At 45.5% G+C, this 288,358-nt stretch overlaps 9 protein-coding genes and 2 non-coding genes across 17 annotated transcripts in view; 3 read left to right on the forward strand and 8 right to left on the reverse strand.

Annotated features, from left to right (window-relative positions):
- Nucleotides 1–4,145: 4,145 nt before the first annotated feature.
- Nucleotides 4,146–136,682, reverse strand: Myo81F (unconventional myosin 81F). Its single transcript, XM_084583356.1, has 43 exons — nucleotides 136,431–136,682; nucleotides 90,484–90,590; nucleotides 72,536–72,598; nucleotides 72,293–72,436; nucleotides 71,040–71,148; nucleotides 69,703–70,046; nucleotides 68,186–68,416; nucleotides 67,771–67,920; nucleotides 67,126–67,218; nucleotides 66,963–67,037; nucleotides 66,696–66,746; nucleotides 65,766–66,005; nucleotides 64,868–65,013; nucleotides 64,157–64,274; nucleotides 63,666–63,824; nucleotides 63,373–63,484; nucleotides 60,080–60,186; nucleotides 53,818–54,002; nucleotides 51,099–51,336; nucleotides 49,469–49,678; nucleotides 48,884–48,975; nucleotides 47,599–48,109; nucleotides 46,853–46,987; nucleotides 45,686–45,844; nucleotides 44,808–44,878; nucleotides 44,344–44,533; nucleotides 43,616–43,716; nucleotides 39,462–39,552; nucleotides 38,742–38,862; nucleotides 37,902–38,179; nucleotides 37,037–37,170; nucleotides 36,236–36,432; nucleotides 32,570–32,701; nucleotides 30,923–31,089; nucleotides 29,906–30,064; nucleotides 29,247–29,328; nucleotides 28,673–28,788; nucleotides 28,355–28,474; nucleotides 26,816–26,883; nucleotides 26,204–26,375; nucleotides 17,960–18,043; nucleotides 15,740–15,859; nucleotides 4,146–13,824 (listed from the first exon to the last, which is right to left on the reverse strand). Exons 1-43 carry the CDS (start codon nucleotides 136,456–136,458, stop codon nucleotides 13,561–13,563), a joined length of 6,474 nt encoding a protein of 2,157 aa, XP_084439482.1. The 5' UTR covers nucleotides 136,459–136,682; the 3' UTR covers nucleotides 4,146–13,560.
- On the reverse strand, nucleotides 57,486–57,577 carry TRNAY-GUA (transfer RNA tyrosine (anticodon GUA)). The gene is given in 2 exon segments: nucleotides 57,486–57,521; nucleotides 57,541–57,577. It is a non-coding gene; the product is annotated as a tRNA-Tyr (tRNA).
- Nucleotides 74,483–80,874, forward strand: LOC146173006 (uncharacterized). Its single transcript, XM_084584238.1, has 3 exons — nucleotides 74,483–74,683; nucleotides 76,562–76,843; nucleotides 78,580–80,874. Exons 1-3 carry the CDS (start codon nucleotides 74,483–74,485, stop codon nucleotides 80,872–80,874), a joined length of 2,778 nt encoding a protein of 925 aa, XP_084440364.1.
- A 1,527-nt stretch (nucleotides 136,683–138,209) lies between the features above and the next one.
- Nucleotides 138,210–171,500, reverse strand: LOC146173007 (embryonic polarity protein dorsal-like). Of its 5 annotated transcripts, none has more exons than XM_084583437.1 (11): nucleotides 171,394–171,414; nucleotides 169,476–169,607; nucleotides 166,608–166,828; nucleotides 165,859–166,007; nucleotides 161,246–161,337; nucleotides 157,166–157,309; nucleotides 154,837–154,935; nucleotides 153,198–153,431; nucleotides 151,748–151,840; nucleotides 150,596–150,661; nucleotides 138,210–146,531 (listed from the first exon to the last, which is right to left on the reverse strand). In XM_084583437.1, exons 2-11 carry the CDS (start codon nucleotides 169,504–169,506, stop codon nucleotides 146,074–146,076), a joined length of 1,587 nt encoding a protein of 528 aa, XP_084439563.1. In that variant the 5' UTR covers nucleotides 169,507–169,607; nucleotides 171,394–171,414; the 3' UTR covers nucleotides 138,210–146,073. The 5 variants fall into 5 exon arrangements, with proteins under 5 accessions (XP_084439563.1, XP_084439562.1, XP_084439565.1 ...); XM_084583436.1 differs by lacking the exon at nucleotides 171,394–171,414 and adding an exon at nucleotides 170,845–171,163; XM_084583439.1 differs by lacking the exon at nucleotides 169,476–169,607 and having other exon boundaries at nucleotides 171,394–171,500.
- A 731-nt stretch (nucleotides 171,501–172,231) lies between these two features.
- On the reverse strand, nucleotides 172,232–202,703 carry Cortactin (cortactin). Its single transcript, XM_084585664.1, has 14 exons — nucleotides 202,241–202,703; nucleotides 200,887–200,963; nucleotides 199,966–200,095; nucleotides 198,856–198,966; nucleotides 198,592–198,646; nucleotides 197,502–197,612; nucleotides 195,890–196,000; nucleotides 194,921–194,976; nucleotides 182,998–183,064; nucleotides 180,813–181,192; nucleotides 179,565–179,841; nucleotides 179,043–179,135; nucleotides 176,315–176,370; nucleotides 172,232–174,196 (listed from the first exon to the last, which is right to left on the reverse strand). The coding sequence occupies exons 1-14, from the start codon at nucleotides 202,328–202,330 to the stop codon at nucleotides 174,116–174,118; spliced, it is 1,695 nt and encodes a 564-aa protein (XP_084441790.1). The 5' UTR covers nucleotides 202,331–202,703; the 3' UTR covers nucleotides 172,232–174,115.
- A 241-nt stretch (nucleotides 202,704–202,944) lies between these two features.
- Nucleotides 202,945–203,744, forward strand: EMC5 (ER membrane protein complex subunit 5). The gene has a single exon (XM_084585666.1). It carries the CDS (start codon nucleotides 203,112–203,114, stop codon nucleotides 203,421–203,423), a length of 312 nt encoding a protein of 103 aa, XP_084441792.1. The 5' UTR covers nucleotides 202,945–203,111; the 3' UTR covers nucleotides 203,424–203,744.
- Nucleotides 203,745–204,157: 413 nt separating this feature from the next.
- LOC146173010 (mitochondrial carrier homolog 2-like) lies at nucleotides 204,158–221,984 on the reverse strand. Its single transcript, XM_084585665.1, has 12 exons — nucleotides 221,797–221,984; nucleotides 220,444–220,528; nucleotides 218,027–218,133; nucleotides 216,786–216,930; nucleotides 214,925–214,976; nucleotides 211,993–212,052; nucleotides 211,164–211,257; nucleotides 210,655–210,687; nucleotides 208,563–208,630; nucleotides 206,816–206,891; nucleotides 204,788–204,949; nucleotides 204,158–204,361 (listed from the first exon to the last, which is right to left on the reverse strand). Exons 1-11 carry the CDS (start codon nucleotides 221,959–221,961, stop codon nucleotides 204,833–204,835), a joined length of 1,002 nt encoding a protein of 333 aa, XP_084441791.1. The 5' UTR covers nucleotides 221,962–221,984; the 3' UTR covers nucleotides 204,158–204,361; nucleotides 204,788–204,832.
- A 259-nt stretch (nucleotides 221,985–222,243) lies between these two features.
- TRNAN-GUU (transfer RNA asparagine (anticodon GUU)) lies at nucleotides 222,244–222,317 on the forward strand. Its single transcript has one exon. It is a non-coding gene; the product is annotated as a tRNA-Asn (tRNA).
- A 7,409-nt stretch (nucleotides 222,318–229,726) lies between these two features.
- Nucleotides 229,727–239,460, reverse strand: Gmer (GDP-L-fucose synthase-like protein). The gene is made up of 9 exons (XM_084583274.1): nucleotides 239,228–239,460; nucleotides 238,655–238,801; nucleotides 236,108–236,222; nucleotides 235,255–235,383; nucleotides 234,205–234,412; nucleotides 233,535–233,666; nucleotides 232,907–232,986; nucleotides 230,392–230,491; nucleotides 229,727–229,923 (listed from the first exon to the last, which is right to left on the reverse strand). The coding sequence occupies exons 2-9, from the start codon at nucleotides 238,792–238,794 to the stop codon at nucleotides 229,868–229,870; spliced, it is 960 nt and encodes a 319-aa protein (XP_084439400.1). The 5' UTR covers nucleotides 238,795–238,801; nucleotides 239,228–239,460; the 3' UTR covers nucleotides 229,727–229,867.
- A 4,233-nt stretch (nucleotides 239,461–243,693) lies between these two features.
- Nucleotides 243,694–278,073, reverse strand: LOC146173013 (heterogeneous nuclear ribonucleoprotein U-like protein 1). Of its 2 annotated transcripts, none has more exons than XM_084584083.1 (19): nucleotides 277,761–278,073; nucleotides 275,249–275,358; nucleotides 274,360–274,404; nucleotides 270,302–270,482; nucleotides 266,333–266,387; nucleotides 265,034–265,113; nucleotides 264,230–264,369; nucleotides 263,030–263,129; nucleotides 262,809–262,921; nucleotides 259,451–259,606; nucleotides 259,057–259,167; nucleotides 256,295–256,417; nucleotides 255,084–255,212; nucleotides 254,735–254,903; nucleotides 253,985–254,206; nucleotides 248,722–248,802; nucleotides 247,841–248,169; nucleotides 246,305–246,362; nucleotides 243,694–245,549 (listed from the first exon to the last, which is right to left on the reverse strand). In XM_084584083.1, exons 1-19 carry the CDS (start codon nucleotides 277,906–277,908, stop codon nucleotides 245,221–245,223), a joined length of 2,679 nt encoding a protein of 892 aa, XP_084440209.1. In that variant the 5' UTR covers nucleotides 277,909–278,073; the 3' UTR covers nucleotides 243,694–245,220. The 2 variants fall into 2 exon arrangements, with proteins under 2 accessions (XP_084440209.1, XP_084440210.1); XM_084584084.1 differs by having other exon boundaries at nucleotides 245,466–245,649.
- A 170-nt stretch (nucleotides 278,074–278,243) lies between these two features.
- Nucleotides 278,244–288,358, reverse strand: part of LOC146173014 (delta(3,5)-Delta(2,4)-dienoyl-CoA isomerase, mitochondrial) — a 31,777-nt gene continuing 21,662 nt past the window's right edge. For both annotated transcript variants that reach the window (XM_084584092.1, XM_084584090.1), the window contains exon 8: nucleotides 278,244–278,567. In XM_084584092.1, the coding sequence (XP_084440218.1) occupies nucleotides 278,466–278,567 (102 nt within the window). In that variant the 3' untranslated portion in view covers nucleotides 278,244–278,465. The remainder of the gene's footprint in view (nucleotides 278,568–288,358) is intronic.

Genomic DNA, 288,358 nt, shown 5'->3' on the forward strand with positions numbered 1-288,358 from the left:
GACTCTAGGACTTCGGCTCGCCCATGGAGAAGTTCTACAAGAGCCCTATCCACAAACTTGTGGGAAAAACAGTGGCATGTTCGCTTCAGCAGTGCCACGCGTGCCGGTGCTGTGATCACATTCGATGGTGACGAACTTGCTATCGCGCATAGAGATCGCTATGGAGTCGTCACATACGCGCAACTTGTTTTCCGGAAGTTCGTGTTGCTATCAACGGCTCGCTGGGTTGAAAACAATATCATCAGCTCCCGAAGGTGTATTACCGCACCATACTCTTGAAGAAAATCCATACCGGGAATCAGACCTTTTGAGCACTGTTGTAATACTGCAGAGGTGCTAGTGAAAGTAAAACCGCGGATTAAGCGGAAGTGCACACGCCACTCGGCGCCAGCCAGCCAGCCAGGCACACACGCATGCGCACACTCACGCACGCACGTACGCAGGCAGGCATGCAGCACTGTCCCATCGGCACAACTATTCGGCGCCTATGACGCCTTTCTTAAGCATTTCACCCCAAACAGCCGAGGGGAAAGCTTGTACCCATTGAAAGCCCGTGGGTACTCGGCGGTGCAGGGATCGAGCCATGGTACCTCCCGAATGGGAGACGGGTGCTCTATCACAAGGCCAGCGCTTCGGTCTTTCTCTACACTCTGCTAATGGCAGGAACCAATGACTAGAGCCAATCATGTTCTTAACGGCTGACGGCCTATATTAATTTAATGTCATGCCGTTCGGTTTGTGCAAAGCTCCAGGCACTTTTGAGCGCATGATTGACCCATTCTCCGGGGGCTCAAGTGAGAGATGTGCCTCTGCTAAATGTTACCTACACGATGCTGTTGTTATCCTTGAAATTGATGGCGCTGCCTACAGAGGGGGATCGGCCAAGGATTGGGGTGCAGAGAGATTATTGAGACGTATATAATTACATCGCCAAAATAAAATGATTGCCAGCGAAGAGAGAAGGAAACGAAAAGATGAAACACCGAAATAAAAATGAAAGATTATAACCGGTGCAGGAAATGAACACAGAGGTTTGTAGCCTTGCAGTGATTAAATAAAGTATATTAGCAAGGCAGATGTTTAGATTCCATTAGGAAGTTTTCAATGGCGGTAAAAACAGACCTGTGGCTGTACTAAGGTACAGTATAGTTCCAAACGACAATAAGATCTGGCTGCTCAAATTAAATGGAAGCTGATTTTCTGCTTCACGACATGATTTTCTGCTTCACGAATACCTGAGATACAGGCAGTCATCAGATGCTAATGGATTCGGTTTGCATGCTTAATAAGCTGCGTCTGCAAAACCACGCTGCTGTTATGTGCGCTGTAGCCGGGAGGATAGGTAACACGAGGCCATTGAGACTCCCAGGGTATCAGCAACCACACTGAATGTAACATTGCTGTGACTTTGTACCCGCACCATATCTACGAGGCTCAATGTGAAGGGAGCTATGGAAGAAATGTGTTTAAAATTGCAGAATCTATATTAGAAAAAAAGCAACAAGCATAAGGAATAAAAGTAACTGCAGCCCCTGCTCCTCTGCTCTTTTAGCCTCCCCCTTTAATCCCCCCATTTCCCTTCCACAGTGCATGGTAGCCAATCGGAATTATTTCTGGTTAACGTCCTTGCCCTCCGCCCTCTTTTCCTCCTACTACTCGCCGCCCCTGCTGAGTAAGGTGGGTCTAGTTTGCGGAATGCAAGCCCCCCGACCAGAAACTTCGCCTGGAAAATTGGGGTGAAATGCGGAAGTCGGAAAGAAAAAGTCCAGTCTAGAAGCCGACAGTATATTCCCATGCCTGTCTCATCATGACAGTGAGAGGAGTCAGTTGCTATCGTTATGCTGTTTGGAAGGCTTTGTAAATAATCCTCTAATATTCAATCTAAAATGCAAAGCAATAAATATTATATTACAAAGGTGAATTGTTTCTGGAAAGCGGGCTTTATTCAAGAAGGTTCAAGAAGCTCCCACCGACTCTGATGATGGTTTTTATGGAGCATGCAGATACACGGAAAATTCTTGCATGTTGACGTTCCAGTCGTGAAAAATGAAGATTTCACCAGGGAGGCGACCGTCTCAGCAGTTACACGCGCCGATATTGACGGTGCGCGGGATCTTCAGTGCAAAAGACGCCTTACAAACGACAGCGTCCATCCGGGACTGCATTTTTACTTAGGCAGACTGAAAGGATATGTGAACTAAATGAATCATGCTAACTAATGGAGATTTTTACATTTTCTCCTGCAACAAAATCAACATTGTAAGCTACTTTCCTCTCATTAACTGTTCCCAAATCTCTCATTTTTTTTGCATAACCCACGGTTATAACAATTATCCCAAGTAGCACAGCGTGTCTTTCTCCCCGTCTTCTCTTTATTATTATTACGGGGTGGCTGCTCCTGTCCTGACGGGGCCGGGACTGGTAGGTCACCACCGCTTGCGGCGGGGGCTAGTCTGCCACCGGATTTGTATCTGCTGTAGGCCGTCATTGCACCTGCCACCGCTTCGGTGGTGGACAACAGCTATTGCGACAAGCGTCTTTATCTCCCTCTTCTCTTTATTTCTTTCTTCTCTATTTTCTCTTCTGTCCACACAAGGCAGCGGAGGTGGCTCAGCTACAGAGACAGTAGCAGGCCCGTGCATTTTCTTTTCGTTATTCCTACAGTCGCACAACAACAACAACCACTAGCTATTATTCATACACAGCGCTGAAATAAATTTTCAGATCAACATTTAGGGGGTAATGTAGGCCACCCATCATTAATATAGTGTTGGGAATAATTTTTTTACGTTGATAAGTATAGAATGCAAGGTAAAGAAATAGGGCTCAATGTTTCACGTTTGATGGTTAATGAAACTTGGGCGGCCCCGAAAATGCCAGATTCAACCTAGGGAAACACATGAGCCAGCCCAAATCGGCTGGCTTCCGCAAAGCCCGCGCCGGTACAATTCGAGTATTGGAAGGATTAACCGACATGAAAATTAAAACGTTGATCAATGGGGCAGCACGCGTCTGTGCGAAAGTGGCCCCATTAGTGATTTTGGTATGCTGCTCACGTTCGGCTATCTGGACTGAATGCGGGAAACCCTATTTGATTTGCCCACACGGGTACAAATCGGGACCGATCTTGGCAAAATCGGGCAGCCCACGTGGGGCCCCTGTGGGCACGAGTTGCAAATCCCACATGGGGCCCGTATGGGCTGCCCCTTGGGCCCAGCGTGGGGCCCCACATGATAGCCCACCTTGTGCTGCTTGGGATTTGTTATAACAGTGATATTGTAGCGAGAGCTACATTGGCCCCAAAGTCGCATTTTCGCTGTGGCGGTGGCCACGCAGTGGTCGCAGCGCTCCTTGTTACATGCCCTGCCCATACCAATTCCTTTTTGGTTTTGACTAGGCTGTCATTACCTCGCGTTGGTCACCAGATCAAAATTGCTTTCTTAATATTTCACCAATCATTCTCATGGCTTTCTGCATTTTCGTTATCCCTTTTATTTAACCTCCACTTTTCTGCTTCATTCGCGAGTATGAGTAAGACAGCTGTTGTATTTTTCCTTCATGGCCATTGTTAAACTGCCATTCGTAGTCTGAGACTGCCTGCCAAATGCACTCCAGCCCCATTCTTATCCTCTTCGTTTCATTCCCCTGATCGAAATCTCTGGGTACCGTATACCTTTCCCAAGGAAAGGTACTTCTTTTCAATTTCCAACGCTTCACTACATATCGTAAACTGCTGCCTCTTTTCGAGGCTGTTGAACATTTAGCATGATAATCCTTCGATCCACCGCTATGCCTTTTGCTTCTCCGGGTTCGTCATCAAGCTTTGCAAGCCATCCCATCAGTTAGCAAATCGATGTGAACGGAGAACCGTTTATTACTATATATGATATTCTCTATTAGCTTTTACTCCTGGTTTTTCCTAATCGAGTTTTCTGAATACTTCCTGAATACGCCCGCAGAAGAGTACCGGAGAAATTTTGTCTCGTTCCCCGACACCTTTCCTCACGAGAATTGTATTGCTTTTTTTACGGAGGACTAAGGTTGCTGTGCAGCCACCACAGAACCCGTCAAGTACTTTGACATATGGCGCATCTATACCCCGATTTTGCACTATCGCAGTGCTATACCACAAAGAAACAAGCACATAAATTTCACAAGCTGTTTATTCAGTATAATATATATAATTATCAAAACACCATTTTGCTCCGTAACGGTGCAATCTCCATTTGACTAGGTTGAATCGTTCACCAAACCACAGGTCTTGTACACAATCTTTTTTTTTCTCGTTGCCGCAATACATATGTGTGACAATGTTTGGCATGCAGTGTACGGTTTCTCGTTCATAGTTTATATATTTTTGGCGCGTTTTCTTTCCTTCGAGGGGAAGAATATACAGCGGACAGAAAACTCAAAGGCGATACCACAGCTCCTGTAGTGTAGTACTAAACTGCGCACAGCTTTCTGCACAGTTCTGCGCTGACATCGGTGGGTCTAATACTCTCATTGAGCGTTCTTAAACACTATTTTTTTCCCAACAGACCAGAACATCACGAGCCCACACAGCGCGGCCATGCTTAGCAGTGCAGGTGGCGCCACCAGTCAAGATTACCCCAACCAAATGGCTCGATCCCATGCTCGGTCCGAATGAACTTTCTGCACGGGCTGATTAGTATGACCATTTAAAATAATTTTACGAACGGTCTCACACGTGGCGCCACTAGCTCCGGTTAGTTGGCAGCGATATCTTCATAGACACGCACTTCATCACCACAAAAACACGGGTGCATGCTTCCTACGCCGATGTAAACAAAGCGAGACAGCGAACCGGGAGCCTGGTTCCAGCATACGGGCTGGGTGCCACAAGGCGTGCGCAAAATAGCCGCGCCTCTTTCGGTGAGCCATAGTTAACTTCAAGCTGTACGCATTTTCTGGAGACTTTCTTTATACGTTAAGATAGTTCACTTTTTTTTTTTCGTCTGAGAAACGAGTAAATTGCAGATTTTCTACAGGTTGCCCCTATGACCTTAGAGGAAGCCGGTTGACATGCATTCTTTTGAGGCGTTCACAAGGTGAGCGAAAGCTGATCGCAAAGTATCCGCCGAGAAAATATGCGACTACAGCACCAGTACAGCGAACAGCGAAGAAGCTTAGACAGTAGCAGCACCAGCTATATGGTTGTTTGTGAGCAATCGTTCCTCGAGCAGGACCTGCTTGCAGAGAAAGAAAAGCTCAACTCTTCATCCTCAAGACAGTGTTGGGAAATCGATTTGTTGTGATAACACGTCCGGTAAGCAACAACGTAGTGTTACTTATTCCGCATACACTCATGCCTTGCTATACATATGATTTGCAAAGAAAATTTATAAGCGAACACCGCTGGATAGGCTGTCTTGAAGATAAATCAGCTTCATTTCTCTATAAGATGGTCTGGGTTGTTGTAGGTGCCCTTCAACAACAGACAGGTGCAAAACAACTAGAGAAACTGCTCAATCGACATAGGCAAAAGTCGCGATGTGAAGCTACCAGAAACACAGGGCGCTGTGATTGCTTCGAACATGGTGCCCTTAACGAGAGGAGTTGGAAGCAGTGCGACTTGACCTATGTGCCAGACACTGATTAATGTTAATTTTACACGAACATTATGCGTACTGCCGTTAAACCTAATGACGTATTTCAGAAAGTGATGCTTTCAGAGTGGCATAAATAAACATTTCGCACTCTGTATAAAGATTTGCGGCCATCAGGCGTTCACGAGCGAAGTATGTGAGGTGAGGCATGGTCACGTGTTGTATTCTCTATGATAATCAGCTGTAATCGCATCATTCCTTAGTTGGTTGTTTTGAACCTGTCTGTTTGCGGCAAGAACAGTGGTAACCTGTGACAGTTCTACGATACTAAACATCACAATGCGTGACATTCCTAAAATATAAATGTCCAAAAAAGAAAGTCTGAGCAAACACCAAGTCACTTTCAGATGCTCGAATGCATGGTTGTCTGCCAGTGACATCCAGACACACCGGCCGCCTGCAAACCTTTGAATGAATTTTTACCAATGTGTCTCCACAGAAACTGAACACTATATTGCACAAAACATTATGCAGAAAAACGTCAAGTATAAAGAAATGCAAAGCAGCAAAAGAACTCTCGAAGAGGAACTAAAAGATATATACAATTAAATAACTACGGAACAATGACTTTAGCATGTTGCTAACGTTACATTGGTCCGAACAGATAACAAAAGGAAACCCAAACCATCATGAAGGAAATATCTTAAATGAAGATGCCACTCTCACAGACAAATCAAACTGCAAGGGACCTTACCTGCTCAAGCTGAGCTTGCATAATTGCTCCGCGGGCTCTCAGTTCGGACACATGTAAAATGCGAAGTTGTTCGTAACCATTTACAAAGCTCCTAGATCATACCCCACATCTTAGCGATTGAGTGCACAGCAACAAATCACACATGAAAAAAACAACAAGAAACAACTTTCCTGGTGACACTTATGTACTGCGCGACATGAACACTTTGCACACTGACATAAGCGATGCACGTTGAGCTGTTGACGTTTAGTTGCGACCATTCGATTCTTTCGCCCTTTCTCGTAAGAGACAGCATACTCTAGCGTCTGTTAGCAGGCTTTAAATGCGCACTGGCTTTTTAGATCAGCAAGGGTAATGTTTCACGCAGCTTTTCATCCATCAGAAACTAGATAGACTGATGATGTGCAAGAACGCGGACTTATACCCATAAACACTGCCCCATTTGATCCCCTCCTCCCTCTTTCAGCTGTGAATACCGCTGAGCACTGGCGCTGGAGTGTCATGTCAAACCGACGGGTGAAACCTGTACGTAATACGTAAAGAACTTCTCATTTAGTCATCGACACTTTTTTGACAGCCTATTCTAAATTGCTCGTGGCGTATCAAGCCGCACAGAATTATTGTATGAAGCACTTTTCTCGAAGCACTCACTACAGGTTACCGGATTAGCGGGCATTTAATTACGGCTCCGTTGTGTAGCTGTCCAGAATAAATTTTGGTGGAGATTTTAGACTAACAGCTATCGCTAAGCTGCTAGTTACGCCGTGCTTACAAACCTAATCCAGCAAGCTTTGAAACTCCAAAGGACGTCCTGTGGACGTCGTAAAAGTTCGTAGGACGTCCGATGGAGTTTCAGTACCCCCTCCGAAAAGCCACCACCATAGCAGGCAGTATAAATTTATAAAAAAAGGTTCAGTTACACAAATAATGAAACAGAATCATCAATCCACTCATAGTTTCGACACGGAAAGTCAGAAAACCGTCATCAGAAGTGTCGCGAAGACAAGTCCTCTCATCGATCTACCATGCTTCTCTCACTGAAGACATAGTGCCACGTCAGAAGACAAAAGTCTGGCGACAGTTCCAGTCTCGAAACGGTGGTCAACGGATTGAGGTTTTTTTCCCTTCCTTTACTGATATTTGCCTTTAAAAAAACCCATTTCCTCCCTTCTGTTGTCAGCAAAAACATTAGTGACTTTGTAATGAGCCTTTACTTAGCGACTGTGCTACCTGCGCATGAAAACCTGCCAACAGCAGCTAAAGCTAAGCTGTGCTTAAATACTCTGCGCTTCGCAGACACGACTCCTCTGTACGTGAGTATCGAGTTCACCTCTGGGAATCCCAAGATGTCCATTTTAACTACAACAGGGATGGTACTTAATGCGCGGGGGGAGATAATACATGCTCAAGTCTAATTATCATTTCTGTGCATTTCCATTCGTATATTTACAGGAAAAGTAATAACTACTTCAGTAACTGCGCGCGAATAGTGAACACAGTGATTTTTTGTAGTTCATTTTTCATCCCTAAGAAAAGCTCATTTCCTCAATAGTGCACATGCACGCACGTTAGGTTGCAGCATCGTCACGTCGAATGGAATTATATTTCGACGTCCACAGCTTGACGAAAGCAACTCTCGTGTACAATCGTGCACATCGTTGTGTATATTCCATAGCTACTTTTCCGCTGTGTTTCCACGTACAAAATACACGGAAAGTGATCGCAATGAGAGCCAAAATACACGTGCATGCACACAAAGCATAGCCAAGCCAAGCACAGTAAAGACCTGGGTTTCCCCCCATTCTCGGGTTTCCAGACAGTGTTCTTTTGCTCGTAAGCTCAGTGCTCAAGGATACATTAATAAATATATATACAAGAACTAAAACAGCTTTATACAAGCACTGCTATCAACTTTCCTCGAAGACAGAAGGGAAGAGGTCCTTATAATGTCAAAATACAGATGTCGGTATAACTGAGGTGCTACGCTGTGCGAGAGTAACACCAATGAGTACTGTGACGAAAAAGTAATAAGTACATGCTCAGGAAGGTTGAAGAGCGAAGCAAACAACTTTCACGGTAACAGACTCGTGCAGCAAAGGCTCAGTGAGCGCGCCTTCAAACGACTTTCATGGTTGCTTTTCGCCCACCACGTGAAGACGTCTATCGGGAAACGCCTTAAGTACGCGCTGTATCTAAAGCTAGCGCGCCAGTCTTGCGTGTTCGAATGATGCACTTCAAACAACGACATAGATAAGAAAATACAGCAGCTTTGAAAACTTGACAACGATTCCGGTGTGTGACGTTTACCGTACGTCCTTAGCTCGAGTTGATACATGGAAGAATCGAAACTTGGAATCGAGACTGGAACAGATAATGTACCTTCAATGGATCCTGTGACGTAAAAACACGAAGAAAAACAGAAAACAGAAAAATCCGCCACAAGAATATGAGCCACGAATAAAAAGACGTCAAAAAAGTCAGAAGTGACACGGTTAAAATGAAGTGTAAGTTGTTTTAAAATTGTTTAACGCATACGTTGAACACATCTCCTGGAAGCCTATATTTACACATGCCTACAAAATGGTGAACGTTTTCCCAGAAGCAGTTTTTCCTTCGAGTTATTTTGCAAACAGGAAATAACGCAAAGAGCAAACGAATTTAACATTACAGTACTTAGAATATCACATAGTTTCTCGCAAACTAAGAACCACAGGTCCCAATTTACTGAAATTTTCCTTCATGCTAGCTAGTGCTGGAACTATTCCAAATTCCAAACGGCACTAGGCTTCAACGTCAGAGTTTGAACACCCACGAGTACAGTAATCACACATGGATATTTTAAAACTGAAAACAAAAGTTGAGTCTCACAACCCTAGACCGTATATATGCTGCGGCACTGGAATGCATAATTCCTCAAGCTTAAAACGTCCCACAATGTGAAGAAGCAATTGGCATGCAGTTTTTTTTTCTTCCGTGAATTATAAATGTTATGTTGATATGCTCGGAGATAAAAAATGGGTACTACACAGGTCCTTTCATCGTCATGCAGCACCGTATTTATGAATTGAGCAAGAAATCATTCGTAAATTTTTCTTGTATGCGGCGCTGGCACGTAGACACTGTCAGTGCATCGTCATCCCGTGAATCGCAATACATGGTTGTGCTGCTCACCGTCGATGTAATGCGCGGTTATTTCGAGGTATCGACATCATTACATAATGGCGCAGCCGACAGGACTCGAAGGGGGTCCAAACCGATTTCTAACCCATCAGTTTGCGACCCCCGATACCCGCCTTTGGAACAACTGACGTGCAAACTACGTGCGTACAGCACTGACTTGGAAAAAAGTGCGGTTTTCGATCTCATACACTAAGCTAAACGTGCGCTAGCATTTCCAAAGGCGGAAAAAAGAAATACCCAAATGAAGCTGCGACACCTTTTTGAAAAATATTACGCTTACATTGCGAAATGTACGCATTGAGTATTTAGATCACGGAAATGACCGAGACATTAGGCTGAAATAAGTATACGTGATTTCGTACCACATTTTCACACATATTATTTGGTTCCGTTGCTTTGAGCATAAAAGCCGAATAAATCTATGGGTATAGTGATGATGCTGCAGGGCTCAAGGTGTATTATATGCGGAAGTTATTAGTCGACCATAGGTTTGCCGTATTAAAATATCTTTTTTGCTCACTATGCCTCGTATGGATCCCGGGCGGGAAAGTAAAACAATGTTTTACTTTCCCTATGCCAAGCAATAATACAGTGAAGTCTTGGCACAGTTTTTTCAGTATTAAAAGGGAACCTGATAAGAAAAAAGATCAATAACCAGAAATCGCGTGGCATTCGCTGTAAAATTCGTATAAAATTGACATCTGCTCATTGTTACAAGTTCCTTGGAGGTCTTTACAGAACTCATCATACATTAAAGAAGAATGAAATTGACCTTCAAGGATATTCTGTGCATCGAACGTTAAACCAATTGCGCCTCTTCCCTTCAGACTGCATTGTAATGAGCCCAAGTAGTGATAGCTTAATTCATTGAAAGCAATGGTTGCCTCTGTCCAGATTTTTTCCCTTAAACAGTGGCCTGTATCTACTGCACACTCTGTAGACAGAGGTACTTCCATTTAATTTTGTAAACATTTTGTTTAAGTTATAAAATTTAAGCTACAGAAACTCAGAGGTGTGGTCATTTTACGTCCAGCTCTTCAAAGCTCGTATAAATACCGTGTAAATAATATAACAACACTAATGCAAAACCAGAGCATCCAGTATCAAAAACGTTTTCACATAACGCAGAAATACTGCATGAATTTCTACACTACATATGTGCAGCAAACGCGAATTCCTGCGATTTTGATAGAACACGAATTAAGATTACTTCATTAAATTGAATTCCATTTTCTATCGCATATTTGTGAAAATGATGTAGCCAGCACACTTTTTGGCACTGTCATCGATCCATGGATTTCTGCTCTGCCGTCAAGATCGATGTGGTATGACGAGTACATAATTTATGGCGTCAATATAGTACTGAGGTTGTTTGCGAAAATGCATAAAACTACCACATACATAAGACTACAAGTAAACTGTAGCTAATTACTACTTACAAGAAGACATGTTTGGTGCCGAAAACAATCTACACGCATATACCATATTATAAATGCCCTCTAAGAGGTCATCCTTGCCCACACTTGCACAACCATAAATTCTGAAATTAATATTTAACATATCTACCAACATTTCTAATCACTGCAGTAACCTTTTTTTTTTTTTTGCTCGAAGCTAGAGTTTGAACTTGTCAAGACTGTTGGAACTTCACCGGTGAACATGACGCCACACAACCAATAATTTCTGTAATCTACGCACCTTATAAAGCGTTATCCCCGCGACCTCACAACAAGTAAAATAAATTTTCACGATTAACTTCGTTCAATCTTACATGAAATACTGTAATTTCCAGCTTCCATGATTCCACGAAAGACTGCATAAAAGCTGTGACAAATTGGAGTAATGCTTGATAGTCGGAACTTAAAAAAAAAATTTAAAATATCGCATCTCATTCTCATGGGCACCGGTGTTTAAATATCTAGTATGGTGCACCTGCCTTCAAGTAAAAATATTGTAAACCTATAACCAGACATGCATTCACTGCCTTTGCTGTGGTAACATCACAGCGAGTAGCAGCCGGCAGTCAATGCACCAGTAGCAACATTAAACCTTCTCGTTAAGATTTGTGAAGGAATGTCCTCGGAAGATACCACTGAATGAATCAAATTTGCACACAAGGACAAAATCTTATCGAAAGAAGATAGGCGAAGCCCCGAGAGAAATCAGAACAGCACTGACAACATTCTGGCTTGAAAGAAATGATGCAAGGTGTCGCCACTAGTACTTATGACTTCCAGTTGCTTTCGTATGATGGTATCATGGCAAAAAGTATTCGTGTGGATCACTTGCACCGACGTCATAGAGCTTCCACTTAGGAGACTACGAGCATGGTACTAATGTGAGGGCGCTTTTCCAGTCCACATATCACCACTGCTCGGACGTGCACCGTCATGGCCCCTGTGACGTTGATCGCAAGCCATCTATTGACCATATTACGCGATCCAAGCACTCCTGTTTAAAAACGTTTTCGTTTGTAAAAGAAACCCAGGCGAACTTCACGTGTTCATATGCCAGCACTCTTGGCCCAGAAGCACTTGGCAGAAAAGTTGAGCTACCAAGAGCTGCTGACATTCGCACTCGTAGATTTCGGTGCTAAAGTGTACCTTCATGCAAGTAACTTAAGGGTCAGGCATAATATGAAGAGGCAGCACAGAGCTCTTCTACAAACTGTTACTGCTGCAGTAGCATGAGAAATAAAACAGGGAAGAGAGGGCAAATGGGCCAGGTTGTTCTGGTGACAAACCCATTGAATAACCCCTAGAGGTTTCTCTCATTATTGCCTAAATTAAGATCCGAAAAGGAAATGACCAAACTTTTTACTAGGATGCTAAACTTGATAGTTTCTGGGAGAGCAGTGGACAGGTGAAGATTTAAACAACTTTTTCGATGGTAGAAAGTTGCAAAGTAGTTGAACCCTAGGATGGCCTGAAAAGCATATTTTGTTCTTCTGGCAAAAAAACTATTTAGTTATGCCATATGCATGCATGGAAAAGATTACAATCTTTTGTCATGCTTGAAAATTGGGATATTCTTTTCTATGCGTGCACCACATCAGTTAAAACAAAAGAACAAAATGTACGACAAATTCTTTAGGGAGTGAAACAGAAGTTGTGGCCCCGCATTAAGGAAATAAAAACTTCCGTCTATTAAAACCTGGTAAAAGATGAAGGCTTTGCAGAAAAATATACTCATGTGCAATTTAAGAAACTGAAAACATTAAGCGACACTGTGTAGTAGAGCATTTTTCACAATTGTGGAAGGTCATGGTAGGGCAGTGAGAGTTTTATGCGCCTTTACATCGCCTCATTTTTGAACTTCCGGGGGCCTGACACGTATGAGCAGCCCCTACTGAAATGCCTGTAGTTAGTGAACACATGGTGTATAGAGAGCTTTTCATGCATATCGCACTAAATTCCAACAGTTATTTCTTTTGTCTTTGTAGAACAGCAGTTGACACGCATCGTCCACAAGGTGCATTGTTGTTGAATCTGTGACCTATTTATGAGAAGATTGCTGTGCACTCTGTTTTAAGTGACCTTAAAGACGATGGCACAGTACCTGCTATACTGCGTTGAGTTCCTTTTGGGAAGCATTAGGCAGGGTGTTTCCTTTTTGTTGTACTGTTGAAGAACAACATTGTGAACAAGTTGTGAGTTTACGCGAACAGGTTCACATAAACCGTTTGTGTAGCGTCAGATGCAATGGCTATTCGGGCTCATCTTGATCTGTGTATGCCTCTGCACAACAGCAAAGGGCCGAATTCCATTTCCCCTTCTGCAGGACGCAGCACGTGTTTCTCTGCAAAGGCTGTATACAACAGCAGCAATAAAATCTTTAAATTGTTCTTGCTTTGAGTGCGCTCTTTTCTGTACAAACAACGACAATATCGTAAGTAAGCCGAAGTCTTAAGATGCTGACTAAGCTTTACAGCATCGCAGCGACATCAAAGCCAGAATATTTTGTTTTTCTTTTTAGGCGACATCAAATCGCAAACCAATGCAAAGTATTAATAAATGTCTAGCGAGTTTGCTGTATACCCCCAAGCCGCGTGTCCCGATGTTAAACAAAGTCTTCGCCAACCAGCAGTGGCGGTGGTGGCTTGTAGAGGATGCTGACTGGCCGGGTAGCCAGTGGAGCTGGCTGTGACTGCGGCTGCGGCTGTGGATGCGATCCTTGCAGAGCTGTAGCTTCCTGGCTACCGCCATCCTGAGCGCCATTCACTTCAACGCAACTTTGAGGAGTGTGCCACATTCTTTCTGTGGGCTTCCGCTTCATCTGGAGCACATTGGTGTAGTCTTTGATGAGGCCAGCGATTTGAAGGGCCTGAAGATAGCAAAAGGAGGCAAGCAAAAAATTCACATAATTTGTCTTCAGCAGAGAATTAAGACCAGCAGAAACGAAAGTTATACATGACCACAATAGGCCAAGAATTTAATTATGATGCAACAGTACAAAATCACGGTAGTGCGTTTTTCATGGAATTGCTTGACATAAGTATGCCACTGTCTCCTCCTCCTGTACATACTATATGTTGTGGAATTTGCGGTCAGGAAATGGAAAGAATAATAAGCTGAGAAGCTGGCAGCAACTAACTTGGCGATTTTTTACCCTATTTCTGCAACATGTGAAAATAATGAAGCAAAAAATAATGCGAATTTCTTCACAGGTTTTGAAGGAGCCAGACACGTAGTATAACCTATCCGCTACACCCACATCCCTGTCGTGTCTGAAAAGCTGATGCTGATTTATACGACCTGCATATCAAATTGAATGATGGGCTAGCCCCCATTAACCTTCCGCTAGAAAGCCCATTAGTTATCCTCTGATGGATACAGAAACAAACCATCAGCAATGATTTAAAGAACCGCTTCAAGAGTGCTCCGAGGCACAGCAGAATCTCGTTAATTTGGCCTTAGAGGGACGAGTAACAACATTCAGTATATTTGAATGTCCTACCCAGTCGGAAAAAACTACAGAAAATTTTCTGATGTTACGACAGAATTTCTGTGCGGTTTTTGACAGGAAACCTGTTGTGACAACAGATCATTCTGTAGTAACATCAGAAATTTCTGTAGTTACAACAAAAAAGCGCTACAGAACTACAGACAACAGAAATATACTACAGAAAAGCTATAGAGCTACAGAAAAATCTGATGGTTACGACAGAACTACAGGATATTTTGTCGTATTTTTGACAGTTCTGTAGTTTTTTTCGACTAATGAGCCTACAAAACTGTCGAAAACCGTTAGAATCACAGTAATTGTATCTAATGAACGCATGAAGTACGGGTCTCAATGCATTTGAGATGAAAACTAATCTTTAACGACGTTAAGTAATGCCGAAAGTTGGGCGAGTTGGTGAGCGTTCATGATGGAAAATAGCGCAAAAAGTACACGAAGGACACGCTTGTCCACGCTTGTCCGTGTCGTCCTTCCGTCCTTCGTGTACTTTTTGCGCTATTTTCCATCATGAACTTCAACGACGACATCTCGCGGCTTCGTCAAGTGTTTTGCTTTGCACGCGCTGTCAGGATTGTCGAATAGTTGCTTTCAACCGTCTCTGCAGCCCTTTTCTTCACTGCACTAATATGCGTGGAAGCATCACCAAAACGCGATGGTTCTGCTTACTCGAAGAGCGGAGGAAACAGGGTAAATGAAAGCGAGATAAATATGCGCAGGCGTTAAGAATGGCGTGACGTCAACCCAAATTAAAGTTAAAAGACAGTGACGCGGAAAGTAGTGTCCGAAATGGCGCGACTAGCTGATGCGAGCACCCGTTGGCAGTGGTGGGATGCGAAACGGAAACTATATATACCGCTGGGCTTTTATTTCGGACAATGAGCGACTTCCGTTTGTCATCGCTCGTAGCACGCACGTCTGAGGTGCACGTGAACAACTGTTCGATCGCTGAGTCGTACGTCGATGTGACCAGCCGTCCGAATTAACCACTGCGATCCAGTCCTTGTCCGAACTAACGAGCATTTATTTATTATACTGTGGACAAAGAAACCCTGAGTTGCTCTCAAGGATTGAGGCTGTTGTGCGGGAAGAGTTCAGTATTTTCATACACGCATAGGCAGCACTTGCCTGGCAAAGTTATCGCGCCCTTGCTATGCATAAAATCCCGTGTGCTGCCATTATAGAACCTTATCTATGTGTCAAATAAATTTTCGAAGGCACTAATGCGCGTATCTTGCTGAGTTATTGCGGCAAATGATGGTTCCGACGTACGGCATACCTGATTGGTAGTGAAAATGTACTTGGCACCCTTCTTGCCGCCTCCTGTGACGATCATGAGGCTGTTGAGGGATGGACTGTAGTTCACAATGCTCTCGTAGTCACACGCACACAACACATTCTGGAAGAGGGAAAGATGACAAAACAAAGTGCCTATCAGAACTGCACCCGTGGAAATAATGTTCTGGCACGAAATAATGCTCAAAGTTGCACGTCTTTTACAGACGTGTAACTCTCGAGCAATTCCCGCGTTCATTGAAGTTGAATAAAAGGCGTGCCTAAGTTATTCCCCCGTTTGCTCAGCACGAAAAGTTGTCCTCTTGAGCTGAGACTCTCAACAGAGCGAAAACATTCACATTTCGTGGCCGGAGTTGCTGAACTCCCGACGTTGAGCATGTCACAACACCGCGCGCTGTTTTTCCGTCAGCCGCGCGCAACTGTTCTTAAGTTATAATGCTTTTCCCGTTATTATCATGGAGTTCATGCACCAATCTCCAGACGTCACCACATAACACAAGCTGCCCATTTCATCACAGAGTGAGTGTTGATACTTCCCCCCAACCAATTTTCGAGTAGCCGGCATTAGTGCCAGTCAAATCTGAGCACTTTCATTGCAAAAAATGCCCACGGTGTGTCGTCAATTTTACGCTGTTATCGGTCCTCAGTAGAGCCTCACTTCTGGGGAAATCCGCTCCTCTTAAATACTTGAAACGCAGTCTATTTCGTTTTGGCCAACAACGCATTTAGGGCTTACAGATCCTTGGAAGAAACAGAGCACAAAGTTAAGCTGAGATATACCACGTTCTAATAAAAAATGCAACGAACAAAGAAAAATGAAATACCAAGCATCACCACTCCAGTTGCTTTTCACAAGAAAACTTTACTGACGTCACGCGGTGTCAGTTGAGTCCCTCGCCTTTTATTTATACTCACCAATCATGGAGTTCTAAGCGCAGCCGATGTCGAAAACATTTCATGTTACCCCGCATTTTTCTGCAAAAATACATCTTTCGTTACCCAATAAACGTCAGCAGAGCCACAGGTAGTCGAACGGTCGAATCATATGAAGAACTAAAATGAGCTGGAATTCTCATTATCCAGTGGTTTTATTGAAAACAACTAAAATAACGAAGGAAAACATATGTGCTAGTCACGGCATCTACCATCGAGCTCGGAGGCACCTGGGCTGCGGTGGCGGAAACAAAGAAACAGTGAGTAGGCAGTAAGAGAAAATAAAAGAAAGGAGCAATAGGGAGGCAGCATAGCGTAAGGGTACGGTAACAATAATAAAAATAATAAAAAGGATATAAAAATTTGGAGGACGCTTAAGCTTCGCCTTCAAGAGTGGAACGCGATAGCGTTATTACATCGCAGGGGACACTTTCCCAGCAGAAGCGCTACGGCGCAGCGATCACGTCAGAGGCGTCCGGCATCAGACGCTGCACCTAGCAATCGCGCTGTGAGCGGAAAGAGGAGCCGCGTCGCCTAAACACCACTGGTCGAGTGACGCACGCTAGATGCTGGAAGGGGAGAGAGCGAGAAAACGTATTAAACGCAAGGGTATTGGGGCATCCTCGCACCGGTACCCGCGCGGCCCGAAGTGGAGAAGCGGGTGAGCGAAGATAGTGATCTAAAGAAAGGAAAGACGCTTGATTTTACAACCCGTGAGGGTGCACGGCGAAACGTCAGGGGCGAGTGGCGCGCCACGTGTCGGGGCAGCGCCGCACATGGAAGTTGCTTTTTATTTATGAAATGCATGCCGGGATTTATCGCTCACGGCCAACGACGCCGACGACACCGGCTTTTCAGCGACACGAGCTCCTTAACGCTACCGCGTTAAAATCACGACGCCCCGCCCGTGACTGTCTTAGCACTGCACAGCTCGTCAATGCTGGCGGACATATCCGCTAGTCGCATAATGGAATTCTCCTTTAAGTTAGCTTTATATCTTGAGGTAACAGCGCAGAACGTGGACGGGAGCAAAGATTAGAAGACGACACAACGAGCGCAACGACACAAAGTCAGCGCTCGTTGTGTCTTCTAATTTTGTGCTCCCGTCCACGTTCCGCGCTATTACCTCAAGATGCATAACCAACATGCCCAAGCTGCTATTCTAGTTAGCTTTATAGTCGAGGAATTACGACAAACATCATTTTTCAGGGATTGACTATACGCTCATTCAGACTGCGTTTCTTGGCCAATGAAAAATCATGATGCGTACCCGTGTGCGCAGTTCGAGCAGATGCACGCCGGTCTGGTCAACGGCGAACCACAGCGTCTTGGGCCAGGACGATGTGTAGGATTGCTGGAAAGAAACACGCAGTTGTAGAACTTTAGAACAGTGACGCACACACACAAAAATTGTCAGTAAGTTTGCTAAACAGCAAGCGTCAAGCGGTCAGGAATACATTCGCTTTCCAGACCGCGACATTTTTGCAGCGACATCTGCTCAAATGGGACAGTTTACTGCCGGAGACGGGCATAAAAATAATATAATATAAAATATAAAATGGGCGCATTCTTGAAGATATAGCGCGGTCAAAACCCGCGGTTTTTACAGGAACTTATATTTTGAACTGGCCAAGAAAGTCAAGCTAGGGCCGATGGTTGCGTCATGCGGTGTTAAAACTTCGCGGCTTTCTATATATCGAGAGTTACGTAAAGTGAAATACACCACGCTCATTATTAGATCTGACTGTAACAGATACAATAACTCTTGTTCGGAAATGAGAAATTTCATTTTCCTCTTGCAAATGGTCTTGAACATTCAAAGCCTGTTTAAAAATCAGCCCTTGAACTGATTTGAAAGGGCAGCCATTAGGCTGACAATGATGCTGTTATCGCTAGCGTCGTACTCGAAAAAACAAAACAATCGATGGTATTTCTGAAACATATATAAGTAACCCTCTTACTTCACTGACCGTGTTCAAGTCATATCTTTGTGCACTGTTTAAATAAATATTTACGCGTCTGGGTTAAAGTCAAGGCTCATTATCGGTACTGCTGGCCGCCTCGGTTGTGCCGTAGTTGTGTCCATATCAGGGTTTGCAGCCACGGACTCTATGAAAAGACTACACTTCAATATATTAAACTGCCGTGCCATGTTTCCAAGGCTACAGCCCGATATCAGTTTATTTGGATTTTTGTATAATATATTTATTGTTTATATGTCGTAGTTGTTGGCATTATACATAACGTCCTGACAACGCACCATGCTTATTGACCAGGATGCCACTCACTGGTGCGAATGGTGCGAAGTCGGAAAATACACCAGAATAGAATAAAAATATAAGGAAATGCTTTGTTCTGTCGAATAATTTTTTTTCTGTCGTGCCCTGCAGTACAGCAGATACAAAAAGGAACTGCACTAGAAAAATTCTGTTGTTACTGCAATTTAATTAAAATTACAGGGGCATTATAGTAATGGCGACACAAAATTTGTTTTTGACAAGGAATTCGTAGTTGGAAACGATAAAAACTATCAGAATTAACGTTCTGTGTATTTTCACCAAGAAATCGAATTGAAAATTAGGGACACACTTAAGCTTCGTATTTAAGGGTATTAACACGATAGCGTTAACGATCAGAACTCCATTCGCTGTTCCTAGTTCTCGTATTTGCTCGATTAAATAATTTCTTAATTTGTGCTTCAAAAGCAAGGGGCCATAAAGAAAAGTTTTGAAGCGGTCATTTAATTGCGGGAACTTAATCTACACGTTGTCAACGTTATTATAAATTTTAAATTATTGCCCTGTAAGGCGGATTGTGCGGTTCAAATCAGAAAAAACTAACTCAACGCAGAGAGTGGGAGGAGTCACTCAATGCGCGGAGTGCGTTTCAGCGAATCGCGTGGAGGCTTGTCACTGTGCCGTCGGCGAAATACTACGCGGTGTGATCTTGTGAACGTAGTGTGCTTGTGTCGGGATTGTTGTTGCGGAGACATGCGCTTTCTGAACCACAACTAAGTAAAAAAAACTACAGAACCGGGACAAAAATACGACAAAATATTCTGGAGTTCTGACGTTTATGGCAAAATTTCTGTTGTAAACATCAGAATTTCCTATCGTTCTGTAGTAACTGCCAGTGGCACTCTATATAGTTCTGTAATACTTTTCTGTTGTAACTACGGAAAATTCTGGTGTTACTACAGAATTCCTGTTGTCACAACAATTAACTATCAAAAACTTCACAGAAATTCTGTCGTGGCAACAGAAAAGTTTTGTAGTTTGACTGAGAAATCTGCAGTGTTTTTATCAAAATATTATTTGTATCTTATAAAAAATCGCCAACCAAGATTACTTTGGGTGTTTCAAGGATTACAGCATTTACACTGATCACCATAATGTAAAGAGGGTGGGCCTCGCGAAAGCCGTGTACGGGCGTATTTTTATTGCGAAATCAATACTACTCTAGGTTTCGAGCCTTCAGTGCAGCGCGGCCGGTAGCCACGTCTTACCCACGTGACGCTGTGACGTCACACCCCACGTGACACTAGGGTGTGGGCTGGCAGGAGCTGCCAACTTGAGTCTCTAGTTTCACATGGGACGGTTATGCCAGAATCAGCCTGCTAGGACACTGGCATTCACATTACCCCTATAGGCCACTAAGGCACGTTCATACGGCTTGGTTAAAGCAGGGCTTTATATGTGGACCGAGGAAGAAGAAAAAGAGAAGAAGAAGAACGCTCGGTCACCCGCAGCTAATGCTTTCGCTCAATATTTGGTTCAGCAATGTTGAACCTTTGTAATTTTATTATTGCCATGGGCTTAATTTACAATTGCCGTATCTGCAACTAAGAATCTTTTTCAGAAATATCTTAAGCAACCATTTAGGACCACTTACATGCTGTGAATATTGCAACAATTCGCCCTTGTTTCAACTTATTCCAACCCAAGTAGCACACAATATGGAGTCCCTGGGGCCCATATGGGTAAATTGGGCTAGGGCAAAAGCTATGATACCCATGAGGCATTCTTTAAGGATCAAATGCGAAAGCCTAATTTGGGCTTGCCCCCTGTTCATTCCATTTGGGCATAATATAGACGTAGCAAGTGGCGGGGCTGGAAACCGTTCGTACCTGCTTCCTGCCCACATCGGTCACTTGAAGAGCATTTAGGGAAGATGCGATGCAAATGTGGGCCTTAAGCAGATAGAAGATGGGATAGCTTAAATGGGGCTGCACACTCAAAAGGCGAATAAATCCCGCATGGGCTATGGGGGGCTGAGAATCCACTTTGACCACACGGTGCTTGTTTTGGGTACTTTTGGGCAAATACAACATATAATAGAGTTCTATGCCATAAAATAAGATGAGTCCAACTGGGCTGCCCATGAAAGGCCATAGTTGATGCGAAATTGGCTATAGCCGGGCTTAACAGACCGGGCCTCCTCCATCCTATTTTTAAGCGTGCCAATTTATTTATGGTATGAAGGAGCACTGAACAAAGGTAAAGGGGGGCAGCCTCGGTTCGCAGGTCGAGCCAACGCTCCGAGAAGTGGACATGTCCATCTGGGCAAAACGATCATCACTGCTGCTTTGCCCAGACGAAGACTTGCCAAAACGTTGGCTCGACCTGTGAACTGAGGCCTCCCTCATTTACCCTTGTTCTGTTCTCCTTCATAGCGTGTAAGCAATCTTTTTGCTCTCGTTCTACCTGGATCCATTCTATTTTATACGAGCCGGTAATTGCCCTTTCTGCAGGTGTCACATAACAGTTCTAAACATATTTATGCAATTACTAAAGACTATATTTTTGACTGGTACTCATGCAGTATTGGCAAAAAATATGCAGCAGTAACTGTTCCGCCTTATGAGTACGCACTGCACTACTTCCGAATTTTAACTGCAGCATTGGTTGGACACAGAGCACCAAAATCAAATTTTTATACTAACAATTAGGGGCAATGTGGGCCAGCCCATATTATAGTGTTGGGAATGAACTTATCTTATGTTGCTCAGTACCAGGTAAAGAAACAGTGCTCAATGTCTCACACTAGATGGTTAATGGGACCTGGCCAGCCCCGAAAATGCCAACTTCCACCCAACACATGGGCCAGCCCAAACCGATCTGGCATCCATAGAGCCCGGCGCCGGTACTAGTCGGGTAGAGGAGGGGTTAGCCGGTACAAGCATAAAACGTTGATCAATGGTGCGGCAGCCGCCTATACAAACGTAGGGCCCATTAGTTTTTGGTATCCTGTTCTCATTTGGCCTTCTGGGACGAATGTGGACAGCCTTTTTTTTGGCTACCCACATCATCATCATCATCATCATCAGCCTGATTACACCCACTGCAGGGCGAAGGCCTCTCCCATATTTCTCCACTTAACCCGGTTCTGTGCTAGCTGCATCCATTTGACCCCTGCGAACTTCTTGATCTCAGCCGCCCACCTAACTTTCTGCCGCCCCCTGCTACGCTTTCGTTCCCTTGGAATCCAGTTTGTTACCCTCAGCGACCATCGGTTATCCTCTCTTCGCACTACATGTCCTGCCCATGTCCATTTCTTCTTCTTAATTTCTACTAGAATGTCGGTAACTTGAGTTATTTCTCTGACTCACTCTGCACGCTTTCTATCTCTTAATGTTACCCCTGCCATTTTTCGTTCCATAGCCCTCTGGGTTGTCCTCAACTTAAGTAGAACTCTCTTGCTTAGCCTCCACGTTTCAGCCCCATAGGTGAGTACAGGCAAGATGCAACTGTTGTATACTTTCCTCTTGAGCGATACCGGTAAGCTGCTAGTCATAATCTGCGAGTGCTTGCCAAATGCGCTCCATCCCAATCGTATTCTTCTTGTTATTTCCTTTTCGCGGTCCGGATCTGCGGTTACTACCTGTCCTAAGTAGACATATTCGCCTACTACTTCCAGTATTTCGCTACCTAATGTAAACTGCTGTTCTTTCCCGAGGCTGTTGAACATTACCTTAGTCTTCTGCATATTGATTTTCAAGCCTACCTTCCTACTTTTCCTGTCTAGGTCATCAATCATTATTTGCAGTTCATCCCCCGAGTTGCTTAGCAAGGCAATGTCATCAGCAAATCGCAGATTACTGAGGTATTCTCCATCTACCCTTATCCCTAACTGCTCCCACTCCAAGTCTCTGAATACTTCCTCTAAACAAGCTGTGAATAGTACTGGGGAGATTGTGTCTCCTTGCCTAACACCTTTCTTTATGGGAATTTTGTTACTTTCTTTATGCAGAACTATGGTTGCTGTGCAGCCACTATATATATCTTCCAGCACTTTCACCCCCTGATTTCGCAATGCCTGCATCACCGCCGAGGTTTCAACTGAGTCAAATGCTTTTTCGTAATCAATGAATGCTATGTATAAGGGCTGGTCATATTCCGAGCATTTTTCTATCACCTGATTGATGGTATGGATATGATCGATAGTAGAGTACCGTTTCCGAAACCCTGCTTCATCCTTTGCTTGATTGCAGTCTAAGGTTGTCCTGATTCTATTAGCGATTACCTTAGTAAATACCTTATACGTAACAGACAGTAAGCTGATTGGTCTGTAATTTTTAAGGTCCTTAGAGTCCCCTTTCTTGTGAATGAGGATAATGTTTGCATTCTTCCATGGTTCCGGTACCGTCGATTACACCAGGCACTGCGTATACAGGGTGACCAGGTTTTCTAGCACGATATCCCCCCCGTCCTTCAGCAAATCTGTAGTTATCTGATCCTCTCCAGCTGATTTCCCCCTTTTCATAGTTCTAGTGCTCGTCCTTCGTCACTGGTGGAACGGCTGACTGTTTTTCCCTACCGCCAATCTCATTACGGTCCTGACTACTTTGGCTACTGTAGAGATCTGTATAGAACTCCTCGGCTACTTTGACTATCTTTTCTATATTAGTGATGACGTTGCCCGCCTTGTCCCTTATCGCATACATCTGGTTTTTGCCTATGCCCAATTTCTTCTTTACCGCTTTAAGGCTTCCCCCGTTCTTTACAGCATGCTCAATTTTCTCCATGTTATACTTTCCTTATATCGGCCACCTTGCGCTTATTGATTAGCTTTGATATCTCGGCCAATTCGATCTGGTCTGTTGGATTGGAAGCTTTCATACTCTGGCGTTTCTTAATCAAATCTTTCGTCTCCTTAGACAGCTTACCGGTATCCTCTCTAACTATCCTACCGCCTACCTCTACCGCGCACTCAGTAATGATATCTCTGAAATTATTGTTCCTTGCCTCTAGGGTAATGTCGCCATCCTCAGTTAGAGCTGAAAACCTATTCTGTAGCGAGATCCTGAACTCTTCTGCCCTCCCCCTCACCGCTAATTCGTTGATGGGTTTCTTTCTTACTAATCTGTTGCGTTCCTTCTTCAGATTTAGGCTAATTCGGGACCTCACCATCCTGTGGTCACTGCATCGCACTTTCCCGATTACCTCTACATCTTGCATAATGGCGGGGGTTGAACACATTATGAAGTCGATTTCATTTTTAGTCTCTCCGTTAGAACTTTTCCATGTCCATTTCCGGTTCTTCCGTTTGCTGAAGAAGGTATTCATTATTCGTAAGTTATTGCACTCTGCAAACTCAACTAGTAACTCCCCCCTGCTATTCCTAGAACCAATGCCATAGTCACCTACTGCCTTGTCTCCTGCCTGTTTTTTCCCTACCTTGGCATTGGAATAGCCCATTAGTACAGTATACTGCGTCTTTACTTTTCGCATTGCCGATTCTACATCTTCATAGAAGCTTTCAACTGCCTGGTCATCATAACTACATGTAGGTGCATAGGCCTGTACAACCTTCAGTTTATACCGCTTATTAAGCCTAATTACGATGCCTGCGACCCTCTCATTAATACTATAGAATTCATCTATATTACCCGCTATATACGTATTGACAAGGAAACCTACTCCTAGTTGTCGCCTCTCTGGTAAGTCTACCCACACGGATACTAATTGGGACCGATCATAGCGTAAGTGGACAGCCCAGGCGGGGCCCGGCACGAGTTGCAAATCCCGTATGGGGCCCACAAGGGCTGCCCCCATGGGACCAGCACGGGGCCCCATGTCATATCTACTTAGTGCTACGTGGGAACCTAATCCGTATTTATCTAAATTAATCATAATCCACCTTAATCTACCCACCGCGACGTAATCACACATAAACACATAATCCTCCCTAATGAAAATTAATCCATTATAGTCCAATGCAATCACCTTTAGCACAATGTATTTCGACCAAATACACCATAATTCTTCATAATCAGTTTTATTAAAATATAATCAACCCTCATGTACCGCCTTTGCCAAAAGTAACCAGGCTGCGTGTTCCGCTTCTCAGACGGATAGCACAGAATTCGTGTCACTTCTGAAGCTGTAAATCTGTGCAAAGTAAAGGCGCGTTTCTGTCCTCACTTAACAAGTTGTGATCGTCTGGGAATCAATGTTGGCTTTAGAATACAAGCGAGAAGCAAAGCATGCAGCCTGGCTACATTTGGCAAAGACGGTGCATTAATCCACCTTCCCAAAGCAATTCTCTCAGTCAAATGTACTTCTCCATCATGAACCTTAATCCACCATAATGTAGTGTAACGACCCTTAAGTAATCCTCAATAATTCACAAAATTCATCCTAATGATTCTTAACCAATCATCTGCCAAATTCAATGTATTCACCTTTGACCGAGCGTGATCCACCATACTCGAATATAATCCAGCATAATCTACTCTGACCCACTTAATCTACCCTAATCTGATCTAATCTAATCATATTGAATCAAATGTGATCCACTCTAATCCTGCCTATCCACACTTATTCAAACGTTATCAGCTATAACCAAATTAATCCACCCTAATCATATGCAAGCGCCTTCATAAAATGTAATCCAAATTAATCATCCTTGATCAAATCAAACGTAAATCGCCTTAATTATACCTTATCTAACTTAACTCAAACTTAGTTCAACTTTATGCACCCTATTCCTTTTTAATCAACCCATTATCGAACTTAACCCACATTCCATACAACTTAATGCCTCAACTAGAGGCCACCGTATTCCATGCCACGTTTCGAACACTTCGTAATTTATCAATTTTGACTTTAGTATTAACCACCAATCACACTTCCCATCAGTTACTCACAAGGCCTCCATTTCTGCCGCGTGTTGAAATCTCCGACAGAATACGAGCCTAAACTGAGGTACAACAGCTTTTCGACCAAACGAGCTGTATACGCTTCACGTGAAACATATATTATGGAGTTACTACAGAAAAATATCATACATTTACAAACCATAGAACTACTGGAAACACTACAAAACTACAGGAATTCTGCCGTAACGATAAAATAATTTTTTTTTTTGTGCATTTAGGGCCCAGTTGTTGTTTTTTCGACTGATATTATATAACGTTTTGAACGTCACAAGCGTGTCCTCTACTTTTCCCCACCCCATTCCTTCCCTCGCTGTATCTGTGACGTCGGACGCTAAGTAGTGCAAGTATACTGACCGTGACCTCGAAGATGGTGGCGCGGTGCAGCGGCCACGACTGGAGCAACGCGAGGAAGGCACGCTTGCTCTCCTGCACATTCATGCCGGCCAAGACCTGGTGCTGGGTCACCACATGGTCCGCCGAGATCATCTTGAGCAGTCGCATCGGAAGACACTGGGCCATCACTTTTCTGTGCCACCCGCGGGGAACATAGTGGCGTTATGAGTCGATGGTATGGCGCGTTCTTGCGAACGGCATGACGTACACACCCATAAAGGCTACAATACAGTCTTTGTTAAAAGTAAACAGGCCGCCCTTACCACTTCTGGTAATGCCAAGGGACTTACAGCAAAGTTCAGAGATGGATTACGATGGCCTAGGTTCACTTCAATCAGATTAATTTTCGTCACCGGCCAGTAATTCGCGACAGCAGCTTCGCCGCCACCATCCGGCTATCTTCGCGGTCATGACGGCCTGGTTACGTTTCGCAAAAACGGTTCATACGACCACTGGACACCATAACGAGAGGGCGACAAAGATCGGTCAGCTGAGTTAAAATAGCATATTTAGCTGGGGTTCCGTCAGGCTAAATCCACAGTGTGCGCGAAAAAAAAAATGAGTGAAACTTGCCTATAGTCAACAATCGCCTCTCGGTAGTCCCCGTAGTCCAGCTGAGCCTTGAGAGCACACAGCGTAACCTAGCAAAAAGCAAACCATGCAAACATACTTTATATGCCACACTTGCACTTGACAAGTTAACAATGATTAAAGAAATGTTGAAGTGGCCAGCTGCTCTGGGCTGAAGCATCATTGAGGGGTGGGCAACTAGAGTCGGGACGTCGCAGCCTATCTTACTCAAAATATTATCAGGAAGCATAGAAGCGTAGACATCAAAATCCAATCGTGTTTTCTCCTTGTTAATGATAGGCAAGACATAGGTGTACATAGATCCCCAAGTGGTATCTGCCTACCAACCCAAAATAACTTGATTGAATTTCTTCTTCGCCTCTTTCCGCTATATGTTTCAACTGCCAAGCAATAACTACGACGCGAAAGTACATATAGGTCATCTGAGGGCTGAAAACCTGCCATTAAATCACTGCTTCTTCATTCGTAATCCGTGTTATTCAGAAATAAATACAAATATTTTGACCATACAGAAGGTTACAGTGGTGAATAAAACGATGAATTAGCGATTATATCAGTTTTTTTAGTACATAGCAGTCATCGCTTGGCTGTTAAAACCGAAACCGGAACAGATGTGAAATGAGTTTCGACTATAAGGTATATTACGGCAACAGTCATATAAGAGGCAGTGATTAGTACATAGGATTACGCAGGATTACAAATAATAAAAAATGCAACTAAAATTAGGTGTCTATGGTCCTTTTAAGACCTGCCTCGCCGCGGTGGTTTAGTGGTTTGGGCACTCGACTAATGTGCCCATGGTTGCGGGCCCGGACACGGCCGCAGCTTTTCGACGGAGGCGAAATGTATCCTGCGCGTTGTAAGTGCACGTTTTGGGAGCCCTCCACTTCAGCGTCTCTCATAACCTGAGTCACACTTCAGCGTCTCTCATAACCTGAGTCACTTTGGGACGTTAAACCCCGGAAGTCAAATCTTTAAGACTCGCACCTCACGCTCCGCAGACGAACAACTAAAGGAACTGTGCAAAGCAATTTACTAAATTTATAAAACGAGCGTGACCGTTCGGTATTGCATAAGTAACCTCCGCAACGCAAGTCCTTTAAAGCTAGCTTTGTTAACACCGAAGATATCAGCGATAAAAAATGACGCTTCTCTCCCCTTCAACTCAGGGCCCGCAAGCGTACAAAAAAATAAAGAAAACATGCCGCGACGGCTTCCCGCCCGCATCACTTAGGAAAGCTCAGAGACAGGGCGCACCCAGGGAATCCAGATGACGTGATCCGGAAGGAGGCGGCTACAAATGCAGGGTGATGTGTCGCCTTAATTGGTTGCGGGTGGTAGTCAGGAGCAGTTTAAAAAACATTATAAACATTACATAAAGTTTTTGAATTTGACTCGAATACTCTCAAAGACTCCTTCTAGAGATTTGCAGCATTGAGATATTACCATAAACATCGTTTCAGGGTCTCTTTAAACTCGTACGCCGAGGGAGGTTTTGAATGTGTGTATGGTTTCACTTACTGCCTCGTGCTCAGTCACAGGGAACCTGTCCAGGCGGATGTTGTAGACAAGCTGATGGAACAGCAGCTCTTCCTCAACAGGGTCGCTCAAGTCCATATAAGCGTCCAGCATTAGGTGTCTCTGTGAAAAGAATATTCGAAACAAACTGAGTCATTTGGTTTCTTCCCTTATCTCTTTTTTTCCAAATTTCAAAAACACGCGAACAGCGGTTTTACTAAAATAGTTCGTCTTTTCATTAAAGCACAACATTAGCTGCAAGAAAATTAGGCTTGAAGCAGTCATGGGGCATTTTTATTACGAAGTTTTCAGATTGGATACCTTGAAGAGAAAGTATTGTTGTTTGTTGGCCTTAGCAGTGCCCTGCTGGCTTTGGGCCCAGCGCTCCCACTTGGACATTGCGTCAGCCATCTTCTCGTCCGGCAGCATAGCTCGTTCTGCAAAGAAGATTACATGTGTACGAAGTTACCAGCGGGAAGATATTCGCTCTAGAAGACCTCTGCTCCTTAGCTTCCTTTCCAGCTAATCCCGAACACCTGCACATGCCCTCTTCTGTACAGCCTTGATCATAAGGCCAAGCAGTAATAGGCCTAAGAGTGTTTACCCAAATGCTGGGTACAATTATCTGCCGCTGTGGTGGGCACAATGAGTGGACATTATTTAAAGTTTAGCTCACAATTAAGTGATACCACCGGAATCTACTGCAGTCTCTGAAAAGACTTACGTTTCCGAGCAAGCCCGAGAAACAGTGACAATAACGAACCGAAGAAAAGCGGGCAGTGACGCTCGCAGAATGAAAAAAAAAAAACATGAGGTCGGCATTTTGCATTATATCCTGCCATCCTCTCCAATCGACCCGACCTAATAACTATGCGGCACAAGAATGTGAACGTACCGGTAGGTCCGATGACTTCGTAGATGGCGTAGCCTTCAACGTTGGGCCTGAGGTTAATGCGGTTTTTGAGCATGACCAGCACCTGGGAATGCACATGTGTGCAAAAAAAAAAGCGCGGCGATAAGTCGGTATTCGCTCCTCACAAAATTATATTTTCCCCTGCTGGCTCACGGCGCAAAAGCTGACGAAACCGAAAGTATGCCGCCTTTTAATGAAACATACGGCCGTGAGAGCTCAGTGCATGCCTGCATGCAGAGAGTTCAGGATTTTTTTTCTCGGCACCTTGGCCTAATGACGACAAATTTTGCGGGGCACCGCTATACCTAGCCATTGTCAATATTCGCTTTTCCCAAATTCACCAACATAGAGCCTTCCATAAATTTTCACGCATATAAGCACAAGCTATTCTTCATATGGGGACCTTGATGTGACAAGAGGTTTGCTACAGAAACGGGAAGCAGTAGACCTTCAGGTTGTGCTCGGATAGAAAGTGATACTAGGTAGAGAAGGAGTGATGCCTGTGGTGCCAGTTATGTGCAGGACAGGTTCGACATGCAGGTTGTGTGCTTGACAGCTATTAATTGTTTTACCTGGCTATAGCCATGCAGGCGTTGAACTTTATATGGAATGCTCGCGAGTAAAGGTCAGCAGATGCTCACCTCGGCGGCTGACACGCAGGGGTCGAAGTCGACGTTCTGCACTTGTCCGTCGAGGAAGTGCACCCTCGCGCGACACGGGTGCCTCCTGGTGGTGCAGGACACCTCGTCTCGCGACGGCGGCCACCTTCGGCCGCGGGTCTCCAGGGTGCGCATCAAGCACTGCGTATGCGGTACCCACGGTGTGAGCAGCCGGCACATGCTTACTGAACAAGTAAAACTTAACGAAGAAACACAGCAGAACCTACTGCAGCAGGACTTCAGCACACTGGCTTTGTGTGTCCAATTATCTCACACAGGGCAAAAACCGACAGCCGGCACCTCAACTCCCAAGCTTAGACAGATCACACCACTCGCTGTCTGCTAAAATGGCATATGCACACTCACCCTTCTGAGAGTCCGTCTAGTGTGTAGCTCTGCATGCGTACGCCAGATGTGACAAGAAATACACACTTTGTGTTCCGGAGCCAAAACTATCTTCGGTTCCATGTCAAACTTTGTTGTGCACCGCATGGCTGATTCGTCGATAAAAAAATTACTTCACAGATATAATTAGAGTACAGCAAATTCAAACACGACACGCATCATTCGACAGTATGCTTCAGGTTTGCAGTCTCTCCATTAGTCTGCCTGTATTGGCTTGCTCTGCAATGTGCTGCCAAAAGTCTACCAGTGACAGACAGCCTGAAATTTAAAGCAATAATATTAACCATTTAACCTATTTAGTAGCTTATGCACCGTAAAACCACACCCAACCCAACAAACAATCGTATCAACCATCTAATCTGGCTCATAGACATGTATGCCACACATTGCCCTCTCCAAGGTTCGGTGCATTGTGCACCATCGCCTCATCATCATCATCAGCCTGACTATACCCACTGCAGGGCGAAGGCCTCTCCCATATTTCTCCACTTAACCCGGTTCTATGCTAGCTGCATCCACTCGACCCCTGCGAACTTTTGAACCTCATCCGCCCACCTAACTTTCTGCACCGTTGCCTCGTGGAGCATTATTCACCTTGAGCGCGAACTGGGCGAACTGTCCCTCCTCGGTGACCACGTCCATGGCGCAGTGGCGCAGGTGCGCGTGTAGGTAGCCCAGGATACGACGGTCCGTGGGCGCGGCCACGCTGCACAGCAGCGACAGCAGCTGCCAGTGACGGACGTTCACCCTGCTGTTGGGGTCTGCGAGCAGTGAGAATACATGCTCAGCGCACCAGCACCTTTCCTCGTACTTACGACAAGGTTTAATAAATTACAGACTCGCACGCAGAGTACGCTCAAGTTTCCTTTTTGTTCTGTTGGAACCACAAAACGACTGATTTTTCAATTGTATTTTTCAGTAGTATTGTTCCATAATTTCGTCGCTACCACGAGGGATGGCATAGCACTAATAGGGAACTCTCAAGTCAAATCGCCTCGTCACATTTCACAACCGTTGTGCACTGTTCGTGTTTCGCTGTCCACCATCAGTGCTTCAGATTTATCAATAAAAAGACATCCCGTAATCGAACACGCATAACTCGAACAATTGATTCATTTGATGTCTTCGTACATAGCCGGTATCAAATGTATTAAAACATCTTTCCTTAATCAGAATTTTGTACAGTTCCAGCCAATTCTGCTCCCTTTCACGCTCAAATTGCCGCGAGTTGACTCGTAAGATGGCTGCCAAAGGTTTTGTTTCACTTTCGTCATTGTTTTTGAAAAATATAAAAGCAGTAGCTAACAACCACATCCTGCAAAATAACGTGGGTAGGCAATAGCAATTACCATGACATATATATATATATATATATATATATATATATATATATATATATATATATATATATATATATATATATATATATATAAATTCTTTAAGTCTCAATTTTCGGCAGATGTTTTCTCCTATCCTACCCTTATTGCAACGGTCATGGGATCAGCTTTGCCATGAACGAATACATACCCTGTGAACAGGCTGGGCGGCATTCGCCTGTGTTGCATTTCCTGTCATTCTGTTGCGTTACACTCTGAACATAGAAGGGAGTCAAAAGAAAGTAATGTCTTCACTGTATTCCCTATCAGAAACAGGGTAGGCTGCCAAAGCCCTGGGGTACATTTTCATCACAAAAATGTGGAATGCCTGCGGTCCGCAATGAAAGTATATTCTCACTTCAAGACATCCGCAGCTTTAGTAGTAACTAAGATCTTAGCTAAGTTTTCAATCTCTTCTAATTGTAACCTCAAAATTTCTAGTGCCGCCAGTAAAAGTGCTCTGCGATTGATAATTACGTCAAATTATTGTTTAATATGGGAACATGCCTTTGTTCATGCAGACAACATCCCGTATATTTTGTCTGCGAAAATCTACCACAGGGCTTGAAAATAATGCCCCGCCCTTGTAAAGAATGCACTAGAAAACACGTTACACCATTTTTACTCCCTTTTAGAGTAATACGTGGTTAGAGTGTAGCTCTGTCCGCCTTAGTCCTTTTAGGTGAACACAGCGCCGAAGTACAATTACACAAAGCAAAAGTCACCGCAGACACGCGCATGCCATGCGGCAATCTTACCTTTGTGTACTTACCAGTTTGAGCTGAATTCACCCGAGATAACATATTACGAAACACACCATCTACCCATGCTTCTCACATCGTACATTCCCCCTCCGAATAATCACCTGGGTGATCCGTCGTCTGCTTGATGAGCTGGATGAAGAGTTCGTTGAGCAGCACCTCTCGCGCCATGGAGCACTCGAGAATAGATTGGGCCAGCTGGATCAGATCCCGCTGGCCGTGCCACTCGGTGTCCTCTGCAACGCACAAGAGGATACGCTCGGCTATGAAGAAGGACCTAGAACGTTGCTAATGATTAAACGGGCGCTATTACTAACACGACTGTTACGTTTGCAAAACCCAATAATTTGGCATTCCTTGTATTTGTGCTAGCTTGTCCGGAAGCAAAAGAAGCCTTTATTGCTGCTATATTCCGATTCGAAGTTGGAGAGTTTTCTTTTTTACGCCTCTGCGATTCAAACGGTTTTCCTCACCTACGTAAATGACTAAAATGACGCAATCGAAGACGTAACGGAGAATACATGATTGCTGGCGCACAGCGAGCGGTGCGTTCGAGCAGTAGCCGAAATTAAATCACCCGCTGTCCACAGGCGTCGCTTCCTTTGCACCAGCCAGAACTGTAGCTGTGACCAGCCAGAAATCCCGTTTCCGAGATCGTCAACGAAGCTCTCGCGACGAGCACCTGCACTTCAGCAACCTCGGCCGCCAAGAGCGTGCGTTACTTTTTAAAGCTCAGGCGGCTCGACTAACAGGATATCAAGAATATGTCAGAGCGCCGACGGGGCGACAGCGTAGGCGGAGCGAAGACGACTGACAAGTAAAGACTGCTGCGCACGGGTGTATTTAAATAGTAGCAAGGTGTGAATTACCACGCATTGTGACAGAAAATAAGAAAGTGTAACACTCACAGGGCCTGTTTTGCACAATTTCTTCCGTTTCCTTCGCTGTTGTACTTCTTAACGTGAACTAACCGAGCTGTCCTTCGTTCAACGCTTCTTTGGATACTTACACCTTAAGTCGCTCACTCGAAAGCAGTCAGGGGCGCTGCTTCGAAAGGCGCATGCAAGGCCGAGGTATTCGTTATGCCACAAAACTGATGCAGAAAGTAGCTCTGTACGCTTCGTAATGAGACGGCGACAGAAAAGCAAGCAATGAGAAATTAAAACCTGCTGAGACACAATTGGTGACAGTCCCCAATAGCCAGTTAACTGATTTAACACGTTAGTGAGCAATCGTACACGACGATGGCATATTAAAAGCCAAGCAAAACATATATATAAAAGCGCAGTACCCTGCACAAGTAATCATAAATATCGCGTTCGAGCGGACGGCATGACATAATGACCGATAAAACACTTGCATAGCAGTCCGAAAGGCCGAGTTTCAAATCCTGCTTGGTGCAGAATATTTTTTTATAATTTTTGTGCTCCTATAGTCAGTATCCATGTCATTTTAACTCTTATAACTCATTTTCGAGCATGTGCTATAGCTAGACTCGGTTCCTTGCAGGCTTATCTAATTAATAAACTGGTGTACACAAACAGTATAAATTTCACATCAGGTTTTGCAGTAAGGAAGCGCTTCCCGAGGCATGAACTTCGTTCGAGGAGAACTTTCACTTTGTCTGCCGGCCTGCGTCTGAGGCGGGGCCTCCGCCATCCATACCACGCGAAGGAGGGCCGGAGCTGCTTCTTTCGATTGTATGAATAAAAATTCTACTCTCGGTCTCTTGTCTGCTGCTCCGCGCTTTTAGACCAAGACACGTCAAACATGAAACAAGCCACTTGAGCATGTAGAACGCGTAGCTGTGACCCGAAACAGAAACACAGCGAAATTCTCCGTCCATATGGCGCCGCCAAGCGCAGGTATGTATGTATATATTGCTTTCCAACATTTAGGCTTTCTTTTTACCGCCTCTGTGCGATAAAAACGCGCATGTAGTTTCGAAACAAAACTTGCGTAACAATTCAGACATGTATTCCTGATGCATATTCGGCAGCGATCCGGGATTCCTTGGGCGGCTCGCGACTTTTACTTGCGAGATTGGGTAGTGGCGGCGATACCTCTGTTTCTGTTCAGGCTGTTTTTGACCTCAAAAGACCTTTGTTTTCAATAGGAGTGTTGTTTTTGTGATTAGAAGCTGGTATTTTATATACCGATGCAAGCAAACTTCATTTTTTAGTGTTTCTTTAACACCACTAATATGAACTTCAGCGCGGTCGGAGTTTCCTCTGCAGTAACCGCAAGCCTGATTTCATAGATATCAAACTGGCACTCTCAAATCAGCACACTTTTTCCATGTCCTTATGCCCTAAGGTGGTCGCTTTGCGAACGTCTGAGCGAAAAAAAAATCGTTAGAAAACAAAGGAAGCGTCCTGCGATGCAGCGCCCGTGGCTCACATACACGCTGCCCCTCTTTCAACTACACAATTATTCGCGAGCCGCCAGCGATGTCGACCATAAGTGATGATAATATTATGATAGTGACGGCAATGGTGACGAACGCAATGGCGGTGATGAGAGAATCAGGGACTCTAAACAGCCACTAAAGAGTTTAGGAGCGCAGGTTGAGTGAGGAAGGCGGCCCGGTGCTGGCTGGCCACCTCCGATTAATGAGGCAGGCCCGGTAGAAGCGGCTGGTCTTCTGGTGGAGCAGAACGGTGGCATGATGCTGCCGCCTGACTCGGTTGCTGGGACCGTTTTCAATGCCGCGAGCGCGCAGGCTCGGACGCCATCTTATCCACATCGTTATCGCTGTTGACAATGGCAGTGCCGCTACAAAGTAGTAGCGACCACTGTTTCCGTTGCCCCCTCGTCCTGATTAATACACCAGAATTGCTTAGGTGTAATCATCATCGTCATCAAGCTGACTACAGCCACTGCAGCACAAAGAGGATATCTCCCACATAGCCTTCCAGTTTACACAGTCTTTTGCCAGCTATGGCATCTTATCCACAAAGTTTCTAATTTCATCTACCCGTCAACCTATCTGTAAGCTGAAATCAACGACACGCGATCTGAATATTTATATACAGTCATCAAGGCAACTTTATGAAGATACCCCTTACGACAACCCAGCTGCATGTTTTGCATTTGTTACGAGAGCTTAAAGAAGTACGGATACCTAATTTTTGGGTAATTTTTTTTTCCTTTGTAATAATGCGTAATATATTAATGTGCACGGATCATCACGTCACATTCGCCTACGACTGCTGAATAATTCATTACCGAATTTCTTTTCTCATCTGTATCGGTTTCGGTATGAACAGCACAGCGATGGCTGTGAAGTTAAAGCCAAGTCTAGGTCACATGAGGGATGACGGAAACAGCGATACCTTCGTTCATTTATCGTTTGAATTCACAATGCTAAACCCAGCCTATATAAGAACAGGAATCACAAATGAAGAATCGGCAATCATATTGCCGTTTTCTTTTTCATACTGCGCGTGACCTAGACTTGGTTGTGACGTCACAGCCATCTCTCAGCTACTGAAATCTCAACCGAAACTGGCGAGAAAAGGAAATTCAATTATAAATTATTCAGCGGTTGTAGACGAAAACCGTGTGGTGATCCATATACATTAATGTCTCACGCATTATTAACAAAAAGAAAAATGTTATTGAAAATTGGTGTCCATACGTCTTTAAAATCAGATTTTTTAATTTTTGCGGCGACTTAGTTTTTTGTTAAAGTAAGCCAATAAAATATGTCGCGGATCAGCCCTAAATGCATTCTTCATTCAAAAGAAGGGATAAAAGCAGTCTCGCACCTTCCTCGAGAAGTCCGGAGAAGATCAGAATCGACGTGAAGACCTTGGTCGCCGTAGTCTCCGCCTGTGGTTCGGACATGATGAGGAAGCTCTGTGTGATTGGTGTTTTGCTGAAGGCCCAGTAGGTGTGTTGGTAAGACTTGTAGCCCTCGGAGCTGTACTCCTGGCGCAGCTTGTCCAGACGGTTTCTGTTCAGCCTGCGACACCATGAACAAGCGCGGCAAAAAGAATTTTTCGCGGGTCCTCGAAAACACTACACTGGGCAAGCCACGAACTTAATGCGAGAAAAGGCACATACACTTCCTTTTTCTTTTCATATCTGCTCTCATTTCGCCTTTTTCTAGACCTGTTACTTCACGGTGCGATCTAGGTAAGACTGCAAGGCTGCCACCACTGCTTTGCTTACAACTACTCATAATCCTTGCATTGCGCGCAGTTCCAAAGACGATTCGAAGCGCTTAGCAGTGCTCTTACGAATACACGTCCCACTTGATGAAATCGAAGGTTCCACGAGGTGCGGGCTGTGCCTGCCGTGGCAAGAGGTAAGTGTGACTCGCGGCAAAAGGTGCCGTATAACTATTTCTCGCATGTAAAATATTTCACTGTTCTTCATCCATACAACCCACGATGCACGTGTGCTCCAATTAAGCTCTGGCTTGACCCTCAGACTGAAAAAAAAAAAAAATGTCGAAAACTCCATAGCAAGAAAGATACCAGGCACGTGTGCTGAAAAAAGGCACGTAGCCGGTATCCTGAGAATAAAAACGGTGTCCCACACTACACTTGGTGCTCTAAGCGTACTTTCGCAGCGTGCTCTTGAAAAGCCCCAAAGTGGCAGCCTCGGGTTTGTTGAGCAGGCCGCTGTCCACCAGGGTTCGCCGGCAGTTCATCACCTCCTGGTGTAGTTTCACTCTGTCCTCGAACGCCAGGCGGCCCTGCATTCATGGGCAGCAAATAAATAAAAAGGTGAACAAACGAGGGCTATTTTAAAAAATGCATACTTTATGCTAACATTTAAAGAGATTGGCACCCACCAAGCTAGAATTAGTTGCGAAAAAAAACGGGTATGTGCCAATCATAGGGGCTTGTGGTGACGATGCCTCAAGATGTCTGCTCCATAAATAGCCTATGAAAAGCTGGTTACTAAAACTAAAAAACGCGCACGAGCAATGGGCATGGCATCTGTTCTCTCCACAACGCAGTAATGTTTCAGATAGCTTTAATAACACTGAAGACATCGACGATGAAAAATGAGGCTCCTTTCCCCCTTAACTCAGCGCACGCCGGCGAGCAAGAAAAAATAAACAAATCGTGAAGATGCCTTACTTCCCCCTTGCCCATCAAGGCTACGTTGATACGTTCATGTTTGACACTCCTTTATGATGACGATCAGGGAAGGTTTTGGCATTGAAGAGATGTCAGTGCTATACCAGGCCCACAGTGAATTATACTTCGTCAGTCCGCTCCTCAGTTATAGTGGCCTGTACCATGTGGTAGCAGAAACGAGCTCCCGCGTTTTTCTCTGTTACCATGTCTTGCGAGAGTTTGTGGTTCACGTGCAGAACAGAAGTGAGTAGAATGCGAACGATAAGGCAACACACAATAATTGTACAGCAACATCTACCAACAGGCGCAATCGTGGTGACATCTTGTGGTACACGCATACCTTGACGCTGAGTTCGTACGATGGCTTCATGCGGGCTGCCAACGGCGGCCAGTAACTGGCCACTAACGACGCAACCTCCTGGTTCTGGGGCGTCTCGAAGAGGTAGCACTTGTGCAGGTCCGGTACGCTCTTGGACAGAGTGACCGTCACCAGGCGGTCCTCCTCGTTGACCAGGACGGACTCGAGGTCCGAATAGCGGTACGCGTTTAGAATGGCTTTCGTGTCCGCGTTCACCAGAAGCACGCCTTCGCAGCTGATACCCAGCAGCAACTGGTGGTCTGCGCAAAATACGAAGAGTGAATCGTTGTTGACAAACGTTTACCCATCGACGACCAGTCGCCACGGCACAGTGGTCGCGGCGTCTGGCTGCCGAGTCCGCGGTCACAGGAGGGATTGAATCACAGCCGCGGTGCCGAATTTCGGTGCAGGCCTAATGTAGAAACGCCCGCCCGCGTTCTGTACAATGTAGTGCCCATTAAGAACCCCAGGTGGTCGAAACTGATCCTGAGCCCTTCACTTTGGCATCCCTCACACATCAGGCGCAGCAGCTTCGTTACAATAAACCTCCTCATAAGATACCACTTCAACTGCTGAAGTGACAGTGAGCGCGGCCATGATCGTTGCTGCTGTGGAGGGCTTTAGATGAAGAGAAATTGACAAACTTGTCAAATTTAATCGCTCGCCCTGTTTACATGCTCTTCTGTCTTGTTCCTCCCCACCGTGGATGCCCTACTATGCTTCCCTAACAAAAGCATACCGCTTAAATTGTGGTTCTTTAACGAGATCACGCAATTAGTGCCGTGATAGCCTTGGCAAAGAAGAGGTGGTGGGAATGCATACCGTAGGTAAGGTAGCCGCGGCAGGTGACCGGAAACAGCGCGGTTCCATAGAGCGGGTACTGCATGACGATGGACAGGTACCACACCTTGCACACCAGTTCAGACTTGCCGCTTCCGTACGTCTGTACAGATGGGAAAACGATGCACCTATTCTCAGATGCGATGCAGGCGGAACGAAGAGGCATTCGTGTGCTGTGCGATGTCAGAGCACGTTAAAAATCCCCAGGTGGTCGAAATTACTCCGTAGCCCTGCACTACCAGCTTCTCTTTTTCTCCTTCCACTTTCCCTCCCACCTTCCTCCCTTCCCTTACGGCGCAGTTCAGGTGCCCACAGAAACCAATTATTATTATCATTATTATCATTGACAATATGACACTTCCCAGCGAGTTTCAAGAATTTTTCTTAAGAACATTAGAGGCAAAAGATGGTTTTGAACTCCTCTCAATGAAGGTTAGAAGATAAGGGAGACAGTTGTCCATGGTCATTTTGCCCATCAGGCGATTTTATAATACTGCTGCAAGTGGCAATGTTAGTGTGCACGTAGATAACTTTGTTTTGCATTTTTAAAAGTCTTAATGTGAACGTCAATTAAAGGAATCGGCTGGTCAAGAGCGATGTTTAAGAGAGTGAGAAAGTGGAACCGCCGAGCCCTCCAGGCTTTAAACCCTCGAAACAAGTCACGTGATTTGGTAGCAGAGGGACGCTGGATGAGATGCTCACTCTATGGGCGGTGCACAGAGCTTGGATCCACTCGTTCTCGGGACGCGTGTCCCTGATGCGCTCAGCGATGTAGCTTTCCACGTCCCGATACCTGCAGAGAAAAAATAAGATGTGATATAAATGCACCTGCGCCACTGTAGCTCGAAGCACTTTATGAAGCACGGTGGACTGCTCGGAAGCAAGAGTAAAAATAAAGCCACACTGGACAATAGAGGGTTTACAAAAGTACGTCTGGCAACCATGAGCCGCACGCTGATCCCGCGCTGGCCGCCATATTTTGTTCGCTCCATCCGTTCGCTTCGTGTCCGTCCGTCAGCGCTCGCCGTTCTGTTCGCGCTTTTCACGTTTTAACCTAGTGTGCTGTGCTTGGACCTCTCTTCGGTCCCTGGCGATTTCTGTTAGCGACGCCTAGAAGCGTATTTTGACAGCCGAGACCTGGCGGGGCCCACCAGCCGCGCTGCCGAGCGCAGTTACAAATTGCTCTACGAGTCGTGCATGGGCCCCTCGGCAATCCGCAGCGTCGTCCCTATCTAGGTACAGCATCTAGAGTTCTGTAATATAGATTATTTTTTGTCTGTGCGCCTTTGCTGTTTACTTAAACGCCTATGAGAGATCATCGCGAGTTTGTTTGCTTGGTTTGCGCAATCGCCGTCGCTCATCCCACTGGAAGATACTTGGTTGGTGAAATGAGCGAGGATGCATTTTATTTTATGATAAAAGCATCGCGTAATTTGACGTAAGTTGGACTGGCGCTTAGCACTTTCCTTCCCATGCCGTCGACGCAGTAGCTGGCATTAGTCTCGGAAATAATCGGGGGCTGCGTAAAAACAAAAGTGCCATGGTAATTTGTGCTTCCAGTGATTGAATATTGATTGGTGTGCGATAGGCGATGACGAGCTAAATCTTTGTAATTAATTGTTTAGTTGATGAAATAAAGAAACGAAAAAAAAAAATTGGAAAGTCAGGGTTTAAAGGTGTCAGAATGAAAAACCAGTGCTTGGTGATGCTAAGGAAGAAAATTTAGAATGTGTAATTCATTAATTGAAATAATTGGAGAATGTGTTCAAAAGCCGATTGTTGCTGACGCATGCGTATTGGTGTATAAAAATATAAAACGTCAAAAAATAAATAAAGAAATGATAGAAATATAACATAACATACGTAACAGAAATATAACATACATAACAACATATAACATACTACACTTGTGTGTAGTATGTTACTTTTGATGAATTCATATTTCACTGCATTGTATTATTTTCGCCCATCCTGCTAGGGCCAGTTAGAGCTTGCAGTAATTGGTTAACTAAAATAAATAAATAAATAAATAAATAAATAAATAAATAAATAAATAAATAAATAAATAAATAAAAGAACTAAAATATAACACGTGAAGAAAGTAAACATGTGCGCGTGTGTATGAGAGAGAGACACTATCGCGTTATACCTTTAACGGCGGAGCTTAAGTGACCCCCTAATTTTTCTATAACGAAATGACATAATATAAATCTGATTTCATGAACACAGCCAGTCACAAAGCACAAACACTTCGCTGTGATGTGAGTTGACTCTTCAAATTTCTTTGCGTTTCAGCAGAGTTCCTCCTCCGAGTTCCTCGAAACTTCCAATGTCAGCGCTTTCATATGAGATTACGCTTGAAATGTTTACTTTCTGACAAAGGGAATAAACAAGAAATCGACATATTTAAAAATTCCAGTGAATTTCAGGTAGCTCTGAATTAGCGAACCATCGGGTGACTCGAAAAAACACACAAAAGTGAAGCGCACGCTTCGTTCTTTTATCAGCCGCGCTGGCAGGTATAAAACCTGAGCTGCGCGCTCTGGACGTGGACCGGTCGAAACGGGCTGCACGTGAGCATGCTACAACACACTAGTGGGGTGTCATCTTTTCCTGCTTTTCTAGACGCCGCGGGTTTGGCAGCCGCTTGCTTTTGCAGCGTGAAACACGCACCTCGGGCGCACTAGACAACCGCGTATTGCTCTCTGCACCAAGCGCTACCATTTCGTACGACTGTGAAAAGTAGTTTCGGTAATCATGCCCGTGTCTTAAATCCAATACAAAATGGTAAATGCAACCTACGTACAAAATCTTTCAAAGAACGTATTGGCACAATAGCGTTCGTTATACATGCATTGCTCCTTCTCCCGTGTCCTCCATCGCAGCATAAGCTTACGTATCCTTCAAGTTCACAAGGCTCCATAGCGCGCAAAACAACCTTGCTGTTTTAAGTGTTAGCACATTCTGTGAGCTAGCTCCCAGTCAGAGGGATGTGCAGTAATGCTTTACATGATGCGTGACCCTTGTAAAGCCGATTAGGACTACAAACGAACGGTCGCATACACGCGTATACCTTGATTCCGTGTGCGTCTACGACGGTACGCTGGCTGCAGAAGGGCACGCAACAATACGCTGGCATCATTCCGAATAGAGCTTGGAGCTAACAGCGACTGCTGTGATGTTAAAAGATGAAACAATCGCTTGTAAGCATTCCAATGCACCTTTCTGTGCATGCACGGGTTCTACGAAGGCGCACGTTGACAGCGTACTCGATGGGAGGCGCGGGCTGGCGCGGGCGGACTGAGCAAAACATGGCCGCCGCGCACAGTTTCTGCTTCTTTCACTAGATGGCGCTTACTTTTGTAAAGCCTCTATTATGATACACTTTCAAGGTAATTTTCTTTTTGTACACAAGTAGGGAGATATTGAGTTACGATATATAAAGAAGGCTTGGTTTGGTTTTGGGGGTTTAACGTCCCAAGCGGTTCAGGATATACCAGAGAAGCCGCAGTGGAGGACATCGCAAATTTCGACCCCCAGGAGTTCTTTAGGGTACACTGACATCGCACAGCACACGGGCGCCTAGCTTTTCGCCCATCCAAAAGCGGCCGCCGCGGCCGGGATTCAATCCCGTTGTCCTTGGGTGTAGCAGTCGAATGCCGGGTAAATTTCTAACGCTCGCGTTATATATCGAGAGAATGAATTTCAGAGCGAAATGCCTATGCATGGCTATGGAGAACAACTCTGTTTAGTTTGCCACGCATGCACATTTTCATCATTCAGCGTTCCTTTCTTTTTCATTTTCAGTCTTGCGCGCCAAGAACGCGCCGGTGACAAGTTCAGCGCGTTTCGCACCCGACACTGCAGACGATGTGTGCCAAATTCTTGCGCTTTCGCGATAATCACCCTCCGAATGCCCTCCATCATCTATCTTCGGTAAGCAAAATGGCTGCCCTCCTGCACACGCTTTATGTGTTACGCCGACAACACCCATGCGCAACTAGAAGAAGGGACGCTTGACAGCTGGGTTGTAAAACACTTTAATTTTTTTTGCCCCCGTTTACTCTGTGTGATTGCCAGCCACAAGGCTCACGGGCCGCGTGTACTACGTCGCCGCGTCGCCAGTACAGTCGACTCCGGCGAAACTTCTACAAAACCCCACTGTCCGCCTGAAGCCTCCGCTATCTGGGTAAGCGGATGGGTGCCATTTACAGGGCGCGAGCGAACAAAACGCGTTACGCTTTTTATGTGAGGTCTAATGTCCCGAAGTGACTCGGGCTATGGGAGATGGCAGCAGTGGAGTGCTCTGAATTAGTTTCAACTACACGGTGCTCTTAAAAGTACACAGATATCGTACAGTGCACGGGCGCCTTACTTTTCGCCACCAACGAAATGCAATAGCATGTATTACCTTCAAGCTTCCTCTCATTATTCCCTTCCCCCTTGGTGGACGCACTTCTACCCTCCACAAGGTCTCCATCAAATCTTCAGACTTACCTACACGTTAAGCCCACAAAGAAAGAAAAATGAATATTGTGATAGAAAACCGATCACTGCAAAAGTGATCCAATACTCGTAACCCAGATTTGTCGTGTCATATCGTGTGAACACTTGCGGAGTTTTATGGAAAACTATCAGGAAAACACCACTATCCCAGTTCACTCCGGTGCAAATCCCATGCACTACTACCACTGCAGAAAGAACCAGAGTATTCTGGTTCTGTCTCCTCTTGAACCGGTGCTCCGGCGAAATTCGATATAGATACCGGCGAAATCCGTGATTGCGGCAAGTAATGCTACGCACTGAAAACAAAAAGCAGAAAAGGACGTATATTTGTAACTTCTGAAGACACTTACCTGTCAAGCTCTTCGACTTCTGATGGCTCGCCAACAGAGACCTGAGCTTGAAGGCCAGCCAGCTGCAGAGCTACTCTCTCCACCACAGGGAAGCTGTCCGCCTGAAAGCATACGAAGGACACAAGACAAGCTCCTACCATGCCAACAGACCACACTGCTTGAACGCTAACTCTGTCGGAAATAAAATTTGCATATTCTCGTTACAGTCTGGATATAAAAATCGTCTGTCGTAACACTCCGCCCATACCTATGACTGCTATATAGTGCTCCTCGAACAAGGAAACCACCCGTTAGTGAAGAGATGTCTCTAACTTTAATGAGTGAAACAATAAATTCTGAGTACATTTGTAGCAGTGATTAGCCATGCAGCGGAGTAATACAGCTCACCGCGAACAACGGATCATTGTTGGCAACTTATATCCAATAAATTATATAAGAAAGGGCGAAAACTGCCCCTTTTGACATACCTGACGCGTGGACGCGACAGGGGGAAACCTAAAAGGCAACTACGGGAAAGAACAACTCTGACAGACCTCAAAGGCAGCTACACACACTTTCACACCCTATACGGCGTAAAAAAGGATGATTTGTCATACTGCACACACTTAAGCAACCTTCTTACACCTTTTTGTTCAAAAACCGATACAAAAAGAGTGCAAAGAGTTATTTACATGAAAAGTAATTTGGAAGAAGTGTCCCGAGTAAAAGAGGCGTGGATAGAGGCGTACCTTGACGACGTCGTGCACCGCCTGTGCGTACAGGAGGCTTACTTCAACCGGGTCTTGGGGGATCTCGCGCACCGCCTTGAAGAGTCGCTTGCGGAACACGAAGCGACACTCTCCGCCTCCTAGGGCTTTGGTAGGGCCCTTCTTCGAGATGGTCGTGTACTTGGTCAGCGTAGCTGACGTACGCCGGCACCTGCGCGGTCACGCGTTGTCAAAGAAGAAAAGGTGAAACCTGTCAAAACCTTCGGTAGTCCAAAGATTTTATAAACGGCTATCATGCAGGGTAGGAAGGTTTGACACACTGTAACGCTAGAGAAGTCGACACGTTCCATCTCAGAGAAATTGCGCAAGTGAGACTTCCTTAATGAAATTTCTAACTGCATACGACGGCAAAGTACGAAATACGTTTTGATTAACATAACATGTAAAAAGCACTAAGTGAAAATGATAAAGACTGCACAACTTACGTTTCCCATTGATAGATTATATCAGCGAGGTATTCAAATCCTTTGATCACGTGTTCGTGGTCAGGTGTGCACTGAAAACAAAGTAACCAGAGAGGCCTGTCATTTCGCGGTTCCTATGAAAGCACCATGCTAAGAAACACGTGCGCAGCGTGAACCTATGAAAGTTGCGCACATTCTCTTCTGTATACCAGAGCGTGTACACTGAATACAACTGCAATATGCTGCACAGAGTTCGAATGCATGGCTACTTAAGACGGCGAACATTTCACTGCTGAAATATAGCTTAGGTTGCAAGCTGGAAAAATTAATTACGATCTTCCGTCATAGGTGCAGTTATTCAGAGCGGCAAATATTTACGCGATAGCATCAAGTCACCGTTGTTCAGAAAGACGGGCGTTGGCGCCGTCAGCGAAAAATCACTAGCATGCCTCGAGCAGGTGATATGACTCACAGGTAATATGACTGAGCACTGACTGGTTGTCGGTTTGTGTGACGTCAATAGATCACGTGATATGACAGAACTGGCAGGAGCTGCCAATACAGGTAGGTCCTTTGAGATTGGATTAAGCCAGTACAACGACTCTCACCGACATATTTTCATCTAATGGGCTAGCAAGGCTTTCGCCTCAATATGATAATTCTTAGAACAAGAACCTTCCAGTGCAGAATCTTCGAGCGTTAACCAGTGAGGATGCGTTACGCACTGATAGTCGTGTGATATAACACAGCTTCCCGGTAAACAAAGGGAGCAGCATCAGAACGAGCTTATTACAGCTTCGGTGATCAACAGCAAGCTTGTACTCCACTACTGTGTGGCTCGATCCCACAGTACAGTCACAACATGGCGCCCGCCAGCCGAAGATTGGTTGCGTACGAACCTCGTAAAGCGCCCAACCCTCCAAGGAGCGCAGCCCGATCTTCGTAGCCAGCGTCTTGATGGCGTCCTCGGCCGTAATTGAAGGATGAATGTCGATGGCTTTCGTACGGCCATCCATGAAGTAAAAGCGGCACACCAGGTTCTCTCGCAGACGAACAGCCTGGATAAATACACAACACAAATTAATGGGCGCCGCGGGACGAATCCGGGCTGACTATGAGACATGCTACAGAAGATAGCTATAGGTTGCTCTATCTATGCCACCTGGTGTCATTTGCGGATATTTTATCTAAATAAATAAAGTTAACATTTCGCCAGTGGACCCATGCAGCACTGAAAAGGGCGTTAAAAATGTACACCTGCTCAGCAGCACCGATCAAAGCCATGCGCACCGAATGAATGGTTTAAGCAGCCACATAGACGAAATGAAAGCTGACTGTGCGTATTGAATCTTCACCCGACTTCAAGAATATTATTCACAATTCCGCGCACCATATTCCGGCACTAGCATGGGATGATACGAAGGACATCATGAAAAAACGAGAAATGCGGCGTGCAAGACATATTCGCAGTGCACCAACAGTTGTCTCAACTTTGCGTGCAATATTAGTGGCAGTACCTTATGAAAACTACATCCCTAACTCACTGCTAATGCTTACAGCGGTATATAACCTGTTGGATGGTTACAGGGAAATGGAAGGCACTATAAGCATCGCTACATCCTCGCTGTCATTAACTGAGGGGACACGGGAGAGCGCCCTCAGTGGGTGCAGCTAGGCTCACGGTGACAGTTGCACTCTCACTGGCCAATGCCATCAGGCAAGGGATCACAGAGAGAGGAGGACCTGCCAAGGTGGACGGCTGCAGACATATGTAGGGATCCGGATAGCGCACAGAATTTCTGCAAAGCATCTCCAAGCCACGTACGTTATCTTGAAGAAGTAATAAGCACTGCCTGTGTGCCATCTGCCACATTCTGTTCTGGGAGCAGGAGTTTCACAATTTAACAAAAGGAAAGGTGGAAACGAATTCATGTTTGGTATAATTCGAATAGTGTCACACTGAAAAGAGCTCTCATCCAAAAAGTCTGCACGTAGAGGTACTGCAAAACATATTGGTAGATGCGAAGAGAAAAATCACATGAAACGGGAGATGAAAAGTTTCTTACGTTTATCTCCAGCGTCGACGGCGGCATCTTCCGATTGGTAGCATTCGCCGTGCTCAAGTTTTCGAGGCAGTACTGCGCGTAGGCAGCTATCTCAGAATCCTCCATAACGCTTTTCTTCAGGTAGGAATACAGATACTGCAAAAATGAAGGCAAGAAAGGAGACATGATATCGAAACATATTTCATCCCTCCTGACTCTAGACCCATTTCGTGTGCCTGCTTTCGTAGACATATGGTGCACAGAAACTTTATGCTCGCTCTTCTGTGATAATTTCTTCCACAATACAAAAACAATTTATATGTCATAAACTCTCACCCACTATAAAGAACAGGCATTTCGATACATAGTGTTTGACATGTAACTCATATATTATTCTCTACTGGTTTCTGAACTGAATTAAAACAAAGGTGCATTACACAACGTCCTTTATTTGCACAACAGATTGGATTTTCTTTTAAAGCAGCAAAGCCGCAATAATAACTGTCGCCACATATCTACCTTACAAGGCCACTAGTATTAATGCCTTAGCCACACTAATATTTCCTGCATCTTGCGTACACTTCCGAAATCGATTGTAACTTTTCTATTCGTGACAAAATGCTCTTATACAATTTCTTGTGGCTGCGTATAGCCAGGGGTGGCCGTTCAGGGTGATCCTAGTACTATTCTGCCCAGAAAGATTATGTGGCACCGATCTGCGCTTTCCTCAATGCAGTACCTGCCCTGCTGGTTCGAGTGGTACCTACCTTTGAGAACGCCTTGGACGGCCTGAAGGAGACCACGCAGAGCGCAATGAGCAACCAAGCTCGAACAGTGGCCTCATGGCTCGGGTTGTTGGTCGACTGGCGCACGAGTTGCACGAGGATCTCGTCGCGAAGCTCTTCGCGCTCGATGCCGTAGCCGATGATGCTCTGGATGATGTGCACATCGCCCTCGGGTTTCCCATCGGCACGGAGGTACTTGCACAGGTCCTTGAATATGGAGCACGCGATGGTCACGTTCTCGTGTTCGTACAGGTGCAAGTGCGACGTGGGGATCGCACTGTTGCGGCTGTAGGTGACCATCTCGTACTTGGGCAGCAGCTCGCCGGAGGACTTGCGTCGGCGCGACAGCGTGCGAATCACCGGTCCCCCGCCGAAGTCGCGCATGTGGGCGTTGAAATGCTTCTCGGCGAACTCGATCATGTCGTGGTGCTCCTCTTCGCCCTGCTCTGGCTCCTCCATGGCGATGAGCTGCTTCTCCACGCGCTGGCGACGTCTGGGAGCATAGGGAGCAAAGGGAGTGCATGTTTTTTCGATGAAGCACATTCAGTGTGTAACAACAGGATGCATGATTCCGCATATGAACACAGAATATAAGGCTACAGATACTTTGGAACCGACGTCTCATAAGAGCAATTTACCGCAGGACTATGGTGTATGGCGTCGGTTTCTGGCTGCCATCCCAGTCAGAAAAAACTACAGAACCAGTTAAAAAAATGCGTTAAAATATCCTGTAGTTCTGTCGTAACATCAGACGTTTCTGTAATTCCGTAGTACTTTTCTTTACTTCTGCAGATTATTTTCTGTTGTGCTTTACTGTAGTCAATTTCTGTCGTTTTTGTGTTGTACTTGCATGTAGTACATTTCTGTTTCAACCACGACAAACTCTGTTACTAAAAACGTCTGTTGTCAAACAGGTACCCTGTCAAAAGCTGTACATGAATTCTGTTGTGATGACAGAAAAGTTTCTGTACCTTTTTCCAACTGGGTAACATCAATATTTGGCGTTTTTAGAATAGTCAAGAATTACAAACTACGGACTACAGAAAAGCACTATGTAACTACAAAAAAAAGTACCACAGAGCATCAGAAAAGTCTGACTTTCCGACAGACTTTTTTATTATTTCATTATTTCATTGTATGATTGACGCAATTATGCCATTGTTGTTTTTTTAGGGACTGGGATCATTTTATACTGAACGTCAATGCCGCTGTTAAGAAGCTAAGAAAGCGCTCACAGAAAAAAAATTTCGTGAAGCAAAACAATCACCTGAGTTCTCTGTCAGCATCACCAGTGTCTACATGGTTGCTCGCCAATCGTCTTCTGTCATTATTCGGATGCCTCAGCCGGACAGGAGGCTCCTTCAGAGCAGAAAATGCGAGACAAGGTTACAGTCAAACAGCGCATCTCTACATCTCAAATCACCAGTCAGGCATTCGGGACTGTTCAATAGCTATACCCCCGACACAAGAATAATGAAACTATCACCTTTATTTTTTCGCTATATGGCGAAGAATTCGCTTTGCTTTACGTTTGTGGTTACTCATGGCTGCAATACATTTTGATCAGTTCTCGACCTTATAATTATTCAAGTTGAGCGCCACGTGGTGCAGAACTTGAATAATTAACTACAGGAATAATTCCTACAATACGCGGGCCCCTTGTTCTATTAACGCATCTTGAAACGAATTATAAATGAGCAACATGTCACGAGGCAGCTCATTTCTAAGCTGAAATACTGACATTCACGGGTTGCTTTTAGTCCTCAACAAGAAGGTGAGTTCCAGCGAAAGCAATTTATTCTAATCGATACTAATTAGGGGTTTGGTTGCTTAATGCATAGGTGCCTCTAACCTCTGGAGGTAGCGTTGTCGGGCCATTGAGCTCATTGGGGACAGTCGGTGACTGTGGAAGACTGGGTGGCCTCCGTTCTTGGATGAAACTAGGTGATGGAGGAGGTGGAGGCGAGGGTGACACGATGGGACTGGGCGTCACAGCCACGTCATCGTGGTTCTGTAAGTCGCCTGTCGAAACCGACAGGTCGGTGGATGCCAGCGAGCAAGCCTGCAGCACACGGAGACGCGACGGGAACGCTGTAAGCAAGGTGAAGGGCCAAAGCCACCAACTTCGCAATGAAGCTAGGCTTTGCGTCCCACTACTGTGTGACAATAGACCCAGCGGATCTTGCATCTCATTAACTTTACGGTAGTCATATTATGCAGTGACATCGCCTCACACCGACGGCTTTGCCAGAGGATTGAAGGGGGATGGCATAACAGCTAACGGTGTAAAAAGAGAAAAACCAAATGAGTACGCACCGTCACTACCGAGAGTCGTACCATATGGTCACTGCAAGATAGACGCTGATCCTAACTTTTATAGAACGGGAAAGGAAAGAATGTGGACATTAAAAGGCAGGCATGGAGCAAGCTGAAAAGAGCAAGGATACATAAATTCTGCAACTTTCTCAAATTAGTCGGCCGTCATTTTCGTAATAAAGCTGTTGCTTAGTCATTGCAGTTTTCTAATGGTCTTTGGTTGGAAAATTGCTTGGTCGAACCTGTACCACAGCAACTTAATTTTGCTAGAGGTAGTGCTACTTTGGTTGGCGAGTTAAGCAAGAGAGCCCTAGACGTCAAAACGTTGTTACCCCCACCCATTCCAAATGTTCAAAATTACAAAGTTAATTGCTCATACGAAGATATCCATAAGTAAAGCAATAAACGAGGGTAACTTGAGCCCTTTCTACATAAAGTGCAGCTGTATAGGAATGTTCTTGAAACGTACTGTAGTTAGGAACAGGGTTTCCTTGATGCTTTGCATAAATTAGGCTAAAGGCGAGGATGCGCAAATGTCCAATCAGAACAAATAAAGTTCATGTAATTCAAAGTAAATAAGCTGGTTCCAAGGACTTGTGCAAGGCCCATTGCTTAGCATCCCAAGGTGGAAAAGACAGAGAGGAGAAAAGGCGGTGAGGTTAGTAAACGATAATTGGCCCAGATCAAAGTAAAGCGCAGAGGAGCGCACCGACCAGTACATGGCGCGCCCAGGGCAGACATAAGAGGGCAAAAAGGGTCACTTCATAGTACACGGTCAAGGGCTGGTACAAGGTCGTCCGCCCTTGGAGTGAACACGCGAGCGCGTGGCTGCGCTCGGAAGAGCGTCACCGCATCCAACGCGGCCGCGCCTCGTACCAAAGTTTGCAGACGCACAGTCACCTGTAGGCGGTGCTTCGTGTCGTCTGGTACAGCATTCCAGTGCAACAGCAAGTGGTGTATTAGAGGGATGTACAAGATGACGCGATGCACAGCCTTAAGGTGCAACTGCGCCTTCATCGGATGCGCTGGCGTTCTGTACACTAAATGGAAGAGCTCCACCAGACATGATACGCGCTTCACGTTAGACAGACGAGACTAAGGGGCTGTCACACATAATGCCTGCTCCAGGGCACCCCTGCATGATCCCTTGGGCTGCGGGAACGCACCTCGTGTGCCTCGGCCTCCTGGAGTATGCTGTCGACCTCCTGTGAGATGCCGCTGACGTACTCCTGCGCCTGCGCGTGCGGGTCATGCACCTCGCTGAGGAACGAGAACATTTCGTCCAGGTCCAGGCACTCGGTCTGCTGCTGTGTCTGCTGCGGGTGTGAAGGATCGGCTCCCCCGCGTCGCAGCACGTTCTTCTCCACCAGGTTGGAGATGGCGGCCAGCTCCTCTTGAGCGGCGCTGCATTCCGTACAGCGCAGTTGTACCCACTGAGGTAAAGCGCTTATTGATAAAGACGACCTTGAGGCTCACAGTTGTAATTTGATGAGGGGGAGAATTGCATGAATGAAATAGAAACACCGCAAATATGAGGAATGGGACATGTACACAGTGAAGGTAGGTGCTTAAGAAGCATAGCACACAGCAACGTATGAAGCATGCTGAACTACTACTGTCTGTTTCTAATGACAGAACTGAAAGAACTACGAGCTTTTCTGGCACTCAAATCACAAGCCACAATAAAGATTTATTATCGACAACATCTATAGACGCGAACGCCGTTGTCGGTTGAAATAATACGCAGTGTGACTAGTTAGAAGCTATTGCTGCAATTTACAAAGCCAGACTTAAAACTTGGCAAATTGAGGTGTCGAGATACCTGGCTGCGTTCAACCACTGTTATAAACAAGGGTGATTATTCGTCTTCGCTTGCATGTCGTTTTATCCGACTAGGCATTTCGTTGGGTGTGCAGCTGGTGCTTCAATGCTTCACTAGAGAAAATATCCAGAATTACTGTCACACCATAGGGGCAGCTTTTCGAGCTAGAAGGTTTCCATGTAGGTACTGCTATGTTCAAATGCTGCTGAATAGTTTGTGCCCACAGCTATACCAATTATGGTTTCTGGGGTTTACAGAGCTGTCGTTGTCATAGTAATGATACTTGTGGTGCCAGATGCTTGTCTCCACCAGAATGAAGCACTGCTGTGTTCGTCAGCTGGCCAGTTAGAAAGTTTCACCTACGGCACTATGAACATAGCGTGCAGGCTTACACCCCAGCATATAACCACAACTGGCAGACTTGCACTGTTCAAGTACTCTGCAACACCAAGGTGTAATTAGATGTAAACAACAGGCTGACGAATAGAGGCACTGCCTAAATAGTAACAGTGCACTGGGTCTGCAGCTCAGTGCCAGAAGAGCGACGTTTTGAGAGTTGTGTTGCAGTGAGAGAAAGTTGTCACGCAATGCCCTTTATGCCTAAAACAGTTCTTTTCAATATTGATAACAAGCCTACATTTCCAGTATTTCATTTGGAGACTGGCTTATGGCACAAAAGACAAGGCAGTGAAACGCGAAAGCAAAAGCTGTAAATAAAATTGATAAGGAAGGTGTAGCACAGGAGCAGGTCATGAACAACAGACGTGAAGAGGTGCTTGAGGGTATTGACAACTACGTGACATCTACGTAACATCCACACAAGCGACAGTTAGGAAGGTGTAGACAGTACACGCAGGCGTGCCAAGCAAAAAGTGGAGTGGGCATGGGCCGCTAATATACTACACATGCAGGCACATGCGTCCAAGTGTATCCTGCCCACTTACCCATATTCCTGCCTCGTTTGAACACTAGGCAAATGGCAAAAAAAGAAGCCCGTCAAGACATGCTCTCATTGTTAATATAGCAACTGTGCAGCACACAGAGTATATCTTTTTGGCAGCAAATTTGGTATTTAAAGGAGCAAGAAATTTTGCCAATTTAAAAGAAAAAATGTTTGCCATAGAACCCATTTTACACCCACGAAATGCAACACCCTTTTAGAACGTTTTGGCAAAGTATTGGCCTGAAGTATTACTAAATAAAATAAAAATAAAAAACGCGCGACTGCCACCAATCCTTCCAAGTATATTCTAGCGCATATGGTACCCGGAACGACGAGCAAAACATCGTGTGGCTCTAGATACGAGATCTGGTTGCCTGCAGTTGTGTAGCCAGCTGCAACGACACTCCCACTATGCATGCAGGAAGCGCAATAAACTGGTAAACATGTGTCGAGTAATCGCTCCACTTGATCCTCCCTCTTCCGACTTGATATCAAGAAGGCCGAGTCACATGGAAATAAAACTGCACAGGACCGTCGATGCTTTCTGTGCTGCCTGTACAGAGAATATGCGTTTTGATAGAGAAAACAAGTTTTGACCACATAAACGTGGGGCGACTAAACGTCTCGTTGTAATTAATTCAGTCTTTTGAAACGTAGCTGCCAATGAACATGATGCACAAAAAGTATACTGCAGCTGTTTTTAAATATGATGCGCAAAAATATAATACAGCTGTTTGTACAAAAAGTCATGCGTATACACCAACGTAATTTACGTGGTCAGCACTAGCAGTTCTTTGAAGTCCTGTAACAGTGGGAGCCCTTTATTTCAGCCAATAACGTATTGTGATAGTCATAAACCTCCCAAATGGCGAATAGAAAGGCGTTAACATAGTCCGAACGCTCTTTACGTCGGCGCTGGGTGTACAAAGCAACTCTTTCGTGAACGTGGGTGAATGCTCAAAACACCCTTAAGGGTTTAACTAATCGGAGCATAAGGGGATGTACTGCGACCTGATATAGCACCCATATTGGTGCAAAGTCAATGCAGGAGGTCTGTGAAAGCTGCCCAGCAGTCTCGTCGCACGCAAGAACCACGCAGTGCGCATGCGCAGAAACTCACCGCATCATGTCCTCGGCGGAGGCCAGCTGGGCCTCGTCCTCGGCGAGCTGTGCCTCGGCACGCTCGGCCTCGATGCGGCGCCTCTCGAGCTCCTGCTCCTCGCGGCGTCGTATCTCGGCCTCGACGCGCCGCATCTCGCGGAGTGCGGCCGCCACCTCCCGTGCGAACATGCCCCGCACGTACGCCTGCATGGTCCAGATGGTTGTTTAAGACGCGAGGTATGAAAACATAAAACAGCATCGCTACTGTGCACGCGGTCACTGTCGTTATTTGCGCGCTAGTTTTCGAGCCTGCCCACAGCACAGCACTAAGAAAGTTAATAGAGGGTTGCAAACACTGTCACCACTAGGTTGTGCCTACTGACTTTGAAATGGAGTGGGCTTCTTAGACAATTGTAAGTATTGAAAGTGAGCCCTATCCCGACTTATGCCAGCCACGACCATCCTGCTCTTCCACTTTAAGTTATTTTGGGTCAGTAATCTGGTTCCCTACTCACGCTAATCACGCGCCAAATACTACCAAATTAATAAATGTAAGGCATTCTGTTAAGTTATGAGATGTTCACAGCGTGATACACTAATAATAATAATACTTTATTTCACCAACATTGAATGATTGCAAGTAACAGGCCTGCTAAAGCCTCATAAGGCTTGAGCACCAGAGCCTGACAAGTTGCGGAAACACGCACATATAATCGAGGTATTATTAAACATTTACATAAGAAAAAAAGACAAAATATGCCATCTGAAAAGCAAAACGAACAGGTACACAATATTACCCGAAATTCCAGAAGCCTGAATTTAGTGCACGATATATTAATTACTGAAAAATGCAAAAGAAAACTCTTCTTGAAGTCGCTGTGTCGCTTTTGAAGGAAGAATTAATATAATTATTACGGAGGTTGTCTAATGTAGTTTCCAGATTAATTCACTAGCTAGGTAAGCAGCTGTTAAGACCTTTTGCAATTCTTTAATGTCGATAAGCGTACTGCAAGGCAACACATTCCTGTGCTTTATAAGCTGCATTTAAAGATGACGCATAACGGCTTTAGTGACTCCATTTTAGATTATCCCAGGGTTTCATGACCTTAACTTGCCGTTTTAAAACTTTCCTTACAGCCTAATAGAATGCAGCGGGCTTATTTCTTCAAAATTCGGAAGTTGGTAGATTTTCGTGACGCCCGTGGTCAACGACGTAAACGACTATCTAAGTCCGAGATTGCTAAAACGAGCCACAGACTGATAAGAAAACCAGTGAATAGGGTACGGCAAACAGAATACCCAGATAGAACAGTACGAAATGTAAGAGCTAGCTAGAAAAAGCAGAAATATCTCTTTCGAAAGATGCGATATCAAATGGCGAAAGCTCATAATTTTCGCTTGCAGACAGCGCCGCCACCCATATATCTCCGCATTGGGTGGCCACTGGGAATTTTCTCATTCCGAAGCGGAGTTTTCCAACTGGGATACTATAAGAACTATGAATTATATCCTTCAATCCCAGTCGAAAAAACTACGAAAAATTTTCTGTTGCGACAACAGGATTCCTGTCGTGACAACAGAATTCCTGTTGTGACAAAACGTTTCTGCAGTAACATCAGAATTTTATGTAGTTACAACAGAAAAGTACAGCAGAAATACAGACTGCAGGTAACCAATACCGAAAAACTGCAGAACTAAAATTACTGTAGAACATTACGAAAGAGCTACAAATTATTTTGACGTATTTGTTTACACAGTTTTACGGTTTCTTGCACTTGAAGCCATTTCTCTTCTAACTCATTGAAGTACTGGCCAGCTGCGCGGCGAGCGATATAAAGTGGGACACTTTGACAGGCCGGCACCCTTGTATTAGAACGAGTGCCACGTATAAACGCGCTCCAAAGAAACGGTCAAGCATTTCTCGGCTCTCGATGAGTGACACAGGATCGTCCGCTTCTAAGGTGAAGGAGCGCGTGAAGTTGAAGGTGAAGAAAGTGACACAGGAGCGCGTGATGTTAAGCTCTGCAGAGCGAAGACTGATGGGAACATTTTAGCGTTTGTGCAAGAAACGCACAAACCATGGCAGCTGCCGTGTTTTGTGCGCGTGCTCGTATTTCGCAAGTATCCAACGAGTACCGCATGCGTATTCGCCCCAGAGGTAGACGACACCACACTCGGGCCTTATCAGTGCTGACTTCAATGCTTCTAGTCGATTTCGTTGCCCTCACAGCGTTCGTGTGCGCCGAGCGGCAGACTATCCTGACGTTGTAAGGCGTCAACACAGAAATAACCCAACGTGACTGTGAAACGAAAAGAGCAAAATGTAAAATTCGTTAGGTTAAATACTCACCTTTCTGGAGTACTGTTCCAAATAGAGTCCAAAGGCATGGCCATAATGGTTTGGTTTCTAGGGTTTAACGTCCTAAATTGACTCAGGCTACGAGAGACGCTGTAGTGGATGACCTCAGAAAGTTGGACCTCCGGAGGTTCTTTATCGTGCAGTGATATCGCGCAGTAAACGGGCGCATTTCTTTTCGCCTCCATCGAAAAGTGTCAGTAGCCGTATTCAAAAACCCTAATGGCAGGTAATTTCGCCGTGCTTTTACTTCAATGGTTTAGCTTTTACGCACTGGTTTTCATTGTTTTACTTGGACTCAAGTGAGTCTGGATTAAATGTTAAAACAAGTAAATGATCTTATTTGATCATTGCGCCACTAAACTGCATGCTGTCAACAGCCATGGGCGCCGATTCTCCCTTCTATAAAAAGTATTTAAGTCTCTCAAGAACAATGTAACACTGTCAAGAGAGTGAATCATGCTAATTAATGGATAATATTCATGTAAGGCTCACATACCGGCTTATATTCACAACTTTAGGCAAACTCAGCAAAACAGCTTTTGAACGTAATCATTCCACCTATTACAAACTGAATCTCAGCAATAAATATAAAAGCAGATTCTCCTTTCCATAAAAAGTATTTTAAGTCTCTCAAGAACAATGTAACACTGTCAAAGGAGTGAATTAAGCTAATTAAAGGCTAATATTCATGTAATGGCCACATACCAGCTGATACCCATAAATGTTGGACAAACTCTGCAAAACAGCTTTCGAAAGTAATCATTCCAGCTATTACAAACTCAATCTCAGCAATGGATATAAAAGCGGATTCTCCCTCGGTAGGCTTGTAGGTTTTTGCTATAAATTTATTTTCAAAAACGTGGCCCATTTTTTTAAGGCAATCTTACTCGTAGGACAAACTCCAGCAGCAATATTTTGCTATGCATTCATCGGAAGCCTAGACTTTTTCTATTAAATGCTGATAAAAACGCCTTACAATATTTCGCAATTTCCTCACAGTTGCTTTCAAAAATGCAGCACATTGGTGTCTTAAGTCAGTCCTAATTACTTGCTGCGAGCAAAGGAAAAACAATAAAAACAAATTTTGCTAAGCACAGGAAGCCTAAATCATCTCCATAAGCATGCGCATCACAGTATCTTGCAACAGCTCACAGTTGCCAGACAGTTAAAGCGTGTCCCAGAGAGCTGGATTTAATTTAAGGGAAAGCGTACGTATTAGGCGCAGCAGTAGTGCTACCGAGTTGAAAGGACATCGTTCTTGTAATCGAGTAAAAGATGGACTAAATAGAGTGCACTTCGCAAAAAAAAAAAAAAAAAAAAAAAAACCCTCCGTCGAGCCGGATTCGAACCAGCGACCTATGGATGCCCGCATCAAGAAGTCCTCTACAGTCCACCGCTCTACCAACTGAGCTATCGACGGAACAGATACGGAAGTAACGTCGACGTCTGGTGCAGAGTCTAGTTATACTCGGTAGATTTACGTGCACCCAAATTGTGATGTTCATGCAGAGGTGACATTCTAACGCTGCGCAATGTGATGCCAGTATAAAGTGAGCATATGAATACATCGGATAACATTCTTTAAATGTGCGCATTCGTGAAATGCGCTTTTCCACCGAGCCTTAATGTACATTTGCGTTATATATGCTGCCTCTCGAGGTTAGGGCTCGCGGCTCTCGCCTACGCTAAAATCGCATCGAAGCAAGAAATATCCCTTCGACGTGAACTCACGTTGTAGTGTGTTTTCCAATACATTCATTTGTCATAAACGACGCATCGGGCCGCATTTCACCTACAGCTACGAACATGATGGCACAATTTATTATTTTTTTTTTATTTCAGACGACGATTCTCTTTTCATGGCCTAAAAACGCCTAACTTTGATAAAATAAAAATGATTTCAGTCCAAAAAACCAGATGGCGCCTTTAGGCTGAAGGTTCGCATTTTGCCAACGCAGTCATGTGTATGAGATCAGAGGTCCGAGCACGGTTGGAAATTAAACAGCGCGGGGTGGGTAGGCTTGCTTTGGGAGCTCATGGGAATACGCCAAACCAAGGTGTGCAGGGTGACCTGGGATGGTCTTCTTTTGAGAGCAGGGAAGCTGGCAGCAAGATAGCGTTTGAGCAACGATTGAGAAAAATGGGAGAAAAGCGGTGGGCTAGGAAAGTCTTCAGCTACCTCTACATGAGGAATGTTGACACAAGATGGAGAAGGCGGACAAGAAAATTGGCAAGCAAATATTTGGACAGCAGTAGGGGGACCAGCCAGGAATTATCAATTAAGAAAAAGGTTAAGGAAACAGAGAGGGGTCTGTGGAAAACAGGGATGGAGACTAAATCAGCATTAGAAATGTACCGAACGTTCAAGCAGGAAATAGCCAAAGAAAACATTTACGATAATTCTAGGGGCAGCCCATTGTTGTTCGAGGCTAGGACAGGAGTATTGCGGACTAAGACGTACCGAGTCAAGTACCAAGAGATAGACACGCTGTGCAGGGTGTGTGGGGAGGATGAGGAAACGCCTGAACACTTAATAATTTCCTGTAAAGGGCTCCGCCCTATAGTTCAAGGCAATGGACCAGATTTAGCCAAAGCATTGGGGTTTAAGGATAATGAAGGGAAAATAGACTTTAAAAGGGTAGAAATAACCAAACGAAGGTTAGCTGATTGGTGGCTGAAAGGAAGGCAAGAATAGGTCCACACTATATATTACTATTCACGGCTAGGCGGCCTGTGGCGCCGCCGCCCGATTCAAAGGGTTAAGCCGTATCCATCCATCCATCCATCCATCCATCCTTCGGCTCCCGCTTTGAAATAAAGTGCGACTGTGACAAACATGCGTAACGCAAAATGCTAACCTAAATATCTTTTTTTTCTTCATAGTTTTGCTGGCAGAGAGAATCTATTTATACTCTTGTCTGCATATGTAGCAAGCAGACGATGTGCATATAAGACACGGCGCCGAGAAGTGAAGAGGCCTCCTAACTTCCGTAGTGCTGCAAGTTAGTTGTGGGGCGGAATAAACGTGTGCTTTTGTCCCCGCGATGAAACTTATTTACTTGAAACTTAAGTGTTGATACACTGTTTTTTCGTGGAAACGGGTTTCATTTTCGCCGCCGTATTGTTGCTATTCCCACCTGCAAGGTGACCTTAAAAACTGGCTGCCTCTCTGAAATGGCACAAAGGCATCTTACGTCATCTTGAAAGCAGCAGCGCAAAAAAACAAGGACGTTAAAGGGGACAAGACCCTCCCCCCCCCCCCCCCATACCAACTCGCCCAAATATTTACTCTTCTGCATTTTATGCGCTAAGTCACCTAAGTATGGAAGCGCAGCTGTATAATACACTAATGTACAGGTGAGTATGTTGAAGATACATTTGTGTAATGAACGCAGAATGTCTGCACAGGTCAGCCCATGCATTCTATCGAGCCTTTTATATAATTCTTTCGCAGTTCTCTCTTTAAGCTCACATAGACAACGTTGTCTTCTATTGTGGCACTAGCGGACAGCAAGGTAAATGGCAATGGTTTAGTAAATGACAAGCACTGAAGTCGTATTTGTTTCGCCCCTCCGCGATGGCTGAGTGGTCGGGGTGCTCGACCTCTGCACCCAGTTACGCGGGATCGAATCCCAGCCGCAGCAGCCGCTTTTCGATGGAGGGGAGAAGAAAGACGCCCATGTGCTGTGCGATGTCAATGCACGTAATAAAAATCCCTGGGTAGCCGAAATTTTCTAATAATAAAGCTTATTTGCTTCGATTCCTTGCTAACAGATGAAAAACGTTTTTGAAATGACAACTGGAGCGCAATCTGCCTTGCCGTGGTTAACATGTGACGTCCAGATCGCACCACGGGTGGGGACTAAAAAAACTAAAATAATGACGTAATAAGGACTAATCTGTAGTATATGAGAACACAGACCTGTATGGTGATGGCGGCTCGCCTCATCTGCAGGAAGTGGATCATCTGGCGGTGACCTCGGAAATGTTGCTGGATGCGAATGGCGGCTGCTCTTTGCTGAAGGAATTCTAAGACAAAAAGAAAACAAAAGGAATCGTCGAGCACTTATAAAAGCCCCAAACGTTTTTCAGAACTATAACTCGGCTTTCTCGTTTCAGTAGTCCGCACTCCAAATAAACTGAAGGACATTCTACACCGAAATGTGATTCTAAATGGGGCCAAACTCTTTCCATCCTTTGAGACCATGTGGATCCACCATGGTCTCGGTGATATTATAAGGTGGTCATTTCATCCGTCGGCCACCGTAGACCAACATGTTTCGGCCTTCGCACATACGAACTCCGCTATGTTCGAATACAGCCCAGAAACGACAGCTACCTAGCCGGAAAAAGGAACTACAAAATATTTCCTTTTATCACAACAGAATTTCTGCGCGGTTTTTAACTGTGACTATTGTGACACAATTTTCTGTAGTAACAACAGAGACCAAACAAAACTAAAGGCTACAGAAAAAGTACTAGAGAACTACAGAAAGGCACTAAAGAACCACAAAAAGTCTGACGTTACGACCGAACATTACGACAAAGTATATTTGTCGCATTCTCGCGCAATTCTGTAGTTTTTAGTGTATGGCGGGACAAAAAAGAGAAAAATTAAGCACCCATCGCGTGCTCCTGAGTATAACGGGCTGAAGAGCTCAGAGGCATTTGGATTATTTTGTATCATTTAAAGACCCCATTCAGCGTACGCCGCCGGATAAACTGTTGCTAAACAATAAAAAAACAAAAGCGTCTTCATTTTAGGAGCATGCAGCTTGGAAAGGGCTCTGCATTTCCAATGGTGAGCAATATAATCTCAGGACTTTCCGTGTATACAGCGCTTGCATACTGCGACGTACATATTAATCGAAAAGTGTACAAAAATGTGGCACTGCTACACGTACGTACATAGCTCGTACTTCGCTGAGCGTTAGAGAAATATGACTGAGGCTGAAACCTAAAATAAGGTCATCCAAGAAACGCTTCGTCCTCGTGCCTTGTCCTACAGTTTTGCGCACTTGCCTGCTGCGCAAAAGGCGCCCGTGTGCTGTGCGGGCTGCACTCTCAAGGCGAATAATCCTTTAAAGGAGTAAAAAGGGAGTGGAATCCCCTCTAGCTTTCAGCCCAAAGCATGGGGTAGATTTGCATCACTAAAAATGCTGAACACTATATTTTCGGCAAAGGAAGCAGATTCTCACTTCTCAGTTACCAGGATTTCACCAAAAGTTTCAATCTCATCTAGCTGATAACATCGAGGCTTCGAGCGCTGTGGTTAAAGTACACCTAATTGCATCAAATAGATGTTGCATGAGGTCGCAATTAGCCTGTTCAGTTCAGTCGTTCAGTCGTGTCCGACCCTTCGTGACCCTATGGACCATGTCACGCCACGCTTTCCGGTCTCTCACTATCTTCCTAACATTACATAACTTCATTGCAGTGCCTCGAGGATGCCATTTAACCATCGCGTTCGCTGCCTACCCCTTCTTCGGCGACCCTCAATCTTTCCCAACATCATGTAAAAAGCAAGAGAGTTCCAGAAACCCATCTACTTCTGCTTTATTGATTATGCGAAAGCGTTTGACTGCGTAGATCAAAGCAGATTGTGGCAAGCTCTCCAAAAGATGGGAGTTCCAATTCACCTCATCTATCTCCTCAGGAACCAGTATGAAGCGCAAGAGGCCACAGTCAGAACTGGGCATGGTCTTACTGATTGGTTTCCGATCGAGAAAGGAGTGAGGCAAGGCTGCATACTGTCGCCCTGCCTATTTAACCTATATGCAGAGTGCATCATGAGGAAGGCCGGTCTGGACGAGTCTTCAGCTGGAGTGAAGATTGCTGGAAAATGTATCAACAACCTTAGATATGCGGATGATACCACTTTAATGGCAGAAAGTGAAGTGGAACTCAAGAGACTTCTGATGTGCGTACAAGAAGAGAGTGAGAAGTTTGGGCTTAAACTGAACATTAAAAAGACAAAGATCATGGCGTCTTGCCCTATCAAGTCCTGGAGCATCAATGGACAAGAAGTGGAAGCTGTGACAGATTTTCTGTTCTTGGGCTCCAAGATTACCTCGGAAGGAGACTGCAACCATGAAATTAGGAGACGCCTGCTTCTGGGAAAGAGAGCAATGGTTAGTCTTGACCGCCTAGTAAAGAGCAGAGACATTAGTCTGCCAACCAAGATCCGTATAACTCGTGCTATGGTCTTTCCAGTTGTGATGTATGGATGCGAGAGTTGGACTGTGAAAAAGGCTGACCACCGAAGAATTGACGCGTTTGAATTGTGGTGCTGGCGAAGACTCTTGAGAGTTCCTTGGACTGCCAGAAGATCAAATCAGTCGATATTGTCGACCATAAACCCTGACTGCTCATTGGAGGGTCAAATTCTAAATTAGCCTGTTACTAACAGTAAAACATTCTGTACATTTTGTGGCGAAAACCTTCCCCGGCGCTTGAAAAGAATACCCTGCTCCTACAGGAACTGTAATTTTTACTCCTTTATAGTGTAATGCATGTTTAGATTGTTCCCTGACAGGTTATGCTCCAAAGAAACTATACGAAGACAGGAGACTCGACAGGACGTGCGGCATTGCAAGATTCAAGCCTACTAGCCCGACAACATATCTTCGTGAAAAGTGTGCCCGTTAAAGTTCCTTAAGCGGTTAGAATTATCACAAACCCCTCCACTACCACGTGATTATTATTAGTAATCCAAAATATTTATTTAAATAAAGCGAATGAGGAGTTAGGGTAGGGATTGGTCGGGTCCTGAGTCCGAGACTCCGTTGGCTGGAACCGCTGTCCAAGCCCTCGCAAACAAGGACCTTTGTACTGCGAGGTCGGAGCTGGACAGACCATCGTGTTAAAGCCAGGTTATTGCAAGTGACGATGAAAAAGTCCTTGAGAATATAATCTAATTTGGGACATTTTTATCGTGAAAAGAAAAAAAATTCGGGGCATCGTGCTCGCCCAGCTGTAGGAGCACATATGACGCCCCTTGGGCGAATAACTTGGGCCCCAGAAATCCACCATTCCTGGAAAGAAACATCGTGTGGCAATGCAGACGGGACCGCTGCTCGCGTGTACGGACACATCGCAACAACGTGACAACTGGCCGGAGTACAACTTCCAGAGCATTGCGGTGGCGGAAAACGCATCGGAAAACTAGTCTGACCGGAGCATGCATATTCAACATAAATGAAGCATCATTATTACCTCTCCGTAGCCTCCAGCCCCGCCAGGTCTTTTGCACGATGGTGGCCATTTCGCGAAGCAGTCTTCGCCTGGACTCTTCGAGCGGGTCGAATACGGAGGTGCGCAGAAACACCTGTCGGGAAGAATGAAGACATAAAAGCTATTGCCGAATAATTTGAATGACGCTCGGCAGTTAGCAGTAGTCCGTGGCGATGTCCCAAGTTCCAAAAAGAGCATCTTGTGATGCAGCGTGAAATATCGCTTACATCCAAACGTTTAAAAAAAAGACGACTACCAATAAAAATGTATTATACCTTGGTCTTTCCTATTTGCCACTCCATCTTGGGCATGCTCAATTTCTCGAGGATGAATCGACAGGCCTTGAGCGAATCCGGCGGAAGCGGGCCCATGTGCCGAACAAGGCACCGGTACCTCCGCAGGAAGTCGTCTATCGTGCTGTGGATGGGGTAACCCTGGACACGACGGTGGCACACACTGTAACCCACATGCTGTTTGAAGTGTAGTAGGAAGTATACATCCGCACTGTATACAAACCCTCATCTAATACGCCTTCCAGTGAAACACACCGACCGACGGAAACAGCTGCGTACACGTCCGCGATAAAGCAGGATATTTTACAGAGAAGTGGACACCGGGCAAACATTATTTATTGTAGTGTTCCGTGCACACAGAGCAGTCAATGTTCAGCATTACTTATTGATATTGTTCAGTATACAGTACTTAGCACTGAGGAATATTAAATACTGCAGTATATATCTCCCCTGTATAAGCAAAGCGTACTCACCTGTTGCCTGATGCGAATTATGTCCAGCATGCCAAGGTACCGAAGCTGTGTCAAAACTTGCTCGTCGTCGTAATTGTTGGCTGTTTTCTGAGTATTTGGCTTGATACACCGTACGTACCTGCAAAGAGACGCCAACGGAGATTTATCATTCACGCAGCGGGTTTGTGCCGTGAACGCCGCTCCGATGTCGTGGTTTGGTTTGGTTTGATTTATGGGGTTTAGCATCTCAAAGCGACTCTATAAAACGAGATACAATCACTGAAATCGTTCATTTTTTCTCACAATGTGTTATCAGTGCTCTTCGTGTGCCTTATGTAAAATCCTCATCCAGAGGGTCTATACGTATTTGAATAAATAAATATATCAAGTGTCTACTTAGCATGATGAGGTAAAAGCCAATATATATAATAACATCACAGACACTTATTTCGCTGCATGATCCACGCTCAGCACTAATTGTGATGTAGCGAATGTTAAATATTAATCAGAATTAATTAACAGTAATTACGATGCATAACTATAAAGCACCCAGTTAGTCCTGTGGTCATATATCAACTCAGCCTAGTACACCAGTAAGTTTGACTTATTGCTAGGCAGGATAAACCCCAGTTTGACCTTGAAGGTCGAGCTGGAGGTCGTTGCGACGGACGGAGTTTTCGCCTTTGGCACCGAGTCGAGCTAACGCCCTAAAACGATAAGCTCAACACGTACCAAGGGACAGTCGAGTGCAGAAGTTCAACGAGCGCCGTCAGCTGGTAGCGAAAGGCATCAGCCACGGTCGGCTTGCTCTTATTCATTGTCTTGGTCATCGTGGTGCCTCCGGCCGCCAGCCGCGTCAACGTCACTTCCAGAAGGTCCTTTTGAAGAAGAAGAATGTGCGCCCCTTAATATCTCTTACTTTTGGATATCACGTTGTTTCACGTGTATTATGCTAAAGCTTTTAACAGGAAGCCCCCAAGAAAGCCTAGACAGTGACAGCCTTGTGTAATAACAAGCATTTAACGTTCCCGAGAAAGAATAGAACTAGTGACACTTAAAATGAATACCATTTGGGCAGAAACTCCAACTCCTGAATATCACATTGCTTCATGTGTATCATGCTAAAGCTTTTAACAGAAGGCCCCCAAGAAAGCCCCGACAGTGATAGCCTTGTGTACTAACAAGCCTTTAACATTCCCAGGTAAGAATGGAACCGGTGATACATTAAAATTAACTCCATTGGGAATACACACTTAAACCGATACGGGATGCGTTGAAACTAGGTACAGTAATGGTGACCAAGCCAAAATATTTGGCCACAAATGATGTCAGCACTCTTTTGAGAGCAGAATTTCCAGCGATGATTTCCTGATTTACGGGGCTAATGCAAAGACACCTGCGGTTAGCGAAGCGAAAAACAGGAGTAGCTTAGGGTTCTATGTGGCCAGCAAAACTAACAATGCGCAGTCTTCTACCATTCAAGAAATGCTGGCTACCAAACAGATAGACACACTACAATATACAACGCTTCGGACAGCACCCGGCAAAACCAAGCTACCGGCAATAACTGGAAGATTCTTATCCATCGCAAACTCATGCGACTCGCAAAGAAAAGGACGAGGATGCGCACCTGGAACTTGACGAGGTCCTTGACGAAGGCGTTGGTGGACTTGCGCATAAGCTCGAACAGCTGGTCCTGCTGGGCGTCCTTGTTCTTTTCGAGGAAGCCCTGAGTTTTGTAGACGACGGTGCCCGCGTAGTGGCGGATGCCGAACTCTTGCTCCCAGCGGCGCCGGTCGTCGCCGCGGACGTAGTATGCGTGGCCCTCCAGCTCCTGATGCAGCTTGCTCACGAAGCTGATGTCCGTGCCCTGGACAAAAAAGAAATAGCTCGAAAGTCAGCTGTAGCAGCAGCCACTCTGAAAAAGCTGCAACTAACACGAGCTGGATATTTATAAGCTAGGTCTTTGCATATTATGCTTCTTAGGATTCTTAGTACACTTTGCATTGTGTTAGGTTTTTCTAAGTTCATTTCAAATCGCATCATTTGCCGAACTTACTCTGCACTATATGTCTGTTTTTATTTATGTCGTTTCCCCATAGAATAATGCCCCAGTGAAGACGCTGTAGGTACTGCATATAAATATAAATACGAATCAATTTGGACACGCAACTTTATTCGCAAATCTCATTGGTTTACTCTATTCATGCTATCATGAAGTGATGGTTAAGTCCGATCTCGATGTCCGAACCAGGACTGTATTTTGTTCATTTACAAAACTTTTTCACGAGTAGATGTGATTAGTGGATAAAGTTACGACTAAAGTTAGTCGGAAGGTAGATTTTTGCTTTCAAATTGTTCTTACAGTTTTCCAACTGACAAGCTTTTGCAGGGCCTTTTTGGAAGACCACGTGAATGCACTGTGAGTTAATATTAACCGCGAGACTTACTAAGTCAATATGTGGAATTTTATTGAAAGTAAAAAGGCGATGTTCGGTCATAAGCATCAAAAGACAAAAAAAAAGCACACGCGTATAGGCGAAAGCAACACAAGCGTTACCTTTGGCATGCGGCATTCCTCAACCAGGAGCTTTAGGATGCATTTTGGAGGCTGCAAAGAGATCAAATTCGTGAGTGAAAACCTAATAAATCAGATATGCCCTCTAACTCGATACTCAAATGTGTCACGAATTACGCTGACAATGTCATGCATCTGAGTGCTATTTAAGGTTACCCCCTGCGTCGAAAACTACTAAATAGGCTAAGCTGCTGTAACGGGCAAATTATCATTCCGTATAACCTAGACAAGGTGAGGAGTTGTAATCACCTTTTCTATCAGCTCTAGACAGGCAGTGTTATCGGTGAAGTGAATGTGGGAATACTGAATGTCCTCTTGCCGGTACTGGAAGAAAAAAAAGAGACAAAGGTGTGATTGGACCACTTTTGTGCCGGGCGCCAATGTGCAAGACGACAAAACTGCCTGCACTTGCCATTTCCTGCTCCAAGGCGAAAACGTAATGATTGAAGAACTTGTGGAGCTTTTCATTAGTATAGTTGATGCAGAGCTGCTCGAAGCTGTTCACCTAAAAAGTTGCACCAACAGGAAGAAAAAAAATAAGGTCCATTCGGAAATCGAAAAATGTCTTAGCAAGTGTACGGTTGTCTTTACGCGCAGAGATATAATGCGGAAACCGGGAAAAACGAGGTAGAAGTTATATGCTCTCAGTGTGGTTCTCCGTTTGTGGCGGGGATTTTATCCTGAGCTACACTCGTAATATGTTTTTGACAACAGTTTGAAGGGATATTAAGAACATGTGCCAAATCATCACTCCCAGCAGAAAAATGCTTAATTATAAGTTCAATAAATCCTTTTCACCGATTACTGGCTCCTATCCCAGAATATGTTTGTTTAATGTTAAATCACAAAAAAGGAAAATTTTTATGAGCAATCTTTCTCGCACACCGTTAATTTTCATTAACTAAGCAATTAGCTACGAAATACCTTACGCATACCAGTGTTCTCATGCGAATCACAGATATTTCACAACCCAGAGGAAAGCGCTGCGCAATATACTGAGTAGAAGCTTGTTCTTGTTGGACGGTGATCTTTCCAGGGAAAAAGAAACCAAGCTCACCCCAAAGTTTTCGAAACCAAAGATGTCGAGGACACCGAGGAACCTGTTGCTGTCTTTCCCGGGGCTCGTGCACATGTTGATGTAGTTTACTATCCAGGCAAACGTCCTGGAGTACAGAGCTTTGGCCATAGCATGACGATTTTGTTGTGCCTGGAAAATAACGAAAGACGTGGTTTCTTATAATTTCCCATTTATCACTCCACTTGTTTGCATTAGACAATATAAATACGTGGCACTAAGAGGATAATGTTTCAACCCTCTAATACACAAATTTCTAATCAACACATATATAAAAAAAATTCCGCCTACATCACTCTACATGTGCGTGTTATATTCAACAGCCGACATCAAAATTATTTTAGCGATACTAAAATTTGGCTCTAATGTACAAGCCAAACTCATAAGTGTCACGCACCTCGTGGTACTTGAGCGGTATCTCGGTGACGTTTCCCCGAACGATGATCTGCCGGTGCAACGTGACGTAGGTCAGTTCCTCGGGCTGGAAGCCCAGAAGAGTGGCAACGGTCATCAGGATCTCTTCGTCTCCAGGTGTGAGGGAACTTCGCTCTTCCTCGGAGTCGGCGAACTGCAGGTTGCCCAGCCACAGTATGGCGCTCAGCACGCTGAAGATGCCGTCCACCATTTCCTGCAGGAAAAGAAACAAAAATGAAAAGTTACGACGGACCATACACAGCGATATGAACGCTTCTTAGTCCTCAACTACACAATATGACCCTTGGGGTTGGAACTGCATAAACATTTCCCCTATTACTCTGTCAGATGATAGCGAGCAAACGATGAGACCACATGTACACATGAAATCAGCGTCGCGGCAGAAATGCACTTGTGTTAAGAGACTTATTCATTTGACAATATAGTCAGATATTCGGCTAGTCCTATAATTGAGTCCAATGGTCCGGCTTAGCAGCGACCGGCAAGTGTAGCCACTAGGGTTAGCAGCTTTGTGACAAAAATAAAGATTTCACATTTAAGCCGCCTAATTAAACCGGCTTTCGCCAGCCTCATACAGAGCGGGGGTTCTTTTCTGCATTTTACGGGGGTAGGAGAGAGAGAGAGAGGGGGGGGGGGCATAACCGCCGTCATTGCGAAATGCGTAACTGTAAAGAATCAAGCCTAAACATCTGATTTTCATGTAAAAGTTGAACATGAAGAGATTGTGCGCTGGCATAGAAAAAAATTACAGGCACTTCAAGGTGATTAAACCAAATGCGAGTTACGTGCGCTAAAACTTCGGTTTTAAGTTCGGTGTCGGTTCACACATAACCATTAATATAGAGTACTCAACTACCGGGTTATGTGGCGGACATAGCTATGAAGCCCCGCTTTAACAGAGCCGCACGAACGTGTCTTGTACCCTACAGTAGGGTGTCTCACATGGGATCCAAGGGTCCCTTTGGGGTTCAATTCCCATATCTTGGCAGCTCCGGCTAATTCGGCAACGACATGTGGCCTTGTGACGTCACACGGAGAGGTGTCTGCTCGAGCCTGGAGGCTTCAAATATTTCGCAGTGGCGCATTAGTGTTAACTCACTAATGAAAACCTCGCAGGGCAGTTGCGATTGTGTAACGTGAGATTCAACTGCACGAGTGGAGGTGTTTGCCACTCGGGATCATCATCACCATCATCATCCTGACTATACCCACTGCAGGGCGAAGGCCTCTCCCATATTTCTCCAATTAACCCGGTTCTAATGCGAGGGCCGGGGCATGCATATTTGTGTAGTCATATGAAAACTCTTTCAGTTTTACACACTCCCCGCTACACCGACATCAGACCCAGGGAATTGGCCGCCGCTTTAAAACATATACACGTACGAGAGTTACTAAACGCACGCGGCACTAAAAGGAAGCGTGCCAACAGAGGCAGATATTGAGCAAAAAAGGTTCCACGAGAGCGCCCTTTTCGCGTACCTGCGGAATGTTGAGCACGGAGATGGCGAGCCGCAGGGCGTCGAACATGAGCGCGTCGTCGACGCCATCGATGGACAGGCATCCGCTCTGGCTGAGGTAGGTGTAGCGCTCCACGGGGCCGATGGCAAACTGGTCGCGCAGCTCAGCGCTGCGCTGGGCGGCCGCCACCAACTGGTAGAAGATGTGGTAATTACGCTCGCCGCTCGACTGGAACGTGATGCGCGACTGCTCCAAAAGGTAGTCCTGGATCATGCAGCCCTTGATCTGGAAGCGGCCGTCGAAGCACACCTGGATGAACTTGCCGAAGCGGCTCGAATTGTCGTTGCGGACAGTCTTCGCGTTGCCTGCAACCAAGAGAGACGAAACGTGCGCTGTGGTATGGTATGGTATATGGTATCGTATGGTATGGTACGGTACGGTACGGTACGGTACGGTATGGTATGGTATGGTATGGTACGGTACGGTACGGTACGGTACGGTACGGTACGGTATGGTATGGTATGGTATGGTATGGTATGGTATGGTATGGTATGGTATGGTATGGTATGGTATGGTATAGGTGGTGTGGCGCACCAGTCTTCGCGATGCTGCGACCGAGAGACGAAACATGAGCAGTGGTATAGTATGGTATGGTGTGGGTGCTGTGGTGTGGTGCGGTATGGTATGGTTTGGTACGGCATGGCATGGGCCACGGTGTGGTGTGGTGAGGCACGGTACGGTATGGTATACTATGTGCCATTACGGTACTGAACACAAACTGTTAGAAACAACCTAGTGGAGGCCTCGAAATTCATTTCGACCATCTCGCATTCATTAACGCGATCAGACATCGCTCAGTATATGTAGACGTTTATTGCATTTTGTCTCCATCGAAACGTCGCTGCCGAATCCACGAAAGCTGCACCTTAATGGAAACCACCGATGAAACGTGCATGGGTGAAAGTAGTGCCTTTGGACTTGATAAAGAGTTGCCCGAATGAACACAATTGCAGAAGACATGACCCCATGACCCCAAGAGCGTGATCCAGCTAAACCTTTTCTGAAGTTGACGGCAAACATTTTTCGCCTCTTACTTGCAAGAAGGCTTCTGGTAAACATCAATGCCGTTTTCCTCTTATTGCGTAAGCTGGAGTTGTGGAAGTTTTCCACTAAAATTTTAGAAGCAAGAAAACTTTGCGACGAAAACTTTTGACCATAAGAAAAATATTCAGCGATTAAGATCTCCTGTTCGTGCTGAAAAGTATGTGCAGCGCGGTCTGCACGGACACAATGTTAAGGCCAAAAGAATGGGTGCGTGTAGCGTGCGAGCGACGCAAAACTTGTCCCTTTCCACTCACCGAAAGCTTCGAGGATAGTGTTGGCTTCCAGGATCTGCTGTTCGATCCATGTGGACACGTTTGTGGTAACAGTGCAAAGGTACTGCAAGATGAACTTCGTCGTTTCAGTCTGAAAAGGGACGCGTAAGACTTGGTTATAGCAGCATACTTGAATCATCCACAATAGAAGCACTGCACCTTATACGAGTTTGCCAGGTGACATTTGCACAACCGACACCTTGCAAAAAGGCAGATAGTTGATATATGAAAACACTGAGCACCTCCATGCCTTAATGATTACTCTTTTGGCAATAATAGTTGTTTCTCTCTCTCTCTCTCCCTGCCATAATGAAGCAAAGCGCGGGGAAGCCCAGTGATCCTAGTTTTTTGTCGGAAAAGGTCGAGATGCACTGTGAACACGGGACCTCGATACAAACAAGTTTAGACGGACGGGCATAAATATGCGGACACGGGAAAGAGAAAAGATTCTTTGGAGGTACAGATCTCTCTTAAGTTCGGTAAGGCGAAAGCCTTTCCTGTCTCTCTTTGCACTTGTTCGCGTCCGTCTTAGTTATTCTTTTTTCTATTTTACTCTTTCTACTATTTTCCTCTTTTGTTTTTTTTTTCTTTTCGTCAATTCCAACACTTTTTGCACAATTTCTACGTCCGTGGCTGTTTTGACGTCTGCACAATATATCGACGGTCTTAGCAATTTTCACGTCTAATTGACTTTTGGCTCTAATTATTCCACATCAAAAAAAAACAAATTTTGCTCACCGCCACATTTTTTCACCCTCTACCTCAAACAACCATTCTTTAACTCATTAATCAATTCGTTTCTCGACAATGACGGTGTGACAAACTCCGCGAAGACACAAATCCTGTCCACACTCACGAGCCTATAAAGGCTTTCGCCTAAGAAAGATATGTACAGCGCCGCACGTCCCAAGGCGACTGAAGCTATTGGGCACGCCGTTATAAAGGGCTCCGGATATTTCGAAAGCTCGGAGTTCTTTAATGTGCACTGACATCGAGCAATACCCGGGCACCTTTCTTTTCGCCTTGATGGAAAATCGGCCGCCGCAGCCGGGAGTCGATCCCGCTTTCTTGCGTTCTTCAGTTGAGCGCCCTAGCCACTGAGCCACCGCGGCAGATAACAATTTACAGTGCATTCTAGCATTAGAAGATAGAGTCATTTCTTAATAGTGCTAATTCATGACTCTTCGCCAGCCTGAATAAAGCGTGTTGAGCGAGGAAAGCAGAGCCCCGCGCACCTTTCCGGCTCCGCTCTCTCCGCTGATGACGCACGCCTGGTTGGCGGTCATGTTCTGCAGGCTGTCGTAAGCGGACTCGGCGATGGCGAACACGTGCGGATCGCACTGGCCGATCTTGCGGCCGCTGTACCTGAGCACCCATTCCTGCGAAGATCATCACGAAAAGATAACGAAACTATACAGACTAAAGGAGGTCGGCAAAGCGCGTCGACCTTGGACGAGGCGTCACTCTGCTCTACTCACCGTGTCATATATGCTGAGTTCCTTGTACGGGTTGACGGCAATGAGGATGGTGCCCGTGTATGTCTGCGTAGCTCAGGGTTAAGGATACTCAAGGACCAACAAGGAGTTTGAACGCAATCACTGCCAGGCAACCAAGAGCTCACAACAAATAGTCCGACTAAGAAAAGGATGACGATATCACTTTTAATAGGGCCAACTCTAAATGGCTGAAAGTGCAATAGCATGGGAGTTCACTCAGCAGAAAGTGAGGCCAAGGACCTATATCACCGGGAATTGAATCCCATACCTCCAACATACGATACGCATCCATGAAACACGAGGCCCCGCTACTGTAAAAGAAGACATAGCTGCAGCCAGGGAACCATAATGGGCTACGACAAGAGAGCGCCCGGGTTGTCCCTTTCTGTGTCATCGTCTTGTCCAACGCTAAGCAACTCGCGAAGTATTAAGGCGGAAGCCTTTAATGACTCATTGTCAAGGTCATCTGCCGTTAGCAGAAACTGTCACAGCTTTCCGGCCTGCTGATTGGTTTCCTGCTTCGATGCGTTCAATGGAATGCTGATGTGTTCTACAAAGGGCGCACGATGTACCGTCATGACTGGTCATGACGTCACTAGGCAATTCATGCATATACGAAGCTGACCCCGTCGGGCGTCCGACCTAGACGTCCGTGTGGCACCTTTCATATGGCGCTTCCTCGAACGCCGCACCACACAGCAAACAGAAGCAGACTCAGATATCTATAAGGTGTTAGTACAGCAGGCATCAGCGGCATTTCAAATTGATTTACAGGAAAGAGAATGCGCAGTATCTGTCACAATTCTTCACGAACACATGTACCGCGTCGTAAAGGAAGGCAGGAAGAGGGAAGTGAAATAACAGAGAGAAATAGAGGTGGTGTAGTGGAGGGCTGCGATTCACCGTGCTATACTGGCTTTCGCCTCATCGCACTTTAGTGGTCCAAAGTGCCCTCCAGAATTTTCCATTCTCCTCAACAGCTATTTGATGTCAAATTTACAGGCGATGCTTCGGAAACGTGTCAACGATAATAGGACACATTTACTTAGTGTTTCATGCAACAGGTAGCAACATGCATGTTTGAGAACAGGGCGAACTAATTAATCGCTATGGAAGAGGTCGGCTCTATGAGTGACGGTAATGGTTCGTTTGGATCAAGGTAAGCAGATGGGAAGTAAAAAGGGCACTGCAAGAAGCGAGAGAGAGAATAGAAACCTCATGGCAAGCATTTACAATTTCCACATTCCCTCGACGAGAGAAGTGAAAGGTGGACCGACCCCCCCCCCCCCCCCCCCTCCAGAAGAAACTAAATAAAGTATACGGTCACCTGCATGGACAACACCGCAGAGTGAAACTCATTTATGACAGCATCCACTACCAAGTGCAAGTGAACCCTGCGCCCCAACTTATATGAATAAATTAAATTAAAGTATAAGAATACTGGACACCCTTTTGGACAACTCTAGTTGACCTGATCCGTCTTATACAGTGCCTTCATCCGACTACCTCCTTAACCAAACGATGGCTATCAGTGGAGAGCTTCCCGGCCGGCTCCCTACAGCGTGTGAGCAGCACCCCCGTGGAAGCTGCCGCTTTATGCTCAGAATTTACCTCACTGCGAACAAGGTGCAGGCAGAATGTGTCTCGGAAGTTCAGATGAAAGCATTCAGTGCACGTTCGGTACACATGCCACGTAGAGTCTCGCGCTGGAACCATTGCTACTGCCATCACCGCTCGCTACACTGACCGGGGCCGTTCAAAGAGGAAGAGGAAGATAGCGGCGGTAGAGAGACACGGTGGCGAGCCGTGCGGGCGGGGCTGCACCGCGGGGGCACCGGGTAGAGGCGCCGGACCGAACAGCGATGCGCCGCCGAGCCGCCGACGTCGCCGCCATCACCGCCAAGAAGGCTCGCTGACGGCCCTGCCCCCATGGACGTGATCGGTCCTCGCCAGGTGCCCCCCAGGGGCGGGGACGAGAACGACCAGCCACCCCTGGACGACGCGTTCCTGGAGTGTCTAATGGAGCAGCAGCAGCAGCAACCCAGGGCCCGTCGCGGAGATGACTTCGCACCGGAGGTCGTGCTCGACTTCGTGCGAAGCATTACCGAGCTACAGGGCGACGACTTCAAAGTAAGCTTGCCTGCCCGGGAGATATCAGGATCGGCACACGCGAGTCTAGCTGAAACCTCGGCAATCCTTTTGGACGTTGCCCTTTTGCGCAGCTAGAGAGAATCGAAGCAGCTTCCAGGCGTAGGGTTACCTTGGCCCGTGTAGTCCAACAAAAACTGACGATGAGAAAAAAAATTGTGGCACCGACGCAAAGTCGAACTTAGTTTATCTGGCTACGGCCAATTTGTGTCCCCGAATACACAACAAAAGGAACATCAGTGTTTTCTAAATGGGTAACTGAAACAAACCGCACTGAGATTAGACCGTAATTTTACCCTCACCAATAGACGCTTCAGACAGTGACGGTGTTAAGATAATATCAGAGGCTTATAAAATGACCAGATGTTTAGCTGGAGCCTAATCACGGATAACTGTGCGCTAACATGGTTAAACCCGGTTTTGCATGTTTTATCTTTGTAATTATAGCGATACGTCACAACATTAGCGTGGCAGGAAAAGAACCCCTAGCCTTTGCCCGATGTATTTATAACCGGCCCTATACTAGAGCAATGATATAACAGATATACGAGCATGCCTCTGGCAGGTAGTGGTTCGCAGGTGACAGACCAGGAACTGACTGTTCGGCAGGTTGTGTGACCTCACGAAGCCACATGTCATGGCTGAATAGGCCGCAGCTGCGAACTTGCTCAGCTCTTTTGATATAAGATTCGATCCCACCGGGGTTCTTCGACCACAGAGTCGGATGCTGGTAGCATAGCGGCAGTAGCAGATACGTGGGCACTGTCTATTAGCTAGCGCCACCTACACTACTATTTTGACTTTGGCTCATTAAACTGGCTTACCTGGAGGTGCGGAACAGATAAGAATCCCCCTCTTTAACCAAGCTGTACAAACGCGCCTGCAAGGTCTAGTGGTAGCACATTCTCTGGCGTATACATGATAGTCCACAGTCTCATTTCTCACCAATCATACTTCGAGCCGTATTTGCTGTATATACTACTCTCACTTCAGTGAAATGTTATCCAGGTGACAATGTCAGCGTTCGGTTAACCTTTGCCTCCATTTGCAGCTGCTTAACAGCTGCTTAACAATTACTACGTTGGTTTGGGTGAGTTGGCTGATTTAACCATGTACAGGATCCGCTCTTAGGGTGAACATGCGAATAGGTGGTTGCTCTTAGAAGCGCCGTTGCCTCCTACACGGCCGTACATCAAAGCAATGTGGCGCGGGAATCGAGAGACCTGAATGTGGTGCTCCACCACGTGGCCTCTACTTTCACTTTCGTGGGAAACCGACTAAAAAATAATGGCGCTACGAAAAGAGCAGCCAGCCACACGTTCTCGTGTTCACCTAACAATGAATGACCGCGTATGCTAGGCAATCTTGCCGTAATAAGCATTTTGTGTCACGCTGCATCATTCGCAAGCACGTATGGCCTCCCTTTAGTGGGCTGCTCGAAACATTGGGCCTCAGCTCAAGATCAAAGCTATGACAAACGACGCTGCGACAAAGCATGTTCGCATCGATGATAAACACCTCAGAGGCGCTAATAGAGACTTCAAGACTCGCCTGCAGTCTTTTCTATCAATCCACATAGATACGCTTCAAGGTCGCTCATCCAGTGAGAGGGTGTAATATGTTGTTAAAGAAAACCTTTTCCTCCGGCTTTTTATAGTACACTTCCTTTACGAAGTGGCCCCTGCGTCCTTTTTTTGTATGTCCTTCGTCTTTCTCACGCTTTAAATTTTCGAGCATAAACTGTAAGAACTATAGTTAAGCTTGCATGCCTTCCGATGGAAGTCTTGAGATGCATTTCTTAGTGTCCATCTGTTGGCACCGACCGCTGACAACTATCATAGTAAGGCAATCCTTCCACAGGCTGCCCAGCAGGCTCGCCCTTTCGAAGGCAAGCATATTCTCGACAAGTCCCTGGAGGCCCTCAACTGTGATCCCGCACCCGTGCTGCTACCGCTAGTAATGAACCCCAGGGGAACCAGCGACACGGCGGTGGCCATTTCGCCGAACGCCGACGAGCGTCGTTCGGTGGAAACTGGATTCGACTACAAAAAGCAGTCTCAAAGTTCTGAAGGGGAGCACCAGAAAGCCTTGATTGCCGAAGCACTCAAAGACATTCGACGGCACCTCAGTCCGTCTCACCAGGTAACATACTAGACAATGGACTCTGAGCGAAATGATTGGTAGTTTAGTAGTTAACTAGGTGAACGTAAAAAATACAAAGGAAAATGAATTAACAAACTTTGAGGGGAGCCTCTGCGCACCAACCAGCGTTTCGACAAGAGAGTTTGTGTTCCTCTGGACAAAAACTTTGGTCAATGCAACAACTGGCTCAAGCACTGAGATGTCTCCTCGACCTTTGTTCATTTTGCTTTTTTCTTGAATGATTCGTTTTACTGCCATTTGTTTATCTCTGTGAATATATAATGAACCTCCTAGTAGTTTCCCCTGAAATATGGCAAAAAGTACAACTGAAGACTTGGTGGCTTCCAGCTTAGGCCTTGTTGGTAGATGATCTCTTAAAAAGTAAAATACCAACCTGCGGTAACGAGTAATTTAGGCCAGAACGTTAAAATCGAAACCTGACTCTGCGTACTCGGTTATAAAGTATATCGAGAAATCTAGCACTCGGACGGCTAGACTTCAGCAGGATTTAGTTAGCTTCATACGATATGCTAGAAGTTACCTAAAATAATTGTGTGCTTTAGCCGAAACAGTCGAACACTGCATGGCAGAGGTCGTGGCCACGGAAGTCTAGGCTTCAAGGCAGTACTCCTGTTAAGCGTCATGTTGAACATAGGTGTTAGAAGCGTCTGATAACTTTGAGGGCACGCAGTGCTGGTTTTATCTTGCTGGTTTTATCTTGGAAACGTGTTCGTAGGCAAGACTAAAATATTGTTGTGAAGCTGTGCAAATGCAGGCGCTATTTCACTTATATGCGCTCTGGCAACAAAACTGGGACGAATAACTCACAGAACGGCGCATAGCACCTGTGCGTTCACCCCGCACTCGCTGGCGTGCAGTATAGCGCACGGCAACGAGTGCAGGCTGAACGTACGTCAAATATGTTTCGGGTGAACGTGTGTCAAACATCAGTCGCACACCCATTGGCCAGTCGAGTAGTGTTCTCCTCTGTAGCGGGAGTAGAGGCATTAAATGTGTCGCACTTTGTTAAATAACATTCACTGCACGCATTTATTACACCCGTGTCACACGCACCCGACAAATGAGAGTAAACACTTAACGCCTGAAATGTGTTAATATCAGCAATTTTGGAGTTAATGCTACACGTCAAGATTTATAATCAGTATACGTATGTACATCACGATAACGATAAACTCCGGAAGTAAGTCAAAACTAACTGTGTTGTGTTATAAGCAGTAGTAACGATCAGAAATTCTCTACCATATCTTCCGCAAAATACCGCCACTCTTGCCGACGAGTAGAAAACGTCGCCATAAACTCGCGTTTCAGCTCACAGGCCAAGAGTATATTTCAAAATTTCCTGTTGAAATGGAGCCATTTACTTCTAAAATGGAATAAATACCTCACCTGAGAGAAAGTTACGGATAACCGTTCGCTATGAGAAAGGAAACGGCTACTGACAAATTTGCAGGTTTCGGCATGAGGAATGGGGAAGCAAGTACGCACTTCTCAGGCGACTAAGTTGTAGCGAACTCAGGTTTCGAATAACAGGAAAAGTAACCCTTTGAATTCGTGCATGTGGCAACTCGCAAATGCCATTACAATATAATACAGTAAGCAGCTACTGCAATTAAATGTGTACTGGCGGCACCGGCATTAGACCCCCGAAGTAGAAAAAGAACCGATCTTCGTAGGTAGAGTTCCACAACACCGTCTGACCAATTTGACATGCGCAGGAGTCGTCAGAGGAGACACTCGGCCCCAGCGAAATGGAGGAACTCATGGAAGACAGCTCCTTGGCAACGACGTCCGAGGCTGCGACATCCTCACACGAGGGTACGGAAGACGACAGTGAAAAGAAACCTGCCGATGCCGGCACGGGTGAGACCACAGAGGCTATGGCAAAGTCGGAAACTGCTGTCGAAGGTCCCACTGCCGGTGTTCAAACGAACGAGCGCCCCATTTCCCAGGCAGGAGCCAACTGCGCACTCCTCACTCCGTCGCTCCTGTCCAGCCTCGATCCAATCGTGCACGATGCAGATACGCTTCGCAAAATCAAGAGTTCGTACCAGGGCATGACTCAGGACTACAGCACAGTACTCAGTCCTCAGGTGTCCGGAGTGGCGTCTCGGTCCTCAGACGCAAGCGAAAAGCAGCCTATCAGCTCTTCCACTTCCTACGACTTTATCAACCACCTCATCCAACAAAGGAACCCCGAAGGTGCGTTTGAACAATTCGCCTCATCTAGCAGTCACAGTGTCGACGCCCGACATCAAAGACCAGCACCGGACCTCCTGTGTGGGGACGACTGCCACTTCCAGGCACCCGGAGGAGCTCCCCAGTTCGGTCTGCTGCCACTTAGCGCCGAGCTACGAGCCGCGGCTCCGGAGTGCGAAGGAATGAGCGGAGGCTCGGTGCCACCCAGCGTGGACGAAAAATCCTTCATCAACTTCCTCTTCTCCAACATGTCCAACGACGACATAGAGGACAGAGCTGGACAACTCGACCTATTCCAGATCAACTCCAACGGTGGCTTCCTGCAGGACAACACGGACGTGTTCAACCAGCTGAACGCCGTCCCGTTGATTGACTACAATAACAATACCCTCGGGTACCATAGCGAGGGGGTATACCAGGAGCCGACCACGACTGATGAAATAGGAAGGCGCGCCGGTATTTCCACCGAAACTGATACCGCTGCCAGCCGAATGCATGCTTTCTCAGAAACGGCCGAGGTGCCCATGTACATGGCGGATACCAACCTTGTCAGAAGCCCTCCACCTCAGAGGCGACAACCAGCGGTCCAAGAGGAAAACCATGTGGCAACGCAAGTCTTCAGAGCTGAACTGTACAGCGCTGTTCCAGAATTTCTGCAGTCTATGCAAGAAAAGAAGATAGACGACGTGGCAGCTCAAAACGGCCACATGCAACCGTTCGCAAGACTTCTTGACGTCTCGACCGAGCCAGAACGGAACTACGACCTACTCCGCTTATCACCCGAGCGATGTGTCTGGCCTAAGGCAAGGACGCCCTTCTCGGACGGAAACGTACTGGCCTCGACACCAGCTAGCGAAGACACACTCAAGTTTCGCCGCCGAAACGTACGAAATTTTTTCTCCGACGGCAACACTCGAGACACGGCTAACATTGCCGGACAGGTGGAGCACAGTGAACCTCCCACCATCAAGGCTCCCACTTCCTGGCCTCTGAAGCCAATTTTTGTCAGGGGGGAAGAATGGGCGAGACGATTTGCGCCGCTCAAGCCCGTCTTCGTAAGGAAACAACGGTGGCCGTCGATGCCTACGCCTCTGAAGCCAGTGTTTCTAACACTGCAACAGCAGCAACAGCTTGCTTGGACGATAAACAAGTCAACAGGGAAAGGTCCAGTAAACAGTGACCAAGATACGCCGACACGTGAGACTCGTCTACCCTATGCTCTCGGTTGCTTCAGGTATAACCAAATAGGCACACAAGACGTCATCACCGGTCTGATAGAAGAACCGGCCATGCTACAACCCTTGCTCTTCGCATCTCAAACCCAAAGTAGCCAGCAAGAGTCTAGCTCGTGTGAAAACAGCACCGGTCAAACAGTACTGGACGAATCGTCAAGCGAGGAAGGTGATTCTGACACTTCCACCACTGGCACTTCAATCAATGCTAGCGAAGATTCTGCCCATTCTTCTAGCATCCCATCCACGCCGACGAAGCGAAGCATCTACTGTGCCTCGCACGGAACATCTGGCTCCAGTGATAACGGACCCAACGAAGAACCGCAGAGCGAAGCGTTGGCACCAGAAACAGGCCGGTACTCGTACAGCTGGGGCTTGCACAGCGAGGTGCCCTTATCTCTTGCTGTCGAAGAGATCGACGAAAGTGCGCCCCATTTTGATTTTTCACCTCCGGCTACAGGTGACGAGACCGCGGATGACATAGCGAGCAGCTTCAATGAGGCCTACCCTTGCTCTGCCAAGAAGACTCTGACCCTCCGAAGCCTGATGCCAACCATAAGAGAAGAAGATCAGGAGTTGTAGCAACGCGAGAAGAAGCGTCTACGTCGTTAACACAGATTTGGAGTTCCAAAATTTTCAGCGCAGTGTAGGCCAGGGCTTGAGACACTGTTGTTGCTGCTGCTGCTGTTGCTGCTGCTGCTCCTCCAGAGGCAGTCACCGCCAAGAGCGGATTGAAAAGCGCGTCAGTTTACAAAATCTTTAAGTCTCAAATGCAAGACGGTGTCCCGAAATCAGGCAATGCGTGGCAGGCTCGTTGTTTTAATTGACAATGGAACACTGCCTTGCGCGAACTTTTGCTTGTCCGCCGGTTACTACCAGTGATTCCCACTCGAAATTCTTGCAGTGCCTTCTCACCCACTGCTTTCTTTGCGCGCCAGCTCACGAGATCATTAATCTCTCCCCGTCACTACCAGCGGAATTGCAAGTTGCGTACATGCTTCAAGCCAAATCTGTGCCCTGAACATACCGCTAGTTTCCTTTTCTGAGGAACATGCTGTGGCTGAGAAAGGTGCTCTTAACAACAGAGTCTACAAATTAGCGTTACTTCGCCGTTGGACTGTAACGCGATTTTGTTTGCTGGTGCGCCGGCGTTGCAAGCAATAAATTGAGACATTACACCATGTTCCAAAACATTGGCGTCAATTGACACTTTAATAATTCCAACACATGGGTAAAAGGGGTGCTCGAGGGTCTCTAGCGAAGCAGAGGTAAGACAAGGAGGTTAACCAGCAGGGTGCTTCAGTAGGTTACCCTGAGTTGTGTAAAATGGAAGAGCGGGCGCATTAGAAAAAGCGAACAAGAGAAGCTCGAAGCCCCCTGAGCACTGCAGGGTCTGCCGCGCGCTGCGGTCTCAGCAGTACTTAGCAAATGTTTTTCCAGCAAAAAGGATATTCCCACGGCGAAGTGTTCCACCGTGAAGCAGTGCTGTTCAACACATTCGTTGCACCTTAAAAAATTTTAAAATTCATTCTCGATGTGTTTCAAATGAGTCACGTTTTCTTTTTTTTTTTGGCATGCAACTGCTGCCGGATAATTGCAGTCAAATGGAAGTAGGCATAAAAAAGGTCAGGAGGGGGGAGGGGGGTCTCATAAGTTGCTGAATAGCTGTATGCGTAAGAGGCTCACGTGTCCGATGGGCCATGTGATATCGCTACGTCATAACTCTATTACACACGGACGGCGACCCCAAGAGATCTGTGACACCAGATGGCGCCGAAAAAGAAAAAGTAGCGGGGTTTTCTTAGTGTTTGGCTCACCGCAGGAGATCTTGGTGCGGTGCGAGCTAAAAGAATAAACTACCATTGACCACCATTTAGCAACTAAACAATCCATAGCCACGCCGATAAGTGTTAGTACGGCAACGAAAGAAATCGCTGACCATGATGCAACACACGCCAGGTATCCGTACGTATAAGCCTTGCAAAGCCTCCACGGTGATCGCAACAAAGTAACTACATCGACAACATTCATTTCAATGTCGGCCGTTTCCGGAGCAACTGCACGATCCACCATCCACTCCCTCTTGTCCAAGAGGGCACCTCCTTCGCGCCGCTTCCGCAGCCATGCAGTGCTTCAAAAGCTTTCCCGGCCGGGTCGCGGATATTACGAAACTGAGGAAACAAGAAGGAGAGCAGACGGCAAGACGGCGAAACTTCGTCTGCTTGCGAAACGTCTGCCTTTCGGCCGCGCCGCAGTTTCGCAATCTGTCGGGCGGCTTGCCGTCTGCACGGCTGAGCAGTAATAAGGGGAAAAAAACGGAAAAAAGGAGCGATTTACAAAAATCTGTGCGAGAAATGAGATTGAAACGATAAAAAAAAAAGTTTCGTTCCCATCTCGGCTCTGTCTGTGTGAGCCATTGGCGGAAATAAATTAGGGGTGCGCAACCCTCGCAGTACGCAGAGGTTAAATCAGACGAGACGCAGTCTAGTTTGTTCCCAGACGGTTGTGTAACCACGACCTAGTGGGAAGTACGTAACAGGCACAAATCTGCAACGAAAGAAAAAGGTGGCGGTATAGGTGGATAAAACAAAGCAAAAAAAATTGTTCCACTTCTCCAACTTCTCGCTACATACAGCGCTGATAGCTTTTCACTTTAAAGGAGTCTCCACTAGAGGCGCAACAGTCGTTTAGCGCGGAATGCGGCAACGCACCGGTAGCGCCGCTATGCGGGCAACAGCAGCAAGTGCTTAATCCTTTTTCATGATTCACGACGAAGCAGGTTCGTCATTTATTCAGACGCTGGCTGCACTTCAAAGCGATGAGCGCACTTTTAGTGTATTATTTCCGTGCACTTCTGTCACTGCCGTCTACGACCAACCCTGCCTCGGTGGTATCTCGTTTCCCACGATCTCGGCACTCCGGAGGTGCAATTAAACGTCCACTGCGGGGACCGCTAGCCACAGAATGGGTTCCATGCACTGCAAGATGCGCAAGCGTGACAAAAACGATGTCCCATAACTTTCATGAGACGGAGAAGTGGGACTATCGGTTCGGTGAACGGATAATAATCTGCGAAGCATGATAGCTCCTCATACGCGTGACACTTCCCAGTGTACGGTTCGTAACTCTGCCATAAATGGGTCCTCGTTTCGATTCCATTTACAGACAAGGCACGGCACTATTTTTAACCCACCCACAGCTCTATCCCCACTCCAACCTTTAAGGAGTGTTGTAAGAAGTATTGATGGGGAGCGGCTCCTGTTGTTCTGACTAGTAATGCGGACTGTAAATAAATATTGAGTACACAGACTAAGCGACCATAAGCCTAAGGTCAAATACTTGTGATACGGTTGGTTATAATTCTTAGGTGCCAGACAACCCCAAATTACCCCAGGAAACAGAGTTTCATGGAGGTGGTCTCGAGACTGGATGATGACAGAAGAGGGTAAAATACGGTATTTAATATCAGATTGAAATATGGGCAGGTAAATATATACAAGTATAGTTTACTGCAGTTACTATAACCACCTCACCAAACCACTGCGGAGATATAAAAGGCAGATTTGGCGTCAACTTACCGAACGTCGGAATTTTAAAAGCTCTTCGCTGATAGGAACGATTCTTAAACAGTATGAGATGAGGAAACCATTACTAGATGGCGGGTAGCTACCAGCTCCATTAAGTTACCCACATCCACACAGACAATCAGTACGCGGAAAAATCAGCCTCTGCTGATACTTTGTTGCTTCTATCCGATGCTAGGCTTCTCCACAGGGCACGTACAGTCGGCTAAAAAGGTTCGAAGGCCAGGCTGTTTCTGGCGTGGCTGTGTAGCGCAAGTGGACACATGACGACGCAGTCATCATTATTATACCATTAGCTTTTAATGTGCTAGCATTACATACTGCTGTTAGCCACTGAGGCAGGCTGTGGTGAGTGTTCACGCCAGCTACGCCCCTTTGAGAGAGGAGCACAGCTGGCGCAGGGGTAAGTGAATCTAACCATGAAAACAGTAGTAAAAAAATCTAGGAGCTAAGAAGCTCCGACGAAAAAACTCAGCGATTCGCCGTCCGCCTGGCGGCCGAGGCTGAAGACCTCTTCTCCTGGACGGGGCCGGGTGTCCTCCGGCCGCGGTGCGACAGACTGCCTCCCCGGACGCCTGCGTGCGGACCCGGAGGTGGCTGCCGCGCCATATTCGGCGGAAATAAATGCTCTTCTTCCTCTAGGGGAGCACTTGTCACCATACCTGCAGCAAGGCGAAAACATTTTGGCCGCCCTGCTCCGATCCTTGGAACACCCCTGGAGTCTTCGAGAAAAATAGAGATAGGAAGAAAGTCGACAGAGACTTTCTCCATTCTCTTTCTCTCTCCACACATATATATATATATATATATATATATATATATATATATATAAGTAATCGCCGCAGCCTATGACCCAGAGTGTTTAACCCTCACACTCTCGCGCTGTGCATATTGCATGTCTTCGTGGATCTTCATCAACATGCCGCTGCGCGCAATTGATCCAAACAGACCGCTATCGCATTGCCATCTTGAAGTTGGGTTAAGCGGTACCAATTTTTTTACAGTGCGCTACCCCTGAGGTCCACAGCCACCAATAGCAGCGATGTTTCTTCTTAAGCCTAACCGCTTTTTGCACGAGATGTCGGTGGCAAGGCTGAAGTTACACAGGGACTGGTCACCGATATGTGTATTATCGATGTCGTACTGCACATATGACAAAAGCGGCAGCGACGCCAGACCAGGCGACGTGTTGACGACACAGCCAGCGCCGATACCGGCGCTGCTTTAGGAGGAGTTTTTCCACCAGGGCCGGGGCTAACGATCGGCCCAAAAATAACGCCCGCTCCCGCATCGACTACGAGGAGCGCTCGCACACATCCACCACGCCGCTGCGTCAGGCGCAGACAACTCCAGGTAAGCATAACCGATGAAACAAGTAAGAAAAAAAAGGAAACGAGACGCGTCACGTGATCGGACATTACGGTAGGCGGGAACGACGCAACAAGCAACAGTGTTAATACGCAGCACGGGGCGTGTCGATTTTTCTGTCCATTGTTAGTACTGGATTTATGAAGAAAATGGAAAGCCTATAACACACAGGCGACGCTGACATTGGCAACAAACCACGTCGACATGAAATAGGAGGACAATAAATAAAACCGGTTCTTTTGTTTTGTACCTGGTTACGTTATCTCAATTATCTATTTATGTGCAGCTGGTGTTCACCTCTTTCGTATTTAAAGCGCTTCATCAAAGAAATTTGAAAGCAGCACGATGATTTAAACTCCGTAAACCATAAACAGTAGTGTTTGCGAAAAGAAAAGAACAACCTGCACATAAAACAATACCTCGCTTAGCGTGACCTGCAAAGTCGGTTAAAACAAGTTTACGGAATGAGTGCTAACAAATCGAGAGAACCGCTCAGACGTTCTTCGGGATAGTGCTTTTTAATGCGGACGCGACGGCGGAAGCGAGTGCACGGAAAAGTACCGCTACGCGCGCAAGAGGGCGCCGCATCACCTCCGGCACTGCGACCGGAAGTGCGCGAGGAGGCTGGGTGCGGTGCAGGAAGTCCCGGTATGCATCAGAGCGGGCGACCGGAAATGCAAGGAAGCCATTATACGAGGAAGTATATGACCTGAAGGGAGACCGTCAATAAAGGCAAAAATAAAAGCGTCGGTCCAGATAAGCGAAGATCAAGAGCGCCAATTTCAGTTTCAATTTCTGGGCAGTGTGTCAAAAGGGAAACACATCCAGGATGTTGAGCTCGATTTTTAGGGTTCATTTTTGCTGTTCCTTGCATTTATTCAATATCATTTGCTGCCTGAGCGTTCTTATGCCTAAGACCTTCTCTGCAAATATCCCGAAAAGTTATGAGGAGCCAAAAAAGTAGAGCGTACCGGCTAGTTCGGCATCTACGGTGCGATTTAATGATGATATCATTTAGGCTTAGCATGCTTCAACTGAAATATTCTCAAGCATTTTGTTTTGGCGGCAAGTCTGGACGAAACACGAAAACTCAGCTAGTCGATCGGTCCCTCTATCTCACCGTCACCTTGACAGGGTAGTAAGCGACCATCGCTCCAGGAAAAGTCCAGGTTCTGCAAATGATGTCAGACAGCACAGAAATCCGACCATCGGGATACATATACCGGAAAAGGGGCGTGGTGCGTTTCAATAAACGCGCACCATCGGCACTCTGCTGCGTCTATACAACGCCAGCATGGGACGGAGGCAATTAAGGCACATCGCGGCCAGCGCTCCTAAGACAAAAAGCCAATTGGTCTCCTGACGTCCGGACATCTTTAGTAGTAGCATTTAATGTGTAATCATCAGCTATGGCCCATTCGATGCTTTGGGTCATCAATTCACCAAGTTTACCTTTATTTTTCCCTTAATCTATACCGTCTCCGTCCCTACCCATACGTGGTCCAATCGACCCGAACCTTACGCTTATCTGGACATACGATTACTTCCTTTTCCCTGCCCTGTTGCCAATATTCAGGCTATATAGCGCTCGACATCACCGTATATTCAGAAAAGCGTGCTAAAGCGTATGCTTCGAGGCTATAAGCATCTTTTTTTCGTATTATACTTTTTCACCGGGAATCATCGCTGCCAGAAGCGAGCGCTGTTAGTAAAAACAATAAACCTGCTTTCCTTCAGAACTCCGCGAGAGCATTGAGGGCATGGAAATTTAGCGAGGCGGCAACTGAGACCACGAGTGGGCCCCACTAGAAGAGGTCGATGATGACCACAATGGATGCAAAGATCAGATATGCAGATTACACCGAGAGAGAAGAGGAGCTGCTCAAAGGCTCCAGACCAAAACGCTTGCTTCAGTATTCTAGCCGCAATAATAGCTGCCCTGCATATGTACAATGGCGACTTCCGTGAAATCGACCCCACGCTGCTACAGCGCCGCCAACTATAAGCCTCAGAAGGATCGGCTGAGTCGAACTGCATCGTAGTTACCCCCTTTGTCTGAGTGGTTCGCCGGCATATTTGTGATATTACCGCTGTAAAAAAAAAAATTACAAAAAACCTGATTCGCCCTCCATCTCTACGCGGACGACGATCACGCGTCGAGATAGCGTCGACTGGGCGCAAGATCCCTTGTGAGGAAGCGCAAATAACGACGGTAGTTCCGCCTAGACGTCTACATGGTTTCCACGCAAAGACGAGGTCTTCAGGATCCGGGCGGAGACGCGAGCGGCAAAGACCAGGTGTCGCCGCATCACGCAGCAAGTGCCTGGGGACGGCTATGTCCGAAGAATGCGCACCGCACGAAAAATGTTGTCGCACACTGCCGTCACACTCGGCGCGGGCAAAAGATCGCCTCCGAAGTCGAACCCCATGCCCCAGCTTTCTCCTTCTGAAGCTGAGCCAGTTAGGAATATATCTCGAATCAGCAATGAATAACATATTACTGTGCCCGAACTGTTCTTTCTTTGTCCCTCCGAACACCGACCCCTTAAACGTTAGCAAGCCTTGATGCGGTGTTGTTGCCTACGTGAACTGGGAACGGGGTGGGCGAACAACCTCACATCCTCAGAAAAATCATCTTAAGAGCGCAATGACACGAGTCATTGCGTGCCAACAGCGTATCGACAGCCTCTAAACGGGATGTTTTCGCGCTCTCACGTTATGCTTGTACGACCAAGGAAGCATATACCAATTGTCACGACTGTAAACTCTCGATCAAAAATGTATATGCATACTTAAAATAGCATATGACCAACGAAATGTTGGAGCATGGAAAAATACGAAAGGGCGCGGCTTTATTAATTAAAATTCAAGCGGGTGACTGGAAGCTTGTTCTCTTGTAAGCAGTATAAGAAGTGACCATGGCCGAGTCTTGCTTACGTAACCTCCTGGTTTTATCCCTGAGTTGTTTGAAATATTAATCATCGATTTAATGGATTTTAAATGCGCTTCTATGCGCGTACGACACTCCGCTTTCAGGCTGATTTGAGAGCAATTTTTACAATGTCCGTCGTTTACCTCTTACAGTGCATATAGAAGAGAGTCTTTCTGGCTGGCGCGAGGTCACTATACCATTATCATCACTAACCAAGCACGAGCAAATCAGAGCGATTCTGCCTTGGTTGACCCCGTGAGCAGTCCTCCGTAATGTCTGCACCTAGGATTGACTGAGGCGTCCCTTCTAGGTCGACAGAATAACCAGTGTAGCGGTATATGGCGGCCCCTTCTGAGAAAGGTCGATCGTTAGATACTATGCCAAATTGCTCTGCACGTTTTGCATATTATACTGATATTTTCGCAGAAGCTCGCTTAAGAATTTAGCGTATTTATACCCGAAGCGGCGTTACGGGCACCATGTATGTTGTCCGTGCGTCATTTCTTCTTTTTTTGTTTTTGTTTTTCCGCACGATAGCCAATTTTAAGGCTTTTAGTTGAAACGGAAAGTATAGTGCGGCTTAAAAGAACCAGAAAAAGCTTCTGCGTATGCCAATATCGTATAACAGACCGTGCCAGTTGTGCATAAAAATTTTAAGCCGACGTCGTCCCCGCTGGGACATTACATGCAAAAACATAGTACACGCGCATCGCCCGCATAAAGAGACGAAGAGGACTGAAACTCACCGGGACAGCATGCGCCTAAGGAATTCGACACTAACGATGCCCCCGGCTAAACGTGTTCGCTCACTGCAAGAGGAGCTTCACTTTCGGGCTCAAAACTACGGAGACAATGAGCATAATTTGATAAGTACCATGTCGAAAGTTACCCAATGCATTCATTCATACTGCTTTGAATACAAAACGAAAAGAAACTAACAGTGCATGTAGCTCCCGAGCGCGGAGAATGCGTAAGCATGGAATTTTTGGGAGGCGGCCCACCCAAAATTTGGAAGTCGCCACTGAATTGGGCATAGTCATATTAGGCCGGACATCAATTTCAGTCAGACTCTTACGAAGCCATATTTCGGGTGTCTGGTAGGCCAGATTTTAAAATGGCCCACCTAAAGTTGGAAGTCGCCACTGGGTTGGCCATAGCCAAATTAGGTTAGACACCTGTTTTGGTCGAATTCGGACGGAGCCATATTTTGGACGTCCATGGGACGGAATTTTTGGTGTGGCCCATTCAAATCTGGAAGTCATCATCGAGTTGGCCGTAACCAAATTATGCTAAACACCAAATTTAGTCGACTCAGATTTCAGGGCTTCAGAGCCCCCCCCCCCCCCCTTTATTATTTTAAGGGGGGGGGGGGGGGTTACAGACATACGCTTTCTGTACAGAGTGCGGAAACCTTCTGGGGGCACCTTTTTCGGATGTTAAGGCGAAAGCCTTTCTAGGCTCATTGAACGAAATCCCGTGCATCGGATCTGTGCGCTTATGTGTCACCTGTTAATCATCCTGATGATGTAATCAGATAAATAAAGATCATGTCTCCACCGGGAACCGAACCTCCATCCCTCGGATCCCCAGCCGAGCGCATTAACCAACCGGGATCGTGAAATGCATATCATAATTCTCCTTGTCTGCAGCGATGATAGTATCGATGACAATGACGCTGTGACAATAATGACAGCAACAATGATAACGTTGGGACGTTAAACCCCACAAACCAACCAACCAATGATAATAACGGTGCATTTAGTTGATAACGATAATGAGAACAAACGTGATGCACCATGTGCACCAGCAAAGCGCTCAGGCTTTCGCATTTCTGCAGTGTAGATTCCGCAGTGCTCTCGAATTTTTTGTTTACCATGAGCTTATGAATGCTAACGCACTAATATATGAACGCTCACACTTCCTAGAACACTAATCTCATTCCTATAAACTTCAACCTCTAGATGGTCAGGAGTGTTCATAGTTTCTTTTTGAGTGCATGCTATTCTAACCATCAACGCAACAAAGGGCTGATGGGAAGTAGCATGGGAGGTGTAAAGGATACGTTTTTAAGTACATGCTGTATTCTAACCATCAACGCAACAAAGGGCTGATGGGAAGTAGCATGGTAGGTGTAAAGGATACGTTTTTAAGTACATGCTATATTCCAACCATCAATGCAACAAAGGGCGGATGGGAAGTAGCATGAGAGATCCAAAGGATACTTTTTTAAGTACATGCTACTATATATTCTAACCATCAACGCAACAAAGCACGGATGGGAAGTAGCATGGGAGGTGCAAAGGATACGTATATCCTGTCCTTCCTGTAGCGCGTCCTCAAGTTGTTGTTGATGGTGTCCTCGTCGATACGGCTGAGTGCCGTCATGTCCGGCAGCCCGAGCTCCAGGACCCGCCCTGCAAACATAAAACATATAGAGAAACCGTTAAACGGGTTGACATGTCCGCATTGCTCTCGACCGGAGTTCGATTACTTCACTGCAGTGTCAAGCGCGAACTCGTTTGCATTCGCTAATTCGATGGTGTTTGCTACTGACAGAAGTGCATACATGGCGGCAACTTGGAGAGATGACGTCATGGAAAGCGGCGATAAACAGGAGTTATCGCCTCCTGCGGCAGCGTGTACTAGGCACGCCATCTTCCTCGCGCGGTGTAATGGCTGTAAAGGCTCGTAATATTGGCTATACGTCATGTTATTTGTTGATAGCCGCAAGTACGCGTCTTCACGTATACACACATATCACATATACATTCACATATCACATATACAGCAGGTTACGCGAGAGACGACCAGACTTCTGTTAAGCAATCGTAGTCGCGCAAAACTATTTAAACAGAGTTTCAGTTTCTCGTAGCAGTTGTAGGCGCTTTATCTCGAAAGTTCTTTGTCACGTTCGGAGTGAACAAGGCGGAGAGCGATGGCCATGCTGATCAACCTTTTGAGTAAACGTTTTGAGGGGCAATTTCACTGTTCTAAACCATAAAGCTAAACGGTTTTATGACCTGACCTTCGTTAGCTTTGCTTGCGCGACTAGCTGCCCGCAAAGTATATATATACTGATGTTCTCGTATGAACACAATCAACAGTCGCGCACTAGCTGCGTTGATAATTATTATAGCAATGTGCACGAGTTTGTACACCAAAGTGTGTGTGTGTGTGTGTGTGTGTGTGTGTGTGTGTGTGTGTGTGTGTGTGTGTGTGTGTGTGTGTGTGTGTGTGTGTGTGTGTGTGTGTGTGTGTGTGTGTGTGTGTGTGTGTGTGTGTGTGTGTGTGTGTGTGTGTGTGTGTGTGTGTGTGTGTGTGTGTGTGTGTGTGTGTGTGTGTGTGTGTGTGTGTGTGTGTGTGTGTGTGTGTGTGTGTGTGTGTGTGTGTGTGTGTGTGTGTGTGTGTGTGTGTGTGTGTGTGTGTGTGTGTGTGTGTGTGTGTGTGTGTGTGTGTGTGTGTGTGTGTGTGTGTGCGCGTGCGTGTGTGTGTGTGTGTGTGTACGTGCGTGTGTGTGTGTGTGTGTGTGTGCGTGCATGCGTATACGTGTGTCCTCGGTGGCCGCGTAATTATTTCTCTAAACACCTGGATTCTTCTGGCATGCCCACACTGGTCTAAGTTAGCCACTTCGCCTTAGAAGGCGTATTCCAGATCGTACGAACTTGGAAAATTATAGCGTATTCTGACTGGATTGATATAGGTACTTGCAATTTACTCAGACCTCTTGCTCTTTGTTTAAACCTTGTCCGGTTCAGCTCATACTTTCCTTGTTAACCTCAAATTTTGGAGAAGTTCCTATCTCTTAATAACGGTTCTGAATTAGGTATAATAATGTTCCTATGAATTCTATAAGACCCGGGATAATAATGCGCGGCAAGCGGCGTGAGCACCTTCGTTTGCAACATAGTGTCCTGCCGTCCAAATCACTGTGGAGTAAAAGCATTTGTCTTATCTACCTTGAAATACTCTTTCTGCATGTTTGCGATTTCTTCCTCTAGCGTATTTTTGAAATGCAGTCTGGCAATCCGCAATTACATATGAGCTTCCGGGAAATCATCCCCAAAGCAAACGTCGCTTCCTCAGCCTGAGCGATTCCCTAGCATCGAATCGAATCGCGTTACCTATAGTTTTCCTCCTGCGTCAGTGCATGCTAAGCTTGTTATCCCGTTGACCAGTCCCGCCGTGGCAAACTGCCTCTTTCATCGCGCCCCAGTTTCTTCTGACGCCTTTCGCCCTAGCCCTTTTTCCTTCTTTAAGAAATTCTGGGTGCGCGTTTTTGGAAGAGAAGGGATATCGATCTTCGTTCTATACTGATTTTTCAACCCCTGACTCACCTCCGTAGACCAAATGCTGTTTGGTAGTTTTGTACAGTACGTACCCAGTCGGCAACAAACTACAGAAGATTTTCTGTTGTCACAAGCGAATTTCAGTGCGATTTTTGACAGTGAAATTGTTATGACAACAGATATTTCTGTAGTAACGTCAGAATTTTCTATGGTTACAATATAAAAGTACTACAGAACTACAGACTAAAGAAAATTACGACAGAAAAGTGCTACAAAACGAGAACATTTTGACGTTTACGTCAGACTGCAGAATATTTTGTCGTATTTTTTACACAGTTCTGTAGTTGTTGTTTTTTTCAACTGGGTAGCAATCTACTTTGCATGCTTCCTGATAGCCGTAATCTCTGCGAAACAGAATTGCCTCCAAAAATCTCATCAAAGCTGACAACTGGGCGAGTTGGTATTGATTCATATTGAAACCAACCAGAAGGCGCCAGAAGCGTCTTCTGACTGGTTTCAAGATAAATCAATAATTTCGTCTAGCATGTTCTGAACAATCACGTATGGTACAGTCTTTCTATGCCCACGTTAACCGGGATACCAAGTGCACGTCGTAGCGTAATCTGTAATTGTACATGGCTGCCTTCAATTTCTGTCATGCATTATCTTCTGTCACTTTTCAACAAAACGAATAGCGCCAATAAGTGTGAAGCGGAGCAAATATGAGAAAGGCCTTTTTGTTCTGATTGTACATTCGACCTTTCCGACTTTCATGATTCAAAGGCTCCGAACGATATTGATAGTTTGTAGTCATGTTACCAGAACATAATGGGTTAAAAGTGTAAAGTTCAACGCTGGATACGAGAGAAGCCATATTGCAGATATCCTGAGCTAATTTCAATCATTTGGTGTTCTTTAACTCGCGCTAGCCTCAGGCGTTAACGCAATTCGAGCCTATATATTTTAAGAGCTGAGCAGTATGCTTTATTCTACGTGCGTTCCGCCTCACTCAAAATATTCTCGCTGAAGCGTATTCCCGTAGCAACTATTGTTAGCAGTAATGCACAATAACAGCAAACCAGCATGAGTCTTCCCTCTCAGCTCCATAAGAGCGCCGCAAATTTCCAAGACATTAATGCAGCGGGGGGAAAAAACAGGAGCCTACTTCCGCACCTGTTCGCATTTCTCGCCGGCCGGTGACTGATCGCTTTGAGGAACGTGTCAGTAGCGCCTGTGCCCCCAAGGTATAGCAGTGCACGAAACGTCACCAACGTGCAGGCTCGAGTTGGCGCGCTCGTATGTTTTGATCACGGACGGAGACGACCGCAGCGCGAGCGCCCCCCGGGAGGCACTGTATGCATGTTTCCTTTTTCGGACGCCTGCCTCTTCCACAGTGCTCGCTAAGCCTATATCAAAGACTGAAGGAAAAGGAGAAAGAGAGCGCGTGTCGCCCCGCTTCGGATTCCCTCAAGAAGCGAGACAGCCCCGCGGGAAAAACCCATCGCTCATCCGTCCGTTCCCGAGGCGCCGCGGCGCGGGCATTTTGTCGCTCGACGAGAAAGACGGCGCTAACAAAAGTGCAGCTAGAACTATACAGCAAAAGCGAAATAAGAAGGGCCTGTCCCTTTTGCGTCGGCTTTCCCCGTGTAGATGCACACACAACAGCCAATCTAGAAAACATCTTAAGCCGAACGCGACAGAAAACGAAGAGGAAAATAGAAAATGACTTCAAGAGGCGACGAGCAGACGATAATATGTCTGGCGGTGCCGCCATTCTGCTGACTCGCTCAGTGAGATCAAGCTGTCTACTTCGGCAGGCGCCGTTTCGTATTCGGTTAGGCATAGCTGCGCGTTGTTCTTTTCTATCCTCTGGGTGTACGAATTGCAAAAAAAAATAATGATAAACGAATAAACAACTAAGCTGCATGCAAGAGTGAGTCGTTTAGTCTGTTTGCATGTGTGTCGCCGATATAAATGTTCCCTGCACTGGCATTCGCACTGGGAATTCCTAGGAGGTGAAAAAGTGGGGCAGCTTATTCCATTTGCCCTTCTCGTTTTTCTGTGGGATGCTCGTAAAAGTCAGTTCAATTATATTGAGTCTCGTGGTGGTTAAGCAACTATACGACTATCATGCGCCAAACACAATGTCTGTTGTGTTAGGAGCTACAGCTCGCTTAAAATGTTGGCTTTCTCCAGAAACATACAAACATGTATAAAATTGGCAAGTGCTTATTCTAAAAGCAACATGAGATGAAATTAGGTGAGTCAGTATAAAATAAATATAATATATATTTTATTAATCGAGTATTTGCATGAGATTAGAGATGTGGTTCACTCTAAGTTCATCCTCCCATATTTCACATACCTCCTTTTCATGTTTTGTCACTAAGAAGTTGTATTCAGTATGCGTGTGTTGCATACAGCCTAAATTTACCTCAACAAAAAGTTCCTGATGTGTACATGATTGCCATTACCCTATGACATAGGCTTACGGAAAGCGGTTTATCACTTCCTCCACCTTTCCATGCAGTCTGCCACTTAGTTCTCTGTTTGCTGTGCACCAAACTCAAGCTATCCCTGCGTGACATGCTCACTTGTTTTACTTTCATGTTCTCTGCCCCGTGCTGCATAATCGCCCACTTTTTCATTACCGCAGATTCCAATGCAACTAGGGACCCATAGTCGCGACCTCTTACTAAGCTGTGTATGATGCTCCCTATTTGTGGTATGACATCATTCCAAGAGTCTAATGCTGTAAGGACGCTCAGAGAATCTGCATAAATAATGAAGTTTTAAACATTCTGATTTGTTATTTTCTCTACTGCAACAGAGGCAACATAACTCTCAGCAATGAAAGATTGTGTATCCTGAGGCAGTCATACTGCTTTCTCAGTTTGTCTTGTACTATTGTGCTTCCTACATGCAATTAAGTTTTCGAGCAGTCCAGATAAAATGCGGCGCAATTTCCATACTTATCTTTCCATGCATGGTATTCTTGTAATGTGTGCTCACGCGCCCATTTTCTGAAATCGTGTCAATGCGAGGTTACAAATTAGGGGGAGAATGTATCATGGAGGCAGTGATTCTTGTCTTGGAGCAACACAATTGGTAAACAATTCATTGAGTATTTAGCGTGCCACGCTACAGTGGTATAGAATTAACTGTTTCGCAAGGGCATCCTTAGGGCGAGAACGGCATTTTCTATCAATATCGAAGACCTCTTTTACAATCCCTCACGACGAATTTTTTGCGGTTATACTTGTACTTACCGGATATTACGATGCGATGGAGTTTCAGAACACAAGCGGCCTGTCGGTTGATGCTTTTTTAAAGCTGCTATCTTTGTACCTATCTACAGCGTGATTGATTTTAAGGTTCCTTTAGAGAAAAGGATTCATCTGTGTAGTTTCTAGCCTTGCTTCACCATATTGCCAGATCCTTTCAGCCAAATTTGACAGGTCACTTCAGAGATTTCTTTGTGACAAGCATGCGTCCAGAGTGCTTATAGGTACGTAGATTTTTTTATATAAGTAGAATATTTTTCATGTGCCGCGTCCATGGTCTAAACGTTTCCGTTTATCTGCGAAAATGTTTACATCGGGCAAACAGGTCGATGTATCAATGATCGGTTGCGTGAACACCACAATTCCTTGGGTTCTGTATAGATTATGGAGCAAATTTGCCTTGTCATTTCAGGAAGTGTGCTTACTTCCTGCTCAGCAGTCCTACCATCCTCGGCCGAGGTAGGGGCAAAAGGTGCGAAATTCTGGAAGCCTACTGCGTCAGTATACATGACGATAACTGGATCAGTACCACTTCGGCGCGCTTGTTGGAAAAAGAATTTGCCTTCCTAGATCGCCGGCGATAGATACTATACTTTTGTAGCGAGAGCTACACTACGCCAACCACTCCGCGTCTTCGCCGTGTTCGCACTTTCGTCATGGTCGCATTTTGGCTGTGGTCGCACTGACTTTGAGCCGAAAAAGAAAAGGAAGAAGATGAAGAAGAGGAAGAAGAAAAAGAGGAAGAAAGAAGAGGATGAAGAAAGAAGAAAAAGAGGAAGAAAGAAGAAGAAAGAAAAAGACAACTCGGTAGTCGGTAGAGACGAACGACAACAGCGAGTTGCTAGGACAGAAGGTTCGTTCGAACGTTGTAACGGCGGTGTGCCCTGGAGTTCAACGTAGTCATATATCAGGTTTCGGTGCGGTGATCCGCCTTGCGCGCTACATCCGCGAAATTTTCCTTATAGTCGTAAATAACAGTGTGTTTGTTTGTGCCAACCATTTTCTAGCGTCTGTCAATGATGTGCTCTCCGTATCTGTCGTTGCGATTTCACTTTCCCTTCTCTCAGGTTGCACAAGGACAGTGATATGCGCAGTTGGCGCATTGGAGCGTCGAAGCATCAGAGTTGTCAGCAAAGTGGTCTTCTGAGGCACATTTTCTGCGCAGGTTTTGCGGTCGCGGCAACTTTGTGACCGATTGGTCATATGTTTTACATGCGAAACCTGTGCGGCGGTGTCGTATATATGGACTTCGAGTTTCGGGAATCGCACTTCTATTTTTTTAAGGTAGTGTGCTTGAATTGAATACGGTAATTAGGTACTTTGTAGGGAGGGACTGCGATTCTGTGCATATTAACTACATTTTTGTCAGCACCACCATCTTACATTTTTTTTCTCGGTGATATAGAGGAAGTCCGAAACTGCAATATGCACCAGGATCTACGACTAGAAGTACAATGCTCCGAAAAGTTAGTTTAGTTAGTTTGGTCAAACTAGAAAGTTATCTCGATCGTTCTCATCACTATGAAACACGTAAATTGAAAATCTGGAATGACAGAAAGCAGTAATAGTGAATGCAGAGCCTTTTGGCTCGGGTGCAGATGAAGGAGCGATTTTGAACATTTTATTCTTTCTTTAGCAACCGTTTCCAAAACATATATGTTCAGCATCGCTGTTATAAGGTTTGTATAATTTCTGACATCTAGCGGGACGAAACCGGAGCTGTAAGTGGAGGATAAAATTTATATAGTTCCGGCATGTTAACAACGTACATACAACTAATACAAACGCCCTGAGAAAAGGAGAATGAACTCATTTTAACATTTTTGCCAACTAATAAGGAGGCTTGAGAAAAACGCCGGAAGCGTGTAGCTAGCTGTCGTTCAAGGTCCAGGAAGGGAATAAGTAACGGCTTCCTGTGCTTATTATAAAAGCGCCGCTTCGGGGCCTATCAGACTCGGAAGCGCCACGCAATGTCGTAAGAGTCGGCGATCGCTCGTCGGCAGCCACCTAAGCCCACAGCATTTCAATCAACGCTCCTCATAGAACCAATACACTTCGACAACAACGAAACGAATTGGTATCCCTATATGATATGGAAGAAAGAAGAAACTAGACATTACCGAAATAATTGTTACTCCGGTTACGCTTACGATAAGACCCTCTGCGTTGGTGTCGTCCACCAGATGGAGCCTCCCAGACAAATTTTGTTGCCTCATCTTCTCACTTACCAGTATAAAAACATTGGAACCCATTAAAGTATTAATTAGTTTCAAAGGAACTCTCAATGGGTTCCATGGAATTATTTATCCAATGGATGGACTTTTTTATGATTTCCAGTTGTAAATCCCATTTTAGCTGAACCCATTCGAAGTGCGGTTGGAATTCATTCCAATTGGGTATACCAATGGCACTTACCATTCCAAATGGACAGTCAAGTTGGTTCATGTTGAAATTCTCGTTCCGGTTGGACAGCCCCAGCTGATGCAAACTGGATAGCCCAATTGACTTAGCAGTTAGTTGCGCAAGGACTAGTTATACTGCCGCTGTACATTGCTGTAGTATGGGTTCTTCATGTTCCGAATAGATGCTAACATATCCATGTGAACATTCGCATTTTTCACACACAAAGCAGGACTAATACTACTTTCATAATAACACCTATTCACAGCTTAACCTACTAAATCGCATTCATCATCTAAATTAACACCGGGAACAAAATTAAACGAAATAGCTGCGCTCTATTAGCAAGTGTCTGATGAGTGGTGTATATATGAGGGAGCAGAAGAGTGGTCACTGGGTTTATGTAACGATGTTATGCTATTAAGTTAGTATACAGTGTTTATTGTGTACAACGTATACTTAATTGCTGGACTTGATTTCCATCAAGCATATAATTCTCATAGTTTTCGCGTGCATACAGCAAACATGTAAATTGTCAGTTTTCCTCCTCCCACATTTTCGTATGTCTCAAAACCAAACCCACTGTATTCAATGGGTGCGACCCATTGAATCCCATTGGTACGTCCCACAGACCCCTCACGTGCAGTGGGTCTGTCCCATTGAATCCTATTGGTATATCCCACAGGACCCATTGCGCGGAATAGTTCTCGCTTATTGGCTGCAAAGGGTTAAGTGTCCAAAAACAACATTTCCCCAGTCGAAAAAAAGTACAGAACCATGTGAAAATTACGACAAAATATTCTGTAGTTCTGTCGTAAACGTCAGATTTTCCTGTAGTTCTGTAGTAGTTTTCTGTAGTTCTATATATTTCTGTAGTACTTTTCTGATGTCTATAATTCTGTAGTAATTTTCTGTTGTAACTAAAGAAAGCTCTGATGTTACTACAGAAAGTTCTGTTGTGGCAACAAGTTATCTGTCAAAAATCGCACAGAAATTAACCACAGAAAATTTTCTGTACTTTTTTCCGACTGGGGGTTCCAGTTTAGGATTTCCAAAAGGTCTCAATTTTTTATTTAACATCCCCTAATTAGTTTCACTCCCTGCAGAATTAACACTATCACTGTGACCGAGCTTCAGATACTTGTCACTCGCATTACAAATCAAATGCATGACCAGCTCCTCCCGATTTCAGCTTGGGCGTCATTTCCATATTCGCTCTCTAATAAATGTCATTTTCTGTTTAGTTGCCTTCATCATATATTCAGTGATCCGTTGCGCTATCTTCAAAATAACTAAGTGCGATTTCTTTAGCCTCAAGATAGCAACTAGTAATAGCAATTATTTAGTACTTTCCTCTAAATCAGGTCGTCAACAAATGCGTCACCAAGCTAACAAGTATAGGATTTTTAATATAATAATTGAAATTGGTTCTCCAAATCAGTTATATTAGTTTTCGCCTTCACCTGGCTGTGCTCCTCTTGTCCCTTTTCAACCAATTCTCTAAAATTATTTTTTCTTATTTTCTACAGACTGCACCTTGGATGTTTCTAAACAGAACGCATAATGTATTTCCGATGGCTTTGCTCCCTGGGTATGGCCTTGCAGGATGAATGAATGGATTGATTATAAGAGCGTCCCCTTTGAAACGGGGTGGTGGCAGTTTCCAATATGCTCGGCTTTTTTATTTCCTATATATTGAATGCTGTTCTAAACTCTTCAACTGTTTCTTCATTTTAGTATTAAATTTTTATTTCTACATTTCCATCACCTTTGTGCTTTTCAGCGCCCCATCTTCTAATCGCCTTTTTACAAACTTGCATCGCACGGTTGTCTCTAAACCCTAAGGCCTCAAGGAAAGTGACTGCGCCTGGGTCGAGATCCAGATGGATACTATCACATTCGAATACAGGACATCAAGTTGTTTCTATGGATTTACCACACGCTGAACACGTGTCCTCCTCTTGGTTAAATTTCTTTCTGTAGCTGCGTGTTCTAATTGACACCCAGATCTAACTTCAAAACGTAGGGCCCTGCCTACTGAGTTATATCAAAGAAAGATTCAGGCCTACGGAGGCATGCGCCACCTATGGCCAAATAATCGCATTAACGAAGTGGCGGTAATAACAGCTGGAACGAAATAGTATTGGCTGTTTTTAAATCTAAAACTTTATTGGCCTTGTCGAGCCAAGGTCATGCGGCAATGGGAATTTGTCCTCAAGTGCAGCGTGAGGAACCGGCGCTCGTTTTTTCTGCTGCTGCTCTTTCTTCACATACCTGGCAAACTTTATTCGTGCCGATACGTATCCCCACGAATATTGCCTGACACAATGCCACACAGCCTTCCAGTCCTCTGCCTGCCCTTTTCCTCGCTGCCCATCTGATTCGCCTCCTGGGTCCTCCCCTTTCTAAATTCCCTCGACACATTCGCGTTGTCTGGACCCGGCTGTGATGTCCTCGATGTTCGCAGACGACAACCATGAAGAAATCGCACGCTGGAACCAGTGCTGCGAATGCGTTTTAATGACATTCACAGACAGCGGAGGAGTTGATCTACAGCAGTGTCTGACAATGTTTAACTGAGCTTCAGCTCAGTAAACTAGGTTATCTATACAAGTCTAACCTGTGTTAGCAACACATAACCAAGCAAATCAACGCTTTCAATTGAATCACCTGGCTTAGTCGAGCTAAGCCTCGGCCTTTTATTTCTACCTGGGTTTCCATGTGCAGAGAAACACCTGCAGTGGTTGACCAGAATTCGAAATATACTGCGGCGTAATTCCAGTTGGTTTCCGCCCATGCATAATGCCAGCAAAGGGTGCGACCAGCCCATATAAGCTATACAAAGCCTAGCGGTCCTGAATTCGCGTCTCGCCGTAGGTAATTCGATTTCCACAATTGTTTCTTCCGTTCCAAGCCGGCCGCGAACGACTTCCGTCTTGACAGAAACGCCACCAATAAGCGATGTGAGGAAACGTGCGACGCTCACGTAAACGCCCTTTGGTCGAAAAGCCCCTTTAGATAGCGGTCGTGCAGATCCATTCCGCGAGAGCCTATCGTACGCGAATGTATTTGCGAAAGCTCACGGCGAACTGGCGAATGGCTTCAGATAAGAAGTAAATCACCGCTGCACCTATCCAGTGTATGAAAGAGCTGTTCCGTGAGGAACACTCGAAATAGGCTTAGCTGACAATGCTTAGTACGATGACCGCCATCTAGATGGTGCTAGAAGGGCTTTCCGTGCGCGCTCATGAAAAGGTTCTATTCTAAAGTTTAAAGAACGTCTTGAGACCGCCGTGAGACCGCCGTCAGAACGACAAGCCCCAAACACACGAAGCAATGAAAGGTAAGCGCAGTGTGAGCGTTTGGAAAACCGCCCCCAACAGTCTAATCCAAAGTCAAGGCCTGGGAAGGGGTGTACTCGAAAGGGCGGTGCTTTCCGGGTCGTTTATCGCCGTTGTGGGCTGGAGGGGCCGTTAGAAAACCATTTGCCAGACAAGCAATAGCGGGCAGGTCTGCACTGGAGCGAAGGCTGGCTCGAATGGGATTTGAATGCGCTGCCTGCTCAACACGAGTAAATCGAGGACGACGCGGCGCCTTCAAATCTGACCTTCAACTCATTGCCCTGGTCGTGTAATATAAGCACTAATTTCTGGGTTTCTGTCCAGACCGAAAAGACGTTTCAGCTGGTATTACACCTGCGAAGCTCAAATCAGTGAGGAAATCAATTGCATTTAGGTCTCAGCATCAGTAAATATTGTGCGGAAAGGAAGGTTCTGACGTGATATTCTTGAAGTCTTTCAAGAACAAACCGTGCATTGGGTCACTAAAGCCACAAAATGCGATGCAAGTTGATCCTCACGCGAGCTATGGACACTGTCAGACAAGGGCCTCTATTAATGTGTAATGTAGGCAATTAGCCATCTCTGTAGAGCAGACTATATACCCACTGTCCCCGTATACATTTCCTCACCAGATCTCTTCGTCCGACCTACTGGCGCGCATGGACGCGCTTCTTTTTAAAATAACAATCAATTCTATCATCCTAGCACCGCATATGACACAACCATTGGAAATTACCCGAGCATGTTTTAATTACAATTTTGACGTCGCCAAAATTTTGTATACCAATCCTGCGAATTGTCTTAAGGCGAGGGCCTCGGTAATCATATGTCGAAAAAGATTGTTCACGTCGGCTCCCTCTACCGTATTAAGCCTTGCCGCCTCAAAAAATAGCGACCATGCATTTGGCAGCTGGTAGTTTGCAGGTTGCACGGACGGCCACTTGCATGGCTCAATGGCGCGCGGGCACTCATTTCTATTGCGCTCATGGGAGTCGCCGGATGGCGACTCCCATGACTGCGTGACTTCACAAAATCAGATGGCCCTCTCTCTCTCTCTCTGCTCTTTGTAAATTCGACGAGTGCGCTGAAAATTTAATCCACTTTAATCTGCTTGATGGTTTGAGGCAACAGTCAAGTTTTCGCTCGAGCTAAGGGTTCTTTAACGCACCGGCCTAACATCACCCAGCACACGGGCGCCTAGCTTTTCGCCTCCATCGAAAAGCGAACGCCGCGGCCGAGATTCGATTCCCCATCCTTGGGCACAGCAGTCAAGCGCCCTAATCTTTGATTACCGTTGGGGAACTGCGCGACTCTGTCGAGATTCTAGTGATTTTTCATCGCTCTCTATAGGTGCGATGTTAGTCACTTTAAGCTCGCGAAAGTGAGATCAAAAAGAAATATGTAGGTTTTGCTTGATTTGGCTAATAGACGCGTCACTAAAGCACCCTTTTCTCTCTTTTTACTTTCACTGCCACCTTCTTCCTTTCCCTTACGGCGTGGTTCAGGTGTCCACAGAAAAAATGTAACAGATACTGCACATTATTTCCTGTAAACCAATTTATTATTATTATTATTATTATTATTATTATTATTATTATTATTATTATTATTATTATTATTATTATTATTATTATTATTATTATTATTATTATTATTATTATTATTATTATTATTATTATTATTATTATTATTATTATTATTATCAAAAAAACGTGTCCAAACTGATGTCATTCTTTCTCTTGTGTCTTTCGATGCAGCCAAGCACGGCACATTTGTCGAAATATCGCGAATTATGCTCGAAAACAAGCAGGCATGCCACACCCAATGCGGACTGTCCTTGCTTTTGCCTACACAACGAAATTCACTGCAGACGCCAGCGCCACCGCATATCCGTGACGTCACGGGCTGACGTGGATGCACCGCCACCATATAGTGTTCCAGGGAGTATAATAGAACTCCAATAAAGAAGTGTTTTATAGTCAGAGAGACGCGACCTCTGTGTCAGTGTGCCACGCGTTAGCCGCCGGCGCCTAAGCGTTAGAGGAAGACCGGATTGGTCAAAAAATGTTTGACGTCACATGTGGAGCGACGCAAGTGAAAAATACTGAAAGCCTTAGATAAATTGTGATTGCAATGTTACAACACGACTCGAATGTCGTTAGGTATATAACCATACAATGTAAAAAAATTGCGCTGAAAATAAAATTGAAATTGGAGTGCGATATTAATGAATCGAACCTGGGAGACCATTGGATCTCGAGTCAAACATACGCTGCGCAGACATGCTCTTACGGCTCGGCTAAAGCGGTGATTTCTATCTATATAAGTCAGGTGGTCTTTGCCATAATGTAGCAGCTGAAGACTGCATGCTAATGAATATGTTCGGGATAATAAAGGCACAAATTAAGAGATTACATGTGAATAAACGAGTAAAAAGTGCGGTACGTTAATGAAGATCGCGTTATATACATTTAAAGGCTGATCATAAGGCTGAGCCCAAACTTACATTTCTTCTGTGGACATTGCAATCACGCCCATTGGAATCACACTTCAAGCTCGTTCCGCAATCAAAGTTGCTTTAGAGCTAGTATGCGTGTTCAATGGCTAAACGAGGGGCTTTCCGTCACGTCAAGCATGACACAACGCATAGCATCACACGCATAGTACGTGACGTCACCAGACACGTGCCGTGCAGCATCCCTACTAAATGCTTATTTTACCTCGTTTAAAAACTCCGTGTATGCCTTATTCCACTGCACTCTTACATAGCATTAAGAAGGCGCCACGACTTACCACGTACAACCGTAAACAACCGCCGCAGAATCGTCGTCCCTTGTAGAGAAAAGCTCATGACAATTAAGTCGCTACAGCTACCCTGACGGCTATTCTATTTTATAGCAATATATTTGGTGGAGTACAAAAGGCCTTGATATATATTTGACAGATATAGATCAATCAAGCTATATATTCAAGCTAAATGCATAGCTCAGTATGCATTTTGACTTGCAATTTCCTTGAATCTGAGACATACGACGCGTATTTCAATAAGTTGGTTGTTTAGCTTAGTTTAGTTATATTTAACCTCCGTAAGCGACTCGAGCTATAAGAGACGTCGTAGTGGAGGGCTCCGGAGTTTTTAATTTAGTTTAGTTTAATTTAGTTACATTTAACGTCCCAAAACGACTCGGGCTATAAGAGACGTCGTAGTGGAGGGCTCCGGAGTTTTTAATTTAGTTTAGTTTAATTTAGTTACATTTAACGTCCCAAAACGACTCGGGCTATAAGAGACGTCGTAGTGGAGGGCTCCGGAGTTTTTAATTTAGCTTAGTTTAATTTAGTTACATTTAACGTCCCAAAACGACTCGGGCTATAAGAGACGTCGTAGTGGAGGGCTCCGGAGTTTTTAATTTAGTTTAGTTTAATTTAGTTACATTTAACGTCCCAAAACGACTCGGGCTATAAGAGACGTCGTAGTGGAGGGCTCCGGAGTTTTTAATTTAGTTTAGTTTAATTTAGTTACATTTAACGTCCCAAAACGACTCGGGCTATAAGAGACGTCGTAGTGGAGGGCTCCGGAGTTTTTAATTTAGTTTAGTTTAATTTAGTTACATTTAACGTCCCAAAACGATTCGGGCTATAAGAGACGTCGTAGTGGAGGGCTCCGGAAATTCCGACCACCTGGAGTTCTTTAACGCGCACTGGCACCGCACAGCACACGGGTGCCTTATTTTTTTGCCTGTATTTCAAGAAGTGTCGCTAAGCTTCGTCGTCGTAACTTGTATGAACGCACGGCCGCTGCTTTCGGTATTAAATTTCCCCTCGAGTGCCCGTTTCGCTCGCACTAGTTTCAGCAATTACCTCCAAGTTCCTCACCGGATCTCAGTTAATTTAAGGTGGTAAGGAATGAACGCTCGTAGCACGCATAAACCCCTTATTATTTCGTCCGTGAGTGCAGCCGGGTGACATACGTTGTACGTGCCGTGGGACCTAATGAGTCCGGTCCCTCCTGTAGGAGGCGCATATGTCCGTCTCCCGCCAACGCACATATAGGCGCCAAGACGACGCGAACTGTGTGTGACTCGGTCTATCAAGGTTTTCAACGAGCTGAAATGAAAACGTGTTCGCTCTGAAATACCCCCGTTCTTTTGTTTCTCTATTTGCTTGCAGCGACCTCTTTCTTTTTTCTTTTCTTTTTTCGGCTTGGAGCAGATTTCAGTCCCCTTCGCGTCGATCGTAGGAGGGGACTGATTTCGCTATCGCGGCGATCTTTAACAGGTAGAGCTAGCAATACGGCCCTATGAAGACCTCTAAACACAGCCAAAGACTTCCACCAGGCACAGCCTTTGTCAAAAGTTTACAGCCCAAGGGGTCTACTTCTGAGCGATACTATGTGGCTCGTAATGCATTACCAGGTTTCCACACTTGCTGAAGGCAAGAAGATTTTTCGTCCTACCCTCTCCAATGGCTAGGACTCCCATGATTATTATAGAAGTCATATTATACGGCTTAAAAGCAAACCCTCTGGGCTGTAAACGTTTGATAAAGGCTGTACGTGCCTTAGTGAATTGGAAAGTTTCACGAAAAACCCGAGAAGTCAATCATGCAAAGCGCTAGGCGCTTGCCGCATCTTCGTCTGTGATTTTCGTTCTTGTGCTGCCAATTTCGAATGGACCAATACAGTTTCATCTCCCATCATAGTTTTTTTTTTTTTTTTAAGTGCCATCACACCTGAAACGTCACGACTACGTCAAGACCCCTCTTGCCCGTCAGCAGTTTCCAGTCTTCCAGTCCCGTCGACGCTGTATTTTCCGCCAAATAGGATGTTTACAGCGATTACCTTAAATCTGTTTCGTACGCATTTCTGAAATTGAATTAAGTGACAGCCCACGGGCAAAACATGCAGCAGATTCCAGGTCAAAAGAAACTCTCTAAAAGCCCATCTTGCTGATATCTTGCCGAACTGTCATATTTAGTGTTACCTTCTATAAACGCGCAATACCTTCAATGCGTGGTAAACAGCGAACGAGTCGTTTGTGTAAGCTAGGCAAGCTTTCGCTCTATAGAAGGCCAACCTTCGAATCAGTCTCAGAGGCACGACTGCAATTACTAGTAATATTACACGATGCAAATTAAGCTGATAACTGCCGCAAAGGACACTCTTACTTGATTCACCGGACTACTTATCCACTCTCGGCGCCTGTCCTCTCATACCTGCCCCACCGTGGTGGTGCAGTGGTTAGGGCACTCGGCTACTCTGCCCAAGGTCGCGGGATCGAATCCCGGCCGCGGCCGCTTTCCGGTGGAGGTGAAAAGCAAGGCGCCCGTGTTCTGTGCGATGTCAGTACACGTTGAAGAACACAAGGTGTTCAATTTTCCAGAGACCTCCACTACGGTCTCTCTCACAGCCTGAGTCGCTTTGGGACGTTAAACCTCAGATACTACAAACCGCTTCTCATACCACATGTCTGGCACTAAATTGTGGCCCTCCACTTATTACACAACAGTAACGCAAGCTGCTGTGCGATGTCAGTACATGTTGAAGAACACAAGATGGTCAAATTTTCCAGAGCCCTCCACTACGGTCTCTCTCACAGCCTGAGTCGCTTTGGGACGTTAAACCCCAGAAACTACAATACGCTTCTCGTACCACATGTCTGGAATTAAATTGTGGCACTCCATTTATTACACAACAGTAACGCATGCTGCTGTGCGATATCAGTACATGTTGAAGAACACAAGATGGTCAAATTTTCCAGAGCCCTCCACTACAGTCTCTCTCACAGCCTGAGTCGCTTTGGGACGTTAAACCCCATAAAATACAAACCGGTCCTCGTACCACATGGCTGGCACTAAATTGTGGCACTCCACTTAATACACAACAGTAACGCCTGCATGCTTTCGGCGAAGACGAAAGAACATCTTGCGTAGTATAGTGCGCGAACCCGGTTCGCACTGCTAAATGCGTTGATGCACCTGCAGGCTTCACTCCGCTGCCAGTTCCATACAGGGAATATGTAAGCACCTACGTCACAGTAACCGCCATTCTGTGATGTATGTAGCACGGCCAAATGGTGCAGGCTTATCTAATCGCCTTATTGCCACCTGCTCCAGTTTTCACTGCTGAAGCTGTGCCCAGCACCACAAAATGGCGCCAGTGACGTCACAAGAACACCTCCTATAACTTCGCATCGCGTCCATGCGACGCGGCTGTCGCGCCTCCAAACTTTGGGTTGAAGAACCCTATTGGTTGCTTGTAGCAAGCTTTCTTACTCTGATGCTCAGTGACACCACTCTGTTCTTGCAGCAAACTGACTACAGTTACTCACCTGGTGCAAGCTTGAAGAAACTACGTATACCAAGCGCAAAACACGTGTATAAATTGCCCGCGCTGCTTTTTGTTCTTATATATCTTTACCAAAACAGACTGAGATGCACTATACTCAAGGAACATTCTGTCTCAAAACTGTCAAACGTGTATACGCAAGTTTTCTTTCTCTCTAAAGTACTGTCATGCGCAATGGGGAATTGGGCAATATTAAAGTATACCTAGCCACGCTCATAGCCTAAACCCCCCACGGTAACCAATTTAAGCGTAGTATTCTGCACATGCTCATTGGCGCCCTCTATTCCCACATATCGCCATCACCCTAACCTAAAAATGATGGTTTAAAGGGGACTGCATGCCAAACGTTCAACACAGGATTAGCGGCGTGCTGTAAAAGTTTCTTTTCTCTTGTCGACACAAGCCTATAACAATCTAAAGGCGCGTGTAAAGTGTTCATATAATATGTACCACGCTTCACGATTGCGAAATATGCAAATAAATGCGTAAACGAATCACCTATAACTGAATAACAGCTGACAATATCTAGCTTCACCCAGCCACTCCACCAATATTACAGAGGTGTTCAATCGAGCTTGTCACTGTTATAGCGCCTCTGATGTGGGGTGCGCAGGCATGCAGCCGGTTTGAGAGATAGACAAATAATGTTTGTTAGGTTTTGTGGGGTTTATTGTCGCCCGAGCGACTCAAGCTATGAGCAGTGCCATAGTGGAAGACTCCGAATAATTACGACCACCTGGCGTTCTTTAACGTGTGTTGACATCGCTCAATACACGGGCGTGCTCTGTGTTTCGCCTCCATTAAAACGCGGCCGCCGCAGCCGGGAAAGAACACGGGTTCCCCGGCTGAGTAGTCGGGTGCACTAACCACTGAGCCATCGCGGCGCGGTAACGAAGATTGGCACACAGCACACCATAAATACAGCTGCTAAATGAGCACTCGTTGGCTCATTACATCACGCTGAAGGTTGTAATATATCTATCATTTGAGCATTTTAGATACGTGATGTGGCGTCTTGGACGGAAACCGTTAGCAACGCAAAGCCTTATATAGGGTTGAAAGTGTTATACAATACCTACAACTATAGCACCGAAACTGACAAAACTAAACATAATAGCATCATTATGAACACTAACAAAAACATTACGAGGGACTTTAGCGACTAAAGTAGTGAAAGGCAAAAGCGTGAGTGCCGCACTGGCACGAATAAATAATTTATCCATTATTATTGTTTAATTAATTAATTGGTCATTGAGTAGATAATTACTTGCTCAATTAATTGATTAGACATTAACGAATAAATAAATTGATTATTCACTTAATAATTAGTTAGGTCATTAATTAGTACTTGATCACTGATTGTCATATGGTCATATATAAGGCACGCATTCGCGCATACTGTGGTGGTGCTCTGTGATTGGTCGAGACCTCTATGACGTCATCCCACCTCGGCCAATTAGAGCCGCTGCAAAAGCGGGACACATTTTGGCCAGGACAGCATGAGCCATTGAAGGCTTTCGCCTTAAAATACGCTATCACTGTCACATAACTGCGTTTAGGGAGAGAGATCGAGAGAGAGAGAGAGAAGCTGACGACGACGTTGCGATGAAACTGCTCAATGAGTGAAAATCACAGCACGGCGCTCATGGGGAGAAAAGAAGAACAGAAGTGGTTGACTGGCTTCTTTGTAAATTATGATTTTGGACTGTGTAGCCCAATTGGACAACGTTTTTCGGCCTATTTCGTTTCAATGAAATTATTCGTGTGCCTCGCCAGTTTCGTTGGTGCATGGTTCAACTGTAATTTGGTCGGAGCCTGGTAAGGTCCCAGTTTTATTCTGGGGAGGGTAAATGGCCTAAAAGGACGGGGGGGATATCGTGCTAGAAAAACTGGCCACCCTGTATACGCAGTGCCTGGTGTCATCGACGGTACCAGAAGCATGGAAGAATGCAAACATTATCCTCATTCACAAGAAAGGGGACTCTAAGGACCTTAAAAATTACAGACCAATCAGCTTACTGTCTGTTACGTATAAGGTATTTACTAAGGTAATCGCTAATAGAATCAGGACAACCTTAGACTGCAATCAAGCAAAGGATCAAGCAGGGTTTCGGAAACGGTACTCTACTATCGATCATATCCATACCATCAATCAGGTGATAGAAAAATGCTCGGAATATAACCAGCCCTTATACATAGCATTCATTGATTACGAAAAAGCATTTGACTCAGTTGAAACCTCGGCGGTGATGCAGGCATTGCGAAATCAGGGGGTAGACGAGCCGTACGTGAAAGTGCTGGAAGATATATATAGTGGCTGCACAGCAACCATAGTTCTACATAAAGAAAGCAACAAAATTCCCATAAAGAAAGGTGTTAGGCAAGGAGACACAATCTCCCCAGTACTATTCACAGCTTGTTTAGAGGAAGTATTCAGAGACTTGCAATGGGAGCAGTTAAGGATAAGGGTAGATGGAGAATACCTCAGTAATCTGCGATTTGCTGATGACATTGCCTTGCTAAGCAACTCGGGGGATGAACTGCAAATAATGATTGATGACCTAGACAGAAAAAGTAGAAAGGTAGGCTTGAAAATCAATATGCAGAAGACTAAGGTAATGTTCAGCAGCCTCGGGAAGGAACAGCAGTTTACATTAGGTAGCGAAATACTGGAAATAGTAGGCGAATATGTGTACTTAGGACAGATAGTAACCGCAGATCCGGACCATGAAAAGGAAATATCAAGAAGAATAAGATTGGGATGGAGGGCATTTGGCAAGCACTCGCAGATTATGACTAGCAGCTTACCGGTATCGCTCAAGAGGAAAGTATACAACAGTTGCATCTTGCCTGTACTCACCTATGGGGCTGAAACATGGAGGCTAACCAAGAGAGTTCTACTTAAGTTGAGGACAACCCAGAGGGCTATGGAACGAAAAATGGTAGGGGTAACATTAAGAGATAGAAAGCGTGCAGAGTGGGTCAGAGAAATAACTCAAGTTACCGACATTCTAGTGGAAATTAAGAAGAAGAAATGGACATGGGCAGGACATGTAGTGCGAAGAGAGGATAACCGATGGTCGCTTAGGGTAACAAACTGGATTCCAAGGGAAGGAAAGCGTAGCAGGGGGAGGCAGAAAGTTAGGTGGGCGGATGAGATTAAGAAGTTCGCAGGGGTCAAGTGGGGGCAGCTAGCACAGAACCGGGTTAAATGGAGAAATATGGGAGAGGCATTCGCCCTGCAGTGGGTATAATCAGGCTGATGATGATGATGAAATGGCCTATCGAGATCAGGGTTGGGGGCGATCTGTACTTGCGGTAAATGGAGGGAAGCGGAGGATGTATGTACATGTACAGGTCGGTAACCAGTTGGAGAGGCAAGCTGAGACGACGGAGGTATAGGTGCTCTTTCAGTGCTTAAATGAACGAGACTGTAGGCCGAGAAGAGAACGGAGCAAACTCCAAGGATATTTGGTCTGAAGGTGTTGCTAGCAGAATCGCTTTCCCTTTCAGACAAGTGCGGAAAGAGTCATCGCACACAGGATTCAAGCACCCATCCGCGCATTGACTGAGACATCTGGAATAAGGAAACCACCTGATGTGCTCAAGAGCCGGTTTCTTTTATAGATTCAATAAATGCCCCCCCCCCCCCTTGCTCCTCTCTTCGTTAAATGTATTTCAATGATTCTTTGCTACGTTTCCTTTTTCAGCTCTCTTTTTGCGCCTATACTTTTCTAACCACCCACACCTTAATATATTGCCTTTGCGGCCCGGTGGCTATATATAAAAAATGTATACACGTGGTGCTGTGCAGACCTGGAAATCGAAACTCGCGCTTCCCGCCTGCGAGACGATGGATGAAATATCTAAGAGTCCTTTTGAGACGGCGTTAGTGGTAGTTGCCACCATGCTCGAATGATCGAACTACAGCGCCCCCGCAGCAATAAAATAAATGCGCGTGAAACCGGCGCGTCGAAGAATCCCAGCAACTTCCTCGAGCATTCAAAAGCTCGGCGCCGTAGGCGCAAACGCGCGAACGCTCACCACAGTCAACGCACGAACACGCCGTGGGTATGCGCCGCCAGCGTTTTCCTCGAGTATACAAACAAGAACCGACTGCGTCACACACGCGCGGTACTTCAAAACAAGCCGGCGTAAAATGAGGGGAAACTGCCTCCCGTAACGCAGACCACACAAACACGTATACGAGCACCCACGCCCATTCGATGGCGTTGCGCTGGAATGCGCAAAGGCGGCAGCGGGGAGACCACCACCATTGCACAGTGTGAGTGGACGCTTTTCCTGGAACGCGACCGGATTACTCACGCTCCACCGACGACCGGTGCACTAGGAGGGGAGGAGCTCGCATTCCAAGCGGCATGACAGAGACCCCTCCCTCTCCCTCCTGTCAACGAGTGAGACAAAGGCACACACAGTTATGTCTACAGCCACGCAAAAACTGCTTCGTAGTGGGAACTGAAATTGTCAGACTGTCGACCATCTCTCAGTCTATCTATAGTTTCTTATCTGCCTATGTCTCTATGTCTGTGCTTATTTATGTCTGCCTACGTATTCATCTGTCTACCAATTCAACGACAAAGACCCCCCTCTCTCTCTCTCTCTCTCTCTCTCTCTCTCTCTCTCTCTCTCTCTCTCTCTCTCTCTCTCTCTCTCTCACACACACACACACACACACACACACACACACACACACACACACACACACACACACACACACACACACACACACACACACACGCGCGCGCGCGCACGCACGCACGCACGCACAGATGGCTAGTTGGATAGTAATGTGGAACAAGTGCAGAGACCATCACCAATATGCCTCTGCCCGTGCCACACACTATGTACAGGGAATAAAGAAAAGGCCGGCTTTAAAAGCCCGTTCTTTTTTTGTTCAGTAAAATGCAAACATTAGCCGATGTAAAGCCCGCACCCCCCTTTACCAAAATGAAGAAAGAATATAAAACTTTCCAAGAAGAAAAAGTACGCCCGTTATGTGAGCAATCACAGGACACTCTCTCCACGTGCTTCTGAAGACACCCTTGTTCAGTGCCCACCCGTGAGCAGCCCTCCTCTCAAGGATTATACACCGGCAGACGAGTCAGCTCTGACCGCGCAATGACGTCAGCGATCGACCTCTGCGGCCCTGAGAAACGCTCTCTGCCTCACACTGCCCCGCGCACTCCTTATTTCGTTTCCTTAGGTCGAAAGCCGTCGATGAGCTGTCACTTTTGGCACATAACCTCGCCCACGGCCTTTGTAACGCAAACAGAGCGGGGAGGAACTTGAACATGCAGCGGCTAACGTTTTCTTTCAACGTGGGCTCTTCGATGTGTATGGTGGCGTTTTTGGCTCCCCTTGACCCTTGCAGGGTCGAGATGATGCGTGTCAAGCGGCGTGGGACACGGCGCAGTTCTTGCACTGTACTCAAGGTGTTACGGTACCTACTTCTTGAACCCATGAGGAATGCTGTGTTCTCGCGCACTCTAGTGTGTAACGTGCGTGGCCGCACCTGTATCCACTCTGCATAGTACTCCTAGTTTTCGCTTTTTTTTTTTAATTCGAGGGCTCCGAAATTCCGGTCCAAATCGGAATTTTCTTCCACTCCAGTGTGTAACGTGCGTGGCCGCACCTGTATCCACTCTGCATAGTACTCCTCGTTTTCGCATTGTGCTTTATATTTTTTCTAATTCGAGGGGTTCGAAATTCCGGTCCAAATCGGCCGGGCTAAACAAAAACATCCGTATCCTGAGTTTTTTCGTCTTTGTTTGGGTGGGTCATTTTTTATTCACCAAAAGACGATTTGTCTCAAAGCACGTCTTTGTGTGGGAAACAAATACTCGGTTACACTGATCGTTGTTTTCACACAAACAAGTGTGGAAATAGGTTTACTATATAAAAGCTTTTTACGAAATAAAATGTCTTATTTTACGTATTACTATATCAGCTCTTTGTAGTGCGGTGTATTCAACTTTGCGTGCTACTTTCAACAGAAGTCGCATTTTTAGCAATTTAACACGATTATTAACAAATCTGTTCGAGGTGCAAGAACCTGGCCAGATCGGGCTTTACCCTTAGACGAAGGGCCCTAATTACACTCTCACTGTAAGCAAAATTGCACCCTGAAAGGTGAATTTCCGTGTACATATACCCATCCGGAAAAAAACTACAGAAAATTTTCTGATGTTACGACAAAATTACTGTGCGGTTTTTGACGGGAAACCTGTTGTGATAACAGAACATTCTGTTGTAACATCAGAAATTTTTGTAGTTACAACAGAAAAGTGCTACAGAACTACAGACAACAGAAATATACTATAAAAAAACTACAGAACTACAGAAAAGTACTACAGAACTACAGAAAAATATGATGGTTACGACAGAACTACAGGATATTTTGTCGTATTTTTGACACAGTTTAGTTTTTTTTCGAATGGGTAACTCACACTCTCCAGAAAAAGGGTGCATTGAGGTACTAATGCACCCTTTCTTGACGATGTGAGTTGTGTACACGTAGCAGCAATGCACCCATTCAACAGAAAGCGTCAGTACTTCAATGCATCCTTTCTAGATAGTGTGAGTTATAGACAAGAGAAATGGTGCGATTGCGCTTACAGTGCAGTTGATACAACGTATCTCCATACATTGCGCCCAAGCGGGATGTGTTGACCTCCGAACGTCGTTTACCGAAATGGTTGTTACCTCAACGTTATACCGGAGTGGGATCTGGCGAACATATTTCTATAGCTCTACCCAGATTTAAAGCAGGGCACCTCTAAACATTGCACCGAAATAGAAGTAGTGGGCATATGTATTTGTACCCAAATATTAAATAAGATGTGAAGCATCTTGAACGTTCCACTGAAGAGGGCTGTGATGCACACGTACACGCTGACTGAAGCGGCATGCAATCTGCGCACGCTGAACCGAATTGAGACGCGCTCAGCACGAAAGTGAAATATGAGGTAGTACCTAAATACTCTCCTCTCCGCGAAACTAGGACAGTTCAGGTCACATAAAAGCAAAACCAAGTCTAGTTCTATCGAATGCACAAAAACTGACTCTGGTGGTTCACGTGACCGTTACTCTTTGGACCGGAAGAGAATGCGAGATGCATCGAGCTCTGTATAAACACAGTCGGCATCCACAATGAGGCGGCCACTCCATCTGCGGAAACGAGGAGGGCCTGTTCTTCGTCTCCTACCCGACGCACAACAGATAATCACGTTTGTGCCGGCGACGAGGTCAGTGTCTTGACCACCGTATACATACATGTACAAGCGTTGCGCCGCGAACTTAATTGAGCGCGACAGCTCTAGATGGCTCAGCGACAGCAGTGATGTGTACACGCCGCATAGTTTCAGCCATAATGAAGGTACGCTTTATTGTGAGCGTTCAACAGCTTCTCAAGGTTGCGCCCGCTGATGACGCCAACAAATTAAGCTCAGCATGACAAGGAAAGCATTCTGCTGTGCACAACTGCCCTCATCGACTATGAAAAGGCCTTACTCATAAGCCATGCTGTATTGAGACGTTAAGACCCATATAGTGTGTGTATACCGTACAACTGTACAATGTGATAGAGTATCTGCCCTGCATTCCGGGAGTGCTAGTTCCGATACCAAGGTAGCTGAGTACTGAGCGGTTCTATAAAGGGCACAATATTTAATCAGCCTAGCGTTCGGCTCTTCTGGGGTGTTATAGCTTGGAAAAAGGGCCCTTGGCCAACCTCAACCCTGCCCTAAGTGGAAATACCTGTTCTCGACTAACAGATATCCACTTTTGTGCGGTGAGGTCGGTTGCGACACTCTTTTCTTAAGAAGTGTCTGTTCAAGCTCGGAGTGGTGAATCTGAAAGTGCGGGCTCTTTTCCGAAGCTAACCTCCCTGGAGTGTCAAGCCATTCCCAATCGAAAAAAACTACAGAACTGTGTCAAAAATACGACAAAAATATCCTGTAGTTCTGTCGTAACCATCCGATTTTTCTGTAATTCTGTAGTTTTCCTGTAGTATATTTCTGTTGTCTGTAGTTCTGTAGCACTTTTCTGTTGTAACTACAGAAATTTCTGATGTTACGACAGAATGTTCTGTTGTCCCAACAGGTTTCCCGTCAAAAACCGCACAGAAATTCTGTTGTAACATCAGAAAATTTTCTGTAGTTTTTTCCAACTGGGATATATATTGGATAAGCATGTACCAATTTGAAGAAACCTATGGATACTCGGCAGGCCGTGGTCGTCGAACCCACCACCTACCGAAGCCAGCACAGGTGCTCTACGTTGTACGACTATAAGATGTTACAAACGAGACATTTTCCATACATGGAAGTGTGGAAGACCCATACTTATGCATTCCTATCGCGGAGATCTACATGCTTCCCTCTTACATTTATTCCTATCTATTAAACTTCAAAAGTGTAGCTTTTTGGGCTTGTTGATGCATGAACATAGCGATATTGTAGCGCAAAACAGACAAGACACACGAGAAGACCGAACAACACGAGCGCTACAATGTCTAACACGAGCGCTACAATGTCTGTGTTGTTCGGTCTTCTCGTGTGTCTTGTCTATTTTGCGCTACAATATCGCTATTAAACTTCCTTTCCTGGAGCCGCTGTTTTAGTGTCGCATTTATTCTGTGTTGTACGATGCTGGTGTGCCTATATATATATAGAGGATGTCGCAATGTCGTAGTTGGCGATCCAAGGTACAACCTCACGAGAAACGGTTAGATGACGACGAGATTTTAACTGATGATCGCCTTGTAGTTAGCCTCGGCGGTTTTTCGTTCGCTCCTTCAGAAGCTAACGGTTATGCTGATGTTAGTCCTAGAAAGACTAACCATATTAGACTCCTTTAGTCTAGTCAAATCTGACATCGCGGGCATACTAACGATTAAAAAAAAGAGAGCGGGGAGGGTTAAATAACGAAGGGCTTACGCCCCGTCAACGAGTTTTCGTGGTGTCCACACGTCGATTTTCCTGCCCGATTCTTGAGAGCCATTAGTGCACGCCCACTTCCGTCGCCCCTTCATTATGGCATCCAACAACTGACAGCGTCTGACAACAATTCACGGCATCTTCTGCTTTTTTTTTTTTTGCACAACACTTGACTCTCTTGTCATCACTGAAAACGAAGTGTTTCATTTCGTTTCATTAAAACGTTTTATAAAAATTCAATAATTAATGTATACATATATACAGCCACAAAGCACTACTTTCTAAAGCTGTCTATATCAAGGAACATAGATAGTTCAAAAATGTATGCGAGCAATCATTGAATATCCTCTTAACGCTTTAGTTCTTTTCTGTAATTTAAGCTGAACAAAATGAAACGTCCTGTGCATAGCCTGTGCCACACAAGGCCAGAAGCGAAGACTACAACCAGAGGAATAGACTACAGAAGAAAGCCCGCAGAACGGAAGCACAGAGAAAAGGAAAACGAGGAAGTGAGGAACTTGACCGTTGCCCTGGAAACGGAGTCCAAACCGCTCCGCACCGCCCTCCACCTCGTTTTCTTGCCGGGCACCGACCGACGATGACGCGAGGCGGAAGACGTAAAATAAGGACCGAGGATTGAAAGAACAAGCAATGCCACGCGGAACGAACGCCGTTGCCTTCGTGCAAGTACGGGTGCAGAAGAGTGGGGGTGGACGAGGTGGTTTAAGAGGGAAGTCGTGCGCCCAGCAGCGCGACATGCGACAGAGAGCTAGGGCCGTGTATTATTACGGAGACGCCGCGCGACGCTATAGCGTCGTAAATATCGGCTGTGTACGAGAACGGAAACGGCCACAAGACACGGCGGAAGGGAAGCGGCCCCCGGACGTCGCTGGCGTCGTTTGTGCGACGTGGACAAGGCCTCCTCTGTCCTTGGATCCCGTACACACCGTAGCAGCACGGCGCGACAATGGCTCCTCTTTCCTTGCGCGCTCTAATTGCAGCCTCAGCTGCCTGGCATCGCTGTCACTTCCAGTGGCACGCCAGCAGACATGAACAGTAAAGGCACACAGGTGCAACGACTGTACGGTGTAGTGTAATGCAATAGAGCACAGTATACAATGCGGTATGGTATGGCATGGTATGGTATGGTATGGTATGGTATGGTATGGTATGGTATGGTATGGTATGGTATATGGTATGGTATATGGTATATGGTATGGTGTATGGTATGGTGTATGGTATAACATATGGTATGGCGTATGGTATGGCATATGGTATGGTATATGGTATGGTACATGGTATGGTATATGGTACAGTATATGGTATGGTATGCTATGGTGTGGTATGGTATGGTATGGTATGGTATGGTATGGTATGGTATGGTATGGTATGGTATGGTATGGTATATGGTATGGCATATGGTATGGCGTATGGTATGGCATATGGTATGGTATATGGTATGGTATATGGTATGGTATATGTTATGGTATATGGTATGGTATATGGCACAGTATATGGTATGGTATGGTATGGTATGGTATGGTATGGTATGGTATGGTATGGTATGGTACGGCATGACATGGTAGGCATATGGCATATGGTCTGGCATGGCATGACATGGGATGGTATGTCATGGTATTGTATGGTATGATATGGCATGTGGCACAGTACGGTACCGTACTATGGTGTGCGTATAGTATATGGTTTGGTACGCTACGGTATTGTATGAAAAATTATGGCTAACGCTGCGAATTAACTATATGAGAAAATGTGTATTTGACAATGAAAGGATCTGGATTAATTTCGACCATCTGAGATTATTTACTTCGGGAGTCTTTTGCATTTCGCCTCCATTAAAATGCGGCCATGGCGGCCGGGATTCGATTCTGCAACCTTCAGCCGATGACCATGAAATCGGCCACCACACGGTGGGTCTGCACACGCCTTAGGTGGAACCAGCTTATACTGCATATCTTTTGGTAAAAGCTGTTGGTCTACAAAAGTAAAAATTTTTACAAAGGGCCTCTACGACTAGCTCAGCCGCTCAGTCCCTCACCAGCACGGTAAAAACATTTACACCCTTAGGGGTGCGTTTCCTATTCCTATTGCAACCTCCTATTGCACCCTCCTATTACCTATTGCACCCTTGGAAATGGATGCAGAGTATCGCTGTCCATACAAGTGGAATGTCACAGTTACAGTAACGCCCTCTTCCCGACTACTCTGCAGCTTCGCCGGTATTGACTGCTGTGCAGATACCGACTGTTTAAAAGACGCTGTTCGCTTCTGCGGTGCGTCTGCTCCTTTCATCCATCTATAGAAGAAACTGAACACCCGTTACGAAAGGCTGCTGACCGTCTGTCTGAATATATGAATATGCTCCAGTAGTAGGTAGGGCCTCAAGAAGGAGGCAGACTATTCAAGTTGTGAAAGGGGAAGCGAGGATGCGGAACGTCTCTTGGCTACAAAACCTAGATGCGCATATGTGACCTACTGGTGACCATTTTTCCTGTTCTCGCAGATCGGAAAGCGGCCGCCGCGCGGCCGTGATTCGATTCCGCACCTTTGGGCAATGACAGGGGCGTCAAGGACAGATTCTCCAGGAAGTGGGACTGTCGGCGACGAAGGAGGATGATTTTCCTCCAAGTGGCAAACGGACAATACGGTCGAAATTGTTACCTTGCGTGCAGTAACACAGCGCCGTACGTCTGAGACACTGTGACGGGTGCCACACCTACTTTACAGATCTATCATTAAAAGTTAAGTTGCGCGTAAGTATTATGCACCAGAGCACTCGAAGCGTTTGGAACTCACGTTTTTCTAACCGGCAGTTGGTAGATTTCGCCGTACCAGCGGAATAAAACACGCTTTTACAGAATGCACCTTTAAACATAATGCGACCCAATGTGCATAAATTGCTGTATTACTCTGCTAATCAATCACTTCAGTAAACGAATTCAGTAATCAATGTTTCATCCTATTAAATATAGCCAGGGGCGTCAAAATTTCGGTGCTTATAATTCTGCCTTGTGATTACCATCTCGTTAACAGGAAACGCTTCAATAACAAATATGTTTAGGGCCCTTCGAATCCGGAAAGTGAGATATATAATAATTCGCTTATAACAGGCGAACAGTCTGCGCCCTGAGTGGGCGGCCTTCTCGGTACGCAGGAAGCCGTGGATTCAAGTCATCTCCGGAGTCCGGTCGACCATACATGCTGCTCGTCCAGGCTTGGAGTTGACAGATAGCTGGGCCTCCCATTCCTCTCCGTAGAGGTCTTTTGTGCTGATGATTTTATTCAGTCATTTGCATCCCTTACGTGGTAGGGAGCTTTTATACTTTGCAGAATTCGGGATTATTTGTTGCCAGAATTCGGGGGGGAAAAGCGAGTGCTTTTCTTTCGGCTAAAAAATTAGGTACGAACAAGGTAATTAAATTAAAAGTGCCTAAACTTCTTTCTTTGAAGCTATTAAAATATTTTTCAACAGCGCTCTTGTGTGTGCGTGTGCCGCTTTATGGGAGACATTTTAATCATGAGCCAACTGCGGCATATTGCAAGAAAATCTATAAAAATGTTGATAGGTGTGGTGTATAAGCTTCCGACGCATAGCGCAAATTTCGCCGCGAGTAATCATGACTGCCGCAGAAAACCAGTGGGCTGCTTTTTTTATTTTACAGTAATTGTGAGGAAACTGTGAAATACTGTAAGATACCTTTATAAAAATATGGACGGAAATGGCCTATAATTAAGCCCCCGACGCAAAGCTAAATCTTCAGGTCTGGCATGCGCTCACAATACGTAATTAAGACTGCCATATAAAACCAATAGTGCACGTTTTGCAATAATTGCAAGGCAGCTGTCGAATATTGTAAGATTCTTTTATGAACATATTAGTACAAATGGCCTAAGTTTCCGGTGCCTATCAAAGTTTTGCTTCCGCAGCTTTATGCATGCTCAGAATGAGTGATTAAGACTTTCACGAAAAATCAACGGGGTGCGTTCCTAAAAATATGCGACCATTCTCCTGTTATGTCTCTAACAAGACAGACAGCAGTATTTGTAAGTAAATAAATAAATGTCGAAAGAAATTACAAGCCTGCAAAAGAAGAATTTGCGAACACCTTAATTGTTATTCCGCACCTTGTTATTCCGAACCGGGTTAAGTGGAGAAATATGGGAGAGGCCTTCGCCCTGCAGTGGGTATAATCAGGCTGATGATGATGATGATTATTATTATTATTATTATTATTATTATTATTATTATTATTATTATTATTATTATTATTATTATTATTATTATTATTATTATTATTATTATGCTGTAGTTTTACACCTGTGAAAAAAAAAATTACAGAATTGCACTTAGCTTGTTTAATAGTGAAAGCCTTTCCTCCTCCTCTTCTTCCTCTATCTTGCATGTTTGCGTAATCGCTATAATTTCATTATTTTCTTCGGCTTCGTCGACAGAACCTATTGCGACATCTCGCTGACACATCTCGCGGAATCTCGCGGACACCTCTCGCAGACGCGAGTTATTCAACATGAGCCTAGAAAGGCTTTCGCCTTAGAATTACGTTCGGAATCTCTTTACCAGAATGTGTCCCCAAATTTCTGGGCGTGGATACAGCGCTTGCTAAATTAGATTAGTTTAGAATTTCTGTGGTCTGGCAACTCTCTTCTAAAGCGCACTTTTCGAATATTCAGCTGCACGGTGGGCGGCGACCATTAGAAAACGCCACTGTGATAAACTCTCAAGGTATGTGTGCGACGCATTAGTTTATCAGGAACCTACACAAGGTGCAAGCATTTTGTTAAGCGGCGTTCACCCGAAAGCGGAGGGCCCTCAATGTATTTTTTCGTTGCAGATGGATACACTCAAGTGATGATGAGTATGGGCGGACTTTGACTGCAGACAAACTACATCCCACCTACTGTAGTACCATGCCAATTTTGATTATGATGATTTAATTTTGATTGGGGCAAGGGTTGCTCGGCCATAAAGCGACAGCAATCAGGTTGGTGCTCAAAGTCACGTGGTACTTCTCTGCAGCCCGACGCAATATCCTTTTGCACAGTTATGGTGTCTGAAGAGTGAACTGTCGACAACACCTGCGAGCCCGATGCGAAGACGAACGTCAAGGCGAAAACACCTCCCCGTGCCACACCAATTTGAGCAGCCTCTTATCTGCTTGTTTCGCCGAACGCCAGCAGAGAGCGCGAAAGCGGTCAGCCCAGCTAGGAGGAGTGCCTCAGAACGAAAAAGAAAGTACAGGAGCGAAGCAAAGATATAAACCAGGACGCCTGCGTTGAACACCAAGCAGACGACAAGGATCCGGTGTTCATCGTCTGCTCGCCCGCGGCAGCGGCGGTCGCCGCTGCTGCACATCGTTGCCAACCGCTATCGGCGCTTCCGGCCAAAATAGTTGTGCCGCAACTCCATTTCCGCTGCGTGTTCTGCCACGTTCCTTTTTCCACGGAAAGGAAAGGGCGCGCAAACAGCGTGCCGACGTTTTTACTATAGCCTGCATTTTGTTTTTCTTTCGCGTTGGGTGGCTTTCTTTTTTTTTCTATCTCTCTCTTTCGGCATTACGACACGCGTCAAGCGCGTTCCGCCTTCTTCGAGCCGTTTATCCATGTCTCGCGGATGCTACGAAATGTAGTCCGCGTGTACCGGACGTAAAGGCGGGGTCCTATACGACGTGTATAAATAAGAATGAAATGGCGCATGAAATGAGCTGATTAGACAGTACGTCTGCATTTTGCTTTCCCTGGGACTTCGATATCAGCGGTGAGGCGGAATATTCGATCGCCTTTAAACGGCGCTGCACGAAGTCCACGCGTTATTTCGTAGATCGGTGTAGAGTGAATGATTAGACGAAATTCCGTGTGGGCGAGAAATGTGCTAGAAGCCAGAACTGCAGTCACTAAGTTACCGCAGTGGCGTCAAACATCAAATAAACAAAATAAATAAATAACCAGGCGGGCTGGTGAAAACATTAACCTCTGTGCGTCGGATCTCAGCTAGTAAGCCTAAAGACCAGTGACTGTGGGATTAGGAAGGGGGTGGAATGAGGGGCCAAGCTCCAGCCTCTAACTGCTTGAACTCAGGACACCAACAAGAGTTTCAATTCTAGGCTGTTAATAATGTGAAGCAGAGTTGCACTGAGTTAGTTCACTTAATAGCTGTCGCAAAGCATTTCGTTGAAGTAATCTGAATTCAAATCATGTCCTAGCAAAAGCCGTTGCCTGACGGACTTCTGTTCATGCACGTGATTAACAGAATGTGCAAACGTTAAATGTCGTTGGTCGATCCCCTCGTGCACGTCTTAAAAGCTGTCCATTTAATCTTAGGTTTTATGCGCATCAATAAAAACACCTCTTAACACCTCCAAATAAAGATATAAACAAAAGTACAATATTATACGCAGTTTAAGCACCCGCCGGGGTGGCGCAGTGGTTACGGCGCTCGATTACTGTTCCCAAGGATGCGGGATCGAATCTCGGCATCCCCGGCAGCTTTTCGATGGAGGCGAAAAGCAAGGTGCCCGTGTGCTGTGCGATGTCAGTGCACGTTAAAGAACCCCAGGTGGTCGAAATTTCCGGAGTTCTCCACTATGGCGTCTCTCATAGCCTGATCCGCTTTGGGACGTTAAACCCCACAAACCAAACCAGCAGTTTAAGCAATAAATAAAACTCAAGTCCCTCCCCCATTCCCCCACTCTCCCGGAAATATGTATTTTTTATTAGTTCCTGAGAATTAGCCAGCTTTGATTCCGGCCCCGCGTGGCCTTATTCGAAGGAAGCGGAATCCAAAGAATGCCAATGTAAGAAAATTTTACAGTATTTGGTAAATAATCCAGTGCGATCGAAATTATAACCTATCCCATGACACAAAAAATAACTGCTTCTGACCTCCCAAGCTCCGCACAGACGCATATATACAGACATAGCAAGGAGGTTATAACAGAACGATATAGCTGGTGTTGTTGCTGTTGCATCTGAAGCAACAATGAAGGGGAACATGCACGCGGGCCTCACGACTAGTTCCATGCTGAGCCTTAATCACAGCCTAATGAACAGTTCAGAGATATGAGATGAAATACTGAAATAGGTGGACATCGGAAAAGTCGTGCACCACAGCGGCGATAACTGCTTCAGCAATAGTTAACCCTTCCCCCTCATGACTGGTGTGCATATACACGCGCCTGTGCACGAATATACGAGGCGTGCATTCTCCAGTCGTGTGCGCCACAATACAAGAAACTTGTGCACGTGCACATCTTGTGTACATAAAAATATGCTCGTCAGACTGAGCGCGTACGTTATAATGCACATTTGTCTTGTATACAGTGTAAGAACCAGCGGCCATTGGTCGACATGCCCCGGCGCTCTGGACAATAAGTGGACACGGCCGCTTTTTCTTCTTTTTTTTTTTTTTTTTTCAATGTATTGTCTGTCTCCCCTCTCGAGAGAGGCCGCACAGGAACGCTGTTGGATGCGCCGAGCGCGCACAGGCATCCATTATCCATGACCAACGGGCTGTGAAGACATGCGCGCCCGCCGCAGAAAGGACCGACTCAAAAGACCGCGACCAAACCCTTATCGGATCGTAGATAGAATTTCAAGTGGCCGCTCAGCGAACGACGGTCACCTTTTGTCAACGGCCTCTCAGTGAATCAAGGATGAGCAGAGGCGAAAAAAAAAAAAATCATGACGCAGAACAGAGAGAACTTGAGTAACACGGAACAGGTGAGGATCGACTGGAGTGGCGTTTGCATTCCCGGCACGAACAAACGGCAGCCATGTTCCTAGACGTATTTTTGTCATACGCAGCTGCAGCCGCTGCGGAATTATCAGCTGCCGCGCGCAAAACGCCAGGTGCAGAAGAAGCCCTGAAACCAACACGAGCGCATCGTCTGCTAAGCAGCGCGCGTCGTCTGCTATGTAGCTCAAAGTGTGCAGATGGGGTACAGATGCGGCTCGCGAACCAATTGGCGCGAGTTTCAAGGTTGCGCGCCTCCGACGCTCAAGGCTGGAAGGAAAAGGAAAAACGTATCGCAGATGCGGAGCTGCAGGTTTTCAGGATACAAGCTCCAGTGCTGTATGGTTTAGCGTATTTCCGAGTGACAACAAACAACACGTGAACGGTATAGTGCAAATGCGCGCAACGAACATGAATCAGGACGATGATTATAGAAGAAGGGGAAGTACGAACGTCAGGTTTCTTCTTTCCAAGGCCATTCAAATGCCACTTTTCGTGACCATGGCCGGTAGTCGCCCATTTCGAATTGATAACTCGAACGCAAAGGTGCACGGAAGATTTTTTTTTTTCTTCTTCGTAAATGAAAATTTTTTTGTACAGCTGATCGCGTTTTAGCAGCTCCAATTGCACTTCGTTTGTCATCAACGGCGCTTCTGCGTAACTTTTAAGTCTTTGTTCGTTTGACTTGTTGCAAGTTTGGAAGGTATTATATTGAACAGCACCGACATTGTTGTCTGCAGCAGAAATGCCTCGGAATCAAGACAAACGCATTTCGCTTCTCTGATCGTGCTAGTAACAGCAAAAAATAAAAAAGAAATAATAATAATAAAAAGAATAAATAAAGTCTATGAAATTCCCGGTTCGAGATTCGGTGCTCGTTCGCGCGGCTGATATTCGCGGTTCCATACTTCGGTGTTTCGCATGTTTTTACCCCGTAAATTAATGCGCGAAACAGAAAAAAAAAAAAAAAAACGTTTGAATATTCGCCAAGGTCAGCTAGTCACCGTGTTTCAAACCTTATTCTCGTGCACTGAGCGTATTCGATGTTGACTCGATTTTATTTTCTTGATCGTGAAAATCTGCACTTCAAACAAAAATTATGCAAGTTCGATTCATGTTTTGCCGCTAATTAAACCCCGCATATCATCTGCTAACCAGCCGAACAGCTGATTAATATGTATCTAAATGGCTGACAGCATTTTATTAACAGACATAAATGTCAGCTGGTGAGCCTGCTAACCGTCTCAGCTAGCTAAAGCCAATCATTAGCTATGCCAGCCAATCACTCCCCGTCGAAAAAAAATACAGTGCGAAAAAATTTCTGTGCGGCTTTTGACAAGAAACCTGTAGTGACAACAGAACTTTCTGTAGTAAAATCTAAATTTTCTGTAGTTACAACAGAAAAGTACTGCAGAACTACAGACAACAGAAAACTACAGAAAAACTACAGAACTACAGAAGCCGGGGTAGCGCATGATTACGGCGCTCGACTACTGCTCCCAAGGATGCGGGATCGAATCCAGGCCTCGGTGGCAGCTTTTCAAGGAGGCGAAAGGCAAGGCGCCCGTGTGCTGTGCGATGTCAACGCACGCTAATCCCCAGGTGGTCGAAATTTCCGGAGTCCTCCACTACGGCGTCTCTCATAGCCTGAGTCGCTTTGGGAAGTTAAACCCCACAAACCACAAACCAATACAGACAACAGAAAACTACCACAGAAAAACTACTGAACCACATAAAAGTACTACAAAAAAGATCTGACGTTTGCGACAGCATTACAGGATATTTTGTCGTATTTTTAACACAGTTCTGTAGTTGTTTTTTTCGACTGGGATAGCATCCATTACATGCACAGCACAATCCAAACGTCTATTTTCAGCAGTAATATCTATGGAACGTTACATGGATAAAGACTTAGAACGAAAAATGGTACAGACATCTAAAATACGTAAGTGCATCACTTTCAACGAACTGCTCAAGATGTTTTACTATATATACATTTGTCTGCACAAGGACATCAAAACATTAATTCTGGTAGTATCCTTTAATCTATGCTACCATGCGCGCATTTACTTCGTATTTGAATCGTACCACTTGTAAAAATCTCAATATATTCGTCCCAGCATAATACAAACATCCGGGTCCAGCAGCAATATCTATAGGACGTCACATGGATAACAATTTTGATGTGTAGTCATCAAAGTCTGTCAATCCAAAATCATGAGCCCAGTATAAACTATATGTGATATACACATAGTTTATACACAACACACAACTAGCGCTGTTCATTGCGCACATCGCGCTGCACCCATCAGTGGCACCACACTCATCGTTCGCATTACAGCTTGGTGTCCCGCGCACATAAAGTCGACTATTTAAAATGAGGCCGCACATACCCACCCATTCCCCGTCATTCATATATTTCAGGGCCCTTATACTAATCTTAGGAAACGATTTTAAGCTGAATTGGTTCGACGCCGCTGATCCATGCCTACATTTTTTCACACGCTTCCCCAAAGTTCTGAACAGAAGCAGCTGTCGGGAATAGCGATTCAGACAAAATTTATGAATTGAAGCTGATTGTTGGACAAAGCAAAAATTTAGTTAGGCTTAGATTTGGCATATTATGCATCATTATCAATCTAACACAAGTCGCATGGATGTACTGATTGGACGTTGGCATGGAATAGGAGAGCTACGCTCAAAAATTGACAACTTTACGTGAGCTGGCATCACTGTTTTTAACTAACATATCAGTGTATAGATTAACTTACTGGACTCCACAGTGTACGCGGGACGAATAAAACGCCTGAACATTTTTTAGGCAACTTGGATAAACAACAGTCCACTAAACCACTAGCCCACATATGAGGAGACCTCCGAAGGGGTGCGTCATTGAGGGCACTAGGATAATATCAGGGGATGAGGTATGAGAAGTGTTTGTGTTACGTAGTGCTTAATTATATAGGTGTGCTCTGAAATGGCGTGATGATGTGTTATGCACAATTCTAGATTCAAACAGCAACTTCGATTAACTGAACGTTGTATTATCCTGGCGATAATTTTACATAAGCGTTACAGTGTTATTTATATTACAATCTTAATCAATTCATCATGATGAAAATAGGTTCCGTTGCATGGTACACAGTGCGTACAAAGATAAGCCGGTTACACCGAGAAGGTTCTGAATGTTACCTGGAGAAGTATGGGATATGCATTACTACGACATCTCAAGGCTCAGCATTCTGCACTGCACAATGCGTAGATATAACGTCACGTATACAGCTATAGATATCAATAATCTAATGATTCAAGAAAAATTTCTTCAGACATTTACTACAGGTGTGGTATATCATTGTTGACTGGGGTAGTCCCAGTCGTAGCCCAAGAGCCCAGAGTTAGCACTGCGCACCGATTTCGTCCTCTATATCTATGCTAGCAAATGCACCTTCGGAGGAAGGCAGACAGCAGATATACAAGGGCGCGCATCAATTACTGCGAGTAAAAGCACAAAGCTACAGCGGTCGCAGCTAATAGTGTCGCTGCCGATTCAGCACTCCCAAATACCCCGAGCACGGGTGCTCTTTAATCAAGAAGAAGCCATACAGAAGCGCGGATGACCCACAGCGACGAACGTGCATGCGTTATCGTGGACCGTTTCGGTCGGTGGCGGGTAATTTCGGGAAAGCGCGCCGGTCGTTCATTCAGCAAGAAATCGATGCGACGTCAACGTCCAAACTACGCAACTGCGGCGCGGCCGAGTTGTGACCCCCGGGCGAGCAGACGAAAAACTTGCTTCCTCGCCTGGCAGGAAGTCAAAACAGCAAAACTATGCTGCACAGAGATCAGACAAATGAAGCCCACTTAGCACGCGTGCACGTGAAAAGTCAAACGCGCAATTTACCCGCCATAAGCCCGCACTTGTAACGGCTGGAAAATGTCGATCTTCTGCCTTTCAGTTTTCTCAATTTCGACTAGACGTGTTCCGTAGTTCGCAAGGGCTTCATGGCTGGCTGCTCTTGCGTGACCGCGCGTGACACAGTGCCAGACATATATAGTGCACGCCTCCGCACCGTTTTCTGTTTCTTTTTATAATGTACGTGCATATGTGAAATTGGTTGAACGGATTGCTGACGTCACTACAACACGTGCAACTTTCTGCCCAGCAAACGATATAACATTACATGGAAGTCCATAAGATATATATATATATATACCTCCCGAAGACATCTGTTTTGGATTCCCTTTCTAAGACTCTACGCACTTGGAACACTAAAATTGGTGTCCCTTAAAAGGCATAGCATGTGCTGCAGATATGCCAGATGGAAGTATGCAAGATATTTATGAATTTCTAGCACACTGGAGATACGAGAAGCCTATATATATATATATATATATATATATATATATATATATATATATATATATATATATATATATATATATATATATATATATATATATATATATATATATATATATATATATATATATACGCACACACACAATGAAGAGTATACCCTATGCAGGTAATATTTTACTGTTTGTTAGCAGAGATATTCAAATGAATATTGAAAGTTTCTATTCAGTTTGTGATATGAGTCGAGTAGGTTGATGAACAGTTGAAAACCGCAGTTAATGCCATGCCATTAAAACAAGCTCATGTACGCTGTTAATTTTTGCGCAAGGCCCTCCCATTCAACTGTCCACATCCATTCTATACATTCATGCGACGTATCGTAGATTGATAGAGGCGCAAATATGCTTAATCCGTTCCAAAATAATAAATGCCCAAAAACGTAATCGAATTAATAAATTATGCTCGAACCAACTGCTATTTGCAACAGCCGCTTCGTCCGGAACGTCAAGCAGGTGCATGAAAAAATGCAGGCGAATACAAGTGTGCGAGGTCGAACCGATTTAATAGAAAACTCATAGAAAACAAAAAATATGGCTAACGTAAAACGAGTACGTAAGTTAACTCTCACTTTGATTGGAAGTTGCTTAATAATATGTCACCGTCGTTCAGTAATGATGTAGATACAATGCTAAGATTAGGTTTTGTTTTGTTTTTCTCAAGTAAGATTGATAAGACTCGATCGGGACGTCAAATGGATGGGACGTCGAATGGATGATGACGTCTGCTATCATAAAAAATTCTAAGAATTATTACGCTACTTTCTAATGCAAAATTTGAGTGAACCTATTATGCCTTTTTCCGATATATATTGAGGCAAATAGTATTTACGTATGTATGTATGTATGTATGTATGTATGTATGTATGTATGTATGTATGTATGTATGTATGTATGTATGTATGTATGTATGTATGTATGTATGTATGTATGTATGTATGTATGTATGTATGTATGTATGTATGTAGCACACTACGCATAAGAGCTGCGCTCTAAAACAGAATTACTTGCACATTATTCGAAATGCTCGGTCACTCGATAATTAAGGCTTAATTTGATCTTCACAGAATAATGATGGCACAGTACTTCATAAATATTGTTAAATATTCGTAAATATTTGCAAGCGGTACTGGCGCGGATGGTGTCTTGTAGTCGGTTTTGAGCTGGAAAGCGCGATATGCTTTTCCCATCACGCGAATCATAGTGCGATTAAGTCACCGTGATCATTTAAATCAAGTCGATCCTCATTTTTGTTGCCATGGACAAATACATAACCTAGAATTTACTACAACAGATAAACATTATAAGCTAGGTGCAGCCAGTCGGAAAAAACTACAGAACCGTGTCAAAAATACAACAAAATATTCTGTAGTTCTGTTGTAAACGTCAGATTTTTCTGTAGTTCTGTAGTTTTTGTGTACTATATTTCTGTTGTCTGTAATTCTGTAGCACTTTCTATTGTAACTACAGAAATTTCTGATGTTACTACAGAAAGTTCTGTTGTCACAACAGGTTTCGCATCAAAAACCGCACAGAAATTATGTCGTAACAACAGAAAATTTTCTGTAGTTTTTTCCGACTGGGAGTAGTCGGGGGTTTCCCCCGGGAATCGGAGTTATATTTCTGCTCAGGAGACAATGCAATAACAACCTACATGGAGCTCACATCACAAGCACGGCACGCCTCTCCCTCAGGTTGCTTCAGTGTACAGAAGATTTTGAGCTCAGCTCAGCATAATTGTGTCAGTGCTGAAGATGCCCCTTCAGCAACTCTGCCAAAGCTCTCAAAGCAGCCACTTTTAAAGGGAACTTAATCTTTATGGTTATCCACGACGTAGCGCAGCTCATTTTTGAAGTTCTCATCCCAGAGCTCTGGAGAGCCATCCTTGGTGAGGGGCAATAGTTCTGGTAATGTCTGTCTGCAATCATCTGCCCTGCTGTTAGGGTCTTGAAGAATGGCAGATAAATTGTTGAGGATGTCCTGTTCATCTTTAGCAACACCAACATCAAGCGAGCCTCGCGGCTGGGAGACCGATATTCCCATAGTATTTCTAGCGCGCGTGACGCAAGAAGCTTCACGGCTTCTGGTCAGGAGTTGCCGCAGCTGTCCATAGTGACAGGATTCCTCGCAGGGTCAGTGGTGGCAGTAGCTGTTCAGCACACGTGCCCGAGGAACTGGAATTCATGTCAATGCCTCCTCGAAATGGGCCCAGCGCCAGCCGATGATACTGAGCCGTTGTTCGCTGTACACATCTGGAGTTCATGTTCTTCGTACTGTCCGTTTCCTCCTCCAGCGACCGCTGTACATGCTCGACCGACTCCCGCTGCCTCTGCTTCCTCTGTTTAATGTACAGGTGATAGACAAATGGAGAGACGATATGCGATAGGGCTGGTTGCTCGCCCATCACCATCTTCGCTGCGACAACGCATGGGGTGAAGAATAAGGCCCACTGCGAGTGCCTGGGTCCCTTGGTCAAGAGTGCTGAGCAAAACATGTATTTCCGCCGGCCTCAGTTTGAAAATGGACACGATCACTTCCATGGAGTACCTTTTGTGTTCAGGACTCTTCTGAGCATGACCGGTGTTTCAGGAATGTTGATCAGCACATACCCGGTGTGCATCGCTTGAAGAAGCATGAAGCAGCACCTTATTCACTATCAGCTTTAGCTGGCGGCAGTTGTGGCAACCCTGTATTGTGGAGACGCCATAACGTTGGGCAGTTGGGCGAAACTAAACGCACACGAAAAAATGTCTCCGAAGCGTCGGTGCTGGTCTACCGGCGTACTTCCTACTGCGCGCCGTTCATTTGTCGGACACGTGTTCGACAAATGTACATGAGACGCCGTTTGGAACGCCGTCCAACCAGAGCTCGGATTTCACCGACGCCGTTTCATGATCCGCCGCAGGCCCTCTCTCTCCTCCTCTCCCATGTGGCGTTGTGCGTGCCATGGTTGCCAGTAAAGCTGCAATGACGTCACGTGAATAAGCTCTATAGCACAACAGCAATCTTGATTTTGATGTTGGGAGTCTGTGTCGGGTCAGTAACGTACCTCGCTACCGCTTGAAACTATCAAAATGAGGAAGATAACCCCTGATGATGGAGAGGGTTTGCAGACTCGTCGACTGCACAGAGCTCAAAAGATCGGTTAATTCACGTCTTGATCAAAAAGGCGAGTCAGTAGAACGTAAAGTCATTCGTGTAAGTCTGCACAGTGGATGTGGATTAGCTCGCCTATGGCATCTTGAAAGAACGGAAACGCCTTGGTGTGGTGATCGACGAACATCAAGGTGATGTTCCACTTCACTTCCTGCTCCACTCTTTCACAAGAAGCTAGAGCTAATGGTTTCATTAGCTCTAGTTTTTTGTGATCTTAACCTGGCAAAAACCCTCGACTTCCTAGTAATTTCCGTCCAATTGCACTGACTTCACATCTCTGTAAACTCATCGAGCGCCTGCTGCATACCCGGATTAGTCACTACATTGAATACGTCAGTCCTGGATTTCATCCAGCTCAAGCCGGCTTCCGCCCTAACCTTGGAACGCATGACTGCCTTTGGCTTTTGCGAAGAGTTCTGGATAGAGCTCATCGTAAAACGCTACCTGACTATCTCCTGGCTGTCGATATACACAAAGCTTTTGACAATGTTCGCCATGAGGTTATCCTGGAGGAACTCGCCAAACGCTTTCCTAGTAATCGTGCCCAAATCTGGATCCGCAATTTTTTGACATCTAGACCCATTCAGCTACATGGCAAAGCTCCGGGATGGGTGCCCAAAACCTATTACTTGGATAGGGGTGTACCTCAGGGCTCCATTCTCGGACCCATATTGTTTAACTTGGCCATGACACGCGTCGCCGAGAATCTGGAAATCAGCACAAGCGCAAGATTCGCTATATATGCTGATGATATTACCGTCTGGACTGAGGCAGCGGATTACGTAGACAAATATTCTATGGAGACTGAACTTCAGGCGGCCCTTCTTTGTCTTGAAGATACACTAACCAAAATTGGCCTCGAACTCGCACCACATAAAACAGAATTGATTAGTATCGACGGAAAACATAAAACCAACCCCAGTATGCAGATCCATCTTCACATCGGAGGCAACACCATCACGTCCTCAAATGGGCAAATCCGCATTCTTGGCCTGCCCATATCAAGCTGCAACAGCCCCCAGAAATGGGTTCATCAGTTACAACGCCTTTGGCCAGCACTGCTACATACTATTCGTCGCCTGTCCAACCGGCACGGCGGTGCGCGGCAGCATGCCTGCCGTGCGATGGCCAGAGCAGCGGCGGTCGGAAAAATCCTCTATGGCACACCGGTCCTCCAACTGTCGAAGACTGACTTCGCTAAGGTCGAACGCCTTCATCGCGCAACACTACGCACTATTACCGGTCTACCTAAGCACACTCCTATAGCCGAACTTGAGCGTTTGGCCGCTCTTCCACCTCTCACTACCATCGTTACCGAGTCACAGACGCGTCATCGAATACGTCTAGAGAACACTGTCCAGGGGTGTCGCCTGCTGGCCTGGGATGAACAGCGTAACGACAAAACACCAGCCCTATATGCATCACTTCCCCCTTGGGAGATGCCAGTAGTCACACGCGTCCATCGCCGACCTATAAACCGCGATTTTGTCATTCCCCGGAAGCTCCTAGCTGCCCATCACCGACAAGAGCGAATCCCCGATACGACTGACATATACACCGACGCATCCATTACAAGCGAATTCGCATCTATGGCCTGGGTATGCGATGACAACCCTTCCCTTTCAGGCGCTTATGCCTGCCATCTGCACCGGAACTGGGTCACTACGTATTCTTACTGATTCCTTTGAAGCTTACAAGGAAATCGCTACTCCGGGTTCACAAGATGCAACAGCTACGGCTATACAGCGCCTCCTTAAACGCCACCAACTCGCGACCAGAACTGTCGCTATTCACTGGACCCCAGGTCACTCGGACGAATCAGGGGGCAATGCGGCGGCACACGCCGCGGCTGCCTTGGCAGGTGGGATGTCCACATTTACTTCCCCACCCCCCTTGCTTCATCCTTATTCGACCTTGGGCGGGCAACTCACCCCTTCTCTTGCCCTTATGCACTATACTCGGACCAGTCTTCGTAGCCTCAGTCAGCATCGCATGCAGGTGGCCACACCAGACCCACCTTTTACGAGAAGAACCCACCTCACCCGAAGTCAAGAAGTCTTTTTGAATAAGCTCATCGCCCATGCGGCTTACACGCCACGTATTATGGCCCGCTGGCGTCAGTATAAGGAGAAAATGATTACGTGCCCCCACTGTACGACTCTAACCTGCGGCGGCATATCTCATTTACTCTGGGAATGCCCTGCTTTTTCTACTGGACGCCCCGAGATCGAACCCTACCGCCTGAACTACCGTTCCCTTCTAGAAACTGATGCAAACACACAGATGATATTTGCCAAGTATGGCTCGCTTAGTGGCCTGGTTAGAGCAATGTGATTCGAGTGACGACCTAAACAATGAAGATTCTGTCTACTCCCCTTTATCCCCATCCATGGCCATGAGCCTTCCAATTCAATAAAGGACATTCAATCAATCATTCGCCGCTTATTTTATTTATTGGGCCACATTTTATTTCACTGGCTCACTTTGTCGTTCTAGCCCTCCTTCTAGCCCTACTGGAGTGTGTTATTCATCTTATGCTTTTGACACAGAAATATAGATTTCTAATGGATTGGTTTTGAGGGTAGAAGAGAAGCGGCAGCCATTTTGTAGTAGTCATCCGTGTAAAAAATAAAAAGGATACTTTACGAATCAAGGGGGTGCATTCTAAAGAAATGGGGGTTATAACCATATAGGGTATAGGAAAATCGCTAGCACCAGCGAAGGATTTAATTAAACAGGCGTTAGCACCTTAAACTATAACAACAGAAGTTTTTCAGCGTCATGAAAATTCTGCCGCAGTAGCAAGGTAAAGCTGATATTGTATACAACAGCGCGCACCCATAGTCAAAAGCTTACATGGTTAAATAATTAACGCGATAACAAAAACATAATTTCATCATTTTCTCGCAGTCTGCAAACAAATAATTGCAATCCAATTCCAAAAGCGCGATTACCCAGTGTGCCACGAAATTGTGATCGCGTGCACGTTAAGTAGATATATGCCGAACATTCGCTTCGTTGGCGCAGTGCCAATTGCTTGGTGCCTCTGGAGCGTCGGCTGAGTCGACGCGCGCGATGTCACCGTCTGCCGCAACGCATCGCAGAGGCTGACCCGAAAATAAAGCAAAAAATAAATAATAAAGAGAGAAAAACCGTTTTAGGCAGAAGCTTCAGGAGATGATGTGCGGAAACGGGGAGCGGAGTGCTAAAGAACCCCCAAAATAGGCGCGACGTGAACGCCCGTCAGGACTGGGCAACTTTTTCCACACACTTCCCAATCATTTGCGAAAACGTGGGAAGCATACCTCCGATACAGCAGCACATGCACACAATGTATATTTTTGTAAGGGAGGAGGTCTTCTATTTAACTACGAAGGAAGATAACCTTATTTTCGCTTTCTCTTTCAACTTTCGCACAGCAATGCACACGAAATATGCTGTACGCAGCCTCTTCCGCCGCCAATCCTTGCAAGAAAGATAAGGTAGCAGCGCTATCAAATATATTACGCGATAAAATGTCAACAACGCTCCTGACGTATCTCAATATGCTTTTATAACGTTATTTTCCAAGCTGAAAGCGAAGAACAGACGAGCACATTTGTCCCCCCTGCAAACGCGCAACAAATAAACGAAGAAAAAGAGGCTTGCGCGGGCACGGTAGTCGTGAGGATACCTATAACACCTAACTTTCTTGGTATACTTAAAGGGAAGAGGCAACACCCATGAACTTATAGCTCGAAAGAACAAAGGAAAAGCGCTTGTAATCAACAGCGAGCGCATCCGCTTATAGATACCAGGTGCGGAGACTGCAGTTTCTACAGAGGCGCGCCCAGGAAAACGCGCTTCACCACATAGCACCGCCAGCTCCCATTCATCCCAACGTAGCGCAGCTCAGGAGCGCGGCGCGCAGTAGAGAAAAAAAAAAAAAAAGTGGGCCATGATTCACGGGCTGTGCAGGCCGGTAGTGCATCCGCTTCGCCGGTTCAGTAAGAAACTTCCGTCCAAAAGGGTCTGCAATCCACGATCGCGTCCACCCTCCTGCAAATACGAGCTCCTGCGGCGTGAGCGAGTTATCTCCGAAGCGCATCCGAAGCACTGCAAACCTTCCCATTTCACAGGTTTTCCTGTTCTTTTGAATTTTATTTCGCAAGCGTATGCCTTCGTTTGTCCGGCGTGCAACGCCCAGGTTTCCCCCACCCTCCCACACCATCGCGTATTCTGTGCGGCGTGAAAGAAAAAAAAACCCTATGAGAGGAGAGCGAATGAACGAAGGAGAGAATGGCCGGGGCGCGGAAGAGCTGCTGCTCACCGTGGTCGACGTCGTCGTCCATGATCATTTAAATCCGCTCGCTGGGACGCCGGCGAGAGATAATCCGCATGGGATGAGCGGAGAAGAGAGAGTCTTATCCACTGGACACCACCACCATCGCGCTACTGGCGTTAGCCGGCCGTCGATGCCGCCGCGCAGCCGTTGCTACGTGCATTTCGACAGGCCGCGGCCCGACGGACGGAGAGCTGGCTGCTTTGCCGGATGTCGTTGCGAGGGAGGGGGCCCACCACCACGAAGGAAGCGGCGCCACAGCCCTTATGCTGGCGAATACGGTGCCGCTACCTGGTGGGCGGGAGCCGAATGCAGTCGCTTACGTCACGCATCCGGAGATGTCTTATGAGCCTGCCTGTTGCGGCACTCCCCATCACTTCGCCTGCAGGAAAGAGGCGCTAGCCAGCCTAGAAATCATGTTTATAGAGATTGTCGCGCCATCTTTCGTCATATTATTGAACTGAAATTTATTGTTTTCGCAGCAAACTTTTGCAATGGCTCGTTTTTGTTTGTACATGGCACACAAGTACCTTTTCCCAAAGAAGTAAATGCGACAAATATCATAATGACATCGCCCCTATTAACTCTGCACCATTCACGAAACCGAAACCGGCCGGTGTCACGGTACTTGTATGCCGCTAGGAAAGAATAATGTTGCTCGCCCTTCACGTGACAGGTTTTTTTGTTTTTTAAGCGCAGTCTTTGGCGCCCATTCCTGGGTTTCACGTCATCGTACTCGTTTTTTTCTTTTTCTTTTTTTGTTTGTTGGTTTTTTTTTTGTTTTTTTGTTTTTTTTTTACTGTACAGAGAATATTTTAACTTGCTATTTCTCAGGCCGAAGTGTCAAGCTGAAAATTACTTGACGCGTACAAACGGGCTTCAGGCCCTCACTGAAATTTCCTATGGGAAAACAGCGGAAAATCCCGTTTTTTTTTCGTTTTTTTTTTTTTTTTAAAGTTTTAAAAATGTATTACGGAAAAAGAAACACGCCCTCCTCCAACTGTCCCCTCTAAGGGTTGCATCGATCATTGGTCTCACCCTGCCGTCGCACTGCTGTTCACTCTTTACTAGAGCTGCAAGAGCTTCCTTGACCCCCTCCACCGCCCTTTTTTCCAAGCACGCACACGCACACACACTGTAGTTCTATGTGGTACTGCAACTAAACATTCCAGTAATAGTTTCCATTTTTACCCCAGTACACAAATACAACTTTTCATTCCTTTCCAAAGCTAATGATTTCCTTGACTGGATATCGAACAGTGAGTCAATAAAGCCTGTTCAATCCGCTGCTTTGTTTCCATTTCTACAATCACTGACGTGATTCAATAACTTCAACGGAACAGTGCTGCTGGCTCCAGCAGGTATTTAATTATGTGAATACAAAATGTTTCATTCTGTGTCTACACAATGACCAATATGGTGATGTGTCATCTTTTCAGGCGTCATGCAGATTTGCAGATCATTTGATCATGCAGATCTTTCAAATGAAAGCTTCTATGTGAACGTCCAGTTTGAATGTTCAAGGTATTCCGAATGGAGCTTTCCAGTGGTTCCACGTACATGACTGGAAACTTTCCATTTAAAAGTCCAATTGGATGCCGCTGGCAATTTCATTATTTAGTAGAGACATGGATCAATAGTATATCTGCATTGCTTTCAGAACTTTATGCATCCGGTGTAAGAGAAGTTAACTATGTTCAAAGTGTCCACCTGTGAGATGTCAAAAGAAGATATAGGACAAGAACAACAAGTACACAGTGGCATGCCTTTGTAAGCCTCAAATCGTCTGACCTTTTATTAAGCTCAGACTTATGTACATCTTCATATACCCTAAGGGCAAGAATGATGGAAACAAGTATTTATATGACAGGGCTTAGTAACAAAAGACTCGTACACATTATGACATGCTCATAAAAGAAGAGTGGTGACTCACATGGCAATCACAGTTTCAAAGCGCTCTTTTTTTTTTCAAACACACTTTGTGAACAGCTATTAAAACTTTTTCGTCCAGTAACCTTTGTACACTTCTGTTGTTGTCAACTCATTGGCAGACCCAGGTAACCAACACATTCAGTAGTTTCAAAGCCTCAGTGGGCAATACGTTATCCCTTTTGGTTTGTACTCCAATGCCCACGCATTGTCACAACAGGAAAACAGCAACTTGAAAGATGTAAGAAATGCCAGTTCTAACTAATTTTCTGAGATCAACCTCTAACAGCTTTATAACAAAAAAGAAATGAAAAAGAATTCCCAGAAAAAAAAACTTCAAACTGATCAGGGCTTATGTGTTCGCACTTTTTGTCTTTTTACCTCTTGATGCACCAGAATTAAGCAGCTAATTCTCAAAACTACTTTTACTCCTTTTGCAAACCACAGCATCGACAATGCATACCCAATAAATGTGCATTTGTGATTTAACTTGGCAAAAATTGCACTCCAAACACATCCCATCTTGCTAAATTCCTCACTCCAAGGCCCCTGAGTTACTGTGCACAAAGGTATTGAGAGAGAGAGAAAGAAAATAATGAGAAAGGAAATAATTATAGCACTGGCTGCCCAGCGGGCACGTAAAGTAAAAAAAAAAGGGGGGGGGGACAATAAACACGCTTGCTATGCAGATCTTGCACGGGTAGAACATAAGATTGCATAATCACAGCCAAATTGCCTGGTGTAAAGCATCATGTTCAATATGATCATTGCACAGCAAATATGTGCACAGAAAAAATGTGTCACATGGTCCCCAAAAAGCATGACCAAGAAAAAAACCACTCAGCCTAGAATCCTCTCACTGTTGTCACTGTAAACATAAGAAAAACGTTGCACTATTCACATGACACATCAAGCAGCACATTAACATCTACACTGTCACGCACAAATTTACATGCAAACAGGAAATAAATGTACAATGAATAAAACAAGACATTGTGTACAATAAAACAGTATAAACAATCCACACTTCAAATGCTCAACTCGCCTAAGTCACTTATCGCATCAGAGGCTATCTTCTTGCCATCACAGAGAATAATAATGAGAGTGTTCTGAATAGGTAAAGTAAGCCGGTGATATCTGACGTTGTGGTAAAAGCATGCGATTACTGCCCAATCAACAGAAAAATAAGATAATTATGCAGCATGCCTCCATATCATTTGTGGTGCAAACCGTACGCCCGCATATCAATGCCCCTACTTTTCCGTTTCTTGGTCAGCAACGTCCATGTGAGGTCCGCGACAGAACAGAATTCTAATAACATGCATAAGAATTTATAAATTCTTCTCACATCTTCTTTTCGTTACAGTTCTAGTTAGTGACAGAGGCAATTACGGCCCACCGTAAGAACATCTGTAGAATGAAAGCCTTGCTTAAACCAGCAGACCTCAATTCATAAACGGTTTGTTCCGAGCTAATGAGATGCTATGCGCCAACTTACTGAATGGTGTTCTTGCCAGGCATGGCCACACCCTAAACAATGCGGCCCTTCCTAGCGCTGATGCAATGATACGTACACATTCATTTCATGACTACGTGACTACGAGGACTAATGGCAAAACACTCAAAGGAATAAAGTAACACAGAATGAACTCGTAAAAAGCAACAAGTTGTATAAAATCTCTTGAGCAATCAAAATATTGCATAATAAAACGCAACAAAAGACATGGAATGTCCCGACACAAAAAATATCTGGGCACACAGAATGAATGACACCGTCTGCAGGAATGCATTGGTGCAAGAAAAACAAAACGTGCGAATATAAAACAACAGATGCTTCTTGTTTGTGACCCAAAGCTGTAGTATGTTAAAAGAGTGGTGCAAAAATATTTACAAACAGCTCAAATATTTGGGAAACTGAATATACTGAAGCCTCAAAAGCATGCAGGACTGCTGACTAAGCATGGAATTAAGTACTGAATATCCAGATGAAAACAATGTCAAACAATGTGGTAATACATAAACCACTCTAGATGGACCAAGACTACAGCCCGGTGCACCGGAAAAGATTAATAAGCACGTATCTCACTGACATCGACTCAATGACAACACGAAGGCAGCGTTCTCGCACATGTTCCAGTTGAAATGGCCGCTTTTGCAAAAACTGTAAATACTGACATCAACTATGTCCACACCACTCACTAATAAGAACAATGTTTTGTTTCGACCTTGCTGACCTTTTCTCCAAGTGCCTAGAGGAGTGAGTAACCCAGAAAACCAAATATTGTGGATATGTTTGTGACAAAATGTACGTACAAACACAACATTTGTAGCAGGCAGAAGTGCTGTCTATTGCATAAAAGAACACAAAGTGAAGCTGGCCATCTCAGAACAAAGCCCTGGACTCTACCCGAAAGGTACACATTCATCAATGGCAACGCCATTGTCTCAGGTCACAAGCAAGTCAACAAAGCCCAAAGGAAAATGTCGAATGCAAATAAACAATAAAAAGGAAGATCCCACCACCTTCATCGCATGTTTGCAAGTCTCTCTCTCGAAATAAATGCGCTTTAAACAAAAGGAATTGTGACAACGCTTATATCACAGTTGTAAAGAATACAGTAATGTTATTAACCATCGACCACTTGTGATGCAAGGAATGCTGACATGCTCCGCTTTCAAAATCTGAATCCCAACTAAATCCTTCACGTGGGCTACATTTGAACTCAACAGGCATCCTAGAAAAAAGTACCAGCCCAATCTCCAGATTAATGTGACCGAAATGGAGTGTACCACGGTCTGTATCCAGCAGTATCCAGCTTTGTGACAAAAACTCACACAAAAATCCTGCTTTCTGCATTAAGCTAGCATCAGTTCACCGGTAGCACTAAATGAATCTCTAAATGCTTCTTGAATATAAATGTATCAGTAATCCAGGAAAAAATAATTAAATTTTGTCATGACGTAGGCTGCAACAAAATGACCAAAAACTGCATGACGCACTTTTCCGGCCAGCTTGCATGTCTACTATTTAGAGCGCTTCTCTTCTAAACCACTATCTACCAAAAGCATAAACATTGGAGAACTTTAGAGTAGTATCAATGATAGAAAGAAATGTACGGACACATGGTAAACTTTTGAGTATGCTTTCCTCTAAAAACATCTTGTCAATGTTTCTATCCCACTCAATCGCACCACAACTGACTTCTTAGGCCACTTTAACGACAGTTAACACTTGCAAGAAAATGCACTACCTCCAATGAAGTCCCCGCTCCAACAAGGTGTCTTCTTTTACCCAGCTGTGGCTAACGTGACTCGTGCGATGTTACAACAAAATTTGCGTTACAGTAACAACTTTTTACACAGGCAAAAAGTTGGCAGAAAGACGGAGCGACGTTGAGCTAGACAAATAGCATTAGACCTATAAGAGGCACGCATTAAAGTTAGACACGTAGCAGAACCACCTCTGAAGAAACGAAAGCATTTGGACACATTTAAATAAAACCCAATCTGCATTGCTTCTAGCCCAGAAATAGAGATAATTTTGGGTCATGGAGAACAATTGTAGCACACAAAAAGGGGCAGCCTATGCAAAGCAGACTGTTACAAATTTACCCTGGACGGCATATCTATACATATATATATATATATCAATATATTTTATTTTCAAGTAAAAAGACTACTTTCATTCAATAGCTACAAGCCTAACTCATACCTCCTTTCCAATGTGACCATACTCAAACAAATGCCAGCTAGAGCAGATCTAAGTTCTTTAAAGCCTACCTGTAGCTTTTCAAGTAATGAAAGGAACAAATAAAACACAAATGGGACAATTCACATACAAATGTAGCAGGACAAAAAGAATAACTGAAGAAAAAAGCAGAGAAGTATAATCTGTGTGACTTTACCAAGCAAGCAAGCCTCCTAAGCTTTAATTTTCTACCTGCGAAAATCTCGCCTGTCACCTGCCCCATTCAGGTTTTGTTTGACGGCAACCAATATGCAACAGTTACACCGTGAGGGTTACATACACTACCGCTTACGTAAATAAAAAGGAGAATCAACACCATGTGTGAGCAACATATTTCTTACTTCCCTGAAGTTGCGCAAAAAAAAAAATAATTCGAAGTCTAACGGTTGCTGTTCAAGCCTGTCAAAGCAGCCCCACATCTACTACTACTCTTTAGCCTTGAACCATGCATCGATACGATACAATGGAGGAGGACATGCCCCTCCAGTTCGAAGGCATACACTACAAGACTTCCCCGAAAGAAGAAGAAAAAAAAGCTCAACAATAAACTCTCGCAACACCTAGAGCACTGATCACCAGTCTGTCCAAACATGTCATATATTGCATCAACAAGTGGAGGAGTCGTTCTCTCTTCCGTAAAACACTTAAACAAGTTTGTAGCAAACGCCACTCATCACCGCTATCAAGGAATGCACCCACACACACAAGAAAGAAAGATGGACAGAGGATGCGAATGCACATGGGAACAATGGCAAAAGCAGCCCAGATGAAGACGAAACACAGTGCATTCAAAAACAGCCCACACATCATCATTTCCCCTCCGTCATCATTTTCCCTTCTGCACAAAGCCATTGGGACAAATGCAAAGGAAAAGAAAATCTCTACGAAAATTATTTTCCAACGTGTAAAAGTGTATATTTGCACGCTAGCCTCAACTTAAAGATTTCGCAGCATGTATGAAGAGATCGGCTCCTGCGAATTGCCCGAGGAAAAATGTTCCTCGAAATGTGGCGAGACCTGCCGCAGCTGGAAACGTTTCCTGAAAATTCGCTGACAGGAATGCCTAGCTGATGCGGAGAACCGACAAAGCTCAGCTTTCACATTCAGATGGCGCCACATGCACGAGACACCACGAAGTTGCAGCCCGCAACATCTGACCGCCAAAGTCGGTGGCATGTAGAAAGTTTCTCCTTGGACTGGGTAATTGGTGAACGAGTGGCTAAGCAGAGTAGAGCTGCCCTGCATCACTACTCAATATAAAATTCTGCTACGCTTGGGACCCGCTTCGCAAACATCAAGAATCTTTCAAATGTGTCTTATATAAGCTAGGTTACCTAGAGTCCAAGCAAGAATCTCAGTGTCTACATGCTTTTCTCCCTCCTGGCCCCACGACTGGGCTGCCAAGGTAGGCAGGAAGTCCCCTAATGGAGACCCCCGACATACCAGCTTGACGCAGCTAATTGGACACAGCAGCAGCTTTACACTTTAAAAAATATGACAATAGTTACTTTTTAACTGACATACGCATCATGAACGTGGCAATGAGGAGGGTGCAAGACCGCAAAAATAAGCGAACAGGGTTCTCCAGCTTCTGAGCGTAATGGTGGGTTTTTTGCTGCAAGTAGAAGTGTACCATTTGCCTCATATGTTCACGCTTACATAATCTACCGCTTTGCACACAAAGTGGTTCAGAACCCCTTTAAAGCAGAGCCCCTTGTTTTCAGGTAAAGCCCAGTTTCACCCGACCCTTGTGCCTAAAGAAGATTTTTTAGCAACTGCATTAAGAGCAATTTCTACCCAAAAATGCGTACTGCACAATCCAATATTCCCTGGGTTCGATCTCGACCTGCAGTGGCTGCGTTTAGATGGAGGAGAAATGAAGAGGCGGCCGTGTGCTGTGCAATGTCAGTGCACGGCAAAGATCCCCAGGTGGTTGATATTACTCCCGAGGCCTCCATTATGGCACCCCTTTTTCTCTCTTTCCACTCCCACCTTCCTCCCTTCCTTTACGGCGTGGTTCAGGTTTCCACAGAACAAGCGTGACAGATACTGTGCCTTTCCTTTCCTGTGAACCAATTACTATCATTCAGTAATCATTATTCTTCTCATTTGCATTTGATTCTAATTGAAAATTTCAATTCTAGTACATTGATATTTGTAATGAAAGAGAAAAAAGAAACAATTTGGTTTGGTTTACGGGGTTTAACGTCCCAGAGCAACTCAGGCCATGAGAGGCACCGTAGTGAAGGGCTCTGCAAATTTAAACCCCTTGAGGTTCTCTAATGTGCACTGACATTACACAGCACACCGGTGCCTTGCTTTTTTGCCCCCACGGAAGAGCAGCCGCCACAGCCAGGGTTCGATACTGCATCCTTGGGCACAGCATTCGAGCGCCCTAACCACTGCACCATCGCGGCAGGGCGAAGAAAAAACATATATGACATCAGAAACAGATGACATGTATGTATTAAAAAATGACATACTATATGTATTAATCAACAGCCTCCCTGCAAAGTATGTATAAACGCAATAAAGCCTTCACTGATAGTCCATTAATTTTAATGAAAAATAATGCAGAAAAATCAAGATTATTACAAGAATTTTAGGTGAATGCCGAATTTTTAACGAAGAGCAACAGGGATCATTTTTTAGCTTCGAATTATGGGAAGAAAAAAAAATAACACCAGATCTGAAAGCAAAGGGCCCTCTCCCTGAAGCACAAAAACATTACTAGGGTGCAATTAAGTCTTCTTACGTGTGGAAATGCGCAAAAGCACTGCCAGTTCTGTCGTGCCGCCTGGTGGATTTGCCCGACACTACGCTCGCGGACTCCGGCTGCACTTGACCAGATGGCGAATTTGCCTAGGTTAATAAAGCAGCAGCGTAGATGAAACTTTATGAAGGCGACGATGTTTACTGCACGGGGCGAGAGTGTGTTGCAGTTTTACACGAGGCGTGATCGGCTGTGGCGATAGTATAGTGCTCTCATGCCCGGGTCTAGGAAGCTGATGTGACATTAAAATCTCGATACACAGGCATTTCGGGTTCACCCGACCATGGCGTCCATGATCACGAACAAAAGATCAGGAAATCATCCACAGTGGAAAGGTTCAATGTGTACAAAGCACAGCCTACCCATCACCATTCCAGGATTTTCCTTTGGTGTGCAGTTGCTATGACAATCGTGAAGGTGCAATGTTAAGGTGCCCTGCTAACTATCCAAAGGTGTCTACTTTGACTGCCGTCACAGCCTGTTTCAGCAAGCAGTAAAGCTTTGGAAAAGCTAGCGCAAAGAACTGATCCATTGCAGAGTGCTGATAAATGCTGTCGTCCCTCCCCGCCCGTTTTCCCCTCCCATCCTTACATCCAAAAAGGCTGAATGGCCATTACAAAGCTGGTAGTATGAAAGGTCAGTCCTGTCTGGCATGCGATATCGATTTTGCACAAAAAGCTACAGTCCAGGTACAATGCCTGTGCAACATCCCCACCATATTCTACTGGGTCACGCCCAACTGCACGACCACAGAGCGGCTACAAACACAAACATGCCCCCTTCCCAGTATCCCTTTATCCGCTTACTTCTGTAAGGTCAGCAAACAGTTTCCCCAAATGGGACGACTGCTGCTATCTTGTGTCAACAACTGTAACAAGAAGCAGAGTGACAAGCACAACCTCTCATTGCTTCCTCATGAGATCTGCTTCTATCCATGGTGAGTAACGTTAGTCTACCTAAGGTTGCAAGACGCATCAGAAACCCTGGCGCAGTGGTTTTATGGGATTTCAAGCCACTAACAATGTGATGTCTCAGTGCTGTGGAAGCACCCCACGCACTTCATCAATGTCCATTTCACCCAGAACCACGCACTCATACACACACGAGCATTTATGGCGCATTTAAAAATAATATAAAAAATATCAAGAAGCAAACGGGACAGCAGACCACCACCACTTGCATTAGGACGGCTCTGTCTTGAAGACGCGCGTTCCGCCACCCCCATTGCCACCGCCCAGATCGTTGAGGAGCCCTCCTCCACCGCGCCCATCGTCCATGAGGTTCGACTCGCTCCCGATGTTGTTGCCACTGTCAAACAGGCTGGCCGACAGGTTCACCAGGGAAAGGTTTGGGGCGCTGGCCAGGTCACTCAGATTCATGTTGAGGTCGCCAGAGGTCAGTGCAATGTCGTTGGGGTCGATGCCCAGGTCAAGGCTGTCCAGCTTCTCGGCCGTCTCGACTACCTCCGGCTCAAAGGCAGGGGGCGCCACTGCGCCAGCAGCCACGTCGCCCCGGTAGTGGGGGTTGACCGGTGTTAGCTGCGCCATCGCAGCAGCACCGACCTGCTGCACCATCTGGTGGTGGTGCTGCTGTTGCATTGCTGTTGCCGTGGCAATGGCTTCTGGCACGGGACTGCGACCTGTAAAGCACGAGGGCGGCATTTCCACAGTCATCCCCACTGACTACCAGTCAGAATTTTTTATTTATCTATTTAAACACACTGCAGGCCCTTTTCGATCCCTCACAGGAGTGTGTACAATGCAAGCAGTGGCCAACAAAGAAGCAAAAAAAACACAAAATGTATAGAAGTGTTCTCTCATTAGAACATTAATTAAAACATTAAAGAAAAGTCAATTTTCAGGATATAATCAATAAATGATTCCACGGACGTTCACATGACCGCATCTTCGGGTAATTTGTTCCAACAGGAGATTGCATCATGGAACAAGGAGTACATACGGATATTTAGACGGCTGGTAGGTTGACGGACTATTATACTATGCTTAGTTCTAGATGAGTGTTTGAAAGGAGTGACATAGCCTAACTTGTGCTTTTTCTGGCACTAAAATGGCATGCGATGAAAAAATTTAAAATGCTACAGCAGAGGTTCATTGCCATGACAGGGTTGAGAAACTCTTGAAACATCAGAAACTTTGAGAAACATGGGAAAGCAGGTGTTGCCGGCCTACTTATAACAAACAGAACCATCACGCGTCATTTGTTTGTCATATCTCAATGTCTGGTGTAAGTGGAGCAGACTAGCAAGGGGCTAAACTTTTTGGTTTAAGGGGGGAGGTAGGGATCAGGGCTAACTTTTTTGTTCTTTGACCTAGAGCAACGAAATTTGGTAGCCACACTCAAAAGTGTCTTCAATAAAGAAATATGGAGTTTCGTTATGATACCTTGAATAGTTTTCAAGTTGCAAAATGTTACATGTGTTCCGCTTGTGGAAATCCTGGCACTGTAACGAAACATGCCAAGGAGCTGCCTTCAGTTTTAATCTTTGCTCAAAAGAGCCCTACAGGGTACAGCAGTTCCAAATTTTTTTAAACCCTTTATTTTTTTTTACACAGAACATCATGTTCACCTTCACTAACTGTGCAAGAACTTGTCATTCACAAATTAGCTGTAGAAGAAAAAACTAAGCCCTCAACGAGATATTGAAGACTGTCATACCCTCAAGCACACTTCATGGAATACTACATAAAAACAAACAGATTCAAAATTGGTCCAGGCATTCCCATGCTACCCTCTCCACAGACAAAACAGAATGCCCAAGACACACTTTTGAGAAAACGTCTCTCAAAGTTTTCGGAGCAGTTCACAACTCTCAAAATGCACCAGGACTGTAGTTTTCGCTGTCTTTGGTAACACGTGACTTTTTGGGTCTTTGCCCTTTGATTTCATGCGCACGAGACGAGTTTTTGGCTCGCTGATGGTCCTTTTCTGCAGCCCTCTGAAGGGCAAGGGCACCAGGTTTTACGCCCAGTGTAATAAGCTCGCAAGGTGCCTGCATTGTACCTAGCAACTGCCTCGTATACTGCTGCTTCTACAGTGAAGAGGGAGGCATGCTGCTGCTTCGATATTAATGTCCAAATCAATGAATGAAGGCTTTCGGCAGCGTTCCAAGTCTCGTTGCCACTACACTGAGCCAGTGAATGAGGGTCGGACAAACGCTGGTAGACCAGTAGCAGCGCTTGCACAACTCTGCTTTATTTGTGGAGGTTGTGGCTTGCCTTCGGCCTCAGCTGCACGGTGCCTGCACCAGCTGCGGGCACCAGGTGGGCACGGATCGTGATGGGGCTCAGCATATGTGGATGTGATGTGATGTAGTGTTGCCATCACTGCATTCTGCATTTCTTCCACATGTGTGCTCCTTCGCAGGGCTAGGCCATAATAACCAGTCAGTCTTTTTACCAAATCCTGCGTCAAGCCACCTTTCCCACCAAGTACCTCTCCCTTCTTGGCATTGCTCACAAGTGAGCGAAGTGCTGTGCCCATCCTTTTTTTTACACGTGGTTCACACAGTCCGCCTTTGTGAGAGGTATGAACCCATATGTTTGTTCACTGCACAAGGCCAGGTAGGTGCAGCTGTCTCCATCACAGATTACGTTTGTATACGTGAGGTAATTTCTGTCAAGAGAGCATCCAAAAAGCTGCAGTGCTGCTTCGACTTTCATGCGCCCTGCGATAACATCAATGTTGTTTTGAACTGGTGAGCCTTCTTCCATTCATGGTATGCAGGGTCACTTTCAGTTGGCCCTATTTCACACCCAAGGCAGAAGTTCGATAAGACTGTACAGTCAAGCCCAAGACCCATGTAAAATTCTACTGCACAGCCTACACCAATGTGCGAGCTGTGCCCACGTGTCAACCACGTGCCATCATACAAAACTGTGATGTTCTTAGTGAAGTTGACTTTGAAGTGAAGTGAAGTTGAAGTTAGTGATAATGAAGCCAGAGCTGTGAAGTGATGGCAGCGCAGTTATAAAAGCAGTGCAATTGTGCAATTCGAGGTACTGCTCCATTAGGTTACATGAAATCTGCAGGCTGGGAAGTACCATCTCCTCACCGCCTAAAAGTTAAGTGCTGTTTTAACGCGGTAACGTTAAGGAGCTCCTGTCGCAGAAAAGCCGGTGTCGTCGGCGTCCAGTGAGCGATAAATCCCAGCATGCACTTCATAAATAAACATGCACTTCATAAATAAAAAGCAAGTTCCAAGATGGGCTGGGTGGGAATCGAACCAGGGTCTCCGGAGTGTGAGACGGAGACGCTACCACTCAGCCATGAGTTCGATGCTTGAAAGCGGTACAAAAGCGCTTCTAGTGAATGCGGTAATGCTATGTAGCATACAACGTCGTAGCGGCAAAGCCACATATTAGTAACGATACAGTGTTTTCCTATTCCTAGATTTTTCTAGCGAGAGCTACACTAGGCCAACCGCTTTGCCTCTTCGCCATAACGCCCTTTCATTGTGGCCGCACCTTCGCCGTGATCCTACTGACCTTGAGCCGTTGCTTAGCAACCGCCACAGCTGGCGTCGCCGCTGTGGTATTTGCAGCCACAAACTCGCCGTCTCTAAAGCGATCAATCGCGCCGTTACACTGCAGTTGATCTATGAGGCCACTGTTAAACCAAGGCAATGGCGCCACTCGCCCCTGACGTTTCGCCGTGCACCCTCACAGGTTGTAGAATCAAGCGTCTTTCCTTTCTTTAGATCACTATCCTCGCTCACCCGCTTCTCCCCTTCGGGCCGCGCGGGTACCGGTGCGAGGATGCCCCAATACCCTTGCGTTTAGTAAGTTTTCTCGACAAGGTGCAATAACGCTATCGCGTTCCACTCTTGAAGGCGAAGCTTAAGCGTCCTCTAAATTTTTTCATTATCACCACCAGCTTAGCGCAGACATTCGGTTCATATAAGTTACTGTCTGCATGTAGAACGCTGACATAAAACTATGCATAAGTAATGAAGAAACCATGTTCTCGCTGTTGCAAGGATTATACATGTCAGTTCCATAGCCGCCATCAAATGATGACCATGCGATCCATTACTCTCTCGCTCGACCCAAGGAAACAACTGAATGATAACATGTCAACCTAGTCCTTAGGAAACTTGCGCTGAAGGTTTTGTTTCTCAGCTATCTCATTTATTTGCATTACTTTTTTTACTGACAATGGAAATTCCTTGCACAAGTACAGCTCTAAGCACTGTGATCTGCCTGTTAATTAGCAAATAAATTGTCTGCGCTGGCAAACACACCTGAACACACTCTACGTCAGTTACTTCTGACCACACAGGATTGCCGCATTAAATCGATGAAAAACATCAGTAATCAACCCGTCCAAAATGAAATGAAATTGCATTCTGAAAATTGTATTAAAAAAAGTCTGCCGAATTATTAAAAGATAAGGCTTTATAAAGTCCTGCCACTAGGCATAACACATCAGACTTCGGTGAAGTTTCATGTCGCACTTTTTTTTTGCAATGTATGCGAATCACTATCAGCCTGCCAAAGTTCTGGCACTATTGCTTTCTGCAGTGCTGCTTGTTTCTACCTTACCGCCAAAAATACCGATACAGACTCATTATAGTGGAAGCACAGCGCACATTGGCAGTTTCCAAAGATCTGCCCATTAGCCCACAAAGCACAAAACAGAACAAAACAACAAAAAGAAGCAAAAAAAAAAAGAATGTGCTCTCACCACTCTCAGGCCTGGCCTGATTTCTGACTGCCTGCCGCATAGTTCTAGGCACGGACACCGGTGGCGCTACAAAAGGACAGCCCGCCACGCAAGAACCGAGAAGATGGCGGAAACGTCAGGCAAGGCACAGAGCAAAAGGAGTGGGTGGGAGGCAGGAGGGAGAGAAAAAAAAAAGGTAAATCATCAGAAAGAAAAAAAAAAGAAAGAGAGTTGTGGTACCACCATTGTGCTGGGTACGTGCAAATGAACATTAAAATGTGCAACCTTCTAAGAGTGCAAAAAAAATTAAAAATTTTCAATGCAGTAGCGAAAATAGCAGTAAAGCTGAGCCTCGGCTGCCTCAGATGCACAAGGATGCAAATCATGCCTGAAAACACGTGTCTACCAACCCATTTACATGAAGCTTATTGGGCAGTGTTTTCCAGAAGTTCAGGTATTCCAAGAATACCTGGAATTCAGGCATGGTAGAATGTCTTGGTCAATATTTTAAAGAATGTTTTACACATGCAATTGCTCCACTACTACTGCAGAAGTGGCTTGTGTGCAGGTTTTATATCGCTCAATAAGGCAACAATTATCATTATAAAACGAGGATCAAACACTTCCACTTTGCACGTCTCGTCACCACCCCATAAGACTGCCCAAGTTTATGGGGCACGATCTGTTGCACGGAGACACCTCACACCTCTGCAGAAGCAGCCTGGTGAACTTCCTCAATCGTCACGTAACCTGGCAACCCACAACTCAAGGTGAAAAGAGAAATAATAAATAAACAAGGACTTGTGCAAGAAGCAGCCCTATCAAACAGTTCCCAGGCCTGCAGGCATATTGGCATGCAAGGTGCAATGAAGTTCTGTTTGTGAAAACAAGGGTACAACTGCATTCGCATGAATATAACGCTATCAAGACAGGCAAGCAAATCATCCAAAAGAAAGTGCGTTTTCAGCGAATAGCCACTGTCGCTACTCAGCTCCTTATCACCACATGCGAGCATGGCATCATCGTCCGTACCATCAATGTTATTAGAAAATTCCCTACTTGTAGAAATGGTCTAGATGCTGTAATGTGTCCGCTATAATGTGACATCTGCCATTACTGTTGTTCCAGTACTGCTGTCATAGCCACTATGGTCATTGCTTCATCGGCACTCACCACCACAGGCACCAAGCAGGACGCTCTCCTGGAAGTAGCGGTCAAAGTAACCCTCGCCGATCTTGCGCTTCTTCCGCTCGATCGCCTCGGGGTCTGGAAGAGGAGAGAAGGGGGTTGAGACAACTGCTTGCCTTTTACACCTTTTTTAAACCTTTTAGACCTATCATGATTGACACATGTACAGAGGGCAAAGGAGAATCCCCAACCACTATGAGTAGCTGCTATTTTGACCACAATTTCGTGCAAAAAAGGAATGTCAAGAAAATTCAACATAAAGAAGAAAAAAAGCAGCAACAAAGAGGGTGAACTGCACAATGCAAATGGACATTTCACAAAGCTATTCACAAAGTGCTGCTACGAAAGACGAGATTGAACACACTAAATTATCAATTCAGGCAACAACTCATAACTCAAGGCCTGTTGCCCATTCTCAAGTGATCATGAAAGAAAGCATTGGAGGCAAGAAAAAAAAAATATGCAAAGAAATCAATACTGCGGCTCAAGGTTGGCACTCATGAGTGGGGGAAATATTCAATCAGTTAACTATGATAGATCATATTTGACATGCTCTAACAACAACTAACAAAGGGCTGGTTGGGTGTAAAACGCACTCAATTATCGTGCTACTATAAACACAAGACCAGGCATGTGAGCGTAAAAAAAGACTGTTTACTACCATCTGTCTTTTAGCAATACCTGAATGTACTTTTGCACAAATCTGTTTACATTCCCAGGTCAGTGCACACACAATCATATAAAAGCCTTCCCAGATTCGAATACATACAAAGCATCAGTGAGTATGTGTACCATTGTGATTGAATTGAAAAATGAAATTGAAAAAATTTTTATTTCCAGTAATATACAGGAAATGGGCCTCGGGCGAAAAGCTACAGCGATAGCTTGAGAGATGCCCGAGGCCCAGTAATGCGTGGAATACCGTGGATGAACCGTGGAATAAAATTTTCGACCAACCACTGCTCTGTCACTAGTGTAGTCACTTTTGCTCACTTCCCATGGAGTGAAGTCCCTGCCTCATATACACGTTATGGTAATTAAAGAAAGATTTAATAATGTTGTCAATTAAAGAATACACATGAACCTCACACTTTGTCGTGCACTGGGCTTGCACTACGTATGCACGTTACATGTCATACAGGAGCATTCACGCGCACTGTCCAAACAGTTGCTGCAGTTCTCACACCACCACTGCACATGATGCACGATGATGATAATGCTCTCAAAGCATCTCCACATAGAATAGGCGCCTTCTAGAGCTGGAGAGGTGAAAAGTCACTGGTAAGAAAATAGTAACAATAAAAAAAGAAAGATGCTAACACTACACCTCACGCACATCACCTTTCCATTCTACACTGTCCATCCCTATATCACCAACCAACTTCACAAAAAAGAAAACGACCAGCCACGAAGATGTAGGGGAGGGTGTACGCACCGCGTTCGTTGGGGTGCAGGGTGAAGGCGCGGGGCTCGCTGAGTGCCCCGTCAGAGGGCCTCCTCAAGAGTAGGTGCACGTCCACGGGCACGTCAGCCATGACGGGGTCCCGATAGCGGGGTGTTCTGAAGCAGATGGCCACCTGCTTGTGCACCCCGTTGGGCAGGATCTCGGCACGCTCCTTCCACACGGTCTGGCCCTCCCTCTCCTCCTCGAACCACACCTCAATGTCGTCTGAAACAGGGCAGCAGCAACATTGGGGAGTCAGCAACACAGCAGCCGGAGCTTGGGCCATAATGTGCCAAGAAAAAGCAGATACAACTAGGCAAGCTAGGAGTCGGTGGCACAGCGTTAATTCAGTGCACTAATGTCGCATTCGGCCCTGCCGCACGTCTCGTTATAGCTGAATGAACAAGTATGACATGGTCTTCTTCCAGATACCCACAAGGAAGAACTGTGAACACAGCAAAACGTTAGAGGGAAATCCAAACATTTAACATCGAGCGGAAAAATCAAATTAAATAATTTTCCAACACAGTCGATCCCAGACATATTCATTGCTTATTCTGCTTATTACTGTCCATACCATCAGTCAAGAAATTACGATATAGCACTACTAAATGTGTTATCGAAACGAAACATCAGCTATAGCAGTTGTTGCAGACTTTTGAGTTGTATCCGGCCATAAAGGCATGCAAATTTTATTTTAGGGCGTAAAGCAAATATAAGTAATCAAAACTGATTGCAAATGCAAATACAAGGAAATATTTCTCATTCCCTTCAAAATTTAGCACTAGACCAATGCCGTTCCTTAAGCAGGGTAATATAAAGTGGTCTCATGCTCTTGGTTTTCATTTCACTTCATGCATAATGCAATAAATGCTCTGTCTCTCATTATCATGCCTCTAGAAGGCTATTTAATCGACAGTTTTCATGTAAAATATGCTTCGACGCACCTAGCATGTTCACATATTTTTATTAAGTGGTGCCGCCATGAAGACTAATTTCTTCATGGCCCATCCACGTTCACCTCAAAGGGAGCCTAGTGTAGCACGCAGATGAAGTTTATAAAAATAAGAAACAGCAGTAGAGGCAACAATAACTGTTGGCAAGGTTTCAACACATGGCGACTGGCTTGGTTAAAGCCATGTTCACACAAGGTGCTAAGGAGCCAACCGAAAATGACACTTATCCATAATATATACACCTATCCGTTCCTTTACGTTGTCAAGTAGTCTCTTTGCTCCGAGCTAATTGGCTATTGTTGTTGCAGGTAGTTAGAGCCACAACACTTCTTTTGTTATTATTTTGTTTCCCCAAAGTTTCACACACACCCCTTCACGTTACATTCAAGCAAATATGGTACACCTAGCAGTCCGCAACAGAGAAGGCAGCCAGGCGACGGTGGTAGCTAGAGCTGAATGGAAAAGGGTTTTTGCGTAATAACGCATTTAATTCTGCTGGCTACAGTAATTGTAACAGTGACGAAAAGAACAAAGAGACGCAGCAAAACTGAAACAAGTGTAAATGACCCCCCCCCCCCCCCCCTCAACGTGCAGCGCGGGAACGCTTCTCGATTCACGCTCACCTCTAGCAGTTTTGCACCTGATCTCCCAAACCTTAAAAAAGCTTCTCTCACCTTTGGCAACCTTGTCGCACAGCAAGATCATCTCCAGGCCTCCTGACATTGGGGCACAGGTGTGGCTTAGCTTCGTGATGGTCAGGTCAGACATAGCCTCTGCAAGGTGAGAGACAAATCATCAGCGCACTCAGAAAAAAACACAAACCCTAACCAACCCCCACACGTGCACCCAACTGGCGCACTGCGATAGCCATGCATACAAAATAGCATCAAGGGTTACAACCACGGCACCACCTGGAGATGCAAGCATAGTGCTCAAATTTAGACGCTCTCCCCTCTCTCTTTTTTCACATCTGCTTTTCTTGGCTGTTGCTCACCTTGTGAAGTTAATTTCTTCCCAACTGCTTTGCCTATCTTGACTATGTTGTGTTTCTTTGCACTCCCTAACCCCATCAAATGCAATAAAATACTATTTCCTGAGTAAAGCTAGTCCTTCCATGCTTTATTTCCTTCGTGTGTTACCTCGGTTATGTTACAAGGCATGACAAAATAAATCTACATAGGCACATAAAGCCGGTATTTGGGGTTGAGGAATTGCATCCTGGGGCCATATTACACACTGATCACAAAACTAACTGCCACAAATCTGTCACAAACCGATCAATCAGTCCCGCTCCTATTGGTCTTTTCCGATCAGTGGACGTGTCAACTAATAGGGGTGTGTCAGCCAAGAGAAAAGGTTGCTGCAGTGTTTGATGTTTGAGAGAATTTTTGAAATACTGTAGTTACACGAATGTAACACGAGTTTATTTCATAATTTTTGGCTCTCAAAGTCTACCCTCGCATTATAATCGAATACTGTGATTCGGTGGCCTGATTCAGCTCCGGGCTGCAGCCATATTGAATCTGCCTCCACTTGGTTTCGGTTTCCGTGATTTACAATGTTATGTTGGCAACGAGGGTACCAGGGAAGCCAGATCAGCTAAATCCCAATCCATCCAAAGCCAAACTTTGCGCTCTTTGCTCGGATGCTCAGAACCACATTGTCACTTTATCACGCGCTTGTCGTGTCTTTCGCAGTGAATTAGTGCAGCTACTTCTGTTATAACCGCATTTCACACGTGTCACCTCTATCACGCGCTTGTTGGACCTTTCGCAGTGGATTAGTGCGATTACTTCTGTTGTTATCGCATTTTGCGTGATGGCAACGCGCCGTGCACAGTACAAAGCTTGCTTCAAAAAAGCTATTCTGATAGCAGAAGAAATCGAAAATTCCGAGGCTGCTCGACGGCTAGACATTAACTAACCTACCATACGTGGAAGGCGGATACAGCGGGAGGTGATTTTGAAATGTGAGCCCGACCACAAAGGCTTCCGATGACATTGTCTGGGAGGATGAGAGTGAAAAGGAAGACTCGATTTCCGAGAATTCGGCCTCTGACGACGAAGGAGCATTCTTGATGAGACTGAAAGGGCCATAATGTCTTTTAAAGGTACTTTTTGAAGCACTTATCTGGCATTACATTCGTGGTTTTATTTTTTTCCCATTGGGCAATAAGCAAAGTCGTCCCTCGCGTTGTATAAGCGGTCGCGTTACATTCAAGCAAATACGGTAGGTCCTCGCCACTAGTGCCTCCACAAAGCGTAACCTTATCACTATCCAATGATGCAACTTGCTTACATTTGCGCTGCTTTTGTAATTAATTCACATGAGATGGTAATAGAAAGCACGAGTAAGAACTACAACTGAGCTCGGAGGCCTCATGCTAAATAAAAAAGACACAATTTGTAAGTTGGAGATCACAGTTTCATTGGTCTGACAACTAATCAGGATGAGCTGCTAACAGTAAGTAGCAGCAAAAGATTCCTGCAATTTGTCCCTTATACTGTATAAATGACATTCACAAGATGTATGTCACAAATTCTAACCTTGAAGCTATCTAAAGATGCCAATCTGTAAGTTACTAATCACATCTGAAATGGTTTTGCAGGCTTATTACAAGGTGCTAACGAATAGGAATTGGACTGCCATGCTTTTTTTTTTCTTCATAAAACAGCAACTGAAGAGCATGTATATAATAAATGTACACCTAGCAACACCTGTCGCTTATCAGCCACGTGCTTTCCAATCGGAGTCAATTCACTGCACGCCACCCAGTAATGACAGGAGGCACTTTTTGATGGTGTATATTCACTGTCACACGCAACTGCAACAAGGAACTAGGGAAGGTTCCTCGTTATCTTGCCTGCAAGGCATTGAAAAATTAGCATGGCAACAAAAGGAGACACTTGAGCTTATCTCAGCATTCAAGAAGTGACATGAGTGTGTCTGAAGCAGGCAATGGGTGGAGAAAGAGAGAGAGAGAGAGGAAGGGGGGGTACTCACTTCGATCGTAAATAATGTCCGAAACAACGGGGTGCAGGGGCACGGTGAACTTGCCCGGCTGCGAGCCTTCAAGGAAAACCTGGAAGCACAGCCGCACAGCATTGAGGTCGATGCTGGCCGCCTGGTCCTTGTGGGCAAAGCCATCTGCAACGGCACAAAGAACATGTGCCACCACGGTTGCGTCTCTGGGCTGAAGAAGTGCTTCACACAGTCCATGCAAATGACTGCACGGGAGTTTACCCGACTGCCTGCTTTTGGGCGAGCTAAAATAAAACCGGGTCACTTAGGAGAAAAGAGGCTGGCGCAAAGTGGGATACGCAAGTGAATGTTTGCAATTTCATGGGATCAAATACAGTGGGATCGCTACGATCCAAAATCTCACAGGGTGGCAAAAAAGTATTTCCGTCACCCGAAATCAATATAATCCAAAAACTGACAAATTCAGCATGCAAAAGCAAGGCAATGCACTTACAGAAATCAGTTTACAGCAGACAGGATCAATTTGCAGCCCACCACCACCCACTGCTCATGGCGGGTATTGCTCGACAGCGATCGCAATGGTGGCAATTACGAGCCGTGTGCTCACTGCTCAGTCGCAACGATGGCGATCACTTGCTCACACCGCGTACCGTGCGGGTGACAATCGCAACCTAGGCTCACACATTCGTGTTATCCGTGGCGGTGCAGAAGAGTGCCAATATCTAAACTCTCGGCACTGCACTCACTGCACGCCTACTACGGAGTTTCATCAATCGGCACCAGTCCGAAATTCCCATCATCAGTCACTGTATCCGGCCATATTGCACATCATACATTTGTTAATCGGTTCAAACTGAATTTGGGAAATGGACATTTTAGTGTTTTCCAAACGACCAGAAGCGATCGAATGCCACTAACCGCCTGTGCCAAAAGCACAACATCTGGGCGAATTATTACTCGAGAAAATGTACAAGAGCACCTCCGATTTCTTCGATAGTATTTAGCATGCGTACTGGTCACACATTCTGCAAATCAAGCAGGTGAGATTTCTTACATATCACAGGTGAAAAACAAGGCAACTGACCCCATGCTTTGCACAACCACAACTCGAAAGCGGCAGCCAGCAGCAACAACAGCTATGGCAACACATGTGCTAACCAACTGTACTTGACTATGAACTGACTGGCCTATCAAGGTTCCCTTTATTTATTTATTTTTTTTTTTTAAGCAAGTTTCGCAGTTTCAGTGCTGTCAGATGTGCCCATCACTACCTCAGCGTTGTTCTTCCAGCATGTCGAAACTTCATGCTCGTCACATGCTGTTTGCTGTTTCTGCCATGGACCCAATCGCAAGACATTTCGAGACATTTCAAGACATTTTCCGCTATCTTGTCTTCGGGAAAAGTCCCCTGGCAACTCAACCGTCTGATAATTAGGACACTTTTTAGTGCCCTATCCCTTAGTGCGAGGGTTTCCGAAAAAGTTGCAGCAGTTTTTGCAGTCGCGAAGTGGCCGAGGTAAACATGAAATATGGTGGCCCCCACTACACTCCTCTGCAGCCATGCCAGTTTCAAAGTAGTGTCGAAAGAATAAAGCTAAAAACAGCGAAAACAGCGAAGAACCGGGAACCAAAGCAGTCCTGGTACCCTTGGCAAAACATACCTTAGCAGGACGACAGCAAGCATCCTGCTCTTTGAAGCGGCCATCACTAAGGAACTGCGAGCCCATGCCAACCCCTTTGCACCATCCGAAAGTAGCAATACTCATGACGAGGCACACCCGTATGTGCCCTTCAGAAGAGAATGAAAGTTGCCTTGCACAACCCCTCCAGGAAATGGCTTCTGCCCTGTTATCTTCAGAGCCCATACACCGGCTTTCAAGTAATTCAGGTCCACAAAGAACAAGGAACTTGAGCCTGCATAGGTGCTTTTGAGGCTAGGATGAAAGGGATTGACTCCATTAACAATTTTGCAACCTCATGTAGCTTCTGCTCAGTTATCTTTGGCTTTCGTTTAATTCGAATCCACAGAGAACGAGAAACTTCAGCCTGATGAGTGGTTTTGAGGATGAAGGGCATTGTCTCTAAAGCTCTCAATGCTATCGTGTGTGTTATCACCATGAATTTTTCCAGCTCCTCTATGTTCTAATCAATGGCATTGTGCTAGCTACCATGCTTATTTTAGCTGATACGCTGCCCTTTTTAAATAAGTGATTTTGTCACATACTTTTGCACAACTGCACTGTATTTAGCATCTTTCCATACTGTATAATTAAGGGTTGGACGATCTGCTTTAAAGCGACAAAAGTCCTCCGAGTTCAGCTCTTGACATTTGGTTCCAACCAGAAAAGGTCAGTATTTTTTACATGCAAATCATAGCTAGTTGGCTGTTGAATTCGAGTTACATGCAGTCAAAGGTGAAAATTAATTAAAGTGGGAAAGCCAGGGATGTCATGAGATCGTAACATTGTACGATAAGCAGTGCAATCGTGCGATTTGGGGTATTGCACCACCAGCCTTCACGCTTCTGCAGACTGAGAAGCACCACATGCTTTTGGTAGCTAAGCACTAAGCTATGGTTGATCAACTACTACATGAAAGACAGACTCAAACCCGTGCATGGACGTCATAAAAAGGTGTTATGTTCTGGCTACAATGGCGATTAAGCAGCAATCGCATCACTGGCATCAACATGACCCGCCCTCGCATTCAACCCAACATGACAAAACCAAAGATAATGTGCCAACTTAGTTTTTGTAATTAAACATCCATGCACATTTTCTTCTGCTAGCTGCGTCATATAACTTCCAACACTCTACAAATGGTGATAGCAATTCCTTCTACAAAAGCAGATCCAAGTGCTACCATTTGTATGTTAATTACTGGTAAGTGCACTGCTCAAGCTGACAAAGGAGATTTCTGACCACACAAGTCGCTCGTCAAAAATATTATTCGCAAAGATATAACAGTTTCGTGTGATTGCATCAGTAGCTCGTGTGAAAGAGCAGTCCACTCAATCCGTCTATGTCTGTTAATTTTCTGGTGACCGAGGACAAATTTTGTGGTTGACTCGGCCAAAGCTGGGTGCAACCATCCAACTCTGCACAATTAATTGCAATTGGATATCAATTTTGGTTCAATTTGGCTGAGGTAGTGGCTCGGGCCAAACCGCAGCCTAAATTCAGGAGGTGGCCCAGACAAAACTTGGGTGAGACCATAAAACTGCATACGGTCTGTTATACATGGGCCTATATACAGAGTTCGCATAGTTTTCAGAAGTGTTGTTTTCACCCTCACTTACAGTCGAACCGATGATTGATGGAAACGCCCAAACCAGAACTGGCGGTACGCATTCACTTCCTCCAGTTCCAGTGTCTCCACCAATCAGATGAGGTCAAAAACGGCAGAACCGACACTTTTGAAAATGACACACTCCGAATATGGGCTCTATATCAACATTGGTCCAATTTGGCCAAGGTCAATTTTTGGCAACCTGGGCCAAGTTTTGGGGATGGCCCTACCATAATAGTTGGGACGCAAATTTTGGTTCAACTTGCTGGAGGTCAATTTTTGCTGACCCGGGCCTACGGTCTAAGGCCATGTCCACCATGATGGATAGCAGCCACTGTGACCCACCATGGGTGTACATGGTTCATCAAATTACACTTTGATTCCATTCTAAGACACATTGTTGATACTCTAGGCTCACAAGGCTGAATCAAAGTCAGGTTTCAAAATCACCCGGCTTTTGTAGACCATGAAGTAGAGGTTTTGCTCTGAAAGAAATGAAGCTACACTGGCGAATGGCGAAAGTCTAACCTTTGTGTAATCAAGCAACACACACTGTTCTGCATGCCATTCTCTTATACAAGGTGCTGAGTCAAGGCTTACAGTGCGACACAACTCAGGAATGCGGCAGCAAATGTCGTTGACCTGTTCTCGACTTTGCGGTTAATACCCTAGAGTAATATCGCGAACCAATGGCAGCAGCGTCAGTGGTGCGTCCACAGGTCCCCTTCAGGTTTCTTGACACACAAAACATTCATGCAAATAACCCGCAGTTACAGGCTTCAAAATGACTGCTTGACAAGTATGTGCACTTACTTCGAAATGGGTCAACCCGAATGCTCTCCCGCTGCAAAAGATTTTGTTCGACATCACGCCTCTTGACGCACTGGATTCCCAGGCTTGTAAAGCTGAAAGCAGAGAAAGGAAAAAGAAAAACACTAACTATAAAATTATGCCAGTGATTACAAAATAAAACAAGACATGCTCTGTATTCCCTTAACTAACCAAAAGCGCATTGTCTATTTAGCTAGTTAAGGGAATACAGAGCTCTTGGAACTTCTCTTTACTTTTGGACTAAATGCAATGATGCATAGCCTTATCAGTTCATTTATACTGATTTTAAATATGTAATCCCTTTTTCTCATATGTCAATTAGTTTTCATTTCAAGACACTAGGCACTTTCACTCCTTTTATTTGCAAAAACAACAGTGACCAGAGAACTATTATTAACATGTGGGTAGATGGAATAACATGTGGGTACAAGGAATATACTGTACAAAATACACAAGAGGCACTCTGCTATAAGAGACATTTGAAAATGGTTTGGTTGGTTTTCCTATGTTTGCCATGTTAACAACATTGCATACAAGAGACATGGTTACAAGAGACACTCTGCTACTAAGGACAACTTTTGCAGGTCCCTAAAGTAACCTCTTCACCGTTTATAAGGGACACAATTAAACCAGGTACGCTCATGCAACGCAGCTGACTCTTGCCAACTCATATGTGCGGCAGTTTAAATTAAATTCTGTTCCACATCAGCGTCCTGTTTTGTTGCAATATGTCAGGAACCAAGGAGTGCCTCCTTTTGACTGGGAAGTCAAAAGGAGGCACTCCTTCTTGATTCCTGACATAGACATATTGCAACAAAACAGGACACTGATACGGTAATGAATTTAAATAAGGAATCTAAACTGCCACACATACGAGTTGATAGGAATTTTTGGTTACAAAAGACCCCTTTATGGGGTCCCTTGAGTGTCTCTTGTAACAATGTTTTACTGTACTACTTTTAATTAAACCAATATTAATTATCTTACAATAGTTTAAGTCAATTGCAGGAAAGACTAGTTGACGAGCAGTTTAAGCTAAAAGGCACAAAAAGATCGGTAAGCACAAATTGAGAAATCGGTTAACCATGTCGTAGAATTTAACCATGTAACCACATGCCACAATAAAAATTACTCCTTTATCTACTGTAGATGGAAAGATATCCTTTTTGTAAACTACCAAAAAGTCAAAAATTTGTTTTGAGAAAACAAGTAATAAATAAACAAGCAGAGATGAGATTTACCCAGCTCATTTACACCTCACAAATTGAAATGAAGGACCCAGGGGTGGATCAATTCATAGATATAGAAGATGGCCTGTCAGTTTCCATAATGTCATTTTCAAAAAATCAATTGATTTTGTAATTTTTGAGGCATCAAGAGCCCTGTCCTCACTCCCTCCCTAAAATGCTGGCCTTAGGAAACCAGCTATTATCATAGCTTTCAATGGCCCCGCGACACCCAATCATGTTGCATTCATTTCAGAGAGCACCATCTTCACATAGGTATCTTGAAAAACGAAAAGTAACATAAAAGGTACCCATTTTGTCTGCCTTTCTGCATATGTTTCGGCAATTTTTCTTTCCTTTGAGCCCACAGCTGGAGCGACACTTTCCCAGCACACACATTATGTTCGTGGCTGTGTTATATCGATACCAGTGCAATACTTTTCAAGGATCATTGAAGAGCCAAGAGTTTTCTAGCGCTGAATGAATCCATTTGCAGAAAAATGTTTGCTAACTGTTCGTTTGCACATGCGACATGTCTGTTTCTGTCAATACTTTTTCACAAGATTACTGCAGTTTTGCAGCACAAGAACTTTGTTTCATAGCGAAATTTGAACTCGTGCACCACATAAGAAACAAAGGAGTTGCAGCACAATTTGGCCTTCAAAGCTGGCAAGTGTAGATGTTCACTACGATTGCGACAAAACGAAAAATAAACAAATTTGAAACCAATAAATAATGTGTAGTTATAGAGCTCATTCTTTCAATATCACCCACAAAAGGGGAAGCTTAATCTCCGATTATGTGTGAGATAACAAAAGCATAACCGCTCCCTATAGACGCCCGTGCCACTGACATCCATAGTAACCCACTCCCGTAGAAACCATTGCATGTGTCAGTTGACTGTTCGACATGTTCTGTGTCAGAACATGCCCTATACTAGCGCACAATAAAGCCCTTAAATGAGCAAATGATGAACATTTTGACGAGTACTGCAAGTTTTGAACAAGGCGAAAATTAACAGTATGCGGCCAAATCCCGCTACAATGAATGCTGTCAGCCAGCCATACATGGCATTGCAATCATTTCCCTCCACAGCTAACAATTTTCACAGCGATGTTTTGATGCAAAAGCAGTAGCCCTTTTTTTTTTTGCATACAGTTATATCAATTTGGTTTCTCCAAAAACGGCTGCTGCATTCAGTTTAAAATTTCAGTAGTACTGCTGACTCTCACTGGAGTCAATTCAATTTTATTATATCTGCGTTAGTGTACATTACAGCAGGGAAGTGTGCATAAGGATGCAACCCGGTTCACAACTGCCTGCGACTGTTTCGCTGTCAACAAGAGGGCTCGAACTGCATGCTTGCAAGCCACACCTGTTGATACGATGGCAGCTTGCAGTTTTTCCGCTTTCTTCACAGACAAAGAAATAGGGAATATCGAAGACGCATTCATTTTAATGTAACGTTGCTGTGTCAACAGCGACAGGTAACGTCAAATTTTTTTACGCGGCAGCGTAAGGGCACCGTGTCTCAGAAAAGCTGGTGTTGGCATTGTTGTCGTTCTCCGTTATTATAGGACGAAAATCACACCAATATACGGCAACCACAGGTAAACTCGCGATCATACTGCACTGCCACAGTGCTAATGATGTGCTAGTGCTAGTGTATGCTCTGCCAAACAACTATATTGTTACATATATGCTCTGCGTCGCTGGACATTGAAGAAGATGACGATCAACAACAGTGACTCGGAAGGAAGACGAAGCTGTAGCAAGGGCAGTTGGTGCTAATTGAAGGTTAGCGCTTGCCCGAGCATTCACTCAAGTCATCAGCTGTTGTGTTCTTGAGCTAACCTTCTTGCCACGTATCAATATGCTAATGAACAGCTTTGTCATTAGAAACGAAATTCGCAAAATGAACAGGCTGTGTTAAAGGCCCTATTGTATCTACTCTTAAGGCAAATCTTGAGTGTCCCCCTATTTTATAATAAGCGGTGGCGGCTAGTACCAAAGCGATTTCGCTGTGGTTTCAGTGCAAAGCAGAGCACGTTAGGCCTAGGGGCAATAAGCAAGGGGCATGTAACGATACGCCATGATCCAGCTGCTCAAAATATGAACCTTTCCATAAGGCTCCTATTTTCTGCTACACTGCGGTGGTCGAACCACTTAGCTAAAAAAGGAAAAGGTGAAAGCGCCTACTTAAGTTTTGGTTTAGCAAAGGTTTTTCAACGACCTTATGATGCAGGTATGGTACTAAAGTGACCAAACATAATATTGTTACGGACAAGGAAGAAGAAGCGGGCAGTGGCGCGGGCAGTGGCACGGGCAGGAGCGCTCGCGCTAGGCCCGCCGCGAACATTCATTAAACGTCATCTACCATCGTCATCGGTCATGTTCTGTCTCCTGTCTTCATCGGCTTGTCGTATCGTAACATTTGGTGGAGGTGCGGGGTATGACATCCCCATCCTCCCCTTGGAACACGAGACCATCTTCAAGCCGGGACCATTACTGAGGGCCCAGGGACATCGCCGAGCAGCTTCGCCCCAGCCCTTCAAGCCCAGACCTGAACAACTACCACCGCCCAGCCCCCAGCCAGGACCTGAAGACAAGGAGAACAGACCAATCAGAACCGAGATGAAGGACCCGAAAGACCCGAATGACCCGAAGGAACCGATAGACACGAACACGCAACCCCCGCCCAAGCTGCCCGACGTGACCTCGAGCCATCGGTCCCACGGGATCTGGTGACGGATGGTTGACAGCTCCAAGGGAGGCGGATCACCCAAGCATCAGACATCGTACCGGCAAGCCGTTCTATTCTTCCTTCTTCCTCTTCTTCTTCAAACATCCAGACACGCCCATCATCACGCCATAACATCATTAACATTGCTAAACTTCCTCGTCCACGATCGGGACGATCGCTCGGTGGCCCCGGGTCATGTTACGGACAAGGAAGAAGAAGCGGGCAGTGGCGCGGGCAGGAGCGCTCGCGCTAGGCCCGCCGCGAACATTCATTAAACGTCATCTACCATCGTCATCGGTCATGTTCTGTCTCCTGTCTTCATCGGCTTGTCGTATCGTAACAATATTACTGCAGCATGTAGCATGCTTTTCCATTTGGCGCAGTTTGGCACAGTAGTTCCACCATGGCTGTGTATATATGCACAATAAATCTGCTTTCTCGCCATGACAAAAAAGCTGATCCAATTGTTGAAATTAAACAGGACAAATTCAGTGGTCACACAGGTCTTCGAAATTTTCAATAACTAAAGTAAGCAATGTGCTTACCACATGAGTGAGTTCAATATGTGAGTAGCTAGCTGGGAGAATTATGAAAGGCACCAAACAAGCAACTGAAAGGCGGCTTACGTGCATGTCATGTCTGGCTTGAGATGCTGGGTGCAAATGCCATTTTTGCAACCTTCCTTGCCAACCAGGTTGTGAGGGTGCACCCGATACGGCTGGTCCTTTGTGACGCAGGAGACCACCACCACTGCCGGCTTCTGGACATTCATCACCTGCACCAATGAAAGCGCAGGAAGGCAGCCGTCAGCCCAGTTACGCCTGCCTTCAGGTTCTCTCTCTGGCTGCTAACTGCATAGGATGATGAAGGATGATGACAACCTTATTTCAATGGTGCAGAGGAGCTTGGCATCATGACTGCCGTGTTTTTTTGTTTGGCTAAGGAAAAGTGGAATACAAATTTCAAAAAAGCATTTCACACCTGAAACGCTGGGCACAGAGCCGGAAGAGCACTCATATTCAATGATAAACTGCTCAGCGCTCACTGAAAAGGAATGAACCTCACAACTCCTGTTGAAAAGGTAGATGCTCAAAATACCACGACACCCCTGCAGACACTGCACATGGCAACTATGTGACACCGAAGGGAGCATCCCTGCTTCCAAGCTTCTTTTGCCTCATTCGCATTCACTGCTGCGATCAGTCGAACCTCAGAGTATGAAGTCCTTGAAAGCGGCTGGCACCACAAGATGTAGGCCCAACATTGGAGAATGTTGGCAACACACTGGTCCTGTGTAAGGCCGTTCATTATCACCACAATGCCAATATTGGCCCGACGGTGCATGTGCCAGCCCACAGCAGCTGCTACCACGCACCTTGATGGTGGGGTAGGTCTTGTTCTCGGCCGTGCTGCTGACGCCGACGAGCGTGCCCGGGTAGCGGCCCTCGCACTGGTACCGAAAGCGCAGGGCTCGGGACGCCGGCTGCTCCAGGATGACCACATGTGGCTGCTGCTGAGGCTGCGGAGCAGGCAGCCGTGCCTGGTCCAGGCTCAGGTAGCTCGGCTCAGCCGCCATGTGCCGCTCAATCACCTCCGCTGCTCCGTGCAAGCAGAGGAAACAGTCAAGTGTCATCAACAGTGCATAGAGAGAAGAAAGACTGAGTAACGCGGCCCACCAGCTCCCACCATGAATCTGTTGCGACAAGGATAAGTCTCTAGTAAGGCACAAACAAGCAACGATGACATGTAAAGAGGTAGGAATCGAGCAAGCAGCAAAGCATCTCGGATGCATTATGCTTGTGTTTCAGTACTTGTTAATGAAATCAAACAGCCATTACTAGTTGTGTTCCCCCTTTACCCCTAAATTTGGCCTCAAATGATGAGAAAGGAAAACATGGTCCCAGACATATGAAACTACTCGGGTGGATGTCAATAAGTACTTACGCTCTTATTACAAGTCTACTCCACCTTGGGGATTCCCCTAAATATTCGATAGACATATAAACTAATAAGTTGGGACATAATCGCAGTTTTAACCACTGACATTTTATAGCCAGACATTACTACAAATATACCCCAAAGGCAAACTCAAAATGGAAATAGAGTGACAGTGAATGAGGCAGCTGCAAAATATAAACAAATCTACAGAAGAACCTCATTATAATATTTGAAATGAAACACAGCATACAAGCATAGAAATAAAACGACTGCAGCATGTATCACTTTGTTTTTGTTTTGCGAGCACTGCTGACAGGAAATCTGTTGTTTTTTAGGAGGGCAAACCAAGGAAGAGTTCAAAGTGCACAGATATCAAAGTTTCGTCGTGGATGCCCTCATTGCAATGATGAGAAAGATGTTAGGATATGTGGGTCCCCCCACAAAATTAGTCCAAGCTCAGCTAATAATTCATAAATATAGTTTACAAACGGCTGTGACGTCAAACATGTGCAAGTCATGTGAGGCAAAAAAAGAAAAACTTAACCAGTGATTTTTTGTTGCTGTTCCGGCCCTTAGGGAAGCCTAGTATGAAAGTTGCAGCTAATTAAAATGATGAATCAGCAATTATATCACAGTTTTAGTGCTTCTCATGCAACCTGATTTGAGCTTTGATCAAAGTCAGGTGGACCTATTAAAGCACTATCTTAAACAGCGTAAGGAAGGAAATTCAATTTAGAATCCTTTGCCAGGCATGGCTCAGTTAGTTGCTCACGGTGATTTTTGCACATTAATATATTCTGCATTAATCCAAACATCAAAACACTAACTGAAAATTTAGTATGCTCCCTTCTCACACACAGTCAAGTCGTCTCCGAACAATCACTTCATTTCTCAAGCAATTCGAATGCCATTCTTGCAGATTGCACATATTAACACACAGGTAACTGACAGAGAAAAGGTCTACAATCCATAACCCCAACCCTTAGCACTGATGTACCCAGCGAAAGCCGCAGGCAAATGGCAGCAAGTAAACATTTTCCACAAAAATACAGCCACTGCTCCATATTTACACACAAAGCCGAGCATGAGGGTATGCAGCTTGACAGGTACGACGCAAATGATTTTAGGACCATGAGCAGGCACCGCGGTATGCACTGTCTTGGCAGTGCACGTACACTTGTCTTTCTTTCTGTAATAACAGAGTGCGTCAGCTAGACAATGCAGAGACCCTTGTTAGCCAAGACTGCACAGCTTGACACCACATGCATGAACGGTGACTTCCTCATTAAAGAAAAGCAACTGTTTCCTGGCAGCACGCTCACAAGGCAACTATGAGTGACACAGTCATTTCATTTTTATACGCATGATTTGGAGCAATTCATAAGCCCTGTATACATGGACTGGACAGAGTCTGGTCGAGTAAGTCTGTCGAGTAAAAAACCAGCTGTCGGGTTCATGTATACCCAGTCGGGTTGAGTAAAATGGCCGCGAAGCGGGTCGCGTTAACTCGCTTGCAGGGGGTAGGTTAACTTGCTTGACCCGCTTGTCTAAAAGCATGTAGACGCTGTCAAGTCAGGGAGTCGAGTTATGGCGAACTCTGGGATCAAAAAGCCACCGGAGCAACGAGGAGCATCAGCAAAGTTGAATGCTTTTTAGCCCTCATCAATGATAAAAAAGTAATAATCGAAGCTCTCGATAGTAGAAGGCAACGGAATCAAATAAGAAACTTGCACAATAACTTCAAATCTCGACGCTACGCGCCGCTGCGATACTTACTCGCTAGAAAGCGAGTTCATGTAGACACCAACTGGGTCGAGTAATGGTGACCTCGCTTACTCGACCCGGTGCTGTCGAGTCCATGTATACAGGAGTATAGAAATGGATGTGTATATTTATTTTTGTTTTCTAACTGTTGCATTTACTTTTACCGCTCTGCATATCTTTTCCATCGGTTTCTTTCGGCAATTCCTTCTTTTTGCGCTGGTTGTCACTACAGTAAAGCGACAATGGCTAGTTAACCAGTGTTTCTTTCATACATATCCTTATTGTGGTTTTGTCTGGTGCACTATTTTCTGCTCAGAATGCCTTACCAGCTTTCTGAATGTTTAGCCTTACAAAATGTATCCTCCAAACTTAGTCTAAACTCTGCAAATATGTGAACAAGTGGTAGTGTACGATACTGTACAACAAGTGGTGGTGTATGAGGTGCCGATACCCCAAGGCCTCAATGCATCAATCACCCATAGCAATGCAATGCCATACCAGTGGCAGGACACCATGGTGTTAGTGAGGGGGCACGCCTTACCTACGTCATCAAGGCTGACGTCGTTTTGCATGTTAGTGAGCAGGCTGTCCTCAACTCATGCAACAAGAAGGAGCGAGGAAGGGTGGCCGCTCCGAACCCGGGGCCCAGAACGAACCCAGGGTGCGTCACAACCTTTGACCGGAAAAGGTATGGGGTAAAGAGAATGAGAGAGAGAAAGGCAGAGGAGAAAGAGCTTTGCAACGTGTATCACCGGCTACTGGCCATGCATATTCACGCACAGCACAGACAAGCCCCAAAAGTGAAGGCTAATATGTAACAGCATCTGGGACAGCAACCAGACTTCCAAGGCCATGACTACACTACATGCACCACGATGCTGCTACTGCTGTTAGTAGCAAGCAGTGAGAAGCAGCTGTTGATGGTTTGTGTATGCACCTGCTGAGGCTGACCACGTGCGCTGGTTGCGTTTATGAAACACTCTCATTAGGCGCCAAAACAGGGATTCCTTCTATGAGCGCATGCATGCAAGCCCGTCAACAGACTATCGCCCGAAATCAACAATTTGACCGTAGTTATGGCAGGCAGTCACGTTAGAGAATGTTCCCTTAATGTTCTGCGGCAAGAACACTTCGGCACCAGGACCAGGCTGTCATGGCTGTCCTCTATGTGGTGAATGACAGAACTTATGTGTGGTTCTCTTGCCGAGTCCTCGTCTTATGAGCACTGCTAAGCATGTGAAGCTACTACGCTCAAGTTAGCTCTCACCAACACTTTCACAGAAAGCAAGCCATTAAAAAAAAAAAAAGACCAACACCAACAGAACATCCGGCACGTCTTCCTTTCCGGGCCGTACGACGAGGGTAGCACGTAGCACGGCTGAAATGAGGCGATTCTAAACGCTCAAACCAATCGGCGCGGTCAACTTTTTGGCACGGAGCAATGTGCCCTCGACAGAAAATAAGCGCCTCGATTTGGCAACGAAAGCTTCCGCCGTCACTCCGGCCTTTAAGCAGCGCACGGAGGATCGGTGAACGTATCGAAAAACCTCGCTTCCGCTGCAACATGACACCGACTTGCTTCTTGCCAACACTTTCGCCGTCTATACCGGACAACACCAGCGCGGCCTCAAGGGTTGCTCACAACACCGCGGTGTCAAAGAACTCTCCCAAGGCAACAACGCAGTTTATTCAGCACCCGAGTGATTGCTGAAGCGCTCGCGAGAAGATACGCAAATCCATGCACGCAGCGAACTATGAGCACGCGCTTACAAGTCGCTGCGACTTCCCTTTCCTTTGAAACAGACTCGACATACGAGCAAAGAACGCTTATCTACCGCTATCTCGATAAAGCGGCGTTATTAGGCCTAGACAGGCTGTGTAGAAAACTTTCAGCGAGAACCTTTTCTTACCCTTCGGAAGTCGACTCGCCGATCAAGCCTTATCCGCCGTTGTGCCACACGAAAAGAGCTCCCCTCTACGAGCGAAGGCACATCGGGGCACCGAGACGCGTTTTTGTTGGCGCGGTCCGGAATGCGCGACAATATTGAGATGAAAAAAGATAGTCTCCGATCACGTAACGCTGCAGCAAATCGCCATCGTCCACTCGAGGCGCCGACGGGACAACTTTTGACTGAATGACTCACGTTAAACGCAAACTAATAAACAATACAAAAGCGACACACGCGCGAGTATCGGACAATCCGTCGCCGTGAGCTTTCCAGGAAAACACGTCGCCGAGCCCGAAGCCGATTGGTTGCCAGAGAGCTCGCGGTCGCGGACCCTACCGGCGAAAACGCGAAACCTCTCCTGCTGGGTATCCGCTTGAATGCATGGATCGTGTTGAGTACGTTGGACGATTTTCACAATTTTCCTCGGCTTCCCAGTCGAAGTAGCATTGGTATACAACCACGAGTGAAGACAGATCTTCCTGTTTAACGTAAATAGTCGACACGACTTACCTCGTGAAGAGTCATAACGAAGTTCAGTAAGATACTCTCAAAACCGCGCGACGCATCATGGAGGCGGCCATGTGTATCACCTTCGAAACTGGAAGTGCGCCTTTGCGCGCGCCCGCCGACTTGACGTCAATGGATGCGAGAGCTCCTTGTCGCGTCGCTCTCTCCCAAACTTCCTTGGGTTTTTTCACACTCGGAAGAGGAGGGATGTTCGAAATAAAAATTAGCGAGTCGTTTACCTGGCGGGAGCGCCGGGGCTTTCCCCCGCCACATGGAAATGGCGAGAAATACATATCAGCCCCGTTTGTTTTATAAATAGACGCGAGGCGTCTAAATCTTGACAAGGTCCGCGTCATTCGCGACGTACGCGTCAGCGTCACGATGGTAAAAACAGTCAAGAAAGGGTCGGACTGAACTTGCCGCGTTTAATTATCAATGCAAGCCGCGCCGGCCAGGTAGGAAACTCCAGCCCGCAAAGGTAACTATGTTACGCAAACAGCTCGAAAGAGGGTTTCTGGTAATTATACATTATATAGGCACCACTATCTCGCCTTTCATCAAACTCCTCAAACATTTTCCCAGCCATATATGTATAGGACGATTAAGACGTTACAGACAGCTTACCACGATCACTGCGGTCAGACGAGCTTTTGATACAACACCAAGAAACGTGTATGTAAACAATATGATTACTTCCTTTATTTCGTTCTTGCCTTTCATCAAACTCATCAAAAAAATTTTCCCAGCCATATATGTATAGGACAATCAAGTCTTTACAGAGAGCTTAGCACGGTCACCATGGTCAGATGAGCTTTTGACACAACACCAGGAAAAGTGTATGTAAACAATACAATTACTTCCTTTATTACAAAGTTCGTGTAATCATACAAACAGTAGCCTATTAGTGTATGTATATGTTTGAACAGAGACTTCACTGCCTTTAACAAGTTGCAACATTATTGACTTATAGTGGAACCCAGGAACACTTTTTCTACGCTGAAATGTGCATTAATTGAAAGCCTATTGGAAGCAGAGATGCATGACACCAAACATGCACAATGTAAGGTAAGTTTCTGCGTTAAAATTACTCCTACAAAGCCACAAGACTCTACAAAATACCTTGTGAAAAAGAAAAAAGGAAAAAAAAAAAAAGCTTGGCACGAGGTTGAAAACCTATGTGCAACATTTAGTAAGTACACAAATGTACAGCATATTAAGTAGACTGCTTAACACAGGATTAGATGTTGTATTTAAATGCTATTAGCCATTTAAATTACACACATGACAGCAACAAAATAATTATTATGCAGCACAATTACAAAATAAAAACTTCAGATAGCAGGAATGCTAATATTAATGGCATCCATTGATGGCATTTAAATTATACACATAAAAACAAGTTACAGGCACCAGGCTACAATAAAACAGTCCTTCAAGCAGCAAAAAAAAAATTGTGTTCTTGTTGCAAGTCACCCTACTCCTACATCGGTGAAGAAGAGTAATGAAAAACTGGACCCAAAGAAAGACTGTGTGCATTACAATTTCTAAAATCGCTACAAATGTGCCCTGTGTAAAATGTGTAAACTTACTATAAAAGTTTTAAAAGTGTAGGTTGGATACTCCAGTAACTGGTTACAAATGGAATAAAATACAACGGATCATGAACTAAAACACCCGAAACTGCAAAACATCAGTTTCTTGCACTGGTGTCATCTCCAAAATATGAAAAGAAAAATATTTAAAAATACTGTAAGAAAACAAAACGTCAAAAAATGCCTTCCATAAAGGGTAGCAAGGCAGAATAAATTACAAGACAAGACTTAATCACAAATTTAAAGTGCTGAACTTTACAGCTACACGCACATTCAACACAACCCAGCTATTAAATTAATCAAGCACCATTTTAAAAGCGCTTACGAAAAGGTGATCTTGCAACATACCTTCAAAAAATTTCTCCTTGTTACATGAGCTAAGGTGATAACGTGTGGGAAAACTGACTTATTTGACACGTTTCGCAGCTCTCAGTTCTCTTTTCTGTGATTAAAAACACTTTCAATGCAAATTTTTGTAGCTCAATTCCACAAGAAGCATAAAAGCTACCCAAAAATATTTTTGCTGCAAGTTTCCTCTAAACCAACCTCACATGTATAATGGTAACGCCATCAATATACTCCTACTCATTTCTTATAACACATATGTCAGTTTCCACATTATAGTAAAATTGCGATGGAAGTAACAATTATCAACTGAAGGTCGCCATCCCACAATTGATTTGTTTGCTATATGCAAACAAACTAGCTCATCGTTCAACACCTGATGAACATCAGCAAGATGCTAGATGGAAGTAACTGCCACCACTTGCATTTATAAAGATGTAGATTGTCTTGTTCCACACAATATTTGCAAAAAAGCCTAGGTGGACTTCAAAAGGCATCATGCCTTAACTGTGACTCAATCTCCGCAACCTCGCAAGATGAAGCACCACTCAACATACTCAATCAAGCTGACTTGGACAGTCTGAAGGTCGAAATGATGACCTCTATAAAACATCACTGACAAGCAATGACAGAGCACTACAGTGTTGGTTGTGCGAACAATGTTGCATTTGTTTGCCTCCCGGAGACCGTCAACCGTTGAGCAAGTTGCATGGAATCTGTGCCGTCTTCGTTGTAGGCAGTGGCACGATGACTTGGGTTTGGAAGAACTCATCTCCAGTTGTGAGCTCTCAGTACAGGGGCTGAACGTAGTTCGCAGGGAACAGTCCAACCTTTCCGTTGCACTTTCCACGCCACCAGCCTTCGTCAATCTGATGGTCGAGGTTAAAAAATGGGCGACACAAATTCAGTAAGTGCCTGTCATTAACGATATTGAGGGAAAGGACAGATCTAAATTACCACAATCGCACAAATACCACAGTCTTTGTTTTATGAGGCTGACATTCTCGTAACTTAAAAGTGGGATTATCTTTGCATAGCTGTGCCAGTGCAGATATACCTATAATTATTTGACAATTAAAACTACATACTTAATCATAAAAGAACCAAGACATTACTAATTAATTTGCTTAATACTGATCCCAGCTTGTTATTGATATTGACATCATAAATATCATAAATGACAACCTGAACATTAATAATAAAGTAAAAGCTTGTTAATTACAACTTCGCAGGACCGAGAAAGAGTTCGAGTTACCCGCAGTCCGAATCATCAAATTACCTTGAAAAAGCTGACGAGAACCATTTGCATTACGACAAATTAATTTGGCAAAAAACAGAGCAACAGTCCCTTGCTTTTTAGACAAGGACAGAACGATAATAACATTTTTTTTCACATTCCCATCAAAGTGCATGCACACTGTCGGGAGTGTCAGAGCCTCGAATGTGGTAAGTGCCTCTAGCACATACTTCGCGGTGCAACGAGGTAGTGGCGGTGCTCCCTCACAAGTAGCCGGCATTACATGTGAGGCTTCATAGCACAACCAGGCTGAACAGCACTTCACAAGCGCAAATTTTCAGAGCAATGAAAAAAAAACCACACGGATGGAAGTGCGGAAAATGTCCAGTACCGCCAATGACTGTCCGAAATCCCATGCAACTGCAATCATTTAGCTGGCTGATGCGAGGCCGATAAGCTGTAGCTGCCGCGGTCCAGTGCGCAGCTCATAAAGGTGAAACTGAAACCAAGTTAGTCGGCCTGTTTTTGGGACAAGGCCGTCCCTGTTTAGTCATGCTTGCCGCTGCGCGCATGCGAGAGGCGTGCAATCAACTCTGCAACATGTAGTTCAGCTTTGAGGAGTGCTATTTTGACGATCGCTTGCAGAGCCAATCGTACCAGGACGCGGCCTAACCGGTGCGGGACCTGTAGCTCCCGTCTGACACCATAGCCATGTGTGGGCGTTGGCTGCAATCTCGCTAACAATAAGACTTGTCCGTATTTCCGAATTAACGAGCATTTAGTTGCCAGTATCGGACGTCACGTCGAACAGAGTACGGGCAGCCACCAGCAAGGCCACCAACCCCTAATCTCCGGCCGCCAACCGTGCTGGTCATTGCGTCGGTTTGGCGTTATGCAATCTTCCATGGTTTTACCTCGTTCTATCTTGTCTCCCCTTTTTGGAGGTCTGCAGAGTTGTAACTATGCCACCCTACAGTGGGCCATGTGTAGGGCGCCAGGCCGCCCAGATGCGGCGGCGCTCAGTTCAAATTATCTGTGGCAGTGGAACTGACTCTCGTTCGAATTAATGGGCTTTTTTTATACATCGACTTCCATGAAGCTCAGCCAGAGCATTTAGTGCAGTTCGAATTATCGAGGTTCAGTTAACGAGCTTTCTCTACGTGATTTCGCCTTCCAATCTATGTCTGCAATTTCAAGTCATAGTAAGGTATTTGACAATTTTGCAATGTGGAAGTCATTTGCAAAAGCCAATTCAGTGACACGAATTTCAAAAACATCTACCCACGCCTCAGAAACAAAAATGCATGACAGTCTGTGATGTGCTGGATTGTTTGGCGGTACTACTAAGGCAATAAAAAAAAAAAACACTGCACCTTGAAGATTTCAATAAAAACACTGACACACATGAACCCTATCACTCTGAAGATGTCTAAACACGGAAGCAAATGATCAAAGCTCAGCTATACCAGCATTAGTAGTGCCAACAGAAGGCACATAAGTAACAAAGTTCAAAGCATATATATGTTATATATAAGAAAGGCATATTTAGCATTAAAGTATGATTTGTACCTAAAAAAGACTATACATGGGCAATTCATGAGCAATCCTGCAAGCACAGTGCACAGTACTATATGCGAGTGAAAATATGCAAGCACTAGAAAAACGATGCCGTGAACCAGGTTCTTTCAATTAATGCTATGACAAAAACAAACAAACAAACAATCTACCAAAAGTCTTTATAGTCACTTACCGTTTCAATGTCTGTAATGATGTCATCAGGGTCAAAAGAAATCTCATCGTAGTCAGCTGCACCAGTAAAAAAAAAATTCATTAAGCCATCTTCCACAATTGCTACTTGTTCCAATGAACAAATATGCAGTTATTCAGTGTTACAAAGAATGAACAATCACAAGATATGTCATAACAGGAACAACAGAGCCCAGGCAAGTGTCTTCTCGTGTAAAAGCATAAAGCACCAGATCAGCATTTTGGCCACCCAGTCCTGCCCAGAATGCAAGCCAGCAAAAATTCTTTTAAGTATGTACATGCGCTTGAACATGCATCTAGTAGAAAGCAAAACCAGGCTAAGAAATCCAGCAAACTTACAAGTTCCAAGCGTGAAACACCCCTGGCAACTTTCCTCACAGATGTCCAAGGCTACCCCTAGCAAAGTGTTTACTATGTCTTTAAAGACGACAGTGCATGCATACTAAGCTCCTGCTATACCGAATTTATACATTTAAAGTCTTCAGCACATAAGGTACCTATCAACCCCTTATCAGAATTCTTTGCACCTATCTGGATGCCACTCAAAACTGTTGTCATGCAAAGTTTAAAAGACCCATGGAAAGCTGTTTACTAAAACTGGAATATGTGCACGAGCAATACGTATCCCATTAGTCCTTTTGCAGCGCAAACTTTTGTAAGCTAGCTTCATTAGCACCAAACATATCGGAGATTTAAAATGGTGATCCTCCTCTCCCCCTTAACTTGGCGCACACCGGCGTGCAAAAAACATTCCAAGAGCACTGTTGAATCCACACAGCAGAAATGTGAAAGCCTGAGCGTTGCTGCCGCACAGAGTGTATCATGTTTGTTCTCATCATTGTTATCATTAACTAAATGCACCGCCACTATCATTGTCATTATCACTAATTGCAGCGTCATTGTCATCGCTCACAGTAGACAAGAAGTATAATATCTGAAGGAAACAAGTTGTGACAACACCCCCCCCAAAGCCCCGCATCACTTGGGGGCATCCAATGAGTAGAGTGGGCACACTCAACATGCCCTGAGGATGTAATTGGGGAGGAAGCCCACAGGGAGGTCCCACCTTAATCAGTTGCGAGCGGTTGCCAAAAGCACCATTTAAAAATTGTTTGCAAATTGTATGCTCCACACAAAGCTTATAAAATTGGCTCAAAAACTTGGCTCTAAAGACTGCCTCTAAGGATTTCTTGCATTGAAATATTACTGCCAGTGCCATTTCAGGGGCTTAATAGTTCTAGATACCTCAAACAGGGGGGACATACTAAGGGCGAATGAATATTCAAAACTTCAAATCGTTTTTCAATGGCATTTTCTATTCGATTCGATTTGTACTGCACTTTCATTACTCATACTAATCGTGAATAGTAGTTAGAATAGCGAAAGTGTGCTTTTCGAAACTCCTAAACATTCTGACACTAGAAATTTCTAGTTGATCTAAATTGGCAGTCAAAGGCAGGGACATTTCCAAACAGCAGTAGTCTGCACTTATCCCATAGCTTAGCAATGACTACCAGCATGCGGTAAGGGCCCGTACATACTCAAACGTACCGCATACTGTGAAGTGCACGCGCAGGGCACCTAATGTCATGGTTTCGTTTTTACACCATCGTAGTTCACAACACCGTTTGTGTCGAGGACCCATCACGAGGCTTGCAGTGCGACAAAATCGATACGCGAGGGCTAGGCATGCTACGTGTTGTCATGAACTCAGCTTTTCGGGTGGCATTCCACAACCAACGCTTTGTCTTGAGACATCATGAGGAAGTGTGAAAGAAATGGTCCCACTAGCGTTTTTGCTCAGGCTGTTGCTCTCCTGTGCATTTAGCAAGCCATCTTGTAGCATTTTGACAGTGCCTTTGCCTCGCTGCTAACTGACCATTGACGTCACTCCTCCGGTAAGGAGGCATACACTCTACAATGCTTCATGACAGCATTCAGTAACCTCATAATTTCTGCACGAGCGTTGTGTCAAACTGTGATGTTATACTGTTTTTTTGTTTTTTTTATTGACAGCAATAGTTATCAAGCAATTATAAATAAAATATTACTGCATGATTCCTGCTTTCTTATTTAATGCCTGGTAATGAAATGATGGCTACAGGGGTAGAACGCCTGTAACTCTGTCATTCCACCAAATATTAGTCCAGCCACCCGACCCCCCGCCTGTCCCCCTTAAAATTTCGTTTTTTTCGGTAGCTTTACTCTGTCAGTATGGCTGGAGAGATCTACGGAAGCTTCTCGTAACATGACGTGCCCAGCAAGTTTGTTTACAAACAAGAGAACTGTTTTTTTCTCTCTGACTTTCTGACACTGAAAGTTTGGAATTGTGTCTGAATTACATTTAGGTAACAATTGACAGAACACTATATTTCAAAAGGGAACTAACAACTGCAAGCGGGGACTATATTCCACAGTGCAGTAAGGAAGAGAGAGTGCATTTTGGCCCCGTTGCTTGTACTATGTTTCTGGTTTGAAAGGTTCTCACAGACTACACTTCGGGAAAGGGGCGACTAATAAAGGCTCTGGTAAGCATTCAGTGGACTTGACACGGTTAACAATGGTGACAACACCTTGTTGGGAGCAACAGCCAACAATCGACACTGACGTGTGAGAGAGGCTGGTTACCAAACCTCTCAGCACAAAAAGAATAAAACGGAAAGAAAAGGAACCAAAGATGGCTCAAAACCATCCCCTGGATGTGCCCGTACCAGCTTGGTAGTCGTACAATGCCACGGCCGACATTTTCTTCTCACTTGACACCGGTTCCAAGTGCTCGTAGATGCCTTCTTCTAATGGTTCACCTGGTAACGGGGGAAGACAGAAAAAAGAAAAAAAGAAAAAAAATGTGGTGTTGAGTTTTCATGTGATCTCCTTTCTTCAACATACCATGGTACATTTAATACAAGAAATGCCTTTTCTTTTTTTTTTTTTCAGGACGCAGTAGTGACTACTTCGAAGCCTACATTATCTACTATATACGTATGTATAAGCACTTAATTAATAACAGTACTTCACAAAGTTATTGCCAAGTAGTCTGATGACAGTGCACCAGTGCCATGCTTGCTAAAGCACAAATTTTTGGCACAAATTCTGATCCACAAGAGGTAATTCACTTTCATATCTTCTTAGTGAACTGACTCTACTCCAAGGTATTTATCACACCCCTGCAGCGAAGTTGACAGTCGTAAACCCGTCAACGAACTCAAGCCTCTGGGTACAATGGCACAAACCTGGGCCAGAGTCTGGACTTGATTCCGACTCGACAGGTGAATGGTGGATCTGGGGCACAACCTTCTTAGGAGCCTCTTCAACTGCTACAGGCTCTGGCTCCGGCTCTGGCTCAGGCTCAGGTGCTCGAGCTGCTGATCGCGCTGAAGGCAAATCCTTGGCAGCCTCTGCTGGAGCCACCACGGACGCGGGAGTTGCGGACACAGTGGCCGCCTCGGCAGTGACTTTTGTTCCCTGTGGCTCAGTCTCCTGTGTTGGAGACACGTCAGGGCTCCCCACCTGTGATGGAGTTTCGGAAAGCAGATCAAAAGAGTCCCATGAGATGCCCTCAGGAAAACAGCCAGAAGGGAAGCAGCATAAGATGGATACCAATGGAGAAAGGCATGTTCAAGAAAAAATTCTGCAAAGGTGGAACGGAGACAGAGGTTGCTTTCCTCTGCACCTGCCTGCCGACTGCTTGAACTGCCAAGTAGGTGATGATTCAGATATTCTTTAAGTGACATGTTTCTGGGCTCCGTCACAGAGGCTCAGTAATTAGGACTCTCAACTGCTGAACCCAAGAATGCGGGATGAAATCTTGGCCGTGGTAGCTGCTTTTTGATGGCTTCTTTTCGCCAGTGTACTGTGTGATATCAGATCATGTTAAGGAACTCGAGACAGTCAAAATTTCCGGAGCCCTCCATTGCGGCGTTTCTCATAGCTTGAGTCACTTTGGGATATCAAACCCTATAAACCAACCAAACCAAACATGTTTCTGGATAAAAAGGTGTTATTTGACAGGTAGGGTAGGATAATGTTTTCAATGACAGTGTGGAAATTACTTAAGGTTATACACATCACCTTGTATTTGGCATTTATTTTCAGAAATTGTCTATAATCTGGTGCCAATCAAAAAAGGTCACAATTAATAACCACCTCAATAATCTATTTGACAAATGCCCGAACCCTTAAATTTATGACGACATAGGCACCATCTGCTACGATTCTGCAGTCACAAATTGCCTTACAATTAATGATAATGAAAAGACAATAACAATTCACGTCCACCCTTATGGTCAAGTGCAGATATTGTAATGAAAGTTCAACTTATAAACTGAGCCAGACTTCGTCACTATAGATTCCTGGCAGATCATACCCGAATCACTGTCTGCTTGGTTCATGCATGTTTGCTTCACACTTGCCACACTTAACTAAAGATATCAAAAGCAGTAGCACCAAAGTCACTCCCGGCATACCAGGTCACCACTGACCTGTTTAGTTGGCACAACCAGTTCCCGTGGGATGACAGAGACCCGCGAGTGGTTCTTCCGTGTGCCGGGCCGAATCAGCTCCGACTCGTCGGGCTGACTTCCGGCACTGTCGGACCTCGGCTTGCGTTCCGAGGCCTCCTCCTCCTCATGGCCCTCGGCTGCCTTCAGCTGCTCCTGCAGCTGGTCGATACGCTTGTGTTCGTCGCGCAGCCGGCGCTGACGCTCTTCCTCAGACTTCTTGGCAGCCTCCTTCTCAACCTGGTCCTTCTGGAGCCGGCGCTTCCGCTCTTCATCAGCCAGCTTCCGGGCTTCCTCCTCGCCAGCCTTGGCCATGTTCTCAAACCGGGAGCGCAGACTCTTGGCCCGCTCGGATGCCACCTCTGCAGGCACAGAGAAATAAAGAACACACCTATAAAGTACACATGATCTCCGTGATCAGATCACGTAAGAATAATTCTTTGCTACCTCAAGTTTCCACTAATTACGGAAAACGAAGTTCTTGTTTCACATGCCTTGCTCTACAAAATACTTTACCGCGACTTTAAAATTGTCGACGCCTTTGCCTATGTTCAAGTTTAACCTAAATAATTTTCTTTTTGCAGCAACAGATAGAATGAACAGATTCATTCACGTGATCGTTAAATTTTTTTTTCAACTGCTTATTACAAATGTTGCCTTGTCTGATTTTATTTTACTAATGAACCAATATATTCTTTCTCCTCCTGTAGTGACCTGTATATGCCTTTTTAATGAATCTTCTGATCGGTTCTTTGCATGGTATTTTGATTGTATCCATATTACATGATATATAACAGTGCTTTTTTTTTGTTCTAACCATTTGTTTGTGTTTTTTGCTCTGATGAATTATTATTTCATTGCCATTTTATATAAGAGTACTTTTCTATGTTGCTGCTTGTTTGTTATATAATTTAGAATTAATCAAGCGAGGCTTCCATGATAGTCATTTGACTTTGGGATCCTCGTCTGTATACCTATTTTATGTACCCTTTAACATGCTCCTTATAAACTCCTTATATAACATGCTCCTTAGGGGCCAACTAGGATTGTCTGATCGTAAATGTGGCAAAACCCAACTCTGGCTACTTCCCCTCGCCAATCTGCACATGTTACCAAACAAAGGCATCATCTAGGAGCAGCAATTTAAAGAACTGTCGCCATTCATCTTCACCGACTCAAGAAGCGCTGAAAAGAATCGCCTTTTTAGCTGTTTATTTCTCTCTTGAACTGTCATGCCTACACATTTTTATATTACTCTATCTGTTTCACTGATACTGCTGCCAGGCACGACTAATGTACTAACCACCTCAGAGCTTCCAGCCTGCGCACAGTTCATTTTCCTGTTCACAGGTGTTACAGCATCCTACTAACCTCCAACTTCCGGCCCAATCAGATCACTGGATTTCAGCAGATGGGCCTTGTGAAGAGAACAGCGGTAGGTATGACCAAAGAGCTCAGGTGGTGAACCACAACTGTAGCATCCATGCTACGCACTACAGAGCACTGGCAACTTCAAGGCATAGCCCTATCTTCATTATAAAAATTAGAAATAAGCCCCAATGCCCTGTGGTCCCTAAGCAACTCAGTACACAACAAAACCCCAATTTGATTCAATTGGACTACTTTCAAAGCACATCACAGACCTATTTTCAAAACTCGATGCATAGGCTAGGTCGGAATAGTAGAAGCTTAAAAAGATGTACCGCAGTCTGGCCATAAAATGAACCACTCTGGACAGTTGAAAAATAAAGAAGAAGCATTGCGCAAGTGATACACGAGACAGAAAACAGATACCATAGATGCAAAAGATTCAAATTAAAGATCCACAACTGCTACCATAGAAAAACCCATCGCAAAATAGCTCCTCTACCAAATCAACACTGACACGACTGACTCAAAGACGACGAGATTGCGGTCAGCCGCTTCATATTGTGCAAAGTAAAAAAAAGAAAAGAAAGAGAAAAATCAGCAGGACAAAAAAAAAATAAACTTTCAAAAGGCCCAGAAAAAAAACGAGTTCCCCATCATGCTCAGATGTATGAATCTCAAGTAATAGACCAGTGCTGACAACCAAACAGCAACAGACGTCAATTTTAATACACACTGGTACATCAGAGAAAATTGTTTGAGAAACACATAACAACGGAAGCACTTCCAGCGAGCTCACCTATGTCAGGTCTTGGTTTCTGGTATGCGGGCTTAGGCTTCTCGACTTCCGCAAAGGAGTGCGCACACTGCGAGGGACAGATGGCAATGATGAATGGGTAACGGAACATGTACTTCTCTGTCTAAATTCTGCCACACTGTGTAACCGTTGCTATGCTTCACCGCTGACTGGTTTTGTCCAAAAAGTGTGCTCATAGTAAGATGCATTCATCTGCTTTTATTCAATCCGCCAATGTTTACAATATTTTCCGGAGTATAAGAAAAGAATTTCACTAGTGCATCCTAAAGAATGGTGCATATTAGACCAGCTTTCTTTTTTTCGTTTTGCACAACGTTTCTAAATGAAATGCAGGTGCAGCGCTAACAGCTTCTAAATCAGTTTAACACAGCTTTAATGTGACACAAAAGCCTCTAAACATGAGGGGTGCATCTCATGCACCAGAAACTACAATATTGTGACTGTCGCATTTTTCTACTCCCTAAAGTATAGCAATAGGTGTCATAGGGCGTGTTCAATATGTATTATGCTTTGTGCAGTATGTAATAATGCTAGATGCCTTAGTTATGTTTAACTCAGTGCTTTCAAAAATTTATGCTGCTGCCTTAATTACATTGTGACATATATGCCCTGCATCGCTGGACGCTAAAGAAGACAACGATCTGAAACGGTTACACAGACGACGACAAAGTGGTAGCAACGTTTAGTGCTAGAAGAAGGATAACGCTGTTGTGATTCTGTGCTTTGTGTGCTGCGTCAACCTGGACTAACCTTTGTGCACTAACCTCGCCACGTATCATCTTAGTGGAGGTGACCAAAGGTCCCCGTGTGCACACATAAATCCATTTAAGCAGCCGAAAGCTGGATTTGCGCAGTGGCCGCCACCTACCTGGGATCACAACGTCAACAACGGCCACTATGACCACTGAGGCAGCTCCTACCACCGCAACAACATCGGCGCAACCACTCGTCCTCACAAAAATCCGCCACCCTCCGATCTTCAATGGCGAAGACAAGACAGATGTGGACGACTGGCTGGATGAATACGAGCGATGTAGCCGGAACAATCATTAGGTCCGTTCGTTTTACCTGCACTACGTGAACTGGTTCACGTGGTGCTGCACTTCACCATTCATTTCAGCGATGCAAGATGGCGCCCTCTGCACCACGCCGTTCGTTTCAAAAAGTGAAGACGTCGTGCAGGTCGAGTTCACGAAAAGTTCAGCAAAACTGTGCACCTCCTCAGCGGTCAGTGCCGAAATGGTGCAGCTGCAGCCGCCACATGAAAGCAGACGACAGCTTGCGCAACGATGGCTTGCGTGTTGTGATAAACAGTGAAGCGACCCTTATTCCACTCGTCAACGAGAACGGTGCCTGTGTTTGCCAAAGAAACGATGACGCGTACTTCAAACCATGTCTACCAAGTAAGCACGTGCATGCGTTATATGGTTCATGCTGACTTCAATCGTGATCGAAGTTTGTTTGCGCTTCGTGCCAGCTGCCTAATGGTGTGCGCATACCATACATCGATCGAGGCTAGTTCGCGTCGACACTTGCGATGTGCTGTTTGAAAATTGATCTTATTCGGCATGCCGGCGCCGGTTGATGTGAGTGGCTATATAATTCACAGATAGCCGGCCGCATGCAGTCGGCTTTTATATGCATCGCATATTCATGAATGAATGAATTCTATCGCCTGTGTATATGCAGCTCGACCAACGGCGCTAATCATCCCAAACATGAAGATATTTTTCAAGTATATCACATCGCATATTGTCTTGTGCAAATGCATATATATGCACCTTTTGCGGCAGCCGGCGATCGATGATGGAAATATATAATCAGCATGCATAACACCGCATGCGTGTGTCTACTTCTTGAGTATGCGTAGCCGATACCTTAATTGGCGAACTTGATCGTGTTCTCGTTGACAAGTGCCGTTTATTACAAAGCACAGGCCAAAAGCATCGCGGCTGGATAATGTTAAAACTTCGTTGTCATGTGCTATTTGAAAATTCATCAAGTTAACCGGAACGTTGGCGTCGGCTGACGCGATGTTGCACACAGCCAGCCGTAGCTTGTTGGCGACGCCCAAGGCTAGCAGACGGCCCGGCCTGCACTCTACCATTCGTTTGTAAGCAGCTGGTGCCGATGCTGCACCTGAACTGCTGGAACTGGTGCTGCACGCTTGCGGCACCGCCGCAGAACTTTACGGAACTGGTGCAAAGAGTGCAGCTGAATCGAACAGACCTATTAGGACGCGACCATCATGCTGGCCAATCTGATATTCTATTTGGCGGGAACCGCTCGCACATGGTTTCAAAATCACGAGCATGAGCTGGTGACCTGGGAAATTTGCCAGCAAAAGCTTCACGACTTGTTCGGGAAGCCCATTGGACGGGCTCTCGCAGCCAAAATCGAACTTTCGTCTCGCGCCCAATCCACCACGGAGTCCTACCTGGCCTACATCCAAGACGTGCTCGCGCTGTGTCGCAAGGCGAACAGCTCCATGCTGGAAAGTGAAAAGGTAGGGCACATCCTCAAGGGCATCGCAGATGACGCGTTCAACATCCTCTTCTGCATGGATTGCTCTACCATCGAGTCGGTGCTTCAAGTTTGCCGAAGATTCGAGCAGGCTAAACAACGACGCCTGGTACATCGCTTTGAGCACCTTCCGAACACGGCAGCCACATCATCCTGTGATGATCTGGCTCCTCTGCAACAGCCTTCTCAGTCCGCAACAATGACTCGGATCGTCAGGCGAGAACTCGAGGCATTAGCTCCTGCACCATTCCCATCTCCAGTGCCTGACACCGTGGCCATGATACAGGCTATTGTCCGACAGGAACTTGCCAACGTCGGTCTTTCCTCCAACGCCGTACCGCCCTCGTCACCATCGCATCCTGTTCCTGTAGTGGCTGCTGCAACCACTAGTCAAGCTCCCCCACGTCGCTATGTTAATCGCAATCCTGCAGAGTGGCGCACCTCAGATGACAGGCCAATTTGTTTTATTTGCTGTCGAGCTGGCCACACTTCCCGTTATTGCCGCAGTCGCACCTTCCCCACACCTCGTTCCTGTTACAACGCTGACCATCGGTACTACTACGGACCTCGACGCTTCCCTGCCCAACCTGAACAGCTCCGCCCTGCATATGATGGACCTGGACACTTCCCTGCTCACCCAGATGAACCTAACACAGAAGCCGTCTCAAGTGTCCGTCCCTTCAGCCGATCTCCGTCTCCATGGTCTCGTCGATCTCGTTCACCGCTGCCTCGTCGCAACTCCTCCCCATCATACGCCGGCGCCCAATCGGGAAACTAGCGAGTGCAGCGCCCGGGAGTGACGCTGCATTACCGACCCGGACTGTCAACTCGGAACTGACCCTCGCACCCAGAAGTAACCTCATTGACATTTTTGTGGACAGAGTCTCAGTTTCTGCCCTTATTGACACTGGCGCCCACATTTCCGTCCTCAGTTCCTCGCTCCGTCAACGCCTCAACAAAGTCCTCACACCCGCTTCCTCATCTACCGTTTGTGTTGCTGATGGCAATACAGCTACTGTGATTGGTATGTGTACTGCAAGAATTACCATTGCCGACCGCCATATCCCTGTCCTATTTACAGTCCTCACCAGTTTCCCTCACGACGTTATATTAGGACTCGACTTTTTAACTGCACATTCCGCGCTCACTGACTGTTCTTCTGGACTGCTTCATCTGGACCTGCCACTCTGTCCTGACAAACAGGCCTCTGATACTTCAACGCTCCGTCTCCGCTCCTCTACATTTACTCGTCTGCCACCAGAAACTGCAGTGTATGTGCTCATGACGCCTTTCCCCTCCGTTCCTGATGGCGACTACGTTGTTTGTCCCATAACCGACGTGACACTGCAGCGTAGAATCGCTCTCCCTCATAACATCGTGCACGTAGAAAATAATGCTTATATTCCAGTCTTGAACTTCGGCCTTTTCGTGCACGTTCTTCCTGAGGGCATTACTCTCGCCGAACTGACCCCACTGTCTGACGTCACAGTTGCCGCTCTTTTGCCTGACCCTACTGCTAAAGTATCGACACGACCTGCACCGTCCCCATCTCCGGAGGCTAGCATATCAGGAATGGTTGCACCTAATTTGCGCCCTGACCGTGCTACAGCACTTACGAGTCTTCTGAATTCGTACAGCGATATTTTCGATTTTGGTGACCGCCCCTTAGGACAAACGTCCCTCGTTACACATCGTATCGACACCAGAGACGCCCGCCCAATTCACAGACCTTATCGAGTCGCCATTTCAGAACGACGCGTCATACAAGATGAAGTGGACAAGATGTTAGCAAAAACATTATAGAGCCTTCGAGCAGTCCCTGGGCGTTGCCTGTCGTGCTTGTCAAAAAGAAGGACAATACCTGGAGATTCTGCATTGATTACCGACACCTCAACAAAATTACTAAGAAAGACGTTTACTCGCTCCCCAGGATAGATGATGCCCTCGACTGCTTGCACGGTGCCAGCTATTTCTCTTCCATTGATCTTCGTTCCGGTTATTGGCAGATCGCAGTCGACGAACGGGACCGGGAGAAGACCGCCTTCGTCACTCCCGATGGCCTGTATCAATTCAAGGTGATGCCTTTCGGCTTGTGTAATGCGCCCGCAACATTCGAGCGCATGATGGACTCTCTCCTGCGCGGCTTGAAATGGACGACGTGCTTGTGCTATCTCGATGACGTCATTGTATTTTCTTCTACATTCGAGAGCCATCTTCATCGCCTTGATGCCATTCTTGGCGTCTTCCGAAGAGCTGGCCTTCAGCTGAACTCGAAGAAATGTAGCTTTGGCCGACGTAAACTCAAGGTGCTCGGTCACGTGGTCGACACCCGTGGCGTTCAACCCGATCCAGACAAAATACGTGCTGTAAGTGCATTTCTTACACCCCGTTGTACCAGTGACGTGCGTAGCTTTCTTGGGCTTTGCTCCTATTTTCGGCGGTTTGTACCTAACTTTGCGGAGACTGCTCGTCCACTCACCAATCTTTTGAAGAACGACACTGCATTTTGCTGGGACCAAGAACAATCCGAAGCCTTTTCTGCGCTCATTGCAGCCCTCACCAACCCGCCCGTCCTGGCACACTTCAATCCTTCGGCACCAACGGAAGTACGCACTGACGACAGTGGTCACGGTATTGGTGCCATATTCGCCCAGCAGCAGATGGGTCGCACTCGCGTCATTGCTTGTGCCAGTCGCCTCCTTTCTGCGGCTGAACAGAATTACTCGATCACAGAACGTGAGTGCTTAGCCCTCGTGTGGGCCATTACAAAGTTTCGCCCTTACTTGTTTGGCCGCCCGTTCTCCGTCATCACCGACCACCATGCCTTATGCTGGCTTTCTACGCTGAAGGACCCTACTGGTCGCCTGGGTCGGTGGGCCCTCCGCCTTCAGGAATACACTTTTTCCGTCGTCCACAAGTCTGGCCGGCTGCACGCTGACGCCGATTGCTTGTCCTGCAACCCAGTAGATCCCCCACCTGCGAGCGAGTGCGACGATGACACATATGTGTTGGCCATCTCTGACCTTTCAAACATTCACCATGAACAGCGCCTAGATCCCAAGCTTTGCCGCATAATCAATCGCCTCAGCACCGATCACCTTGATGCTACCCTTGCTCTGTTTATGCTCAACAACGGCACCTTATACCGACGGAATATGCGACCAGATGGCGCCGAGCTTCTGCTCGTAGTCCCCAAACACCTGCGTACCACCGTTCTTCAACAGCTGCACGACGCACCCACAGCGGGTCATCTTGGCGTATCTCGTACGTACGATAGCGTCCGCCGCCGCTTCTTTTGGCCAGGCCTCTATCGCTCTGTTCGACGTTACGTTGCTTCTTGTGACCGGTGTCAGCGACGGAAGAAGCCCTCGGCTATGCCTGCTGGATCCCTGCAGCCGATCGACATCCCAGTAGACGCGTTTTCCCGAGTTGGCCTTGACCTCCTCGGGCCTTTCCCACTTTCTGCGTCGGGGAATAAATGGATTGCAGTGGCCACGGATTATACTATGCGCTACGCTGTCACCCGAGCGATACCCACCAGCTGTGCAACTGATGTTACTGCGTTTCTTCCCCACGACGTCATCCTGCTCCATGGTGCTCCACGCCAGCTGCTCACTGACCGTGGCCGTTGCTTTCTTGCGCGAGTAGTCGACGAAATTCTTCGGTACTGCTCCATTAAGCACTATTTTACCACCGCTTACCATCCACAAACGAACGCCCTCCCCGAACGCCTCAACCGCATGCTCACGGACATGCTGTCTATGTATGTCTCGGATGATCACCGTGACTGGGATATTAATTTGCCGTTTGTAACGTTCGCGTACAATTCCTCTCGTCACGACACAATGGGCTACTCACCATTTTAACTTTTCTACGGCCGTGACCCTCCCCTTCCATTTGACAGCGTACTGCCTCCCATCGCTAACGCCAGTTGCTACGTTCGTGACGCCAACTCCCGAGCTGACGCAGCCCATGTTATTGCTCGCAGACGACTGGCCTCCTCCCAAAATTCTCAAAAACGCCGCCATGATTCTCGCCACCGGGATGTCCACTACTCTCCGGGCTCTCTCGTCTTGCTCTGGACTCCCGCTCGTAAAGTTGGGCTGTGTGAGAAGCTTTTGCCACGCTACGCAGGACCCTACCGTGTTTTACGGCCAGTCACCCCTGTGACATACGAGGTCGCCCCTTTACATTCGCCGCGAAAGTCCTCTATGCCACGCACCGAGATTGTTCATGCGCATGCGGCGATGTCATTTCGTGGGAAGTTGTCGCCGCGGTCAGACGCACTTTAAACAGATTTTTATCAAAAATGTCTTCACTGTAAAGGGGGAAAAATGTACAGTTGTCTATGGAAGATGAACTGGGACTTCAGTTTCAGTTTATTATATGCGAGTTTTTACGATATCCGAGTTTACTATAACAGGGTTCTACTATAAAATAATTAATAATTTTTGTTTACATGGCACATGCTCTTGACATACCCCCCTGTATTTCATGTCATTTTGAAAATACTACTTTGCACTTTAAACGACATGTCATTCTTTTGCAATCTGTTCTAGGCTGTTCACAGTTGCTCTTAACAAAGGGACGACATCGTAGATTTTCATTTATTTTTATGGGCACCAACTTGTTTATACCCCATGTCGGCCCAGCTGGTGACAGCAGCACCACTGCATCTTGCTTACAACTCAGATCGGAGCTGGTTTATATACTGCACGAAGCCAGTATTCCCCAACCATCTTCATGGTGGAGAAGCAAAGCTATCGCCATGAAGCCGGCAGGCTGTGTGTGCCTATCGCTCAGCCGACAGGATGTGTGGCCCAGGTTAGCAGCTCGTCACCTCAGGGCGGCCCAGGATATGGGCTCCTGTGTATGGTGATTCAAGCTAGGGCAGGAACCGAGCAAAGGCGGGTGTAAGATATTAGCGGATGTGGCTGTGGAAGTGGATCTGACCCGTTGCGCCTGACAGGGTGTTGCTTTAGTGGAGGGTTGAGGCAGAGGCTGCAATATCCCAGATGTCAGGTTGCGTTCCACACAGTCTTGACAGTCTCAGAAGACGAGACATTAAGCATTTTTAATTAATGCAGCAGGGTGCATTCTTTTCACCAAGCCGGAAGGTAAGGATTATTTCTTGATGACTTTTTTTTTTTCTTTGCAGCCAAAATGTGGCATAGTTTATACACATTTCTAATGGTGGTAACATGTCAAGCTCTATAGTGCTCTGAACAGATATCACTACTGTTGACTTGTGTCACCATTCATAAAGCTACACTGTTCATATTTTTGAGGTGAAACGTAGAACAAAATGCTTCATAATGTGAAACATTGGTATTGGCTTGGTGAGAGGAAATTAAAAAGCACAACGTTCATTGTGGGAAAATGTTCTACCTGCGTTGGTCCAAAACTTGCTGACAGTAGCATTGCGTCGTCACTGATAAGCCTGAATGATGAAACTCTTGCATGCTCTTCACAGTCACTAAGCACAGCCAGTAGGTAATGGGTCACAGGGAAGCATCATGACTTTTTTGCACGCTGATGTGGAAAAAGCCCAATACTGACCACGCTTTTGCAGCAGTGCAGCAGGGGGGGGGGGAATTCATGAGGATCGACGGGATGGTGGTACAAGTTTTTAGCGTCTTAGCGTAGTTGGCTTGACGTTAAAACAATGGTATAGATGTGAATTTCTGCAAGCGCTATGCCCAGCGACCTAGACTACCTGCAAGCTCCCTTCACAATGATGCAGTGGTGTGCTGTCGCCTGCCGGGTTGACTGGGAGTGTATCCACCTTGTACACCCAGTAATGGGGTGAGGGGTGACCATGTGTAGATACTGTGCTGTTTTAAAAATACACTGCCTCTTGAAATGATGCTTTTTAGCTTCATAGTAGGTTCAGGGTTGTGGTTGTTCTTATTTTTTGAAGCGTTTATACTTCTTCCTGAAGGAATGCTGGCTTTGAAGATAGCCAGATCAGTTATGCAGAGAATTTCGGCTACGATTTTAATATTGCGCAAAAGTGGAGTTGCACATGTTTTGCTCTTCTTAGCCTACCTTTGTGTAGTTGGCTGAAGTGAGACCCACATTTGTCGCCAGTTAAATCTCTGCTTTTATTTTTGGCTGCGCAACTGCAGTGTCGCCATACTACGGTGGGACTTGTCACTGCCGATGCACTGGGTTGCTATGCAGCTGTTATACAGCTGCTATGTATAGCAACACATTCCTTGCACCTGCTCCACAAGCAAGAAAAGCTTTTGCTCGTGATAGTAGCATGTGGATTTGTGCTTTTCTATTTAAAAAATCAGGGGACGGCAGAAAGTTAGGTGGGCGGATAAAGTTAAGAAGTTCACAGGGGTCAAGTGGATGCAGCTAGCATAGGACCGGGTTAATTGGAATATGGGAGAGGCCTTTACCCTGCAGTGGGTATAGTCAGGCTAATGATGATGATGATTTAAAAATCTCAGACAATCAATGAGGCTTATGTGAAATATATGAAAGCACTACTTTTCTACAGCACGCTACATTCTTAAGTTCTTGCCTCTGCAGAAGCCATTAATGCTAGTTTCTGAAACTGTGCTGTGGCAATTTCTTTTTAAGTGACATAATTCATGTGGCATGTCCAGTAGCCATTGACTTTTCTTTCAGGTGATATTTTAGAGACGAGTGTCACTTCCTAGTCTTGAATGTGAGTCGAGAAACCCAGAGAGGTGTACATCTCAAAAACCAACATTTAATCCAATAATAAACACAAAAAGAATCAAAAGTAAGGGCGTTACAATTCAACAATACTCATGCACATGCGCAGTAATTCCACAAGCAGGTGGGCTTTAGCAAATGAAAAACAATTCGAATTTAGAGTCCTTAGTAGTAACTAATCAGAGAAAATAGAATGAGTGTTCCAATTGGTACTTGTCTTAACGGTGCTGGTGAAGTGTCACTCGAAGTTGTTTCGCTGGGGCCTCCGATGCATAGTCGAAGGGGCGACTCGACGATCCGAAGCACAGGGCGCGATACGTCGGCCCAGGAGGGCAACCTCTTGCGTCTTGCCCGCACCAGTTCCAAAGCTCGAGTCCCTTTGTCTATCCCCGTGGTAGCCGCACGGCGCAGGCGTCGTCGCCCATAACGCCCTCCTCGCCTCGAGGTGCATTGCACCCATCAATCTTCAAGGCCGCGGGCCCTTGACTTGCGTGAACACGTGGTCCCCGAAACCGCGGAGACACAGCGTCTGGTTTTCGTGTGTTTCCGCCATCTCAATAGTTATTGCTTCCGAGCAGACGCGCGCACTTTATGCCGTCTGCCCCGCTCCGTTCCCACAGACGGTTGCGTCTGCTTCGAACGCTGCATGCCGACAGTCTCTTGGTTCAGTTCGGGATGGTTTCTGATTTGTCTGCCTTAAGCGGCGCTTTTCACTTACACGTGACAGGTACCCCCACACTTAAGAGTTTTCCCTCGCTGAAAACTGCTCACTGGCGTGACAAGAACGAACACGCACATTATGCGACCAGATGGCACCGAGCTTCTGCTCGTAGTCCCCGAACACCTGCATACCACCGTTCTTCAACAGCTGCACGACGCACCCACAGCGGGTCATCTTGGCGTATCTCGTACGTACGATAGCGTCCGCCGCCGCTTCTTTTGGCCAGGCCTCTATCGCTCTGTTCGACTTTACGTTGCTTCTTGTGACCGGTATCAGCAACGGAAGAAGCCCTCGGCTATGCCTGCTGGATCCCTGCAGCCGATCGACATCCCAGTAGACCCATTCTCCCGAGTTGGCCTTGACCTCCTCGGGCCTTTCCCACTTTCTGCGTCGAGGAATAAATGGATTGCAGTGGCCACGGATTATACTATGCGCTACGCTGTCACCCGAGCGATACCCACCAGCTGTGCAACTGATGTGGCTGCGTTTCTTCTCCCCGACGTCATCCTGCTCCATGGTGCTCCACGCCAGCTGCTCACTGACCGTGGCCGTTGCTTTCTTGCGCGAGTAGTCGACGAAATTCTTCGGTACTGCTCCATTAAGCACTATTTTACCACCGCTTACCATCCACAAACGAACAGCCTCGCCGAACGCCTCAACCGCACACTCACGGACATGCTGTCTATGTATGTCTCGGATGATCACCGTGACTGGGATATTAATTTGCTGTTTGTAACGTTCGCGTACAATTCCTCTCGTCACGACACAATGGGCTACTCGCCGTTTTATCTTCTATACGACCGTGACCCTCCCCTTCCATTTGACAGCGTATTGCCTCCCACCGCTAACGCCAGTTGCTACGTTCGTGACACAATCTCCCGAGCTGACGCAGCCCGTGTTATTGCTCGCAGACGACTGGCCTCCTCCCAAAATTCTCAAAAACGCCGCCGTGATTCTCGCCACCGGGATGTCCACTACTCGCCGGGCTCTCTCGTCTTGCTCTGGACTCCCGCTCGTAAAGTTGGGCTGTGTGAGAAGCTCCTGCCACGCTACGCAGGATCCTACCGTGTTTTACGGCCAGTCACCCCTGTGACATACGAGGTCGCCCCTGTACATCCGCCGCGACAGTCCATGTCGCCAGAATGAAGCCGTCCTACCCCTGCAGTAGTTCGTCCTAGCGCGCACCGGGACTGTGCTTTTCGTGGGGGGGGGTAATGTGACATATATGCCCTACATCGCTGGACGCTAAAGAAGACAACGATCTGAAACGGTTACACAGACGACGACAAAGTGGTAGCAATGTTTAGTGCTAGAAGAAGGTTAACGCTGTTGTGATTCTGTGCTTTGTGCGCTGCGTCAACCTGGACTAACCTTCGTGCACTAACCTCGCCACGTATCAATATATAACGTGTTTTGTGATCATTTGTGATAGGGGTTCAATTACAGTCTCTGACTTTGGGGAGCCCACTTCAAAGTACATCAATATGTCGCAGCATGTTATACCACCGCATTGACAATTGTGACTGCAGATTCTGATTCAACACACTTCACAATCCGGAATAGAAGAGCAAGCCAGAACACACTGCATGAAGCAGCCCTCCCTGCTGACAACACCTTAGTTAGGGAGCTCGACTGCTGTGCCCAAGGATGTGGGACCAAATCCCGGCAGCGGCGGCCACTTTCCAGTGGAGGCGAAAAGCAAGGCACCCGCGTGCTGTGTGATGTCAGTGCACGCTAAAGAACCCCAGGTAGTCTAAATTTCCGGATCCCTCCACTACGTCGTCTCTCATAGCCCGAGTCGCTTTGGGACGTTAAACACCATAAACCACACCATCACTGCACGAAGCTCTGAGACAATGGATCAAACAGAAATAGAAGGCATATCCCGTGAATTAGCCTTGTAAAGATAAACAAACCCATGAATGTATAGGCTCAAAAAGTTCAAGAAGGGTGCAAGGGATAATTCCTTACCTTGTCCTGTTTGTCTTTCTCAACACCAAACTTGCCACCAAAACCTCGGGAGTAATCTGCGAATCAAAGCAAAACAAGAGCCTCAGGATTTGGGCAACACATTAAGGCTAAGCTTAATGATAGCTTAATGATAGCTTAATGATAGTGTGCACCTACCACCATTGAAACTGCTGCCAGCAATAAACAGAATATAGTACAAACTGCAACTGTCACAATGCAAGGCTATAATTATGGATTTCTTCAGATTAAAGCTGGAAATAAATGCAGTTTATCAAAACCCATAGCCCTTGAGAAAACGTCTGTGCAAAGTCACTCTTGGCAGAGCATAGAGGAGAAAAAAAGAAACACAGATTAGTACTATGAACAATAACATACTTGAGCCAATACATTTAGTCTAGATGGCTCTAGAAAGAGCGGCACGTGTTGAGGACCATAGAAGGAGTTTAGTAGGTGGAGAAGTTAACTCAGTACGGGAATTAAAAAAAAGGATACAAATGAAAGATCATTATGGCTTCCCCACACAGACAAAAAATAACAAACAAGAAATGTCTTTCAAAAGCAAAAAAAAAAGCCCCTCCCACCCCCGAAAAAGATTATCAGCCTGGCACCCCCCCTTACAAAAAAATTTTCAGACCACTCCAAGCCCCCTCCCTCTTTCTGTCAGCCTTTTTTTTTTTCACTCATTGTTTCTTTTTCTTTTTACTTCTAGCCACGCCACTGCTTGCAACATACCCTGTGGCATTAAGTTTTCAAACTCAAAGCCAAACGAAGGACAAACTGTTTCTATCCATTGCCAGAGTGTTCCACATCCAGGTGTGTACTCTGAGTAGTCAACTGAAGTTCCAGCAAGCAACATGATGAGTGGGCGCATGAACCACTTAGGCACGATCATCATGATCAACAACCCATAGCCACCGCAGTTAATTTAAACTGACCCCTACCCACCTTTAAGTACAGTTTCTTCCTCACCTTTCTGGGACTCGTGCTTCTCCACTTTCTCAACATGGTTCCAGCCAACGGCCGACGAATCCTGTCGATCGGTCTGAACACCATACTTCCCACCAAAGCCAATGGCATAGTCTGAGCCGCAAAAAGATAAAAAGTATTACAAAGAGCGGAGATGATCACCAACAGGAATGCACGCATGCACACGCATACACAAGCAAACACAGGGCTCGGGAACATATGTAGAAGGTGTCTGTCCTTCTTACATCACTAAGAGATGATTACAATATGTCCGCAAAAATATCAATTCTCTTCTGAAATGAAAGACAGGCTATCTGTGGCTTCAGTGACGACGTCATGCAATGATACATTCCCAGAACAGCTTGCAACACTTGTTAGTAATCTTTTTTCGCGCCTTGCAGCAGCACTGCAGAAAAGAGCATAAACTGCTTCAACAGTGCAACCCAAATGAGAAGACTTGGGAACAGACACAGCTTTGGGTGCATTTAAGAGCCCGTAAGAAACTATGTCCATCGACAATAAACCGGGAAAGTTCAGCAAAAGCACAATAACTACTGAGCGGAAAAATTGAGAGTAAAAAATTCGCCAGGAATAAATTTGTTTAAACAGCTGTACAGGTGCAAGAGCACTAAGGTACTCTGTAGCAGACTAGGCAATCACCAGTGTCTGAGCCAACACCTTGGCTCGCATCATCACAGTGGTGGCAGTTTCATTGCTATCAAGCACGTCCCGCACCTCCATTAACCTCAGCCTCTCTCCCTAGCCGCTCGATTTCCGAGCGCTGCAAGTCTAGCCTCATGTTGCTCAGGGGTGTCAGCAGCTCTACGTCTTCGTCTCGAAGCAAGTCTTTCTTCTCGCTGGTCGGATGTCTCAGCAGCCACCTCTGCTTAATCACATTGTAGCTGTCTGCTCAATCTTTCTTCTTGCTCCTTCAATGTCTCCCTGACCAATGCTTCTTGTCGTTTCCACCGTTTAGCGGCAAGTTTATCGACAGCACAATCTCAGCACTAGCGCACGCCATCACGAAGCTGCTAACCCCAACAAATCTGACACAATCTCCATCCTGTCAGCAACTGAGGCTGAACACAGTGGGTGCGCCACTTTATAGCTACGAGATCACGTCACAGCTGGCATTGCCTCTGTTGCAATGGTTGCAACATGACATCACTCTAGGAGCTACTGTGAGTGTGAGACACCAAAGGCCAAAGTCAAAGGTAATCATTGTGGACTGATGGTAGTTGATCATCACACTTATAGACCTTTGCATCAGGCGAGGAGGACATCTAAACGCCTCCTCTCTGGATTGTTGCAAGCCGGTTCCGCTGCCGCTTCCACTGTGCTACCGTCGTGTGCACACGACAGCCCAATGAGCATTATGGCGACAGCCAGAGAGCCCTCGCTGCAAAGGTCTATACTAGGTCAGGCTTACGCTAGGCATAGCGTTGTGTCGCCTTGCTATGGCAATGAGGCGACACAAGATCCAATTTTATTGTTCGGCTCAGACGCCCACCTGCATGCTTTTGCACTAAAACGATGCTTCGGACAAAACAGTTATGAACCAGAAACGAAACATGTTGCACTGCGCCTTTGATCACGTCATCCCCACTGAGCTCACCAGTTTGCGAGGCGTGCTTCTGCGTCTTCTCGTGAAATTCCCAGCCAACAGCAGACTTGTCCTGGCGCTCCTTCTGGACCCCAAACTTGCCACCAAAGCCAGTACTGTAGTCTGCAATCAGGCACAACTGCTTCGCTCAGTGACAACACTCACAGCAAACACACAACTACCAAAATATATTTTTCTTCGCCTCCTTTAGACTAAGACTTATTTCACAAATTCTCCCCATAATTCTCTATATAACAAGAAAACATGTCAAAACAAAGCACATTCCAAAAACATCACAGTTTTGGCATAATAACTTTGCAAGTGCGAATGTAAAATAGGTGCCGTGCTGAGAGATATTTGAAATGTTCACTATCTCATTCAAAAACAACATAATTCAATCTGAGGTATTTCAAATGTAGCCATGAAACATGGGAGTATAGTTTCTTTTGTGAATGAAGTTGACTGCAGAAAGCAATGCGGTGATTTACAAGACATCCAGTTAGAGGAATATGCTTACTACAAACCCCAGTCTGATAAAAAATAAAAAGGACATAACTATAGTCAAGCCAGTCTATGTCCTACACCAATGGATGAATCCACTAAAGGAAATACATTATCCAAAACGTGATTAGCACAAGAAGCTATCTTTTTATGAGAACACTGCACAAATACATTTTCTGTTGAAACCATGATTAATTTATTAATTTTGGTTCTATTTTAACTCAGCCTTCTCAATATTATAACGTTATTATGCTCTGCATGGTTCATATATTAAGTAAAACTTGCATATAATAGTGATTTTTAAATGCTGTGATAAAACTTGTCATTTTAATTTCTTTACATATTTTTCTTTGCTTCTCAAAAGCGTACTAGTAACAGCGCTTTTCTAACTGTATAACATGAACCCCATATACAGATTCTTCAATAAAAAAGTTGAGGTGCTCTGCTGTACAACAATCGATTTGCAAATCACCCTTAACAAAGAAGTCTGCTGTTGAGTCAATAAACTTGGTCTGTACTTTGGGAGAATGTTTACAGGCACCAAAAAAAATTGTTGACGATAGAAAATGCAAAGTTAGCTAAGCTAAGAGCAGACAGTCACCTTTCTGTGAGGCGTGCTTCTCAACCGATTCATGATGCTCCCATCCAACAGCACACTACAAGAAAAAAGGGAGTGAGGGAGAGCAAATAATTATGCAATCAATGTAAGCAGCGACATTCGCGAAATTCCCAAATACGTGATTTAAAACATATCCCCAGCAAGATATAAGCAGCGCACTAATACAATATGTTAAAACAACAAAAATCACTGACGAGTTACCCTCTGCAAAAAAGGAAAAAGAAGAAAAAAAGACTTGAAACAAACCTTGTCTTGGCGATCTTTCTGTACGCCAAATTTGCCGCCAAACCCCTTGACGGCATCTGTCTGGGAGGCATGCTTGTGGAGCGACGCCATGTAGTCATTGCCAACGGCCGACTGTGGAGGCAAGAAAAAAATTAATTTGTATCTGACAAGAAATAAAAAAATGGCAGTAAATCAATATGATAACAAATGAAGATTTCTTTAGTCATTTTCGAAAAGTCAAAAGCAGCTGCACTGAGCCTGCACAACCACAAGCTGGCCTTGTGTTTTCCATTTAATAGAATAGATGGCCTACGGGTAAATAACTGAACTAACAGAATGAAGAAAAAAATATGATTCCAAAATATAATCACAAAGAACAAAACTAAATAGTTACTATGTTTATATATGTTGCCCGAGCTATGAGAGGCACAAGTCACAGTCGGCATAACCAAGGGAACAAAAGAAACTATCAGGTAGAGACAGAGCACTGACAAAGAGCTTCAGATAAAGTGAACTCACAACTATGATATATCACACATCAGAACAACATTTCATAGAAAAGTAGCAGGAAAAGAACACTGCCACTTTTATGCTCTGTGCCTATCTGTGCAACTAAAACCCTGTCACTGTGTTTAACATCAAAACAATGGCCACTGACTCTCAGTAGACAATATGCTGCTAGGCTGCCTGAAATTGTGCAATATCTAGCAAACGCACATTTAAATTGAATACAGGCTAAATAAACAGGCTGTGGCAATAAAAGCACTGTTTTATCTATGGAGCACCATGCTATGGGTTTCACAGCTTTTAGTAACAGCTTTATTTGAGTGAAAATGGGAGAGCTTATGCACACCGACTTTGATAGTTTATAAGCCCCAATGAAATGCTGTTTACAGTATATGTTGTGTTGTTTACATTAGCAAAGCTATACTTGTACACAATATATAGAAGGACCATAGCCAACATAGCCAAAATGCACCCGTCAAAAAAAAAAAAAGGTGACTGCGACAGCATTCAGTTGATTGATCACATTACAAAATCAGTCAGGTTGGTCATCCCCTCCGAAGTCTGTCCTAAATGAAATATGTCTAATATGCTTGAATGAGGCAACCGGCAATACTGTGCACAAACCTTGTCCATCCTGTCGTTCTGGACACCAAATTTTCCGCCGTAGCCATAGGATGCCTTGGGCAATTCTTCGAGCACACGCTTTTTGTAGGCGGCGTCATCCTTAGTGACTTGCTCTCGAAGTTCGGCAATGCTGGAGAGACAAGAAGAACAGTGTCACAATGTGTCCGTGCTGTTAACGCCCGCCAACTAAACCACCCGTAAAAACTGAGGCAGAAAAGGCTACGCTACAATGTGCCTGATGAGCTATCAGCTAAAGACGGGTAAGAAAGAAAAACACTGGTTGATGCCTATCAGAAGGCAAACAAAAAGCAGGATGAGAATGAAATGAAATAAAGTGAGTGAGTGAGTAAACAATTCTGTTAGAAAAAAATTGAGTTGCTTACATCTATGAGCACAGTGCACGCAAAGTTAACTTTCATTTGCTTAATGAACGAAGCATTCACAAAAAAAAACGCACTAGCTATTTTAGTTGTAAAAATAGAAATCTTCACCAAGTACTGCCCTCTACAGTAAACAACCTTACATGCCCTCCTGCCCCAAAGTTATTCCTTCTTTTCATCAAACTCTCTTTCAAAATGAAACCTTTTCTTTACACAAATATTTGCAAAAACTTGGTGGGGAAATGGGAGTTGTGATTACAATGCACAAATATACAGCCCTGCTTAATAACTGCAACTGCGCCCAAAAAAGAAGTGCCATTTTGAAAAGTGCAGTAGTCAAGAGCTTGACTGAAACTCGTCTGGTAAGCATAACAAAGTGTAACATAGACAAGGAGAAAGCTGTTAAGCTGTGCGAGTGCTCACGGGCACTTATTGTGAGGACAAAATGTATGATCAAAACATTGGAGGGATACAGCGCCTTTGACGGAAGCATAGGAAGGCATCCGATGAGTAAGCAATGTCTGCCGAAGACAACACTTACTTCACATCCTCCGGAACATGTCCAGAGCCTTCGACAGTTTTGGAGCCCCAGCGCTGCTCCTCTTCAGTCACATCATTCTGCAATTCATTAAATTCACTTAACATTATCCTCATGTTATTAAGAAACAACTCCACTTCCCTGCATAAACCAACAGATACTATCACTGCTCCCAAGCAGTTAAAGTTGGTGATAGGCTCCTCGGTACAACATGGCATCATTTTTCTTCGCAAAGAATGTCAGCAAAACAAATACAAGCAAAGCTGGCCTGCTCAATGTAGTTAAGAAGAAGAATGCGCTACAGCAACACATTTGAGGCATGCATGCACATAGTTTTGTCATACAAGGGCGAAGACCTGAGAGCAACTTCCCTACACTAGTCAGGGTGTCAAAAGGATCTGACAACCACGTTAATAATAACACAGCTGCCTTTCTCCAAATAAGTGCATTAGTACCAGTAGATGCAGTAGCACGGAACTCTTTCCCTTACAATGAGCCTAAAAGAAGCATTTAATGTATAACAAGAATTCTGACAAAGCAATGACTCCAATTGAAAAACCTGAGATGAAATTAGTTATCTTATACTATCACAGTTGAAGACAAAATTTCCCCAATAACAACTATTTCTCTCCAGATCAGTGGCTTTATTTCCTTTAATCACAGTGACGTTGACAAGCTGTGTGACTTTCTTTTGTAGCTGCATGACTTCAACGAGGAAAAACTATTTTCCAGGGACCGTAGTTTTAAGCCCCACAGTCCGAACGTGCTCCTAAGCTAACAATGGCAGTTTTCACCAACTCTAGTATCTTGTTCTTTATCCTTTGGACCTCAGCATCTGGCAAAGTCTTGTTGCGAGCACGATACAATAGCAGATGCACGCATACAAGTGTTCTATGGGAAGTGGGAGATACGAGGTAGGCAAGTTGCGTTGCCATACAACTGGAGCGCAACAGAGCGATGTATTTCCTCTGGCATGGTAGACAGGACGACACACCTCACTTCACACCGTCCCGGGACACGGCCCAACAAAAGGTAAAAACAAGAAAAGAAAATTTGGAACTCGGATGGTTGACGGTTCGCTGAGCACCGCCGACTCGCCGGCCTAAGCTCTGATCGGTATGGGTCTACCTGCGACCTGAGAACGTCAATTTTGCTAAAGGATGCGCTCCCACAGGGACTCGTAACAAATACACTACGTGATACGAAACATAGCAGAGCCGGCCTGTTGATCTGAGAAAGTGATTTACAGCCACAGCGCAAGTTTTAGTCAAGTTTCCGAGGGCCAAGTAGGCTGAGCTATGGCCGCGATGCCGCTCGCAAACACGTGCACTGCTGCATATTTGTAGTAACAACGTACCACGAAATCGGGGTCGGTTTCCCAGTCGTCGTCGGCGTCTTGTGCTTGCATCTTCACGTCAGTGCCGACCGCTGCCTTCCACATCGACATTGTGACGCCGGCCACCCGAAGGGACAAGACGTTATCGCAGGGCAAGCTAAATGAAGGATATCAGAGCGGCACGTTTGCTGTGGTGTTTACCCCCGCCAACACACCTCCGTGCCTCCGCCCTACGTGCGATAACAACCGTATCCGCAGCGCACTCCGTCCGTCCGCAGCACCGGTCCGGCCAGAGCCACCCGCCACTGGTGATCGTTAGCCACACAACGGAATAACGCTGGCAAGTTCCGCTTCAGTTAAGAGGAAAAGACCAGCGAAGTTTTGAAGATGTTTTGGCACATCACGTAGCACGGAAGCCGGCACAGCGTGAGTCAATCGACGCTCGCTGCGTCACAAGCTTTCCAGCAACTGGAAGCGGAAAATGACAGAAAACGGAAGCTACACATAGCTACACCAAGGCAAGGGAAGTTGGCGCAAACAACCCTGTGGATAGATGAGCTGAAGCCAACGTTCTTTTGATGTAGCGCTTCATAAAAAATTAACAAAAAATGCAGCTTTTTACATCATAACAAACATTCGCGCACTACAACCGTGGTTTTTATAACGAAAATTTAAAAAAAATGGCAAACATTTTTCCAGCGTTCCAGCGAAACTTACTAAGGCCCTAGCGGAGCATCAGGAAGTTAAGGATTAAAATGGCGTCGATGTGACATCCGTTTAATTTCATGCCCGTTTCTCGTGGAAACGTTGACGAACGTCGATCCGACGAAGCGGTGTACCACGTTTCCCTTCGCATTCTGTGTTTGCCGCCAGTTGCTACTTAAAAACCATCATGCCTTCGAGAGCACCCAAGTTCATGGTGACCCTTGGCGTTGTGGGACTGATCCACGCCGCCATCTCGGCGGCGCAACACCGCTCCTACCTTCGCCTGACGGAGCAGAACTTCACGGTGCTGCCGCTGGACATCATTGTCCAGAGCATCCTGTGCCTGCTGATCACCATGTACGGCGTCATATGCGTCGCCGGCGACTTCAAGGAGGTGCGCGCGACAGTCGAACTTGAGAGCAAGACGTTCGAGACGTTCGGCAACCGGCCCTCGTTCTACACTTTCTGCCACCGCGGCCGAGCTTTGGCCAGAGGTTAACTGAAAAGGTTGTGTTGCGCGACTTCCCGTATTTTCGACGAAAGCACCTTCACGACGGTTACACTTCGGAAGCGGGCTTTGGCACTCGTCACTGGCGCCATCGCGCAATGCAGAGGAGACTCCATGGACGTAATTCAGTTGTCGCCGCTATGTTGCTGCTTGAACGGTGGCTTTGAGCGTTTGGATTTGTGGTACAAGTTTCGCAAATGATTGTGTGAAACATGACTTTCAGTAGTTGCCATCTCTGTATTGTGGGTGCGGATGATCGTTCACGCTGGGACGTTTTGCCGGTTGCACATTAAAGCTGTTGAGTACACTTGAGCCCGTGTGTGCAGAGGCTAGGTATTGCATGCGCGATTAGCATGGCTCACAATGCCTAGAACACAGAAGGAAGGCACACGAGAACGACTTGTCCAGACACTAGTACAACGGAAAAAGTTTTTTCACACGTAAAACTTTCACTGATTGGTTGGTCTAACGCAGGTACTGTGTTCAAGTTTATATTGTAGATGCCTGTACATTTTTGTGCTGATGTTACGAAAGCAGTCACGGACTGCATTGTGATGGTTCCAGTCTCGTCCTCCATGATGCACCAGTCAATACTGGCATGCTGGCTTATAGGTGTTTCAAATTATACACGAACAAGTCATCACTAAATTTTTAACATACACGTTAGTTGCTTCCATACTGCGAGGCATATTGTTCAAAATAATAATTGGAAGAAAGCAAATCAGTGAACAGGCGCGTTTTTTTAATTGGTAACAGAACAAGTTGGTGATGAGCTCCTCAGTGCCGGGACTAATATGGCAACAGGAATGAACGTTTTCGTAGACGTCGTCATGGAGGCACTCTTGCATGCCAGAGCACCACATATTGCAGAAAAGCCTAAACGGTCGATAAACCATTCTAGTCGTTCCCATCAAACTCCTTGGAGCAACCTGAAAATAAATGAAAACGCAGGCTAACATGACTCAGTAACCCTGCTGCATAAGAAACCTTAACCACAAGGCATTCATAGATATCGCTATTTCTACTCGTACAAACTGCAAAGCTTGTAACTTAGGTACACAAAAGTCCTTAACCCTGTGCTTATGCATAACGGCAAGGTAAAATGAACTGGGGTTAACTAGCCAACTGATACTGCAGCCTGTGGCACTTCTATTAACAACCTTTTTACACAGGTAGCCACAACCACAGCAACATCAAACTACTTGTGGTCATATGTAACCGCAGTTATCTGCTTAAGTAACTGATGTAGACAAGAATATGAAACATCATAAGTACTCGTAAAGAGGCCACTACAACTGGCGTGCACTTACAATGGCATTGTGTGATGTGTGAAGATTTATAACTTGGTGTTATACCTGCGGCAACACTCAACAGGAACTACCCGCTCCAGATGACAGTCGTCACAGTGTTGATTGTATCTTGAGTACACCAGCTGGCTGCGGGACCCCGCGCTCGTCGATAATGTACGGCCCCTGGTAGTACCTCCAGAAGACAGACGAACCCCGCTTCAACTGGTTCTGCATATCAAACAGATGAAAACAACTTCTAGCATGTCCAAGAACTCACAACTGTCTTTGCATGCAAAAAAATTTCTTTGACCAGACTGTTTCCAGGGGTGGGCAAAAGGAAGCAAACTTTTTCATCGTGACCGTGATAATGAGCCTAGCTTCAAAGCCTTGCATAATGTACGGCAAGGAAACCTTCAGGTGTCTCGATTGCCAGCGTCAGTTTCAGGGTGGAAACTCTACTCTCTCCACGCAGCATGTTGGGTCCCACTCTCTCGTCTGGTTGCATAATGCACAGCGCAGTAGCGGGCTGTTTTGAAGACCGAACTAACACTATTGCATACAACTGCACAATCTTGGTGTTCTGCCAAGACGGGGTAGTACCAGGGATTGTTGTTGGTAAATCACAATTAGGTAAGCTAAATTATATGTTTTACGGCTCACTTCCTGAGAAACTTGGCCTCTTGTGAGCAGTCGTAGCTATGGGCAATGAAAGCAGCATATTTCTTGGTTCATTGACATCGACACTGGAAATTGTGAGTACTTTTCCGAAAATCAAGACTTGTTTTCAGCTGCAGTAAACCTGCACCCTTCTTGTGGTACACATGGCAGAAAATGGGGGAAAGTACTGCAAATGACACCATGACCACAGCGTCGGTAAATTCGTTACGCATGCTTCTTAGAGATTTTTGGTTTTTTTTTCCTCTCTTATGCTGACAACAGTGGTGATGAGACTTTCTGCCTGAGACTGGACTATTGGAGCAGGCTTTTCGGTCTAAAAAGTCGGCCTGAGTTCCTCCAAGTTCCCTTTGACAGTTTAGTCTATATATGTTTGCAAACACCATGGTTACACTGCCCGAAAGATGGGGCCTCGGGTAAGCACGCCTTCACGGCCAATGCCAATTTAACTCTTGTTGGGAGACAAAGTGCTGTTAGCCAGTATTTGTGTACACTTTGATGGTGATTCTCACAGTTCATGTGCAAGCTGCTCCTTATGAGGTGATGTATACATCAACAAAAGCCTCTAAATGTGTCTGCACAAGAAGAACTTGGAGGTCGAGAGCAGTGTGGTTTCCACTAAGGGGGTTTGGCTTGGGAACGAAGTGCAGCGATGTATCAAAGCAGCTGAGTTCCTTTTAAGGCTCCGCTAACACGGCGGCCTCCAATATGAGTCCACTGACGGACCTCTAGAGTGTCGGTCACGGCGACTACAGACCCGGAGTTGAGTGGTGCATCATCATACAGATAGTTTCAATGCAACCAACTGACTGTATCTGTAAATAAATGGAACAATAGTGATACATCCGATAGAATCTCAATATTAGTATGAATCTCCCAGAGTTGTGAAAAATATCCACGTCATCTAAGACTAGCAGAATCCATGTGCAGGAGCACAGGAAATGCATTCACAAAGACCTGTTTATGGCTAACAGGATTCATTTACACGCCATCGCACACTACTTGCAGTGCGTATGAGCAGCGGCTAGTGCCCGAGGGCAAGGTCCAGGCTTGTGTATGTACCATCTGTTGCAGCATGGGAGGACATACGGAACATGCACAATTATGTGCACTCTACAAAATGCATTCTGACCAGGAAAATTTACAACTGCATATCATTGACTCTACTGCAACAGGACTGCAACAAAGAATGAATAGATGAAATATTGAACAAGGCCAAGAAATAGAGTTAAGGGTGAGTTAAGAATGCAGCACTGCACATGTAAACAATTATTTCCCTAATGTTTACTTCCCTAATTGCCCCCCTCCCCCCTAATCTTTACAGTTAGGCTTCAGTTATAATAGTTATAATAGGACAGGGAGATAAATGGTGACCACCGACTAGTATTTTAAAGAAACCAGCAAAATGAAAGGCCATACCAGTCGGTTAAGGTGCTGCCAACATTCACTCCAGCTGGGGTAGACGGGCATGTTCGGAGGCCTGCCTGCTTCCAGGCTAAAAAAGCAAGCAAGCGAGCATGGCTCTGATCAGTTCAGAGAAATTAGGCAGTAACAATAATATGACATTAAACTACAAACAAGGTAGCTTATTGCATAAGATAGCATGACGCAAACAACCTCTACAGCACAGATGAGGCAGGGCAGCTGCACTAACTGAATGCAGAGACTTCTTTACTTTCTTATAACATCCAGCTGGTAAGCGCAAATGGTATCTGGGAAATGCTGGACTGTCACTGGCTCACTTGAGTGCACCACATATGATACAAGAACCGTTGGTATGTAATGCATTTTTTCTGTCTGGAAACATGGCAACAGCATCTCAAATGCTCTTGAAATGCTACTGTGAATGACCAAATTCTCGTGGGGCTTAGTTTTGTGAACAGCCCAAAGTCGGGGGAAAGAGATCCATCATGCCACCCATTTGTGCTGTCATAAAAACAAAATATGGATGCCCAATGCACGTGCGTAGCTGCTGTTGACATGCGCCTGTTTTGACAATTCGGGCTGCATCACTAGCGCAGACATTTAATCGGCAAACAAACAAATGCAGGAAAAATTAGCGGCTGCATTACGACATACATAAGAAGCGAGCCAGCAGCCTCTGAAACAAAGTATATATTTTTTTTTATCAATGTAAAGGATCAACTAAACGTGGTGATATCTGACCAGAAAGTAGAAGAAAAACCAACACACGCCACCGGTGGGATCCGGACCCACGACCTCCGAATTCAGAGGCTGTGGGTTCCTGTTCAATGCACTTTGTGGATTCTGTGATGACCAGTGTTATGTTCAATAGAGGTGTCAAGGCTCAATCTAGCACACACACAGATTGAAAACTAAAACCAGGCTGGGGACCATTGTTCGTGACATAAAGGGCCTATAGTAAACAAGGAGATTGCATGAATCGATGCACAGAATACCAGATTAAGACAGAACACAATGTAATGTTTGAAAAACCACAAGTAAGCTGGATCGCACAGCTCCTAGCATGCAACAACCATGAATTGCAACAACAAAGGCCAAAAATGCCCGAAAGACAAAAACAGTCAACCACCTTTTGTCTTTAACAGTGTCTTTAAAATTGGTTTTCAAAATTGTATTTGGGGAAATGAAAGGTGCTATAGCTATTATGATTGCCGATGGACACCTTAACCATGCCATAACGAAAAGTGGGAGTGGATGGCTCCAAGATACTTTCGAGCATGTGCCGATATTATGCAGCACACCTTGCATTTTGACGACATGGGACAGGTTCACATCTGGGTGGGTACTTCGGCTCGCAATAAAAAATAATTATTCAATACCATTCACTAAAATGCAGTCAAGCAGCTTCCACAGAAACTTCACAGCTGAATAAGCATTCATCCTGGTCCGGGATTCAAACCAGAGGTTCGAGGTCGGGACTTCCACCTCAACTGAACTGAGATGACTTGAGCTAGCCTTATGGCTATGTTTCTGAGCGATGTTGATGAGTGGTTACTCCCTTACTGCAGATCCTGCTAGCTTGGGGGTTTCCTCTAATAAAACTGCACCAACTCCAAACTCGGGTTCAATGACCGAGATCCCTAACCACAGAGCCCACAACTATACACTACTAAATAATTCTCACTACCAATGCCCCTAAGGCAACGACTTTGCCAAACTGCTCTGGCTACAAAACGCTCACCTGCATCCAGAAACAGCCATCACTGTACTGACAAGGGAGAACGGATATGTGACAGAGCTCGACAGGAACTGCAAAAAAAGCAAACAAGACGTTTAGAGAGCGCCCTTAACACTTTCGAGGCTGTGATAAAGGGAGATAGCATCAAAACATTCCACAAAGGAAAATATTGTGCAAAAAGTGATTTTTTTTTCAACATTTAAAAAAAAAAAAATTTTTAGCATTCTATTAAAAATATGAGTAATCTTTTTCTATATAAAAAAACTGAAGCAGCATAAGGGAGAACGCTTGATAAGCATAGCATCAACAGTAACTATATGCAATAACTCTTGTGTAAGAGTAGTCTTTTTTTTTCTTCTTCTTCAGTATTTAATACAAAAAACACAAACATAAACACACAAAAATGAAAAACCAATTAGCCACCCTTGCAGCATTACTTTTTCTTTTTTTTCCCATAGAAAGAAACTTTTCACTGTCCTTTCAGCTTAGGTGAAACAACAAAAATAAATCAGGTTCCCAAGTGTGGACTTAATGTTTCCTCTCACACATTTGTACTTGTGATTTCATTAGTAGTAAGTAGCCCTGAGTAACACCTTCAGAGTAGAAAGTTATCAAAAACCACCCATGCCTTGTTTTTAAGAGAACCTAGCTGCCATAATTTGTATTGCAGTGGACTCCCATTAAAATAAACTAGGCTAAGTTGAATTCTCAGATAAGATGAATAATGTGAAACCACTGGTTGGTTTCCCATAGGACTCAATGCAAGAAAGTCAGCTAAAGACGAACTGTTTCACCTAAGATTAACTTTCACAGAGAATGTAAATCACGGCGACCCCGTAAAACAGCACTCACGAGGTGTCTATGCAGCTCTATCAAGAAAAAGAATAAGCGTAACACGTGTCTCCGCAAGAAAGCACACCTCCACAAGATTACTCCTGTGCACCATCGCGTAGGACTGCGAAGAAGCTGTCTTGCGAGGACAAGCTTTTGCCAGAGCAGAACAGGCAGGGCACCATAGCGACCACGTAGACTATGATCAGACCTCGGCATCAAGCTACTTCCTACAGTCTAAAAGACACGTATGCACTAAGTACACCTGTCACTAAATTCAAACTTAAAAACTCAGAGCTCATATTTTCAACTGACGCGGTGTCACATCGCACGTCATCGCAGCACAGAAATGGCCAGATATAAGCGCTGCGTACATTGCCTGCGGCGTACACAAAGGCGCATGGCGTGCCTGTTGTGTTGTTAACAGCTATACTGCAGAAGAAGCGCGACAAGAGGGATACATAGCTGCCCTGCTGGACATCTTTAAAGCACCTAGAGCAGCAATGAAAGCAAAAGTCAGAAAAAGAAAAAAAACAGCCACTATGGGTTGCAATGGGAAAGGGGAGACAGTGCAAAAAAAGAGAACTGGACCAAAGCCATATTCAAGTACGACAACATGACCTGGTTTCATCCTTTCATCCTTCTGCTCACTTCACGCACAGTGCAATAAATGTGATATCTGCAATTATTGTCTCTCTGGAAGGCCATTGTATTAACTGTTTTGATGTGCATCATATATTTGAACACACCTAACATGCATCCATAACTTTATCATAAGCCACTTCTGAGAAACTTCTGATGAGATGAACAGACTTTCCTGAGCCTTCAAGTTCATCTCAAGGGGAGGCTACTGCATCTCACCTTCAAAAGGTTCAAAGAAAATGCGAAAAGCAAAGCGAGATAGTAGTCGAAAAAGTGGAGCGTGCTTATTTCTTACTTTGATGAAGTAATGGCCACTCTGTGGAGGAAACATTAGCAGGACCTACACTCGCTCGTCTCCAGCAGCTAATACATTTGTGCTCTAGTGTGTGCCATTCTCATTTCACCTAGTTCCAATGGCACCTGCCAATGCCATATAGGAACCATAATTGCGAAATATTTTCTCACATAAACCACCAGCTCATTTTTGCACAGATATTACATCAACTTTGTTTCTACTAGTACTAATAAACTTTTAAAAGTTTCTGTTAACCTTCCAGCATTTGTGTCGTTAAATTACTGAAAATTGGGAGTCATCTACGAGGAAAAAGGTTTGAATTCTCACCATTGTTGTCGCACTGATGTAGCTCTGCAACGTCTGAAAGCAAGAATAGACTGAACGGTCAGGGATACGCAAAGCATATAGTAGCTACGAATTATTGCTCACTCTGACAACCATGCAAAACCCACTGAGTAAATATGAGCAACTTCTAGGGAGTCGATATGTTGATCTACTCTATGAAATTATTCTACTGCAGTCAAGCATTAAAATAAAATAAAATTTAGATATCCAAGGAGCCTGCTGAAAGAAGTGCAGAGGTCACTGCCATAACTTAATGAAAATAGAGCTCCTACGTAGAGTAGGGTCAACAAGAACAGCGCATCGTACAAATCGATTACAAACATGATCATAGTCGTCACATTCTCCTGCTCTGTTAGTCTGTTTTCACAGCTCCATAAAGTGCAAAGAATGGCTACTCCATTAAAGCACACAGCATCAAAATACTGATGACAGAATGAAGGAGAGAGGTCCAAGCATGCGGATTTCAAGGAAGCAATAAATGTGATAAACACCTTGTCCTGCACGATGTAGGCATTGATGACAAAAGATATCGTATTGGCGAACCATATCGTCAGCACCTCGCCAATCAATCTAGGTATGAGACCACTGGAAAAAAAGAAGACAAGAGAGGATAAAGATGGGTGGGGGATGGAGACAAACGAAACTTTTAAAGCGTCAACATGCAGCCTAAAGCCACAAGACTTGCCCGCATGCTGCTACTAAAATCCAATGAAAAATGTGTGCAATAAACTTCAGGTAATAATTTTAATAAAGAGAGCAGTAATCTAAACAACCAAAATGAAGCTTGAGCAGCAAAGGAAGCTTTGAGGATCAATTATCTCTCATCGATAAAGAGATAAAAGCAGTAAGGATAAGAAGGTATGATAACTTTTCATGCTACTGCCCACACCACTCTAGCAGGTGACGAGCGGTGGGTCACTTTGGCACTTTCCACTTTACATGAAAAGAAGTATAAATGATGAGCATCAAGTCTGTACAGCGCAGATAAATGCATTGAAAACACTTATGCTCCAGAAACATAGGAATAAAATTAATTAAATATAATCCTTACTTCACATACTTCACAGTGATGTAGCAGGGACATAGGATAAAACCCTATGGAGGGAAGGGCGCTCTTGACAAAGGGCTAAAGCCCCGAAATGTACACTGTAAAGGAGATATTCAGAACTCGACAGGACACAAACTGAGCCCTCATAGAAATTTGACACCTGTACAGGCCTTGGCTTTTCCAAGCCATGTTTCTGCTTCATTCAAGTGTGTCGGCCATAACGTGGACTGCCGTCCACGTTTTTTACATCATGTAGAAGAAAGCTTCCGCACCTGAAGAGACCTAGGACACCTTCTTCTCTGTAGATTTCAACAATGGAGGTGAAGATTCCCCTGCAAGAAAACACACATACAAGCACTTTAACTTAAACACGGACAACAATTTGACAGAACAGCAAAGTGGTGCCACAAAACCTTTGTTACTTCAGAACTTGTGAAACCTTCTAGATGTTACAGTGAATTAGCCTGTCACAACACACTGCACATACCCTGCCCAGTCAGGCTTTTGTCACTGCTTCCAACCAAAGATGTGTTAGCCCCACCCAGTGGCGCAGTGGTTAGGGCGCTTGATTGCTGAACCCAAGAATGAGAAATCGAATCCCTGCTACGGCGGCCGCTTTTCGATGGAAACGAAAAGCGAGACGCCCGTGTGCTGTGCAATGTCAGTGGAGTCCTCCACTATGGCGCCTCTCATAGCCCGAGTCGTTTTGGCACATTAAACCCCACAAACTCAACCAAAAATGTGTTGAAAAAATTGGATACTATTTGGTCTTTCAGTTTTTGCGATCCTGAAGCCTTTTTGCAGCCATCTGCAAATTTTGGTTGGCAAGCACTGTTCGACTTGCATGTTATTTTAACCCAAAAAGATGAATCCATGCGTGTGGCCATTCAAAGGGCAACTCCGGTGTTGTTTTTTTTCTCATTTTGAGTTTTTGACTGCATTACATTCTTTGATGTGTCCTGACTCCAACACAAAATAATGTTTTTCAAAATTCCAATTATAACTATTTTCAAAAAGGAAAAACAAAAAAATCAAAATCGAAACTGCTTTCATGGCCAGAAACGACGTTCCAGTTGACGAAACGACGATGCCAAATACAGTATCGGAAAATATTGGAAAAACACTCGCACATGTGTTGGATGGTGGAAATAAAAGTCTGGAAATCATGACACACTGGATACAATGTCTGAGATAGCCTAATACAGGCCTCAAAATTTCATGATCACGCGGGGAGTGGACAGTAACTTGGGTATAATGCTTGTGATGTCACAAACGCAGTGTTGCCTGCAGAAATCATCTCAACTGAATCCACAAAAGTTGCACATTTTGAGATTGTGTTGCGCATGAATGAATTACCGCACGGCGCACTGTAGAACTATTACTTCAGTCTCATATGAAAGACTGTGATTCCGGTTTTTTCACTACCTTAAGTTGATAATTTTGAGCTACACTCAGGGGCAGCTTTCTGCGGCTAGAGGGACAGAGCTTGCCTTACTGTATTACAACATCAAGTACAGTCGAAACTTGTTATAGCAAAGAAGCACAATATTGTAAAACAGTTCATAACAGCCAAAATTCCAATACAAAATCTCACAAGGAAAACACACAAATGCTGCAGCATTGTTAGCAGCTCGAAAACTATTAGAGCTCCCAAAAATCTAACTATTCCCCAGCGCCTTCACTTGTGGGCAGTGATAGAGGCAGACCATGGCTGTTCAAATAGTTCTTCCCCTGTTTCGCTATCTTTTCAGTGCGCAGGCCTGAGAACCTCTTAAGTGAGCCCCTGTGTGTTGGAGCAGGTAACGCTTGCTGTACATGCTTTTGCAAATGCTTTCATTTGCTTTCCAGTGCAGTGGGCTGGGCCCTTGTAAAAACTCTGCAAACAGAAACGGCAAACAAACCTTGCCAAACTGAATGCCGTGAAACGTTCCACATTCAAGCATATTGCGCTCCGTTCGCGGAAAGCACCAATCGATTCAAACCTGTGTTATCTATCTTTGGTATTACACTCACACAAAAAGATAAATGTCATGGTGACTGATGATTCGCATCGTCTGATAAAAGCAAAAATGGAGGGAGCATGCAACTTCATGTGACCATAACGCTATTTCCTGTCAGAGTGGGAGCCAAGACCTGTCAGCAAGTAGTCCGGGACTGGAAAGTAGAGTTTACCCGGCGTCTCAAGCATTGTTTGTTCGTTGCTGGTGGTATTGCTGAACTCTATTCGTTACAGCTGTGCGTGAAGTTGGAGCAGAGTAGGCAGGGTTGGACCAGACTTTCTAGGCTGTTCATGAGGGGTAGTTGAGAAAACCACCCTAAGCCATACGAAGCAAATGTACATGCCCTTCATATAAATTAGAAACATGTGTTTGTAAAAATAATTAAGAAGTGTTCGATATAGCCATAATTCATAATTGTCACATTTGTTACATCAAGAACAGATTGTACCGGTTCAGGCACATCTGGCTTCAGCTATTATTTGGTATCAGTTTTGCCTTGACATTGAATTAATAGTTTTCAAGCTGTCAGCAATGCAGGAATGTGTTCCTTTATGTCACTGAAGTCACTTTATGTTCCTTTATGTCACATTTCCATGTGAATGGAAATTTGCGACTTACGAATAGTCCATACGACATACGTTGTCGAAACAAGCACATTGCTAGAGCGCACTAGAGCCGGCGGGGAGATGCGGCAGAGACGACTTCCTATGCTCCACAAGATTGCGAACAGGTGACGCCACCATCTGCATGCACATGGTATGTTATACTCTAGCTGTACTGGCTAGTATTGCAGCATAATCTTGATATAATAACATCATTAATTCCATAATGATACAATATTCCGAAGCAATGGCCCCAAAATTTCTCTAGAAACTACATTCTGCTCAGGAATAAGCTAGTGCACTTCGGGTCTGTAGCTTTTGCTGCATACTCAAAGAAAGTTGTCCCCGAGTACAGATTACAAATGAGAAAACGCCACAACTAGATTTTTTCAAGCAGACCAGAGCATAAGGAAGAAAAACCTGACCTTATCCTATGCTGGGCTCATGCGCTTGCCATTAAATGCAGTTATGAAGAGATGTTATGAAGCCATCAACTGAACCTATGGTGCAAAATGTACGAAGTAATGATACCCCACCAGGTCAATCAATCACACACCCCACATTTTTTCTAAGTATGCGATGTAAGAGAAGGTGCCACTCACGTGTACTTTTCTTCCCGTCCTACAAACTGGGCCATGTACCGAAAACACACCACTGAAAGAGAGTAAAAAGAGCCACGATTAGGGCACGCATCTACCACCATCCTGGCTCTACCAACAACCAAAATGTGACATTAAAAGTGAAATGCCAAAGCATGATACACTGCAAGTACACGGGCTCATGCAGTCAGCCCTGGGCTTGTACTCTAACTTGCATTCCTTTTGAAACCGTTCCATTCAGGCAATCAGGTATCGCCAAATGAAACATTTTCGAGAGGAATGCAAGTTAGAAGACGAGCCCAGGAAAAACTCCATAAGCCTGTTGTAAAAAGCCACAGCCTCATCCTAAGAATGCGCCAAGAACAGCGCAGGCAAATATGTGACACCCTGTTTTTTTACCTCGAAAGCATCTCAAACTTTCCATTGTCTCCGTGGTGCTTCGTCAACTTAATTGACACTTGAACCAAATGCTGCTGTGTAGCAACACAAGGCTGAAAGCTGAGTCAAATGACGTTCGGTTCAACGGCATTTGAAATGCAAGTGTTACTACATTAGGATCGATTAATAAGGATATGACCGAATGGTGTATGTTCCCTAACCCACTGTTCTCTGTTGGGTCTCTTAACATAACCTCTATACCTATCCTTCCCACAGCTGGCTCTACTGTTCTCAATGGAATTCATGTCTTTACGTTATCATTAATTATCACTGCTAAGTCATCACATGCAAGTAAAAACCTTGCTTCTAACAAGGTTGCAAACATTCTCAGAACAATGCAGCTGTGAATGGGTTAGCAACAGGCTGCACATGTACTTTTGATGAAATAGCACTGTTAACTTGTTTCCATGAGCTTGCAACACAAGCAATAGTGGACATTGGCATTCTTCACAGCAAACTTGTGTCCCTGTCCACGAGTACCTTGGAGCTGGAAATTCTGCAACATATGCTATATTTTGCAAGAGCACGAACTGGATGATACCATTACCCAGAGGTGACAATGTAGTTGACAACAGACAAGCAGAAGGATGCATCAAAATGCATTGGCAGGCTAGTTGGTGAAGCATCTCACTGAGCGTGTGTTTATTATTATTACTCTTCTCATTGAAGAAAAAGAACTTTCAGTTGTTAGTATGTGCTGCATCCATTGCTCTTTTTGTCTAATGTATTTGTCCGTGTTAGCAATCTTTTCCACAAGAAGGATGCAGTACCAAAAATAACTCCTTAGCAAACTGACTTGCACCCACAAAGGAATAAACAACCCAGCAGCTGTCAAAGAAATGATTGATGGTCGCACTCCGCAGAGGTTAAATGAAGGCAAAAAAAGAGCCCCCCTCCCCGCCATGGCAGCTCAGTGGTTAACGCACAAACTACCCAACCAGGGAACCAAAATTTGGTACAGGCCACAGCAACTGCATTTCGATGGAAGTGGAGCGCAAGGCGCCCATGTACTCTGTAACGTCAGTGCACATAACAGGACTCCTGGAGGTCAGAGTTGACTGAAGCCCTTCACTGCAGCGTCCCACGAAGTCTGAGTCATCTTGGAATGTTAAATCTTTTAAACCAAACCAAATCCACCTTGACAGAATAGTTTGGCCACCATATGCAGGTGGATTTGAGCATAAAAAAACAAATGCTACAATGCTTGGCGCCAATGCATAGCAAAGAGTCAGTATAAACAAGAATGTGCCAGCACGTTTAATCAGCATTAGTACTAGCACATGGATGACACACAGCTCGTAAGAAGCTTCTCCCTAGTTTGTAAAAAGAAAAAAAGAAAGGAAAAGCTTTCTGACACTAACCTTCCTTCACAGAAAACATATCCAGCCACATGGTAGGGCTTGCACAAAGAAGAAACATAGCTCACCATTGAAGGGCTGGGCGACACAGAGCGCTGCACATTTGGCAGTCATTAGCTTGAGCGTGCGCTTGACAAAGTTGACGATGCGCTGCTCTTCAGTCACACTCTCGTCGTCCTCTTCGTCTTCAAAGGACTGCACCTCGGGTAGCCTCTGCACATAGCAAAGAACACTGAAAACACTGAAACCAGCCTTTCACACTACTAGTACTGCAGAGCATAAAAGCACATGCCATGTCCATATGCTTGCCATATGCCAGTAACATACCGCATTTGATATGCGAGAGCGACCCTATTAACCAACTCGCATCGCAAATAGAACTTGACTGCACAGTCAAGTGAGTTTATTAAATTTTCTGATGGGCTAGTTAGTGTGGGCTGACGTGAAACACGCTAGCAAGAACAAAGGCAAAGAAACAAAGACTACCCGAGTGCTTCCAGCAACTACAGACATTAAGCTCCGACCATCATCTCCAGCAAAGTGACATAGAAATTATGTATATGTATTCGCATCTATTTGCTCCTAAAGAGGATGACAGACGTGTCACGGATACAAGCCGTACCTATTATTTGTAATCTAAAACACATCTACAAGCTCACGGGCGGCCGTATCAGCCCGCAATTCCAAACTCATAAAGTTGAGCCTCGCACAAGCAAACCAGGTAATGCGCACACAAATGCTTGACATCCTGATTGTTCAGGGAGAAGCTAGGCTAGCAACTATCCCACCCAGTATGCATTAGTTCCGTGCCTTCATATACAACCACATAGTTGTGAGCAAAAAAATTCATACTATACAACAGAGTTCTCACAGCTGCTATGCCTCTACAGTCAAGGAAAATGCAGCACAGTATTTTCTTATTTTGACTCTGTTTCCCGCACAAAACAAAGTGCTCCACCATAATATATGCTAAAATGCAAACATTTAACTGCCCACCTTCTGTAAAAGTAACTTTTCCTTCTTTCTGTACATTTTGCTACAGCTGTAGTAAAATAAATTCCATAAGAGTATATGGCAACCAAGACTTCTGATATGCAAAACATGTAATCTTGTATCTGGTAACTTGTAAACTTGTTACATGCAATCCCATTTCTTATGCAATACACCAAAAGGGGTCTTTAAGGTAATGACATGAAAGAAGCAAACACAAGTTGTCAGTTCACACAACTGTGTTTCACTAGCTTTCGGTCAGTGCAGAAACCAGCTGAAATAAAGTCCTTGACACGAGTTCAGTAAACAAAATGCTCACCCGGTTCACCTCGGCGAAGACGGCGCCACTGACCACGTTCGCACACAGACGGACACTTAGGCCACGATACAAACCAGCATAGCCATCCACTTTCTTGATGTACTTCACTGTACACATGCAAAAGAAAAAGAGAGAAACCACTTCTGTGCTAAGTTTTTGAAGCACTAAAATGTATGTGTTTTCTACTAAACAGCAACCTTTATGTGTTCACCTAAAGATTACAAAGCAAACTGTGTTCCACAGAATAGTCTCGCCTCGTCAGAACAATGATAAAACATGTCTGATACAATGTTATAATGCCCTCTAAGCATCTTTCAGCGCTTTGTCAGTTGGCATTATGCGTGTGCTTCAAACCCCAAAACAACACTCCACAATTCTCCATTTCTTACTAACCCAAACTGTGTGGATGCTTACAGAAGTTTACAAACAGCGCTTCAAAGATAGGTAAACAAAGGGCCAGCAAATTCTGGCGACCTATGCTGCAAGACATGGATCACAAAGAGTTCGAATTCAATGCTCTAATGGACTCTTTTAACGACATTACAACAGGAGGGTCATCAACAAGCCCAACAATGGCAACTTTGTACTCACTGAACTAGACAAAACAAAAAAGCACCTGAAATAATGGGCTCCACGAGATTAAGCCTGTTTCAAAAAATGACACCCCATAAACACTTTTTTTTTTTTACTATAGTTTATAAAACACCACTGAGCCCCCACTGAAGCTTGATATGATATCCACAGATGCCCAGCCTTCTGAATGCGTTTCCGCACAACAGCGCCTGCACAGCTTTATTCAAGGTGGCCAACATCTACTGATAAGACAGCTACAAGAACTGCATGATAAGCAAGATGAGCAAGAAGCGCAACAGAACTGAAAACTCATAAGCTATATAAACCTCTCAGCTGTTCTTTGTTACCTTATTTCCGTTATTTCTCCGACATTATATTGTAAGTACCTGGAAATTAACATCTCGCATGACCTTTCCTGGTCCGCCCATATCACAGCTATTACAAACGAGGCTAATCGTGTCCTGTCTTACGACATAGTTTGCTGTTAGCCTCTTTGTCTATTAAATCTCTCACCTACATAACTTTGGTTCGTCCTAAGCTGGATTATGCATGCGCAGTTTGGTACCCCCCCATTTCTTATCTGACTAAAGTGCTTGAATCTGTCCAAAACTGCACTGTTAGATTCATCCACTCAAATTACTCACATCATTCTAGTGTGACTACCATGAAATCAAGAGCTAACCTTCCTAGCCTCGAGCTGCAATGCAAAATCTTCAGACTCACACCCTGTTACAAATTTTATCAATTATCTCTTGCAGATTTAAAACCAGCTCCCCATGTCACTTTTCGCACTAGCCACCCCAAAGTCGTTTACCCCCCTCGCGCACATACCACTGCACAACTGCACTCTTTCTTTGTCCAGACTGCAGTCGACTGGACTGACCTGCCTGACAACGCCGCATCCACTCCAGAACCATACATTTTAAAAACTCAATCTAAAATATTATGTTGTCACACCAATGTCTTTAACTCCAATTTATTTTGTGTATTGTGTTTTCCCTCAAGTAATACCCCTATATAGGGGTGTTTGAGGTGTACGATAAATAAATAAATATATTAAACACCATAATATTTTATTACATATTACAACATATATAGAGTGATACATCTAACCAGATTTCATGGATTTATTACAATGCTCACTAATTTCAAACAGAGAGCAGTGTGGCCAATAAAAGTGAAGCATCCACACTTGAGCAATCCACGAGGTAAGTCCAGCGTACTAAACAAAGCAAGGACCGCTAGAGTGCAGCTGTCTACTAGGCAACACATAGTCAGCCAAAACAGCATCCCTATTGGCCCAGTTATGCCCACCACTACATGAAGGCCTCTGCCACTGACCTCCAGTTAACCTTGTCCAACGCCAGCTGTGGCCAACTTATCCCCACAAACTTCCTAACCTCACCTGACTCATTATCAAAGTCTAGGTCTGGCTCTTCTACATTCACCTCTCCTTGGAATCCACTCCGTTACTTTAAGAGACTATCATATCAGCAACCTTGCCTTCATAATATATGCACTGCCCACATCCACCTTTGTTTAGGCAACCCTACTAGTGTTCATTATCTAACCCACTCTGCTCTCATCCTATGTCTTGATGTAGCCCCTTTGACTAATCCTTCCATAACTGACTGTGATTTCATCAATTTAATATGAAGCCCTTTCGTTAGCACCCAGGTTTCTGCCCTAAGGGTGAGTCCAGGCAAGTTAAACTAGACGCTCTCCTCTCAAAGAAAAAGCCGTTCTACCCTATGCAAAATATAACATAATACATAGAACATAATAATGGTGTGCAATAAAAATTGTAAGGAACAAGAAGGTAAACACATGCCAATGATACTCACTGTACTCAATAGCTCCAGGCAATTGCAGTGCTGGCTTGCCAAACAAACGCCTTGTCGGCCTTGGTGGCAACGGTTCATGGCCAATCTGATAGGAAATTTTTGGTGAACATCAGACAATCATCAATGCTAACACTGAGTCTCATTTTTCACCTGTCTTAACTGTCATTGTGGAGATCTCACATGTCCAGCTGTCAAACACTGAAGTGTAATGTAAGAGCACTAGCTAGCAGTTCTGTTTTGGCCTCGCAGCCACCAGTGGTAACAAAATAGTTACAATAATATATCTGAGATGACCTCCGCAGGAAAAAAACACCACCACACCTAGGTAGCGAAAGCAGGATTGGTGGCACACATATTAATAAAAATAACAAAGTACAAAGTACTCTGGCCCAAGCAATCAAATATGGTGTCAGCGGTAACTGGCACACTAAGTGCAGCCGCCAAAAAATCAGTAGTAGCACCTTCAACTCTATCAGAATGACTACCTATCAATGATACAAAACCATACTACTGGGATCTATGCGTATCATTTGTCTACACATAACAAGGCACGGCTCAGGTCATTCTTTCTGTGCTGTTATGGCCTTCCAGCTGTTAAAGATTACCCTTGCATCTCGGGTGCTTTGAGAAAGCGCGATACTTTCGGTTGACGTGGCAGAAATAGAATTTATAATCTAATAATAATTATTATAATTACTAATCTTAAAATGCCAAACTGAAGTAACCAAGGTCCCGCTGCTCTACGCTGTCAACGCAAGCAGCAAGTATTAAACCCAGACGTCAACGCTTTAAAACGATAGGGCATGTCCTCGTCCTAGTCACGTAGCCAGAATAATATGTCATGTGTCCTCGTCCTTGCTACAGTACAGTTTGTGTATCGACTATGCACTACCAAGCCATGTTGCTGATAACCTTAAAGCTGCCCGCGAAGTACGAAACTGCCACAGACCACATTATGCCCTCCGTCTTCAAGGACTTTTTTTCCACTCAGTGCTCGGAGTTGATTCTCTCACTTTCTTTCTTTTTTTAGTTTAGAGATGGACAATCGCGTTGGCCAGAAAGAAGTCACCACGGTATCCATCTAGGTACAATCGAAACAGCCGATCTAACTTCACTGGGACAAAATCATTAAGGTGTGTCCAACGCAACCGATGTTCGAAACGAATGCAAATGCAGATATCGCTAACATTTGCAGCCCACGCGCATCAATCTGCACAAACCTAAGCGGGGAATCAGAGCAAGCGAAAGCAGGCACTGACAAGCCGGCGATCTCGTCACGTTTTTTTTTCTTTGCTGCCGGCTCTGCCGGCTGATCGCGGCGAGCAGAGAATGGAGAAGAGTCAGAGCGCTCACCTGGGTGAGGAACTTGACGTACTCAACAGGGTAGATGATAGCAGTGATCGTAGCCCTGCCCACTACGGCGTACCAGAGGTTCTTCGCTGATTCCGGGTCAGGAATAGGTGAAATGAGCGGCGAGGGCGGTCGCGGTCTCTGTTCTGATGCTGCCATTTTGACCATTCAATGCACCGGCTGGAGTCGGCTCCATAGCTGGCTCGCTTGGGATCGATACCGTCAAAATCGCTGAAAATTAGGGCGAAAATTAGCAGGAAATTTATAATTTGGGGCGTCTATAATATTTCAACTGCACAATACTGCAGTGTATAAGCGGGTAAGTAGTGAAATAAGTGATTAACGGGTGTGTACTTTGTAAATATAATCCAAAACAGAAGAGAACGTTGACAAAGTGGCACCAGTGATAGCAGTGATAACAAAGCTTTATAAGCTCAATATCCTGAACTTGCCTCCGTGGCGCAATCGGCTAGCGCGTTCGGCTGTTAACCGAAAGGTTGGTGGTTCGAGCCAACCCGGGGGCGAAAAGCTTGTTTTGCACAAATTTCAAAAAAAAAAAATCAATCTACGAACAAAAATCCGAGCCGCGGTACATTCTTCGCTTTTGCGAAATTCGCTTTGTACCGAACTCTTGTCGAACACGTCTGGTCCTTGCGAATGTGTAACGGGATGCAAATGCTCAATTGTTTTGTTTGCTTTCTCGCATTGTTTTTATTTGAACGTCTTTTATTGAACAGGAATCTCATGGCCATGGATGGGGGTAAAGGGGTCCGAGTAGGCAGAATCTTCATTGTTTGCACATAAAGGAGGCGATGATTTGCACAGGCCGGCACTGAAATCATATTGCTCTGATCAGGCCACTTCGCCGCGGCCTATCTACCATTACTCAATTAACGGAAGCCTGTTCACGACCTCACTTTGAATATTGATAACTGCAGCCAAACTGACACTATATTACACGATTTCGCTAAAGCATTTGACTGCGTGTGTCATTCGAAACTAATCGCAAAGTTGCGAGGCTTCATTGGTGATAGCGAAATATTGGCTTGGATAGAGGACTTTTTGCATCAACGGTCACAATTCACATTCTACCACCACATGCAATCCAGATCGGTAGCAGTCACATCCGGAGTTCCTCAAGGCTCTGTTCTGGGACCCCTGTTATTTCTTATCTTTCTTAACGATATTACTGCCAATATTAATTGTAAGATCAAACTCTTTGCTGACGACTGCATAATATACAGAGAAATAAGAAGCCACGAAGATCATGTCATTCTTAACAGGTCATTAGAAAAAATCGCTGAATGGTGCAATATAACTGGCAGATGTCAATCAACACAAAGAAATCCGTAGCAATGGCAGTAACCAGGAAAAAACAGCCTTCTAATTTCGTGTGTAAAATGAATGACATTCCACTTACCTTTGTTAACAAACACAAATATTTAGGTGTCACACTGACTTCATATCTTACATGGAACGAACACAGTAGTAACATCACTGCTACAGCATTGCGCAAGTTATTTTTTCTTAGAAGATGTATTCGCCTAGCCCCTGCACAAATTAAACTTTTAGCTTATAAGACTTTTATTAGACCAGTACTAGAATATGCTAACACCGTTTGATTACCCCAGTCTCTTACTAACATTTCGAGGTTTGAAAGAATACAGCGTAGGATAGTATAGGAAATACGTTAGTTTCTCTAGGAGGGTCTTGTGCTAGTAGCGGAAGAGTTCCATCTTCCGTCTTCTCACAGGGTCGGTGCCCCTATTCCAGGGCTCCGCTGAGCTTCGCTGCTCGCTGGGCGTGCTGGATTAAACCTAGTTGGCAATCCAAGTCGCCGCTGGAGAGCCGGCTCTCCCACTGTTCCGCACTCGGGTCTTTACGAAAGCTGTCGTTATTTTTACATTGCCACGTGATGTGGTATAGCGAAGGTTTGCTACCACACCATGGGCAGGTGTCTCGATATTGTGACGGGTAAATTTTGCTCAGGGTATGCAGGTTAGGGAATGTTCCTGTCTGCAGTCTTCGCCAGTACACGGCCTCTTGTTGTTTTAGATCCCGATGAGGCGGCGGATAGCGGATCCGTACCCCCTTATAGTAGTTCAGAATGTCTAAGCACTAAGATTCATTCATAACAAATACAAGCGAACAGATTCACCAACCGAACTAGCAGTAATATCCGGGCTCGAAACGCTATCAGCAAGAGCAAAGTTGGCGCGATTAAAATTTTTATATCAGCTACTACATAACACCTTTAACATCGACTTATCACAGTATGTTTCATTACCACATAAGCGAGAGTTAAGAAACCATCACGCGTTCACGCTAACCGAATTTTCATGTCACAGTGATGCATTTAAACATTCTTTCTTCCCGTTGGCAACAAGCGAATGGAATTGCCTGCACTCATCTGTTAATTACTAACGCTGATTCACTTTCAAGTTTTTGTTCCAAACTACAGGCCACGGTGTGAGCTGACACTATTCGGTTACAAATTTCGCTTTCTTTTTTCGTTCGCTTGTTTAACGCAGTCGACAGCCTGTTATCCCATTGTTTCGTTTTTGAACTTGTATGTGTTCTTTATTTGTGAGCTGTTTGTACGAATTTGATAACACATTTTCAGTTTTTTGTGCTTTAAGAATTGCCTAATACTGTATTTTTGTAGAGCTGCTTTAATTCTTGTCATCATCATTTTGTCGATATTATGAATGTAATGCCCATCTGCTATGGTCTCAACTATAGAGACGGGCAGTATTGCAAATAAATAAATAAATATAGAGAGCCATACTTGGCAAATATCATTTGTGTGTTAGCGTCAGTTCCTAGAAAGGAACGGTAGTTCAGGCGGTAGGGCTCGATCTCGGAGCGTCCAGTGCTTTATATATGTTGCAGACGAAGCTTTGCTCGGGTCATTGAGTGGGCCGAACAGATCGCCGACAGGACGCATCTGGCGGTCATCTGGCGGTCATCTGGCGCGGCCAACAATCAAACTGAACCATCACCTCTTAAAGCCCATGAAAATAAATGCTTTTCCATCCATCCATTATTTGCGTGATATCGGCAACGCGCGGCGATAACAGCACGTGGCTGATAACAGCTACAAGGACGGGGACAATGATCGAAAGGTTGTACCCCGATCGAGAGTGACGATGGCGTACGCACTATCGCTCACCGCGCTCATCGCGCAAGTGGGGCCAGTAGCAATGTTTCGAATGAATGCACAGAACTGCGCACAATGCACTACAGCGGGAGACGGATCCAACAGATATCCATGCATGTGCATGTGGGAGCGACCGGGCATCGTAATTATCTTTATTGTAATCTTCGTGCGTGAGCAATATATATGTCAATTTAGAAAAAGGCATGCTAAAATTAAGGGGTGAAATTATGCTATAGTCTGTACGAGCAACATAACCGCACCTATCGCAACCGCGAAGGCGGAATGTCCGCGTCGAATCAAATTTGTAAAACAAAAAATTATCTACCCCACGTTCAAAACATCCAGGTATAGTTTCTCGTCTTTAATTATTCCGAAAGGGTGCGAACTGATTAAATGCGCGCATCAATAGAGATTTAGCTTACCGTGATCCGCGATCCGCCACCGTGGCTCTCTACCGCGCGTGGGCGGGGCGGTCAAGCTGACTGGTTCCGACGCGGCAGGTATGTGTGCGACATCCAGAATGTGGCGCCATCTTTCGGCGTCAAGGGGGTCTGGGCATGCGCAGTGGAACGCGCGGTGGCGGATCCCAGTAGCGGATCGCGGATCACGGTAAGCTAAACTCTCTATTGGCGAAAGGCAGCGATCGAGAGCTATATATAGACCGAGTTCCCGAATAATATCGATAAACGCCGGCGAAGCTAGATATCGGGCACAAATGCGAGCGGCACGTAGGACATACCCCCATCGCTGGCAGAGGTGATATATATGTATAGCGTGCGCCGGACCCAGCTCTGCGGTGGATATTCTTCGAATATAAACGAGAAACAGCGAAATGATGTCGGCAGCATATATTAATTTCTTCGCAGCACATCAACCGATATTTGCAATTAAGCTTTGAAAGCTCGTTAAAATTGCATATACGATAAATTGTGTGATGCTCTTCATTCCCGTACATGCGTGCATATGTCAATTAATATCATTCAAACTTAACTGTTTGTTGTTTTCTAAAAAAATTCTGGACAGGTTTTGTTTCAAGAGTCTTTAGGAGATCATATGCTCTACGTGCTCTTGTGCGGCCCGAATTTAATTGCTAGTGTGCGAGCGTACAGAACCAAACACGCGAAAACGAAACTATACGGCGATGGGACAGATGGGCGCGATATTTGGCCCTGTTGCCTTGTTTCAGTATCCTGCCTTTTTATTCAATACGGCCTGCAAGAGACGGTAACCGCAGGTATACCGTCTCTTGCAAATGCGTCTCTGCCCATGTGCAGAGCGAAAGCGGTCGACGCGAAAACGCTGCAATTGCTGAAGTGCCCGCGTGCTGGCAGCTACGGCCGCTCAACAACAAACCGTTTTCATGGGCTAAACGCGCGCCATGGGACATGTTAAAACAGAACACACCTTGCGCGCAAGCTGTTTCACCACGAATAATGTCTACCAATTATACAGGCCTACTATACTATACTGGCTATACGTATCCTGTGATGCGTCATATGGAAACCGAAAATATGGATTCCGAGTTTGCGTCGTTTTTTCACCGTTTTCGTCCTCATCTGATTGGAAGCAGTGCCGGAACCGGAAGTTGTGGCAACCAAACAGACATCCGGGCGACTCGAAGTGAGGGCGAAAATAATTTGTTGCTTCCCCAGCCAATTTTCTCCTGACTGCACACTGTGCGATGAGAAAGCTACCCTCAACGATATACTTTGTGGATGCAAGGAGGACCCCCCACCTTCAGAATTAGGAGAAATCCTGCTGTGCGATGAGAAAGCTATCCTCAACCATATACTTTGTGGATGCAAGGAGGACCCCCCACTTTCAGAATTAGGAGAAATCCTGCATCCAGATGTCTGGGAGACCCTGCTGCGCAGCTCGGACCTGGGCATACAAGACCGAATCCTCAAGCGCGCCTATATGAGGTCGCCAAGAGGCTTGACCTGCTGGCCATCTAGTGGAGCAATGTAACGCGGCCATATATATAAATTCCGCTAAATAAAGGTTTCCTCTCTCTCTCTCTATCTGTTACACTTGCTTCCGAGGCGAAACGAAGAGTCGTCAGTGTGCTGTGCGATGTCAGCGCACGTTAAAGATCCCCAGGTGGCCGAATTACTCCATAGCCCTCCACTACGGCTCTTTCTCTCTTTCCACTTTCACTCCCACCTTCCTCCCTTCCCTTACGGCGCGGTGGTGTCCACAGAAAACAAGTGAGATAGATACCGCGCCTTTCCCTTCCTATAAATCAATCAGTTTGGACACCTGAACCACGCCTTAAGGGAAGGGAGGAAGGTGAGAGTGAAAGCGGAAAGAGATAAGGGGTGCCGTAGTGGAGGGCTCCGGAGTAATTTCGACGACCTGGGGATGTTAAACTGTCTGATCCTGGTCCTGATGGGGTTGGGAAATTGGTAGGTCACCGCCGCTTGCGGCGGGAGCTAGCTAGCCACCGAATTTTTCTGTTGTAGGCCGTCATTGCACCCGCCACAGCTTCGGTGGTGGACGACGACTGTTGCGGCGCGCGTCTTTCTCTCCTTCTTTTTCTTCTCTATTTTCTCTTCTGTCCGCACGAGGCAGCGGAGGTGGCTCAGCTAGAGCCAGTAGCAGGCCCGTGCGTTTTCTTTTCCTTCTTCCTACAGCCACAACAACTGACATCGCACAGCTATAATAATAATTGGTTCACAGGAAAAGGAAGGCGCAGTATCTGTCACACTTGTTTCTGTGGACACCTGAACCGCGCGGTAAGGGAAGAAGGTGGGAGTGAAAGTGGATAGAGAAAAAGAGGAGCCGTGGAGGGCTGCGTAATTTCGACCACCTGGGTTTAACGCGCTAACATCGCACAGCACACAGACGCCTCTTCATTCCGCCTCCATCGAAACGCAGCCGCCGCGGTCGGGAAAGAACCCGGGTACTCCGGCACAGTAGTCGGGCGTCTTACCACCGCACCACCGCGGCGGGGCAGGGCGGAAACGGTACTTTTGAAAACGACGCAAACTCGGAATACGGGCCCAGATTTCGAAGTGTTCACCAAGTCCGTCGAGTACGGCTAATGAGCGGCTGCGAATTCTGGCACGATGCAATGATGCGCCGCGGGTTGCTGCACTTACGCTTTTCCGATACACGACCGAAGAGACCTGACGAAGAGCGGCCGCTCGAGTTTCGCAGTTGCCGTGATGTAATCGTTTTCATGCAGGGCATATATTGCGCGCGCACGTTTGCAGTGTACCGGCGATTGCGCATGTCAAGTGAGCGCTATTCAGAAACGCGATATTTTTCGACCAACAGTTGCGTCGAGCATAGTCCGTTAATTTTGGACTTTTACTCGAAACTTCGAACAGAAACAGGTGGTATATGACTTGAGCAGCAGGCTCTCTTAACATGTTCGAAATTACTATTATTTTCTTGACCCTACTTCTTGCGACAGTTCTGAGAGCGCAGCCAACATTTAAAGGCTTCGACTTGGTCTGTTTTGCCCCAAACAAAGTTTTCCAATGACCTTTTAGCGCATATATGGCACTGAAGTGAGGAAATGCTCCCATGTGGAAAGATGTTCCGTTTGGCGCAGCAGTTCCACCATTGGCTACGTGAACAGATGTTTTTTTCCAGCAAGATAAGAGGAGGCACATCAAGGAGGCCCCAGGCCAATTCGCCTAGTCGCACAGGGCACCACCAAAGGAAAAATATGGACTTAATAGTAGTTTAAGAAAGAATACTTTGGAACAGAAACACAACCGCAGTAAAGCCTCGACAAGGTGAATACCGATGGAGAAACTATATTTGCAACAGCTATCTGCAACAAGTATCATACCATTATTTGTTAAATCAGTACAGAAGCTTGGTGCAAATCCCAAACCCACCATTTTGCTTGCTCCTCTTAGAAATATTCATATTTGCGACAGCTATCTGCAACAAGTATCATACCATTATTTGTTAAATCAGTACAGAAGCTTGGTGCAAATCCCAAACCCACCATTTTGCTTTCTCCTCTTAGAAATATCTACATTGTCATTTTCTTGATGCAAAGGTCAAACACTGCCGACCACAACTAACAGATCCCCAATATAACCTTGGGAAATGAAAATTGGGTTCCACCCATCACGGTTTCTTTCACTCTATACTTCGTCTCACAGGATGTTTGCAGCACTGCGAAAGGCTACACTACAATAGGCAATTGTGCTCCTACGCACCTCTTGCTCCCCAAAATGGCAGAGCGACAGTAGGAGCACAATTCTCTATTATAGTGCGCAGGGGCAAGAGGCACTTAGCAGCACAATTGCAAGGGCTGCTCTGCCTTTCGCAGTGCTGCAGATATCTTGCGAGACGAAGTATAGTCCTATGGGATATGAAAATTCGGTTCCACTCATCGTGGCTTTACTTTCGCTCTGGACCAATGTCCAGTTTATAACAGATTTCAAAGCACTCTTTACAACTTGCAGAGTAAATGCCCTCTCCAAGGAAATCTGGCTGAAAGCAGAAAAGGCAGCTAAAAAAAAAAAAAAAGAAAAGCCTCTCGCTGACAGGGCATAGAAGATAGGATACACTAGAACAAGGCACTAAAAAATGTGTACTGTCCTAAAGTTTCACAAGAGCTGTTGGGGCACCGTAATGAAGAGCTTGGGATAATTTGTGTCCTCATGGGGTTTGTTGACATGCGCAAAGAGTGTTCTTAAGCAAAAATCAATGTTCTCCAGCCTTTAATGCACTAACTACATAAATCACAAAATTTACTCAAACACTGACATGAAAACATAAAGCAATAATAAAAATACCAAGCAAACCCTCTTTTCTTCAACTTTAATTTTATTTTATTTTGTACATGTAGCAGGCACCCAAAATCTCTGCAACAGTCAACATGCATAATACACAACCATAAGCAGAAGCACAACCATAAGAAAAATAGTATATTACTATCAAGTGCAGCTATTTCCGGGCAGTTCCGTAGTTTGCGACATACCAGTTGACTGTTTCTTTCACGGCTGTAATACAAGAGAGAGAGAGAAAAAAAAGGCCAACCAAATAAACATTTGTGGTCTAAAAGGGACATGTATTCCAACTGAACTGTCAATATTCAGTTTACAGTTTCACGAAATTCTTGTATAGTTCATTGACCAAAAATATTCTTTGAGACAAAGGCGAACAACAGAGTAATGTTTTGTCACGTTTGACAACTGACATGACCACTGGGTGGTTACTAAGCTGTGCATAAATGCAGGTGACTGCCAAAAGATAAATAAATAAAACTGCTTTGACGTTGATTGCCCAAGTTCTTATCCCTTTCATTTCTCTAACACAATCAGGACAGCACATTCTTTAGAATCTGCAAACTAATTTCGTCCCGAATTAAAATTTTGTCATTCCGTAGAAAGTGTAAAAACAAGCACCCGCTTCCAGGATTAGAAAAAGAAACTACACTATGACACAAAGTTCAGAATGCGATACATCACCTTTTTCAATGGGAGTGAACTTGAAGTCTGGCAGGTAGCTCCGAAGCTTCTTGTTGCTGGCAGTCTTCTTGAACTGTCCGTCAGCTTTGGAAGTATCAAACTGAACAGCGCCCATCAAGGAATTCACACATACAAAGCCAAGTTAAGCTTTAACACCACAAAAAGGTATATGTCAATTCATACGTTAGGCAATACCTTCTGTTACTGCAGGCCAAAAAGAAAGCCTTTTCCAATAAAAGTGAATGCCTGAAAATAAGAAATTTCAATTTAGTCAACTCTATAGTACTGGAAATGTGTTTGTTCATAGCTCACAATTACCCCTTCATATTTCTATCGAGCCCAATAAAAAACAAGCCTTTTCCAATAAAAGTGAATGCCTGAAAATTAGAAATTTCAATTTAGCCAACTCTATAGTATTGGGGATTTTCTTGTTCATAGCTCACAATTACCCCTTCATATTTCCATCGAGCCCAACAATCTCTAAATCCAACAAAACAGTAAACTACTACTTAAAATTTCTAAAATTCTGATCCAAGCTGCGATAACTGAGGATAAACATCTGCACATTCACTGACATTACGTTCAGTGCCACCACGCTAACGTGTCAGAGATATAAACAAACCAGGGCCTTTTAAAGTTAATTTCACCATCAGCACTAAAGCAGGCCTTTGCCTCCATTAACGCTCGGCCAAACTTATGTTGGAAGTAAGGTTTAGGCAAGCCTGATTTATTTCTAAGCTAGATATCACTGGCGAATTACAAGCAATTATAATAGATAAACTGAACAGCGTGGTTTTGAGCGAGTTCAATTAAATTAGTTGAGGAGAGTCAAATGGCAGATGCACTCTAATTTAAGTTGAATTATATTTAAAAGCTGGTAATTTAACTGCTGGTAAAAGTAAAAGAGATGAAACCCTTCCAGAAAATCTTCAGCAGGACAATTTTGTCACCTGTGGAAGGAAAATTGGGTTTTGTTAGTGTTTAGGACCATCAGCCGATCAATACCACTGACCTAGCTCTGGTAAATCAATATGAAGAATATTAGTAGCTGAAGCAGCATTCATAGACCAGTAAATGGTGCAATTGTCAGCGAATGTGCGATGAAATATTATTCGGTAAGTGGACGCAAAAAAATATAAAAGAGAGCCAACAACTGTGTCTTTCAGCACATCAGACAGTACATCAGAAAGAGAAGAATACTTATGTATTAGCTGCTACAAATTGCTTTCCTGTATCTGATGAGAAGGCTAAGGTTTTTTTGGAGACAATCTGCTTGGCTTACTTTGCATAGGAGTGTGCCATGAACCATCTCATGACCAATCATTTCATCAAGGTACGGGAATGGAGGAATGCTATCAGGGCACACTGTATACTGGTATATAGTAGCTTCATGACGGAGAGCCAAGTTGCAGAGTCAACAATTTAAGAAAGTGCAAATCCTGTATTAAAAAATACTGTCCTCAGAATTATCCTTTGACGTAATAAAGGTGAGGTCCGTCAAATACTAGGCAGGTTAAAACCACTGAATATAACAATAAAGGCGTAAAGATGCCAAACTTCACAGAACATAGTGTGTCATACAACAGGGGCATGACCAAGCAGCTGAAATCTGGTGGACAACTCTACAGCATAGAAATACAATTTCTAAAGAAGTGTGAAAGGTTATGTGGGAGCGGGCTAAGCCAAAATGAGCAGCAATGAGAATGCTGCCACCGAGTCTACTGTCTCGGTCACGAAGAAAATGCTTTTTCCACAAGAGAAAAAAATTTTACCGTCATCGATGAGTTAATTTAAACATATCTCAGTTGGTACTAGTGTGTTATAATCTGGAAAGTAAGTTAGATTTGCCAGGATATCTTCAGTAACATGTGCCTTACATTAGTAAAAAGGAAGGAAAGAGATTTCTTGTCGTTATGGTGAGTACAAGTCAACTGCTAGGGGTACGGGGAACAACCTGTTAGCAACCTGTTAACACACGCACCTTTTCCTTCTACTAGTTAGTTATGGCAAAGTGTACTGACAAAGCTTTGCTTCTTTTAAAATTCAGTTTATATTTGAAAGGTGGGTTAAGAAGATGGATGGTGAAAGATATTGAGTAACATAATTTCTGGAATGTATTTCCCTGCTAGTGGCAAGTTTTTGTTATCTTTCAAACGGGCAAACATCACTAGAATCGATCTATTTTTGTTAGAAAATAAAGAATCAAGCCTGTAGGCACATTTTAACTTCAATAGGAAATATCATGTATTCCTCAGAAAAGGAGATTACCTTTTCTTCAGACTTGTCAACATTTATTGCACCATCATCCACCCATTAGAACATTAGGTGCTTTCACTATGCTCGGTCTTCAGCATCGTGTATATGAGCAGTTGAATGTTCAATATGACATGTTTGGCTCCTGCAAGCATCTGAACACTTTTTACATCAACTCTGTTCACTGTCCGAGATTGACATTCCTCTTCTACTTTAGCTAGCCTTTTCTTTTATATCCTAATCAGCAATACAAAAAGGATACAATGACATCCCCTTTGAAGTCAAAGGCATCAGTGATGAGTTTGGCTGCATCCTTTATGCTCACTTCATCCTTCTCATCAACTGTAAAAGATGAAGACACACCATGATTGATCAGTTGCTCCCACAGGTGATAATGCTGAGCAGTGAAAATAGAAACTCCCAGACAGTAAAACGTCTGGCCAGCTTTACGTTCTGTGATCAATAGGCTTCTGTATATAGTGATTTATTGGTTCAAAACAAATGTAACTTTTTCAAATAATTTACAAGCAAATATTCTAAACATTTTGGCATGCAAAAGAGGTTAAATAGCAGAATAGGCATTTTCATAAAAATCCATTTTTGTAACACACAACTCCCTTACTTAGAAAAGTTAGAAAGGAGAAAAACTGCACTGAAGCTACGTTGACCTTTTACACAAAAATTGTCACCTGAAAATGGGTTAGCTGACTTATACATGTTGCCAACCTATTTTTGGGGTCTCATGTAAGTAGCCCTGAGCTGCGAATGTAACATGCCTCATGCCAGCGCCTTTTCCTGCCACGATTTTCCATTAAGAGGACTGTGCTGGAAATCCTCCTGTAGATGTACCGCTGAGAAGATTGGGCAGAATGTGTTCAGAATTGACCCACCCGAGAGAATGATGGGGTCCACCTCGTGGTACTCGCGCAGCACCCACACCATGAGCCGAGCCAGGTCCAGGGAGTAGATGAACTGGCGCAGTGGCCTGCCCGAGCCCCACACCTGAAGGGGAGTCCCATGCACTGAAACAGACACACATGCATGCACATATGTCATCAACACATGCAGTGACAAAAAAGCATGACTTCTTTGTCACTAACAGCACATACAACATCCCTGTGCTTGGAATAACAAAACATATATGCACAGTTTGTGCCTCGTTCAGGCCGGCTAATGGAACTATAATTAATGACTTACAAATCATACCTTCACATAGCGACGAGGGTGGACTTTATAGAGGCACCAATTGTAACCTCCTACATATCTGCATTGTTTTTATTTATTATGAAAGCTCAAGGTATAGACACATCTTGTTTTCAAGTTTCTGTTCACAAGCTGGGGAGAAGAAAACTAGCAGAGCAATGGCTAGGTACATTTTGCATTAAAATCTCTATACGTTCAGTATGAAAGAGCACGGAACAAGGGCAGAGGGGGAGCCTCAGTTCACAAGCCGAGCCAACGTTTCGACAAGTCCGCTTGTCAAAACGTAGCCATCTTCTTTCTCTCGTTCCACTCTACACAGTCAGGATACACAATGAAGCAACATAAATGAGTGCATACATTTGGCCTGATGGGTTCGGTTGATAAGACCTGCCAACACGTGGCCATCCTCCAGGTTGAAGTTGTCGTGCGGCCCAAACACATTGGTTGGGATCACAGCGGTGTACCTGCAGCCATGCTGTGCATGGTACGCCTTGTTCTGGACGTCGATGAGCCGCTTGGCGTACGAGTATCCAAAATTGGAATCATGCGGAGGCCCATTGTGGATCTGTAGAAAAATTATATGCTTAGGGTTCACTACCTTGGGAAATAGTACTGTTCTTTACCTACCCCGTTCCACTGTCCTAATCTTTTAGTGATGTCCCCTTGGGAATGTTTAAAAGCTAATAGATGATTACAGATTATGTTAAGGGCTACGGTATGAATGCTATGTAAGTAAACTTCCTGAGCAGGATGACTCCTGTTGTGGCTGAATAAATAAATGAATAAATTTGTTTCAGTAAGTGCACAGCACATAGCTGCAAATCCAATAGACATGCAAATTGTACTCAATTTTCATAAAGCGCACAGGACTGCAAAGGTTTTTAACACAATTTTTGTTGACCAAAGCTATGTTCAAACCTTTAACAAGTGAGACATTCATAAGATGAGAAATGAGAAAACCAGTGATGACAAACCGTAACTGATGACATAGGTATTTATTTGTGCTATTTTTAAAGCAGAAAATTGAATAAGCTTGGATATACATATTTACTCATACAGCATGACAAATGATAAGAGATAATATAACTAATGTAAGCAACGAGTAACATAATAAGATACAATTAGGTCGCACTTCAGAAAAATTTGTTTCTAGGTTTGAATTAGACGTGAAAACGCATTAAAGGCAAAGCAGTGAGAAGGAAAAGCTACCCAAAAAAAGAGAAAACTCTTCATCTATACTCTGACTATTCATTGAGGAAAAGCACAAAAATGGTGAAATGGTGTGCCTTTAATACAGCTTCAACATGCGCGTGCTGTAAAGTACTCTCTGAATGGAAGGAAATATGTAGGCTGTCATGATTCTTCGATGTTAAGGAAAGTCAAAGCTCCAAAACAGCAATGGCTTACCATAGTTTCATCAATTGGGTATGTCGTTTTGTCAGGAAATATGCAGGTGGAAAGACAGGACACCACCTTTTGAACGCCAATTTCAAAACTTGTCTGCAGGACATTGTCATTAATCATGATGTTCTTTCTCTGCAAAGAGTGAAAACACCAGAGTAAGCAGCAGCTACGTTCTCATACGTTCGCTGCACATTCGCTAACCACAGTGGCAGCCATTGTTGCAATGGCTCTTAACAGCCAGAACTATTGTGCCAATCAAATACAGGGTGCACTAATGTGCAAGTAACAACCTTTTCTACTCATATGATTTTAGGGCATACCATCATTACCCCAAATCAAGCTTACAGAGAGCATTCCAGAAACATTTTGGATATCAGGGTGCTCAGAACTACTAAAATATTCTCTTTGAATAGATTCCAAATCTCATTCTTGAGAGCACCAAAACGATGCCACAGAAAGCAAGCACAACCTCCTTCCTCTTCACACTTCACTTCCTACTTCAAATCATGCTTAACTAACTTCGCATGTAAACAAATGCAGACACAATTCCACCAAGGTGGACCTGTGGTCAGGCAACTTGACTGTTGAGCCTAAGGGCGTGGGTTCGATCTTGGTCGCAGCAACCACTTTCGATGCAGGAAAAAAAGCAACGTGCCCGTGTACTACACGACATTAGTTTGTGTTCAAGAACGTCATGTGGTCGAAATTATCAGCAGCCCTCCACTATGGCACCCCTATAACCTTAATCGCTTTGGGATGGTAAACCCTATGAAGCAAACCAAACCAACCTAAACCAGATTGACAAGCAAAAGTGGAAAGAAAAAGAAATGAATGAGGTAACTGGTAGGGAACTGACCAAGAAGTCAAGGTTGTACTTCATGTTCCTGAAAAGGCCTCCAACCATCGCCGCCAGATGAATGACGTGTGTAGGGTTGTGCTTGGCAAACAGCGCTTCGGTCTGCTGCTTGTTCCTTTGAAATACAAAGAACATAAAACACTGAGCGAGGCTCCTCCAAACATTGAAGCAAGAGGTCACGAACTTCAAGACAATGCAAGCAATAAAGCACCGCACACAATTACACCATCACACAAGGTGGCTTCTTGGGCAGGTTGATACACTGCAAGAGCACAGTCGATGTGAAGCAAAAAGAATCAAAATGGGGCTGCATTCTGCTTTTTCATTCCATGCACAGTGGTAACTGGTCGGCAGAAAACACACACACACACACACACACACACACACACACACACACACACACACACACACACACACACACACACACACAAACACAACCAGAAAATAAACTGCCGAAGCCAAGTTGAAAAGATATTCAGTATGTCTATATAGTAGTTTGGCTGAAAAGCAAGAAAAAACGTTAAGGAATTTCTGCTATCTTAGCAAAGAATGTGCAAACTTTCCACTGATAATGCTCTCTGAAAAGAAGAGATAGATCAAGGACGGAAACTGCAGAAGCCACACTGAGAGGATAACAAGTAGTCTGGCCAATTGGCAAGCAATGCGTGTCCTGTCAATAATGCTGTCTGATGGTGATAGTTCTTCTGGCTGAAGAGCAAGTTTATATATTAAGGAGCTTTCGCTCTCTTTACGAAGTTATACTAAACCGTTTAGTTGTCCTAGAAGTCCTAGCAAAAAATAAGCGAGCATTCCACTGATAATGCTCCCTGAAAGCAATGTAGCAATTCTGGAACAAGAACAAGGCTAATGTCCAGCCTTTTGCTCTACCTTTGTTGCTTAATCTTTTCAGTAGTTAATAGTGTTTAGGGCATTTTATATATATTATGTTAGTGTCCTGTGCAAATGCAAAATATTTTATTTCATCAGTCTCGTGCTGTTCTGCATCTTGTTCTATAATGAGACTAACCTGAAGCATAAATAAGCACGATAAAGATGCTAGTCTTTTACCGCAGTTATAACATGTTTACCGACATTCTTTTCTTTAGCAAAGAAAACTATTTTGAAAGTGGCCACAGTCAAAGAACAGTCAAATCCAAAGACAAAGGAAGAGTTTTAGATGCCACCACTTCCAAAAAACATAAACTAGCCAAACGTACCACATGGGTCGGATATACATGCACTTGAAGAATTTGCTACATTTTAAAATCTAGTATAAGACCTTCTGTGGTGCTGGACTCTGAATCAGAAACAAGTGTGACAGATACTATGCCTTTCCTTTCCCGTGAACCAATTATTATTGTTAGCACTGCTGGTCCTAGTTCTAGTCCTCGCTGAAACCAGCCCAGCATCTTGTTTTTCTGGTAATGCCCAATACAGAGGTCAGTACGACATTGCCCACATTCCAGGTTACAACCTGGCTTCCTGACACACTGCGTGATTTCATAATTATGTGGTTTACAATTTTACAATGAACATCACCACACCACACAGCGATCAGGTTTCCTTTTGGTGTATATGTTCTCAGTAGGGCACCAACTGGTTTTGTGCTGGGCTTTTTTTGCTTCAGTTGGGAGCTTCTGCTCCTGAACTGGGATCAACTGGTTCAAGCCGAGAAATTTCTCATTCAATTGAGAGCTTTTCTGTTTGGGTCACGATGGTAGTTCACTAAAGTGAAGTTTGGTCTTGTTGGTAGTACATGACATGAAAAAAAGTTTAGTGCATACCTAGATGAGGAAAGAGAGAGAATGGTGGCCCCACAAGCACTTTGAGCTCATGTGTCCACATGTGATGTGCGACTTTTTTCACGTCATAATGGTATTTCTCAGCTAAATCTCTTGAATTTATCCTGTTAAAAACAGGCTGATATATGAGCAATTGGGAAAGGGGGGGGGTACCCCTGACTATAGAGAGGATAAAGAGTGCCAAAGAATATAATAGCTTATTAACCGCTCTCCACTTGAATGACTGCAAGTTTATAAATTAGTCATATCGGCTGTGTGTCCTGAATAGCACATCTGTGTGGGCCCTCTGCGTGACACATTTTGGCATAGGTTGCACGTGTTTTCATTAATTTTTGGAATGTGCTTAGCATACCGAAGCTCATACTTCGTTTTCTTTTGCAAGTTTTCAAAAAGTAAAAGGAACAGTAAACACAATTCGTATATCAAAATGGTCATGCTAACCGGACAGGTAACTCCAGAAGCTAAACCGAATGGGCCAATAAACCATTTAAACTGGTACCTTAAGAATCCAACTTCGAACGTTCACTCGCGTGGACATGGACAACAAATAAAAATTAATGCGCTTGCACAGAGAGGTGGCGAGGACATGAGAAGCACGCACAAGACACCAGCGCATTTGTTATCTTCAGAAGACATTCCAATGCAAACATTCGAGGATATCACGCCTGGCCCGACCCGGATGCACTTCGCATGGTCCATAGGCCGATCTACCTTTGTTCATGAGATATCGTATGACAATACGTACGTTAGATCGGCGTCTTTCGACGACACAAATATCCACCGCTCTCCAGGCCTCTTCTCTTCGTTGGCAACGATCTCGATGGCCTTTCCCACAAGTCCCGTGCCTCCGGTCACCAGAATCACTCTCTCTTCTGCTAACGCCATCCCGGCTCTAATACAGGAATAGCACAAGTTCAGCGATAAAAGATCCCAACTCTCAAGAGCAATTCAAAACGCTGCGCAATAGAACGACTAGTACGAGGCAATACGGCCTAAAGCGCCGGCAATACCGCGGAGGCTAAGAAAGAAACAAACACGCCAGCAAATTTCGCTTGACGGCTGAGGACGTGGCTTGCTGAACAAACCACCTGCTAGCACCATCGTTTTCTTAACTCTAGCACAGCCGTTCACGTTAAGTACGTAGAGTTGAGTCGGTGCGTACTCAAGATGCATGTTTCAATGACGTGAAATTCAAGAGTGCAGAATGCATTTCAGCTTAACTTTATGCTGATCCGCCTTTTGCCGGCTTCGACGTGAACGCAGAAAAGGGGGGATAGTTTTACTGCAGTAAATAACAAAAATGATCGCTAATACTCACTGCAAAGGTAGCTGTGCGCTCAGCAGCCCACTTTTCAGGCTCAAGAAAAGCCGCCGAAATGAATCAACGCGAACAGCAGACCACTCCGATACCGGCTTCTTCCTACGATCAACACCCGCCTAGCGCCCGCGCACAGCTGAGCTGAGCCACGCTGAGCCGAGCCAGCCGAGCCGATTGAAAGATTTGCACGTGACCATGCCCATGCACGTATGCACGTGACCACGGTGCACGTGACAGTAGCAACAGTTCGATTCAGAACTGGTTCTCGGCACCAATTCTGAAAAAGTACCGCTGGTGCCAGTCAGGTGCCGACGAGGTGCAGTTCCAGTTCTGTGGTTCAGGTGCAGCGCGTCAGCAGCGCCACACATTACTGGTGCGGCATTTTCAATCGAGCCTTGTCGTCTGCTCGCTTGTTTCCGTTGGCCGCGAGCTGTTAGTTCGCGCTGTGCGGTTATTTTTGTGCCTCGCGAGGCCATGGACGACAACATCGTCGAAGTCATTTTTAAGGAATTTCTGGAGACCTCCGACAGTGAGGACGGGGAACACGGCGCCGTGCTTTCCTTCACGGCAACACAGTTATTACATCGTGGTTCAGACCGAGACCGATCGACAGACCGCAATTCACCAAGTTCCCGTACAACTGAAGCGCTTTTGCTAGATATTTTCGAACTCAAGAGGCTATTCAGGTTGCCACAAAAAACCTTAGAGGAACTCGCCATTTTCCCGGATATATAATGACGCCTGATCCGTCGACGACAAGAAAAAAATGTCCCTAATTAGATCATAGATGTTTACAAACATCTCATCGGCAGCGCGCGTCGTCTGCTAGCGCTGTCAACACGTGCACCACTTATCTGCACCTCCTCCTTGGAGGGTGCCGCGGTTCTTTGCACCAGAGCGGCACCACGAGTGCACCAAAATCAATCGCGGACGAAGGTGCAGGGACCGCTGTGAATCGAGCGCTTTGGTGCAGCGCACCGTGAACCGGTTCCGGCGGTGCAGAGAACCACGGTTGAATCGAACGCAGCTAAAAGCCCAAAGCCAGAAAAGCTGTACGCATCTGATTTCCTGAAGCAATATTTTTGTACAGCGCCACCTATATATTTGATTTTTTTTTTTTAGGGCTTGTTTGAAACGTTGTGAAAAGAATGGATACGCCCCAAAGCACCAACAGAAAACCCAATTTTTACCTTGCTCCGCGATGCTGGCGCTCGTTTTCTGACGGACCCCCCAACCCGACGGCCGACCATCGCTAAACGACTGGGCAGAGCTCGGCCATTGTACACAGACCTTGGCTCGGCAGCCAATTTTCTCAGCCAACCAATGCAGACCCAACGTGGGCCCTCATTCACAGCCAATTACGCTGGTTCCGCTAGTTAATCGTCGGCCAAATACTTTCAGCCATCTACCGGCAAATGGTAGGGAATTAATCGGCCATGTCGGCACCCAAGCATGGTCCAACTTTGGGCCGCGATTGGCTACCCACGAGCGCGAAAGCTTGGCCGGCTTGTCTACGCCTTTCCGTAGCTTGGGCGGCATGTGGCTCCGCGCTGCCCGTTTCTTTGCACTCCCCATACAACGCAAAGGCATTCCAGCATCAGGATTCTGATTATGGGAGATCGGAATGTCCTAGGGAAGTCCCAACAGCATCTCCAAAACATATGAAGTGAAAGGACTTTCTCAGGACGTCCCAAACAATATCGCTCTGGGACATGTTTGGAGTGTTAAAGGCCCACTGTCCACCCTCCGGTCGAAAATATTTTCTTCCCCGGTGACTGTGAGACTTCGCCCCTGGAACGCAAGGCCGCAAAATGTTTTTGAAAAGAGTAACTAATAACGCAGTTACAGCCACCGCAATCACCCGATTCTATCCTGCCTCTCTCCTTCCGTTCCCTCGCAAAGGTTTTTCACTCTCCTGCCCGGGGTCGTCTAGCCTCCGCAATACAAATTCCCCTTCCTCCTCCGCGTTTGGCGGGAGGTGGGGCGTGGCTCTCCGCGAGCGCGAAAAAAAAAAAAAAAAAAAAAAAAAAACGGTCGAGAGAGCGCGCGCCACTGGATTCAGTCTGGCCGTGGCGAGGGAAAGGCGCGCAGCGAGCGGTAGACACCCATCCTTCTCCCGTCAGTCAGCGAGACGGACCAATGGACGTCGTTCGCGGTACGTACGTCATTACTGTGGCCCGTCGGGCCAGCGCAGGAAACGGAGAAGCTGGCTTCCCAAAGGAGAGCATGAGAGAGCTTTGAATTGTATTTTCGATGCTTTGCGGCGCGCGTGTCGCTGTAGAATTTTGCACAGACTATCTCCGGTACCTGATCGAAACACTGGGCTCTTTTTCTTAAAAGGGCCTTCCCTGGACAGTGGCCCTTTAAGGGAGATTATTGGAACATTGTTTAGGCGGCTTTCCTCGGCATACGCTGCTAAAATTTAGGTTGTCTTAATTGGTAGGTAGGGCTGAATTACTGCATCGGTAAACCGTGGCAGCAGTGTGCAGCCACAGTAGATGTAGAAGTTCGCTAGCCTCGCCTTTGATCTCGAACACATGTAGCTCGACTAAAGGGCGGCCTCTCAGCGCACTTGGCGGTGAAGGGTTATTTCTGTAGCTTTGCCCAAATATCACGCCATCTCATCCTCCTGTATTGCGCTCGGCCGCATATGCTACCGAGCTGTGCCATCCCCGCGTCGATGGCGTGACCTAGCTATCTTTTGAAACCGTTACGACCAGCAATGGTTGCGGATAGATGCGTGGTTTCACATTAAACTAAAACGGTGCGCCGATGACGCCGGGAGAAAACGGCAGCGGCGCCTCGCCAGTCAGTCTGCGTCGACCTGCTGCGGAGGTGTAGCGAGATCACTCGGTGGCGGCGTGCAGACCTCTCTCTGACTCGCCTTTCATGCATGCTGTTGCTACTTGTGTTTCGATTAGCACTCATTGGACAGCGTCCTGAACGTGACCCCCCCCCCCCCCCCTCCCTCTTCTAGCTTAAATAAAAGATCTAACCCATGTGGAATAAAGCGAGCGCACTGCCAACGTTCCTCCAGCGGTGGTGCCCTCCCACGTGACGCTATTTCCACTTCCACAACAACGCACTTTTAATTTCCCTCAAAACCTGGTTGGCGCGCTCTGCTGGGGCACGGGTGATTGATCAATCCGTACTTACGATCGACGCTGACATATGCAGGCACAATTGGTCTCCTTTGTGCGAGGAGCAGCACAAAACGTTGACGCAAGGCAGGTCAAACTGCATGGCACAGTCCTAGCGTGGACACGATCCACATTTTCTGTTCCTCATGAGTCATGACGCGGCCTTGATCGTTACTAACTACAGGGAGGGCCCCCAAGGAAAACCAACCAGCTTGTAGAGAAACCACTGGGCAGCATTCACTCCTTTGAAGTTTGCAATGAGCGAGCTTAGAACCTTTATGTAGTAGACCCTTGGTCAAGTTGAAATCGTGAAGCCACATGTAGAGAGGTACACAAAAATATATGCGCATGTATCCCGGCTGTAAAACTGCCAGTTTCTCCAGTGCAGTTTGGATATATTTAAGCCTATAAGTAGCTCAAAATAATTTTACGCCGCCATTATAGTGCTTGCATTCGTAAACTCCACGTAACAAAGATGCTGCAGCAGCTTGATAAACTCGCAACATCGACTCTCTCAGGTGGCGCTCAATTACTGGACATTTGACGGAACCATGCAAGTTGACATTTAAACATGGACATCTAAGTTATGCATGTCTATGATCGCAACAAGTGACCGCAGTTTATGCAAGTGTTCTAGCGCCGCCTGCATACTTAAGTTCCGAAATGGATAGTGATGTGGAACTGCATATATAACGAAAAATCACACTTCTTGCAATTTCGTAACTGTGTTAGATCATTACGGCCCCTTATCAGTGGTGAGCTAGTTCATAGGCAAGTGCACGCATGCACTTCAGTCTAAAAAAAACAACAAAATGTTAATGCTTAAGGCTGCTTAGATGTGATAATGCAGAAGCATGAACAAGATTGCAAAAACCAGAACTTCACATTGCTGCCTACAGCACCAGCATGTTGCCTCTCCCATGCTTAATTTAACAGACTTGCCATTGGAATTCAGACTTATTCTAAAAATGCACGTTTTTTCAAATCATCACATGTAGGCTCCGCTTTGCGGTTACTGGGGGCCTGCACATAATGACCATAGTGTGCAGAGAATGTGGGGAAGAAGTGACACATTGGCGCCTATTCGACTCCTCCTGGCTACTTGTCGGCCACCCGAGACCGTATCTCTTTTTACATGCCCCTACTCTCTTCATACTGTTGGGAATTAACAGCTGGATATTGGTACCGTGAAAATGGGATGCTGCCGCCGACTTTGCAGATCAATGGGGCTGATAAAAGCTTTCGCTTACAAACAAAAAAGCCGCCCAAGCATGGGAGAAGCCAGATGGACTAGCGGTGTTTTGAATAAAAACAAGACTGCACAGCTTGTACTGAAATGCATTTTTTATTATTACACTTTCATTTAGAGATGTGATGTACAAATTTCCCCTCAAGGTGACATGACAGGCATGATCTTAAACTGTTTTAGATAATAGTCAAGTTCTTCAAAATGTACAAGTAACATACACCACCAACCACGGTAGCCACCCCGATGCCCCCCTCCGTCAGCCACCAAACCTGTGGGGAGCCAACACACAAAACGGCAGAGCCAATCATGCGACAGTCTCCTGTTGGATTCCAAGCTAAAGATAAAAAAAAAAAAAAATGTATGAGACTGGCATGAAACATTTGACCCCCCAGAACAACCAAGACTCCAGTGCGATTTGTGTAACAATCAGCCAATGCTGCATTTTATGCTAGACCAACCTCAAATTATGTGAGGCATGAGATGTTTGCTCAAAGGTGCTAATTTCCACAAAGTGGGCGAAGGGCAGGTGGCGTTAAAATTCATGGCCAAAATGTAGATGTTAATGGCTGAACCCATGAAGCGAAGCCCATAAAACATACTTCACAAACACTCGACAGACTTTCAAAGCTAACAAAGACCTCCACACACATGCACGAGGCAAACATGCGCCTTGAACATAGCAAATCGTCAATGAAAAAAATGCGGCAATGAATTACTAAAAGCTTCGGGAGTCCACAATATGAATGGTATCATTAAACAAGATTTCAGAAAACAACAACAGAAAAGAACATCTCCACGATGGTTCAAAAATGCAAAGGTCAAAACAAGTTTGCTGAATGACTGCTGACTAATCGGTCAAAAAGGAAGTATGCATATGCTACCAAGGGAAAGAGACCCAAGAAGCCTTGCACCAATTGAGCAGTCTGGAGGTACAGCATTGCTTGGTACCTATCAGATTTGTTGATTCATTCCACACACAAAGTTTGATTCTCTTAAGACTTGTGTTACTAGAACAGCTCATGATGCCCAAAAGCAGGACTAAAGATGTAGATGGCATCCACTCAGATGAAGCTTTTGTTTAGGAGATGCAAAAACAAAGGTGGAGAAAAAGTTAACTGACATGAACCATGGCTTTGCCCTGCCCACTTCAATTTCAGCGAAGAAGCATCTGCTTAGCTTGGAAGCATTGCTTTGCAAATGGCACCAAGTAAGCAACGCTGTGCCTTTCCCCAGTGAGCCGGTGTCATCCCGGGCACAATCACGGACCTGCTTATGGAACCTGCACCACCCAAAACAGTTTCTTTTTCTCATAGCTGTTCCAGTATACCACCAGGGCCAAAAGTGTACAGCTAGCCTTCCTGAGGTGATCACTAGCAGGGAGAATGCTAGCCAGATTCGCAAAACATGACCACCAGCCCCACCCTGCCAAATGCCACCAGCAGTGCACCGACCCATAACTCAGCAGCCTGAGAGAGAAAGATCGGCACAATGTGCGACCTTCCCGCAAAAGAGGTGGCTCGCAACGAGCCGGGAAGAAGCAGGAGGGGGGCAAAGGGGCTCTTCATCGCCTCCACGAAGCAGGCACGCAGGCCAGCTGAGGTGGTCTACTTCCTTGCGGGCGGAACCTGCTGCTGCTGCGCATAGCCGCCTGCCGCGTATCCTTGTTGCTGGTAGTACTGGTTCCACTGCTGCTGGTTTTGGTAGTACTGATTCCACTGCTGCTGGTACTGCTGGTACTGCTGCGACGTGGCCTGGCCGTACGCCGCAGCAACGGCTGGCTGCTGTGGGGCGGCAGCCTGCCCTCCGTAAGGTGGTGGCGCGGCGGCGGCTGGGGCCGCCTGTGGGGGGGCCCCGTAGGCGGTGGCGGCGACCTGTTGCGGAGGGGGGTGAGCCTGTGCTGGCTGGCCGTAGGGCTGCTGGTGCTGCCCGTAGCCTGCGCAGGGGAACCCCAAAAGCACTGGCTCTGAGTCGGGGAGACAACAGGGGGAGGAGGAAGCAGCGTCACCACGGCTGACGTCGGGGCTGGGGCCAGCCTGCGCGACACACAACGGGGGGCGCCAATGGGAATGGGGCCACTCTCGCAAAACTCTCTCTCGCGCTCTCACAAAGCCACGGAACTCGTGTGCGCTGTTGCATGCCACACCGAAGCGTGCACCACTACTGAGCATGCCATGGTCCTCGCTTGATCGCACGGCACAATTGAGAGTGCGCTGGTCGCAATGACATGCTGCTCTCCAAAGGCCCCAGGCTGTCCTGGAGTCGGGTCTGGGGTTCATTCGCAAGCAAACCTGGCAACACCAGACAAGGATGCACTACAAGTGAAGAGTATGACAAATTTAACGCAATCGAAAGGGGACTGCTGCTCAGAGTATGTTACATTATTTACACATCAAACAATGGCAGGCATAAAAGCAACCGTTTACCTTGCTACACAGTAACCATACACAACATGACAGAGAACATCACCGATCTGACAGCAACAAATAATGCAAAAAAAAAAAAAAAAAAAAGAAACGCGCCTAGTTTTTCCCCCCGTAACTTCACTGTTGTGTTTACTGCCTTCAAGGCAATGCTCCACTTTACACTCAGCTGCACATGCTCCTAACAGGACACTTAAGGCATGCACATTCCAGACCCTCACTGCAGAGCAGATGCAGCGAAGGAGAAAGGCAAAAAGCCATTTCTTACCTTGTTGTCCGTATGAAGAGTACTGTTGGTTGTAGCCACCGCCATAGCCACCGTACGACTGGAAAAACAAACACACACAGTATTTGCAACAAAATCCTTCTTAATGGCTTATGTGCAAGACACACTGATGGGCTTCGAAGTACAGAATGGCTAACATGAAATCCAAATATGCCACTGCATTTTTACACACTTTGAATGAAATTTCATATTTCTACGGGGTGTACTGATATGCTGGGAAATGTCCCTGCAATAATGTATAGTTTGAAAAAAAGAACAAGGTGTACATACCAGCTGACTTTCATTCAAACATGCATGCCAGACTCTTTCACAAGCATACAGTAATATCAAGTCAAACCAGTCCCACCAAAACAAAGGCCTGTGCCCACCCAAACAACAGTGTGCAGCCAACTGCCAAATACAATCAATCTATCCAATTACTGCTTATGGCAAGCACTCAAATCTTGTTGAATAAGCCACGCAAAAGTATAGCACTACTGAATGCGTTTACCAAACTCCCACAAACAAAACGCCCGCTATATCAAATGGCGCTTCTCGTTTACTCAACCCTCGCAAATGAAACGTCCAATATATCAAATGGAACTTCTTATTGTACTCCCGTGGTCACTTACGTGCACAGCCTTGCACCTCACTGGGAAGACACCATAAACTGCGACGTGAGGACTGTGACACGAAACTGAGCAGCAGCCCTTGGCATGACAACACCATTTTCCACAAGACACTGTTGCAATGTGGGAAAGCCAGTTCGGTACAATGCTCATCACATGGTGGAGCTACAGCAATCACGATCAGCTTTATGATCACGATCAGGCCTCCGATGTCACGCAGTGGCTAGTTACAAACCACTTTCCATGGCAGCGTCAAGGCAAAGCAGGTTAGGCTTGGTAGCATGCTGCAGGTACATCAGCAGGCGGGTTAGGCTCAGCTTCAGAACATGTATCCGTAACATAGGTGCACCATGCATTGCCAGTTTATACCCTTTAATGTCTCATATACCTGAGATAGTTTGCACTGCTGTGCACAAGCCGATGAAGCTGACATAATTTTAAGGTCTACATAGTTTTGGCTATGCTGCAGTCAGTGCGTGCCACGTGCTGATGGCCATTACCAGCAGGATGCATGGAACTATGAAAATCCAAATTGCGTACTGTTCACCTCATTTGCTCAGGGTGGCTGATGCCTCCCACGAAAAAGAGCAGGGAAAGCAAGAAAACTTTCGGCAACACCGACACTGCAAGCCGCACCATAAAAGAAACTAGAGGACAGTCTATGTTCATCTTTGCCTTCTCTGCACCTTACATACTTCCAATGCTATTATTCCAACTGGTGTCCACAAACACAAAATCTTCATCAATGCGGCTGCTAGTACAAAATTTTGCAACAACAAACAAAAAAAGCTATATCTGAATTTTTGTTGGCAACTGGTGGCCTTATCTCTATGGCCATGGGCAAAATCAGGATGAAGACAAAGAGGGAACTAATGGCAACCCAAGTGCCAGTACAAAGAGCCATCCCTACCTGCTGCTGGGGTGGTGGTGGCATGGGTCCCTGGGGTGCTGTGTGTGCCGGATGGGGTGGCGGTCCCCCCCTTCCTCCCCCGAAGCCTCGGGGTGGTGGTGCTGGGCCCCAGCCTCCTCCACCTCCTCTGTGAGGAGGCGGAGGACCGCCCCTCCTCATGTCCCCACCTCCGCGGCCGGGAGGGCCGTGGGGTCCACCAGGGGGTCCGGGTGGGGGGCCACCCCGGTTGCCCATGGGGGGGCCAGGTGGGCCTGGGGGCCCGCCCCGGTATCCACCACCCCCTCGGAAGCCTCCACCGCCACGGTATGGAGGCGGACCTCCAAAACCACCTGCAAGAGCGGGGAAAGCACAGGTCTCGCTTACTCCAATACATCAGGCTGCTTGGCCTGCTGCTTTTGGAATTAGTGGCTGGCTGCAGACACTAGGACATGAAAGAACACAGTGAAAGATTGTCAGTTTGAACTTCAGGCGCCGGAAAAAACATGATTGAATCCCCTGGGTTCTCTCATTCTCTTTCTAGTGGAACGAGCCAATCGCTGTCCCCCACTAACAACAATAACGAAAAAAAAAGAGAGAGAGGAATGCCAATGGCATAGGCAACTTGGCCACTGCCTCAGCTTATCGAGCTGCATGCCTGTGCTGAAGGTCATTCCCTTTTAAACACCAGTTTCCTTCCGGACACTAGGGTGCAGCAAACAGAAACCAGCGACGTTTCCTACCCCTGGTGAAACCACCAATGCTCTCACAAGGCAGCTCAGTCTGATGGTTATAACAAGTCCGACAGAGCTGCACAGCTAACTAGCACCTCAGGACTAAATATGTGAGCACGCAGGCACAGAAACGATAGAGACAGAACATGCACAAAAGAAACATTTACTCACCCCGATTGGGAGGTGGGCCACCTCGGAACCCAGGCCCGCCGGGTGGTCCTCGAGGGAAGGGTCTCCGCCGGTCAAATCCACCTGCAGCAGCAATGGCAGCAAATATCAATAAGCAATTAGCATAGCAAAGCAAAGCACAATTTGCAGATCGACAAAACCTTTCACACAACATCCAGAGGCATATGCACTAGCATCGTCCACACACATGCCAGGGTGACCCTGAACAGCCGCCCAGAATGAAGGTGGGCTAGAGAGAGAGAGAGAGTCTCTTAGATGTTTCTCAAGAGGAGAATGGCAAAAGCGTACCCTTCCTCTCCTATCATTTGCCTCCCATCGTTTGCATTTTATCGGTGTTCATCGCAGTGCTACATATAATTGCAATTGGTTTACAGGAAAGGAAAGGTGCAGTATCTGCCGTACTTTCTCCGGCAAGTGCAAGTTTGGACTGTACACCATCGCTCCTGTCGCGTGGCATTGCAGATGCAAGGAATGCTAGACAAGAACACATCTCGCGGAACATTGTGGAATGTAACAGATCTCGTGCACAGGATTTCGTTCGAGTCTAGAAATACAAAGGCTTTCACCTTGAAACACACCCACTCCTCACTGTAGGAAAGAAGTCAGTTTTTACTGACAAGGTGCTTCGGTCGTGCACCGAGGGAGTGCAGACCCTTCGGGACATTTGAAACATAAAACCCTAGTCCTCTCCATGGTAGCCGGCAGCGGTTTTGCAGTTCGCACCATTCGATAAATCAAAATTTTGAATAATTCAAATATTTTCCCTGAAGGCCAAAGTAACGATTACTCTGTTGGCAATGTGATTGCCACTTTTTGTTTATTTTATTCGCTTTCATTACTGTTTACGTTTCTGGAAAGCTGCATTTTCCCTTTTTTTGTGATATACTGGCACAAGTACAGCAGCTACATTCCATTTTTCACCATGGTGTGGCGCCACTCAATGTCCCACATTTGGACAGGGCCAACGTTAACACTGGTGCACTTCAGTGCTAGTCGGGCAGTGATACAGACAAAGCCAACAAATGATTCGGAGTTGTGCCATGTGCTGCAAGACGGGTCCTAAAACAAATTTGTCGCCATTCTTTTCCCCCTCGGAACATCTCCTGTGTTGCCACCATGCTGTTATTCGGTTTATACCCACTCCCCTACCCCTACCCACGTTCTGCAAAAATTCACCTCTCAAGATTTTGTGGGGCAACCCTGACAGCACCCATAATGCAGTAGAAACTTTTCCACGATTAATGATACAGTCGAAACCCGCGATAACGAAATCTCGAGAATACGAAATTCTCGCCGCAATGAAATATTTCCGAGATCCTGGCAAATGCCCATAGGGGCCAATGTATTTCGTATCTCTCGGTAACGAAACATTTTTGTACCGCAATCCCATGATAACGAAATTTGCTGCAGCGTCGGTCCGCATACTGTCTCCCATATCATGAATAACAGCGTCAAAAAAGCACTCAAATTGAGCAAACTGCAATAGCGCGCTTGCGTGGCTACAGCGAGAGCATTGGCGCCTGGCAACCTTGCAGCCGGTGCTAGCCACCATACCGGCACAGCGCGTGTCCTCTGTGATCGGTTCCGCGTGGTTGTTTATCTCGGAGGCTATGTTCAGGGAAGGCAGCCTCGCAGCGACACCATCAGGGGGCGACACTAGATCATCAGCGCTGCACTTTTAGGCCTGCGAGCGGTGCACATGTGTTCGTTGTGTGTGGTGGCGGTGTGTATGAGCAGCAGTCCGCACGTTTGCGTTTGAGATGTCTCCGCCAGCCAAAAAACGAAGATTTTTGTCTCTGCAAGAGAAGGCTGCCATCATTGCTCAAGCAGAAAAAGGCAGGAAAAAAATGGATATCACCGACGAGTACAGGATTGCATGCAGCTTACTGTTGACAATTTTGAAAAGCAAGGCAGCCATTCTCGGTGCGCTTGAGAATGGTGCTCGAGCACAGCATAAAACAGTGACGGCTGCGGTGTTCCCGAACGTTGACAAGGCGGTGTTAGCCTGGTTCTGTGAACAGCGCGCAAACAAAGTGCCTCTGTCTGGCAAACTGCTGCAACAGAAGGCTCTGGACTTTGCCTGTATGCTCGGGCATGACCAATTCAGAGCAAGCGCTGGCTGGCTGGGCCGCTTTAAAGCCCGTCACGATATTGTGGCCAAGGTGATTTCGGGCGAAGCAGCAGGAGTGGACCCGGTGGCAACAGCGTCGTGGCAGCTGACTGCCGAAGAAATCCTGGGGCAGTACGAACCCTCAGACGTGTATAATGCGGACGAAACGGGTCTATTCTATCAGATGCTGCCTTCGAAGACCTTGGACCTGAAAGGTCAAAAATGCCACGGAGGGAAGCACAGCAAGCAGCGCGTAACAGTATTGTTGTGCTCCAATATGGACGGCAGTGACAAACGGCCGCTTCTTGTCATTGGCCGGAGCAAGAAGCCCCGTTGCTTCGAGGGGAACCGCACGCTGCCTGTCCAGTACACCTCGAACGGGAAGTCATGGATGACCCGTTCAATATTTTCCAGCTGGCTTGAGGCCTTCGATGCAGACATGAGAAAGGCAGGCAGGTTGGTGAGCCTTTTTTTAGACAACTGCACCGCCCATCATGTTGATATGGAGCTCACAAACGTGCGCTTGTTTTTTTTTCCCGCCCGGGTGCACTTCTGTTGTGCAGCCACTCGACCAAGGCGTCATATGAAGTGTGAAGTGCGCCTACAAAGAGAGGCTAATTCAGCGTCTCATTCTTAACCTCCATCACAAGCGCCCCACCGACGTGGACTTGTTCATGGCGCTTGAGATGCTGGCCGCTGCATGGCTTGCGACGCCTCTGACCGTGATTGAGCACTGTTTCAAGCATGCGGGCTTCGCCCCCACCCAGCAGACATCATGCGTGGACGAGTCGCCAAATGAAAGCGTGCTTGAAGAGACACTTCACTATGACTGTGCTGCCAGTGCAGTGCCACAATCGCTGGCCAACGCATGGGGTGCACTTTGTGCTGTCGACACTCATGTTGTTCCAGATGGCCTCAGTGTCGATAATTTCGTTCACGCTGATGACGACATAGTTGCCCATGAAGAAATGACCGATGAGGCTATCATCAGCAGTGTGTGCGAAACTGACGACACTGAGGAATGTGTTGGACGCCTTTGACACGATCCGGTCGTTCTTAGGCGCACACGACGACGACGTGGCAATGGATCACTTCTTGCAGTGTGAGAATAGAACCATGAAGTTGCTGCAAGGCAAGGCTTGGCAAACTAAGCTGACTGACTTTTGGCAATAAATTTTCTTTTTGTGGGCTGTCTTCTATCTTTTCTGTCTCATTTTCGCGGCAACGAAATTCTTGCGAAAGCGAATTTTTTTGCTGTCCCCGGCGATTTCGTTATTGCGGGTTTCGACTGTAACACGAAATGCTAAAATTCCCCCAATGATTAGGAGGTTCTAGTACTTTGAACAGGCAAGTGCAAAAAACTACTTGGAAACCATATGATATTTCAGTTTTTGCAAGCACTCTGGTTTGTGACAGAACTGGGATCAGGCATTTGAGCATAGCAACCCAAAATTCAGATGGAACAGGCCAATGCATTGAATTATCTGGTCAATATCGGCACTGCAGAAATTCTGATCAGTGAATCATTTAAGATTTTAAATTAAATGAGCACGGATTATTGAAGTTCTACATTATACCACTGTGCAAGCAACCAAGGCTGAAGCAATAATATATGCACCAATGCAGGAAACATGGGAACTGTTGTAATTTCGAAAGAACTTGGCCTCACTGATAGTGCAAATAGTGCCAAATAGCGACGACAAAGGTCCGTGCTCGGAGCATAAATCTGCTCGGAAACATGCTACAGAGGAAATGTTAATGTGCATCCAAGATACGGCAGGCACTTGGATGCTGGCAACCAAAACGACTACATACTCGAGGGCTTCTAGTCATGTTCTATCGTACATAGAGAAAAATTTCTTTTTTACTGTCCCATTTAATACGTTTTTCAGCAAAGCCCATTTTTTCGTTCCTTACCGAAGCACTATAGATGAAGTGCATTTTCATACGGCTAATACAATCATGAAAACCTTGCATGATTTCGAATTTCACTGGTTCTCGTCACAGAGCGCTGACATCGTGACCGCTTTGTTTTGACGGGATCTCCTGCCGGCATGATGATCTCTGGGAAGCTGGAGAGCACCAAATGTTAGGTGCTTTTGCAGATGTGGAGCTGAGCAATGAAACCAAGACTTATTTCTATGAGTTTCGAACAGCTTAGTTATTTCTGGAAATTGAGAAACAAAAGGTCGAGTGGAAGGTGAAAATTATTTCAAAGTGTTGCAAATAAAATAACCTCTGTGCCAACCAAGCATACTTCACATGTGACTTTGGGGAGTGTTTTGGGAGTGCGTACCTCTTTTGTATATGTCCCAACTTTCAATGCCCATGAGGGTTCTACTGCATGTCTGTATGTGTATTTCATCTGTAAATTTTATTAGATTGTTCTCTGCCTGCTTAGCACATCTTGCTGGATACTAGCAGTTCTGTGGCTATACTGAGGCTGCACAAAGTGTTAGCACAGAGCATAAGGAGTTGGAACTTTCCATGCCGTGGGAAGATATGTGTGCTGTGTGAAATGTTTGGAGCAGATTATTGTAACTTCAAAATCAATTTGATGGGTTCCCTGCATAAGGTAATTAGCATATCAAAGAACTCTTCCCAAGATTTTTCTCCACTCTTCTGGCTAAGTAAAATTCAGTTTTTACTGGCCCATTATGTTAATCAGGGTTCTAACAATCAAAATTGAGTATTAACTACTTTGCAAATTATTTGGTCTACGAGAGAGAATGGCATGTTTGACAACAGCATCAAACAACGAGTAAGGTTATGCACTTTTATCAAAGATGGTCACAAAAGAAAAGAAAACAAAAATAGCTCCAAGACCCTTCAAGAAGGTACAGCAAAATGCTTGTTTTTGTAAAAGTATAAGTCAGGGCCCTGAACACGCTACTACCCATTCTAATCTAGCAAATTGGGTTAACTGCGCGAAAAAGTAGGACAACAGGATGAAACACATACGACACTTAGAAGCGCAGACTGTAGACTTTTCATGTTCACATTCAACTTTTCTAAGTGTCATATGTGTTTCTTCCTGTTGTCCTACTTTTCAGTATGGACCAACTAGCCCGGCAAATCTTGTTGCTACCTAATCTAGCAACAGGCTCTTTCAGGAGCAAGAGGAGTGGAACTCACCACGGAAAGGTGGCCTGAATCCCCCGCGGTCGTTGAAGCCACCACCGCCCCGGTGGTCATTGAAGCCACCTCCACCCTGGCGGAAGCGAGACTGCGGGGGCCCGCATGCTGCCCGGCCTTCCTCGTTGTACTTCTTCACAAGGGGCTCCGCCTCCTCTCGTGGGAGCTCCGTGAAGATACATTCGTCAAACAGGCTCCCTTGCTCCGGCATCACAAAGTTGGCTGCGCGACACAGCACCGGGGGCGGGGGGAAGAGAAGAACAGCTGGTTTTGAACAAATAGTCTCGGCGCAGGGGAAGTTTACAACCTCACACCACAGTGCACACAATACAGAGGCCACCGAAAACAGACTGAGACAACTCGAGAGCCAAACTAACTAGCAGTGACGTGCAAAATTGCATGCTCAAACCTGACTACGCTGGGGGCAAGGCTTAGGAAAGTGCACACATCTCGACACAGGCTGACAAGCGCGGCACTAGTTTAAATCTCGATTTACACAAGAGACTGGCTGAGCAACAAAAGACCACTACACTGACAAAATATTCCAAGCACCCAGGCTCGAGAGAATCTTGCACGGCAGACTTGAGCAGACCTCGCCATTGTAGGCAGGCGTCAGCCACACAAGAACGCTCTCAGGTCTGGGTGCCCGGGTCCCCTGTGAGGGGGAGTTGCTGGGAGCAGCGGCTGCGCCACAACCGGCAGAGGTGTGCCGCGCGTGTGATGAGGAAACGTGGATGGAACGGTGTGCACCTTTCATCTCTAGGACGGCAATGTCCGGCACGTCCTTGCCCTCCTCCTTCTCCCGCTTTTGACACCGCCTGATGAACTCCTCATCCGTGGGCACTATCACTACGGCTCGGCGCTTGAAGCCCTCGAAGGGGCGCATCTTACGCCGCTGGGCGCTCGGGTACACATTTGTCTGAAATGAGCAGTACGCACACACAGGGCAGCCCGGTCAGCAGTCAGCCCGGCCGTGACAAGAGAAAGAGAACAGCCTCGGCGCCAGAGTGAGGTTTGACAAAGGGGGAGGACACTAATTCTCTTGCACAGCGACTTGACGAGAGAGATTGCCAGCAAAGTGGCACCCCTCCCCACTTACCTGGTCTAGGATGTAGTTGCGTGGAGTCTTCGATGCCAGTTCGAGCAGCTTGTTGAGACACTTGGTGGACTTCTCGATGAGCACGTCCCACCGGCCGGAGTAGTTGCGCTTACGAGGCAGGCCCATCACCTGCAGCGTCAAACAGCGGCAAGTGGAGTTGCCGAGATGCAACGTACGACATAAATAGGGAATCCCAGTCAGAAACAATGTTACTGCGAATACTTTTACTATGCAAGAGCATAAAGAGACTGTCCTAATGTTCAATCAAAGCTACACGAGTACCGGCTGAGCGAGGAAACACAGACAGTCCTGGGTTAAAAAAATTCTAGAGGGCACTTTGGACCACTAAAGTGTAATGAGGCGATAGCCATTATAACGCGGTGGATCGTAGCCCTCCACTATGGCACCTCTCCTCTTCTTTCGCTCCCACCTTCGCCCATTCGTTTAGGGCGTAGTACATGTGTCCGAGGAGAATTCTGACAGATACTGCGCCTTTTCTATCCCGTAAATCAATTTTAAACGCCACTGATGCCAGCTGTATTAACGCCTCCTAGACATCTGGGTCTGCTTCTGTTTTCTGTGTAGTGCGGCGTTCGAGGAAGCGGCCAATGAAAGGTGCTGCACGGACGTCTGGATTGGACGCTCAGCGGAGTCAGCTTCGTAGGTGCATGAATCGTAGGTGCATGACGTCGTGACCTGTCGTGACGGTACATTGCGCGCCCCTTTCCGAACACAACCAGCATTTCATTGAACGCATAAAAGTTCACCAGCATTCTATAATTCGTTTATAGAAAAAGAAAGGCGCAGTATCTGTCACTCGTGGAATCCCGCCATCATCCTCACAGTAGACAAGGGGAATTATGAAGAGCATTTCCTGATCCGGGGTGTGGCGCAGTTGGTAAAGCACTGGGCTGGAGATCCAAGGGATGGAGGTTCGATTCTCGGTGGAGACAAGGTTTATTAATTTATTTTTAACTCGTGCTCTCAAAAGCGTGACACCTCTGCTGACAACCTTCTGTCGACAACGATGAGGCATTAAAGGCTTTCTCCTTATAAGGCATAAAATGGACAAGAGCTGGGGTTTCATATGGGAAGCTAACTCTGTACATGCTGTCTGTGTCTTTTACCCTAGAGACCCTGCTTCCAAAACCAAAAAATGCCAAAGAACAAGCCACACGACAAGTGCCCATAATCAACCGAGCGTCACACACCTTCATCTTGTCGATGATGTTGTTGGTTCCCAGGATGTTGTACTTGCGTTCCGGGAACTTTGCTGTGTATTCATTGGCCCACGTTGTCTTGCCACAGCCAGGCAGACCACACATCATGACCATCTGAAAAGGTGGGATACCAGCTCCAGTTACAAAGGAACGCCTCTCAGAAGTATTCAGACAAAGCTCAGACGTCAGAAAAGGATGGCTTCCAGACTGCAAGCCCATGTCCAATTGCTCAGCTGGCAAGCAAGCGTGGTGTACTTAAAAAGATGAAATTTGAGAATTTAAAGGGGGACGAGGGTCTTAAAACTAACTTTTTTAGTTATGGCTAGAATCTCACGAAACTTTGCACACAGATGTGGTTTTCTCTCCTGATTTCAAAAATGTAATTATAATTGAGCTGGTGGTATTAGATCAAAAGTTATCTAACAAAGTCCAGAGCATAATTAGTGAATTTCTTACGCAGCTTTAATGAACTTTCTCATTGCATTTCGTTGCTTTTAATTACATAGATTGATAGCCAAAGTCTTCCCATACCCGATGACATCCTTCGTTTTCCTCAAAAAGGCATGTCATTCTCACATATTATGGTGAGAGTAAAAGGCTGCATTATTTGAAACAAACTCATTAAGCTAATCTCAAATTGACATTTATCCATTGCCTAAACTAAAAAACTAAAAATGTCATTGGGTACTTCATTTCTTTCTGAAGAAAATGGTACCAAAGTTATTTGTGTGAACTAAAAAGAAGTTATCAAAACCCTGCGTAAGACTGTAGAGATCGACCAAAAATATGAAACTAAGAAAACGGCATTTAAGTTTGACCACATATAACTTGAACAATCAGTAGCCTCACTGAGATATTTCTCACCAAAAATGTCATGCTCTTCCCATTTCCAAAACTGTCTTTGGATTTTGAATATGTCAACTAAAACTGAAACTATCACCATTACCCATGGCCAAGGTAGTGTATGCCATTAGGAAATCAGCAAAATTTTTTGACATGCAATATTATTTTAATGGCAATTTGAAAAAATCTCGATAGAGTAATGTAAGTGTTAAATCACCCCCTGATCTTTTCAATATGACTGCAGTGGTGCTATATTTGTCATTGTCACTCGGCGACAATGTAGAGAAAAAGCACAGTAAGGCTGAGTGCAGTGTCCAGAAACAGCACTGAGAAAAACGTATTTGCATTTTGAGACAACCTTTAACTTTTGCTACACTGCAGCTATGGTAATATAAATGGAATCGTTGTGAGGCTTTGTTCTTTATGCGGAAGGCTTATACTAAACATATAACAGTACCCTCCCCAAATACTGGTAAAAGCTTGCCACAAAGTCTAAATATACCGCCACTAGAACCAGCGGGAGAAGCTTTATTTACAACTTCATATGCCTGTGGCAGTGCCCTTCAAGGCAAACAGATACTCAAAATTACGATAAAACGGTCCTGCAATATTAATAAACCTGCACAAAGTTTAAGGCTAAAGCACAGCGGCACCCTGGAATGACCTAATAAATTGGCTAATGTTGCAGAATAAAACTTTGCTACTTTGCTGTACAGCGCATGCAAAGCCGCACGCTCTGGAAAAAAAAAAAAAAAAAAAAAACAACAACAACACACCCGTCTGCGGAAAATGAACGCGAGCAACGGCGCGATGTCAGGCTCGCCTGTCGTCTGAAGCGACGCAATAAAAAAGCAACGAAGTGGTAGCGTCGGTGAGGACCATGAGTATCAGCTGAACAGTTAAATCTATCGATGCTATCTCTGATGCCTCTGAACCGCTCGCAAACGATTATATGCCGCCGGACGTGCTGCAGCTAGGTCGAGAACACGCCGCGCGACCCTGGCAGCCAGGGCGCCGCCGCACTCGTTCTTCGACGCGCACTCGCTAGGCGCTTCCGTTTTCAATATGTACACTCCTGATACGGCTACGTCTACCGAGCTACGTCTAAAGACCAGCACCGGCTGCGGGAACGACTGATAACGATCGCGAAAGCGCATCATTAAAAAACGTTAAAAAACAAACAAAAAAGAATGTTTAAAAAAAAAAAAAAAAAAAAAGGCAAGTCAGTCGCGCTGGCCAATGGGAAGCGCGAGACGAGGGGCTCGCTTCGCGAGCGCGCGCTCCAGCCAATCAGCGGACCAGAAACGGCTTTCGGAAAACCCGCGACGGTGGTCGTTCTGTTTGAGCGACGTCATTTGGAGATGTCGCAAAATGCGCACAAAGAAACAAGCTTCAAAACAAGTCCAAGATGGCGGCGGCCAGCCGGCTGCTTCACCCGCGGCACGCGCGGGAAGTTCGAACAATTTTCACCCCTTTTTTGGCCATTTCGAGGCTCCCGTGGCGTTTTAAAAGTCGATTTTACCGTATTTCCCGATCGAATTCAGTGTTGATATTTTGAAGGCTAGTGCTCAAAGGTACAGACATTCCGAAAATGCATTTTTCTCAAAATCAATTTTTCGCCCATTTTTGACCAGTTTAAGACCCGCGTCCCCCCTTAAGTTCCCCAAACCATGAGTAAGCATCCTGCTCAGGGTGCCTCTGTATGCAATAAGTTACACACGTGTACGCAGATGCACACTTGCAAGAGCTGCGTTGGCAACATCCAGCTTTACCACACAGCCCGCAAGCACTGTGAACACACTTTTTACAAATATGCAACCCCGATGGCACAAAGGTTTCCACACATTTGCACCAAAGCACAGAGAGATAGTATATAACAAGCATGCTTCCCCATTCAGCACCCCACGCACCTCACACTCTGCCTTCTTCTTTGGACCAACCGTGCCACGTATCCTCTCGTCCAGTGGCACACAACCGATGAACGTGTAGCTTGAGTCCGGCGGCTTGAACCATGGCTGCTCCTGCATGCACATAAGCCAGACCGGTTGTGTGCGTAGGAAGTTTGCTGTCACCATGCACATCGCCCCACATGAGCTGGCAAGTCGTTCCCCCACAGAATGCTTCATATTCTTATTGGTTATTGAGACTATGCCCACCACGCCCACCACTGCGAGAATAACCGTATTTCACTAGTGACGCAAAACTTAAAAACCAACTCTGCCAGTCTAAAGCCCCGCACACTTTTAGGCAAAACAAAGCCGCCATGAATACTGTTCCCTGGGAGCCTCAGCAAAGTTGTCTCACCAGTTGCCCGAAGTTGCACTGGAAGGCACAGTTCTTGGACAGGACATGGGGGAAGAGTGCCCGTCCCTTGAGCGTCTCCTTGGGGATCTCAAAGGCCGTGCCCAGGTCCCGCCCGTTCTTGGCAAACGACAGCCGCACAGGGTCACTGTCCAGGTCCTAGGAGGGGGGAAGGGAGAGCAGCAGCATTTAGGCACCCGCCTGCCACCATAAACTATGCACACACGTGTGGAGGATCACAATGAACGTTGTAATTTGAATCTGGCTACTAGCAGTATGGCGCAAATGCATGACTTAAACTCGATCCCATAACTAACATGCAGCATTATGCAAGCTAGAGACCTCGCCAGCCAATCACAAGACTGCACACAGCCCGTTCCTTTGTGCCTCGTCGTATGCGTATGCAACTACGGTTAGAAAAATAATTTGATAGATTGTCTACATACCCGGGACTTTACCCGCAAAAAGATCGCCAAAAAAATAGCTTTTTCGAAATACTTTAGATTCTAGGGGTTCTGAAGAACCAATTCCTGAAATATTATGGTCCTCCGAATAGTATTTATTGTGTTATTAGATTTTGAAGACAGTAATGCTACAAATTCTGCTAAAAAACATGTCTTGAGTCTTCATGGGAAAACTAAGTACAGTTGAACCCCTCTATAACGAAAGCCCTCAAGAACGAAATTCTCGCGACAACGAAAAATTCTGGCGCCCCCGGCGAACTCCCATAGGGTTCAATGCATTTGTCCCCTCTCAACAGCGAAGGGTTTTTAAAAAGCAGTCCCGCATTAACGAAAGTTTGAGGTAGTGATCTGCAACATTTTTTCGGCACATCAGCCAGTCGGGAACATAGAATGGGCGAAACTGCAGCAGCACACTCATCCGACAAGTCGAGCCCGTTCATTTCACCTGCCAACAAGCACCGGCGCAGCCATTTTTGTTTACTTTCGGTTGGTTCGGTAATGATAATAGCAAAGCATATTTTTTTTTTTTTTTTTTGCCCGCTGAAAGCGGCTTTTTGCTAGCCTGTCTGTTGGCCACTACGCATGTATGTGACGTTTCACGCCACGTGACGACACCGCCGGCCAACCGGGGAAGAGCAAGGAACCTCCTTTTTTTTTCTTTTCGCTAGTGCACCGACCACGCGACCACACTATCTCGCCGATCTCGCCATCCACCTTGTGCCGCTCGCGACTTGCCTGTGTACAGTGTTTTTTTTTTTTTTTTTTTTTTTTTTTTTTTTTTTTTTTTTTTACTGTCGGAAACATGCCGCCTCCTGTAAAGAAGCGCAAGTTTTTGACGCTGCAGGAAAAGGCTGCAATTATCGCCGAAGCTGAAAAAGGCAGGAAGAAGACTGATATTGCGGAGGAGTTCGGTATCCCGCGCAGTTCGCTTTCTACGATTCTGAAATCAAGGAATGGCATCATGGCGGCACTCCAGAACGGCGCGCGCGCTCAGAACAAGACTTTGGCAGCGCCGGTCTACGAAGACGTGGACAAAGCCGTATTTCAGTGGTTCCTGGACAAGAGAGCGAACAAGGTGCCTTTGTCCGGAAGCCTCCTGCAGCAAAAGGCGATTGACTATGCGTGCATTCTGGGGCACGACAACTTTAAGGAGAGTGCCGGATGGCTAAGTCGATTTAAAGCGCGGCACTGCATCGTCGCCAAAGTGTTGTCGGGGGAGTGTGTGAGCGTAGACGCTGAAGCAGCATCTTCCTGGATGGAGAAAAGTTACGAAGGCATAATGGACGAGTACGAGCCCTCCGAAATTTATAATGCGGACGAAACGGGTTTCTTCTACGAAATATTGCCTTCAAAAACGCTAGACCTGAAAGGAAAAAAATGCCATGGCGGCAAGCTGAGCAAAAAGCGGGTCACCATTCTTTTATGCTCAAACATGGATGGATCTGACAAGCATCCCCTCCTCGTGATCGGCCGGAGCAAGACTTCACGGTGTTTTAAACGTAACCGAAAGCTTCCGGTCCAGTACACTGCAAACCAAAAAGCGTGGATGACGCGCGCAATATTCACAAGCTGGCTGGAGGCCTTTGATACGGACATGCGAAAGCAGGGCAGATCTGTCTGCCTTTTTTTGGACAACTGCAATGCGCACCCCATTGAAGACGTTGCCCTGACGAGCATCCGCTTGAATTTTTTCCCCGCGAACTGCACATCCGTTATCCAGCCTCTTGATCAGGGGGTTATCAAAAGTGTGAAGTCTGCGTACCGAAGAAGGCTCATACAGCGGATGTTGCTAAACATCGAAATGAAGCGACCGACGGAAATTGACCTCTTTATGGCGCTGGAGATGCTTGCCGGCGCGTGGATTGCTACTTCGGCCATGCTTGTCCAGAACTGCTTCAGGCACGCCGGTTTCGCAGCTGGTCAGCACGCTTTGGCAGAACCGGAAGCTGCAAGCGGTGACGATCTGCAGCCACTAACCGAAGCATGGAACGCGCTTCGCAGTGTAGATACAATGGTGCCAGAGGCTGTTGAACTGGAGGACTTTTTGTGTGCGGACGCCGACTTGATCGTGCACGAGGAATTCAGCGACGACGCTATTATCGACAGTGTGCGCAAAGGAAATGAGGCGAGTGACGACAAAGATAGCGAAAACCAAGCACAAGGTAAGCAAGTAAGCTCGCGTGATGTGCTTGATGCATTCGATGTGATCCGGACTTTTCTCGGCGACCACGACGACGACGACGAAGCTATGCATAGCTTATCAAGCTGCGAAGCCAGAGTCGTCAAGCTCCTGCACAGCAATGTCAAGCAGAGCAAAATAAGCGACTTTTTTAATTAAATCTTGGTTCTGGAAGGTAATGGGTGTGCTTACTTGTCCATTTTCGCGACAGCGAAAAGGTTTTCCTTCCCCGGCGGTTTCGTTATTGCGGGGTTCGACTGTATAACAAAAGCCTGCATCTAACAAAAAAACGTGGACATTCTACAATTTCGTTATAACCAAGTGTAACTGTATTCCATATGCCAATTTTATTCTAACCACACCCTCCGCAATGTCAGAATGTTGCCTCTGGACTCCTTGCAGCTTTGGTAGTGCTGCAAGGAACTACTGGGGTAGAGTAAACCCTACACAGCAGGAATATGCAGAGAGTATGACACCTGCTTGGCCTGTAACTTGTGTGCAAAATTAACGTCCTTTAACACAAGGTGAATAGACTGCCAACACCTGTCTCCAATTTAAGTGCAATGGAGCTGTCCTCGTACTCAAAGCCCATTATACCTAATGGCACGGGTAGAGGCACATCATTATTATTTTTTTTTTTTTTGGGTAACCTCACCATAATATATGTCCTCGTACTCAAACCAGAGTTCGGAAGGAAATAACAATGAGCAACACGTACCGCCATGCCCAGAATGACATCTCCTTCTGCAAAGGGTTCACCGTAGTCCTTAAACTTGCAGTCCACCGAGATCTTGCCCGTGCCGCCGTAGCCATATGACAGAGGCTCCTCACCTGAGGGAAAGCAAAGGCAGTTGTCACTCTACTCGACAAAGCTAGCAAATCGAGAACCCTTTTCCATTTATGCAACACAGCAGTCCACATGGGAAAAGTGGAACCCACCTAACTGCATAGACGTTTCCTCTGTGGAGAAGCCCACACGTGCCACATTGGGGGTGGGCTCATCCGAGGGCAGATGCGAGACATCCAGGTACTTGGTGATCTGTTGGGGGCAAAACAATCCCAGCAGTCTTCAAATGTGGCCTGCTGTCCTTCAGGATTTACTAGTGGCAATTGAGCAGCACACAACCATTTCCTATCAACCTAACAAAGTCTATATTATAGTTAAAAAAAGAAAAAGCATGCCTTGAACAACCGGATGTAATACAAAAAAGAAAGGGCGCAAAACTTGCAGCATCTATCATTACTGTAACTTCAAGGTGGCACCAAAGGAGCTGAAACTGTTCAATGCTTGTGTGAGCAAAAATGTCTCACAGCATAGCCTGAAGCCAAGTCATTCAGGTTGTTTTGCAGGACATGGAGAGAGGGGGAGGTTTCTTCTTGACTGAAAATTGGGTGCACGTTAGAAGTGGGTAATTGCGGTATAACAGGAAATGCAGAGTTCCACGAACAAGCAGAACTGGGCAAGTCAGCACTTGCAGAGCACGCTGGAAGCTCAGGTGGACGAGAGAGCGAGTAAAGATTTTTAAGAGACAGCAAAACAGCACTTTTGTCATTGTTGCATTCCTTGTCCTTCTGAAGTAAGCCCCCAAGAACATTGGTGGGAGCTACAAACTACTCAGCTGTGCAATAAATGCCTGCTGTGTGCAAAATATTAGCCAGATTCATATGCACACGTTTTCATACTTGTGAAAATGGGAAAAAAAAAAAAAAGGTCAGCAAGTGCCGTAGCCAGGTGACATTCACATCTGCTTGTGTACCTCACACTGCTCGCTTACTCCTTCTTCAATGTACATAGTAACTAACACAACTTCTATGCCATTGTGCGTCCACTGACACCGAGGTAATCTGCATCCTGGATTAGAGGCAAGGATGTGCAATGTGTTGGTGGTTAATATAAGCTGGAGCACAGTAAAGCAGCTGGGCCTAAAGTCTGTGAACAACCAATGGCTTAACCACTACCTTGCGATGGTAACGATGAAGGGGCTGTTCCTGGTGTGGTTTAGATTCTGCAACTGAATGCAAAGTATGAACCACTCCAAGGCTAGTTTTTCAAGAGAAAGGGGCACAAAAGCCTCGCTCTACAAATGGGCACGTTCGGTGATCATCATCAGTAGCTTCTTTGTCACCCGCTGCACTTGCCTTGGTCTCGAAGCAGATCTTTCCCTTGTTGGCGCCGAATGTGGCCCGCGCCCCCGCCCACATGAGGCCAAAGCCATGCTGACTGAGGGACTCAGCCTCGTACCGGCTCTGCTCGATGCACAGGTTCAGGTCAGAGTTGTCTGTTAGAGGAGGAGGAGGAGGAGCAAAAGTACAGCAGTTAGGCAACTCCCTCATCAAAAGCGACCCAAACATAGATAGCTATGAGGTCAAACCAGGAAGAGAGACACTGGAAATTCCCGCTTGCGTCGGCACATAAAGTTGCTGTTCACAAATGCTTGCCCACGACTGCTGTCTCTGACATCCGTGCACTTTCACCTCAAATCCCAGTTACACATGCTTCCAGCATCACTAGCATTCAAGGCAATAATTGCACCGTGCAAAGTACACAATGAAAAGGAACAGCTGACCAACTCAACTCTTGACTTGAAGAGAACCACATAGAAGTTGAAATGAAGTGGCAGAATGTTTGAACTGATTGGCACCTGGATAAAATTAAATTGAGACGAATTGTGCAGTTTTTCAGTAGACGCAGTTTTTGCACAGATTCGAAAAGGCAAGCAAAAATGAATTCAAAATGAGAAATAAATGCAGGTGAAATCAATCGGCACATAAGCGTAGTAACACCTCCACTACTAGAAGTCCGAAAAACTAGTAACCCCTATGCAGTTGAAGCCGTGCTTCTATACCGTGCAGGTTTCACATGATCAGCGCAGGCACGTTCGCACTTGGGCATATAAAAAAAATAAATAAAAAAAAAAGGCAAATGCACAGACACACACTCACACGTATCAAGTGTGACGAGCGTGACATCAAAGGTGTCCTCCGGAAAATCTTCGACCTTCACCGGTGGCGGGGATTTTGGCCTGCAGTGCAAGAAACAGAGGTCTCCCTTTAGACCAGCTCAAAGGGAGTGACAAATGTTACATACCTCATTGTACGAAATAAGCCACAGACACATAAGCAACATCCACACAGGCAGAACTTATGCCAATCTTATCACACACGCACTGCTGTAATCACAACTGAACGCACCTGCTTCTGTGGAGATCACCATTATCATAGACACATTGTTGCTGCAACCAATCCCTCTCGTCTCGCTTTTTTCTGCGGAAAGCCTGACCTCAACAAGCAAGGGGCACAAGATAAAAGAAGAGCAGTTCGACGCTGTCGGAAATGCATATCGAGCGTTAGCACAGGGTACTTTAGTGCTGATGGCATAACCTCTTGGCGTAAACTGATTTAGGAATGCTGTCACGATCTGTTGGCTTGCATGCTGGCATAAACTGACTTAGCAATGGCTGTCCCAACCCGCTGATTTGCATGTTCTCAGAGATAAGGACACGACACATTGGCTTGTATGTTTCGAAAACTGCCTTATTCGTTTATTCACATTTCTGCATTACAGTCGAACCTTGCTACAACAAAACTGACGGGCCGCACAAATAACTGTGTTATGGCGAAATCTGCCCAAAAATACTTCCCAAGTTTGACTGCAAGCTTCACAACAATCATTCATTCCCAAAAAAGTCGGTCAACTTCGTTTCTTTCCGTCCTTTGGTTATCAGCATAGTGGTTCGATGCTCGCACTCGGTCAGCAGCTACATTGCATCGTTGTCGTAGGTGCCAATGAAGTTGCGAATGACATCAAATGTGTCCATCAAATCCAGTGCTGGAGGCGGGGCCAATGCATCTTGTGCATTACTTTCATTTTTAGACGGTTGCAAAACTTAAACATCAAACTTCAAGCCTGCGATATGGTTCGTTGTAGCGAGAAATTTGTTGCGTCGACTTCTATGGCTAGGTGACGGGGAATTAGAAATATTTTGTTAATCTGTACCACCCGCAAGGTTGCCTAAAGTGCCCAGCAATGCCGATCAGCAAGCGGAGAACTCTAGTGCCACAACGACAGGTATGGGGAGGTAATGCTAGCTGGTTCAGAGACAACATTCTCACTGCATGCCACAACAATACCATGGCAAACGCAAACACACACACACACACACACACGCACGCACACACATTCCTCACTGAGAACACAACTCCAACTACCTCAAATGTGTGCAACAATGCAAAAGAACCCACCTAATCCGCTGGGGACTCGGCGACCTCTTGCGTTTGCCCGGCTGCACTGCATCAACTGTCGGCAAAAGGGAGACGAGTGGTGTAGCAAATCAGTTCAGCAACAACTATGCTCTCCTGTCCTCTTGTCGAACAACCCACATACATGCACAGCACCCCGGAGGTGAAAGGCCTGCTTGGAAACTATGGCCAACGTTGAAAAGTGCATCCATTACGCTTACCTCTTAGCACATCTCGCAACACAAGCACAAAGACTAGTCTGTTTGTGGTTTGTGTTGAACAGTGCTTCCAATGGGCACTTTGTAACTACGAGATAGCAGAGAGCCACAATCAAAGCAAGAGCACATAATATAACGTGGTGGTAAATGTGTAACAAATCAGCACACCAGACCTGCCCACAGAGTTCCACAGCTGCCCATATGCTGCAAACATTTACCTATTTTTATTTTCCTTTCTCGTATTTCGCTACACATTTACTCTCTATACTTTCTCAGCAACCTGAATCACCCTCTTCCTGCATTCAAAGCTAGCAGTAAACCCTAGCACGCCGCTTGCTTTCCCTGAAAAGTTGGCCGCTTCACCTCGTTACTGGAGCCAAATGGTTAAGCCGCCTAGAGTGCCATTTCATCATTTTTAGTAATAAATTATCTAGATGCCGTTCACTATAACCATGTTTATTAAAGATATATAAAGAAAGCACACTAGCCCAAAGACAGTTTTTCACTTTACCGCCTCTACATTTCCTACAAAAAGGTTCTACTGCATAATTATTCATCTCGATTTCGTTGAGGCCAGTTATCTTCAGTGGCAGAGAAGAAAAGAAAGAAAAAGAAAAGCCCCTCAGAGTCAGGAGGGCTGCATTATTCTCTACCGCAAACTGAAAATGATTCACAAAATTGCAGCGTATTGCGTCGTTTCGCTGTAGTGGGGCTGGACTTTTTTGTGGATCTCACCTGTACAATGCGTTCACAGTACCGATCCTACATTAGCCCCAGGCTGAGGACTTGAGTTGCATTTTAACCCGCACACCACTTGCATCCACTTTTCTTTGTTAAGCAATCTTTTCCACCCTATTAGCCCCGAGAGCGAACACTGGCGCCGCTGCGATCGCCGCAGTCTGACGTCACGGCAAGGACTCCGCCAGCCGGGCTGCTGCTCCTCCCGGCCGATGCCGGCTCCTTTCGTTCGTTTTCGCTCGCGAATAATCATGATGGTGACTTATTGCTCAGTGCGCAGTGAAAATCACTGAAGAAAGCCGGTGTAAGCTTCCACTTTACCCAAAGTTGTTCAAAATGAAGGAGGTTAGATTGATAAAGTTAAGAATGGGGAAGCAACCGTCGGCATTGCCACTAGTGTGCAGTAAGCACTTCAAAAAGGAAGACTGTGTAGCCGGTGTACAAGATACTAGGTGAGCCGTACGTGTAGCGACGCTTTTACGGGCTGTTTGTCAACTAGTCTTTTTTTTTTAATTATTAGTGTACAAGAACAAAACTATTGCCAGACGCTGTTCCATCCGTCAACATTCACATGCGTCCTAGCGATGCAAGGCGATCGCTCCCGGGATCGACGAAGCGGCGGCGTAAGTAAATTAGCCATTGCTCAAACTTTCATTTCCTCGATCTTTGTGTCAGTGAGTGCTCAGACATTTTGCTCAGTAGCGGAATGTCCAAGCTGAATCAACTGTGACCCTGCTTAAGTTTTTGTTTAAAATGTGTCTCGCGGCAGTGGTGTTCTCGTGTTCATTCATGCCGCGAAATTTGACACAGTCCGCACAGCTGTGCTGGTCTTTTTGTTTGAATGCTGATATTTTGCAAATTTTCCAAGACATGGGGCGCAGATTCAATGCAACGCGTCCCTAAAAACAGCACTTCAGTAACGGTTGTGATAAAGAATGTTTTTTTTTTTTTTTTTTTTCGGGCTCCGTGAAGCCCTGGCTTAGCTACGTCTCAGACTTGTGTGCTATGCAACAAGCGTAGCTTTAAAGTGCACGTGATGTGCAGCTGCTCTGCGCTTTTCTGAGGTAATGCCCAAACTTCGTTAAGGCCTTGTTTCAGTGTTTTTTGAGGTTGTAGCCTGAATTTCTCTATCTGATTCCAGGTGAAAGAGGCGTTCCCGCAAAGTCGTACCAGTTCTGCGCACACGCAGAGGCTTTGACAACACACAAGAATGGGGACAGTAGTGAAAATTCGAGCGCCGTTCCAATGGACGATGCTGCACAACTAGAAGAGGAGGTGGAAGTTATAGATTGAGACGGTATGTCTACCTATGGATACGCTATGCGGCCACTATTCCTTTGTGATTTCACATTGACGTGAATGATTTTTATCAAGCATTCAGGAAAAAAACATTTATATATCCCGCATTGTCTTTAGTTCTGACCATGAAACTGAAATACATGAGTAAGCTAGAATCGTGATAAATTATCGGCTTTTGCTTCCTCAGCACTACTGTTGATCAAAACAAACAATTAATACCTTAAACAATCTCTATATTACTGCAGTAAATTCGAGTGTAGAGCTTGTTACAACATAAAAATGAAGTAATAAAACCAAGTCATCCGTAGATACACGAGGAATATTCTTTTATCTAGCCACGTCACCAAATGTACATGAAAATACTGCATTTCAACCTTATCACTCTAAGCATAATGTTACCCTAAGAACAGAGAAGGACTGACCTGTTTAAACAAGACCCATTTTTCATCCTCTTCACATACGGATTCAATGAGCCGTTTGTAGTATTTAACAAAACGAAAAAGTTTTCAATGCGTGACGGAAATTTAGTGATATCTCTGTATCTGTAAAGAGTGGTTTAGATGGCATAATAATTCTGTCGTTTTTTTTTTTTCTCAAGGACCAACACACAGCGCTAACCAACACACAGGAAGTTCTGAAGGTATGTAAATACAGTTTTATACACTGTTTGCCTGTTTCACCTGCAGCTGTTTTTTTTTTTTTTTGACAGAGTTTGCGCTTTTCTCTTTTCAGGAGTTACCGGAAAGGTTCAGAAGCTTTTAAAAGACGCTGGGATTCAGCTCAGCGCGAATGACATCTTCAAGCAAAAACAGCTAATAACGGTTGCAAAAATCATTGATGAAAGTGGTTTCTCTGCTTCACTAAGGCAGCGACTTGTTTCGCACGCTTTGTCCACATAGGAATTTATGCTCCTCAGGGAAAGGGAGACTGGAAAGAAATTTGCAAATTAGCAGTGCCCCCAAGACATCCCATACGCGCACGGCTGCGGCGCAATAGGCAGAGGCGAACAGAATGACGGAAATGTTTACGACGACACGGTTAATAACTCATATTTCTGGCCATCAAAATGCACGTTGCTCTTGGCAAATCATGCGTAATTGCTTCTGAAAAATGCTCGACAAGTAAGATGATTCTAATAAAGTTTTAATCAGTAGCCTCTTTTAAATAAATATCCGTGCACAAATTTCACAGCGCGCAGTCCATAATGCGCGCTCTAAGCAACGTCCACAGCAAAACGGTACAAATTTATCGCGTCGCAGGCATATAGACCTATCTTCATGGTTGTATTACATTCGTAATACAATCATGAAGATAGTGACTCCACGCACATCATCAGTTTCAAGGGACGACGCACGAAAGACTCCTGCCGCGGCGACGGCACCAGCTGCGCCCGTTGCGGCGAGCGCTCGGGCAGTCGCGAGACTTGCGCTCACCGCGACGAGCCCATGTTTCGTGTTTTGAAAGCAAGAGGAATCATTATTAAATACTTTTTTTTGCTGACACTCGATCGGTGTTGCCTGCGTTGTTCATAATGTTGTTGTTATGAGAACAACCGAGGCAGCAGACTCGAAGCTACGCGGCAACCCGGAGAAGCCAGAGCGATCGGCGCAGGGAGTCCTTGCCGTGACGTCACGTCGGGCTGGCCGCCAGAGGGCGCCACTCAAACTTCTCGGGGCTAATAATCTTCCGGGGCGGAGAGAGAGACAGACAGACTCACTAGCGCCAGTGTCGCCGCCAGCTAGCTGCTCTTCCTTGACCTGCTGCTCGCCATTCACCTGCACGGCAGGCGTTGCGGCTGATGGTGCACTCTGCTCTTCAGCAGGCTCCTGTTTCACCTGCACAGTCTCCATGGCCGAGGGCCCGTCCTCTTCTATGGGCTCCTCCTTCACCGCTTCCTCCTATAGATAGGCCGGAGAGAGTAAATGGGGGCGAGGGAAGAAAGACCACAATACCAAGCGACCACCATTAGTCAGCAGCCAATCTTCCGGTGCTGCCAGCATCACTGGTTAAACATTCGGCCAAGAAACTGTTACTGCGGGATAACTTTTTTGGCTATAGGCAAGGGATGAACGCAACGCTGGCATCGACGGCAGCGCCGTTTGCGCCGAGGAGTGCACGTGAGGCAGGATATGCTCAACGCTGTGCGTGTGAAAACGGCTGCAATTGCTGCATTCTAAGTTAGCAAAAATAGACTTTAAACAGAAATCATTATGTTGTTGATTACGCAGGCAAAAACATATTTTTCCTTGAACCCTGTTTGACAGCTTACGCTAGTTATTTGATTGCTGCTGATCTTGTGGAAAATCTTACAGCAGGCAGCTGGGATACAACACTTGTCAGTTACCGGGGGGTGAATGTTATGAGTGCAGGTTATAAAAAATTTATCTAAATTTCCTCCCCAAAGGTCAATTGAGAATAGAGCAAGCATTTCGTTTTCGTTGTGAAGGCAAATTATCGAGATATTATTAAAAACTTTCTAGAAGAAAAAAAGAATCGTTCAGAATTTCTGCCTCGCCCTACGTCTACCATCACATATATGTTTGTTGTACCTGCCGTAGCTCCCATTCGATAGAAAATATATGCCGATCTCGGAAAACAACGGCACGTGCGGAAGACTGCTGCAGAACCAGATTTTACCTGAAGCCTGCAACTGAGTCCGTTGTATGTGCTCTAAATTAACAGCTAGAAAACTTTTGGGATACGCCGAGAAGTTGCGAAAAACTAGCTTACGGAGGTTTTCCAAATATGCAGTTTGTGTTAGGTTGTCCCAAAGGATTATCACCAGTCTCCTCCAAGGTTGTGAGCATTGTGGTGTTACAAAGTCCTAGAATTCTCATGCTATAAATATGCTAACAGCTACGGCATCGCGGCCAAGCATGCGGCGAAGCATGGTTCAGTTTTCTCAATGGGACCGTCCTAGAACTTCCGACCGAGCAGAGACACAGTTTAGGTTTAATTCAGAGACTAGTTTCAGCCAAAATCATTGTTTAAAATGCTGACTGACGACCATGCATAGCAAGTTCGGGTACCACACCATTGAGACATCTAAATTATGCCGCGTCGTGCCATACTATAACAGATATGTGCTATACTCCTTGCCGGGGTGGGTGGTGCAGTGGTTACGGCGCTCGACTACTGTTCCCGAGGAGGCGGGAACGAATCCCGGCCTCGGCGGGCGCTTTTCGATGGAGGCGAAAAGCAAGGTGCCCGTGTGCTGTGCGATGTCAGTACACGTTAAAGAACCCCAGGTGACCGAAATTTCTGGTGTCTTCCACTACGCCGTCTCTCATAGCAGAGTTGCTTTGGGACGTTAAACCGCACAATCAACCAACCAGAAATGTGCTATACAGCACAGGCCGTATTAGCCATGTGAAAACACTCTGAAGGCAGCCAGAACTGTAAGCCCATTTAATATGGGTGTTTTTAAGAGGAAGTGCAGCTCGTCGGAGGTGTGCAATTTATTGTGTTTCCAGAGGATACAGACATCACCTCCTTCACTTCATATGCACATCCTACTTCAAAAATGCACGCCCAGCTTTTTTAAACTGCCTCTGCAAAATAAAAAACTTAAGAATTAAAACGTCCAAGAATTGCTATTGCTGCCAGGATAGCAATTTGGTTGACCGCTTTCATTTGCAATGCCTTCGGTTGCGTGCTATGCTAACCAGCCTCCTATGCTGGCTCCGCCGGAGCCATCCTGCAATACTCTCACCGCTGCTCGCAGGGTGGCGCGCTGGCTTTCTAGGCCATTGCGGCGGCTCTTGGCGAATTCCCTTGTCTACAACAGTTCCAGTTCCACAAGGAACCAGTGTGCCAGCTAAACGGAACCTGTATTCCAAACACGTGCAGCCAACGGCTGCTCAGGCCTGTGGTTTATTGAACAGCGCATGGCTGGTAGGTACTGGGGGTGTGCTTTCAACCAGCACAATTTGGGAGAAGGCAGAGCGGAGGTGAGCATGTGCAAAGTAGGGCAATGTAATCGTCCAGGAGGTCACTAAATTTGCATCTCGCAATACCCAACAAACAATTGTGACCGATCGTGTTGCTGCCTTTACCTTCAACGAAAGACTTGTGGCAAAGGACGCGTTCCTTTCATAAACTGTCTCTCTTCTGTGCTCTTTCGATATCTTTTACATGTGCAGGGTATCAACAAAGCCCAGCCAATGTCCTTGACGTCGAGGGCATGGAGCACTGCACTGGCAACCCCCCCCCCCCCCCCCCCCTCCCACCCGGTCCAAATTTCAGCAGGTACCTACTCAAAAAGACCAAAGAGACTGTGACATTGCAATAGTGTTCAAATATGCAGGGAAACCATTCAACCACAGCAGTGCCAACTGATGGCAGAAATGGCACCGCCAAACACACCCACTGTTAAAGGTAGTTTCATTAAAATGTGCGGAGAAATGCTGCCAGACAGAAACGCAACTATTGGCTGCCTATTCTGGCACTTTACGCCAAAGCAATAGTGGAACTTATACAGGCTCAACCTTTATCAACCGATCATCCCATTCTAAAGTGGACGCTACTACCGCCGAAAACAGAAGTTTTTATATGCAAGAAGAGAAGACAGGGAAATGAAATACAGGTGTCCCCAACCACTGCCTGCTTATGCAAACAACCTGCAATGGAGTTGAGTTTTTCTACACAGACCTCCACATCAACATGACCACAAAGAGCTAAGCATTCTATTCCTACATAACAAGAACAAAATTCGATGTGGATGGAGATGACCTCAGCAGCCTCCGTCTTAAGACGGAGTTAGACGAGTCAAAATGCTGTATTTCAAGCAAGACAGGAAGAGGCATTCATTATGGTGTATTATAGCTGGAGCCACTTTGCGACGATAAACCCCGTAAACCGAACTTATCTTTGCTACCAGCTCTCTCGCCAAGTGGCTGCGTTGTAGCAAACTCCTCTTTTAGTGGTTAAAGGGCCACTGTCCAGCGAAGGCCCTTTTAGGCAAAGGAGCCCAGTGTTTCAATCAGGTACCGGAGATAGTCTGTGCAAAATTCTACAGCGACACGCGCGCCGCAAAGCATCGAAAATACAATTCAAAGCTCTCTCATGCTCTCCTTTGGGAAGCCAGCTTCTCCGTTTCCTGCGCTGGCCCGACGGGCCACAGTAATGACGTACGTACCGGGAACGACGTCCATTGGTCCGTCTCGCTGACTGACGGGAGAAGGATGGGTGTCTACCGCTCGCAGCGCGCTTTTCCCTCGCCACGACCAGACAATCCAGCGGTGCGCGCTCCCTCGACCGTTTTATTTTTTTTCGCGCTCGCGGAGAGCCACGCCCCACCTCCCGCCAAACGCGGAGGAGGAAGGGGAATTTGTATTGCGGAGGCTAGACGACCTCGGGCAGGAGAGTGAAAAACTTTTGCGAGGGAACGGAAGGAGAGCGGCAGGATAGAATCGGGTGATTGCGTTGGCTGTAACTGCGTTATTAGTTACTCTTTTCAAAAACATTTTGCGGCCTTGCGTTCCAGGGGCGAAGTCTCACAGTCACCGGGGAAGAAAATATTTTCGACCGGAGGGTGGACAGTGGGCCTTTAACAGCCAGATTTTTTCCAGAAGTTTACGTCAGAAAAATGGTGCAATTCAGCACAGTAATATTCAGGCAGGTGCATCAGTTAGTGCTGTTGTCCCCAGGGACATTGCGTCGGCCGGGAAAAGAAGACCATTGATTTGACGCAAGCTCATCATGGCAACCTGCCCAGGAAGGGAAAAAAATCTCCTGCGACTCAACAGGCAGCAAACACTGCCAAGCGTGCCTCACCTGTGAATCGTCCACAGACTCTTCGGGAACAGCGGAAGACTCTTCCTGCAAGGAAAGCGTGCAACAGGATTGTACGACAGCTCTACCCGACGATGCAAAGTTGCGGGGCAAGCAAGAGCTGATCGGACATCGGCAGTGATCAGGCGGAAGCCTTGGCCGCCGACCACGCCGTGAGGCAGAGAAGTACCAGAAGAATGACAGAAAGACGAGGAGGAGGTAAAGCAGACAAAAACGAGAAATTCCCACTGCCAATGGGAAACACGAGTGCTGCTAGGCAAAAGAAGCAGAGAGAGACGAAGATTGAGGGACCAAGCACCTCATCTTTCGAAGCAAGGCCGAAACAGCCGACAGATGAAAAACAAGCAGACACAGCAGAGAGTCAAAGAAGCAGCAGCTAGGACAAGAAGAGTAGAAACACAGACAGGATGAAGGCGATGGGCAGTAGGCACAAATTAAAAATGACAACCCCATTACGGTGCCACATATGGTGCTACAACAACCTCGTGAACCCCTTAAACTGACAATGCCACTTTCCCACAAGTTGAATACTAATCAACACAGTCGTCTGCCACCAGCATCTGGCCAACATACTCCCGACACACAAGAACATTAATGGTAACTGCTCGCAACGAAAACCCACTACACATCAGTTCTCAGATGTGAGGCACAAAAAAGGACACTGCTGCGCCATCCTTGAGAGATGTTTCAGGCTGATCCTCAGGACAAAACACGAACTTACAGCCAGTCACAACATTTGCTATTGCCAACATAAAACCTCACAGAGTGGAATTTGGTGCCACAGAGCTCTGTGAGCCTCAACAATGGTATGTTCTCCCAATGCATTGTGGGACTACACACAGCAGCAGCTGTGGTTCCCAAGTTAACGCACCTCCTTGGGCGAAGTGTTGTCCTGCTGATACCCGTCGTCGCCGCTGCCAGGGTTGGTGGTCGAACCCTGCGACTCGTCCCCTTCGTCAGCGCCACATGTGACAGCAGCCCCTAATTTTTGGACGACACATACATAGAAAAACAATGTTTTAGAGGTATGCTGCCCACCGAAGTTCACCTGACAAGTTTCACTGGCACGACAGGCAAACTGCACGTCCTCTGGCACAAAGGGACACCTATGAATGCAAAGCCGGCCTCGTGTCAATGCTGTAAACTTCATCGGACATTTGCAGAATGGCCAATTTTGGCTGCAGTTGGTGTTCTTTGAGAGGTAGGCATCACACGCACACGTGAACCCAAAGAGAGTCTCAATCAAAGGAGGTCAAGTAAGGCCATCCAAAGTAAAGAGGCCAGCTAGCTCAAGAAATTATAGGATGCATGCAGACTACACACCACTTTGGGACTTTCCATAGACAAATCACATACGTGGCAGCGGGATGCTGTAATGCACCCCGTCTGTGCGACCAATGAGCAGCCCCATCACAATACTGGGATATGATGAGGTTTTCACAGCTCCCTAATAATCCAGTCTTTTGCAGCCTAATGCATTAGAACCCCCCTTTGTGATGAGGCATGCTCTACTTGTTGAACCAATTTTAAGGCATTTAAGTACTTGCTGCTCATGATAAAATTAATCACATACTGGAAACTCCTCCACCCCTGTAGAGCTAGCTATTGGCAGGTAGAGTCCAATGTCAAAAATTAAGGCAGACAAAGACGAGACTGCCCTTGGTACACAACACATTCTAGAGTGGAGCTGAAACTTGCCAGAAAACAGACTTTACCGCATGGTTATCACCTGCACATGCTTTGGTAGGAGCAGTAATATGTAGTTAACGATGCAGTGGCAACATGGGCCACAATGAGCCAAACACGGCATGGTTACTGCTCACCACAGTTGCACACTTTGTGGCTTCAAATAAGTCCACGTGAGGAGATTAACTGAATGCCTTGACACAGGTACAGGTAGGTTTTACAGGTATTTTAAACACAGCCGCACGACGCACTTGTTTTACATAACGCGCTCTGTTCTGCCAAGATAGACGGCTTCAAAGGCACAGTAACTACATATCAGTTCAAAGCCGTTTCGACACAAATGAAGCAAAGGTTACTGCAACCATTCAAAGCTTCGCGCGAGATCGTTTCGAAACTATGCTTCGAAGAACGAAAAACACTACGCGAGAAAAGCGGTTACTTATCAAAAAGCGTTTCACAATTCCGCGCGGTCCGGGCATCGCCGGTGAACTCGGTGCCCAAAATGGCGGACGCCGGCTTTTTTTTTTTTTTTTCTTGTCCCGAGAGCTAAACGCACCTGCTCGCCGAAACACCACCTGGGCCCAGATCCACACTCCTGCGTTAATAAACGTTCGCGGCTTAGTGCCCAGAACGCGCTGTCCACAATCTAATCGAGATCTATAACGCTGAATTCCCGGCACAGAGGAGGAGGGCATCGATCACACTCGTGTTCCATTACAGAACCAGTGGAAGAAAAAGCGTGTGCCTCGAAAAAATTGACGTCGCTCAACGTTTGCAATCTCCGCAACTGCGAATTTTCAAAGACTGCAATACGGTTCCACATATCTTTTTCGTGAACGCGCGATCTACAGCAACTACGGATGGTGGTAGCACGTAGCAGTAAGGAGAGAACTCGGGTCTCACATCTCAGAACCTCATGCCATTCGATCAAGCGTCAATCACACTGAACTAAGATTGAACAGTGCCACTCTAAGAAAGAACAAATACGTACTCCGAAAACAACAGGTGCAATTTCACAGACTTACAGGGTACGTACGCTTCAGCGCGCTTTCGGACCGCCGGCTCCGGTACGAACAAGCGAATGCAGCATCCAGCGGAAGAAAAAAAAAAAGCGCCGGAATACGAGAGAAGGGTGACGCTGACGATGCCTAGCCACAATCCAACCGGTAGTCACGAATGTTCTATGAACGGGCTAGCGCGCGCTACACCCTGGCTACTGGCCGGCCTGCGCGTTCGAAACGCGGCTGAACGCAACTCACCACAGTGAAAACAATGCGATCGGCACACAACGAATGTAATAATTATGAAAGTTCGGATTCCAGACTTTTAGTGCGATTAGGGCAGCTCAGAGCAGCTCGAAGCAAGAGCCGGCGTGCGGGAACAGGGACGGAGGTCGAACTTGTAAGCATGTAATGTCACTCGCAGCTGCTAGCAACACTGGAACAAGCCAGAGAAAAACTGTAAAACGCGGCCCTAGAACAGGAATACATGTGTATCACAGATACATCAAGGCGCGGCGCGCCGAAACGAGGACTCCCGTTGAAGTGTAGCAACGTGAACTTTTTCCATTCGTCAGGCGCACTAGGCCTAACGTACCAGCCATGAAGCCGGCTTCCCTAGGTATGAATGCACGCAGTCACCTGCAACCTCGGAGCACGGATCCGCGCCGAACAAGGCATTATAAGCACACAACTCACCGGATCCTTCTCCAGATTGGCTTGAGTCGATTGCGTCTTGCAGCCGCTTGACGAGCACCGCTTTGTTGCCCTTTGTATCTAGGCCTCGCGCTTGCAGCTCTGCCTTCAGCTCAATCACTTTGAGCTTGCCGATGTCCACATCACTCATCGTCGGCGTTCACGGGTCCGTGGTGGAACCACGAGACAAGTACGACTTCGCCGACGACACAAATGCTGCGGCCACTTTTTCTGGCCGTACCGTTTTGTTTACCAATGCGGTGCTCAAGACACACGTCTTTTCCAAAAAGAAAATGGCGGCCAGCGGGCAACCGCGTGATTGCGCAGATAATTTTTGAAACAGCCGCTCCAATTGGTTGCCCCACAAGGGTCCACCAAGCAACGACCAATCACGTTGCGGGTCTCATGCGACACGAGCAGACGCCAGATTTTCTAGCGAGCGAGTTTTTCCGATATAGAAGGTAGGTGGCGCTTGCAAACAGCTGATAAACGTTAATATATTTTATTTCAATCTTTCTTTGAAAAGGATAAAAAAAAAAATACTTACCCCAAAGCAATTACACTGAGACATACATACTATATTTGAGAAAGCATTTTGTTATACAAGAATAACAGTCTTTTGCGTCACGGTAAGGCACATTGTAGTGTGGTTGTGAAGCTACAAAAAAGAAACAAAAATTCTGAACCGTACTACACATGCTGGAGGCACTACAGATTCGAAAATTTCGGTGGTTCCTTTTCTTTCGCCATCAGCGCCATTGCAGACTTCATCAGGTCCTCTGACTGCAGCATGCACATGTTCCAGGCAGCCTGTAAAGAAGGAAAGAGAGAGAGAGAGAAAAAAAAAAGTTATTTCCACAAAAGCTGATAGCCATCTGATAGCGCGACATCAATGGCTGGCACCTCGCCAGCAACCAAAGACAATGCAAGACAATCTCTTAAATCCAAAATGAGATCTGGGATGCATTTGGGGATCACATTTTTTCTTAGGCTTTCAAAATATGTCAGTGGGATTATGAAGGTGAAAAGTTTTATATATTTTCTAATTGCATCGATTGTTTCAGCTCAGTGAGATAACCATTTATTGGACCGAAAAATATGAAATCCTTAACATAGTAAAGTAAGTACATGTACAGTTTAAATTAATACTTTTGCGTATTTGCTTCATTATTCATCATCAGCCTGACTATACCCACTGCAGGGCGAAGGCCTCTCCCATATTTTCCCAATTAACCCGGTTCTGTGCTAGCTGCATCCATTTGACCCCTGTGAACTTTGTAACCTTATCCGACCACCTAATTTTATGCCGCACCCTGCTACGCTTTCCTTGCCTTGGAATCCAGTTTGTTACCCTAAGCGACCATCGGTTATCCTCTCTTCGCACTACACGTCCTGCCCATGCCCATTTCTTCTTCTTGATTTCCACTAGAATGTCAGTAACTTGAGTTATTTCTCTGACCCACTCTGCCCGCTTCCTATCTCTTAATTTTATCCTTACCATTTTTCGTTCCATAGCCCTCTGCGTTGTCCTCAACTTAAGTAGAACTCTCTTGGTTGGCCTCCACGTTTCAGCCCCATAGGTGAGTAGAGGTAAGATGCAACTGTTGTATAATTTCCTCTTGAGCGATACCGGTAAGCTGCTAGTCATAATCTGCGAGTGCTTGCTATATGCGCTCCATCCCAATCTTATTCTTCTTGTTATTTCCTATTCATGGTCCGGATCTGCGGTTACTAGTTGTCCTAAGTAGACATTCGCCTACTACTTCCAGTGTTTCGCTATCTAATGCAAACTGCTGTTCCTTCCTAAGGCTGTTGAACATTACCTTAGTCTTCTGCATATTGATTTTCAAGCCTACCTTTCTATTTTTCCTGTCTAGGTCACCAATCATTTTTTGCAGTTCATCTCCTGAGTTATTAGCAAGGCAATGTCATCAGCAAATCGCAGATCATTGAGGCATTCTCCATCTACCCTTATCCCTAACTGCTCCCATTCCAAGTTTCTGAATACTTCTAAGCAAGCTGTGAATAGTACTGGGGAGATCGTGTCTCCTTGCCTAACACCTTTCTTTATGGGAATTTTGTTACTTTCTTTATGCAGAACTATGGTTGCTGTGCAGCCAGAATATATATCTTCCAGGACTTTCTCGTACGGCTCGTCTACCCCCTGATTTCGCAATGCCTGCATCACCACCGAGGTTTCTACGGAGTCAAATGATTTTTCGTAATCAATGAATGCTATGTATAAGGGCTGGTTATATTCTGAGCACTTTTATATCACCTGGTTGATGGTATGGATATGATCGACAGTAGAGTACCGTTTCCGAAAACCTGCTTGATCCTTTGCTTGATTGCAGTCTAAGGTTGTCCTGATTCTATTAGCGATTACCTTAGTAAATACCTTATGCGTAGCAGACAGTAAGCTGATTGGTCTGTAATTTTTAAGGTCCTTAGCGTCCCCTTTCTTATGAATGAGGATAATGTTTGCGTTCTTCCATGGTTCCTGTACCGTCGATGACACCAGGCACTGCGCATACAAGGTGGCCAGTTTTTCTAGCACAATATCTCCCCCGTCCTTCAACAAATCTATAGTTATTTGATCCACTCCAGCTGCTTTCTCTCTTTTCATAGTTTCTATTGCTTTCTTAACCTCGTCCTTCATCACTGGTGGAACGTCTGATTGTTTTTGCCTACCACCAATCTCATTACAGTCCTGACTACTTTGGCTACTGTAGAGATCAGTATAGACCTCCTCAGCTACTTTGACTATCTTGTCTATATTCGTGATGACGTTGCCCGCCTTGTCCCTTAGCACATACATCTGATTTTTGCCTATGCCCAACTTCTTCTTCACCGCTTTAAGGCTTCCCCCGTTCTTTACAGCATGCTCAATTTTCTCCATGTTACACTTCCTTATATCGGCCACTTTGCACTTATTGATTAGCTTTGATATCTATGCCAATTCTATCTTAGACAGCTTACCGGTATCCTCTCTAACTATCCGACCGCCTACTTCTACAGCGCACTCAGTAATGATATCTTTGAAATTATTGTTTATTTCTTTTAGAGTAATGTCGCCATCCTCAGTTAGAGCTGAATATCTATTCTGTAGCGAGATCCTGAACTCTTTTGCCCTCCCCATCACAGCTAATTCGTTAATGGACTTCTTTTTTACTAATCTGCTGCGTTCCTTCTTCACATTTAGACTAATTCGAGACCTGACCATCCTGTGGTCACTGCATCGCACTTTCCCGATTACCTCTACATCTTGCATAATGGCGGGGGTTGAACACAGTATGAAGTCAATTTCATTTTTAGTCTCCCCGTTAGGACTTTTCCATGTCCATTTCCGGTTCTTCAGTTTGCTGAAGAAGGTATTCATGATTCTTGAGTTATTGTGCTCTGCAAACTCAACTAGTAACTCCCCCTTGATATTCCTAGAACCAATGCCATAGTCACCTACTACCTGGTCTCCTGCCTTTTTCCCTACCTTGGCATTTAAGTCGCCCACTAGTGCCGTATACTGAGTCTTTACTTTTCGCATTGCCGATTCTACATCTTCGTAGAAGCTTTCAACTGCCTGGTCATCATAACTACATGTAGGTGCATAGGCTTGTACAACCTTCAGTTCAAACCGCTTATTAAGCCTAACTACGATGCCTGCCATCCTCTCATTAATACTATAGAATTCATCGATATTACCCGCTTTGCACTTATTGACAAGGGAACCTACTCCTAGTTCTTGCCTCTCCGGTAAACCTCGATAACACAGAACATGCCCATCCTTCAGTACAGTATATGCCTCATTCGGCCTCCTAACCTCACTAAGCCCTATGACATCCCCTTTCGTAGCCTCTAATTCCTCTAACAGCACTGCTAAACTAGCTTCACTAGCTAGGGTTCTAGCGCTAAACGTTGCCAGGGTCAGTTTCCAATGGTGGCCTGTCCAGCGGAGCCAGAAATCCTTAGCACCCCCTGCTGCGTCACAGGTCTGACCGCCGCCGTGGTCAGTTGTTCCGCAGCCGCTGGTGACTGAGGGCCGGGGTTTGATAGGACTAATCATGGGAGGTTGCGGTCAATTACTGCACCAGGGTGGCCAACTCCTGTTCTGGTTAGAGAGTGCGTTGCCGGAGGTGTTCACCATTATCAGGTTGCATCCCAAACCTGTTTATGCAATTCCACTGACACGCAGATTTTTTTTTTCTTTTCTGGTGGAGAACTGCGCAGCACCGGGATTCGAGCTCCGGTGCTCTTGCATGCGAGGTGGATGCTCTACCGCTACGCCACCGCTGCTTCATTATTATGTTTGATCTAAGACCAGTTCATGAATTAAACTGTGAAAGTATGTATAAACTTTCTAGCGGCGCGAATGACGTTCGGGCATGCCGTTGCTCACTGACGCCGCGAGATGGCGCCACTGCAACATCTTCTAGTCAACTTTTTAATGCTTTTCATGAATAGCACGACATCGTCCGATGCTCTTGCGCGTTTATTTAGTAAAAGTGGTGATTTTTCCTCCTCCACCATATGTGTGCACTTCCGCCTATGATAGAAGGCGTTTCCTTCGAAATTATTCGCATTTTCAGAGTTGTACAAGGGGGAATGCGCTCTTATTCGCTGGCGTCTGCTACAGCTCATGCGGGACTAGTTCTGGCGCACTGTAAATCCTTACGGTACATTAATTTGTATGGGATAGGTATTTTCCTGAGCCCTGCAGAGCCCGCTTTATTAAAGAGCAAACTCAACTGTTAGCAACAGACTGGTAGCAGAGTGCGCACGCACGGGTTCTCACGTCTGTTCAGCCTTGTACGTCTCGGTAACTTTCCTTAAAAAGGATTATTACAGTATACTGCGCAATTCGGTATCTACTGGTAACCAGGAATACCCATTTTAGCGTAATATCTGCGTAGCGTTAGGAAATTTAACGACTGAAAAACTGAGGAGCAGCTTCAAGCTGTTACATTTTTTCTTTGTTTTTGACAAAGTGGTCACTAAAAGAAGAACCTACGCTTTGAAACGGACCATCCGGCGATATTCTGTGGTGCCATCATCATTCTCTGTTCACAGCAGCAATATCTGCTATAAACCATCGCCGTAAGCCAGGTGCTAAAATCCTTTCATCCCTCATGGTGTCATATATATATGCATAACATGCAAAATATACATGCATGGGGAGACCAGCGCAGTTTTGTTTAGGTACATGACAAGGCTTCTCCACTGCTGTTTTATTTTATTCAATTTCATGGGACAAAAGTCATTAATAATGTTGTTTTGTGAAATTATTGTCCACACAAACCGTCCTAAGAGCATCTGTTTAACTTCAAGCGCTTTGAAGCTTGACGTGCATGCAGGTAGTCAGGTAGGAAGTAGTCATTTCAGTTGCAACACTTTGACAGTGGTCAGAGCAGGTTTGTAAAGTTGGCAGGTTTGCTCTGGAGCATACTGAGTACATCCAAAATACTGTTTGCAGGAATTTAGGCTGAAGCAGGTTGTAAACGCATTCTCAAAGTCAGCCACAAACTGGTATCACTCGAAGGGTACAAAAGGCCTCCGTTGTCTTTCAAATGAGTAAAATTAGCCAAGTTTAATACCTGTGACTTATCTTTGCTGTTCAAAAGAAGATTAAAGCATTTCTCACAGGAATGCATTTCCTATACAAGGTGTCCAAGCTAACTTTAGCTAAGCGTTAAAAAATAAAACATTTCGGGTAGGCCAGAGAAACCACTTGTATACAGCCGCCAGCCATCTGGTGCCCCACAGGCAATATTTTATATTGAAATTAAGAAATTAGTAATTAAAATATTTTTATAATTTATTAACTATTGCTTTTAGACAATAAATGGATTTGCAAAGTTGGAGAGCGCCTTCTAAAACCTCCATTACATTTATTTTTGATAAAGAAAGCCTTACCGTTTTTCCAAGCTCTTAAGAAAGCCCATGAAATACAAAAATTATCAACCTACCGCTAGGACTGGGCTGTTGAGTCACGGCCACAGCTAATTTCGGTCACTCAAACCACGTACGGTTGAGAGTACCACAATCGTGGCGCATGAATGTGTTAGTCACATATTTTTTTTTTATTTCGCGGGCTTTCTTTATTGAAAATAAATGGAATGGGGGTTTCAGAAGGTGCTATCTAACTTTGCAGTTCACATTTATTCCCTAAAAGCAATACTTATATGAGGGAAGCCCTGAGGCCATAGTTAGGGGATAATGTATTACTCTTTAAGTTTCTTTTTACTGCTGCAACTACAATGATTTTGCTAATTTATATCAAAATCCCAACAACAAATTGCAGTCAAAAATAGCATAGCTGTATCTTGAAAATACTAAAGGATGACCATACAAAATTTCACAGCAATACAACATAGACAGGTGAAGTAACGTCCTGCACAAGCAGCAAGGTTGCTTGAAAATAACAAATAAAGAAAAGAGGATTTTAAAATTTCAACAAAACATTTAATGAGTGATTATGATGACTTTTTCAAAAAAACTAGGGAAATTGCAGCTTAATGAGCTGTTTCCTTAGAATTCTCCTGCGCCGTACATTGCCCCGGAAAAGTGTCCCGTGTGCAAGCTTTTTTCACCACGGTGCGGGAATGGGACTTGGCCTCAGCAGTTTCCTTTCTTGAGACCCGGCAGATTGTCGCGCACATAACTCAATAACATAAAGAAAGGAAGGATGCCTAAATTTTCTAAAACTAAATAATCAGTAAAGTCTAATTCTGAATACCCTGTGTATATATATATATATATATATATATATATATATATATATATATATATATTGTCGCGTCTCGATAGAACGCCAAGGAGGACCCAAAGATAGGACGGGTTTAATAATCAACCTGGACGAGTCTTGCGCTCCAACTTCCTTCTCTTCCAGGCTCGCGCTTGTGGGGCCAGCCATCATCTTTGGCGTCGTCTTCTATGCGGCATTTACCCCCCTCCTCAAGAAGCATCGTCCCGATGAGCATAAAAGGGAGTAGGAGGTCAAGGTCAGTCAGAGTTGTACGGCTTCATGCGTACAACGTGGACGACGTCGGCTTGTTGCTGACGTCGCTTTGAGGTCGACACCCCGTCTGGCACCACCTCATAAGTGACGTCGGTTAAACGTCGCTTAACAACATATGGCCCGAAATATCGCCGCAATAGTTTTTCGGAGAGTCCACGGCGGCGAATAGGCGTCCAGACCCACACTTTGTCGCCAGGTTCGTACATGACATGTCGGCGTCTATGATTGTAGCGTCGTGCATCATGCTCTTGCTGATTCTTAATCCGCACACGCGCTAGTTGGCGGGCTTCCTCTGCACGCTGAGCGATTTCCTCGGCGTCCTGATCGAGATCGTCGGTGTCGGCATTCGGGAGCAACATTGCATCCAGCATAGTTGTTACTGGTCGCCCGTGAAGGAGGCTGAATGGTGTCATACGAGTGGTGTCCTGGCGTGCCGTATTGTAGGCGAACGTGACGTAGGGAAGAATTTCATCCCAATTCTTGTGGTTCACGTCAACGTACATGCAAAGCATGTCTGCGATGGTTTTATTTAGGCGTTCCGTCAACCCATTGGTTTGGGGGTGATAGGCTGTAGTCTTACGGTGACTGGTACCACTGAGGCGGAGAACGGTCTCCAAAAGTTCGGCCGTAAATACAGTACCTCGGTCAGTTATAATGAGCGCTGGAGCGCCATGCCTCAGGACAATGTTCTCCACGAAGAACCGAGCTGCTTCGGCTGCGGTACCCCTTGGCAGAGCCTTGGTCTCCGCGTAGCGGGTTAGATAATCGGTGGCGACAATTATCCATTTATTTCCGGCTGTCGACGTCGGAAATGGTCCCAGGAGGTCCATGCCGATTTGCTTAAAAGGTGTTGTTGGCACTTGAAGAGGATGGAGTAGGCCAGCTGGTTTTACAGGGGGTGACTTACGGCGCTGGCAGTCTATGCACGTACGTACATAGTGTTTCACTGTCGCAGGCAGTTTTGGCCAGTAGTATCCGTGCTGGACTCTAGCCAACGTGCGGGTATAGCCTAGGTGACCGGCGGTTGGCTCGTCGTGACACGCTTGCAAAACTTCACTGCGGAGAGCAGATGGGACGACGAGTAGATGACTGTTTCCCCCAGGGCGGAAGTTCTTCTTGTAAAGTACGTTGTTGCGAATAAAGAATGAAGAGATTACTCGGGTGAAAATCTTAGGCACAACGGTAGTTCGTTTTTCCAAGAAATCAATAAGAGGGAGCAATTCCTGGTCTTCTCGCTGGTGTTGGGAAAGCGTTGCGTCATCTATGACACCTAAAAACGCAGTGTCTTCATCGGTCATAGTGGAAGGTTCGACCGGCGCTCGCGAAAGGCAGTCAGCATCCGTGTGCTTTTTTCCAGATTTGTAAATAACTGCCATGTCGAATTCTTGTAATCGAAGGCTCCAACGCGCGAGTCTCCCTGAAGGGTCCTTTAAATTCGTCAGCCAACAGAGCGAGTGATGGTCGCTAACGACTTGAAAGGGGCGAGCGTACAAATAAGGGCGGAACTTCATAACCGCCCATACCACTGCAAGGCATTCTTTTTCGGTTGCCGAGTAGTTCGCTTCTGCTTTAGATAGGGTCCTGCTGGCGTAAGCAATTACTTTTTCCACACCATCCTGGCGCTGCACCAGCACAGCACCTAACCCCACGTTGCTGGCATCCGTATGAAGTAGTGTAGGGGCGTCGTCATCAAAGTGCGCCAGGACAGGTGGTGTCTGTAAACGTCTCCGTAGCTCATTAAACGCTTGTTCCTGTTCTTCACCCCAGTGAAAGACAGCGTTGTCACGCATCAGCGAAGTTAATGGCCAGGCAATTCGTGAGAAACCAGCAATAAACCGGCGGTAGTAGGCGCAAAGACCCAGGAAACGCCGCAATGTCTTTTTGTCCGTAGGTGTCGGGAACTTGGCGACTGCGGAGAGCTTTTCAGGATCAGGCCGGACACCTTCTTGGCTAACGACGTGACCTAAGAATTGCAGCTCCTCGTACCCGAAGTGGCACTTCTCGGGTTTTAGTGTGAGGCCCGCAGATCGTATGGCCTGAAATACAGCTAGCAGACGGCGTAAATGCTCTTCAAATGTGGCCGAAAACACAATCACGTCGTCAAGATACACCAGGCATGTTTGCCACTTAAGTCCCGAGAGCACAGTATCCATCAACCTCTGAAATGTTGCTGGTGCTGAGCATAAACCGAACGGAAGGACCTTAAACTCGTACAATCCGTCGGGAGTGACGAATGCTGTCTTCTCCCGATCCCTCTCGTCTACTTCTATCTGCCAATATCCACTTTTCAAGTCCATTGATGAGAAGTAACGTGCGTTTCGTAGGCGATCAAGGGAATCGTCAATGCGAGGAAGCGGGTACACGTCTTTTTTAGTTACTTGGTTGAGCTTGCGGTAATCTATGCAAAATCGTAAGCTGCCGTCCTTCTTTTTAACAAGTACCACGGGGGAAGCCCAGGGGCTCTGCGACGGCTGTATAACGTCGTCTCTAAGCATTTCGGCCACCTGGCGCTGAATGGCTGCACGTTCTTTTGGAGCTACACGGTAAGGATTTTGTCGAATCGGGCGAATCGAGTCATCCGTGATGATTCGATGTTTTGTCAAAGGCGTTTGGCCGATCCGCGATTCGGAAGCAAAGCAGTCCCGAAATTGATCTATGAGATCCAAAAGACGGTCCCGTTCTGAAGAAGACAAATTTGGACTCACATCGACGATGGTTACGGGCGTCTTGCACATTGATCCTTCCTGTTGCAGTGAGAAGCAGTGCTGCGCATTTGGGAGGCTGTCGAAAAACGCCACAGTTGTGCCTTTCGGAATTTGCTGACGCTCGTCGCTGAAGTTTGTCAGCAGCACTTCGGTCTGTCCATTGGTCAAGTTGACTAGCCCTCGAGCTATAGAAACACCTCGGCTTAGTACCAGGGCGACTGCTCTTTCGGCGATACCATCGCCGGTATGCGCCATGTCGCACTTCACTTCAACAAGAGAGCATGATCGCGGAGGTAATGTTACTGTCTCATTGGCGACGCGTAAGGGCATTAGTGGTACTTCCGCATAACCGAGGTCTTCATGATTGTTGGTGAAGGCAACGACGCTGTCACGAATGCTGATTACAGCCCCATGAAGACGCAGAAAGTCCATGCCCAAGATGAGATCTTTGCAACAGTCAGGGAGAATAACGAAGCTGCCAACAAACACCGCGTTTCCTATTCCTATCCGGGCAGTGCACTTCCCTGTCGGAGCCAGTAGCTGGCCCCCAGCACTTCTTATTACTGGCCCAGTCCATTCCGTTTTTACTTTGCGCAGCGTGTCAGCCAGTTTCTGACTAATAATTGAAAAATCCGCCCCGGTATCCACCAGAGCATGTACCTCAAGCCCATCAATGGAAACGGCGAGGTCAGCGCTAACAACGTTATCTGTGTGGCTCGTCTCTTTCGGCATTTTCGGCGGAAGTGCGGCAAGGTCAGCGGTGTCAGCTTCGTCGTCGGGGCTGCTCATCTGGTGCGGCATTTTCGGTGGTAATGTAGGCGGCATTTTCGGCGGTAGTGCGGCAATGTCAATACTAACGGCAGTGTCAGAAGCACGGGCTGTCG

The sequence above is a fragment of the Amblyomma maculatum genome, chromosome 11, assembly GCF_055883805.1.
Source record: "Amblyomma maculatum isolate TAMU_Amacu chromosome 11, ASM5588380v1, whole genome shotgun sequence".
Lineage (NCBI taxonomy): Eukaryota > Metazoa > Arthropoda > Arachnida > Ixodida > Ixodidae > Amblyomma > Amblyomma maculatum.

Excerpts from the sequence above, each read along its gene's own strand:
- Gmer (XM_084583274.1), bottom strand. The coding sequence starts at position 238,794 with ATGGCGTTAGCAGAAGAGAGAGTGATTCTGGTGACCGGAGGCACGGGA. Across the intron at positions 235,384-236,107 it reads AGTACAACCTTGACTTCTTG|AGAAAGAACATCATGATTAA; the intron begins GTCAGTTCCCTA and ends CACTCTTTGCAG. Across the intron at positions 229,924-230,391 it reads GTTCACTCCCATTGAAAAAG|CCGTGAAAGAAACAGTCAAC; the intron begins GTGATGTATCGC and ends CTTGTATTACAG.
- LOC146173006 (XM_084584238.1), top strand. The coding sequence starts at position 74,483 with ATGGACGTGATCGGTCCTCGCCAGGTGCCCCCCAGGGGCGGGGACGAG. Across the intron at positions 74,684-76,561 it reads TACAGGGCGACGACTTCAAA|GCTGCCCAGCAGGCTCGCCC; the intron begins GTAAGCTTGCCT and ends ATCCTTCCACAG. Across the intron at positions 76,844-78,579 it reads ACCTCAGTCCGTCTCACCAG|GAGTCGTCAGAGGAGACACT; the intron begins GTAACATACTAG and ends TGACATGCGCAG.
- Cortactin (XM_084585664.1), bottom strand. The coding sequence starts at position 202,330 with ATGTCGATGTGGAAGGCAGCGGTCGGCACTGACGTGAAGATGCAAGCA. Across the intron at positions 198,967-199,965 it reads AGAACGACAGGATGGACAAG|TCGGCCGTTGGCAATGACTA; the intron begins GTTTGTGCACAG and ends TTGCCTCCACAG. Across the intron at positions 179,842-180,812 it reads TGGTTGTGCCAACTAAACAG|GTGGGGAGCCCTGACGTGTC; the intron begins GTCAGTGGTGAC and ends ACTCCATCACAG.
- LOC146173010 (XM_084585665.1), bottom strand. The coding sequence starts at position 221,961 with ATGGTCAAAATGGCAGCATCAGAACAGAGACCGCGACCGCCCTCGCCG. Across the intron at positions 220,529-221,796 it reads ACGTCAAGTTCCTCACCCAG|ATTGGCCATGAACCGTTGCC; the intron begins GTGAGCGCTCTG and ends ATTTCCTATCAG. Across the intron at positions 206,892-208,562 it reads ATGGCTGTTTCTGGATGCAG|CCTGGAAGCAGGCAGGCCTC; the intron begins GTGAGCGTTTTG and ends TTGCTTTTTTAG.
- LOC146173007 (XM_084583437.1), bottom strand. The coding sequence starts at position 169,506 with ATGCAAAACGACGTCAGCCTTGATGACGTAG. Across the intron at positions 161,338-165,858 it reads AAGCCAGACATGACATGCAC|CTTTACAAGCCTGGGAATCC; the intron begins GTAAGCCGCCTT and ends CTCTGCTTTCAG. Across the intron at positions 151,841-153,197 it reads CCTGCACCCCAACGAACGCG|ACCCCGAGGCGATCGAGCGG; the intron begins GTGCGTACACCC and ends CTCCTCTTCCAG.
- EMC5 (XM_084585666.1), top strand. The coding sequence starts at position 203,112 with ATGCCTTCGAGAGCACCCAAGTTCATGGTGACCCTTGGCGTTGTGGGA.
- LOC146173013 (XM_084584083.1), bottom strand. The coding sequence starts at position 277,908 with ATGAGTGATGTGGACATCGGCAAGCTCAAAGTGATTGAGCTGAAGGCA. Across the intron at positions 275,359-277,760 it reads CCAATCTGGAGAAGGATCCG|GGGCTGCTGTCACATGTGGC; the intron begins GTGAGTTGTGTG and ends TCCAAAAATTAG. Across the intron at positions 246,363-247,840 it reads CACCACCACCCCAGCAGCAG|TCGTACGGTGGCTATGGCGG; the intron begins GTAGGGATGGCT and ends TTGTTTTTCCAG.
- Myo81F (XM_084583356.1), bottom strand. The coding sequence starts at position 136,458 with ATGATCATGGACGACGACGTCGACCACG. Across the intron at positions 72,599-90,483 it reads ACAGGAAGGACAGGATATAC|ACATACACGGGCACCATCCT; the intron begins GTATCCTTTGCA and ends TGAGCTACGCAG. Across the intron at positions 26,884-28,354 it reads CTGTGACTGAGCACGAGGCA|GTTACGCTGTGTGCTCTCAA; the intron begins GTAAGTGAAACC and ends GCTTTTTGCTAG.